Source organism: Sceloporus occidentalis, unplaced genomic scaffold (genome assembly GCF_023333645.1).
Source record: "Sceloporus occidentalis isolate IW3139 unplaced genomic scaffold, rSceOcc1.0.p SCAF_2, whole genome shotgun sequence".
In the NCBI taxonomy this organism is placed as follows: domain Eukaryota; kingdom Metazoa; phylum Chordata; class Lepidosauria; order Squamata; family Phrynosomatidae; genus Sceloporus; species Sceloporus occidentalis.
In genome coordinates this window covers 64285320-64516819 of record NW_028316982.1, presented here as the reverse complement: position 1 = coordinate 64516819, position 231500 = coordinate 64285320, and the positions used below count along the sequence as shown (strand labels likewise).

Sequence of the window (231500 nt, the reverse complement as noted above, 5' to 3'; positions counted from 1 at the left end):
AAGCGTTGTGTTTTTGAGAATGTTTGTGTGTTACTGAGAGGCTAGTGACAGCCAAATTGCAGGCAAAATATTGACACAAATATAAACAAGATATGAAATTAAAACAATCTCACTTGACTGATAAACCCATAGCAGTGTCGCAATGGCTGATGCCATCAGCTGACTGATGTAATCTGATGGAAGGCAGCCAAAAGCCAAGATCTAACTTTACCCAGCTTGTTTAAATTATCTCTGAGAACTCAATTGGAGGAGATGATGTGATGATGTAAACAGGGTTCACTAGAGATCTCTTCTGGTATTGGACCAGACAGAACAGCTAATAGGTTGGGCAGAGGCTAGAGAGAATATAAAATCAGCCAAAAAGAAACAGAAGTCAGACTGCTTTTCCAGTCTCTGCTGTATAAAGAAGGCAGTTGGTAACAGTTGTGGTGTTCTGAGATGGTAAACTACTCAGACATGCTGTTGTAAATAGATACTGCTGGTAAGAAAACAACTATGCTATATGCTAAATAGAAAAAGTTGGTTCTTCATATCCACAGGGATTCCATTTCACACACACACACCCATTAATGCCAAAAACTGTGGGACCTCAAATCCTGTGGTTTTTAATGGTGGCATTGACAAATGGCAAAGGACCCTCAGTCTAAAGAGACAGAGGTGGGGAACCAGACCTGTTTTACTACACAGCACAGTCAATGGTGATGAATATGGGGAGTTGCACTCCAGCTTCTGGAGGAGTCTGTCTTTGCCCAACTTTGATTTCAGATGTTCTTAAACATCTTCTGATACACAAAGGAAAGAAACAACAACACAGTATCGCTTTCACCACAGCTAATGCTCTCTTTCAGCTATTAGAAAGAGCCATACAACCTAGGATTTATTGAGATAGATGTATGATTTCCTAAAATAACAGCTGGGTCCATACAGAAGGATGCTGTTTCCTTCACAAGAGCTCCCTAACCCAGTGCTATGGACTCCCAATGCAGAATTAATAGATAATACTCCCCAAGGCAAGGATTAGAGTCCCACAGTGCAACCAATGTTCTGGCATTACAGCAGAACCAGATATTGTTCAGAGGAGGGATTCAGAGACCAACAGGATGAAGAAGACGGAGTTCAGAATTTATCTCAGGGAAGGCTCTAATACAATTGCTCATCCTGAGATTCCATTGGAGGGTGCTCTTAGTGAGAAAAGTTGAACAGAGTCTTCTCAGTATCTGCCCCTCCTCAAAAGTAGATTATAATTTTTGAATGGATGCATAAAAACATACAAAATGGTTTTTTTTCCAATTTGTTTGTACTGCTCCTACAATCTACTAGGTGCCATTTAAGCAAAACAAATAACAAAAAGCCTTTTTTGGGGATGCAGAAATAATGCAGTTTAACTTCCATGGTTCCATCTTACTGACTCATGGGGATCTGTTGGTGTTTGAGATACCAGACCTCCTTGGCAGAGAAAGCTAAAGACCTTGTAAAACTGTAAATCCCAGGATTTATAGGATGGAGCAATGGCACTTAAATTGGTGTCAAAGTGCATTATTTCTACTGTGTAGATGCACCCTTTGGATATGCAGTATAAAAAAATTAAAAAGCAACACAGAGATAATGGGGAACTAATTATTAACTGTATGTAGTATATGTATACAGAATTAAAATCCTGACCATATATACTTTAGAATATAAGCAGTGGGATCACTTCAACAGTAGCAAAACAGGCATACAAGTAAACTATAGCTTTCCTTGAATGCATACTGCCTGTGTTGATGACACTATTATTTTCACTAGCTGGCATTTTACTTATCTAAAAAGGTTCTAAAACATTAAAAAATATAGTCTTCCTATTTAATTTAGAAACAAACTATTGATACAGGAATATTGGTTGGAGACAGGAGTATAATAAAAAGAACAACACAGGTTAGCAAATCTGCCACCGAAGCCAGAGGTGGGAGAAATCATTAAACAACAGACAGTGTGAGAATGCCATAGATGACTTAATAATGATGCAATTTAACCCAGCAGAGAAAAATAAGTGCCTTTTACATGACATGCTTTATGGGATTTGAAATGATACATCATTGGGTTTCTACATGTGCTGGGCAGCCTGGTCTTCCATTTTATACTTTAGCTAAAATCCAATGTGCTGAAAATAAATGTATATTCCATGAAATCTGTAATAAGACTGCAGTGAGCAATTGGGTTAACATTGGTTCAATTAAGACATCACTTTCTTACTCACACTACAAAGATAGATCTTCTTTAAAAACTGAAGGGCAAGCAATATTCAAAATTGTGGCCAGATTTAAAAAAAAAAACAGCCTCCCCCAAAAGGGTTAGTAATTATAAAAAAAATTATTATAAAAGAGTCACAGAAATGATGGAAAATGCCTATACACTTCTTGTTTGAATCCATGGTGCTGATCATGGGACCTTGATAATTTCACGGAGTACCTCTCCCTAGATATGTGGGTCTGAAGACAGATGGCTGCCGGAGTGGCCCTCCACTGTGTCCCACCAGTGAAACAATAAACCCCATGAGGATAATGGAAGAATTTCAACATGGAGAAATGTAAAGTACTGCATTTTGGGCAGAAAAATGAAATGCATAGATGGGTGACACCTGGCTTAATTAGACTATGTGTGAAAGGGCTCTAAGAGTCCTAGGAGACCACCAGTTGAACATGAGTCAACAGTGTGATGCTAAAAAGCCCAATACAATTCTAGGCTTCAACAACAGAAGTATAGTTTCTAGATCAAGAGAAGTAATAGTGTCACTCTATTCTGCTTTGGTCAGGCCTCGCCTGGAATACTGTGTCCAGTTCTGGGCAGCACAATTCAAAAAAGATGTTGACAAGCTGACACGTGTCCGAAGGAGGGCAATTAAAATGGTGAAGGGTCTGGAAACCATGCCCTATGAGGAACAACCTAGGGAGCTGGGTATGTTTAGCCTGGAGATGAGAAGGTTAAGCGGTGATATGATAGCCCTGTTTAAATATTTGAAGAGATGTCATATTGAGGATGGAACAAGCTTATTTTCTGCTGCTCCAGAGAATAAGACCCAGAACAATGGATGGAAGCTACAGGAAAAGAAATTCCACGTCAACATTAGGAGGAACTTCCTGACAGTAAGAGCTGTTCAACAGTGGAACACCCTGAAGGGGGGAGTCACCTTCTTTGAAGGTCTTTAAGCAGAGGCTGGGTGGCCATCTGTTGGGGATGCTTTGATTGAGTGTTCCTCATGGCAGGGGGTTGGGCTGGATGGCCCTTGTGGTCTCTTCCAACTCCATGAGTCTATGGCGTTTACAAAGCGCCCAAAAAGGGCACTCTGTCGGCGCCACTGGTTGCTGCGTCCAGGAACCGCAGCGGACAAACCGCATGATTCCTGGACGCAACGAAATGCAGCTTCTTTTTGCACCGGGGAAATGGCACCGCAAGTGGCCAATGGCTCACTCACGGCGTCACTTCCACCGCGTGACATGCGGACGCTAGGTATCTGCGATGTCAAGATGGCGGTGCCTGTGTAGAATGGGCGCCGCCATTTTGTATGCACCAAGCACATACTAGGATTAGGGGCATCTGGAAAGGACGCCCCTTTCTAACCCTCCTATGTGCGCGGCACTTACTTTCGGTGCATCTGTAACGCGCCTATGTTCCTCTAACACCACCCACCCATCCCCATTCTGGGGTATATGTCTTTTCCCATGAAACTAATATGATGGGCTCAGATGAAAACAAATGCCTTTGCCACAAACAAAAGAGAAAGCTCTACATTATCCTCAAGGGAAGAAATATGCTTCACCATCATATTCATTAAGTAAAGGGTAAAGTGGTGGAAAGGACACAGCTATGCTAATGACAACACTGCTTTTTGAGATGAATGCACCAGCTTCAGGAAAGTTGTTGTTTTTGTTATTGTTATTCCCAAGACAGGGACTCAAGGCAGATTAAAATAATTACAATATAGTTAAGAACATTCAAAAAATCAAAATCAAAACAGAATCAAACTGTTGACAATATTAAAACAATTTAAAACCTACACTTCCAATTATAAAAAGCAATTTAATACCATACAGCACCCCGTTAAAGCCTTTCCCATAAATATGTTCAGTTTTAAACGCCCTGTTCCACTGTTGACTAAAAGCTGCTCAGTTTTTGTTGTTCAAAGAAATAACTACCATGGCTCAGCTTCATCTCCACACAAATTATACGCCAGTAACATCACTGCACTGAGGCTGCATTGATTCAAAGCATCTGCTAGGCGATTAGCAGGGGTGGGAGCAGAGGCAGAGAAAACTTTCTGGATCCAAGGTACTTAGTACGCCACAGTGAGCATCCCAAGATCACCCTCTCAGAAATAGTCTTCCAGCAAGGAGGATTGTGACCCAGTAGGAAGAGTGGTCTGCTAAAGATCTTGTTGGAAGAGGGGGAGGGAAGTGTACAAGGCCTCCTAGGGCTGTGATAAAACAGGCCAGCTGGTATGATTTAATTAAGGCTTCTCTGGTGCTCATAAAAAATAAAGAGAAAGTGAATGACTATTCACTTGCTAGGAGGAGATGTCCTAGAACATCTCTTCTCACAATTGTTCCCTCCTTCCCCTGCCTGACCTCTATCACACTCAGCTAAAACATCATCTTTGGGATAACATCTAGGAAAAAAAGAAGAAGATAATATTGCCAGGGTGGGATGCCCTCGACACCAAAAACACTGAAGCCATAAACTAAAGGAGCTCTTGAAATTAAAAGCAATCAGTTTGCATATCTGATAAATTCACATTGTTTTGGGCCAGTCTTCCTCAAATTGACCCTCCAGATGCATTGACCTAGAAGCCCATCTTCCTCAGTCCAAGAAGACATCTGAAAGGTATCAGGTTGGCTAAGGCAGTGTGCATTGCACAACATTCTGCGCAATGCACAGAGACAAAATGACAGTGTTGCCTCCCTATAAAAATTGTTCCCCCATGAAATTTTCCTTCTGAATCCAAATTTCTAGAATTGTAAAATGATGCTGAAAATCATTCAAGCTTAGAACTCTCAAATGTATTTTGTTCACATTTACTTGGTAATTTTGCTTGCCCATTTTCTTTGAATGCATAAACTATATTTCTAAATGCTCAGCTGACACTTTAAATTACTGCAATGCTAGAATAATAATAACAACAATAATATAATTTATTTATAGTCTGCCTTTTCCCTAGGGAATCAGTTGGGAAACTGAATGTAGATTTCATTGGAGTGGGCAGAATTCCTGTTTGGGAGGGCCAATGCTCTCATTCCCTGTCCCCATAGTTTAGGGTTATTATTGTTGTTGTGTACTTTCAAGACATTTCCAGTTATAGGGTGACCCTAAGGCAACCCTATCACAGGGTTTTCTTGGCAAGATTTGTTCAAAGGAGGTTTGTCTTTGCCTTTCTTGGAGGCTGAGAGAGTATGTTTTGCTCAAAACAATGGGTTTCCATGGCTAAGCAGGGCTTCAAACCCTGCTCTCCACATTTACAGTACATTCAACCCAATACACCATGCTGGCTCTCAAGATTACCATACATGCTCTTTTTCCCAGACATGTCTTCTTTTTCAGGCCTAAAATTTATATTTGAGTAGATTTTTTAAATGGCCAGGGTTTTTTAAAATGTATTTTGCTGCTTTGCCTCCTTTCTGCTCATATTGCCTCTTCATTATTGGCTCACCAGCTTCATCAAGATCTCCACTAGGAGAAGGGACAGAGGCTGGCCTGGCAGAGCACTCAGAGAGAAAGTCAGGGGAAGAAGGAAGACAGCTGAGGGTGCCTCTGACCGTGCAGGTATGATGCAACAGGATGGCTTTGAGACAAGTGCAGAAGATTCAGGGAAGGAGAAAGGGATGGCAAAGTGTTATTTAAATATAATAATAAATATAATAATAATATAATGAAACTTAGGAATATTTCTAGTAGTAATTATTGTCACAGTTTACTCATACATAGCAGGGCATTTAAAGTGAAAGTTATCACAGCGATCAGAGATTTAAAGTACAGTAGTCAGTTAGTTAATTGGGTCCTCTTTTTTTTCTTTTAAAAATAATAACTCTACTATAGCTATACTTTTGATGTGCATTATTTTTGCCTCTACAACATTTGAAATGTTTTATCAGAATTTCAGCAGTGGAGGAAAAGCAGAAGGGTGTGAAAGGCTATAGGAGAGAAGAAAAGGATGCAGAAGCAAGGACTGGCAACATCAAGTACCATGACTGCTTTCTTTTCTTGATGCAAAGGCCAGGGACACTGGAACTGTCTTTAACATTGGCAGGCAGCCCTTATTAATTTGCCTCTTTGCAGGTATGCTTTTGCAAAGCAATGAAAACATCTATAAAGGGCAGTATTACATTGCGTGAAAATTATCCACCAACTACATCGTGCTGAATACTGGGGGGAAATAAATAAATAAATCCAACTACCAATATTAGAAATATATGCCAATCAACTGACCAAAATATCTAGGATCAAGGTTGAAACTGTCAGTATGTCAGCATGTGTATGGTTTCTGTTTTTTTTTTAAAAAAAAATCCAAGTTAATTGGAATAATTAGTCAAAAATCAGAAATAACTCTGCCATTTCATTTCTGAAATACTGTGGCCACCTTTGATCCTGTACAAAGAAAGATCAGATATAAATCAAGCAAACAAGCAAAGAAACAAATTCTGGTCATGGCACTTTAAAAAGATATTGTAGAGAAAAGTAAAGTTTAGAAAGCAGCAGCCAGGAGCAAATGACTTATGAGGATAGATTGAAATGTTTGGGGCTATTTCAGTTTGGGGAGGGGGGAGCAAGTAAGGGAGACATGATAAAGATATATAAAATTATGCATCTCTCACAATCCTAAAACTTGCAGTCATCCACTGAAATTGAATGGTGGAAGATTCTGGACAGATAAGTATAGACAAGTAACTGAAGTGTGGAATGCATTGCCACTAAGATGTGATATTTGCCAACTTGGGGTCAAACATATGGTCGCCCCCACCCAAGACACTGCAGAACCACAGCAACCACATGCCACGGTCCCAAGGGCACCCTCTGCTGCTGGCCCAAATAGGAGTTGGAAAGATCCTCTCCTTTTTGGGCCAGATTTGGGCAGCCCAGAAGCAACTTCAGTGCAGTTTCAGTTCAGCTTCAGTGCATCTTGGGGGCATGCATCATCTAATGGCTGCACCCTCAAGCCATGCAGAAGCCAGCTTTCTTGGCCCATCTGTTCAGGCCCTTGGATGCCTTTAAAAGCTAACTGGATGAATTTGTGGATTATGGGCTATCAGTGGTTACTAATCAGGATGGCTAGAACTCACTTCCAGTGCCAGGGGTAACATGAGAGCAACTATGCATCTGTCAACTGGAGATTACAAGATGGAGGGTGGAGTTGTACTCATCTCATGCTAGTGGGTTTCCAGTTCAAAACTGGTTGTGGGAACAGAATATTGATTCAGACAGTTCCTCAGTCGAATCTAATTTAGTCCTACTTATGTTCTTAAATCAGCCCAAAGACTGAAGAATCAAGAAAATTTTTGTGTAGTTCTAAAAGAACTCTTAAGCAAGAACAAAAAAAATCAAGAATATGGAAAAATAGACCTTATCTAGAAACACAACTTTAAAAAGAGGTGGGGGGGGGGCTCTTCTTGGTCTTAGTGAAGACCAAGAAAAAGATTAGCTCCCCTTCCCTTTATGGCAGTGGTTCCACATTTCCTATCTGAAAACAAAAGAAAATCTATTAAAAGGCCAAAAGATGGAAGGAAAAAATCCCTCTCTCCTTATGTTCTGGATACTTCTTAAAATAAAGCCTCAAAAACCTTCTGATAACATCAGGATGGCACTCTAAATAAGCTTTAAGCTGGATAGAGGTACATGGATTTAGTAAGCCATGGGATAAGCTCCAAACTCAGTAGAAGAGGTGTGGCCAGAAAGTGGGACAAATGAGGGCTTGCCTTTCTCTGCCCACTGAGCTTCAAACACCTTCTGGGAGAAGAGGAGGAGACATGGCAGAAATGACCCCAGAAACTCCTACCCTTCCTTCCACAGAGATCTGCCTTCCCCACACACAAACACTGTTTTATCTGCTACATCTTCTCTCAGTCTGACGAAATAAAGCAAAAGCAGCCGTGCAACTGCAACCTGCCATTCAAGTCCTGGCAAAGCTCAAGAAACTTAAGCAGGGTTCCCAATTTGAAAACTCCTTTTTTGCCACCACTTCTCCCCCGCTGCCACATGCTCTAACACCGCACTCCAGTCAATCAGTCTGTCCTAAAATGGCATTGCACCAAGCCACAGAAGCAATGCCCTACACCCAACCCACATGAGAATTTCCCAACCACTACAAGTAGCAAAAGACATGGCTAAGGGAAGTGAGCTCATGTGGGGAGTTGAAGAGTAGGAGACAGCAACTCATGAAGAAATCAGTGAAGCTGTGTGGTGGTTTTAAGGGACCGGAAAAATATGTTTCATGCAACCTTCACCACCACCATGGTCCTAAAGGCCACTGGTTCCCTTTGTCTTTCTTGCACACCAGTACTTTGACTGAAAGCCCCCCCCCCTTTCTGCCCCCTTTCCGCCTTACTGCCCCCCTGGATTTTTCTACTCCCCCAATGGAGAGGGGGCAAAACACCCCTTTTGATAATTAATGTTTTACAAAGTTATAAGCTGAGGTTGGATGTCCACCTCTCAGGAATATTTTATTGTAGATTTTGTCCTGGCAGATGTTGGACTAGATCAGTGGTTCTCAATCTTTGGTTCTCCAGATGATTTGGACTTAAGCTATCATAATTCCTGACAGTTGGCCAAGTTGGCTGGAGTATCTAGGGGCTCAGGTATAAAACAAATGGATGACCAACCGTTGAGAAACACTGGACAAAATGACCATTGGGATCCCTTCCAGCTCCATGATTCTTTAACTCAGATCTGAGCCATCAGTGTTCCAGTGCACTAAAGTATTGAAATAAACTGGCTCCTGAGCAAAGTGACAGAAGGGCAGACCAGCTCCATTGGGTCTAATCAGAGTAATAAGAAGAGCCTTCCCTCCAGTCCACCTGCCATGGTCCAGGCCTCTGAGGGAGAGAAGATCTGCAGGACTTTGCCCCTTCCCCACTGCCATTCCCTTCTCCTTTTGTGTCTTCTCTCTTTAGATTGTAAGGCTGAGGGAAATGTCTAATTAACAATTTGTAAGCCATTCTGATAGCCTTTTGGCTGAAGAGCAGGGTATGTATGTATGTATGTATAAATAAATAAATAAATAAATATGAAAGTACAAGCAATAATTATGGACAGAAATAGACTTCCTGAATGCTACTCATTGAAAGATGATTCTGAGTCGCAAGGGTGTAGTAGACCTTTCTTCTTCACATTTTTCTTTAGCAGGCAAAATAAAAATGGCTGCTGCAGTCTCCTTTGTTCCTGCCCAGAGAGGTAAAACCATCCTTGCCTCAACAAAACAACAAAAGAGCATAGGCCTTTCTTAAGTCCACTGAGTCCAAAGCAGTGATTTGAAATCTCCTATCAGATTATCACAACAGTTATCATAGTACCTGTACATAGTACAGTCAGGGAGTGCAAATTATTTCTCACATGCATTATCAACTTTAACTATGAACATTTCTATTGTGTTCAATTAGAAGAGCTCTCTTAATATTTTTGGCACTTGATCATTTAGTATACTTCTGTTTGATAATTCCTGAGAGTCTGAAATACATACAAGATTTAATGATCCAATTTTGCCTAATCATTTTTTGAGGGGAGAGCTCAGCTCCCCTAGCCTAGACTTAATGGGACTGACACCTCTATACCCCTATTCTGAGGTCAATGAAAGTAGCACAGATTGGATAAATGGCACAGTCCAACAAATGTAATGGTCCTGTACTTGAATTACAACTCCTAGAATAATTGACCATTGATTGTGCTAGGAACTAAAGGCCAACCCTTGTATAGAAACTATTGAACTAATGGTCAAAGCAAGAGAACACAAACTTCTATATATAGATAGAAACCAGGCTAAGAACAGACTCAGATGGTAATAGTAATTAATTTTTAAAAATGGCTGCCATCTGCTTCCTTAGACAAGTTTGCTATATTAGGACGTTTTCCAAAGGTAAGAGCTATCTTACTGAGCTGAGAATTTCAGAACCACCTAGAATTAATTCAAAAAGGACTTTCTTTGTGTTAGGCACCAGCTGAATTTTATATTTTAAATCTCTTTTAATATACACAGTATAATTACCATCCATGTTTTTGTGCACATCTTTGATATTCTGTCTATTAGAGGCAAATCCTGTTTTCCTCTTCAGGGGGAAGATATGAATTTAAAAAGCCAATGAGAAATAAATGCAGGGAAAATAAGAGAACCATCATGGCCAAGGATTGTTGAATCATCAAGCATGGTTGAACAGAAAGGAATATAAGAATAATTCATGGACTGCAGGCACAGTACAATCATATTCATGTTTACTAAGTCTCATTATATTCATTGGGGCCTACTTCCAAATAAGTGTACATAGGGTTTTGTCTTTAATGATCCTTGAGAACTTTTCCAGTTCTGTGAGTTTATACATTTATTCAGAATATGAAATCACAAGCACAAAGGCCTTGCTATAATTACTTCTCTTCACACAAGTTTGCAATGTTTTACAGGCCTAGCATACTTACTGTATGTACTCATTGTTCAATCATAGCTGATAAAAGATTTCTGGCCTCATTTTATGAATTGTCTATTCCTATTGCTAATTTCAACTCCTGTGATCAGCAGTTCTAAAAAATAGTCATGAACACTGCTCTCCATTGCTCTCCTCTTTAAAATTTAGGACATGCTCATTTTCTTCCTAGAAATTAATACCCAGGATAGATGGGCAGGAAGGGGTGACGAGACTCCACTCCTTTCTGCCCTGGACCATTGCTGCAGCAACTGCATGGGTGTGCCAATGATCCACCCCAAAAAGTAAGCTGTGGAATGTAACTCCTTTCGGCAATTCTGCCAAGGCACCATTGGCGCCCTGGCACGCATCGATGATGCAGGATGATGTGCGGACGCTGCGCTGCACTTGCGTCATCATGGCAGCCCCCGTGTGGACGGGAGGCCGCCATGATGGCAGCATCCGTACGGACTAGGGTTTTGGAGTGTGCGGTTGCTGAGCGCTCCTGAACCCTAGAATTGGCACCGGCTCACCGCTTCCCGCCCATATGTACCGGGCCTAAGCCTACAAACTAAGCTGCTGAGTATGCTTGAAAAATATTCAAGCTTCAAAGGAAGAGAAAACAATTGAAGAGCATCTTTTTAAAAATAAGACAACTTCAAGAAGAGCCAGTGTTGCCATTAAGTCAAGTGAGATGGCCACCCCAGGCAGCAGATCCAAGTTGGTGCATGGGGGGGTGGGGCAACATTGGCCTCCTGAGTCTTCTCTTCTGCTGTATACAGAGCTAAACATTCCAGGGAATTTGGTCTTCATACCTTAAGGTGCCCTCAGGTGGACTGGAAGTTGACTATCACATCACCATTATTGAAGTTTCAGCTGGAAGTCCAGTTGGCTGCTGTGAATGGAATGGTGGGGAAGGTCCTTTGCCTCAGGAAGCAAAATGACTTGGGCTGGTCATGACCTCAAGCTGAACATGGAGGAACACAGGCTACCATAGTATACCCACTAACATTTCACAGATTATAAACAGGATTCATGTGGTCAAGCAATATCAGAATGTGGTCAAGATGACAAATGGTATCGATGATGTTTATCAGGTAAGTGTTTTTGGATTGCAGTTGTACTGTAGGCTTTATTAAACACAATAGGATTGCAGAAAACTTGCATAGGATTGCTTTATTGGTGACTTTTTAATTACCTGACAGAACATGTTTTTACTGATGAGATCAATAAAATGCTGGCTAGTTGGCAACAGTATGTGTGTATAGGGTTTTTTTAAGCCAAGAGTTTGGATTTTGCCAGAAATGCTGTGATTCATGTTCAGAGCACTGTGAAGTTTACTGACTTAGCTCTAGGTATTATATATGCTGAGTAACCTGTTAATATCTTGTTTCATTAAGTCACTTAAAATGGAGCAAATCACATCTTGTATCATGATCAGAAAGAAAATGTGCTATATGGTGGAGATAATGATGATGATTTGTTAATCCATCGTAAATTTCATTGTTAATCACAATGAGCATTTAAATCCAATTGATAGACCCACCTAGAGTAGACCCACTGAATCAATGGACCTTATATTACTAGATTCCCATTGATTCACTGTTGGGACTAAATATTGGATTTATCTCATAACAATTTTTTCCCAGATTTAATTTTGTCACATTGTGTTGTGCCTTCTGAGGCATCCATTATTTATATTAATTTATATCCCACATTTCCCTTTATACAAGATCCAAGGCAATATTATTATTTTAGAATGCCAAGCCATTTTAATGTGTATACTCTTATACATGTGCTATAGTATAAAACAACAAGCAGAGAGCTTCAGAAAGCCCCTCTATCATGCAAATGAGATTCCCTTATCTGACTGCAGTTCATGCTGCAATTTGACTTGTTTTTTGAGTACCGCAGCAAATGGCAGAAGCACTTACAATACATGATGATCGCACAGGTGATGAATGCACAAGAAAAGGATACATTTTACATAATGATGAAGAAATAAAATAAGAAGAAATTATTTGTCTGGTTCTGCACAAAGGTAAACATGACAACATAAAAATGTCTTAGTGCATTGATTCAAGTTTAGATCTAGTGATGAGATCTTCTGGCCTTGTTCTTTTTTAGTAACATCTGCTCCTGTGACAATTTGGGATGACTTTTCCTATACTGAAATAATAGTTTTACATACATATTTTGTTAAATAAATACATGTATTAAATTTTTTTGATAGTTGTTCGCCATCTGAACTATTTGTGATATTCCATTGAGAATAGAAGGAGCAAACAAATTTTATTAAGGGAATAAGCCAATGTATGAGAGTTGAGTTTCTAGCTTTTAAATGAGCTTCTTTAGCCATGCCTTTAACTGATATACCAGATACCCAACAATTAGCATAAAAAACTTTTTATGATAGAAATGAACACCAGGTAATGGCAGTATATACAAAGCACAGCTACTGGTCACCTACATTCTCACACTTTTTGGGTGCCACCCAACCATTTAAACCATTGAAGAATTTTAAAATACAGATTAAAAACCATTAAAACAATTTTAAACTATTTTTTAAAAACTCAGTATGCAAATATGGATGAATTATTCATGCCTGCAAAGGCTTAGCAATGAGCCATGTTTTTAGTTGGTACCAGAATGACATGGTAACTGGGCCTCTAGTTGGATGATATTCCATAATTGGAGTGTGAGAGCAGAGGAGGCCCTTTCCCACATCCTTCCACAATGGTTTGACCTGAGTATTGATTTACACACATCCCTCCTGATTCATGGACTTGGAGTCCACGGTCTTGGTCTTTTGCGGACGCCAAGTGGGGAGGGATAAAATGGCAAGCACACAACACCACACACAAGAGTGTGTGACCATTATAATGAATGGCAACTTGAATATTTGCATTTTTCCAGATTGTGGAGGGGGTCTGGAATGAATCCCCTGCAAATCAGGAGAGATGCCTGTACAGCTAATCTCAAACTTCAGTCAAGTGTATGTAGGTGTTTATAATTTTATTTATATCTTGCCCGTAATTTTTTTTAAAGTCCCAGCATGGTTAATAACAGCACTGGTACATTCAGCAAGAGAATAACAACATGGGTTGACAACCAATTCTTAATGTAGTGCTGAAATAATAGTAATAATCAATGGAAAGGCAATCCAAAGTAAGTACTGTACAACTGGGTTGGAGGTTAGCCTTCCCATTAGATGGTCCATATCTTCCTTTATGAGCCTATTAGAGCTCCAAGATCTTCTAGAGAGACCCTTCTCTCTGTCCCACCAACTTTCCAGGCTCCTTTGTGAGAAAATGGAAGAGGACCTTCTTGGTGGCTGTTCTCAGACTTTGGAACCCTAGTGAGACTAGAGTGGCTCTGTCCTTGTTGTCCTTCCACCAGCAAATTAAAACACTCTTATGTCATCAAGCTTTTAGAAACTGAGTGGGATGAGGTTTTAATAGTGTGCTGTGCTGTTTTATGTTTTGTATATAGTCTTTTAATGCATTGTAATGTTTTTAATTTCATAAATTGTTTAATTGTCTTTTAACACATACTTTTGTGGACTTTTTTGTATTGTTTTTAATCTGTATTATTTTGCTGCATACTACCTTCAGTCCCATTACTGGGAGAAAGGCTGGATATAAATGAAGATAATTAATTAATTAAAAATAACTAGGTAAAGTAAGATGGCAGAGCAGGAGGGTGTCAAATTGCCCTGCTCTGCTCCCCCACCTGTGGGGTCACTGTAGCAGATATCCTTATCCCCAGACCTAGCCAGATTGTCTCTGAAGGTCCCTCAGAGGATGGCATTTTGAGTCTGCCTGGTCCTGTGGAGCAGGAGTGCTGCTTTTCCACCAAACATGACCTTCCATCTCATTCTCAGAGACATCCGGCCCTTACTATATTATCTCTTTTTTCTCCCTCATGCATGCAAATTATCCTGGCAGCAATAAACTACTGGGCCCTTTCTTTGAAATCGGCAAGGAAAAAATTGAAAATGAGTGGGGGAAAGGGATGATTGTTGTTCAAACAAATGAAAAATGAAATATATGCAGTTTGAACAAATGAAATCCTTTGAATGAATGTGAATGGAGCAATGAAACTATGTTGCCCTTGTACACCCTTTCAAATTAGAACAACTATGTAGAAGACTGATGGATGTGGGCAAAATGATTCTGGACTGAACTACTAAGAATTGTTACTAGGAAACACTTGGAAATGCACCTCTGTTGTTATGCCTGCCCTCTGTTCCCAAGGCTAGTAAACAGATGGATTGTTCCAACCACACTTTCCCACAGTGCAGAATATTACATGACACCACAACCTGTCCAGAGGGCCTGGCACATAACCTCCAACTGTCCTGATTTGTCAGGAACAGTCCCAATTAATCCTCTATTATCCCACTTTTTCAGCATTAGAGGGAGCAAATTACATTAGAAAGAAAAATTGCTGGTGCCCACATCATATAGGCTGAGAAACTTCTTTGAATTTTACTAGTCCAGGTCTCCATAACATGTGATCAAATACAACTCCTCCATCAATTATAATGGCCCACCAGGGGCTCAATACACTTTGTAACCTTTTGTACAGAAAACAAAATTGCAATATGGAAAGTCAACCACTCAGCAAAGCACAATGCATGGTTTATAATTACCACCTTCAATTCATCCCTGTCATCAGCTCTTAAAATGTCTACCCCTTTTTCACAATGAACTATTGCTCCCTCTCTTCACCACCCATATTCATGCTCCAATGTAGTCCCAGAAAAAGAACAAAAAAACTTATTTTCTCCACTATAAATCCAGCCTCTCCTCCAGCCTCTCTGTTCAACCAAACAATAACAAAACAAATCAGATTCACATCAGCAATCCTCAACAGCTGCTCTTCTTCACTTTCTACTTAAAAATTGTTCTCTTCAACTATAAAGTCAAAAGTGTATGCTCCAGTCTCTCTGTCAGTTCCTCTATCCTTTCACTTCTCATTCACATACTCTGCTTTCTAATCCAATCAGTGGCATCATGAGCAGGTATGGCTGGTTCAGACCACACCAGATGGAACCCAAGGGGATGATGCAACTGCTCCTCAAACACCTATCTTTTGGCAGAAAGGGGCTGTGGCATTCACCTGCTTCCCTTTAAGATGCTTTAAGAGATGGTGGGAGTGAGGTAAACTCAGTGGGAGGGGAAAGGAGAGGCCACAATTTTTTATAAAAATTAAAATTTCAAATTTCAAAAATTTAACTTTTTTAAAAAATAAAAAATTGATTTTTTAAAAATAAAATGATTACATTTTCTTTTAAACATCACATTTTAACCAAATCCTCACTGTGTATATCTAAATACATTTAGGTTGTGTGTATGATATTGTAATTTGATGGTATAAATTTAATTTTGCTAGTTGTTTACGTCACAACTATTATCATTATATTCAGTGGTATATGGGGATTATGATTCACGAGTGACATTAGTACGAAAAAACATTACTAAGGATTCTGTATGGTGTGAAATGGGAGGAGGTCATGGGGGGGGGGTGACACCATGATTACTGCACTGAGTGACAACAACCCTAGTGATGCCACTGAATCTAATACCTCCAGGTCCACCATCAGCTGGACAGAGAACCTAGCACCGCCACCTTCTCCCACTCCATCCACTGTTGCTGGGAGCAGCCATTTTATCAGGATGAAGGGGAAGCAAAAGGTGAGATGAGCCACTACATCAGCTCTCCTGAAATACTAGCAACATTGTATTTCTTCTCCCCTTGATCTGGTCCTGGTCAGATGATTAAGAACTTCGTAACATAGAACTAGTGCTTGGATTTCACTTCTTCCCCTCCTTCACCAAATCCCTTTCTTTTTCTGATGGGTCTTTTATATTGCCAGCATGAGGGCAGAGACTGTATTATTCATCTTTGTAAGCTGGTCTGGAGCCTTTTTTCCTGGCAAAAGAGAGGAGTACAATTTTTGCTGTTTTCACCATTGATAGAGGTAAAAAGGTAAAGGTACCTTTTTTTCCTCCTTCTTTTTCTTATTCTTAGATTATCTGTTTTCTCCTGTCTCTTTTCATAGAATCATAGAATCGTAGAGTTGGAAGAGACCGCAAGGGCCATCCAGTCCAACCCCCTGCCATGCAGGAACTCTCAAGCAAAGCATCCCTGACAGATGGTCATCCAGCCTCTGCTTAAAGACCTCCAAAGAAGGAGACTCCACTACACTCCGAAGGAGTTTGTTCCACTATCGAACAGCCCTTACTGTCAGAAAGTTCCTCCTAATGTTGAGGTGGAATGTCTTTTCCTGCAGCTTGGATCAATTGTTCCTGGTCCTGTTCTCTGGAGCAGCAAAAAACAAGCTTGTTCCCTCCTCAGTGTGACACCCCTTCAAATATTTAAACAGGGATATCATATCACCTCTTAATCTTCTTTTCTCCAGGCTAAACATACCCAGCTCCCTAAGTCGTTCTTCATAGGGCATGGTTTCCAGACCCTTCACCATTTTAGTCACCCTCCTTTGGACACGCTCCAGTTTCTCAATGTCCTTTTTGAATTGTGGTGCCCAGAACGGGACACAATATTCCAAGAGGGGCCTGACCAAAGCAGAATACAGTGGCACTATTACTTCTCTTGACCTAGACACTATACTTTTTATTGATGCAGCCTAAAATCGCATTGGCCTTGTTAGCTGCCGCATCACATTGTTGACTCATGTTCAACTTGTGATCTACTTGGACTCCAGGATCCCTTTCACATGTAGTCTCATTCAGCCAGGTCGGTTGACTACAGTGTTTATAGTTTGTTGATTTAATATATTTTATACCATACTTTTCCTCATAGAATTCAGGATGATACAAAACCCAGAACCAAACACACTTTATAAAAAGGAACAAATCACAAAGCAAGAGTCAAAATACTTTCAACTTTAGCTACAATCAAGCATGACATGAAAGTATCTGACCCATTTATCCTTCATGTTCTCCTTCCCTTTCTAGAAGCTGACTGCTGTTTATTTATTCATTATTTACTTATTTCATAGTCCGCCTTTCCACAGGTAGGTCTTCCTTTGCATCTTCACTGCCACAACCCCTTCTCAGCACTCCCTGTCCCTTTCAATAGTCTGTTCCACTATGCCTTTGGCCCACTTGATCCCTTGATCCATCTTCCACTCCATTTACCATTCTGTTCTTCTTCTCTCCTTCTTCTCCAGATATTGAGAGTGTGCTGCTTCCTCTTGCTATCATCAGTTTTCTCTGCGATACTGTCCTTTTCACACATGCACACGCTCTGCAACTGGGTTTCTTCCCCCTGTTTCCCATCGAAACTGGCTTCAACAGTGTCACTTATTACAAAGGATGGGGCCATCTATAAAGTCTTTCCCATGCTATATTGATCAAATGGTGCCAAGTTTTGTTGCTGTGGGGGTTTTTTCAACAGAAAGAATTTATTTCTTCATTTTCAAATGTGCATTGCTTTACGCACATTTCTTGAAGTGTGCATTGGTTCAATGTATAACCTCTTCAACTAAAGCATGTTTGTGATGGTTTGGGCACATTTGAAATATGTATATTTTTCTATATGTACTTTTAACCTGTGCATACTTTTTTCTGGACATTATAATTTGAAGGTATAATTTTAATTGTACTATTTGTTTATGTCACAACTATTATCATTATATCATTCTCAACTATAAATTATGTTTGGCCCAAACCATTTTGGAAAGTGCTGATCTAAAAAAAAAACATCTGCCAGAGCAGTTTTCTTATACATCCCTACCTCACTCCTAGACATAAAGGTTTTTATTCAGTCTTCAATTTTCATCTTATATGATCGAAATAAATAATACATTCATATTTTACATCAGCAATGTGAATTGAGCTGCTAATGCCACAGGAAAAAGGTGTCCAAAAGCTGTACAATGGAAGAGGCAACAAAGAAAATTAGGACTTATTCTGGTTAGCTGAGAATAACAGGAGGCCCAAATTTAGAGTTTAGACAAACAAATGTATTATATCTCTGTGTTATAGAATTTGTAACTTCAACACATTGTAACAGCAGGCTTATAAAAGACAATTACACAACAGTGAAAAAGTTCTATTGTCCCTTAACAAATCTGTAAGTCTAATCCTAGAAATAACTATTGACTTATAATGTTTAAAACTTCAGTTTTGTTTTGTTTGGGGTTTTTTTTTTTGCAAAATGGAAATAAATCATTGCACAATGGGGAAACAAACCAATTGACAGTAATACATAGTCAAATGCTGCCTGACAAAAACTAAATATACATTGCAAATTTAACATAACTTTATCTGTTCATACATATAAATCTAATAGCAAGCCTGAACTCTGAAAGTCATGAATCCTTTTTTTATGAAACAGCATAAACATTAATAATTTACTATATCTTGAAACAAAAACACAGAAAGCTTTGTCTGTGCATGATTTCTCCACTGAGAAATCAGTGGAATAATCTTTGCAGGTGATATACACGCTCTTTTAACTCTGTTGTGCTGGTATACTTCCTGAGACTATAACTATGAAGGAAAAACACCTATGGCTAGGATTTTGATGTACTAGCTATCTCTAAATTGAAACTGACTTAAAGATGTCTTGAAAGTCAGCTGAGCTAATCATAATAATCAGTAAACAGCAAAAGGTATTTCAAGGATTTTGTCATGTTCTCCTTGTCTCCAGAAAAACAATATCTAAAAATCCTCTTCCCAAATGAGAAATAGGCTTAAGTGTATGGTCACTTGTGATTAGGAAACCTGTCACCTCTGGACTAGACCTGGCAGAACCCAGCTTGAGAGCTAAATCTCCCACCAGCTAATCATAACTGACAGCCAGTCCAACTCTTACTGTTTGAGGGGACACAATCCTGAGCCTCTTAAAAGTTTTAAAAGTCTTAAGATCAGGCAACCATGTGGGTAAAAGTTACTGTGTGGACTGTTGCCAAATGGGGTGACCTGAGTCCCTTGCCACTAAGATGTGCCTCCTTCCCAAGTCTATAAAGGGCATGGTGAGCAAACAGGTATCATCTTCCCCTTGTCTGGGACTCCTTGCAAAAATGTCAAAGTTGTGATAAGATGGCCTCATTCCCACTACCTTTTAAACCGGATTGCAAATCAATTTGAACCAGTTCAAATGACACTGGCTCCCACTTAAACAGAATCACTGAAGTGATTCCGAGAGGAGGGCCATGCGTCTTTTTGACACTGATGTTTTCTTCATCTTTTTCAATAAATCAATTCCACACAAGTGTGAACCAGATGCGGATCAGAATCGATTAAAATTTGCCCTTCAGCCAGCTGGAGTGGGTCCATTTTGAATCGATACATGCATGAATGTGAACAGCAAGTGCATTGTCTTATTGGGGGGGGGGGGATGCAATCGGCGCAAATGTAGTGGGAACTATGCTCTGCTGTTGAATCGATCCATCAATTCGGATCACACACTGATTTATCTTTAAGTGGGAATGAGGCTGGTAACACTCATTATAGTACAAGATAAGGGCCAGAAGAAGACTGGAGCTTTAATGAGGTTGAAATAAGCAGGGTAATGGTTTTATGCTACCTATGCAGACCTGAATGAAATCTACAAGTCTACTTGAATGAGCCTGCTTCCAGCTAACTAAGCCCCCTCTGACTGACCCATTTTCTTGAACTAGCAGCAAGCCCACAAAACCATGCAAACCATGAGAAGGAGATGCCAATACCAGTTGAGGAGATGGCACTGATTCAATGCTTCCCATTCCTAGCCACAAAATGGGCTCCTGGCCATGTCTAAAGCGATCTCTTCTAGAAAAAAAAGTACAGTATGTTTCCCCACCATGGTATGCCAATGGGCTGCAGGTGAAGAGAAGATGGGTGACATTTTCCAGGTGTTGGGGCTTTTTCTCTGAGTAAGATACTGAGTAAGTTTTCCTGGGCTCTGGTATAGAGTGGGAAGACCACCCAATCAGATACAGCCTGGTTTATTGACAAGGGGCAGGGCTCAGGAGCAAGTGAAGGCTTCCCTCAGGTCCACTCCTGGCTCATCCAAGCTGCTTCCCTTGCTATACCAACATCCAGTTGGCTTCAACAGTCATCTCTACCTACCGTCCCTCTGTGATTGGGCTTATGAGCAGTTTTATTGTTTTAATTGATGGTATAACACTGCTAATCTTGCAACAACTTTAGGTGGTTTTGGCATTGTAGCGGGGTGGATCCAGTTTGGGAATAGACAGGGAGGGCACATGTACCTGTCATCTTCATTATACATTCGGGGATGTAGGCAACCAGATCAGAACCAGGTTTGGAGCAGCTGCCTCTGATTCACACCCAGGGAGAAAAAGAACCAAATAGTGGCTTATGCCTGAGTATATTTCTGTGTCTGTCATTCCAGTGTTACTAGAGTTGCCAGGCAGCACAGAGCTTCTGTAACTTTAGTCCTGAACAGACCATGGAGCATGGTGATGTACTGTAAATTTCTGTGAAGTCAGATGAAGGTATCTGTCCTCATCCATCTTCCAAACCGAAATTTTCACCCACAGCCATTCTTCATTCTCCATTCAACAGCTATATTGGGAAGGGGTGGCTGCAGCTGAAAGTTGGGGTTTGGAAGGTGGGAGAGGACAGGTACCTTCATCCCATTTGAGGTATATTTATGGTATCTCATCCTAATCCATGATCTGTTCAGGATTAAAGTTACAGGAGCATCATCTCATAGCCAACCTGGCAACCCAGGTGGACTGGGTGAATAGGTTTCTACTGGCCAGTAGGTGAGTCAACAGATGAATGAGTTGCCATTAGCCAACAGAAGAATTGACTGAGGGCTAAATCCATACTCATGCTGTGGGCCAAGCCTGTTCACCTATAACCAATAAAGTTACAGCCTTTCCCATTCCAGCAAAATGTAGTCAGTGCTCATTTTGTCTAACCATGAAGCCCTGCACTCACCACTGGGCCCACAGGCAGGGACAGAAAGAAGAGAATCAATAATCACCACCTGCCTGGGAAAGGCTTGTTGCTTTTCATATTCAGTTATGTAAATATGTAGTTTTTGCCATATTTGCTCTACAGGGGGAAAAAATGAAGAGCTATTTCAGCATAATACCTTTATTAAGCCAATCAAAGGTTCACCACACACGTGAATGCTTTCAAGTTCTACAAAGATTTTATAATGAGAGGGAGGGGAAGAGAGAGAGTGAGAGTTTTATGTTTTTCATGATCATAGCCTTGTGATGGAAATATAGGAAGACACCACTGCAGATACACAAATAAGTCTCTTGCAGGTGATGTGTCGGTTTTATGTTTTGCCCAGAGCCATCTCTGTGGCTGCCTGGAGCACACAAAGCAGAAAAGTTTGATTTCACCATTTATGAAAATATAAAATCCAGCTACTAACTCAAACTGGTCTCCATCCTGGTCAAAGCATATCAGCTCCTTCAGCAGTGAAAAATAAAGGAAAACTAAGCAGAATATATATTTTAAAGGCTAAATATAATTTTATGTACTGAACAAGTTTTATCTTTTAAATTAAAAGTAAAAGTAGTCCCTTGACATGAATGTCTAGTTGTAACTGACTGTAGGGGGCAGTGCTCATCTTCATTGCTAAGCCAAAAAGCCAGCGTTGTCCAAGGACTACTCCAGTGTGGCCAGCATGACTGCACAGAAAGCTGTTTACCTTTATCTTCCCATCAAAGTCGTACCTGTTAAGCTACTTGCATTAGCATGCTTTTGAACTGCTAGATTGGCAGAAGCTGGGACTAGTGTCAGGGCCTCGAACTGCCAACCTTCTGATCTTCTGATCATCATAACTGGCATCTTAACCACTAAGCCACTGTATCAACCAGGTAGTTTTTCCTAACAGATGATACTCATAGAAAATGAAGCCTCAGCTTCAAACAGAATAAAATTATTTTCCTCTAGTGTAGAAAGCTATAAATGAAAAGGGATTAAAAAAAAAAGAACCATAATTGCCACAGCACAGTACACACCCCAAATCTTCAAGCAAATTTCATCTACCACCACCCCAAATTGCCAGTTTGTATTCCTTTTGCCCAAGTCTTTTGAGAGAAAAGTTGCACTAGAGAATCTTTAGTTCAGCACAATGTCCCCACTTGCATGCTAAGCCTGTAGTGTTAACAGATGGCTGGAGTAATTTGCCTGCCAGTAGGTTTTTGTGCAGGTACTAGGTGGCTTCCCTCTTCATGGGGCAGTGGCTCTGAATTCGGTTTGTGTCCAGATTTTACAGGAACTTTCCAAGTCAGCCGAATTGTATTTTTAAAATAGATACAACACCTTACATAGCCCCTTTATGGTTCAGATTACAGATCAGTAGAAACTACAGAGGAACCCCACCACCTGCAAAATAGAAATACTCTGTCCAACCCACTGGAAGGATGAAACAGCAGCATTCTCAGTTTGCAGATACTTGAGGATTTAACTTTAACCATGTATCCTCCTTCAGTTCACTGAAATCACTCTGCATAGGAGGCTTCTCATTCATTTTCCCTTCATTTAGACAGGCTCTCATTGAAACTAGACTCTGTGAGGTGTTTCTTTTCTTACAGCCTGGAAAAGTGTGCAAATTATTTGCTGGTTTTATCAGTCATTGGCAACTGCAGCCAGGGCTTTGTTTGTTTCCTGTCCAAATTGTGTCTTCTCCCATGTTTCCTCATTACCTTGGGCAAAGGTTGTTTTTTATAAAGGGTTGCATTCTCATACTGGAAATCGGAAGTAGACTTTCACATGTGTGCACAATAATCTTCATTCAAATTATACTAACGCATGGTCATAGTTCAATACAAAGTTCTGTCTCAAGGCTAGCACTTTACTTCCTGAGAGCTAACTTCCTATTGCATGCCAGTGCTCAGTTTTCCCAGGCCTGCTGAGATCAGGACAGAGCTACGTAGCAGCTATGGGTGACCTTGGCCCACACCACTGAATCAGTGGCAAGGACAGATTCTGCAGAAGGCCATACGCACATCACAGCCCCACTAGACCTAAACCAGCTGATCCTGTTTCTGTGCTAGGCTGGCCTTGACATTAACGAACTGTGGAAATTCTAATCAAATTACACTGCATGAAAGAACTAGAAACAAGGAAGCTGTTGCTATATTAGAGACTGGAGAGCCTATAGAGAGGAAAATCACTGGAATTCAGTGCAAAACAGAGAAATAAATGATGAAGATTTTTCCACAGGAACTCCCAAATACCTCAAGATGTCCACCAGGAACTCTTCCTTGGGCTACTTCTCTTCACTTTTAAATCACATGTTAATTTAATCTGAGATTTGAAAATTGAAACAGTGCTTGATCCAGTAAGAGTAACAGAATTTGTTTTTCCTACGTTATTATTGAAGCATGCCAAAAAGAATTACTGTATATACTTATCTATAAGTCAAAAAATTTAAGCCCAGATGTGGGCCCCAAAATCCTAGGTAGATGTATATATGGGTCAATATAGTATAACTTCTCCGTGAGCCTTGGGAAAGCTGTGGAGAAGGGATGGAGGAGAGAGAGGAGAGAAATTGGAGGTCTATGACTCGTTGTTTTGCAAGCCATCAGCCTTTGGGGAAAGTTGTGAGGGAGGGAGGGAAATTGGAGGTTTGTGTCCACATTTTGCATGCCCAGACTGTGACCCTTGGGAGAGGTTCAGAGAGGGAGAAGGAGGGAGATAAGGGGTGTCCCCCCCTCCGTCCGTTTAGATCCTTTGTTACATGCCCCTGAGTTTGGCTCTTGACTTATCCATGGGTCATATCAAAATCCATGATTTTGCCCCCTCCCCAAACCTGCCCTTGATTTATACATGAGGTCAACTTATACATGCATATATACAGTACTCTACTAGATCTAGTATGCATCTATCTGTGGGTACACCTATACTGTAGAAATAATGCACTTTGACACTACTTTAACTGCCATGGCGCAATCCTAGAGAATCCTGAGATTTGTAGTTTGGTGAGGCACCAGCACTCTTTGGCACATAAGGCTAAAGACCTTGTAAAACTATAAATCACAGGATTTCATAAGATGGAATTACACCACTTAAAGTAGTGTCAGACTGCATTGTGTTTATAATGTAGATGCACCCTGTTCCAGCATGACTCCAGTTAGTGGCTGTGGATAGTTGGATACCTTACAAGGCATGGTAAGCATGCCTTCACCTGCTTGTTCCCAGATTTTAAGTGGACCATGGCAAATCAATTGCATAAGTAGCCCAACATCACTCAATAGCTTAAATGTCCTATTCCACCATGGTTCCTTTCTTACCTTACTAGAACATACCAGAAAGTAATGCAGTGCTTCTCAGTGAACTGTTCAGTGGAACTCTCTTGAAGGATTCTGCACAATTCTAACTTGCTTTCCACAGTTTTTAACACCTATATGAAATTGGGGGAGGGGTTGTAGGAGGCTTGGAGTGGGGAGTCAGCACGACATGTAGCTCTTTGGAGGTCTCAGTCCTGAGTGACAGTCTGAAGTTGGCAAATACAGTCGGCCCTTCTTATACACGGATTTTTTATACACGGATTCAAGCATACACGGTTTGAAAATGTTCTAAAAAAGTATAAATTTACCTTGATTTTCCATTTTTTATAAGGGACACCATTTTGCTATGCCATTATATTTAATGGGACTTGAGCATACACGGATTTTGTTATACACGGGGGATCTTGGAACCAAACCCCAGCGTATAACAAGGGTCCACTGTACAGGTAAACATAGGGCTAGGGAAGTGAGAAGTGGAGGAAATAATTTTTCTGGATGAGGGCACGCATTTCCTAAAAAGAAATGTGCAGTGTCAAATTGTCTTAGATTTAAATCTCCTGGATTACCAACTGAAAGCCATGGCTAGGAGGTTTATTCAGGACTGGGCTCACCATGGAAGGAGTTTAGTATGCTAGAACTGTAGGTTCTGAAAAGAACGAGAATGGTTATCATTTTAGTATGTAGTAAAAATATAAATCACCTTAGAAAAGGCATTGTCTTTGTTAAATCTGATCTCCCTTTTGATGGAAAATAAAAGCAAGTTAAATCAAAAATGATAGCAACTGTTGCTCACAAAGTAATCTCCTTGTTTGGGTAGAGTTCTTAAGCAAAAAAAAGAGAGAGAGAGAGAGATAGAGAGAGAGAGGGCTCCCTTATAACAAAATGTCCAGTCAAGCATAACTCTCATTTCCCAGACAAGCAAAGCAAACTACATTATCACCATGTAACCCCAAGTATATGAGTAAATACAAAGGTGTGATCTAGCCGGGCTTAATTGGAAGATGTGATTAAGCTAGGCATGTAGGAAGCAATGAGCAAGCATCTTCCTTATTGTTATCTGCCTTCAAGTCATTTCAGACTTATGGCAACCCTAAGGTGACCCTATTATGCATGGCGTTTTCTGGGGCTGAGAATCCGTGACTCACCCAAGGTCACCCACTGAGTTTCCATGGCAGAGTGGGGAATCAAACCCTGATTTCCAGGGTCATAGTCCAACACGCAAACCAATACACCATGCTGGTTCGCAACAATTTTCCTACATGATTGTAAGTCCAATGTGGTAGGCTTTTAGGCTATTCAAGTAACATGATTCCAGCCTAAATGTTACACAAACAGCAACATCATTTCATTTCAAGGCTTTCTTTCAGTCCCACCACAATCACAGGGACATTTGGCAAGGACATCAGAGAGAATCTTTTCAGTGGCTGCTTCGAAGTCATGACATTCCCTCCCACATGAGGTTTGGTTGGCTTCCTCTCTCATCTCCTTTTGCCAGCAGCCAAAGACCTTTTCAGCATATTCATGGCTTATAATTTGTGCGACAACAAGAGCTTTTAATGTGCAGTTTTTTAATCTCTTTTTAAAAAATCTTTTAAAAACTACTGCATGTTTTAATTCTGCATTACAGTGGACCCTTGTTATATGCTGGGGTTTGGTTCCAAGATCCCCCGTGTATAACAAAATCCATTTTTGCTCAAGTCCCATTAAATATAATAAGATAGGAAAATGGTATCCCTTATAAAAATGGAAAGTCAAGGTTTGATATTTGAAATTTATACTTTTTTTGAACATTTTCAAACTGTGTATGCTTGAATCCGTGTATTAAAAAAATCAGTGTATAAGGGCTGACTGTACATTGTTTTGACCTTGTGTATTTAAACTAAACTGACATTTGATTGTTTTTAAACTTTTTAAAGCTGTAGCACTGGACCATGTATAAGGAGAAAGGTGGGGTATTAAATAAATAAGTAAATAAATGCAGTTAAAACATGACTTACGTATACTTTTGACAGCTGTGAAAAGGAAAATGTGTCACAACATTAAGGCATGGATGTCCACTGGCAGGTATTTTGTAACTATACCATTAAGTCTTTGAGTTCACATCATCAAGAATCTCTCTGTGACCTGGTATTTCTACTTGGTATATCTTTGGGAAATGGCTGTGTGTGCCCTGTTGCTGGATTTTCTCTCTTTGAATCTTGAAAACTTCCTAAAGTGCACATTGTTCTTTTCTAAAACATTCAGCATACTATTTGTCCTGCACCACTCACATTCTGAACTGGCGTTCATATCATACCATTCTAAATATGATTTGAGGGAAATTATAGGGGAGTTACACTCCATCTGTCTCTGGAAATAGTGTCTGCCTTTGCATCATTTGCCAGTGACACTCCATTCCCACCTCTCCTATTTTATCTCTGGCTGGCAAGATAATTGAAGAAAGAGCAGCAATGTGTTTATCAAAGGAACTTGTTAAATGCATTTAAATCCCTTAAGCACCTACCATCTGGAAACTGCTGGACGTTCAGCCTCAGTATTAACATGCTACATAAAGCTAGCATAGTGTAGTGGTTTGAGCATTGGACAAGGACGCTGGAGGCCAGGGTTTGAATCCCTTCTTAGCCATGGACTGAGCGACCTTGAGCAAGCCAGACTCTCTCAGCCTTAGAGGAAAGCAAAGGCAAATCTCCTCTGAACAAATCTTACCAAGAAAACCCCATGATACGTTCACCTAAGGGTCTCTGTACATCAGAAACAACTTGAAGGCACACAACACAATAGTACTAGAAAATGATATAGCAGCCAGATTTTAATGTGATTATATCACAGGATATTATGAAACTAACTCTCAAGTTTGATTTCAAAGAAACCTTAAAGACAGCTAAGCTGTTACTGATGTTATCCCTGACATGTAACATACTATACAGTAGTTAAGTTATTTTAGTGTATGCTCCCTGCTGCTGTTTCTCACTGGCAGGTCCAACCTACCATTCATTGATACAGAGTCCTGTGGACACACAGAAAGTACTACTGCAATATTAATGTTTGCTCCTTATAGAGCAGGGGTCAGCCACAGGAGCTCGCCAGATGTTGCTGGAGCCCAACTTCTATAATCTCTCTGTGGATCTGGCTTCCATGTTTCTGAATCAGTAAAGTTGAAGCAACACACGCTACACACCATATGAACATAACTGAGCACAACTGCTTTCCTCACAACATTCAGAGAAAGGCAAAAACCCAATCCATTTGTTAAACTAGGAAATATCAGGTTGGTTTCCTTACAAATGTGGATCACGTGAAGAACTCAAGCATCCCCAGCCCCAGCTTAGGCAGCTTTCTTTGGAGCAGGGAGTGTTTTGGGGCTGCCTTGATCAGCTGTCTCTTGTTTCTTGTGCAAACTGTTGTCGTAAATTAGCATTTAGACTTGTTAAATAATTTGAGCATGTTATAATGGCACCTGAATTGTACCATTTCAGTCTGTCTTTAGCCTTCAAGACATTTCATTGCAAAAGAAGATTCCAATTTTTTTTTTAAGAAATAAGGGCCACTAAATAGAGTACAAATGCCACATCCTTTAAATCTGATAGCTCATCTTAATAATATAAAGATATTTGCTTGGTACTGCTTTAGACCTAGGTCTACTACTGAGAACATTTTGAATTTACTTTGGAAGCAAAAATGTGTTAGCCCACATTAAAGGACAAAAATTTTCCTTTCTGTTCTTGTTAGAGGTTACATGGCATAACTTTTTTTAAAGTCTATTGCTCTATAGGCTGAGCATTAGAAATCAAAATGCTCCAGTTGGACTATTGTTCAACAGTTTCCTTCCCCTTGGCCATTATTCAGTGGTACAAACCCTATTGAGCTTGTCTTAGGATTCTAAGCTTTCTTAAAGCTAGTCTTTTTAAAAACCATATTGAACTAAATAGTTTCATAAAAGGCTCATTGTAAAAAGTAATTGGATTGTAGGATATTTGTATAAAAATAATGAGGAGGCTGCTTTAGGCAGTTTTCTGAGCTCAATTATCTTTGTGTTCCTAATAGCTGGCAGGAATTCAGAACTAACATTTCCATTTTACAGATATGCTGGTGATGAAATTTCAGGCGGTGTCCTATGAGTTTGACCTCATTACCTGCCATAGGAAAAAAATAATAATAATCAGAATAAATTTCTCAAGTGATGAACAATGCACATATGCAAAACTACACTGATTTTACTTATATTAAACAGTATATGAGAGCCAGTGTGCTTTGCGCCTAAGAGTGGGACTCTGGAAATCAGGGCTCCATTCCCACTCAGTCATGGAAACCCACTGAGTGACCTTGGGTGAGTCACACCTTCTCAGCCCCAGAAAACCCCATGATAGCTTCACCTTAGGGTTGAAATAAGTCAGAAATGACTTGAAGGCACACAACAACAATAAACAGTATGTAAACTCACCTGAAAATAGACAGGTTATTGATTTGTATACCACATCATTTCAATATATGTAAATGTTAGTAGATGAAATCTCAAGCATGCATATTTACTAACAAAATAGGCATTCCAACAATAAAAAGCAAGTTTTAAAATTGTTTTAAAACTGATCAAATTGGAATGAAATTGGAGGATGCAAATGCTGGGCGTGGATTAGTCAGAATCACATAATTAAAAAAAAACTTTAAAAGGTGAGTGATTCATCCAATCCTGAGTGCAAAGAGAAAATATGTACATTTTTGGATATGCCTGTCATGTTCCCAGCTCTGTTATCTGGCACCCTGTTTGTAATGTAGGGAATGTGGTGGCTTCGTGGTTAAGATGCCAATTCTGGCAATCAGAAGATCAGAAAGCTGGCAGTTCAAGACCAGAGTGCTGCATGATGGGTGAGCTCCTGTCACTAGTCCCAGCATCTGCCAACTTGGCAGTTCGGAAACATGCAAATGCATGTAGATAATAGGTACCACTTTGGTGGGAAGGTAACAGCATTCGGTGCAGTCATGCTGGCCACATGACCACCGGAGTCATCCTTGGACAGTGTTGGCTCTTTGGCTTAGTGAGATGAGCACTGCCCCCTGCAATCAGTTACGATTAGACATTCATGTCAAGGGACTACCTTTACATTTATTTGTAATGTACCATCACATGCCTCTTCATAGTCTCAAAATGCAAAATAGAAACATGTATAATATACTATATAAAATGAAAGATGGCATAATTCATGTACAAAGGGCTAATTCTAGTACATTAGTTAAGTTAGTAAATGATAGAAAAACAATTGCAATCCCCATGTGTCCTTTTACAGACTAAGATATTTATTATGATATAACAAACAAATAAACAAGCTTCATTTATATACCGCTTCATACCGCCTAAGCAGTGTCTAAGCGGTTTACAACTGTAAGCTAATTTCCCCCCAACAATCTGGGTACTCATTTTAGCCACCTCCTCGGAAGGATGCAAGCCTGAGTCGAGCTTGAGCCCTTTTTCTGGTCTTGAACTCGCAACCTTAGGGTTTTGAGTGAGCGGCTGCAGTACAGGCATTTAATCACTGCACCACCAGGGCTCATATAAGCTTTCATCATGATTAAAAATCTCATGCATAGATAAATCTGTAGGTCATTAAGTAGCCAAAAGTTATTTGTCATCATCTATTTCAAAGCTGCGGAATTATAATCACAGCACTGGATGTATTTACCACAGATCTCAGCATATTCACACATCACTTCAGAACACACGTCACCATGCATTGATAAATTGTCAGGAAGGCAGTTAAAGCAAATCAGAGAAAGAAAATCAGAAATGGGATCTGGGTCTGGGTTTGAATGTGAGGTACTCTGATCTGTGAAGGCTAAAAGCACACATTACTCAGAGTCATGTGGGCTGTCTGCAGATGTTAAAGGCAGATGGAAAATCACTTACCCTGTAACACCGAAGTAAATTATGAGGCCTTGGGAATGGTAGAGGTTAAGCTCTTGATCAGTCAAGCAACACTGGCATGTATTTCCCCTTGATGTTCCTCAGTTTGAATTTTCAATCTTATAAAGGGCAAGTGGATTGACAGCCCCAGAATCATGCATCTATTCATTTATAAAAGAGGCAGCATTGAGACGGTGGCAATTACTAGTTCCCTCATGAGTCCAAAACAACAGCACACCATGATAGCTCCATTTCCCTTTAAGCCTTTACCAACAATAACTTTAGATTTCACCAGGCATTTGATTTCCATTGTATTTTAAATAATTATCTGAATGAATGAGGGGCTTGAGTTTTCTAAACAAAAACATCTTTGTAACCATTTCTGAAAATGTTGAGAATTGACTTGTCACTTTTTGTTTAAAAAAATCCTTAACCTTTTTCATAGAAATTTGAAAGGTTCCATATTTTGTATGTGTTTACTACAGAAAAATGAACTATTTGACTAAAATGAAGAATGACTAAGATCTGGTCCTAGTTGTTCCTAATCACTCCACTGGCCTACATCAACACAAGTCACTTTGTTTTTTTGCAGGTAAGTAAATATCTATCATTAAAATCTCTGGGTATTATCTTGCTGAAATTAAACACTGAGGGTTGATTATATTATTGGTTCCTTTGTAGTGAATCTTCTCAGTTCAATAGAGATCCATTGAGTTTTGCACATGATCAATTCTTAAATCAACAGGAATTAAAAGTGGTTTAGCTGGATCATGCTGACAGTATATGGGACAATGACATCAAAGATGATGTTTCAGTTTTCCTTTCTCTATTTTCATAAGTAAAAGAGAGAAGACATGGAAAAAAGAAAGAGGCAGAAAGAAATGTTTCTGCTAAAGTCAGCATATGTTCTCTTATTCTAGGAGGAACCACCTGTCTATACATGAGCATGCCAGATTACCTGCTGATATAAATAAACTTGGCTTTGTTGACTCTGGTGGCACTCTTCCATTGTAAAACAGATACGCCTTCAGAAACTGAATCAAGTCCATTTCAAGCACAACAAAGTAAAAACAAACACATGTAAGAATAGCATTTCTATTAAAAGAAGATGTGAAGGCATTTTAAAAAAATGATTAAAACTGCCATAAGCCAGTAAGGGCACCCACACAGAAGGGTCAATACATCATTTCTTCATGCATCCAGTGACCAGTACTGCAGAGAAAGGTCAGATGCTTCAACCTACATTGGTCTCTACTAGCCCATGCAAACTGATAATGACTGTTACTGCATGACCAGGCTGGGGAAACTGGATGGATGGTTTTCCACTTTGCCACTGTTCATAAAACATGTCATACTTCTAAAACTTTAAAATCTCCCTTTACCTCTTCCTGCAATTCTTCATTTAGAATGACTCATCACACCTAAACATAGGCATACAGAACAAATTCCACAATAACACCACAAACACAACTTTTTATTGTTTATAACAGGGCATACAGGCATTTCAGAACCATATCCAATGTTGGTTAATGAGCTGGGGCTATACATGCCTGCACATACATTTGTTGTTGTTAACTGCCTTCAAAGTCATCTCTGAATCAACTCATGGCAACCCTATGTATGAGATGTCTCCAAGACACCTTATTAAGGAGGTGACTTGATAAATAGTTTTTTGTGGGTTTTTCGGGCTATGTGGCCATGTTCTAGAAGAGTTTATTTCTGACGTTTCCCCAGCATCTGTGGCTGTCATCTTCAGAGACTTGATAGAATTTGGTGCACTTCCTTAAGTGAAAAATTAACTTATACTCTGCAACTGGTCAGGGATAGCTAAAGGAAGATAGTTTCCTGGCAATTTGGTCACCATTTCTCTTCTAAAATACAGATGTGACATCAACAGAAGGACTGTTAATAAATCAACTGAAGTTTTGGAATATGGTGCACCCTTTCCATTCATGTGAGTTAGGTTCCAGGCCACCCTATGGTTGACAAAAAACCACCGGAGCTCAAACCCATATTTGTCAATGGGTGGCAACATGTGCCCACCTGGATCAGTGTGCCTATGGACACACATCACCATTGGCTAATGTGGAACAGGCCAATTCACTGGAGGTCCAATTCACAGATGGCTAGCCCACCAATATGGCAGGCCCACTGTAGTACTTTTTGATACAATAATTTACAGTTGTAAAGGAGATACATGAGCAGTGGACTTGATGTAAATATAAGTGGAAAATGTGTAAGACTATGGTGTTTCATTTTATCACTTTAACTCATTTTTGAGGGGAAGGCGGTATATGGTTATTTGTAAACACATTCAAAATCTAAATTAGAAAATAAAGATAAAAAGAAACAAAATGGGTACAATATCATTTCAGCTGATAAGCTCACCCTTTTTTGTAACAAATGATAACAATTTGCTTCACCTCCATCTCATCAAACGTAATATATTTCAGAGGTGGGTTATAAACCGCCGCTTTGAGGTGGTCTGCCGCCGCCGTTTGCTCCGTGTGGGAGCCACAGCAGCCACACCGCACGGCTCCCGCAAGGACCGAAAAAGAAGCTCCAAAATGGAGCTTCTTTAAGCGGCGTCTCTGTGACGTCGCGAGGCGCCAGGGGCGCATTCACGACGTCACAGACGCCGCGACACGTTCGGACGCACAGCGTCCGATACGTAAAGATGGCGCTGGCCGTGTGGAACGGCTGGCGCCATATTGTACGGACAGAGCCCGTATTAGAGCCTTTAACAAAACCTTGGTTCAGGCTGCAATTAGCTTTTAAAATGTATAGGCCTTGTTGTGAGAATGTGTCACAAAGTTCTCTGTACTGGAATGGTATGGATGGGAGGAGGGATGGCATTCCAGAGCTAAAAGATAAGCTGTTCCAGTTCATTTTGGCACCTAGATTTTGGATAAACAACTTGGTAGTTGATATGGGAACCTTTCCCCCCTTTCCTTGGGGCTACCCTCTACTACAGGGTAGATGACGTGATGCTTTAGCAGCTTTGTAAGAAAGGGTATATAAGATAGTTTTTTGGTGGGTTTTTCGGACTATGTGGCCATGTTCTAGCAGAGTTTCTTTCTGATGTTTCGCCAGCATCTGTGGCTGGCATCTTCAGAGAATGCCAGCCACAGATGCTGGTGAAACGTCAGAAAGAAACTCTGCTAGAACATGGCCACATAGCCCAAAAAACCCACAAAAAACTATGGATGCAGGCCATGAAAGCCTTCGACTTTACATCGGTATATAAGATAGTAGAGAACAAAGGATTCTTGCCTCCCAGGGAAGCTTGCAGCCCTGCGTGGACAATGTGTGAGTGTGAAGTGCTCTGCAGGGGGCATGATACTGGACAGAGACACTGAGTGTCTGGTTTCTTTCCTTCTGACAGGCTAAGTTAGAATGTGTGATTACTTTTCTTTTTCTTTATGTTATTTGATATATACTTTGCTTTCCTTTTGTTCTTTATATCTACTTGTCCGGCTCTATATTCTTTACTCTTCTTTCTACATCATTTTCTTAAAGAAACAACCTTCTTGAGACCAAAACTGTGTGGTCATTTTGCCTGTTCATATCCTTTGAACCCATACATTTGGCAACTAGATAGTCCGAGAATGTTACACTTGACAGCTAGCGATTGAGCTGTGAGCATGCACTTGACTGCCAAGGCCAAAAGTATTGCATTCAACAGCTAGTCAGGCTGTAAGTTTGTGTGCACCGAGACCAGGTTTGGGTTGTGAGTGCAACACCTTATTTTATTCATAGTGAGTAGACTGTAAAATTATAAGAACTTGAGACATATCTGAATAGAATCATTGATTCAAAAACTGAAGAAAACTACAATACTTTAAAAAAAACCCTCACTATTTTGATCCCTGATGAAAAGGCAAAATGGTTGCATGTCATATTTTTCATGATTTCTGTTAATAAAACTTTTAAATTAATAGTTTTTCCACAGCTTTAATATTAAACTCCTCATTATACCAAACAATCAGTGATCAATATCTTTCCAAATAATTTTTAATTAAATATCAGGATTTCTCTTTAAATTATTTTTTCATCTCTCAAATGAAAATAAGCAATCCACACAAAAACAATTTTAAAACATTTTATTTTAAGTTCCCACCACCATCCTTTAGCAACTCACACAGTGCCTCTGTCATATGGCTTTTTAACGTGTGATACCCAATTTCTGAACGGTTGAAAGAGTTTCATTGTGGAGAAGCATGTAAGGCTTCATATGTAAACAATTTTTAAATGCTGCAAAACTAACTTGGTGCCTTCATTCTAACAGGTGTAAGTTGGTTATATTTAGTCTCCAGGTTTGCTACACAAGAAAATAAGAACAGTCTAAATACAGTCAAAGATGTTTCAATCCCACTTGGTATTTATAGAAAGAATCTGCATTTGCTAGAGTTTGCTCCATATTCCTGACATCTTTTTGTTCTCCCTAACACAGAGGTAGTCAAACTGGTGTCCTACAGATACCTTGGACTACAGCTTCCATAAGCTCTAGCCAGCATTTCTAACTGTGAAAACCAAAACATCTGGTAGGCACCAAATTGCCTACTCTTGCCCTAATGAACTTTTCAATTGTATAACACCTGACCTTACACTTTCATAAATTAATGTTTCATTAAGGTGACAATTTTAGCTCCTTTTGATGGAGAATATAAATGTTCTTGGTTTTTTGTGCAGCTTCAGGGGGTATATTTAGAAAGAGATGAACTGAAGAAATATAATACTATGCATCAAGTTAACCAGTTTAACATCAATTTTCAGTGTATTTACTTGGAAATGAGCATCGTAAGTTTCAACAGAGTTTACTTCAAATCAAGGGTCCCTAGCAGCAAAATATTGCTTTAAATGGAGTATTGACTTGACTGGTCATTATAGAATGTGGAGTGACATCATTATAACAAACGTTCTTTTCAAACTTAACCTCTTACCAGTGATCTCAAGGAAGTATTTTATTATATGTTACTTTAAAAGAAATAATATATTATGCAATATATTTCCAAAAACAAGTTTAGTTCAGAAGGTACCAAAGCAGATGAGGTGCGATGATTCAGTGATTTAGGCCACAATTTTAGGAGGTGGGTTACTAAGTGGGAAACCACCACCAGTGTACCGTGAAACTCTTGTCCTCTGTCCTGAGAAGTCATGTTCCAGGTTATTCAAGGCTCTTTCCTTCTCCCTTAGGGGTGGGGGAAAACAAGAAAGAAGAAAAATAATATGGTGCTTTAATACTTTCTCCCTTGGTATCATTTTCAAAAGTTTCTAAAGTTTTCTCAGTTGCAACTGTTCTATCAGGAGATCATTAAAATATGTTGATGAAAGCCTGTTAAGTTAAACAGCCACAATTAGACGTCTGTTTGGAACTAATTAAGTGACTGCTGATGGTATGCAGAATTATTAAAAATTAGAACTAAATGAGCTCTCCTAATGTTTTCCCCTTAAAATGGTCAGAGTTTCTCATTAAAAGAAGAATGAGCGTAAGGTTTGTTGCTTGGAATTTCTAATCTTAGTAGTGTTCTTCCAAATAATAATTTGTTTTCAAATGAAAGGCTAAAATCAAAAGCAGAAAGGATATCTTTTTCCTTTGTTGAATTTTAATGAATAAATCGTGTTAACCATTTTCACATTTAATAGACTTATAGTGATAATTATCTAGTGTGTTCATTTTAAGCAAAACCAATACTGGCTACGTAGCTTTGAACCACAATCACCTCTAGATTTTACACCATAGAATGAACAGTCCCTGCTTGCATACAGCAGCTTTAAGAGAAAGAACACAATTTAACTAATTCACTCAACTATTTAATGAGGGAAGGGAGAAGCACAAGAATGGTTTTTTCCTGATCTAAAATGGACAACTGCATAAATGCAGGGAAAAAATTCAATAAATTCATTAGGTCATTGTAAAGTCATAGTAGTGTGGGACTGTTTTCATGTACTGCAATAAACTATGGCTAGAACAGGTTTGTTTTACTAATATGATGCTCTACTAATGTAAGCCTTTGGCTTCCATGCTCTCTTTCATAGCCAATCATGGCTATGAGAAATTCTATTTCAGGAGCTGGGTGGTTCGTCTGAACACAACCAAGTACAGTGCGCTTGCATCATATGCGGGTGTGCTATACACGGCTTTCAGCTTATGCTGAAAAAAAAGGCAATGGCACATGCACCATGTTGCACCACGTGCACGAGCCCCAATGTTTGTTGGAACAAAGCACCAATTAAAAGCTCCAACAGAATGTTATACAGCACTAATTTTTTAGAAAAATAGCAGTGAAAGCTTCTGATCTCATGGCTATTCAGAAAAAAAAAGAGGGGACATACATCATCCCCATCCTGAGCTCGCACAAGCATAGCCAAGTACACAAATGTTATTTTTATAAACACATTTCTTAAAATCTCATTTATTTTGTTCAAAATCTAACAGCAAGAACTTCTGAAACAAACCATGTGTCTTCCTGGAACTGGAGGCGTTACTCTAAATTTTCTGTCTAGTATTGTTAAAAACAACAACACTCATGCTGTCAGCAGGACTAACTTGAAAACCAGAGCTTTGGGGAGATTATATTGTTACAGTTAAATTGGTATACATAACTGAACACTGATTTCTCCTTCTAAAATAAGAGGACTGTGCTATTGTTTTTTGGGGGGGAGCGGTGGGGTAGGTTTCCTCAATCTGTACCACTCACTAATAGGTGCAGACTGGATGCAGTTTGTGTTTGATATCTGCACTTTCATTAAATGAAGCATATTCAGTAGAACAGAAAAATAAGTTTAACAGAATGTGTACATTTGAAGACTATGTAAAAATATATAATTTTTAAAATATGCATACAAACACATTTTAGTTGATAGTACAATAGATGGACATAGTAGAATTTGAACAAAAATGTGCACTAAATGTGAATTTTCAAAAAATACACCCAAGGACAGATTTTTTTAAAACCTGTTAAATATAAATCATCGTAGACTCAAGATGGGGTGGAGCAGTAAAACGAGGGAGGATTCACACTACATTTTTTGTCCTGAGATGTGGATGCATATCAGGTCTGTTGGTCCCATTTTGTTTTAGGTTTATGAATCTCTTTGAGTAATTGTAACCCCTGTGTTACTCATATATGCCATTGTTTTTGGTTAAAATAGAGCTGCCTCCTTTCCTTTCAAGGAGAGAAAATGATACAGAGTGATCCAAATCTATTCAGAAGTTTATTCACACTGCTGATGACGCAGATCTTTCAGGAAAACTCGGGGGGAAATCCAGTATCAAATATCCCAGGTTAAGTGGCTTTCTTGCCAGCCCCTAGCCCCAAAAATGCATCGAGTGCATTCAGGACATGTATGAACAACAAGGACTCAACCCAAATTCATCCTGGATTATTTTTGTAGTGTGAATGGGGCCAAGGAAATCCATAGGAACAAATCTTCCCATTCCTATTCTTAAAAATGGCCAGTGCCATCAACATATACACCCAAGTAGGTCAAGATGTGCAAGAGGCCCTTGTGGTCAATCCCTCTGTAGCCTTTCTGACAGAAGACTAGATCTAGATTTAAAAGTTGGATTCATATTTTTACCCACACTTTGCATGCAATTCAGGCATTATTATAACTTGCATGTGAAGCATGGCTAAAAAATTTGCAGGTTTCCTTGATCATGGAAATGTTTTAGAAAAAGAAGAGGAAGGCTTAAATATGATGCAACATTTCTAGGTTTAGAAATATAATGACTGACTTTGCATAATACTAACAAGTAACATAATCTTTGTAACATTGCATAATAATACACATATGCACACACGTGTGACCCGGTTGCTTATGGATGGCCCTGGTCCTTATATAATATACACTCTCTGTTTCCTTTTAAAATATAATTGTAACAGAAACAAAATTCTACAGATAAAAAAGTAAATGTATTCTCTTCTAACTCTGAAATGAAAAGGCAAAACCCATAGTTCAAATTCTAAAGATTATAGCTGTTTTCAAAAGGACACTCAGCTGCTGGATATGGATTGGTAGACATTATAGCAGTACAGTGTATTGATCATAAAGCTCCAGGAAGGCCATTAGCCACGAACAATTGTTGCTAATTCCAAACATCAAGGCAGCATTATGCCATTTGCAGCTGAACAGAGGTCGCCTTTGATGACTGACTATTTTGCTAATTCAGTCATCAGAAATGGTTGCTGTCTTAAAATGTGATTAAGAAAGAGAGGAATTTCTAGGCAAATTTATTATTTTGAATGGGGTACACTACTGCAGTTTCTTGGGGTACAAAGTAGGGAAAGGGAAATAGCAATAGCAATAGCAAGTACTACTTATCAGTGCACTTAAGTACTCCCTATGTGGTTTACAATGTATTTACAATTGCTCCCAACAAGCTGGCTACTCATTTTAATGATGTATGGAAGGATGCAAGGCTGAGTTGACCTTAGAGCCCTGCCTGGGATCAAACTCACAACCTTGTGGCTGTGAATGGATGCAGTACCGGCATTTAACCACTGTGCCACCAGCACTCCTTAAATGGGGGGGGGGGGGCTTATTTGCATTATTTGAATTGCATCTAATCCATATATTGGGTAAGCATGTTTGCAAAAATTAAGCCAGATAACTGCAGAACAATACTAGGACATAGTTTTTTTGTGGGTTTTTTGGGCTATGTGGCCATGTTCTAGAATAGTTTCTTCCTGACGTTTCGCCAGCATCTGCGACTAGCATCTTCAGAGAATGCTTGCCTGGAAAGGACTTGGATATATATATTGTGTGACCTGGAAAGGCAGGAGTGATTTGCATGTGTGTTGTTTTGTTGCTAATGGCAGGCCTCAGGGTGGGAGGGTCTGCAAAAGAGGATTAGTGTCTACTTCATAGTACTTATTGTCTGCTGGAAGATTTCACATTTGCCTGGATGCTCATCCAAGGACCAGAGAGACCCTCTCACAGCCGCAGGAGTTTACCGCATACCATGCAGCTGCGGACAAGTCTACATAGGGACCACCAAACACAGTGTGCAAACAAGAATCAAGGAACACGAGAGATATTGCAGACTGGGCAATATGGGTTTCTACTTTCCTGTTGAAGTTGTCCAAGTGTTTCAATGGCTTCCCTATACATTCTGACCTGATAATTGTTGGCATGGTCCAGAATTTCAGTGTTTTCAAGCATCATTTTGTGCCCAGGATGGTTTGTAATGTGTTCTGCTACTGCTGATTTTTCTGGCTGACCCAGTCTGCAGTGTCTCTCATGTTCCTTGATTCGTGTTTGGACACTGTGTTTGGTGGTCCCTATGTAGACTTGTCCGCAGCTGCATGGTATGCAGTAAACTTCTGCGGCTGTGAGAGGGTCTCTCTGGTCCTTTGCTGAGCATAGCATTTGCTGAATTTTCTTGGTCAGTTTATAAAGCATTTGAAGGTTGTGCTTCTTCACCACTTTGTTTATTCTGTCTGTGACGCTTTGATGTATGGTAGAAATACCTTCCCTTTGGGTGGTTGCTTGTCTTCACTCCTCTGGGTTTTTCTGGGTCTGGCAGCCCTTCTGATGTCTGAGCTGCAATAACCATTCACCTGTAGAGCCTGTTCTAGATGCTTCAATTCATCTTCCAAGAAATGGGGTTCGCAGATGCATTTTGCCCAGTCTACCAATGTTTTGATTGTGCTTCTTTTTTGTCCTGGGTGATGGTTGGAATTCTTGTGCAGGTATCTGTCTGTATATGTAGGTTTTTTGTATACTGTGTGACCCAAACGTTGGTTTGATTTGCGGATGACTAGGACATCCAAGAATGGCAGTGTTTCTTCCTTTTCTTTTTCCATAGTTAATTGGAGGTTAGGGTGGATGTTGTTCAGATGGTTCAGGAACACGGCCAGATCTTCTTCTCCATGGTTCCAAATGGTGAAAGTGTCATCCACATATTGGAACCAAGTTGTGGGCTTTTTCGGTGCTGTTTCCAGGGCTTGCTTTTCAAAGTGTTTCATGTAAAAGTTTGCTATTACAGGGCTTAGAGGGTTTGCCATTGCTACCCCATCTCTCTATTCGTAGAATCTATTGTCCTACTGGAAATAGCTTGTGGTGAGGCAATGTTCGAACAGGGCTGTGATGTCTTCTGGAAAAATTTGTCGGATGAGTGTCATGGTGTCCATTATGGGGGCTTTGATGAACAGGGAGACCACATCAAAACTGATTAAAATATCTCCAGGTTTTAGTTCCAGGTTCTTGATTTTTCCTATGAAGTGAGCTGAGTCCTTGATGTAGTGGGGGCTCTGCCCTGTATGGGTTTGTAACTGTGTAGCCAGAAACTTGGCCAAGTCATATGTGGGGGATCCAATAGCACTCACTATAGGTCAGAATGGAATGGAATCCTGAAAAACCCACATAAAGCTATGGATGCCAGCCATGAAAGTCTTCGACTTCACAAATACATGACTTTGCAGCTGAACAGCCATTTAGTATTAAATAGTATTGTTATTGTTATTACTGCCACTACTATGGCCTCTTACTTGTTTTCATGTTCCTTGCGTTTCTGAGTGAGGTATTTCTTCTTTACGTTCAGAAGTTCATTGGCAAGTCTTTCAATTTCATATTTGTATTCTTGACTCTGTGATTCATACATGTTCAGTTCCGAAGACAAAACCTTTAAAAGTCAAAACAAAACCAGTTAGGAAAAAAAACATCATGACTGGCAGAAAGAACTATGGTTTAAGACTGTGCCTTAGAAATCTATCTGCACTGGGCAAATGTAAGCCACCCACTCTACATAATGCCTACATGTAATCAGCTTTAACCTGCACTGCAGATGCAGATCATTTTAGGGTCAAGATAGGTAACTGTACTTACACTGTTTCTGGAATTCATCTCCCAGTAGGGCAGTAAAACTGGAGATTTAGAGCCACTCCCTCTGAGGCTTTGCATAGCACTGAGCTGTGGTTTTTGTATATCACCCTGACAGAAATCTTCAATCCCACCACCAATTCCCTTATGGCTCAGTTGGTCAAACGGGCTCATTTGAGTTCCATTTTAATGGAAAGGAAAGAAAACTAAGAGAGATCTTAGAGTTCCCTGGTTATATCTGAGTCAGGAATTTTATTTTTAAAAAAATATTTATTTATACATATATATTTATACATACATACCATGAAAACCTCAAGGACCTTGGTAGAATGATAAATTAGAAGACAGAGAGACCAACACCCATCCTTCTCCCTTCCTGTTGTAACAGCCAGTAAGGGTACCTTCATATTTACAAGAGCTGCAACCTGCACCACAAGGATCTCTCCTTGTTCATGACACATACTCCTGAGGTCCCAGCAAGAAGAAAAAGCAATGGTAGCTGCTGAAATATAAGTGGAATGCTGGGCTGAACAGCAAGAACAATTGTCATTTGGAACTTTTACAACATGAGGCTAAAACGCATATTTTAACAAGATAAAAGTATCTTTGGGTGGTACTTATGACATGATGTCATGTTTGTCCTGCTGCCATCCAGCATTCCATTTGTTACTGTAGTGCACTTTTTCACTGACGGGTAAAACTTGTCAATAGTCTAAATGTCACTTTTATAGTGCAGTTGAATGGATGAAAAAAGTCTCTTCACTTCAGTTCTGGCATTACAGCAGTCATGTGGCAAGACGAGCATGATTCTCCTTCTTTCTTCCCCTCACTATTTCAAAGCAGGCGAACTCTGTGCCTGTTGGGTTTTTTTATATTTATATTTTATATTAATCATTTTACCATAATTATGCAAACACAGCAAAATTAAAATAATAAATAAACCAACAGGCACAGAATTAGCCTGTTTTTGAATAGTGATTGGGAAGGGGAGAGGGGAGGAGAATCAGGCCCCCTCATGGCACTGACAGATGTAATGCTGGAATTGCAACAAAGAGAGACTCATCACACTAAAGAAGGGTGGGAGGAGGGTTCAAAGCAGTGAGCTTGCATGAAAGAAGAGAAGTTGATAAGAAATGTTTCCAAAGCGGTATATTCCTGTTTCCATTCATTATAGGTAAGGAATTGAAAGCACGTAGCCAAGCAGCAAAGATGAGACAAGTTTCATGAGCTCAAAGATGGTCAACTGTTTATTAGTGTTTAAAAAGCTCAGTGCATTTCGGCCACACTAGGCCTTCCTCAGAGACCTTCAAAAGAATTCACTGGAGTTGTGAACACTCACCAAAATATCTCTATGGCCCTGTATTTTGGAGAGCATTCACAACTACACTGAATTCTTTTGAAGGCCCCTGAGGAAGGCCTAGTGTGGCCTAAATGCTAATAAACAGTCGATCATCTTTGAGCACATGGAGCTTGTCTCCTTTGTTTGCCGCCTGTTTCCTTTCATAACGCAATTGCCATGAGACATGAGGCTGGTGTAAAAATGTTCTTAGACAGCGCCTCCTGAACTAGCTATCAACATTCAGCTTCAAGCTGATTTCTGGTGGATAGGTAGAAATCTGGCCAGGACAGTATCCTTCTGGATTACCTATCAGAATGGAGATGGGAGCCCTGGTGGCACAGTGGTTAAATGCCTGCACTGTAGCCACTCACTCAAAAACCATAAGGTTGTGAGTTCAATACCAGCATAAGGGCTGAAGCTCGACTCAGGCTTGTATCCTTCCGAGGTCGCTTAAATGAGTACCCAGATTATTAGAGGTAATTAGCTTACACTTTGTAAACCGCTTAGGGGGTGCTTAAGTGCACTGATAAGCGGTACAGAAATGTACTTGCTATTGCTATCCTGTGAGGGTATCTGTCATTTTTTCTAATACATCATTTAGAGAAATTGTTATTAGGAAAGTGCTGCTTATCACTATGTTCATCAGGCTGCAGTGTCTTGTAAGAGTCTACCTTGGCCCCTAAGCTTGTTTACATCTCCATTAAATAATTTGGTGGAGGGGATTTAATTCATTCAGTACCATCAATATGATGATAATACCAAATTGTCTCTCACCTTCCCATCTAATTCCAGGAATACCAGGTTTCTAAACTAGTATCTGCGGTCAGTAATGGTACAGATAAATGTTTTTAAAAATGAAGTTTAATTCAGAGAAGAGAGAGGTGAGCCTGGTCAACAGAATGCTTATTTTGACAGTAGGAATTTAGCCTGATTTGGATAAGACCATCTCAAAGTCTCAGATTCACAGCTTTTGATCAAAGCTTGAATGCTCAGTTGTCAGACACAGTCAAATATGTCTTTCTTACATTCGCACTAGCTATGGCTATTCTTAGAAAGGCCTGGTTAGAAAAGACAAAGCCATTCCTTAACTATTCTTAAACTGGACTACTGCAATACATTCTATGAGAGAGGTGCTACTGAAAAATGTCTAAAAATGTTACACAAACGCTTAAGCAAACCTAGATATCAACATTAAGTTACTCCCTGGTAAAACGCATATAGTGGCTTGCAATTATGCTCTTTAAAACCCTAAATAGTCTAAGATTGAGACACTTGAAGCACTATTTATCCCAGTTTGAGGTTTCTCAAAAGCTTATTTTGCATGTTCAGCCAAGTTCAGAATGCCCCAGCATCAGACGTACACAGAAAGGCTATTTTACAGGGCTGACCATGTAGGAGCTGCCTTCTTCTCTCCTCATACTGATCTTCTCAGAGACCCACATGCTTTTCATGGACAATGGCAAGCCAATCAGATGACTGGCCAGTGCCTGGGGACGGGGGAAAGAGACCTGAGTCCAAACCTGCCCAGGAAGAATAAAATCTTGTACCTGGCAGTTGGTCTTGGGCTACCTTCCCCTCCACCCTCTCTCTATACAGATATTTTGTGCTTGTTTATGTCAATTTCCATTGTTGCACCTTGTGCAGTGTGGTGTGTGTGGCGTGTAACCCAATTTGGGGGCTAAAATGTGTTGTGTGCTCTTTGTCCCTCTGGTGGGGATCCCCCTAAGAGTAACTAAAGTCAGACTCAATACGGAGACTGTTGGACATGCCACGCTTCCAGGCAGCCTGGAACCAAACTGTGGCATTGTGACAATGTGGATTCCACATAGGCTATCCCAGGGTTTCCCTCCAGCAGGAGTGCTGGGGAAGGATGTGCATCAGATAATAGATTGCTTATCCAATCCCCATATCCATGCCCCTTGTCAAACTATACAGATATGTATAATATAGTAGTGGTCTTTTTGTTTTCCATTTGGAATGTATGTACATGTTTCTCTCTTCCCTCAGCCCATGCTGGCCCCTTGCCACTAAATCTTCAAGACATTCAAAAAAGAAAGAAAGAAAGAAAGAAAGAAAGAAAGAAAGAAGACATTTCGTGTGGCCATCTCCGGACTGTGGAATATTCTTCCCTGAGAGAAGTTCATCTTAGTGTTAGTGTCTTTTACCATCTTGAGTTATAAGATTATTAGTTTCATGCTTTAACTACCATTTACCGTTATTACTTTGGTCTAAATCCAATTGCTTCTCCTAACTAGAGCAATCAATCAATGGGAATGTGATAAATCAACACTTATGCAAGTGCCATTTACTTTACTCTAGCTTGGACTAACAACTGGCCTTGGCCAGAAGTGAAAATCATGCAGTCCTCTAGATACTGCTAGACATCCATGCTATCCCTATGGTGGCCAGCGACACTAGACCTTGTTGTCCAATAATGTCTGCAGGGCCACATGATTCCCACCTGATCAAAGCTGTTGAAATTTTAGTTTCACATTATTTTGTGTTTTTTGGCTAAAGCTTGAACCTAGATGTTCAACTGTTAAACATGGCCAGGTGTACACCACCTGCTCCAGTGGTTCTAATGGTGTATGATCTAGCATGGTTTGGATAATGTTATTTCGATTTCTGAATTTACTATTTTCCTGTTTTTCAATATTTTACATAAGGTGGGTGGGTGTGTTTTATCTATTAAAATATTTTATTTCACTCCATATCCAAAGATCAATAAAATTAATTTAAAACCATTTAAAATGTGAAACAATAAAATATAACTTACAGTCTAAAAACATATTAAACTGTACAAGAAATCTGAAAAGTTAAAACATTTAAAACGACATAAACAAGCTGATCTGTGAAACCAATTACAGCATCAACTGAACTTCTACGTGAGAGCATTCTGTAACCAGGCACCACAACACATTAGGTATGTATTCATACACACACCACACACATAGCTATGCAGGAGTGTTGTTAGCTTCCTTAGGTATGATTCATAGACTGGCAAGGTATCAAAAATTATAATTAACAAATAATTAGGCTTAATACAAATACTGTATATCTGCAGTAAATAAAATATTTTACAGACCAGTATCTATGGTGTCATTCCCCTACACAAATTTTTATTAACTCATGAGCCTCTAGTTCCCAGGTATGTGAAGAGGAATTCTGATGTAGCATTCAGTTATGAAAGCTTTTGCACAACCAGCTACACCAATGGCAATGTGTCCAGGACAAGAACATACATGCTAGCACATGAACAAATAAAAATAAAGCTAAAAAGAAATCCACTAGTAAAGTGTTTTTCTCCAATAACTTTACACTGGAATTAGGTCTTAAATTGCAAAAAAAAACCCACCCCAAAATTAATATTTTGCATATTTTACCATTACACCAGCGTTTACAGTCCTTTTGAACATTATAATGATAAAGGAACTTTTCCAGGAAAAATCATCTTTATTGGGAACAGACAGGTAAGCTAACCAACAGCCCTTGTAGACAAAATGTGAACTTTCCATTAAAAATATTTAATAAACAGCTAGACCTAGAAGTGAAAACATAATGAGCCAGTAGAATCTGCGTAATTTGAGTCATTTAGTTTCATCAGTTTTAATATTAATGAAGCAATTATTATAAATAGGCTATTTTTATTACCACGGCAAGTGCACAACCATACTATATTTCTCCTGTGACAGCGCAACAATGTGTGAAAAACTTTGAGATAGTCACAGAACAGCTTAGAAATCAGAAGGCTTAGAAACCAGTAGATTTGTCATTTTGTTTCCCAGCTTTAACAAAATCAGAGAGTCTACATCCAATCTTTCTAGACTTTGATAATAGTTGTGCTCATTAGACACAATGTTCTGAGCAAGAGGGAGTTTTTGGTTAGCTCTCCCCCCTTTCCTTTTTTACAGGTATGTCAGTTCCTCTGAAGCCCTCCTTATCTACAAATTCTTTATCCATGGATTCAAGCATCAACTGTTTGAAAATATTAAAGATATATATAAATTTTAAAAAGCAAACCTTGATTTTGCAATTTTTACATAAGGGACAACATTTTATTATCCATTGTATTTAATGGGACTTGAGCATCGACAGATTTTGGTATCCACAAGGGGTCCTGGAACCAAACCCCAGAGGATACCAAGGGCCCACTGTACTAATTTTTTTTGCAACCTCATTTATACTTAAAAATACACACAACTGCTCCATGTTATTAGCTGCCTACATAATACATCTAGCCAGCAAAAAGAGGCAGCAGTAGCAGCAGCAACCCTTGAAGGGCATCCATCCTAGGTGTAGGCTTTAACTCTTGTTATTGTCATCTATGGCAACTAGTTGTGACTTTTTTCTTTACTGTTGTTCTTAGCATGTATGCATAAGAAGAACAAACAAACAAACAACGAAATTACCATTGTATTCTGTTGCATTTTCATAGTGATGAAAATGAGGGGAATGTTGCATAGAAACCAAAAATGCTACTTCACATGGTGTTTCAAGCAGTTCCAGAAAGCATAAACAAGCTTTTCTCACCAAGGAAATCCTGCCTTACAGTGACAAGGGGTTAAGAGAGATTACTCTTGTCAACCCTTTAATAAGATGTGAGACTAATATACAAGGATGTACTGTTAGAGAAAGATGAAGGATTTAGCAATGTTTTCTCAATCCATTTCCGCTAGCTTGTTAAAGACAGAAGAAAAACAGTTTTGACTGGCACATTAGAAATTCTCACTCATTTAAAAAGGAAATTAAGCCTCATACAAAATTCTGGCAGTGTTTCCCAAGGCCCAAGTGGGATGCACATTTATAGTAATAGGTTGTAAATTAATGCTCTAATTAGATTTTCATTTCTTAATTTTATAAACAAACATTATACCACAAAATGCTACTCTCAACATGGTCAGGGATTTTACACACTAGCTTTCTTCAGCAAAACACGTAAAAAATTCATGGACATTTCCCTAAGACCATATTTCATATGATTCACTGCTATTATCCAAAGAAGAATTTGTTCTTCGTCTAATAGGGTTTGTGTTCTCCTTAAAGGGCTAAGAATATAACAGCTCTGTTCAATCAGAGCAAACGTTCATCTAGACCAACTATCAGTCTCCTGCTATGGCAATCTAGACAGTTCCCAGAAATCCACAACCAAGGCACCAAGTCAACACCCTCCCCAGCTGGTTAGCATCAGCATGTTCTTTTTTTATTAGAATGCCATTCTACTTATGACTATCTGAGAATAGGTCCCACCAAATTCTGAGTAGACCTGCACATGATTTCATTGTCACTTATTGTAACTCAGAACTAGGCTGCCTCTGAATGTGAAGATGATATTTGGTTATCATGGCTAACAGCTACTGATGTGCAAAAGAAAAGAAAAGATGAACTATACAGTACTGTATATCACATTGTCCTCGTATACACAGCCAGCCCTATCATTAAGCAAAGTGAAGCAGCTGCCTCAATTAGTAAACTTTGGGTGTTATGCAAAGGCAGCAAATCGTTGCTTACTTAATAATCATTGCATTTTTACTGGAAGGAAGGAGACAAGCCCTTGTGGAATTTTCTGTCTCAGATGCCTGTTCTTAGTTGTTGGAGGAGAATAACTACAGTTTAGACTTATTTTTATCATGCATTGCTAAAAACAGCTTTTACTTTAAGTTGGCCCAAAAAAAACACAAAAAACTTACTTTAAGTTGCTTGGTTTTCTCCCGTAAGGTATGTCGATACAACTGCAACTGCTCTGCTGCTTCTGGACCAGGCTGACGGGCTAAGAGGTGCTTCAGTTCCACATACAGCTTCTCTTTTTCCTAGGAACAGGGTGGGATGAAACCAACTTACAACTGCACTTTTCCAATTTTAAAATATACAGAGGAAGAGGTATAATTACAGCGCTCTAGAAATAAAGTTTAATAATAATAATAATAATAATAATAATAATAATAATAATATAAGCACATGAGACCAGAAAAAAGCTAGACACAGCCTAGAAATATTTATAAGCTAAACTTTTTTATCTGTGGTATTTCATTTCCTGTCAAACCCAAAATAATTTCTATTATCATTGTGCAGTAGAACTATATAAAGTGGCAGTATCTTTTAAACTAATTCCTACAACAGTGATTCCACCTGTCCCTTACCTTGAACCCACTGCCATACATCATATTGAAATGATGACAAAGCAAACATGCAAAAAAGTTGTGCAGTGTTTTTATGTTAAATACTTCACTTTTATGTATGCAGCGACCTTTCATAATTTCATATAGTCAGCTACCCATATCCACAGACTCTTTATCCATGCATTCAAGCACCCAAGGCTTGAAAATATTGGGGGAAAAAGTATAAATTCCTAAAAGCAAACCTTGATTTTGCCATTTTATATAAGGGGTACCATTTTACTATGCCACTGTATCCAATGGGACTTGAGTATCCACGTATTTTGGTATCCACGGGGGGGGGGGGGTCCCCAATCGATAACAAGGGCCCACTGTATATTATTTCATGACTTTAAAAATGAAAACAATTCCTCATATTCAGAACTGATTTATGAAGAACCTATTTTATTTAAAATTGTTTGCTATGGTACTCAGTCTCATAGAGCTGTTAATCTGGTTGCAATTAAGAAAAACACATACAAAATGTGCCAAAAACTAACATGCCAAAACCCCAAGAAAGCTTTTAAAGGCACTTAGAACAAAGCAATAACAATTTAACAGCAGCAATACAAATGCCTAAATATATGGATAATTCATGGACAAAACACAGCCAACAGACTCAGGAGGCAGCAAGAAGCAGCAGAACGACTTAGAAAGTTAGCCTATCACCCTTAGATATAGTGGAGGATGCTATCCTAGCTCCACTATTAAAGAAAGTTTCAAATGCTTATTCAGTTCATTTCTGTATGTGGGAGGAGGAAAGTCATTTTTTCCTTGCCTCAAGCAGCAAAATATCTGTTGGCCCTGGCTAATGCACCAATGTCCACCCACATCATTAATTTACTTCATACAATAGTTATACAGTCAGACCTTGGTACCCACAGGGGATATGTTTCACACCACCACCACCCTGTAGATACAAAAAATGTGGGACTTCAAGTGTGTTCAACTTGAGGAGGAATTATGTATAATATCACTGGTGAGTCCTATATTTTGCCCTCTGATATATCTTCTGCTTCCAAAATGTGTGGTGAATGCAGAAGTGCAGGCTGAAGCAGTGAAGTAATGAGGATCTCAGTAGCAACAGGTTGTGCTTGAGAACTTGGGAGAATCCACAACAACAAGTGCAGACATATCTTTCTTCAAAACTGCCAGCCAAACTGAAGAGAAAGTGTTCTAGTCAGGAAGCAAAGGTCTCAAAAGCAAGGAAGCCTCCTCAATGTGGGTGGAAGCCTTCTTTTTCTTGTACCTCTTACATGATCCAAATACCTTCTACAGAGACCTTCTACATGGGAGCTCAACAGTGATTTCAGTGTTGGCTTTGTCAACATAGGCTCCATTAAGGAGTGTTCTACATGCATTTGGCCCAGTGGAATGGATGGATCCTGTGTCAGTACCAATGAGGACCGTTGGAATTTCAGCTTCCTTAGAGGGCACAGACAGTGCATGCTCATACAGCACAGTTTTCAGTCTTGTGTATCAGTTCCAGTTAGTCTGAGATGTAAAGGCCTTACAAAGTCTGCAGGGTTAAACAATTGTGCTGCTCTCCCAAAAAGAGAAGGTGTTGTGAATGGCCATCCCTGTCAGGGATTTTACCAGAGCAAACCTTGCACGTTTTAAAGAAGCCTGAAGTTGCCGTATTTCAAATACCAGTACAAGACCATTATACAGACCAAAGAATCATTATCCAAGTCTGAACCAATATCCAATTCAAAAAGCAGGGGGTTTTGTTAGCTGAAAAGACAATCTGAAATATCTATAATAATACCAAAATGTTATCTACATACATAAAATGATAAATCAGACCGAGGTCAATTGACAGAAGAGATAAAGAGCAAGCTCCAAAGTGTTCTTTAGACACTTTTGATCCTTTCCCCCTACCTCAGCTACAAGCTATCTGAAAGTGTTATTGTAGAAGCTGGATAGTTCATTAACCAAAATAGTTAACTAATGTGTAGCTAGAATTAATCATTTTATATGCTTCCATCTGAAAATGAAGCTTGCCACCAGATTCGCTTCTAGTTTGTGTAGATAAAAGGTAGTTGCTGAAAACATAGCTAGAGGGGAAATACAGAGGTTTCACACTGAAGACAACATTCATTCAACACTGAAGCTGCTGTTGTTCCACTGAAGCAAATAAATCACTTCTTAATACTCTGATAGCACCAATCAGAAAGGAAAAGTACTGGAAATTAACTAAGAAACAGAAATACTGAAGGCTAAAAGGAAAACACCATCTAAGTACTGTTCTTAAGAATGAAAAAAAAAATAGATTGCAGCTTGTCTGAAGGACAAAAAAAGGACAGTGAAACAAACTTTTTGGATAGATCTGTGCATTTCAGTCTCGGAAGATATTGTTCTTCAGTTTTTATTATTCAAACCCTGCCTTCACTTAAAATGAGATTCATTTCAGAAGGGTGAAACAACAAGACTTTGATTTATTAGAGGAATGCATTTAAGACAAAGTTCCATGTCACTACCATGTACATACCCACACAACCACTACAACAGGCTTGTAAACACTGATTTCTCTGTGACAACAAAGAAAACCAACCAGTCAAAGAAATCTCATAAAATCTGATCCACCCCATCCCCACTCTGATTTTATACTACATAATAGATCCTATGTGCGATACACAACAAATATTTGCTAACTGATAATACATATGCTGGTGTTCGACTGTATAACTTCTTTCAAAAACCCCACATAGCTATTTTGGTAATTTGTTATTTTACTCAAGGTATCTCACACTTTAAATGCACATCTGTGGCACCAAAGAATGAAAATGTCATATTACAGGCTGAATGTTACATGACAGGTTAAGACAATCTTTGTAAACTCAGTAGCTGGAAAGAAAAGCAGACAGATACACAGACGTTTGTTTGTCTGTTTGTTTAAGGATGTCAAAATTATAATTTATGAGAACCAGCTAGGAGTAATGATAGCAAAAAGGCATTTAGAAGTTGTAATAAGTAGCAAAATGAACATGAACCAACAGTGTGAGTCAATGCCCCCCAAAAAAGGGCCAAATCTATTTTAAGTGATATTAACAGATCTTTGATGTCCAGATTCAGTATTAAAGATACTGAATCAAAATGTGGTACTAATTTGCTTCCCACAAACTTTATTTAGAAGTTTGTGCTCAATTTGTAGCATAGCAATTCAAGGATATTGACAAGCTAGAAGTGATTCAAAGAGTGGCAGATATGAGTGGCAGTAGAAAAGCCATATATAGGGCCAGACTGTGGAAATATATTTTTGAGCATATATGATGACTTTTCTGATACACAAAAATGTCAGTTAAAAAAAGGTTTCTCAGTATTTCCTGTAGCATAGGATACAAACCAATGGGACTGAAACTGTGGGATAAAGCTTTAGATTAAATATATTATGGGGATACCACTATGGATGGGGAGAAATTTAGTTTGCAGTTCACATATACTTCCTGAATTAATATGTAAAGAACAGTTTTCTCCAGAAGCTGTCCTCAGAATGCTTACTGGATTAAGGAAAAAATGGAGAGAAACCAAAACTGATGGATTTGCCCATCCCTAAACAACACAAGAACATCTCAGAAATAACTGGCTAGGGAAACTGTGAAATATTTTTGCCTTGAAACTTTCATGAAGGGACTGGGCATTCACCCATTAAGAATTCTCTTGGTATCTGTCATCCTTTCTTAGAGGACATATGGGATCCCTTCCAGTTCTACACATCTGTGAGCCTGAAAATGTAATTATAACCTGGGGAAAATATCTGACTGGCCCTTGAAAAGTTTATCAAAAAAGATAATTCATATGCTCCATGTTCTGTAATGAAACATAGCTTTATCAAAGAAAGTTCTGATTTGTTCTTGGAAACCTGCAGAGGGCAAGGTATATACATACAACTGATAAGCATTTATGTGTATTCATTTTTTAAAAACTTCAAAAACTTTTGTAGGATGAAGTAGCAAATATCATGTATTGAAACTGGCTGCCCAGGGCTGGCACAGCTAAGAAATGGCATGGATGCTAGAGGACAAAGAACAGGAATGTGTCAGTGGCTTTGAAATGACTCTCCACCTTGGCTTCCTTCCATTCATAATGTTCTCATAAAGTAGAAATGACTTAAAGAAAGAAAACAGTCCCTGAAGTTAATCTGCCAGAGCCAAAAGCTTTCTTTTATGACAGATGGAATATCATCTGCTCCAGCTTCCATACTGGACCAGATCAGTGATCTATCCAGTCCAATGCTCTTCCCTGAAAAGTGGCCAGTACTAACTTATTCAGTGGAATGGTAGAGCAACAGAGTATACTGAGAATGTAATATGCAATTACTTCTTAGATTAGAAAAGTTAATATCCAAAGTTACTACTCATAAATATAGAGTCCTATCTTGGTGATACAGAAATAAATGAAATGCAGCAAGAAATGCATTAAGAAACACAAATGACACAGAAATATGTAAGAAAACACATCTTAAAGGAAAATCTATGATCAGTTATTTTCTGGTCTTGATGTGTTTAATTAGCAATGAGTTTCAATACCTGCACTTCTGCAGTAAGTTAATATATGGAATACAGAAAAATCTTTAAACAGAAACAGAAAGATGAATAGTATGATATAGACATTATGTTTCACATTGAAGATGGCTTTGTTGATCATGCCCTTTGTCTCCTTTTCTTCCTACTATGTGACACCATAACTTTTCCTGTCAGGATTCTGAGTTTGGATAAAGAAATGAACAAAAATGTGTAACTACTGTACACAGATGTATAGTTAATCACTCAGTTGCATGGAATGGAGCCAAGATTTTCAAAAGCAATTCATGATTTTTAGGCCTGGAGCCAGAAATACTGCACTTGTTATGATTAGAGCTTACAAAGTCTAAAATTAGGTGCCCATGAACAGAGACACTAAAACAAAAGAACACGTAAAACTATTGATACTATTTACCAATTAAGTTTCACCAGACAAATTTATAACTATCACAGAGACCAGGATTCTTTCAATTTCTTCACAAGTGAATTTTTCACATGGCATTCCAATGAAATCATACTTTCCCATTCTGTTTATTTTTCCCATTACTTTTAAGTGTAGAAAATGGCAGCAAATAATTAAACTCTTGTTTTTCACAAACAACCCAGTTGGTATTCCTTTTCCAGCCTTGAATGCTGTACAGATCTGTATTTTGTGAGCAGTCCTAGTAATGTAGGTAAAGTTGATGGACTGCAAGTATTATTTGCAATTGGTTTCCAATTTATTTTCTCCTATCCCTTAACAAGGGCCAACCAAGTGCTTTGAACATTGTGCAATGGGGTGTAAAATAACCCTATTTAGAGACAACACATGCATTTCTATTAGAAAAAGAATCTATCTTTATGCAGCAGAAACTGGTTACCTGCCCAATATATATTACTTCCATAATCTAGCGGCTGTAGAAAGACCACTCTTGTATTATACTCAATGTCCTTCTCCACTAAACATGATCTGCCTCTTTTAAATCTTGTCAATTAATTTGTCACTGGGTTTAGAGCACTATATGTCAAAAGAACATCAGGAAAAAACTAGAATACATTCTTTTCGTATTAACAAAACATGTTTATAGTGCAGTACTTATGGTGGCTCACATACACATAAGAAAAAAGAAGGCAAAGATTTGCTCATTAATGCACAGAAATACAAATTTAAAAATAATTATAGAAATACAATAGATCTCACTGAAGAGGGAATGCCTGTGACATGGGGTCCTTCATACTACATTGTTATAGTGATATGATTCTACTGTACTGCCATGGTTACACCCTCTGGAATCCTAGGCCTGTTACAGACTGCCAAAATAAAGCTGCTTCGGGTCTCTTTGGAGGTATGCTATTTAAATGATGCATGGTTCCTAAGAGTCCGGAGGTTGCGCCAAAGCCACACTCCATTCCTAAGCACTGGAGTGCAGCTTTGGTGCAGCTTCCAGATTCTTAGGATGCATGCATCATTTAAACAGCATACCTCCAAAGAGACCCGAAGCAGCTTTATTTTGGCAGTCTGTAACAGGCCCTAGAATTATAATTTAGAGCAATATTTAAAATTCTCATCTAGAGAGCTCCAGGGCCTCACGAAACTCCAGCTCCAGGAGACTGTAGGATGCTGCCATCACAATTATAGTGGAATCATGCTATAATTGTGTAGTGTGAAAGGGCCCAAGACATCTTGCATAAAACCTTTCAAATAGAAAACTGTTCTCATTTCTGTAAAGTAGGTCACATGTTCTCTCTGATCTATTGCAACCCAGTATGAAATGTTAAGAAGAACTAGTAGGGAGTACACCTGTATCTCATTTGACAGACTTTCTAATTTCTAATAATGTTCTAATTAACTTATAAACAAATGCAAGCAGAATTAGATACAGAGATGAAGTACTGGGGCTAATAGGGTGTAAAACGAAAACCCTCTCTCACAAAGGAAGACTTAGTTCCCGAACACACTGCAGAAATAATGGATCTCAGATCAACTTGAAACCAAGTTTCAAAACACACCGCAGAAATAAATTCATTTTTTAAGCTCTGAGAAACCCTGACTATTGGACTGATGAGAAAACAGCATTTTCTGAGCAGGAAACAATCTTTTTTGTGCAGAAAACATTATTAATTTCTGTACATAAAATTCTGGTTGCTGCAGAGAATATGCTGTTCCCTGTGCAGAAAATGTAGTTTCTGAACAGAAATACCCTGTGCAAATTTTGCACAGAATAGATCCAGAACTACAAATAGTATTTGAAAACTGCAATTTTTGAAGACTTTCTTGCATCAGGAAAAAAAACCTGCCAAAATTATTTGTTGCTTTCATTAACAAGCAAATTGGCACAAATTAACTGCCCTAACACAGAGAGACACACTAAAAGTCATGAACTGTTTCATCCCAAATTTAATTCAGTTCATTACAATAAGCAAAGGTTATTAATTAGAGGGTAATTGCAAAACAATGTCCACCATATAAGAAAATAAATTAAAGCAGTGTTCTTATGTCAGAGTTTCATATAAAACATAATAGAATAATGCAGTATTCAGGTTGTTTTGTGTATTGGTATTTGTCCTTCACTTCTGAGATGGGGTGGGATTTATGTTCCATTGGGTGAATAAATAATGAAATGCAAGTCCCTAAAATACACCAGTAGAAACAGATTTTTGAGGATATGGACAGAGCAAAGATAACTGATGAAGAGAGAAAGTTTATACAGAATATGATATTCTTGCTCTTTTTTATATTCCAGGATGTTAAACATGTCTAAAAAATTATGTAAGGCCAACTCATTTACCAGAAAGTCCAGCCTTATCATTTTAACTAGAGTTGATCAATGGTTGCACCCTTAATGAAGATGCATTCACTGTCAAAGTGAATGTAAATCCTAGTGCTCCAGTGCTGCAGGTTTGGTTACATATTTCAGAAATGACTACTATCCTTGTTATACACCAAGAACGTTCTCAAATCATATTTTTCTTCTACATCTTGAAGGCGCAAATATGCACATCATCATGTGTTTCACTGGAGGGAGGGGATATTCTGAAAAATCTGCAGTCCTCATCAAATGAAAGTAATGTTGTATGTTCGCCTTCCCTGAAGAGTCTCTCTGTAGGGCTTATAGCATCTATAGGCTGAACAATTAGTGCTTTAGCAGGCATATCAAATGCCAGTTGCCACATAAGCCCTATTGAAACAATTAACTAAGCATGAATGTGGCTGTGGTGTGTAGCTTGGTCTCCTGGCATCATGGACATATGTCACCCTCTTTCCAGTACCAACATCTGGAGAAAGGCTGAAAAGAATTGTACATTCCCAGTCCCCTCCTTCTAGATTTTTATGCTATGTGCAAATTTGCCAGAAGGGGAGAGCAATTTCATGAATTCACAATTAGCAGGCAAGGCTAAACTGCATAGTCCCACTTCCCTCTTTCCCTTTCAGGAATCCTTTAACAGATACTGTATATAATCAGATTAACATCAATCCATCCTCAACATTTTGAACATATTAGTAATCAAAGCTTCATTTTGTCTCTTAGTAACTTCATGAAAAAATCAGGCTAAGTATTCTTGGAAAGGGTTGTCTAGACACAAGCAAATAGAACCACTCTAAACTGTTATTAATAAGGAGTGTGAGACTGTGTTCTAAGCAAAGTTCCACAAAAACTCCACAAACCCTCAGAATTATGTGTCAAGTTTGAACAATTCAATTTAATGTTTTCATAAATTGTTGTTACTGATATAATAGCAAACCAGAAATAATCTGACAAAGGTCTTATGAGCATTTACTAGTATGGACAAAGAAAGAAACACTAGCAAATCTAATCATGCCTGCAATTTGACGCAGCATTGCCATGGAAAACAAGACTCAGTAAATCTGCTTTGCGGGTTTCCTTTTTATTGGCATTACATGTAAATTGTTAGCAGCAGTGAACCATTTGCTTTATCATATCATGAAGCAGTGAAGTTTCCAAAGGGGACAAAGAACTCTTTTGCAAGATAGTATGCTGGCGGCTGGTATCTAGATTAATGTAACAGTACATACTCCCTTACATTTTCCTTCCATAAGCACAGTGAAGATGGGTTTCCCTTTTTAGGATTTTGCATAATAAAATAATTTTCAGCTCAGGATGTCTATAATGAAATGTTTTATGAGGCATATGAGAAATTAGCATACAGTAACCTTCACTTTTTTTCTTGCAACATTGAGAAAAAGTTGCCTCAAGCTCTCCAAGATATCTACAATATGAATGTTCTTAATAAACTATTCTCAAAAGGTCTTACTTCTATACTAAAATTTCATGTATGTCAGCAAACATCTCTAAAAGCCGCAGCTTCCTAAAACAGTTCACTTACTTATAAATCAGGAAGACTATGTGTCTCACTCCCAGTGGTGTGCATAATATATCTGCTTCATTTTGAAAAGCTGTCCTCCCTTCCTTCGTCAACACTGCAAAGCCTCATACAGGAGAAGGATAATGGGACAAACTTTACATTTTCTACAACAATGCTCTTTATAGCATCTGAGTCCACCAAGAAAACAGACTTAAACACATATCTTTTGTTCACCCAACAAGACTTGGTGTAGTGATTTAAGTGTTGGACTACAGCTCTGGATACCAGAGTTCGATTCCTAGCTCAGTCATGACCACCCATTGGGTGGCACTATCACAACCTCAGAGGAAGGCAATGGCAAACCTCTAAACAAATCTTGCCAAGAAATGTTCACCTTAGGGTTGTCATAATTCAGAAATAACTTGAAGGCACACAACACACACATACTTTTTTTGTACAAAAGGGCCATCACATTTAGTTGGCATCAGCCACCTTTTCTTGATTTGCTACCAAACCACTAGTATGAGAAATTTAGCTAAGTTTATTTGTGGAAAAAATTATAGTCCATCTTGTCAAAGATCCACTCTTCACACACATCACATGTGAATCCTTACTACATCTTAACACCCACTCAGGAATCCAAATATATTCCCTCTGATATTTATCTCTACCAATAACTCTGTACATGCTTTGAAATCTTTGAAACCAAAGATTAGGTACTAGATTTGTACTAGCTTAGTTAGAATGATCTGATTTTTATTTGGAATTTTCTCTGTGAGTGTGTGTGATTGTTGCCTACCCTTGTTCTTCCCTCCCACTCACCTGTCCACAAATATTCACTCTCTCTCAATTTTTCTCTCTGTGGATACATATGGACACCTCACTGCAATGTTTTTAAAAGGAATTTCACAGCAGAACCTCAATTCAGCCAAGGATCAGCCATGGTGATACTCTGTCCTATCATACAATATCCTTCTCCATGTTTTCTGATTTTACCAGTAGTGAGATCAGCATACAGAGCCCTCACATTGTGCTGATCATGGCCATGCAATACCTAATGTAAGTACATTTGAGAGAAAGAATGGAGTGCTAATGTTAATCCAAGAGGACAGAAGCAAACCTGAGGGAGAAGTTTACTGAAATATTTTCCTGCAGCTGGATTGTATGGTTGCTTGCCAATTAAAGATAGATATAAAGTCAAATACTGATTCTTCTGGAAGTCAAAGCTGGGAGACTTCTACTCCAGTTCAAGTCAATTGCTATACAGGGTGTGTTATCCAAAATGTGTGGGGCTTGTAGAGCCTCCACTGAAAGTTGCAATCTAGCTTTAATTAATGGGGGGAATGTTTAGCTTGGCTTTGCAAGAGGGGTAATATATGCAGGAACTAAGCACCAACTATGCCGGTAGTAACTAACAGAGACTCCAGGCATGGGGAACTACATGAACTTTTATTAGAAGAAATATAAGAGAACACACATACTAGAGGAACTTGCTCTCACATGCAGCATACAGGGCTAACCAAATATAGAAAAGTGAAAAGGGATAGCAGAGCCTGAGGGGTGGATAACAAGGTATATTTACATATCCTGAAGATATGGTCCACGGAAAGCAGGAAAGGCTTATACCATGCAGCTTAAGTATGCTAGTTTAGAGATGCAGACAGGAATGGACAAAGGAATAGTGACTCAAACTGAAGCCTGAGTGAAACAGTCACTGGACAAGTGGAATGGCTGGCTGAAACAAAAAGGCTAGATTTTGGAGTGCTTTTATACCTTAAAGCCAATCCCAATCCATAGAGGTTCTGTAGGAAACCAAAAGCTTGATTGCTCCTTAATGGAACCTGAGAAGGTTTCCATAGTGGAGAGTTTGTTTTGATAGCCAGGAGATTAAAGGGACTGATTTTGACTGATTATGTTTGTGGACTTTACAACACCTAGACAAGATCTGAAGTCACCAGAAGTGAGAAGGCATGAAGGTGTGTTTAGGAATACACAAGAAATGAAAGGGGGATCCGGCCTTCTTTCATGTGGCAGAATTCATCTTTTGGCTTTTGGTTTCTATCAGAACTGCAAAGCAAGGGGGTGACAGCACTCCTCCATCCCCACAACTTTCCACATGGCTGGGTCTACATGTCATTCACACTACCTATTCTGGTGTTATGTATTCCATCACAGGCATATCCACACATGCTGGTACCTAATGTTCCATCAAACTATAGCCAGATTAATAAATATATTAAGGGATGTTCAGAGGCTTACAGGTGTCACATGGCTTTAACTCTTTAGTTGTACTATTTATATCTGAGAAATGCTTGGGGAATACTGTCTGGGAATTTGGAATGAGGCCATTGTATGCTGAAAGGATGGCAGATCTTTATCTACCTCTATCTTCCTAATATAGATGTAGTGGCTAGCATTCTGAACAAGTGCTTTAAGTCAGCAATGACTTCTGGATTCATTATTCAGACAAGCTGGAAATGTTAACAATGAACACTGAGAGTGTTGATATTCAAGCTTTCCTTAAGGATTACATGGATGGCCTTGGAAGTACTTCTGGATATGACTAGATTGCTGGATACTTATGCAGAAGATCATAGAGGCCTGTTACAGACAGCCAAAATAAAGCTGCTTCGAGTCACAGTAGAGATATGGTGTTTCAATGATGCATGCATCCTAAGAGTCCAGAAGTCGCACCAAAGCCACACTCCAGCCCTAAGGACTGGAGCGTGGCTTTGGTGTGGCTTCTGGACTCTTAGGACGCATGCATCATTAAAACACCATACCTCCACTGTGACTCGAAGCAGCTTTATTTTGGCTGTCTGTAACAGGCCTTAGACAGCTTTGCTTGGTTGTCAAGCTGCTGTCCCTCTTAGGAAAAACAGTACTTTTCACCATCATCATGCTTTTGTAACTTCTGAATTCAGTTGCTACACAGGGCTTTACGCAGGACTTTCTCCGAACACCATTTTGAAATTGTAGCTAACTCAATATAGAATGGCCAATTGTTAACCAGGGGTGCCTACACATCACATATTACACCTTTGCAGAAATAGCTGCATGCCTTTTAGTGTATTACTGGGCACAATTAAAAAATGTTGATCCTTACCTTTAAACTATAAATCCTCTAATTATTTGGGTCCAGCAAATATAGACCCTCACCATGTGAGCAATGCATAAAAATAATTTTATTTATGTGACAGTGCAAAATTGGTTTTTTTGAATATATTGTTTGCTCCTAATTTCATATAATATTCTTATAATACTTTTTAGTTAATGCATTGCTTTGTTGGTATTTTACTGTTTTTCCTGCATACTGATGTTATTTTAATGTGTTAGCTACCTTTCCAAGATGTACCTCCACAGAAGAAAGATATAACTAAATAAAATCAATCAGACTTCAAACCTCTGGGTGACATGTACAAATTGTTGAAGGAATATACAGTATCAGCAGTTAAGAAATTCCTAGCTAAAAATCTGCTGCCAAACTGAAGGGCAAGTTGGGGTGATATCTCTGCTTCAGATGGAATTTGTTGTAGCCTAGATGCAGTTATATCATCTTTGAGGTATCTCTTTGGCTCTTAAAGTGCTTTTGAGGAGTAAATTTCTTCCCTGCAGCATGGAGCAGATTGCACCAAAATGACTAGCATTTTCAAAACAACTTAATAAGAGAAGAAGATACCTTGCAGCCTCTTACAAGATGTTCACTCTCACCCTGCCTTCCACTGACATGAGTTGAACATAGTATCACTATACTCAGCATCTTTCCCATGCAACAAAGTACTGTATAAGCATTTTCTACAATATGGCAATCACTTTCTGCATATTTGATAGCTTACTTTATTTGGTTATCAATGAAAAAAGAGTTTACCATTTACTAAGATAGCTCCAATGCCACTTTGGAAGACATCAAGTTTACCATTCTATATACACCTACAAAGGAGCATATACTGTACCACTGAATACAGTGCACCTTACTTTCAAGTAAGCATGCACATGACTGCATCGAATACACCCACTGGAGAAAAGATGAGTAGAAAATATAGTGTCCTTGTGCAAAACATCATCAATAAAACAACAACTGTTTTGTCCCAAGAGCGATGCTATGGACTTTGGGTGTAGTAAGGCCTCTGGCTCTCGGGATCACAGCCAGAACAAAAGACTTGTCCACAAATTTCTTAAGTTTCAAAAGCTTTACTGGTTATAAACACAAAACATGAAACTGATCTCCTTTTTCTTAATAGTCCTTCCTAAATACCTTGCTCTCTTCTTGGTGGACTCTTGGTGGACTTTCTTCTTCTGAGGACTATCTTTCTTCTTTTGTGGACTTATCTTTTTGTCAAAGGAAAATCATCTCTCCAGGTCTGACTTGGCTGAAATCTTACTACACACTGAAACTAACTAGAGGGAGACAGTATAAGACCCTGGGATTTCCCACAATCCTTGCCTTTCTTAAAGCTGTAGATTTCTATTTCCCCTTCTAAACTAATACACAGAAAAGCTAATATAATCTCAACTAAATATATGTCTCAAGAGCATCAAAGATGCTCTGGAGGCATGACAACAACACTATACTGTACTGTACTATACCAGTACTGTAACCATTATACTAAACGAGAGGACAGCTTTAGTCTGCTATATTAAAAACAATAAACAGTGTTGTGGCATTTTACAGTCTTTTATGGCATGAGCTTTCACAGATAAGACACACACACAAGGGCATCCATTATGTTTAGAACTCAGACTTGTAATCTTAATTTTAGTTCCTAAAGTATAAGAATCAATTGATACCTGTTTCTGAAAACACATACTTGGATTTGAAATATAAAGGTAGACACCAATATCTACAATTCTTCCTCAAACATTATGTGCTGATATCTTAAAAGTTTTTTTTCTTTAAACCCAGAACACTTATGAAGGCTTAATTTCAATGCAAAGCACACATGTTAACAGTGAACTGCTGCTTTCCTCAGGCATTATATCAGTGATTGTTCGAAGATCCACTCAAAATCTATTTGAATGCAAAAAAGGTATAGTAGAATTTCTATTACTGACAGTTAAAATCTTGAACAAATCATACAAAAGAGAAACTTTACTTACCTCTCATTAATGTCCACCTTTGAGTAGTAATAAACAAAGCCTGGAAGTAACACATTCCAAATACAGTGGGCCCTTTCCATCTGTGCAGGTTGGTTTTACACACACACACACACACTGGGGAGAATGTCTCAAGTCCATATTAGTCAGTCAGTGGAGATGAGCCGTGCTCACTGCCATTGGCAAATATAGGGCAGGATAATCTGTGGGAGATTGGATCCATGGGTGGCTAGCCAACAATTACAGCAGGCTCACTGTAACAATGTTACTCAAATGATGTTAGTTTTGCAAATCATGTAATTATCTGTTAACACTGATTTCCTCCTAAGTCCACCCTTCAACACTCCTTTTCTGTCTCTGTCGACATTATTTGTATTCAACCAGTCCAGCAAGCCTGCAGTCTTGGTTTTATCTTTGATTCTTCTCTGTCGTGTATCCCTCAGATCCAGACCACAGCCAAGGCTTGTAGATTCTCTTTATACAATATTGCCAAAATCCAACCATATCTCTCTGCCTCTACTACCAAGATTCTGGTCCATGCCCTAGTGGTATCACGACTTGATTTCTGTTAACATCCTCCTGGCTGGGCTTCCTCTTTCTCACCTCCGTCCTTTAATTTCTGTCCAGCATTCAGCTGCACGCTTTATCACATCAGCCCACCGCTCTGACCATATCTCTCCTTTGTTGGCATCCCTCCACTGGCTCCCCCTCTCTTTCCATATTTAGTGTAAGCTCCTGCTGTCGACTTTTAAAGCCCTCCATGGGCTGGCCCCTCCTTATTTATCAGACCTTCTTTCTCCTCACCTTCCCACTCGGGCCCTCCATTCTGGTAGTCAAAGTCGGCTGTCCCAGCCCAGGATTTCCTCTGCCCCATCTCAGATTCGCCCCTTTTCACTTGCTGCCCCTCACTCCTGGAACCTTCTTCCCCCGCAAGCAAAGTCCATCACTTCTTTAACCAGCTTCAAAACAGAGTTGAAGACCATCCTGTTCAGAGAAGAGTTCCCAGGCATTGCATGATTATCATTTGCTATTTGATGTTCTTCTTTGTTGCCTGTTTAACTGAACCATTTCCTGTATTGCTATGTATTTATATATATTATCCTATTATTTCTTAGATTGTACACCATAGACAGGTTTTCTCTTATCTATTTATTATTTGTATGTACAGCACTGTGCAAATCTACAGTGCTATAAATAAGTAAATAAATAAATAAATAATTTTTTTTCTGTGTCACAAGTAATGAGTTTACGTTTCAATTCTAACTACAGTTGGCACTCTGTTTTTGCAGGGAATCTGTTTCAGATCCCCCCGCAAAAACGGAGGCTCGCACATATTCAAGCCCCATAGGCTTGAATGGGGCGTGGGCCCATGGGCACATGCAGGGTGTATGTGCCCATGGGGCGCACCCCATTAAAAACAGCAGGTTGCCCCTCTGCGGATTTTCAAGGTTGCGGATCTCAGATCCCTGAGTTAGGAGGGGTGACTGTATTTTGGAAAGGCTGCATTTTGAAGAGTGCCCCCCCCCCCATTTTTAGGCTATTTTCTATTTTTTAAATTGATTTTTAAAAAAAAAAAACAGGAACTGTAAAGGAGAAACTAAAATGTAACTGAAAAAGTAACAAACAACCTTTCAAAACAATAACAACAGCAAAAAAAAAAACATGATGTAACTCATTGGACCATACAGTGAGTTATATAATGAAATGCTTTTTAAAAGGAGCTTTCCAAATTCTGAGAATAAATCTGACAGTACTCCAGAAATCACTTTCACCAATAGAACTAGCATTCTATGGTCCGCATGCAGCTACCGGCCTGTGTCTGCAACATTCTTCTGCCAAATAACGTGCCAGATTACCAAATTTCTGCAGCACAGCAACAGAGATGAAGGAAATTGTAAATCTACAGCGCTATATAAATAAAGTATAATAATAAATAATAACAAGCTTGCCATTTTCTTTTAAAAGAACGCAGTTGGGAAGCTTCCTGGAAGCAAAATTTCAGTTTCAATGGAAATTACAGCTTATTGAGTAGTAAATTTGACAGAAGATGAGAGGTGGGTCCTCTAGTGAATAGTGGAGTGGTCCAATGTTGCTCCTGTCTCCTGGGAAATCGCCCACCCCAATATGTACGCATAAATCTAATAATGGTTTTCTTGTCAGCCAAAAATCCACCAAGTTGAATGCATCTTCAAGATACCATGTCTCATCTCTATAATAAAATTCATGCATAGGGAGTACACCCATTAAAATGCAGAGAAGAAAGGCTTTCCTTGACACCCGTCTATCAAGGAGAGGTTAGACAAAATTAAATAAATCCCTTGTGATGCAACGAGTGCAATTACATGACCCAGTAGTATTGCATTTTAGCTCTAAAGGATCTTATACTTTCCCTTAAAATATAAAAGGGATTACATATTCATGGAGCTTTCCCAAGAATAAACTCAAACTAATTTCTCTTCTGGCTGCAACTTTCTCCTCTTTAAAACTGGCACCCTGTGCCTGAAAATATCTTAAACTGAAATAATATCAACATAGATACAAATTGCCAGGATTCCCTAGGGATGTAATTTTGATCCCATTTTGTCTAATTCCTCTGTCAAATTTGCATCTTGGTGCTGTCCAAGAGAACATTTATCAGAAAGAAAACTCTTCTTTCTTGAGCGCATACGTTTACAAAGGTTCCATAACATCTATATCGAGGAAGTCTTATTTGGTGCTAAGTTAGCAGCTTTATTTTCTCCTACTCATGAAGTTAGATGATCACTATTGGTTTTTATTGTTAATTAATTTTCTTTTGATTGACTGTAGCTGATTACCTCCACCTGATGCAGTTAAACTGATCATCACCATTCCTGGCTTTGTTGTTGTAGTTTTGAGGTTTTGTTGTTGTTGTTAAGGTTAAAAACTGCTCCTCTACTCAGAAGGTGTTGTTCAAATATGTCTAACTGGAAGTAGAGAAAAATTAACATAGGCGACGTTCCCACTATGGTTTACTTTGAATTGCAGATCGAGTTAAATGTCCGTCGTCCCCACTTGTCACCAGTTTCAATCCAATTCTGATCTAATAGAGTTCCGTGAAAGCAGAGTAAACACAGAAAACCTGCTTTTATTTGACAACACTTTTCAAGAGGTTTTTTTGAGAAGAATTGAATCACAAGCATGCTCAACAAGGGGAATGACCTTCAGATCAGAATCGCATCTTACTGGAGGGGAGGGACTGTGGCAGAGAGGTTGGCAGGGGTGTCACTCATCCAGCCTTCATTTATGTATGCTGCTGCACAATCACACAGAGGACTTAGGATTCAGTCCATGAGTCTTTGGAAAGTTGCTGCCACCCTGTGCAACCCAAAAGGCATTCGTTTGAACTGAAAAAGCCCAGTCAGGGTTGCAAAAGCTATTTTTAACTCATACCAACCATACCAACTCATTTGGTTTTGGAACTAACATGGGTTGGCTCCACTATGGGCTCATAGATTTTTTTTATTACCCCCATCTACTATTACATTCTATCCCACTCCTACGACTGTATAAATATGCTTTATACTTCAGGCCTTAATACAACTTTGTACTACATATGAAGAAGTAAGTTTATATCCATGAAAGCTCATGAGAAAATAAAAACCAGCTAGTCTTAAAGATGTTGCCACATTTCTTCTTTTTCTCCCCCTCCCTTCTTCCTTCTTATCTGTCGTGTAATAGTGTGAAATGTTTTAAGCAATCCAAAGCGGTGCCTATAATTCCATACAGTATGGAATACCACTTCTCTTTTCAACTATCCTGATGTTCACACCATTCAATTTTATTTTATGACCCTGGACTCTAATACTAATACTGCATGTGCAGGTGAAAAATAAGTGTATAGTTAATCCTTCCTACCTACTGGTTTCAGCTCCAGGGCCGCCTGCAGATGAGAAAAGGTGTGGATGTGTCATGCACAAGTCCCACATAATTCAGTGGACGGTAGCATGTGGGCATCCACTTGTCCATGTGCATGCACTGCCACTGAATAATATGGGGCATGGTGATCTGTGGGTGATCACATCCATGGAATGTTAGCCCACTGATATGGTGGGCTCACTGTATTTGGTAAGAAGTTTGTGGAAAGTCAGTTGGTGTCATTTGGGGAAATTTAGAAGCATACCTCTGTCAAAGATAACGTATGTATATCAGTCACAAACTCTGGAAGTAGATGGCAAGAAGACATATTTCAGTCCTGTTCAGTCATGGAAGGTTAGACAGTGATTGTTGAAGTGGGATGATATTGTGGAATTTTAGAAAGAAAACAAAACAAAAAAGGTCAGCAGGTTGCAGAACAAACCCAAAAGCGATCAGAAAGAAACGTGTTTGACAAATTAAAGGATACTGAACAGAAATACTGTAGCTTGCCAGGGGCATAGGAAAAACAACATCTTTTAAACCAGGTAGCTGAATGCAAAAACAACATCCTATTTTGAGAGACAGGTTGCCAAATATAAAGAAAGAGAGAAAAAGATGTCTTGAAGAGGAGAGCACAAGAAAGCACTCCTGGAGGACACTGTAAAGCACAGAAGTGCTTACATCTTTCACTTTATATATTACACAGGAGGTTCTGGTCCAAGTCACATCCAAAGCAATTTGAAATGAATGTGACAGTGTTCACTCTGCAAGTAGCTATACATCAAAGTCATTATGCTGTATTAGACATTTGATTTGGGATTCTGTTTTTGTTTTTCCTTATAAACACAACTGCAAGGGCACAAAATCCTCTTCTAATGGCTCCTCCAGACTGGCCAAAAACCTTAGGATTTGGCAAGAGTTACAATTGCAGTTACCAGAAATTTCCAAATTTCTATACGATGTTTTGGGAAAACATCATATGGAAATTGGTGGCTGGAGGTAAAAATAATGTGCAAGAAGAGAAGATGGATATGGGGATGAAGCAGTACCTTAACTTTCCAAAGTTCACACTGAAAGCATGTGCCTTCTCAAGCAGTTTTCAACAATGAAACAAAAACAAAAATAAGCAGGCTCAAATTCGCTGGCATTAGGCCTTTACACTAGTGGAATCAATTGGTATCCCCTTGTCTCTGACTGGCTTGATGTTTATCTGTTTTAATTGTTCATGTTATTTTATTATAGTGTAGTTGGGGAGGATTGATGGAATGTATTTTAATATATGCTGTATTTTATATTGTATTTTATCTGTTATTATAAACTGTGTCAATCCTGCGGGAGAGACGGCATATAAATAAAAATATTATCATCATCATTGTTGAGGTATGGAGCAGCATGGAAAATGTTCAGATGTGGCAGATAAGCTAATGGACACTCACTGCTCCTAACCAAGAATAGGTTGCAGCTATGAATCTAGACAGCAGGTGATTGTCCAAGGCCGCAGAGTGTGCCAGAGAGCAGCATGTAGCACTTATGTAAATATGCTGTGTCATTTAGAATGGTGGACAGTAATCCAGGTAACACAGGAAATTGTACAGGAAGGGGTTGAGTTAGATTGCCACATGGCAAAAATGTATATAGGTTCAAATCATCATTGTACAGTGTGGGTTTTGTAGTTGGTGGATGGTGTTGATATAGCTCTCATGTGTGTTTTGCTACCAAAAATAAACAGTGCCTCTTTGGAGAAAAGCCAGCCTACGGTGCTTTCATCTAGCAGCTGGTTTTCCTGGCGAAGCTCCAGTCTGCCAGTTTGTCTATCTACTCACAAGCTTCCAAGATTACTCTGTGTTTATCTCTGTATATTTTCCCAATCATCATCATCATCAGGATCGCTAGTCTGAAACTCAATTAATGAACTGGAAAGCAAGTTCCTCTCTTTTGTCTCTGCTCCTAAAAATCATGGTTTTTCAGAATAATGGACTACATTCACTCTTGTAATGGAGAAAAGGGATTGGGCAGAGAGATACAGAACAGAGCAGAGTGAAAGAACCACAGAGACCAACTGAAGGCTGTATGAAGAGATTGGTCTTTATTGCTGCTGCCTTGGGCCTCTGCTTCACCAGTGGGACTCAGCTCTTTGCAGGACTGAGCACCTGACTTAGACAGTGCTGTCCATCATGCAGAACAACTGTCTTGCCATCTAGGGCATGAAAACAGGACTCCTGCAAGGGGGGGGTTGTCCACCACCACCAGGGTTGCTGCTAAAGGGAGCAATGCCAAAGGGGGGGGGGTAGTTCCTATGGGGATACACTTCAGGGATACATGAAGGTGAAGGCCTGTCCTTCTGGTCAAAAGAAGCAAGCCATGTTACCTGCTTTTACCATCTGTCTCTATATACATTACATTTTGGTTGTTTTTAACAGGAACTACTTTGCCTGCCCAATAAAGAAAGGACTTTTTTTTCCAGAGAAGGAAGGTGGTCAACATATTCAGGGAGCAGGATTTGATCTTGGATGAGTATGCCAATCTGGCTTGTATCACAGAGACCTGGCTGGGGTGGCAGGGGTGTTAACCTCTCTCGACTCTATAAAAATAATTCTATAGAAAGGTTTGGAAAATGAATGGGAAGACATGATAAAATATTTAAAGTCAACTAAGGCACTTTACAGACTGCCCAAAAAAGGGCGGTCTGCCGGCACCTCCATTTCTGCCGCCGGGAAGCCTCGGCCTCCAAACGGGGAGGGTTCCCGGTGGCAGAAAAGGAAGCCGCAAAAAGTGAGTTCTTTTTGTGTCGCGCTTATGATGCCACAAGGTGCCAATGGCGCATTTGCGACATCATAAGTGAGCCGCGACGTGCGGACACTAAGCGTCCAGCACATCAAGATGGCAGTGCCCATATGTATAGGGTGCCGCCATTTTGTACATGCTCAGCATGTACTAGGATTAGGGCGTCCGGAAGGGATGCCCTTTCATAACCCTAGTACGTGCCAAGCACGTACTTTTTGCCTGTGCAGAACGGGCCAAAGTTTTGAAGAACCATTGGTGGTAAAATTCAAGAAATTAGACATGTTAATAATCTGGAAATAATCACTGAAATCTGAATTACAAATGTATGTGCTTATAGTCATGCAAAGCATCTTAGTTGAATTGAAGAAGATTTGTATCTGTAGTCGTAAAGGAGTTATATGTAAGTATGAGCACACTCTCTTAACCTTTATTCATAAACAAGATACATAAAATTTGATAAAATAGTGGGATGTAGATATATTATCTGTTACTGAGTTTAAAAGGAAAATATATGACCCAAGCGTATGACCCAAAACAGAGGATAGGCAGTATTGTTTGTTTTTACTGTATATATGGTTTTAGTTTAGGGTTGTCAATGTTATGTTATTGTTCTGTTGTGCTGTGTTGTGAATAATTTTTTTAAAGAAATAAATAAATAGGATAGTAAAAAGGGCTGCAGCTGGAATGTTAACTGGGAAGATTACAGGGATCATACTACTCCCCTGTTACAACAGCTTCACTAGTTGCCAGTTTGTTTCTGGGCACAATTCAAAGTGCTGGTCATGACCTATAAAGTCCTCAGGTCCAGGTTTGCTGGCAGATCATACCTCTCCATATGACCCTGCCTGGGCTCTGAAATCATCAGGAGAAACCCTTCTCTCAGTCCCATCACTATCACAAGCATGGCTGGTGGGAATGCAAGAAAGCACCTTCTTAGTGACTGCCCCTAGACTCTGGAACTCCCTTCCGAGGTAAGTCAAAATGGTCCCCCTCGTTGTCTTTCCGTCAGCAATGAAATAAACTGTTTCATTATTCGCAACGTCTATTGAAACTTGAATAAATTGAGATTTACAAACCTTAGTAACTTTATCATTTGACTGTTTAGCCTAACAGTTTATCATGACTTACAAAGCACACACAAAAATGTTGGCTATAAGGTCAAGCAACAAAAAAAATTAAAGACATGGTAGTATAAAACCATCAGTTAACTCTCTGTCAGAGAGTTCAGGTGTCAAACAAACAACAAATCCCAAAATTCTGTTAAGATAGTGCCATGGCAGTTAAAAGTGGTGTCAAACTGCATTATTTCTGCAGTGCAGATTAGACTTTAGCAACTCTCAGCAGGAAGTTCCATGTTTAGGAGTAATCGCCCAGGAAAATCCGTATGTGAAAATATGGTCTTTCAAACAACGTAATCCAAATATGTACAGAACTTTATAGCTCTTAACCAACACATTGTATTTCACCCCCCCAAAATAAAACTGTCTTAACAAGGTTGTAACATTCTCCCTATAACTAATTCTGGTCAGCAACCCTGCCATAACAATTTGGGCCATCTGAACAGATTTCTGAAGAGTTTTCAATGCACCCCCTTACTGAGTTTATTATAGTAATCAATATTGGATATAATTAAAGCATGTGTCACAGTGACTAGATCAGACATTTATAGGAGCAAGTGCAGTTTTTTCACTAACTTTAGTGGTACAAATGTACTCCTGCCTACTGCTGAAACCTAGGCATCAGAGTTCAGATCTGAATCCAGAAGTACAGTGTTTGCTTTGACTAACTGCATAAGAGCCTCTTAAATCAACATAATTTCAAGATTCAGGATTTCTAGTTCTAAAAATGTATTCCTACAACCTAAGAATTATGAATACGTCAAGTCTGTTCTTGAATAACTAGTTCTTTTTGCATTTCTTCTCAGCTATTTTATCTGCCTTCAGTATGTTCATGACAAGTCTTTAAAGAAAATGACTGACAACCAGCAAGTTATATGATATCATCCCACTGTTATCCAGTCTGAATGTGAAGGTAAGTAAACCAGACTTTTAGTCAATTAGACAGAAATCAAGTTTTAAAAAAGAAAGCTGCCTTGAAGGAAGACAGCCAGATTTTTTACAGTGTAATTCAGCCTAAACATGACAGTTTCTTAAAGCTATGCTAAATATACCCCTAAGGTAATTACTATTACCTCATTCACTATTTAATTGCTCATTTAAAAAATTAGAAAGAGTAGATAAATGAACCCACACACCCAAAATGCCTGTTTACAAATTACTCTATGACACCCACTGCCCTAGAAATATTTTCTGTTTTACAAAATGTAAAGTAAATTACATTTTATTAGAAGTGGAACTCTAGACTCAGAGTTAAGTTAAGAAGCCTTACTCTCAAATAAGTATAGAGGTGGAGTCTTAATGTGTTCTTTAAAAATGTGCTAGAAACCTCAAAATGGCTTAAATGGTTTTTTTAAAACCAATTAACTTATAAAAGATCATCATTTTTAAAAATTAAAACAATAATTATTAACTATAAAATGGAGGTTAAAAAGGAAATGGTAGATTGTTACACCAAGAAAAACCATCACTGCCATTCAAAGATTGGTTGAATATAGTATGCTTATCCTAGCATTCAAAAGATTACAAAGATGGAACTCAAGGAACATGCCTATAATGGGAATGGTTGCAATGGCTTTCATTGCCATTCAGAGGGCAGATAATTTTGATTTTGCTTTTGTTGCAAAAGGTAGAATTGTTTTACTATAGAAGGCTTGTAACGTACAACCTTCATGCCTCATTAATTTTGTCTCATTTTGTCTTCTGAATTTTCTCACATTACTGTACTCAAGTACAAGTCTAGAAATTTTAGTTAAAAAATTGATTAAAAAAAAACACCTGGGTTGACTTATCCATGGGCGGTATCAAAATCAATAATGTTGGCCCCACAACCTGCCCTCAACTTATACATGAGGCTGACGTATAGTCAAGTAGATACAGTACTTCTGAATTGTTTTTCTTACCATAGAAAAGGGCAGACTACTTACACTCTATCTTCCATATGGTAGCATTAAGAACCATCCTTCTGAAAGCACCCTAGTAGGGATGTGTCAATTATTCATCTGCTGTTTGCTAAACATGTGAGATTTTTCTCTCTCAAACTTTTTATATTTCTCTTTACAAACTGAGAAATATGCCAGCTTCTCACTGAAACGTGAGTATTTTCAGATATGGTGACTGGCAAACGAAGCAATGGGGCAAACATTATATAAAATTCTATTTTTATTGCTGGCATGCTTTATTTAAACAGTGCCTCTCAGCAGGCAGCAGACATTCAGACAGCCCCTCAAATGCAGAGGAAAAAGAGCTGCAAGGAAAAGGACAATCAGCTTTAACTGTACCTATGGTTCTCTGTAATACGGGCTTAAATTTTCACTGTACCAGGCCAATGTTCTTATAATTTTGCTGTGATGAAGATTTCATGTTAATACCCCCCCTTCCCCTAGTAGACAGATTAAGAAATAGTTGAGGGTCATTCTTTCTGTATGATTATAAATCAATCTGAACAGTGTTAATCATGTTCCGTACAGCAAGAGATAGGAATTTTAAAAAACATAGCACAGATTCAGAGCTGTAATCCAGTTTTCTCATATGGTTCACAGTTGCACTTCTGTTTTGTCAACATACTAAAGAGAGGTATGGTGAATTTGTGAATTCTAGTTCTCTACTTGAAGAGTCAGAACTCTTGGCCTCAGGCAGACTTCTTCCTCTGGCTGACCTGGTACATGCTCTTACTTGGACTCTGTCTTTTGAGCCTATCCGAACAGCAGCCTTGTAAATAAGCCCATAGCAGTTACTACTACAAACACAAATAAATATTACTTGCATGCTAAGGAGCTAGTAGTCTTCATTTTCACTGTGAACATGAAAAAGCAACTTCATCTTCTACATCCAACATAGAGCTTGTCTACACGGTTTAAATACTCTTTATTGTGAGGATTGTGATACCTCCACAAGCAATTCAGAAGAATTCGGCCGAGGTGGGGGGGATCAAACTCTACTGAAAAAAAGAATCATAATTTTGACCAGAGTAAGCACATGTATCTGCAAGGATGTGCATTATCAAACATGTGCCATCCATTGGCTTTGCATGGTTTCACATGGCTGCACATTTTTGGCAGAAAGAGGACGAATAGATGCGAATTTGTGGAGAAAAGTGAAGACAATTAAGTGTCCATGTGAATATGTGAATATTTGTAGCAATCTGCATAATACAGTGCACCCTTGATATCTGCTGGCATTTGGTTTTTATATTTTTTAAAAATATTTTCAAGCCGTAGATGCTTGGTTCCATGGATAAAGAATCCATGGATATGGAGGGCCAATTGAGCACATATATATGGACTAGCCTCCAGAAAAGCAGGATACCAGCCATATAGTAGGTAATATTTTTACTAGTCTTCTACAAAGGGGGCTAGCAAAATGGGACTCCTCTTCCTTCACAGCCAGCACAAAATACAAACTGACTGAGTAAATGATTACTGGAAGAGAAACAGGTTTGTCCATATGGAATTCCTTTTCAGTCACCTATGCCAGCCAGGCAAGTGGAGAAATTCAAGGTATCCAGAGAAAGGACCTGACTCATCAAAGAAGACAGAACCTTAATGTTCAAACTGGAATGGAAGTACCATCCAGTCTTTTAGAACAAGTAGGTGTGATGACTTACAACCATACTTGCCTGAGATCAATATGGCCAGAACAAACTCTCTCATATTTAAGGTGCCAATGGCCTGTTACAGACAGGCCAAAATCTGCGCTCCAGTCCTTAGAACTGGAGTGTGCCTTTGGTGCGGCTTTTGGACTCTTAGGACGCATGCATCATTGAAATAGCATACCTCCAAAGTGACTCGAAGCAGCTTTATTTTGGCCTGTCTGTAACAGGCCAATGTCTGCTTGTCTATTTTTTAATGCCACTCTACTAAATCCCTACCAAACAGCATAAAGTTCCAGAGGATGTCCTTTACTGATACAAGAGACTGAATATCTGGTTCCAAATGTTATTTGCTTTTTGCTTCAAGCTTTATAACTTTTAAGTAGACCTCTCTGCTATCAAGGAGCATGAGACTGGTATTATGATATTCCAGGGGAAGAAAGCAAGTGTCAACTTATATTTTAGCCCTCCCCCTACAAGCCTACTAAATAAGCCAGATGAACTACTGGAAAAGAAAAAAAATCATCCTGAATCCTAATGAATCTCAACCAGAATAGAGCCACCGAATCAATTGATAAATTTGTTGCTGGGGACCTTCAAATCATTTCTGACTTACAGTGAACCAAAAGGAAACATATCATAGGGGTTTCCTGGAAAAATTTGTTCAGAGGAGGTTTACCTTTGTCCTCCTCTGAGGCTGAGAGAGTGCAACTTATTCAAGATCACCCAGTAGGTTTACTTATTTTATTTATTTCATTTCCTTATATCTTGTCTTTCTCCCAGTATATGAATTCAAGGTTTCCATGGCTAAGCAGGGAATCAACACCTGGTCTCCCAAATGTCCTAGTCTAACACTCAAACCACTACACCAAACTAGTTCAATTGCTAAATAATAAGTCAATATTTATGTAAGTCCCATTGATTCAATATATCTCATTAGCTGAGACTAACAGCATTCAAGCCACTTAAATCTCTGACATGCCTCCACTGTACATAAGTAGTGCAATATAGTATCAAGCAATAAAGTAGTAAACAATTCTGCATGTGCTGAAAGCACAAAAATGCTTTTTTTCTGATGGTAAAGGATGATTTTCTCAAGGATCCATATCCAGAGAATAATCACCCAGTGTAAACACTGTAACCTGCATGTATGAAGTAAATCGCACATTAATTTGTGGAGATGACTGAAAGAAATAGTAGTTAAGAGACACAGATGTTCTATTAATAATAGAGAGCTTTTTTTCCTATTCAAATATTTTATTGTTGCTGTGCAAATACAGGATAACCAATATTATACACACTTTGCATTTAAACATAACTAGTGGAACAGAAATAAAGGAGCTCTCCTTAGAGTCATTTTTGTTATGAATAATATCAAATCCTCTAAGTCTACTTAGCATTACATCTAATTACACACGAAAAGTATACAAGATGTCCCAATAGCAGAAAAGACTGTTGTTTATTTTATATCTTCTTCATTTACTGCTATTTCCCAGTGTTCAAAAAAGAAGAACTCAACAGCAGCTTGACAAGCAATGCTTTTTCTATCAAACCACTGCAGTCTCAAATTTAGCAGGGCCAAAATACCATACCAGCAAAAACTTGTTGTTACCAGTGTTCCCCAAGCTTTGGAAACCAAACTGAACTGAATTCATTGAAAGATCCATAAAAAATCATCTCCTTTTGGAAGTGGCAAATCTTCCTGTTGCATTTACAGCTGTGGTGCATAGGTTTATTTCCAGGTTATCACTTTCCACCCACAGCAGCATAAAAGGAAGGCTCAGAGAGTGACAGAAATCAACAATGCCTCAACATTTTTTTCCTGCAATGGCACAGAAATTCCTGGGAGAGCATGGCAATTTGGTACAGTTGCTAAAGGTGAGAAAATGTCAACTATCTGTGGACAGTGGGGCCTCTGTCAGATTAATTACATAAAATGTACAGTAGGAGTTTTCAGGTTAACATATACAGAAGTAGTCTCCTTGGCCTGTGGGAGGCTACTAGAATCACTGGTGCTTGCTTCAGCTTGATTTTTGTCAAGACTCTGAAGATGAGAGAAATCAAAGAAAGGGCTAGTACAGGTCTAGTGGTCAGGGAAATTGAAGGGCATCTGGGAGCTAAGCAGCTCTGGGGAGTGAAATCTTGTGCCCCTGGACAGTTTGTGGTTTGAGTCTGTGGCACAGAGATATACAGTCGTCCCTTCCAATTCGCGGGGATCCGTTCTGGACACAGGGACCAATATTGGGGTCCCATTTATTTCAATGGCCATGTGCCATTTTGTTCCCTTCTCGCTTGCTATCCGTAAGTAATCAAGACTGTAGATCCCAAATCCGCAGACAAGGAGGGATGACTGTACTTGGAGATTGCTGAAGCTGGGTTCTAATGATGGAATCTGATCATGCCAAGGCTCCACTCCCCTGGGTCTAGACTTTGGCAATTTAGAAAGTCTGCCTCTTTGTTTAGGGTGGGCTGAATGTGCTCAGCTGTTATTGACTGTTAATCTCTGCTTACAATAGAAGCTGATGCACTTCCTTTCCTTGTAAAAGGAACCTTTCAGCCTGACTTGGTATGATCTGGCTACTTTTTTTGTCCATCTGAACTAGAACATATGACTCCCTGAGAATGCCATGGAAGAGATGAAGAACTACGTACATGGCCTGTAACTCAAGGCAGTTGATAGTGCAGGACTGCTCTGTTGGACCCTGCATTTCTTGATCTGAAAGACCCTTGGTATGTAATAATAATAATAATAATAATAATAATAATAGGATTTATTTATATGCTGCCCAATCACTGGGAATCAACAGGAATCTTACAACAGAGGGGATAATAGATGGTTCCCTGCCCTCAGGCTTACAATCTAAAAAGACACAACACAAAAGGAGAAGGGAATGGTGAGGGGGGGAGGAGATCAGGTCCAGCATTCTTCTCTTCCTCTGAGGCCTGGACCAAGGCAGATGGACTGGAGGGAGGGCTCTTTTTCTTAATCGAGGCCGAGCCTGATGGCCTTTCACTCCCTCCCAGGCCAGAAGATGACAGTTGGAAGGAGGGAGGGGAGGGCTCCACCCCCAAGATGCTGGCACCATGTTGAGAAGTACCCTGAGAAGGATAGTACTAGGGGGAACACCTTAGTAGAGATACATTTCTGTATCTATCACAAGAGAGATTTCCTCACCTCCTAGAAAGGTGGAGTGATGTACAACTGACTGGAGTAGCCAGTGAAGAAGCAAATGCATGAGACTTAGGAAGTAGACTAAAACTATGAAGTCTACTGATGTAGGTTCTTCTGAAGAGGGAATTATGCAATCTTTCCATGTGTCTCTTACGGTACCTTGGTGTACTAGTTGTTCAGCTGTACATAGATGGCTTTTCTTTTTATGATTACAAATCCATGCTCTCTTAGGGAGTTCTTATAGCGTGCCTGCTTGCTTCCTGAAGGGATGAAAATTTCCAAAGGAAATCAACTAAAGAATTCCCTGCAGTGTCAAAAAGGCCATGGGGGCTATGATCAGCTTGATGAAGACTCTGATGACTAAAGCCAACCTGCAAGCCAGAGCTTGAATTTGTAGTGAGTGTTAACAAAAGCGAGGGTAGTTGCAGGGAAAAAAATGTGTAACTCAATAGGAAAGAGGTATGTCCTAGGAACAATTATTCAGATTGTCTGGTGGCTCTCCACCTGAAATTTTCTGTCCCTGAACATTTTATTTACAAATTTGAGAACCAGACTTCAGCAAACACCCCCCCCCCTTTTTTTTTTCTTTTTTTTTTTTTTGGACACAACAAATACTATTGGGCATTCTCCAGTTTTCTTTTTCTTTTTTCATTGGGTAGTACTGGCTTTACAGAGCCCAGGTTTTGAAGATGAGATATCACCTGTTGGACTCCCAGGTTCTTTGAGGGAAACTTTGATGCAGGGAACTGTAAGAAGAAATGCCTTGGTGTCCTTAGCACACGGTGATCTAAGGTAGAATGCTGCCAAATGGGAAGAAGGCCCAAGAGCCTTTTTCTTATCTGAGAAGGGAGGATGACCTCCTGAAGATGGATTTTACTTTGGCCTCCCAGGGTTCAGAAGGGAAACCGAGATCTTGCAAAGACAGGTTTGAAGGGCCAGAAATCTCTTGGACATGAGAAACCATGAAAGGGACTAAATGATTAGTTGGAATGTTTCATTTGCCTTTTCATGTCCTGCTTTTGTATGGAAGACATATCCTTCTTTTCACCCTTTGTTTCAATGAGGATGTAAATTGAGGGCATCCTCACAAAAGAAGAGGTTGCATACATAGGACAATATGGCAAAAAAAAAAAAAAAAAAGGAAGAAGTCTAGGTTGATTGTCCATGTTCCAGTCCATGTTCCAGTCTTTTACCCAGATGGAGTTTCAAGTGATTGAATCGGAAAGTCAGCTATAGAGCATGCTGAAAAGATTAGTGTGTCCCTGGTGGCATCAGCTATTATAGTCATAGAGCTTTATCACACTAGAAAGATCCTACGGGCAAATGGGAGTTAAACACGATTTAAATTAAATTCAAATTCAAACAAAACTTGCAAATTTGGGGAGTTTATCACACTGAATTGCTTCCAAAATGAAATAACGCAAAGTTAAACTGTAGTTAAAGCGGATAAAACTGGCAGCTTTTTATTTTTGGGATGTTCCAAAAGTAAAAAGCTGCCACAACCTACGTCACCCTATGGGCTCGTCTTCACATGTGACCCTTCCAGTCTTGGCTTCTTTCTATTTTCAACCTGGCTTTCAACCATTGTCAAAAGTGGCTCACCATCCCAAGACTGGTTGCCCGCTCCCTTCATTGGTGGCCAGACCTTCACAATGTCTGCAGAGGCATGCCCTTTGTTACATTACAGCCCCAAGTTATGCTCACCACAGACGCCTCCAACACTGGCTGCAGAGCCAACTGCAACCATCTCTCCATCCACGGAAGATGGTCACCCAAAGAGCGCCAAGTCCACATCAATGCGTTGGAAATGCTGGCAGTACGGAAGGCATTGAAGTCCTTCAAACCTGCACTTTGGAACCAGGTGATCCTCCTCCTCACCAACAACACAACGGTGATGTACTACGTCAACGAACAGGGTGGCACCAGATCTACCACACTTCTCAACCTCACCTTGAAGATCTGGAACTGGTGCATTACGAGAAAGATCCCTTTGCAAACCATCCATCTCCCAAGGGAGGAAAACGAGCTTGCAGACAAGCTGAGCAGGGCTCCAGACTCTTGCCACGAGTGGCAGCTCAACCCTCATGTTGTCCACCACCTTTTCTCCCTGTGGGGAACACTGGACATCAACCTTTTTGCCTTCCACCACAACTTCCAATGCAGCCAGTTCTGCTCCAGGATCCCCTCCGCTTAGTCTCAAAGAGATGCCTTCCTCTTCCGCTGGTCCGGCAAAAGGTTCTACGTCTTCCCTCCCTTTCCGCTCATCACCAGGGTGATAGCCAAGCTCCAGATGGACTACTCAGATGCCATCCGTGTCACCCCTTGGTGACCGAGGCAACCATGGCTCGCTCCTCTTCTTCACCTCTCCAACAATCGGTTCCGACCTCTGCCGCTACATCCCGACCCTCTGACCCTCCACAATAGTCGAGTTCGCCACCCCGACATCGACACACTCCGTCTCATGGCATGGAGGATTCTACTCTGACAGATCTCTCAGCCTCGGTCCGAAAGGTCATCCTGGCTTCTCACAAACCGTCTACTCAACATTCTTACGCTCTCAAATGGGCTAAATTTTTGGCTTACTTAACTAAGAAAGGACTTTCTTCCAAAGAAGTCGCTATTCCTATTGTTCTGGACTTCCTCAATTCTGGCCTCTCCATCTCCTCCCTGAGATGCTACCTTGTGGCCATCTGTGCCCACTACCAGTTTTCAGGTCACCCGTCCTTCTTTGTCGACCCTCTGGTAAAGAAGTTTTCAAATGCCTTGCTAACTTGAGACTGACTTCCTTGGCCCCGGCCCCGGCTTGGGACCTCCAACTCATCTTGGCAGCCTTGTCTGCCTCACCTTTTGAATCTCTTGCTTCCTGGGACCTCAGGCTCCTCACCTGAAAGACAGCATTTTTGGTCACCCTGCCCTCAGCACGCCGGGCCAGTGAAATCTGTGCCTTCCGTGCTGACTCTCCTTACATGAAGTTCTTCAAGGACAAGGTCGTCCTTCGACCGGACATTTCTCTTTTGCCTAAGATAGTTTCTATCTTTCCTCTTAACCAAGACATCATTCTCCCGACATTGGCCCTGAACCCAACGACCAACAATAAGCGCCGACTCCATTCCCTCATTGTCAGGTGGGCTCTGGCGTTCTACCTTGATAGGACTTCGTCCTCTCGGTGTTCTCCCAGACTCTTTGTCTGCTACTCAGCTCCCAAACTGGGACTCCTGGTCACCCCACAACGTTTCTCTAAATGGGTGTCCTCCACTATCCACCTTTCTTATCAACTATTTGGGAAGACTCCCCCTGCTCGAATTCGAGCTCATTATACCAGGGTGGTAGCTACATCTTCTGCCTTCTTGTCCAGAATCTCCTTGGAGGACGTCTGCAAGGCTGCGGTTTGGTCACTTTATCAAGCACTACAAGCTTGACACCAGACACCGTCGTGAAGTAGCCTTTGGCAGAGCTGTTCTCCTTTCTAGCATTCACTGAGGTTAGTTGACACTGTTAATAATTGATACTCACATTGTCTTTCCTGGTTAAAATCTTTTTATTGCCAGGACACTCCCTCCTCCTGGGATTGATCAGCTTGTCAGTCTAACCCAATTGTGTGCTTTGCAGAGACCACGAAGAAAAAAGGACAGGTTGCTTACCTGTAACTGTAGTTCTTTGAGTGGTCATCTGCGTATCCACACAAATCCTGTCCATCCTCCCCTCTCTCGTGTCCTGTGCTTTCTTCCTAGGTCTGCTCTTACGGCGGACTTTTTGAACTGAGCGACCTGAGCTGTTCTCGCTCTGACTCGTCTGGAGGCGAGGCAGCATTGATTGGAGGACCTGAGGTTGACGAACCTGTTGTGAGGCAGATAGGCTGTCGAGGTCGTAGAATCTAACATGGTGCCTATGAAGCACACATATTCAGTTGGGCAAAGTGTGGACTTGTCCATGTTGATCATCAATACCAAGGCATGAAGAAGCTTGAGGGCGAATTTGAGATTGGCCAGGAGCATATCCTTTTTTTGGAGGCACAAACAACCAGTCCTCAAGGTACAGAAAGACAATGATTTTTTGTTGGCGGAGGTATGCTGCCACGACCGCCATGCACTTTGTGAAAACTCTTGGTGCTATGGAAAGTCCGAAGGGTAGAACATGGTATCGAAAGCAGTCAGGACCGATGGAAAAGGCCAAGACGTCTCGATGGTCTACTTGGATGCTGACGTGAAAAAAAGCATCCCGAAGATCCAAGGTGGCAAACCCCTGTAGAAGAGGCAAGATGGAAGCCAGGGTTACCATACGGAAACGTCTGTATGATATAAAGGAATTCAAACTGCAGAGGTCCAGGATGGGGTGAAGGCCACCATCGGCTTTAGAAACAATAAAGTATCTGGAAAACAAACAGTCTCGGATTCGAGATGGGAGGAAGGACTCGATCGCCCCTTTGTCCAAGAGAGAGCGCACTTTGTCGAGAAGGGTGTCCGAAGGGTGGTGGTGAGAAGAATACCCCTTGGGGGAAGATCTTGAAGCTCCAGGCATATCCCCTCCAGGCTATTGACAGAACCCAGGAGTCACATGTTATACAGGCCCAAGATTGGTAAAAATGAGTCAGGTGATCCCCAAAGGGAGCAAGGGAACGAAGTGTGTTGAAAGATCTCAGAAATGCCACTTGCCTTGATCAGCATCCTTCTTAGGGAAGGGCTGTTTATATTTGGACTTAGATTGGTGTTTTTCAGATGGTTGTTGTTGAGGGGGGAAATGTTATCGTTGGAAGTCCGAAGACTAGTTGGACCTACCCTGGTTGGGGGGTTAGGGGCGTTGTTGCCATCCCAAATGGCGTTGGCTTGGGAAAGGAGTCAGGGAAGTTGAGGAAGAGGACATGTCGTATTTACACGCTGTGTTCATCATCTTGTTCTTGAAGTCAAGTTTCTCATCAGACTCCTTATTACAAAGCCCCGAGGCATCAAAGGGGAGTTCTTCAATAGCCAGTCTGGCCTGCAGAGTCAGGTTGGAGGATCTCAGCCAAGCATGGCAACGAAGGGCCACGGTACCGGAAAGTTGTCTGGTGACGCAGTAACCCGAGGGTCTGGCAAACAAGATTTGCTGTGAGACTAAAGAGTGCGCTTTGGCATGGAGGACCATTGTGATGCGTTTCTTGTCCTCAGGGAGGTCATGATAAAGCGGCAGGGCCCTTTCCCAAAGATGTTGTTGGTATGCGGCCATACAGGCAGTGCAGTTTAGGATTTTAAGGTCCAAGACTGCAGAGGCATATGACTTGCACACCATGGCATCAAGTTTGCAGCCTTTTTTATTGTTAGGATAAGTTGCCGCCTTGGGGGTGAAACGAAGTTGAGAAGCCTCAACAATCACCAAATTGGGTTGAGGATGTTCAGAAAGCCAAGACTCATCTGAGGGAGGTGATCCTGTAGAAGTTGTTCAATGTCTTAGAGGAAGGCTGAGGTGAAGACAAAGAAGCCCAGGAACGCTTGACGATGTTGGTCATAGACGGGAGGAACGGGATGGAGGCCGGAGTGGGAATGAAGGCCTGCGAGTCCGAATGGAGGACCTCAATGTGTAGGGCTTTATCCATTCGCACCACTTGTTCGGCAAATGAAAAAATATCATCAGAAGGAGAAGGTGCCTCCGGGACCGCAAGGAACTGAGACTGGTGAATATGGGTGTAGTCCAATTCTGAGTAGTCAGCGGACTCTGATGAGGCCGAAGGGGTCCTTGGACAAGTTGTCGTAAAAGTTTGGGCCGGGATGACTCTCGGTACTGAGGGTTGTTGCCGGGTTAGGAGAGAGACAGATGATGGCAAAGGTTGAGCTAGGGCGGTATGTGAGGCTGCCGAAGAGAGACGTGACTGGGACAGAATGGCCGAGACCAAGGCTGCTACAGAGTGTAGCTGGGGTTCGGTGGTCTGAAGAGGCAGTGCAAAACAACCCTCACAGACCTCTGAGGGATCAAGCGGCAAGAAAAATATGCCCAAAGCCTCGTCAAACATCAAGTCCCATCTGGAGGGCTCAGGGAAACCAGAAGAAAGGATGTTGTCAGCCTCTTCATCAAGGTAGACGACCTCAGAAGCCGCAAAGAGTTGGTTGGCTGGCACCACATGGGCGTGGGGAAAGCCTTCCCCTTTGTCTTCAGAGAGTTGGCAGGGTTCCGGTAGGGCCTGGAGAATGTTGGTACGGGACCGGCGATCGTCTCATGGCGAAGGATGAACCCAAGGAGTTGCCTGGGCACACGGTACTGAGCCCGACTCGGTATCAACAGGTTCAACAGGCTCGCTCGCTTGAGACCAACGATCAGTATTCGAGTCCGGGGTCAGATGGGAGTTCTTCTTCATATGTGAAGACTCCTTATCCTTTTCCTTAGAGGACTTGTGATTCTTTTTGTCAGATTTGGATGAATCTGAGGCTTTCGTCCATTTAAGAGATGACAGCTGGCCAGCCATATTCTGGTCGGTCTCCTTCCGTTTTTCTGGGGTTGGTGACCCAGGAACAGGAGACAGGGGTTTGCCCTCAGCAACATTAGCTTTGGCAGAGACCCTAGAGGCAGAAGAGGAGGGTTTGCCCTTGGCAGCAGGAGCCTTGGCAGGAACTCTAGAATCGGAGGAAGGGTTAAGGATCTGTGCATACAGCATAGACTGCAGCCGCATCTCCCTGTTCTTCCTGGCTTGTGGGGTGAAAGCCATGCAGTGAGGGCAAGTCGAAGTGGCGTGGCCCTCGCCCATGCAAACAAGGCACAAAGAGTGTCCGTCGTGGCTGGGAATCTTTCCTCCACATTCCATGCACTTTTTAAATAAGTGCTAAGACATCATGGAAATTAGCCAAAGGAGTAGACAGAAGAATGGTCAAACAAGCTGAGTGTTACTGGTAACCAGAGTCCAAAACTAGCCGAATCACTATCCAAAGAGAGAAGTCAGAGCCAAAAACATGTTCAAAATTGAAAGCGAAAGGAAGGAGCAAATTCCAAGTGAGATTCCCTGTGCTGCTCACACGGCGGATGAAAGGAACTGAAAAGGATGGGAAGACACCGAGGGTGGGAGGAGCTACCACCAAAAAGTCTTCCCTAGTGATTCCAGAAGGATCTGAAATTGCTGTGCAGGTGCAGAATAACCCATTTGTGTGCTTCGCAGAGACCACAAAGAACCACTGCATAACAGTGTCCCCAAGTCACACCTCAGAGAGGCGGCCCAGAAAGATACCATGGTTGATGGTATTAAAAACCACTGAGAGGTCCAGCAGGACCAACAGATCCACATTCCCCCTGTCTAGTTCCCTGCATAGGGCATCCACCAAAGTGACCAAAGCTGATTCCAACCCACAGCCAGGTTTTAAGACAGATTTAAATCGATCTAGATAATTCATTTCATCCAAAAAAAAAAAAAACTGGAGCTGCAAGGCCATCACTCACTCCAGAACCTTGCCCAAGAATGAAATATAAGAGTCTGGCCAAGTTATCGAGAATGATGGGATCCAGGGAAGCCTTTTTCAGTAATTGCCTCACCACAGCTCCCTTTAGGCAGGATGGAAATCTGCCTTGCTGCAGTGAGGTATTCACCACTCCCATAACCCACTCAGCCAGTCCCCCTCCAGTTGCTTTCAGGAGCCATGAAGAGCAAGGATCCAGTATGCATGTAGTGGCCCTCATTTTTCCAAGGATCCTGTCCACATCCTCAGGCTACACAAATTTAAACTTATCCAATAATACAAAACAAGCTGGATCTGTTTCAACTACAGCATCCAAATCAGGGTGGATTTCAGCAATTTTCTCTCCAAAGTGTCTTGCAAATTCTTCACATATTCAGGATGCCTGGTTCCTGCCTCATAACTATTGGCGGTTTGTCTCTTCCCTTTTCAATAAGAAGTAACTCTTTAATAATTAATATAACATACCAAAAGTTGTAAGTACATACAACTTGGATTAAATGAGAGTCCAGACTGATTAATGCTATACCCACAGATAAAACATTTTAAATACAAGTACAACAACAACAAAATTACTATCTGTCCATTTCCTCTACCAGCCAGTTCTGAACATAAACTTATAAGCAATTAAACATGTATGTCAGTATTGAGGGCATGGATTAGAAGAAGAGGATGGCTAAAAGAAGTGAGAGAATGCATGAAAAGATATTCCATCACCATTGACCTCCAGAGGAAAGGAGCAAACTTTGCTGTACATATTAATGCATTAAAAGGGCAATGTGCTCAGCTGGTCTACAAAAATGAAACTACCATGCAAACAGAGAACATCAGGCACCCTGTTAAATCCATCTCATACTGACCTATGTTAAACTAAAAGCAAAGAGCAATGCAAATGTGACAAAGCAAACCCCAAGAATGAGCTTGAAAATGAAATTAAAAGTAGAAAGAAAGGGGTTACATCCTAGTGGAATCTACATGCCATTTAACTTTTCTGATGCTGCACTAATTGCTATATACTTTCCTTACAACTCAATGTTTTACTGTCTAAGGAAATAACTGAAATTGCCTCTCTTCAAAGCTGTATCAAAACAAAGACATTGATTCTTTCTAACCCTGCGGTGACAAAACATTCAGTAGGAACCTTTAATCTGCATTTATCTTGTTTCCATGCTTGTATTTTCTTTTCACATAAGCTTTTAAAATAAATAGTTTTAGCAGAGTCTAAATTTTGTAATATTTTAACTGGAGACTAATTTCCAAAGCATACCACATACTAGAAATCTTGTTTTTGAAAGGGGAAAAATCCTACTGGCTGTTCATCCCATTTTGTTTAGTTTATTTAGTTAAATTATTCTTGCAATGCAATATTTCCATTTACTTCATGCAGTTTTGTTCTTTGTGTAGATACCTAAAAATCACAGGAGTCAGAATATTTTACTTAGACAAAAACACATACATGAACTCAAGAACTGTCATGTCATTTATATCAAATCACCACTCCACCCTACATTTTTACCTGCAGTTTTGGCTATGGATCACCACATTAAATTTAATACATATGAAATACAGTGTGAAGACATGTGTTTGGGAAGTATGGCCTATAAATGTGCAACCTTCTTTTTAGATTTAAGTGTTAATCCCAATGCTATCGATATGCATCACACTGAACCAACTATGGAGTAATCTAATTTGATTTCCCTTGAAGACCGGCACAAAATGGATGACAGAAATAATGTGTGAAAGAGAGTATACTTTCAATTCAAGCAAAGGCAGTGATGTTGAAAGACACGCTGAAAAATTAAATGTCTACACATACAAATCCAGGAAATCTAGCATAAACCACCAGAAGCAGTAGCAGCAGCAATAATAACAACAGTAACAATAATATCATGAATCAGTTCAACAGTTCTTATTCCCTACTAACTTAACAATTACTGGAACAATCAAGATGATTAAGAATGGTCTGACCAAAAAAAGATATCACTTTTAAAGCTGTTTTGTGTAATTTGGTTATTTGTTTGTTGTAAGTGGATGTAGAGAGGAGGACTTTTTCCTATATTTTTCTACCTAGAAATAGAATATGTGAATCAGTGCTGCCATCTAAAGTTAGTTAAAGGATATGCAGGATGTCTAATTTCATAAAATAATAAAATACCAGAATATCTCAATAGTAAGACTTTTCTATATAATGGATCAAGGATATTAGACCTCTCAAAGATAGCACTTATCAAATGCTTATCAGATTTGTGCTGGGGGAGGGAATAAGCAAAATAATCTTCCTGTAGAAATTCATGGGGTCACCACAAGTCAATAGGCGACGTGAAGGCACATACACACAGCAATATTCAAACAAACAAACAAACAAAAAACCAACAGCAACAATATGGCAGTGTGTCCTGGGTTAGAAAAAGAGAAGTGCACAGCAACAACTGCTCCTCTGATAGAGAATAAATAAGCACAACAGCTTACATTAAAAATCGTTGATGAGTTTGCTCATAGCAAAATTAGAAGGAAGCATTTCTTAAATTAAGCTGAAAAAAAATTAATACTGATCAGCAAGTATAGAATCAAAGAATCATAGAATCGTAGAGTTGGAAGGGCCATCCAGTCCAACCCCCTGCCATGCAGGAAATCACAATCAAAGCATCCCCAACAGATGGCCATCCAGCCTCTGTTCGAAGACCTCTAAGGAAGGAGACTCCACTACACTCTGAGGGAGTTTGTTCCATTGTCAAACAGCCCTTACTGTCAGGAAGTTCTTCCTAATGTTGAGGTGGAATCTCTTTTGCTGTAGCTTACATCCACTGTTCCGCGTTCTAGTCTCTGGAGCAGCAGAAAACAAGCTTGCTCTCTCCTCAACATGACATCCCTTTGAATACTTAAACAGGGCTATCATATCATATATAATTGGATAAGGACAGACATGTATGCACCGCACACAAACACAAACATACACTCACATGTATATAGTGGAAGCACTGCCACCCAGTTTTTGTACAAGGATCCACAAGCCATCACCAACCCCAATAGAGTTGCATGAAGATGAGCTAAATACATCCAACATGTTAACTGTACCTGGAGGAGCAACTCTTTTTCAACTACTTCTTCTGTCTTGCTGATAAGCCGTTTCTGCAGTGCATGTATCTTCTGTATCAGTTCATAGGTACTTGGGTCACTAGCCTGCATGAAAGAAATATTGTTTTTTCTAATTGCCAGCTCTATATTTTACAATATGTGCATAATTACATATAACCGAAAGCAGAATTTCTCTAACAACATGAACAGATTGGATGGAAAAGAGAAATTAATTTAGGCAATCTGAGACGATAAGGAAATCCTCACTGCTCAACCTATCAACCTGGACAGTATCTGGCTCAAATTGCTTCCCCACAGAATATTCATGGAAATCTTTATGTGGGTTTGAAATAGCTTTAGTATTGACAATGTACAAAAAACGGAGTGCTTTGTGGATTCAAAGGCAGATGTTTGTGGATTCACATGGGAGATATAAGCATTAGATGTCTGGTCTTCTGGTAAATCGTGCAAGGTCTAGTAGCTCTGGATTATAGTAAAGATATGATACATTCTCATGTTTGTGGAGTACATACTATATGAGGCAAACATTTATCTTATCTCAGTGCTACAGTGTGATTTTGTTGTGTCCCTTCAAATCATTTCCAACTTGTGGCAATCCTAAGGTGAATCTCTCACAGGGTTTTCTTGGCAAGATTTGTTCAGAGGGGGTTTACCTTTGGCTTCCTCTGAGGCTGAGAAAGTGGGACATGCCCAAGGTTACTATTATCATCCACTGAGTGACTTACAAAGGTGGCACTCATGTGGCATGCAAATTGGCCCAGAACAGTTTATCAACACTGATCAACATAAGACTTGCTTGCCCTGGGGCATCTCCCACTTTGGCCACAGGACAGTCTCTTCACATTATTATCATTTAGCCATTGCAACATGCAGCAAGAAACATCTCCTGTGAAAGCAAGACACTGGAAAGAAAGGCTTCATAAAATTTTATAATTCAGGCAGGGTTTTCTAGCACAGGAGAAGGACAGGTTGAAAGGGAGGGTTGGAAAATAATATATTTCCCTTATATAAACCACACTATTTTGACTAGCGATCCTAGGAGATGGACTGCTATTACTTTAATTGGAGGGCCACAACTACAAAATAATTTCCTAGAATCATCTCATCTTAACTCAAATGCATCTAATTCCTTAAAAACAGCAAAAGATTGAAACAGTGAAGTTGTGTGTCATTCTAACATTTCTGACAGTCAAAGTGTTGATCTATGAGGAAAATGACAGAGATATCCTGTCATTTGTTGTGTTTCAGTGTCAGAGAAACTGTCACAAATTATTACATATGGTTCTTGCTATATACTAGATACCTCTGCCAAAAGCCATCTAGTAAGCTATTGTTCAAAAATATCATTTCCTGTTATCACACTTACAATGCTATCTTAACTCCTCCAGACATAACATTCGACAAGTTCCACAGAACTAACTCTGCTGTAAGTACATATAAGACTGCGACATTTTTATATACTGTACTAGCAAAATTCCCATTGTCATAATGGATGGAACAGTCTAAAGAAAGGGCCTTCTATTGCAGAGGTCATGGAAAAGCAAAAAAAAAAAAAAATACTACAATCCCTTGGAACTCTAATCAGTATTGCAACCTATTTTCAGTTGAAACCAGTCACCCAATATCGGGGATAAGGGTAACAGGGGTTTTTCCCCAACATAATGTTGGCTCCATGTTCAGTACTTTATTTTTTCCAGCTAGGAGTGAATGGCAAGCATTCATTTACATACAACCAGGTCTAGGAACAGGTTTTGCTCCACCTATGTCCTACACTGCTGCCTTTCTATTACTGACACAGTGTTTACATAATACTGGTAGTCATCAACAAGAAAAAAGCTTGTCTAATGTAGCAGACTCATCTGTAATTGTGCTTTTTGGTCATACTGAGTATGATAAAAGATGGAGTGCATGAATGAATTTAATTTAGACATTTGATTTAAACATATATGATTTAGGTATACAGGTTACTGTGTTTCATGGGCTAAAAAAAACCAAAATAAATATTTAATCGGTATAAGCGAATGTTAGGTATTTTAACAGAATCATCTTGGCTCCACATTTTCACTCAAAACTGTTTTATAATATAATTTATGTACTGTCCTACAGTCAATCCACTTTCAAACAGGAAAAGACAAAACACTCTTGTCAGTTAAAATGTAGCTTCAAAATATCAGAATTGGCTGCTTGGCAAGTCAGTACAGCCAAAAAATTCACTTGGACATTCTTCATTAACTTGAACATCACCACCTTTGGCATTGCATCAAATAGTAGGATCTAAACAAACAGAAATCTAAAGCTGACCTGAAAACATTTATAGGTGCCATGTCTGCCCATTCATTTGGCCCACACTTAATGGATTTTTATATATTTAGATTTCAGTCTGACAGCTAAGGAAATCTATGTATTTACACAACAAAAAAGACAGTGCTATGTTTTTATGGAGATTCTTCTCCCGTCCCTGCACCCAAAAGGAAGCCAACCTGCTTAATGAACTATTCCTTTCCATTCTCTGCCTAGTCTAACCTACCCAACAGTTCAGATTTAACAATGGAAAGGTAATTCGTTCTCTAAGGTGTGAACCTCTTTGAACCATTTAATACTCCAACTCTCTGTCCTAGCTAATGAGTTATTACTCTTTTAATTCCATCTTCAAACTGTTTTATTCTCTTGGTTTTGATCAGTTCTCATTTTATAATGCTTTCCAATCATATATTATGGAAGCAACAGAAAAATAACCCCAAATGCTTTGTGCCTATATAGCCTGCCTGTCATTAATTATCACAAAATACGCTATGTAAATTTTAGCCTTTCTGCTCTTTCGATGTCAATTTGCATAATATTAAAACTAAATATGCATTGCACCACACTACTTATTTGAAAATCTCCGCTTTTTGGAATGGGAAATGGTACCTCTAATTTCCTCCATCTGTGAACATTCATAGGATTCTCTAGTTCTTCTTCCAAGGCTCTACAGCGAGTTCGTTCCTTCAGTAACTCCTTCTGCATATGATAAACTTCCTGCCTTCGAAAAGAGAGCCATACAAATATCATGACTTCAACAATGAAGTCAATCATTTAATCATGTAATTGTGAGGTAATGCTGTTTTCAGAAATCCCATTTGCCTCTTGCCAAAAATAATGGCACACTTTCCCTATTAATTCAAGGCAGTTATGCAGATGTCTTTATAACGTTCATAAAATCATAGAATCAGAGTTGGAAGAGACCACAAGGGCCATCCAGTCCAACCCCCTGCCTTGCAGGAACTCACAATCAAAGCACCCCTGACAGATGGCCACCCAGCCTCTGCTTAAAGACCTCCAAAAGAAGGAGATTCCACTACACTCCGAGGGAGTGTGTTCCACAGTCAAACAGGTCTTACTGTCAGGAGGTTCCTCCTAATGTTGAGGTGGAATCTCTTTTCCTGTAGCTTACATCCATTGTTCCATGTCCTAGTCTCTGGAGCAGCAGAAAACAATCAGGCCTTTAACAAGAATATTAAAGGCCTTTCTATTTAATATAAGAGGAGCCCTGGTGGTGCAGTGGTTAAATGCCTGTACTGCAGCCACTCACTCACAAACCATAAGGTTGTGAGTTCCATCCCAGCCAAGGGGGCTCAAGCTCGACTCAGGCTTGCATCCTTCCAAGGTTGCTAAAATGAGTACCCAGATTGTTGGGGACAATTAGCTTACACTTTGTAAACTGCTTAGGGCAGTGGTTCCCAACCTGTGAGTCAGGACCCCTTTGGGGGTCAAATGACTCTTTCATGGGGGTCGCCTAAGGCCATTGGAAAATACCTATTTAATTACAGTTATGAAGTAGCAATAAAAATAATTTCATGGGTTTGGGTCACCACAACATGAGGAACTGTATTAAAGGGTCGCGGCATTAGGAAGGTTGGGAACCACTGACTTAGGGAGTGCTTAAGTGCACTAATAAGTGGTATAAAATGTACTTGCTATAGCTATTGCTTGCTATTTATGTGAATGGAAACTGGAATTGTGAGCCTAAAACCAGCACATGGTAAAATTTGCTCAAGGCCACTGAAATCAATGTGTTTATCAATGCCTAAATCAGTGTTGTATTTAGCATGTGGATTATACCCACAACACTGTATGGAAAAATAAAATAGAATATGTTCAGCAGATATTACCTAGGATATTAAGACCTAGCAGTGGTCACTGATGGCAAAATATCAGTGAAACTGCCCAGATTTCATATTTAACACATCATATTACTTCATAAAGAGACAGAGTTTGGCTCCAGATTTAATCACTCTTAGGAAAGACCCAATGAAATATATGGGAAAAGATATACATATAAACATTTCAATCTATGCCTTAAAATGAAATATAACCTCTACATATGAAAAATGTGTGTTTTCTCACATGCAAATATATAAACATGTAAACTTACAATACAGAAGACAGTTCATACTGACTGTTTATTTCATACATGGTTGTAATGCCAACACACAATATAATTATTAAAAATAGTTGTTCTAGACAGTTGTATAACATATTATGTATCTGCTTTGTAAAACTCTTTGATGTCTGTTTTAATTTCAGTTAAAAGACTTCTCTTTCATTTTCTGTCATTATAAAAAACCTGCAATTAAATTAAATATTGATACTGCAAACAAAACAAAACAATTTTTCCATTTCTAATGTGGGAAGCCATACTTAGCTGGAGTGGTAAAATAAAAGAACATTAACAGAAGTACTAATTAAAAGTACTTAGCACTACAAATGATGAAATGACCCTTTCTGGCAGTTCTAGCAATGGTTTGGGAGTTCATTATAAACACAGAGTTCCTTATGGCATTAACATAAACTAATCTAGCCACTGTGGCATATACTTGTATTTCCATGTAGTAATCAGGCATTTAGCCTAACATGCTTGAGTCGCATAGTTAAACCTCCTGTTAATTAGAAACAGCACTTTTATGCCACATCCTTTACGCATTATAATACAATCTATTATTATGATTATCATTACAAAAGTCCACCTCTACATAGAATCATAAGACACTAGAATCTGAAAGGATCTGAAGTCATCTCACCCAGAACACAACCCTCTATGTTTTAACATTCTAACAACTCTTCTCAGATTATAGTTACTAGAAAATGTGGCCTGGAGAAATTTCTGTCTCTCAACCCCAAAACAGTGATTAGTTCATCAAGACAATAAAGAGGTTGCTCTCTAATCCAGGTCCCAAAGCCAGTTGTCTGTCTCCAATGTTTTAATGAAAGAGCACATACAAAACTATTTCTTTATCACTATAGTCTACTAGCACATTGGCTTCAAAACTGACGTAGAATTATAGAATCATAGAATCATCAAGTTGGAAGAGACCACAAGGGCCATCCAGTCCAACCCTCTGCCATGGAGGAAATCACAATCAAAGCATACCCAAATAGAATCCCTTAGGCTGCATTTTATGCACATTTCCAATGGAACAAAATCAACACAATTTTGCATCTCTTTAGCCACCCATGTAAATTCAGTAAAAAAAAAAAAAAAAAAAACACCTGCTTTATCTATTTTAGTGCTCTTATGTTTTTTTAGGACCAAACCTCAACTCCCAGAATCCTCAGGTCAATATGACCTGCTACCTAACAGAAGAAAGAACCAAGTTCTCTTTTATTAAACAAGCAATACATCACAAGTACATTCCTTTTTTCCCGTTTCTTTCTGTACAAGCCCATAGTAACTATGTAACTGTATTTTCCCAAAAGGACAGAATATGTCTCACACATAGTTAAGTATTTTTTCTTCTATTTTAAAAAGTACTAGCCCAAAGAGAAGGGAAATAAATTCAGTAAAGCCATAAAATTTTGCTCTGAGGTAAATACAATTTCCAGTGGAAATTTAAGCAAATCTTTCTACTAGATCTGCCACCTGATAAATATGAAGGATGAAAAACTGAGAACATATAATAGCTTGTTATAAATATGTCAAATGTTCTGTTTCTGCAATGAATTGCCTAATAAAAACAGTTCCACTAATGTCAGTGCTGAGAACAACTAGGTAGTTCACTGAACTGTGAACATCTTTCCCACAGCTGTCTATCAAGTATATGTTGCTAGTAACTCAAACAACAAGGTAAAGTATAAAACTGTAGTAGTTTGACACCAGCTGTTTTCTCTTAAATGAGAATTCACTTTCCCTCAGTACTACCTGGTTGATTTACTTCAGTTTAAGTCTAGTATATGTATGAGGTCAATTGAATAAAATCCTTCTCTGAAATAACTTGCATGTCAACACAAATCTTTGTCATGCATGGAAACAAATGTTCCCGGGTGTCTCAAAAGCAATGTCATGGGCACAGCTCTAAGCAACTGTGATTCACTAATGACTTTCTACCTGAGTTCTTCCACATTAGCCACGCTCTTGCCAAGTATTGCCTTCTCCCGACGAAGTTTTTTGATCTCCAACTTGAGAAGTCGGATGTCTTCCACTCTTTGCCGGTACTGCATTTCTCCCTTATTCAGAATTGATTGCTGGATTTTGATCTTCTCATATAGAAGAGCCAATTCATCATTGCGCCGGACCAGCTGGCTTCCCAGGATGTCTCTTTCACTAATAACCTGAAAATGAAGCAAGCCAGGGCAAGATACTACAGATGGGCTGAAAGTATAACTGTCAGAAAGCATAAGGGGGGGGGAAGTATCTTCATCAGTAAAAAGTATGGGATAAATGGAATTATGTATCACCAGTATATAAAACATTCCTGGTAAGGACTTTCAGCTGCTGGGACAGACTGCCAGATCTTCTGCTAGAATAAACTGGCATCATTCTTTTTTACATTACTTTGAGTGGTTTCTGTCAAGTATCCCAGCTATATCTTATTGGACACTAAAGAAATGTTCCTATTGCCTACCTGGTCTAGTTCTTTCTTCTGCCTCATTCTCTCTGCATCAGCTTCAGAAATAATTTTCAAGAGTTTTCTTTCTTCCTCCTCTTGTTTTTCAATAAAATGTTTAGTCTCCAGAGCTTGTTGTCTCATTTTAAGCAGTTCACTCTAACAGAGATATAGGAAAAGGGAAAAGAAATTAGTTTTTGTAACAATTTTCCACTTTATAAACCTAGGGAATTTAGAATTATTAAGATTTAGAAACACTGTTCTTTAGTTACTCACATTTTGTTCAATTCATTTAGTGGTTCTCAAGAGCAAATAAAAATACTGCACAAATACACCTTAAAATCTTAGAAAAGTAAGGATGCACACAGTATGCCCAATATTATACCATGCTGTTAATTGTTAACTGCCATCAAGTTGACTTCAACTTATGGGACAGTATGAATGAGAGACCTCCAGATTACACTGTCATTAACAGACCTGCCCAGGTCTCACAGACTCAGGGCCATAGCTTTCCTGATTGAGTCTAACCATCTATAATGTGGCCTTTCTTCTTTCCTACTGCCTTCTACCTTACCAAGCACTATTGTCTTTTCTAGTGAGTCATGTCTTCTCATGAAGTATGACAGAGTCAGTTTAGTAATCTTGGCTTGTAGTGAGAGTTCAGACTTGATTTGCTCTAGTAACAAACACTGCTATCCACTTACCAGTATCATCTGTGCAGAGGACACACAGGTAATAGACCCATTTATTTGTCTCTTTAGAAGCCCACAGTATCCACAGTACACTTCCCCAGCACCACTTTTCATATGAGTTGATTTTCTTCCTATCAGATTTCTTCACTGCCTTAGCTTTCACAACCATACATGGAAACTGGATGTACGATGGCATGGACAATTCTAATCTTAGCATTAAATGATATATTTTCGCTTTAGGAACCTACCTAATTCCTTTATAGCTACCTTTCAAAGTCTGAATTGATTGCAGTATCCATTCTGATTAATGACTGAGCCATGGTACAGAAAATATTTAACTATATTAATGTCTTCACCATCTACTTAAAGTTATACTGTGAAAAATATCCCTGTGATGTGGGCTCAGTTTATAATATCCAAGCATTTCTTAAACTACAATCAGCCCATCTGTGTTGGCAAGGGTTCCGTTCCAGAACCCGCTCCCATCCCACAAATACTAAAAAGCATGGAACCTTAAGTCCCATAATTGCTAATGTACGTGCAACATGCATATGACTGCGCTGGCACAGCCATGTGCACAAGCCACCATTGACAATAATGGGGCAGGGCCATCACGAATGCTCCAACCTTCAGATGTCTAGCCTGCCAATATGGAGGGCTAACAGGACAGAGTAAAAAATGTACAGATAGTGGAAGATTCAGACTTTTTACTCTTTACAATTTACCAAAATAGGACTGAAATTATGCAGGTGAAAGACATTCTTTTGCTGACATTTATACAAAGGTTACTTAGGAATAAGCGCTACTAAATTCAATGAAATTTGCTGCTGGACAAGTACACACATGCTCTGGCTATAAATCATAGAAGAGGGCTAGTCAAGATAATAAACACTGTTGTCCACTTATCAGTACCACCTGTGCAGAAGACACACAGGTACATCAAGACAAACCCTATAAAAAAGTCAGCAATTCAGATCACCTTTATTAATGCTGAAAAACTCAAGGCACAGGTCACCAATTAAACCAGGGGTGAGCAACTGTGGAATGCCAGGGGGACACATAAACCCACAAGGAGATCCTGGTGAGCCACACCCCAGATACACTTGCTCCCACCAAACAAAATTCATGTTTGTCTCCAAATGCCCTGTAGGGGACATTAGAGCATTCTTATCATGTTTTGGGACCTTGCTGGGCCCCTGAGCCAAGGAAACTTTGATGGGGAGAAATTGCAAAAATTATTGAGACTCCTGGAGTCCAAGTGGTGGAAATGCCACTTACACCCCCTGGAGCTCATTTGGGCACTTTTTAAAAAAAAAATGAAAAACTGAATAAATTGACTTCTGGGTGGCTGTAAGAGCCACAAAAGCAGCCCTGGGGGCTACATACAACTTGTCGCCCACAATTTGTCCATCCTTGGATTAAAGAGTAGTACATAAACTCAAAAATAAAATGTACCGAAAGCAAGAAATGGTCACCAATCCTTATGTCAAAGTAAATATGATCATTATTCTTTATTTATTATTTCACTGTTTCATTTGTATGCCACTTTTCTCCTGGAGTAGGACTCAAGACAGTTACAAACGAGACTCAGTTTAAAAACTTAATAATAACCTTTTACAAACAATTAAAAATCCCCACATTAATTTCAAGATATAGAAAGGTTTTTTAAAATTATAAAACACACATCCCAATAAGAAGCTTCCCTAATTTTTTGTGGGTTTTTGGGGCTATAAGGCCATGCTCTAGAAGAGTTTTTTCCTGATGTTTTGCCAGCAGTTGCGGCTGGCATCTTCACAGAATGCTGGCATGGAAGAGAGTGGGCTGCCAGACTCAGAAAAACCCATAGGAGTGAAAACAAACAACCACTCAAAGGGAGGGTATTTTTACCATACATCAAAGGAGTCACAGACAGAACAGAGAAAGTAATGAGGAAACACAACGTCCAAATGGTTGACAAACCAACCAAAAAAATCCAGCAAATGCTGCGCTCAGTGAAGGACTGAGGATCCCATGGACAGCCAAAAGGAAAAACAAATGGGTCCTAGAGCAGATCAAGCCGGAAACCTCCCTGGAAGCCAAGATGACCAAATTGAGGCTGTCATACTTTGGACACATAATGAGAAGAAAGGACTCAATGGAAAAGACACTAATGCTGGGAAAGGTGGAGGGAATTAGGAAGAGGGGAAGGCCACATGCCAGATGGATGGACTCTATTAAGGAAGTCACAGGTATGGGGTTGCAGGAATTAAGCAGAACAGTGGAGGACAGAGGGTCTTGGAGATGTCTCATCCATAGGGTCGTCATGAGTTAAGATTGACTCAGTGGCAGTTAACAACACAACAAAAGTTGCAACTAAACATTCTATCATGTTCTAATAATATCAGTAACTTCATATCAAAACAGGAAAATGTAAAAGCTCTTTCTATTGATGTCCTTGAAGGGTGGGACCAAAATTGTTTTAAAATCAACCCTTAGTGGAAACACAGTGTTTTCCCAGGACACAGCATTCTTCAGATTCAGACATTTGATCCTGCTCTGGTACAATAGATTCTGAAAAAGACCTAATATCAATAAGCAGATATATCTTCTTTTTTTTTCCTCAGATGAAATAAAGGTCAAAACAAGAAAATCAAAGTACAATGTAGCATATGCAATTCAAGAAAAAAATTAGGATGACAGATAGAATTGTTTTATCATACTAATAAAATAACTTGTTCTACTATTAGTTTCTTTATAAAAATGTTTATTTCCCCATAGTCACAATATCTGTCTCTCACCTACTTGGTGACCAAACTTCATTAGCAAAACAACAATGAATGTTGTCTGGTATTAACATGCAATCTACATTATGTTAAAGTAGCTGTCTAAGTGTAAAAAGTGGAATATGTTCAGCATTGCTGACTGTTTTTTATTACAGGCTGAGTCTCCCTTATCTGGAATTCCAAAATCTGATGCTTTTTTCTGGGGTGGCTGAGACAGCGACACCTTTGCTTTCTGGTGGCACAGTGTACATAAACTTTGTTTCATGCATAAAATGATTTAAAATATTGTATAAAATTACCTTCAGACTATATGTATATAGTATATAAAAAGGTAAAGGTATTCCCCATTGACAAGGTTGTCAAGTTGTGTCTGACCATAGGGGGCAGTGCCCATCCCCTTTACTAAGCTAAAAAGAGTAAGCATTGTCAAACTACTCTGTGATCATGTGGCCAGCATGATTGCACAGAACGCTGTTTACTTTTGCACTGGAGTGGTACCTATTTATCTACTTGCATGTGCATGCTTTCAAAATGCTAGGTTGGCAGAAGCTGGGACTAGTGACAGGAGCTCACCCCATCATGCGGCACCTGGGCCTCGAACTGCCAACCTGCTGATCTTGCAATGAACAGAGTCAGTATCTTAACCACTTAACCATCACATCTCTAGTATTTGTAACATAAATAAATAAATAAATAAATAAATAAATAAATAAATAAAGTGTATATGCCTAAATACATTTTGTGTTTTGATTTGGGGCCCCATCTCCAAGATATATCATTATGTATGAATATGCATATATAGGTATTCCAAAATCCCCTCTCCCCAAAAAAATCCAAATCCAAAGCACCTCTGGTCCCAAACAATTTGGATAAGGGAGACTCAACCTATAGATCAAAATATACTAGTGCATTTATGTCACAGCACATGCAACCTGTAAACAAGGTATAGCTTTATGTGGTGCCATAATCCACTGATAAACACCCTGGTTCAAATGCATTAAAGGCATGAAATATAAACTATTTTGCAATGTAAAAGTCTAACTATAATCTAGCAGCTTTTATGTTACAAAAAATCTGATTCATCTAAAGTAGTGGTCCCCAAACTTTTTCAGACTACTACCGCTTTCCTTTTGGGCAGTAACCCTAGCGGCCCCCCTTTCCACATATTTTTTGATATTAGGTCTATTATTCTCCATGTAATCATGCTGTCCACATGACTACAGAATCATCTCAGACAATACTTGCTCCCTCAGCTTAGTAACAGAGATGAGCACGTCCCCCTGTAGTCAGACACGATGAGACAATTTTGGCAAAGGAAAACCTTTATCTTTACCTTTTCTACTGCAAATTAAAAACAACCAATCTTGGTTGATTTGCACCCAGTCACTTTGGGAGTTGGTCACTGCTAAGACAGCTGCTTGGTTGCTGCTCCCTTTGCATCTAGTCACCTTAAGAGCACCAACCAAGAAGCTTCTGTGCAAGCCTTGCGGCTAAGGCAAGCACAAATGAAAGGCATCTTGGTTGCTGTTTGACTGGCCACTCAGTTGCTGCTCCCTTTGCACCCTGTCATCCTGGGAAGAGCAACTGAGCACCTGGCTGAGCAAAAAAACCAAACAAACAGCTTCATTTATATACCACTTCATACTGAACTAAGTGTCTAAGTGGTTTACAACTGTACGCTAATTGCCTCCAGCTAGCTGGATATTCATTTTAGCGACCTCGGAAAGATGCAAGCAAGCTTGACCCTTTTTGCTGGTCTTGAACGCTCAACCTTATGGTTTTGAGTGAGTGGCTGCAATACAGGCATTTAATCACTGTACCAGCAGCAGCAACCGAGAAGCCTCTCGCTCATTCTAAAGGATGAATCTCATCCAAAAAATAATCAGAGATTATTTTACACTATGGTGGGAAATAGATATATATTTAAGGATTTTCCACTGCTCCTTTGACCCACCAATTCCTGGGCAGAACACCAAAGGCCATGGTAGAAATTACATACTAGGATATAGTAACTTGCTTTGTTTGGAGTCGGGGGAGGGGGAATAAAGCAGCAAGGGAAGAAGGTTTGGATCATTACCCAATTGTACCGTATTACAGATAGAACTGTAGCAAGTACAATACAAGCAAAATATCCTGGAGATAGGTGTTAAATTTATTAACATTACAATTAGTCCACAAACAATTACATATTGATCAGCAGCAAGCTTTCAATTTCCAGAATTTCATACTATTCCAAAAAAGGGCACAATATAATTGAATCATTAAAATATTTTTCAAAAACAAGAATATTTATTAATATTCTGCAGTTATTCTAACCTGATCTGCACACTTAACATGGTATTCTAGAGTGCCAGATGTTGAGCCAAGGAAAACAGAATGGGCAATGGATCGACCCAGAGAAAGATCTAACACGTACTGCACACATAAAGCAAAATCAAAAGCTGATAATCCAAACTGTTGGTAGCCATTTTTAAGAGGGCCAATGGCCACATTTATTTTCTGTCTCGAAAAGCAGTGATTATAATGCTTTATTGCAAGGGCAATGAGATAGTACTCAAAGTCTTTTAGGACTGACTTTGCAACTATAACACAAACAAAAACCAACCTCCAACTATCTGTTTGAAGTTCATATCTCAAAGTTACACAGCTGCCCTCAATCCCTGATTTGTCCCAGTGTTCCTTTTCATCAGTTCAAATCAAACCCTAATCAGTGGACATTGTTACATTCAAGTATTCAGGAGAACCGCTTCTAAGGTATCTGAACAGAATGCCCTCAAGCCAGTTGCCAAAGTGATGGGAAGTCACAGACACTTTTGTTACTGAATAATTGAGCGGGTAAAAGAGCATAGCAATGATGCTGCTGTCATACGGTTGGCAGAGGGCTTCAGAGTGACAAGGTTACATTAGAGACTAGTTACAATAGAAGGTTTTGCACAGGAAGTGAGGTTCTGAATGCTTTCTCCACTACTGATATAACAACTCCCAGACACATCAGGAACCCAAATTCATCACCTTTTTACAGAGTTCTATTGACATCCTGTCATAACAGTAATGTGCTGACAATGGCTGAAACCCTACAGAGTCGCTGGAGCATAGCACAAAATTGACAAAAAGAAAGCAAAGAAAAAAGTGGCAAGGAAAAGATTCCTTCAACAGACACTTCCGTGAAAATAATAATGATCTGCTATGGATGCAGTTTCTCTTGATCTTTGAAGAGTAAAATTGGACTGAATTTAGAAAAGTTACATGTTATGCAGCTAGCCTGTAAAACATTCACTGCCTTTAAATAAAGATAATATTGAAAGTAATTTCCTGCTTTTCCTTCGATTTAGCATAGATTAATGGCTTTTCATGAACTTCAACTGTAAACTTCTGCCTGAGCAAAAGAAGAAACCTCATTCACAAGGAATTTGTAAGGACTAGTTATTTGTTATTGAAAAACCAAACTCTCTCTCTCTCTCTCTCTCTCTCTCTCTCTCTCTCTGTGTGTGTGTGTGTGTGCATCTTTTCTTTTGTATTTATTTAGAAGAAGGTAACTACAATCAGAAGTGTCATGCAGCATTTCCAAAGTTATTTATAAATATTCATCAAAACCAAAAATAAATATTTTCAATTCAAGAATATGCCTATGATGATCACTTTCCCACATTTGCAGTTCCAGGCTCATAGATCTCTTGTCTTCATCTATCCTGCCTGCCCACCTAATGACAAAAAAGTAGTACAATCCTCAGTGTGGCATCCTGTAGGTGGAGACTTAAGGCTTACTTGAATCTGGCTACTCCTGTTGTCTCTTCGGTCTAGCAGCCTCTTCCATACCCTGCTCCTCATTATGCATGCCTCTCATCCTTCACACCAGCTGCATCATACTCTCTCCTCCTGCCCAACTCTCTGATCCCTGATTGTAGTCACTCTACAGGATTCCTAATATATTGCTACTGCATACTGTAGGTGCCTACCTGCCTCTGAGGTGATCTGAAAGCTGCCCCTTCTACTAATTGCCTCCTTACTTTGCTGTCTGCCTGGCTAATTGTTCCCTTGATGCTAATTAGAGAAGACAGATACCCTTTTGCCATTCAAACATGAGACATCTTGTTGCTATCAGTGAGACTTTGCTTTCCTGGAAGAGTGCTGCTTAGCACCAGATAGCTACCACCTGCCCCTGTCTCTGACTGCCTGCTTCCTCCACAGCCAGCATACTGCCCGCCACCCATGCACAATGCACTGTGCATTTTTCTGATCTTCTCGCCTATGTTCTTTGTTACCACTACTTTCATACTGCTTTTGCTGGCTCCATTTAAATGGCTCCTGGCTCAAGTAATAGTAGCATGCTATCCTAGTATATTGCCATGGATCCTAGTACCCAGTAACTTTGCCTTGTCCCGAAAACAAATACTGGAAGATATTGTCCAACCAAGCATTCTCTTTAACCCTCCCCAACCATTTTAGGGCACTGGAACTTTAGAAAGTAAAGGTTTCCTGTATGTCTTGACCACTATACAGGCTGTTTCTGAAACTTTCTCCATTTGCTCAGTCACCCATTGTGGAGATGTATCTAAGCAACCACATTAGGAGTGTTTGCAAGAACATAAAAGACTTCTCCTTCAAGATGATGAGTATAGCCTCTGTTGAGTTGACCATCTTATTGAAACTTTCCTGTAATTAGCCAGGGCTTAGACACTGCAAACATATATCTTTGAATACACCTTTAAATGTAGTAAAGGTTTTAGCTATTAAATCTATGTACTGCCTGTTTGCCTTATTTTGCTAAAACTACTCTCAGAGAGACCCAAGAGATTCAGTGCTTCCACTTGTGAACTCTGCTAAAGGAGACTGGGTCTGAATTGAACCAGTCTTACCCAGAAAAGGGGATAGCATCTCCAGAATCTACTTCTAATCCAACAGAAATAACCACAACCATTGACAGCACAGAAAAAGAAAGCATCTCCAGAGACCTGTGTCATCCAGCACCAACATGATCACTATTGGCTGATATGCAGGAAGGCAGGACTGGAGACTCCCTTGCCTTCAGTGTCTTCAGTAGTAATAAGTACTTGAAGTAACAAACCATAAAATCTCTCAAGCAGCCTTAGGAGAGCAGCTTCTACCATTAACACTGAAGGAGTACTCCCCTCCCTTCAACAACTGCCTTCAAAAAGTAAAATTCTCTTATGGCTAATTGAAAAAGTTTACTAATAAGGACACACAGGTGCAGACAATCAAAGTTTCTGCCAATTCAAGCACTCAAAGTGATTGCTTTACCTCTAAGGAATATTGGTGTTCTTTTTATGAAGGAAATACCTTACCTTCAAGGCCTCTTTTTCTTTTTCTATCCGTTGGTGGTCCAGATGCACTTTTACAAGAGCTGCCTCTTTAGCAGAGATCTCTTCTTTCAGCTGATCTACCTGGTGTGTCATAATCTTCAGTTTCTTTCTCATCTCATTGATCTCATCCTAACAGAAAATAATTTAGTGGTAAATGTATTGATTTAGGCAGTGGTAGATAAATCTGAACTACTTTGTCACAATAGCCATGTCTTCACCAAGTCCCAGAACTAATTAGTAGGGAATGAAGAGTGGACTCCATGATCTGCATAGCTTTGATTTGTGCATCAAATAGAAGCCTGTAGTACTACTTGACTGTTACAAACACTTTCCTAGAAAGCATGAGTTACAAGTGAGAAGCTTCCATACACCGTCATTCTTCAGAAAACACTTTGCTAATAGTATTTAAGTAGTGTCAGTGTATAGAAAAGGACAGGTTGCTTACCTGTAACTGTATTTCTTCGAGTGGTCATCTGTGAATACATACAAATGGGTTTCACTGCGCCTGCGCAGTGCTGTTCGGAAACTTCTAGAATCACTGGGCAAAGTTTACTTTGCAACATATAGAAACTTTTTGGCGGTAACCCCGCCCACCCGTTATAAGGCCCCTGCCTTCCCGCTCTTTCCCCAGTTCCGCAATTTTTTCCGCCCAGCATGCAATGGAAGAGCCAATAACAGCAGGACACTGAGGGGATGGACGGGTGGGATTTGTATGTATTCGCAGATGACCACTCGAAGAAATACAGTTACAGGTAAGCAACCTGTCCTTCTTCTTCGTGGTCTCTGCGAATCATACAAATGGGTTTAGACTGACAAGCTTAGGTATGCGGCGGAGGGAGTGTCCTGAGACCAAAGCTATGGTAAACCAAAGGTACATTTATTACAACAATAAACACCTTGAACCATAAAAGGAGTCAGTCTTTTGTTCTTGCACAAACCAAACATAGCAACAACATTGCTAAACCTGAGAAGGGGAGATAAGGTCGTGCAAGACCTATCCCATTGAAATTGTGCAAAGCAACATTCAACAAAATGTAAACACAAAGGCATTATATACACAAATGCTGAAACACAACCATCAGTAGTGCAATCAATGCAACCCTGAAACCAACACAGCCCTCCCAAAGGCTGCGTCTCAAATAGCTCTGGTGTCCAACCTATAATGTTTGATAAAAGTCAGAGGTTGGGACCAAATAGCAGCCTTGCAAACATCCTCCAAGGGAATCCCCGATAGGAATGCAGAGGATGCTGACACTGCCCTTGTGGAGTGGGACCGAACCCTGCTAGGGAGAGGTTTGCCCAGGAGTTCATAGCAGAGGTGGATGGTACCGGCCACCCATTTGGAAAACCTCTGCGCAGACACAGGCAACCCCTTTTTCGGTACCGAGTAGCATTGGAAAAGTCTCTCGGACCGACTGGAGGCAGCAGTTCTGTCCAGGTAAAACGCCAGCGCTCTCCTGACGTCAAGAGAGTGCAGGCTCCGCTCCGCATCCGAAGTCGGGTTGGAAGCGAGGGTCGGCAACACAATGTCCTGGCACATGTGGAAAGCAGACACAACCTTAGGCAAGAAAGTAATGTCTGTCCGAAGGACCACCTTGTCCTTGTGAAACCTCAGGAAGGGCTGGTCCCTCCGCAAGGCACAGAGTTCGCCCGCACGGCGGGCAGAAGTGATGGCCACAAGAAAGGCGGTTTTCCAAGTCAGTAGTCTCAAGTCCGCCGTGGCCATCGGTTCAAAGGGCTTGGATTGGAGTGCGGACAGTACCGCCTCCAAGCTCCAAGCCGGCGCCGGTACCGACACAGGAGGATGCAAGTTGGCACATCCCTTAAGGAACCCTTTCACCAAGGGATCCCTAAAAAAGGAAGCCCTCCCTCCGAATTGGTACTTAGCACAAATGGCAGACAAATAGCACTTGATGGATGCGAGGCACAGCCCCTCATCCAAGAGCGCCATCAAAAATTCCAGCACCACTGGAGTGGACACTTGAGCAGGAGACAAGCCCTTTCGATCAAGGAAGAGGCTAAACCGTTTCCATTTCAGGGCATAGGACCGCTGAGTAGAAGGTTTTCTTGCAGCCAGGATCACCGTCCTCACCGACTCCGGCAAGGCGGTTAGGGCTGTATCTTCCAGGCCACCAGCAGCAGGTTCACGATGTCCGGGTGCAAGATCTGGCCGTCCTGGATCGACAGCAGGTCGGGACGGAAGTCGAGGCGGAGGAAGCATCTCCTGGAGAGGTGGAGAAGGGATGCGAACCACGGCTGTCTGGGCCACCATGGGGTGATCAGGATCGCATGCGAACGGTCCGCTGTCATCTTGGACACCACCCTGGTGATGAGAGGGAAGGGAGGAAAGGCGTAAAGCAGCTCTCCCGTCCAAAGGAAGGCGAACGCGTCTCCGAGGGATCCGTCCATTAGCCTTCTGGAGCAGAACTGAGGACAGTGGCTGTTCCACTCGGTCGCGAAGAGGTCGATCCGGGGGGTTCCCCACCGCTCGAACAGGTCGCTGACCGTTTCCGGATGGAGCCTCCACTCGTGGCACACCGAAGAGGATCTGCTTAGACGATCTGCCAGCTCGTTGTCCTCTCCTGGGAGGTGAATCGCCTGGAGGAGCACGCGTCTCTGGATGCACCAGTCCCAGATGAGAAGAGTGATTTCGAGCAGAGTCTTGGACTTGGTGCCTCCTTGCTTGTTGATGTAATACATCACGGTAGTATTGTCCGTCCTGAGGAGGACCACTTTGCCTGTGACCGTGAGCTCGAATGCCCTCAGAGCCTTTTCGACCGCGAGCATCTCCAAAGCATTGATGTGGAGATGTTTGTCCTGGGCCGCCCACTTGTCCTTGACAAGCAGGTCGAGTAGGTGGGCGCCCCAGCCTTCCAGAGAGGCATCGGTCGTCAGAGTCAATTGAAGTTGAGGCTGATGGAAGGGCATCCCGATACAGACGTTGCGATCGTCCAACCACCATCTTAGGGAGGCGGCCACCGGCCTCGGTACCGTGAGCCACTTTGACGGAGAGTCCTCCATAGGGGAGAAGACTGAGAGGAACCAGGACTGCAGAGGGCGCAGGCGAAGTCGTGCCCACGGTGTCACGAAGGTCGTTGACGCCATGTGTCCCAGAGCAACTTGGACGTCCCTGGCTCTCACCCTTCTGTGGGAAATGCAAGGCTTCAGTGATGCTACTAACGCCTGGAAGTGGTCCACGGGAAGGAAGGCAGAGCATCTTTCGGAGTCGAGGATGGCTCCGATAACTTGGCCTTTCTGGCCGGAGTGAAGTGGGACTTCTCCTTGTTGACGACCAGACCGAGAGAGTCCAACAGATGCAAGGCGAATGAGATTGCCTCTCGGAGGTCCTGTTGTGAGTCGGCGACAAACAGCCAGTCGTCCAGATAAGGGAAGACCCTGTAGCCTTTCTGGTGGAGGTATGCTACCACCGGAGCCATGCACTTTGTAAAGACCCGTGGAGCCGTGGCAAGGCCGAAGGGAAGCACGTTGTAGTGGTATGCGGTGGAGCCGACGGCGAAGGCGAGGAATCTCCTGTGGGACTCCCGAATTCCGATGTGGAAGTAGGCGTCCTTCAAGTCGACCGTTGCAAACCACAGGCCCTGGTATAGGAGAGGCAAAATAGAAGCCAAGGTTACCATCCGGAACCGGCGGTATTCGAGGAAGAGGTTCAACTGTCTTAAGTCCAAAATGGGTCTGATGCCGCCGTCTGCCTTCGGTACCGTGAAGTACCTGGAGAAAAATGCCCTGGAACAGTGTTCGGGGGGTAACGGAGAGATTGCCCCTTTGAGAAGCAAAGCGCGCACTTCGTCGAGAAGGGTGTCCGAGGGGGGGGTGGAAATAAAAGCTCCGGTGGGCGGGAGCTCTTCGAACTCGAGGGAATAACCCCTACAGACAATGTCTAGTACCCAGGAGTCGGAAGAAATAGAGGCCCAAACGTTGGCAAAGGGCCTAAGGATGTCCAGAAAGCACAGAGGGGAGGCGAAGTGCGCGGGAAGTTTTCATGCCCTCTTCTTGCCTTGGTCGGGGTCTTGCCGGCGGTTTTTACGGTACCGGGAAGACTGATTACGGCGGCCAGAAGACGAAGAGGATTGGGACGGGTACCTCTGGCGCTGGGAGCCCTGCTGATGAAACTGGCGGTCCTGATAGGAGGACCTATGGAATTGACCTTGCTGCTGCTGCCAAGGGCGAAATCGCTTGCGGAAAGGGGATGGAACGGGGGCCGACATACCATGTTTCCTCGCCGCCGCCTTCATCCTGAACTTACGATTAAGCCTATTGTCCGTCTCGGCATGGAACAGGCCCGAGTCATCGATGGGCATGTCTTCAATGGTGGCTCTGACGCTAGAATTGAGGTCCGAGCCCCTTAGCCAGGCGTGCCTCCTCAGGGCGAGGGATGCTGCCATGGCCCTGCCCGAACACTCCACGACATTCCTGGACACCGTGATGAGCCAGGCGCCAATGGAATGGGCCTCATCCCTGATTTCAGTCAGAGTCCGTTGCACCCCATCCGGGACGTCTGGCACGATCGGGGAGATGCCCTCCATCAGGGTTTGGACATAGGCGCCCATACAGGCAGTGTAGTTGGTCGCCTTCACCGCCAACGCAGCCGCTGCATAAGCTTTTCTAGCCAAGGCATCAATCTTCTTGGCCTCCTTATCCATTGGTGATGCCGCCTGATGCTGCGTGGAGACCTGCTGGGAGCCCTCGACGATAGCCGAATTCTGGCGAGGGTGTGAGGTCAGCCATTGTGAGTTCGGAGCCGAAACCCTGTAGAGAGACTCGATCTTACGTGGCGAGCCAAGGAGTGAAGAAGGGGCATCCCAGGAGCGCTTGACCAAAGTCTCCAGAGATGGCAGGAACGGCACGGAGGGTGTCGCGTGGACTCGACCCCGCACCCTGCGCTCAACCGGGTCCTTGGCTTCCTCTTCAGGGTATGAGAGCTCGATGTCCAGAGCCCTGGACATCTTAATAACATGCTCCGCAAAAGATCTGACATCATCCGTCGGGGTGGTGAAGGAATTGAGGGGAATCCCGAGCAAGTTCCTCTTCACCCGAGGCGACATCAGAGCCGATGGGGTCCGGTTCCGAATTAGAAGAGAGCAGCTCAACAGCAGCCACAGGTCTGGTGCGTTCAGTCGGCCGGGTCACGGGCAGCAAGGAAGTGGCTGAAGACGGCCCTGGTCGGTCGGTCCGTTCCTCGGGTCGGTGTCGATCCTGGCCATGAGCACGGTCCTGCTCACGAGTGCGGTCCCAAACCGAAGTGGGCTTAGCCAAGGCGACCTCTCTCGGGACTGGCAAAAAGAACTGGTCAGTTTCCGAGTCGTAGAAGTACGTAACATCATCGAGCTCCCGAGCCGGTGAACACGGAGCAGGTGAAGGGGACCTCGCTGGAAGGTCACAAGGGTCCTCATCATCTGAGAGGAGAAAAGGAAGCGCTGTCAAAGTCGACGGATCTTGAACCGAGGATGATTGGACGGCGGCCACACGGTCACGATCCCTTACAGGAGAGTGGACCTCGACAGACGGTGTGGTGAGGGAAGCAACCGTCACCGGGGAGTCGGGACGAGGGCGCTCTCGATGATGGGCCTTGCGGGACCCAGTAGTCTCCTTGGGCGCGGCCAGTCTCTTGGATGGAGACCCTGACTGAGAACTTGGGTGACCACTAGATGACTTGGCCTTTTTAGCAGAAGAAGATGTTAAGGCCGGGGCCGATGATTGCCTCTTCTTGCCAGACTTAGGGCGAGCAGGTGCATCCGGGGGAAAGAAGAGGATCTGTGACTCCGAGATTCTAGCCACCTGTCCGGCTCCATCCTTCTTCCCGGAGGTGGGCTCCTTCGGGCCCGAGGCATCGGGTTCGGAGGCAGCCCGTTTCGAGACGGAGTCATCCGGTTTGGAGGGCTAGGGATGGTCCGACGATCCCGACTTGGCCTTGGACTTCTTGGAGCTGGACGAAGTCGCCGAAGCCGCCTTATGGGACCTCTGGTCGGAGGCCGCTCGGTGGGATGACCCCGATGCCTCGGAGGGGGCTCCCTCTTCACGAGGTGGAGCAGAGGCGGCAGCCGAACCCAATGACCCTGATTTATGAGGGTGCTTAGTGGGTTTGGAGGTGGCACTGGGCTTAGTGGAGCTGCGGGCCACAGGGGGTGCGGCATCAGAAACCCCCGAATCCAGCACCAGCGAAGTAGAGGGAGGTGTGCTGGCCGGGCCATCACGGGCCGGGAGAGAAGGAGCCACAGCAGAAGCCGAGGGGGCCGAGGCAGGGCGAGAATCCCCCTCCCGAATCTTGCCCTGGGCTATTGCGGACGTCAGCCGCGATTCCCGGTTCTTTCGGGCTTGGGAAGACATAGACTTACAGAGGCTGCAAGCCCTGGGGTCGTGGTCCCGGCCGAGACACAGCAGGCAAGAGGAATGCGGGTCTTGTACAGGAACTTTTCCTCCACAGACGTCGCATTTCTTGAACGGAGGAGACATCGTTTGTCGAAGTCGACAAGCCAAAACGAGATCCGAAATCCAAATCGAAGTACACGGTCCGAGGTCAAAAAGCATGGGGGAAGAAGAGAAGCCAAAGTCCAGAAAAACAGTCCGAGTCAAATAGAACCAGTGATCCAACAAGCTAGCAAGAGCGAAGTTCCAAACAGCAACCAGCACGACGGAAAAAAGGAACTGGGGAAAGAGCGGGAAGGCAGGGGCCTTATAACGGGTGGGCGGGGTTACTGCCAAAAAGTTTCTATATGTTGCAAAGTAAACTTTGCCCAGTGATTCTAGAAGTTTCCGAACAGCACTGCGCAGGCGCAGTGAAACCCATTTGTATGATTCGCAGAGACCACGAAGAAGAAACTACAAAATAAGAAATCTATTTTTCACTTATATAAATACATCAGATTAAAAAAGACCTTTAAAGCTACAGGTTGACAAGCTAAAATGCACACAACGGACAGAAAAAGGAAAAACTGATTGTAATTCTTCTAGATAGCTTACACATAAATACTTAAGAAGGAAGCTTTTTTAAAGCTACTGCACACATGTTCTGAAAAATACTACTTTGAGAGTAGATGCATGAATTTTGCAAAGGCTGCGGTCATTTTAATTTAAATTAACAAGCAACAGCTTCTAGGACCAGAAAGATTGAAAAATGTGAAACCATCCTAGCAAACGCTAAAATTCAGCCAAGAACTTCTTTATGAAAAGATATTACTGTTTCTGAGCTTATGATACCCTGGAGATCAGAAACAGCATATACAAGGCTGGGAAATGGGGGACCTTTTCTTATTAAACAATCTGAAAAAAGCTTCCAAGAGTCTTGCTCTCTCAAACAATTTTGCACCAATTTAATTTACACCCCACGGGGATGATAATCTAGCATAGTTTTTCAGAAAAGTTTTTATTCTTGTGGTAGGCTAGCCTGTTACTGAACTATGAGTTCTATATACAATGCTATAGTACATAGTACTATGCTATAGTACATATTACTATGTACTATGCTATAGTACAGTTTTAAGTCAAAATGACTCCTTGACCTTACAATTAATTCAAACTGTATAGAACAACAAATTTTATTGATTAGTCAGCTGACCGTATCAATAGAAGACAAAATACATAATACAAAATCTAAATGTTAGAATATCCAAATACATACAAGAATAAAAAATTGATCATGCCTAAAAACTGGTATGAAATTAACTAAAAAGTTAAAACAAATACAAGTTAAAGTTAAATAAAAACAAATTATGTAAAACAAACTACAATCTACAACAACTGTACACAATACAAGATATTCTAAAGCAAATAAATGAAGGTAAAGGGTCATATCCTCTGTGTGCCCCCAGAAGGTCAATTCGTTTGCACATAACATCTTAACATGCATAAAAACATTTTCACAATCACAGTATTAGATAAGTATGAAACACTACTTTGAAATAAACCCAGGAGGATAAATTGTTGCATATATCCTTGAAATTACATTTAAACTAATGTAATGAGCTCTATGGCTGCATGTAAGGTGATAATATGCAGCCTTGCCTGATTCCTTTGCCTATTGGGAATCATTCTGTTTCTCTATATTCTGTTCTGACAGTGGCCTCTTGTCCTTTGTAGTTTTTTCAACAGAACTATCAAGTGTACCAGCACTCTCATATCTTTGAGAGCTTTCCATAGCTTTTCATGATCAATGTAGTCAAAGGCTTTGCTATGGTCTATAAAGCTCATGTTGATTTTCTTTTGGAATTATTTGGTGAGCTTCTTATACTTCTGGGATTTCTCTCTCCATATATGGTTGGGGTCTGTGTTACAGTATTTTGAACACAATTTTGCTTGCATGTGAGATTGGCTAAAGTTCTATAGTTGCTACAGTCCCTTGCATCCTGCTTTTTGTGGATGGGGGTATATACAGTGGACCCTTGTTATACACTGGGGTTTGGTTCCAAGATCCCCCGTATATAACAAAATCTGTGTGTGCTCAAGTCCCATTAAATATAATGACATAGCAAAATGGTGTCCCTTATAAAAAATGCAAAATCAAGGTTTGATATTTGAAATTTATACTTTTTTTGAACATTTTCAAACCGTGTATGCTTGAATCCATGTATAAAAAATCCATGTACAGTCGGCCCTCACCTTACGCAGGGATCCGTTCCGGATCCCTCCGCGTAAGGCGAATTCCGCCTATGCTCAAGCCCCATTGGAAACAATGGGGCTCGTGTGCGGTGGCGCAGGGGCGCGGCAGTGTGCGGGGCGCAACGGGCACGCACGCCCATTGAATTGAATGGGAGGCGCCATCCCCTTCTGCCCTGCGTGCACCCCGTGGCTTGAGCGCATAAGCTCAAGTCCACGTAAAGCGCGCCCGCGTATGACGCAGGTGCGCTGTATAAGAAGGGCCGACTGTACTCATTTCATAATCAAAACACACTCCTGATCTATAATTTCTTGAATGTTGTATCAAGACAACTGTCACTAAGATACAGTTCTATTTAACTCACCTTTACTCTCCTACTTCCCAAACTCAGAATATCTGTTTTTCTCATTATTAATTTTATCAGATGAACTAGTTTTTACTATTGGTTTTTTAAAAAAAATAGATTTCATGGTATTAATATTTTACTCATTTAGCTATAGGTCTTACTTTATCTGTTTTTATTGTAAAATATTTGAGACTTGTTTGATGAAAGTGGTACAGAAGTATTCTGAAATGAAAATATTTTCAAGTAACACTGAATTTAGACAACTAGTTTATTGACAGCATTAATCTGTAATGCTCTTGACTCAAGGTTCCCTGGAAAATATTTCCTCATTTGTAAATTCCTAGGCAATTTTGGAGGGTATCTGACACGGGTTGAACATCTGTAGTCCCAGGACCACTTGACACCTGACATGAAGGGACTGAAAGTATTCTAGAGAGTATTTGTTTCCACACATATTCAATCAACTTCTATGATGCCTATGGGGAGCTGAAGGACAAAAAATGTTATAAATGTCATACTGACATTGGCTTCCATTATCTTTCCTTTCCGTTCCAGTCCATGTGAGAATGACTGGTTCAACTAAAATGGGGAAACAAACCTAAGAACGACATTGCTTTATGGTACCTGAGCTTCAATCAAGTTCTTACTGTAGAGATTTCTGTCTGATCTCACAGCTTCGTAGAGATTCTGTTGCTGTTTTAATTTTGTTTCAGACTCTGCTATCTTCTTTTTATAATCAAAAATCTGCATTTCCCGTACTTTGATATCTTCCATGTGGTGTAGGACCTGTCAAATAAACAAAATCAGCACGATTAAACCTTCTATGATTGCTGTCAATGCTCTATATATCAAAATCTGAAGATACAATTATTTCTGTCCAACCTGTCACAAGTTATATTCTTATACAAGCATTTTTGTCTTATAAAGAAAATTTCAGAAGCTACAGTCTGAAGGGGAAGATGCAGGGGATCCTTAACTCTTTCTCCAGTCATCATTTCCCCATCAGAAATCACCCCTGCTCTAGGTGCTGTGACTCAACATTCCCAGCAGGCATAAAAGCAACTAGAGAACATTAATATACTGTACAAATATAGATCAAGAGGCTGTACAGACCAGCAATAAACACTGGTAACAGGACAGAGTGGGGTGTGGCGACTGGACACTGTGCATCCCGACTCCACCCCCATGCCGGCATGATGCCATGCGCCCCACTGCACTGCTGGAGGTGTCATGGCACTCCCTTGGCACAGCGTGTACATACACTGTGCCAAAGGAGCGCTGAAAAGCCACAGCACCGGTGGCCATGGTGCCCTTTCCATGGCACAAAAAGGAAAGGCCAGATTGGGGATGCAGCATGCAGCTCCAATCTGGCTAGGAAAGGGGAGGGATCCCATCACCACTTAGGGCCTGTCTGTACAGCTCCAAAGTCAGCAAGCTAAGCTTCATTCGATTTAGCAATGCTCAAAATGCATTAAGTGTGCATGTGTGCTGTTCATTTATTTACAGTGACAAAGGTTGTTTGAACTCTCTATATAACAAAACTCAAACTTGTTGCTAAATAATTATAATAACTTCAAATCAATATGCTGCTTTAATAACTCTTTACTAATTGATGTTTGATTAATTTTACAGTATTATTCTTTTACTCTTTTAACTATTGGTTTTACTAGTAACTCTTATCATTTCTCAGTGCAGAATAGTTGTCTTAAGAAACTGCAATTAATTTCAAGGGGAGAAAAGAAAAGCATAGTTAAAAAGAATAAAAGATAGCATCTGTGTAGCTCCCATTACCCAATTACTATTCCTTATAATGAAAGGAGAACACAAAACCATCCAAGAGCTCTGCGCTATAATTTCAAATGCAAAGAATTCCCATTATCTGAACCATTACACTCTCCCCTGTATCTCTCTTGTCATTTTCATTTATCAAAACTGTCAACAATTATCCTACCGTACTGCACATTTCATTGCAAGGATGAAAGGAATCAAGGTTATTTGCCTAATCACATCACTATTCACTCTTTTGCTTTTTTAAGGAAAGCAAGCATGCTCATCTGATAGATGAACCAAAGAGCAAAAGCAAGCAAAACTACACAGCAAAAAAACAAAACAGATTTTTTTTAAAAAAATTCAACACATCACAGTCAGTCACAAAGAAATTGCTGGTATCAGAATTTCCATCTTACCTGATTACTAAAATAACCAGATTTCCCCCCCCCTTTTTTTTTTTTAACTGCATTACACTGAACTGTTGGTTTCCAACATTGACAATAACATGGTAGAAGACTTATTTTCCTCAACAATAATGGTGTGATAGCATCCATTGGAGGTCCATTTAATGCCCATGCCACTCACAGATGATGACATTCTACATAGCAAATAGTTTACTTCTATAGGGCGGTTTAAGCTTCTTTTGGTAGCAAAGATTTGTTTTGGAATATATCTTAGAAATGTAGTGTTAGAAGAAACCCTACATATTATATAGTCCAGTGTCATATTAGTACAGGAATGCATAGCTAAATAATTTCTGACAGACAACCATCCAGATTCCACTGCCTTCTGAATCATGTCATTCCATTGTCAAACCGCTTTCGCTATTCCTTCAGTACCTGCAATGGAGGAGAAGCTACTGAAGATATTTAAAATAGCTGAAATGGATAAACTGTCAACAATGATTAAAGAGAAATCTTTGGACAAATTTAAAAAAGAATGGGAACTATTTATGAATTATATGAAAAAGAAGCAAAGATTATACTGGTGGGGACTGAAAATTGGGTTTTTGTATTTAATTGATAACTAGAAGGTTAAACTTTATTATATACAAACAAGGAAGGTAATATTAGTTACTAGTATCTGTAGCTCTGGGTCAGAGGGCAAAAAGTCAAAACTATTTATTTGTTGTGTTTGTATTGTCTTGTGTGTAGTGCAGTACATTAGTATTGTTTATTGCTGACATGTAAAGAGCATAACAATTTTTAAAAATTATGTTAGAAAGCTATAAGAAAAGGATATAAAACAAATAAGACTGTATTTTTTAAAAAAAACCTTCCCAGAAATACAACATCTTCTTACAAAATATCTTTACCAGAAGAAAATGTGATTAGCAGGTTTGTCAGTTTTGCTGGCTCCAAGGCTTTCTCTTTTTTCTTGCAAATTAGTTTCTCCTCAGAAACATTAGTATATATGTTATATTGATTTAGCTTCATTTATCTGAATGCCTTGCAAAGGGCAGGTAGATCACTGACATAAGCAGGAAACACAAAACTTTTTATCAACTTTAATCACAGTGATGATAATGCACAAGGAGAAGCCTGTGAAATCACATTTGACATTCAAGTGTACAACAGCTTTTCTTTATTTACCTTGACATAACAAGGTGATAAAACAAGCTGTTGAAATTTGTTCTCCTTTCATTTCTTTGCTCTGAGAACTATTATGTTCATGAATCTATGTTAATGAGTTTTCAAAGGAAGAGAAATCATTAATGTTCAGAACACCTACTCTGTGACAGTAGAGTTTGCATTTAGCACAGCTAGGCCTAGTGAAAGAAATTAAACACTGCTCTTTGTACAATCAATATGCTTTGCAGTAAAAGCTTAATTAACTGATTACCAGACTTTTCTGACCAAGTCAGGAAGCAAAGGATGTCTAAATATGAAAAAAAATATATTTCAGTATTGGTATCGGTACTCAGAGCATTTGATGCTGACTGCACAGTTACCCAAAACTGCTTAAAATAAAACCAGAAACCTAGTTTACTTTGTAACTCCCATCTTTTTTTCTTCCACATTAAAAACAAGTTACCAATAGTAATAAAGTGGGACTAAAATCAATAACATGTATTTCACATCTGAAGCCTAGTTCAGGTTATATGAATGGAAGCAAAAACCTGTTCATTCAACTTGTTACAATGCAATTTTGGAGTTGATGAACAAAAACACAATAAATTATTTGAATGTTGTTGGTATCCAATTAAGAACTCACACCAACAGAATTGCTTCAATCAGAAGAACAGGGATGAAGACATTTTTTTTTCCTGCAGAGCAGATATAGGAAATATGACAAGGTATGGAGGGGAGGAGAAAAGTAATTTACACAACACTGCAAGTGTATTTCTACTTGCCATATTCTGATTCTGATTGTGTCTTTGCAAGAATTTACAAAACTGCTAGTGGGATGAATGCTTCTTTAGCAGTCAGACTGAAACTGGATGAATGCATGAAGATTATAAATATTTTAATCCAAAATCTCAAGAATTGCCCATTGAAATTAGGAAATCATTTCCTTTATTATACTGAAATCTGTGTTATTGTTATTATTGTTCTTCTTCTTCTTCTGAGCAATCACTGATAGTCATGACTACAGATGGGATATTGCATAAGGCAAACAAACTCAAGAGCCTCATAAAGTGATCTTACTGATAATGGCCATTTTTTAAAATATTATTATATATTTCTGGACCTGAATGGAATTTTGTTCCAGACAATCTGAGATATTCCCTATTGAATATAACTTCTGCACCTCTCTTTGTGCAAACCTCTATTAAACCTGAAGGCAACAAATTAATCACAATTTCTTCTTCCATATGAACCAAGAGAATATAGTTACAAGTGTTTGAAAAACCCAGGATATTAAAATCAGTGTCAACCCATGCTTTTATATGTTGGTTTGTTCTGAAGCTAATAAACATGGTTTCCCAGTTCAGACAAAATGAGGCATGATGGTTATTTAAAGATTTTCTGCTTGCACTACAAATGAAAAAGCAAAAGTGTTGTATGAGCAGGTAAAGGCTCATTCATAACTTGCTTCATTAAATCAAGATATGATGGGAATTGTCATGGTGTCTAACTTCTCAAACTTTTTGTCCTAACACTTTTCATCCATGTTCAGAAAATTAATTGTTATCTTGCTGGTAAGGGATAATCTGAAGTGACTATATGACTCTCTAGTTCTTCAATCTGATTCTATGAACTCAAAAATCCAAGCAATCTTTCATTACAAATTCAAATAAAATGTATATGCTAGACTACATGCATTTCAGGATGTGGGAACTAATAATCTGAAATTGAAGTAAAACAATTTAGCATTGTTTACTTTGATTGCATCCAGAGTACGTAATATTTAACAAAAGGCTATGTAACAATTACATTGACAGAAGTCTACAAGGGAAACCTAGGAAGTCTAGCTATATTTCTCCTAAACAACTATCGGTTGTCATTCTGCACAAAATATAATATTTACAAAATGAGTGCATGAAAATAATTAAACAAATAGTAAGACAAATAGTATGAATGAAAAATTCAATGGTGGCCAGACAAATTAAAAAGGATTCTAAATTTCATGATTTTGTGATACAGTCCAGTGAAAACCAGAAAACACAGAGATGGAACTGGCTTTTTACATTTAAAAAACTACAACAAATATTTAAATCTCCAGTCACTACCTCTGTCAATAATCTCACACAAATAAACCAAACTGCATTGGTATTATGGTATGACCCAACCATCATGTACTGTGATGCTTTTCATACCTTATTCTGCTTATATTTGAGGTTCTCCACCCCCCTTATTATTACTTGCTGAAGATGGCCTAACTGGAGTTCTTGCATTGAGCTGGAGTTGCACTCAATGGGTCTCTCCCAACTTTATGGTTATAGTCTTCACTATCATAAGCATTTTATTCAGAAGTAAATTTCAAAGAACTCAGTGAGTTCTTCTCTTATGCAACTATGTTTCAGAATGCAATGACTGCTTGGTGGACTACATCAGAGAACATCTGACTGTCTGTAAGCTTTGAATTGGATGAACATCATTAATCACAACAAAACATATTTTGAAAAAGAAAGAAAATAAAAAGACGTATATATTAACTTATAGGAAATTAACTCCTACAGCATTTCTGGAGGAAATATCCATTTCTGTCTTTGTGATCTCTTGGTGACCATAACATGACAGGTGAAACTTAAGAGTTTCACACATTTGCTTTTCTAAACTCCTTGCTGTGTGCCTTTAAATCATTTCTGATTTATGGCAACCCTAAAGTGAACCTTTCTTGGCAAGATTTGTTCAGAGGGGGATTGCCATTGCCTTCATCTGAGGCTGAGAGAATGTGACTTGCCCAAGGTCACCCAGTGGGTTTCCATGGCTGGCAGGGATTAAAACCCTGGTCTTCAGAATTGCACTCCAATGCTCAAACCACTACACCACACTGGTGGGTAGTTGCCCAAAGGTGCAGTGAGTTTCCATGCATGGAATCGCTAACACCGTTTCTTTTGTCTAAAAAAAGAGAATCAGAACAAAATGAAAGGAAATTTATTTATTACATCTTCCACAGCTTCATTTCTACAGTATGTGGAAAAGTACATAAAAAATTTACAGGTGTGATTGTGGTATAAAATCGTCTAGGTATTCCCCACTTCACTTGGCTCGTGTTCTGAAGTTTTATTTCATTATTTATCAAACTAAAGGTTTTGAGATTTCTATTATTTAGAGCCGTCTTGCAGTCTCCTAAGCAGAGCAATTTGGCAGAGAGGTTATGCTTTTTTATGGATCTAATTTAATTGAAAAACACAAAAAGTGAAGTAGTTCTGAAGAATCCAAGGATCGCTGTAACCATCAAAATCCCAAATCATTGTGTTCTTCTTTCAGACTTTCCTAGTGAATTCTGTTTATACATGAGATATTTCTGTTCTGTTTCCTTTGTCTGTATCTACAACCAGAGAGAACTATGTGACATATAAAAATAATAGCGGTACTAAGGTAAATTCTACACTCGTAGTTGAAGATCTCTGTATGTTTCAACTTTATACAATTCCAGCAAAATGTATCTGAACTAACTTGGATCTGGAATTCAAACAAAAAAACACCCAACAGTGAAACCTTTATTGGCCAACCAAAATATACAATATACTTGTTTCAAGCTTTTGAAGCTCCACTGGCTTCTTCATCATCGAATCACAGAATCGTAGAGTTGGAAGAGACCACAAGGGCCATCCAGTCCAACCCCCTGCCATGCAGGAACTCTCAATCAAAGCATCCCCAACAGAGTACAAACCAAACAGGAGGGGGGAAATTGGAGATGTTAGTAAGATGCCTGCATTTTATTGTTTCTGTCTCTAAGGACAGAATTGCATTCAATCCCTGATTTAAGAGATAAAGATAATAATGTACATGTAACATGGCACCATAGTTATTGCCAAATAGGTTTTCCAGACTACTGGAAAAGGAAGATTAACTATGAATACATAATTTCAATAAAATACATAATTTCAATCAGTGAGTAGAAGATATTATTTTAACACATGTCACAACAACAAAAATGCCCCTCATTTAAAAAATGAGAGATGACAAAGAAGGTTCTTTCCCTGATTTTATAAAAAAAACCTCAGAAACACAAGCACATGAAGGAATCATTCAAAAATATGATCACCAGCTTCAAAAGTGATCCATTTCATTCTATTACCTCACAGTTTTGTCATTTTATTTGCACTTCAATCTGCTCCATGGGTATGCCAGATGAAAATTTGTAGAGGAGAAACATACTGTAGAACAGTGGGACAGTGGAAAGCTCCTGGGGAAGATGAGGGGGGAAAGATGCAGCAAGGAGGCAGTGAGAGGGAAAAGGGGGCAGCAGGGGGGTCTTTAATCAAAGTATTGGTGCACAAGAAAGACAATGGGGACCATCAGCCTTTAGGACTGTGGTGGGGATGAGGGCTGCATGAAACCTCTTTTCACAGTCCCTTAAAACCATTGCATAGCCTCACCGAACACTTCATGTAGTGGTGTCTCCTGCTCTTCACCTGCCCAGTCAAGCTCACTTCCTTAGCCACATCTTTTGCTAGTAGTGGTGGTGGCAGTTGGGAAACTTGTTAAGGCTGGGCACAGGACATTGCTTCTGTGGTTTAGAGTGGTGCCATTTGGGAAAGACTGATTGACTGCAGCAAGGAGTTAGTGTATGTGGTGGCATGGGAAAAGTGGCAGCAAAAATAAACTTTCAAACTTGGGACCATGCTTAAGCTTTGTGAGCTTTTCTGGGACTTTGCTGGCAGGTTGGAGCTGCACTGCTGCTCCTGCTTTCTTTCATGAGACAGAGTGAGAGAAGTTGTTGGTATTTATGAGGAACATTTTAAGCTGTGTTGAGAAGACATATCTCTAGGGAAGGAGGAGGAGTATCTGGGATCAATCTCTCACTTTCCCCATCCATGTGTGGCCTCTGTAAACCCCCTATACACACATCGGCTATGCCTCTCTCTGCTCCAACCAAGAAGGGTTGAGAGTCCTTCCTCACCAGGGAGAAACATCTCCCTTTACACCTAGACACCTTCACAGCAGCAACCAAGCAGATGGCTGAGCAGTGACCAAGAGGCCTCTTGCCCACACTGGTGTTTCCTGGAAGGGCAACGTAGGTGAGAGGCCTCTCAGTTGCTGGTCAGCCAGTTGCTTGGTTGCTGCTCCCTGAGTGAACAGCTACAAAAGGAGCAGTGACTGAGCATCTGCATGAGCAGCAACAAAGAAGCCTCTTGTCTGGGTCGGCCTTTGCTACAAAACCGGCATAAGCAAGAGGCTTCTCAGTCACTGCTCTTGCAGATGCTGAGTTGCTGCTCCCAGCATCACTGGGTGCAAAGGGAGCATCTGTCTACATTTGTTGTTTTGAATTTGCAGTAGAACATTATACCTAATATCAAGAAATATGCATGCAGGGGACACTAGGGTTGTCACCCAAGAGGAAAGGGGGCGGTAGCTGAAAAAAGTTTGGGGACCACTGTTATAGCAGCTGTTGGATAGGAACATCATTTGTCTGTACTTTTGTTCTCTTGGTAACTGAAAGCTAATCAAAGTGGTAATCTCATTCACAGGAGTCGGTCCACAAGCCATCAGCTGCTGATCTATGGCACTAACATAATACTGGCCCCTGGTAAACTAGGGAAAAAATGCTAATTTAGCACATCAGATAGGTTGGAAAACTCTGACCTAAAGGACAGAGACCAGCAGTAATAAAGTCTTCTCAGTTGCTACTCAATTGGTTTGGAATATCCATAAAGTGTTAATTAGACTCCTTCACTCCTGGCACTTCAGAAGGATTTAATTATTCTTTTTTGTTCTGCTTTTGGCACCAATCCTACCATGTGTTGTTATTACAGCATTTATATTAATTTTTAATCTGCAATGTTAAGATAAGTCTGGATGCATCGTAACTTTTTGGGAAGAAAACATTTAACGTTCATTTTAAAACTATACGTATATAAAACTAAATGTGTTACTTTAAAGTTATAGTTATACATATAAACTTTTTTATCTCTGAGAATTAATGCTATAGATATGGGAGATTTTAAAATGGTGCTACCATATAAACAATTCTTTCTTGGTTTTACTCAACAAATCAAAACTTTTATGACAATGTTAACCTCTCGCTCCCATCTCTCTCCCCATCCCAGTGATAAATGTACTGTTCAAGACAAAGGTTGACCACCATAAGCATAGCCTAAGACAATGCAATAAAAACAAATCTCACTTAAATGGGATATTATTTTAAGAAGTTATACATGTTGTCACACAAGAAGATGTACATCATATCAAGTGATTTAGAATCAATTATGTCAGATGAAGCTACAAGAACTAATAAACAGAACAGGAAAAAAAGAGTAGAAAAAACTGAAAGTCAGATTGCCTGACAGTGATGAGGTTTTATGAAAAACTCGTCATTAGGTTTTCAAGGAAGCATATTACAGTTATATAGTAGGTCAAGCAATCCAAAAAGATCTACCTATGAAGAATGAGTGAACAAAACAGACAGGTGACTACATCTATCTCTGCAAACTTTCATGTGCCTTATACTACAGATCAGCCATACCAAGGTTTTGGAACCCCTTTCCAAAATTTATAAGGCTTCTGGTTTGTTATATGCTCTTTAAAAAAAAGCCTTTCAGTTTTTCATCTTTTAAATTTTTTTGTCACTGCTGCCTGTTTGTTATCTGCCACTAATGTGGTGCTTTAGTGTTTTTGCTATAAATTGTAAAGGCTATTTTAAAATGTTAATTTACAGAAGGCTTGTTTTTGGCCATCTCTTAAAAGGAAAGGCAGACCACAATAGTTTTAAAATAAATTAATAAAAATACTTTTGCACACCAAAAAGCAACTTTTTGGGGAGGGATATTTGCCAATCTATAAATATCAAAATTTGTGGGTTGTTTTTTAAAGGCTGAGATTTTTCTGGAAATAAATTGCAAATTCTAGAATGTGAAATCTTTAAGAGGCAGAGTACAGAAAACTAAGCTAAACTCATAGGAGAAGGTTTAATCTTCATGCATAGTGGCTGAATTTAAAAGGAATTATCCAAGGGCTGAATCTCTTTTGATGCAAGAGTTCAGTACCTTTTGTGTTGAATGAATGGGCAGGATATGACAGGCCAACCCCATTCCCACCCCTGGCAGTTACCTAGTCCAGTGAGGCAGTGGGCAGGTGTTCAGATACAAGCCCACTACTGCACCATGGAGCCCCCACCACTGTTACCATTCTACTTGCAGGACCATGCTGTGGTCTGTGAGGGTAGAAACAGGACACCTGGCTTCATTCACATGGCCGGGTACCCTCTTTCAACATCACAGGCCGCAGCCAAGGCCTGCAAATAGAACAGCAGCAGCAGGTTAGGGGGACACATGGCTGTTTGGTGTACCAGCTGTCACTGCAGAGTTTCTGGCAAACTCTTCCACATAGAAACCAATCTAAGAGGTGGCTGAGCTGGGGTTGGGCAGGATCTGCCCATTCCCATCCCAGGACGGTTGGCCTCCATCATTTAAAAAGGACGATGCCAGGCCAGTGGGGGAAATGGGCTTTTTGGCCATGCAAATAGTACCTTAGATAGTTCTTTTGAAGGTCAGACCAAAACACAGAACAGATTCACTAGCATGCTGAAATGAAACCCAAAAATCCACCCAGAAAAATCAAGAACTAAAAGGGACATCTAGAAAGAAAGAAAGAAAGAAAGCATTCACTGCGTCTACAACAAGCTCTCTCTTACCTTCTGTGTGAGATCACTAGCTTCATTGATATAGCGGTCTCTCTCCTTCTCCAGCTGATAAATAATCTTCCTCTGTTTAAGAGCCTCCTCCTTATAATTCTGAATTTCTTCTTCTAGGTTCTTCTTTGACTGTTCATGGAGCTTAACAAGGTTCATCTGTTTTTGAGTGACACTAGCAGCCTTCAGCAAGTTCTACAAAAATATGATTTGATTAGTACTCTTGTAAAATGAGCAGACACACAAAATCAAAATTAATAGTATATAGCTGTCTTTTTTTAACAAAAGAAAGGCAGCCATGGGAGGCTGCAGTTGGGAATAGAGGAACAGCAGAGGATAGGGGGTGCTTTATTCTTTTGCCTCCAGCTGATTTTCCACACAAAATCTCCCCAGATGTTTTTTCTATAAAATCCCACATATCCAACTCAATCCCCCACTCTTGACTACAGATTTTTACATCTATAAAAGGAGTCTACATATAGAGAAATTTTGAGAGATTGTGTAATGTTTGATTCTCACTGCATCAAGAAGAAAGATTCTCTAAAGACAGGGGAATGAAAACACATTGGGATATAAAGTTAGATTTCTGAATAATCCTTAAATGGATCAACATGAATTTCTGGTTCTCAGTTGCTTAACAATAGGAAAAACTAAATGACTCTATTCAGCTAAATGTGTGAAATGACCCTCCACTCTGTTCAGTTCTGGAAATAAAAAAAAGTTCCAGTTTAGTATTCTTTAATTCTAGTTGAATGTCTTTTTTGCAAAGGTCTGGTTGGTGCCTTAAGATGCAATCTATGTTTACTAGATAGTCATTTACTATTAACAGAAGTAGGTAACTGCTAAATATGAATGACAAGGGATGTAACCAGGGACACAATTGTGCTGGATAAATTCCCTTGAAATTAATGAAATATAACACCCCCAACCTTTTACAGAACTTAGCAATACACCAGATAAGAACTCTTGTGCACAAAAGAGATATCTGTCAGAGAGAGATTTTGCTTTCTCAGCATGGCTTGCATGATATAATTCATCATCCACCCCATTCTTGGCTGTACATCAGAAGTCAAAATACAATTCCCAAGCTGAAGAGAAAGCAAGATGACAAACTTATTTCTGGTCAGGCGTGGTACTGTAAGAAAGGAGTTATGAACTATGTTAGAAGTTCAAGGTCTGATAGAAATTATTTCTTACACTTGATTAGCTTTTGACCTGTTTTGTTGAAATGATTTGCCAGGCTTTATTGAAATGATTTATTTATTTATTCACTAGTAAAAGTGAAATGCCGTGGTCCCACACCCTGGTGCTTCTTCTTTTCTCTTTCTGCCTGAATACCTATCTTTTTCTTTCTTGTTGGTTTTTCTCTTCATGCACCCTGGTGCTTATTCAGACTTTCCCTCTGCTCTTTCTCCTTCCAGGCAGCAGCACCTTGTCTCTTGCATAAATGTCTAAAGAGTTTGGAGGCCAGGAGAAGGAAGCACCACATCAAGCTGCATACGGGTCCTCTAGGGAAATGAATGCCCCAAGCTAGTCTGCAACTTCATCTCTAAGGCTGCATCCATCTGGCAGAAATAATCTGGTTTGACACCACTTTAACTGTCATGACTCAATGCTATGCAATTCTACACTTCCCAGAATTCCATAGCATTGAGCCATGCCAACCAGATTATTTGTGCTGTGCAGATGCAGCCTAAGGAAGCTCTCTTTGTTTGTGCTCTCTCTCTCTCTCTCTCTCTCTCTCTCTCTTTCTCCAGCTATTTTTCCTCTCCTGCCCTGCCTCACCCTGTTTTTTTTTACACAGTTCTTTCCTGCTCTCCACTATAGTTTGAAGATTTTGAGGCCCATGCAGCCATTAATTAGTGCAATTCATGCTACAGAGCAACTTTTATTAACTAAAATAAGTAAGTTTTAAAAACAGAACAATTCCAAGATGTCCATGCCAAATTTCAAATGTCCAAGTTTCATTGTAGAGCTACAGCAGAGACAGACAAATGGACACATAATCTCTTCAAATTAAACTATGAGGTTTGGGGAACCACTGCAGGATCTGGAGAAACTTTGGGACGCTAGATAGGGTGATATTCACTATGTCCAAAAAAGCTGCTTTAATGGTCCAAATAAAATATTTAATAAACACCAAATGCAACAGTTTAAACCACCTATAAATCAATTATATTTCTTTCAAGTTATTAAAGATTGTACTCCTCACTGAAGAGATCTCGTTTATGCCAAATTTTATAGAACTACCTCAGTTTCATATAGGACAATTTGTTTGTTTATTTATTATTAATAGAGAATGCAACATTCCTTAATTATATAAACACTCATGAGGTTTCTAGTAAGGGGCTGTAATATTATAGTTTCATTCCATTTCATTTAACCAGCATTACAATGCCTAAAGATCTGTTTGATCCTGTATCAATTCTGCCAACAAGCTTCAACAAAAATAAATGAATCCTTCCATATTATGGGGCAAATACCTATCAGTTTTCTACTGAATTGGCAGACAATTCTGCATATTTTTAGATCACCTGCCATGTTTGTAGAGCAAAACTGATAATTATATTCAAGCTGTTTCTTCATGCTTTAATATCCCTCCCAGGACCCTAGAGAATTTACATAATGAAACAAAAATACTAAAGACTCTAAGTAGTTTGGGTTACATGAAAAGGGATAAAATCAGTTCTTCACAGTCAAATGTATACCCTTACCTTGTTCAATATGTCCCTTTCTCTCACAAGCTCATCTATAGCTTTCTTATCAATCTCTACTTGCTTTTTGGAAGCTTCCAGCTCTAAAATAAATATAAGAAAAGATTTTAAACTAGGTTCAGACAGCATAACCAGGTCAAAGCAAGGAATTATGAAACTTTTTTTATATCCTCAGTTAATTGAATACAAAACACATCATCCCACATGAATAACAAGAAATAGAGCTTGCAACAAAATGTTGCAGTGTTTAAATGCTCACTGTTGAGCATGACGTACACATATTCAAGAGTCTATACCCCCAACCTACCTGATCCTCCATTTTATTCATATATAATCATCAGTCAAGCATCCCATGCCCATTGAACATGCTCAGTCCTCATTTTTTTTCCAGGGAAGGAAGATTCCCTGAGATTTTTTTTAAAGTCCTATTTTTATTTTTGCAATGCCTCTCTCTTCTGCCATTTTGGCCACATAAGTAAGAACCATGATTTAGAAATTCTATTGATATGTCCAAGTAAAACCTGTGCCAATATTGCAGTGTGGAATGAATGCACCTGTTCAATCAGCCTTACTGAATACTTCATTCTTCCTCAGGCGCAATTCTCTACATCCCTACTTCAAACTGTCAGTGAGCACTGCAATATGAGTGAGCATCCTCAATACTCAGTGGGATGTTTTGAGTTATTTCCCACTTTCTTTCTATTTTTAGTACTTCTCCAAACTATGTGTTTCCCCAAGTCTACTAAAACCTCTGTCTTATGTGTGGGTTGTGCAACAAAAGCCACAGACTGAACATAAGAAATAGAGGCAATGATGACATATGTTGGACTGTAAATGATGACAGATAAATATGGAAATATAGGCAGGGACTGGAATTGAGAAATGTATTCAATCAATTTATAAGGTTCTCTTCAAACAAACACACTCAAGCCACATATTTGTTTTGTAATATGGACCTCTCAAACTAGTCTTGCGTGAGGAGCAATCAAACAAGTTTTATTTCAAGGACCCAAAACACATGGGCCAAATAAGGCTGCTTCAAGCTACTTTGAGGGCATGGTGTTCATATGACACACGCTCCCAAGGAAACCTGAAGCCACATCAAGGCCACGCTCTGGGCCAAACTGACTCCCAAAAAGGAGTCAGTTTGGATCAACTCCTGGCCTGTGCAGCCTGGGACTGCAGCAGCAGTGTGCTTTGGGAGTGGGCTGTGCGGTAGCCACAGTCCTGGCCCGATCGTGGTTGGAGCAGCCAGCGACTGCTCCTTCATAAACATCTGCTTCACCCCTATGTGGCACAACACTACAAAACATTCTGATAGTGTAGCATACTAGTGGCATACATAATTAAACAAAGGAATCACAAAACAATGTGAGGAGCAATTCTTCTGAAGAACCAGTTAAATTGGCTACACTAAACTGTATTAGCTATAAAAGCTGTCAGACTGCACCAGCTATGAGTCTGTTAAACTTGTGGCAACAGAGCCAAAAAGTGGTTTGAGTATTGGACTACAACTGTAGAGACCAGGGTTCGATTCCCAACTTGGCCATGAAAGATAAGTCACATATTCTCAGCCTCAGAGGAAGACAAAGGCAAACCTCCTCTGAACAAAACCTGCCAAGAAAACCTCATGATAGGGTCTCCTTAGGGTCGCCATAAGTCAGAAACAACTTGAAGGCAAACAACAACAACCAACACTAAACTAGTCCTCAGAACTGAGCTTTGAACTTACAACGCTCTGACTGAAATGCCAATTCACTGAAAAAAACAGGCATGCTCTCAGAACAGTCAGAATTAGAAATACTCTCTGAAATGATTATTATGACTATGCTGAATTAAGTGTCTTGGAAATGTATGTAAATGCGTATATGAGATGTGCTATTTTCTACCAAATCCTCAAATTTCTAGCATTACAGAGAGTGAGTCACTGAAAACCATACGTATCTAGAACTCTTATATTTGCTATGTTCACACTCGCATGATAACAAAAAGGTCTGTTCCTTTCCATGGATGCACCAATTCTATTTCTAAATGCTCAATTGAAGTTTGACGTTGCTGCAATGATAGAAATTCAAGGAGTGAAGAAAAATGTTGGGGGGGGGGGCAGAATCCCTATGGGGGGATTTCCCCCCCATCTGTACATTCCTGTAACCACCCCACTTTTGTGATTGGTGAGTCTCAGTCATTTTCAGCACTTTCAAGTGACCCTAGGGAACAGAAAAGTTTCAGAACAAAAAGAATTTTCCAAGAAACAATTATCTTACCTTTTTCAAGCCCATTTATCTGGTTTTTAAGAGTATCCCTTTCATGTTCTGCCTGTGTTTTGTGCTCTTCTACAACACGTAATTTGCGCTGCATAACCTCTCTCATTTTGGTAAGCTTTGCAATCTCTTGACGCATCTGAGAAACCTCATCTTCTCGTAACTAGGGGAAATAAGGAATAGGGATGAGGACACAACAAAAACATATCAACTCCTTTCCTCACTCAGATTTCATGTACTGTATCAGGTAAAATAAAAGAATAATAGCAATTGTTATTTCTAATTGTAAAATACAATTTCAAGCATATGCAGAAGCTGTACGGTTTGGCAGAGTGCCAGTTATATTTCCATCCTCTTTGTCTCCCCAGTCTTATTTTCATTCCCTTTGTACAAATAAACTTATTGGTACTGAGAAACTATTGGTCATTACAGCTGGCTGACATTTACTGAAAGACAACTAAGGTGGCTATCTTCTTCCACAATAGGGGTGACCGACTGTGGAAGATTGGGTGGCTGCATTACCCCCCCCCCCCCCAAATTATAGATTAATTGCTTATAACATATAATTACTTCTTTTCCCATCCTGACGAATGGAAGAGATACAGGGATGGCGGTGGAGGATAATGTGAAAAGGAAAAGTGAATAAAAAGACAGATCTGCAGCTAGTTAGTAGTACACAATATTCAAGACAAACAGCTATGTTAAGCAATTGCAACAGAAACCACCACTTCCTTTGACCTCTTACAATGCAAGCCTATGCACCGGTATTTGTTTTTGTTGTGTGCCTTCAAGTCATTTCTGACTTATGGCAACCCTAAGATGAAACTATCATAGGGTTTTCTTGACAAAATGCATTCAGAAGAGGTTTGCCTTTGGCCTTTCTCTGAGGCTGAGAGAATGTGATGGTCACTGAGTGGGTTTCCATGGCTGGGCAGGAATTCAAATCCCGATCTCCAGAATCACGCTGGCTCTCTCTATATATAGAGACCTGGAATTAAGTTTCACTGAACTCATGGGATTTACATCTCAGTAGATACTCATAACATCACAACGTAAAGACTAATAAAGTGTGGTCCAACCTTTTTACTACAAGTCTATCATGTATTTCATGAAATTCATGAAGCAGACTTTACTGCCAAAACTTCAGCCTTTTAGACTAATTTGTTAGCCAACCTCAAGCAAAATTATCTGGTTTTGCAAGAACCTAGACCTATATACTACATCAGAATGAGATAAACCCTTTCTTATAAATCCAATAATTTATTTTTATTTTTTTAACCAGCCCAGCCCCTTAAAGCAGAATATTTCATTAGCAAATAACTTACTCTATTTAACAGAATGAACTGTACTCAATAAACTCAATAAACTATTTGTTTCTCATCTTCTTTAACTTAAGGCTTCCTGTACTCCTTGAACAGAGAAGGTTAGATACAATAAATGAACAATGGCAATATCTTAAGTTTGCAAAGTGACTTTCATCTTATGGATAGATTGATCTACCTTTTAATAGACAGGCAGCTCTAGGATGTAACAAAAGGTATGGAAAAACAACAATTTACAGAACAGACAGAGGATGGTAACTGAAAGAGTAGCTTTTTTGTGGAAAACACCACGTGTGAAAAGAGTTATGTTATCATTTCCCATAAGTATATAGTCAGAGCCAAACAACATATGTCATTAAATATTAATGAATGCAATTAATACGCATTTTGTTGCATAAACAGCAGCCCTTGGGAGAGATTTAACTCTTATTCTTGCTTTCACAAAAATACCTGAAAGCAGTTGTTACTTGTTTCATGGGAAGTTTCCACTAGTGCGAAAAGATCAAACATTCAAATATTTGAAATGTCAAACTCCTATATATAAATCAATAATTATAAGCAGCAATAAACAACAATACTGTTTCTGAACCTGGGTTATATTTTATGTCACTTTCAACTTACTCTCAGCTCTGTGGTCTTCTGCTGATTTTCTTGTGTGAGTTGTTCAACAGTCAAGGTGTGCTGTTCATTCTCTTGTTGGAGCTTGGCATTTTTTGCTATACATTGGTCTAGATCCTTTGAGACTCTTTCATTCACGATCTATGAGATTGTCACACAAAGCAGAAGATTTGTTTGTAATCAGATTACTGAACTGACTCAGAAAACCCAGTAGCAACTCAATATTTTCCAACTTTTCTTCACATACTGTTCTGATTATCATAGTAACATTATATTTTAATATCTGTTTGTGATTTGGCATTTACAGTGGACATCAATGCTTCCTGTAATCACTGCAAATCAGCAGGAGCACCAAATGGCTTTAATCAGGAGCAGTAAGAAGGTGCTATGAATTTCACTAAATAATAAGGAACAATTTGTAAAATAAGTGTTCAGTGGCAGAAGGGTCTCAAGTTTATTTCCTAGTATATTCACCTAAAGGATCCCAGGCAGTAGAGAATTTACTATTACAAGGTATGGTGATGGCTACCAACAGAGATGGCTTTAAAAGAGGATTAGACAAATATCTAGAATATAAGGCTATCAATGACCATCACTACTCTATAGCATGCTTCTAAGCCAACTGCTTAGAAACAACACTAGGAGTGATCTTTATCTCTTGTTTGTGGATGTTGCATAGCAGGGCTAGCCCATCTGCCTCAAGTGACAGATAATAATAATAATAATAATAATAATAATAATAATAATAAATTTATTTCTATACCGCTATTCCTCAATGATCACAGCGGTATACAAGATATATAAAAACAATATAAAACGACAAAACCCCCTCCAACCCCCCACATATACAATATAAAAACAGTTAAAACATCATAAAAACCCCAATACACATAGCTGACAAGAGAAAATGCATATGTACAATGCTAGAAGGGGAGAAGGATCACAAAAGAACTCATGGGGGAAAAGCCTGGTGAAAAAGGAAGGTCTTCAGAGTCCTTTTAAAAGCATCAAGGGACGTGGCTGTACGAAGCTCGTCGGGCAAGGTGTTCCAGAGTTGAGGGGCTGAAATGGAGAATGCCCTCCGAGTTACACTATAGCGTGTGTCTGGAATTCTTAGAAGATGTTTCCCGCCCGACCTGAGAGTGCGGGGCGGATTGTATGGGGAGAGGCGGTCCTCCAAGTACCCTGGGCCCAAGCCATTTAGGGCTTTATAGGTTATAACCAACACCTTGTATTGCGCTCGGAAGTGAATGGGCAGCCAATGAAGATCTTTCAAAACAGGTGTTATATGGCTGGCCCTGGGACATCCAGTGATCAGTCTGGCTGCCATATTCTGCACTAATTGAAGCTTCCGAGTTTGGTACAAGGGTTGCCCCATGTAAAGTGTGTTACAGAAATCCAACCGAGAGGTTACCAGAGCGTGTACCATGGTTTCAAGGTCCCCCCGGCCCAGGTAGGGTCGCAGCTGGCGTATCAGCCAAAGCTGATAACAGGTGCTCCTGACCGTCGCATCCACCTGAGATGTAAAGTGGAGCGACGAGTCCAGAAGCACCCCCAGACTGCGAACAGAGTCCTTCACAGGGAGCGTGACCCCATTCAGGACAGGTGGAAAAATTTCCTTCCCCGGGCCAGGAGAGCCTATCACCAGTACTTCCGTTTTCTCTGGATTCAAACTGAGTCTGTTTTCCCTCATCCAGCCCATTACCGACTCCAGACAGGCATTTAGAGGAGAGATGCCATCCCTAGTCACTGCATCAGTCGGAGACACAGAGAAACATATTTGGGTGTCATCAGCGTACTGATAACACCGCGCCCCGTGTCTCCGGATGATCTCTCCCAGCGGCTTCATGTAAATGCTGAATAGCATGGGGGACAAGATCGCTCCCTGAGGGACCCCAGATGTAAGGGCCCTCTTATCGGAGCAACAGTCCCCCAGCTCCACCATCTGGAATCTACCCGAGAGGTAGGAACGGAACCACTGCAAAGCAGTGCCCCCGATACCCAACTCCCTCAGGCGATCCAGAAGGATACCATGGTCGATGGTATCGAAGGCCGCTGAGATGTCCAAAAGCACTGACATGCTCCCCCTGTCCATGCCCAGACAGAGATCATCGACTAAGGCGACCATGGCAGTCTCAACTCCATCAGATCAAGTGGCGCAATACAGCCCTAGGGGAGCCAGGCTGTAAAATGGCAGGTTCTGCAACATACAGGGCTAACCAGACAGGCAATCTCCCAGGGGAACCTGTCTACAATGCTTGGCTCTGAGGAAGGACCCTTCAGAGCTAAGCATTTATGAAGACATTTGTACCTGAACACCTTCTGTGGCCAGTGCTGTTTTCCACAGAAGGCAGGTGCCACCAAGATTGAGACAACTAAAGGAGGCAAGATAGGTACCAGGAAGGGAAAAGAGGTAAAGAGGCAAGTGTGTAACTGGGCAAAGAAGGGATAGAGTCAGATGAGAGAGAAGGGGAACGAGGGGAATGAAGGGAGGGGGAAAAGGGAGAAAAGTGGATGGATAGGCAAGGCTAGTACGGAGGGAGGGAGAAGCAGCACTTTGACAACTGAGGTAGCAGCAGTTCCCATCTCAAGCAGTAGGAAAGCTCAGATTGCTGCTGTCTCACAGGAATCTCATTGGCCCCCGTGGAAACCAGGAGGCTGGACATAAACAGATCATTGGCCTGATCACACATTGCTCTTAAATTTCTTGTGCTTTCTGGGTCTAAGATACTGTTATTTCTTCCACCTGTAGTCCATCTTCAGTCAGAGGAACAAGGAAATCAAGATTGATATTGTCATCATTGTTATTACTACAGAATTTACATGTTTGTTTACTCATGTTCGCTGGGCAGTTTTCAAAGAGTGTTAAACTAAATACTAATTTGAAACAGTTTCTTAAAAAAATTAAAATGCAGCATAAAACCTTGTTTTGTATCAGAGAAAAATAAAATTGCTTAGCAGCTCAAATGATCAACACAAAATATACCTAAAACACAGTTGCAAAAGGCTGGTCTTCACCTTGTGCTGGAAAGTTGACAGAGAAGACACCAGACAAACCTTTCCAGTATTCTATTTTGCCTAACATATCTTCAAATGAAGAAGTTATTATTATACATGAGGGGGGGATTGGGATAGTGAAGCATCACTGTACAATAAAACTGATAAAATCACTATGAACAGTACAGTACATTTTGGAAGCAGATCAGCATATAAGTATAGCCAAATTAGCAGTATTCCATGACTGCAAGGAACTACATTACAAATGGCTCCCAGATACCACCCAGAATGTGTAAACAGATCCTCACACTGGTTAAAAAAAAGGCTACATCAGGCTGAATGTTGTCCACCAAAACAACCAAGTTTTCCTTTTAAATGTGTAAATACATTTCACTTGTGATTGATTTTGCCAAAGCCTTCTACTAAAGCAGGGGTAGGCAACCTGCGGCCCGCGGGCCGGATGCGACCCGGCGAGGCCTTGGGACCGGCCCCAGCCCGGTCCTGCCGCCGATTGTCACCGGGGCCTTTGGCCTCTCGTGCGCAGGGGCAAGGGGGGAAATTGTCTATAGACGCCTCAGAAACATGCATTTATATTAACATTTTTTTAAAAATCAGCAAATTTTTTTGCGTGTCCTCCACTTTTTAAAAAAAAGTGTCCACCATTTGAAAATGTTGTCCTACATTTGTCCCGGTTTATTTATTTATTTAATTTTTTAAAAAAATTATTTAATTATTTATTTTTTGGCTTCGGCCCCCCAGTTGTCTGAGGGACAGCAACCCGGCCCCTGGCTCAAAAAGGTTGCCTACCCCTGTACTAAAGTAACTACTTGCTTCATCCAGGGACTGGTGAGAATAAAATACTCAAGGGTGGGTTACAGACCACCCATTTGGGGCGGGCTGTACCCGCCCCTTCCTCCAGTGTATCGGGGCCTCAGTGGTCAGAATGGCAGCCACTGAGGCCCCGATCCACCGCTTTTCAGGCTGCGGGGAAGCAGCAAAACGCCGCTTCCCCGCAGCCTGAAAAGGGGTGTCCCTGGGGCTTCAAGCCCCAAGGACACCCCGCGGCAGCGGGGAGAAGGAGAAAGGGGCCGCTTGGCCCCTTTCTCCATTGCTTTGCTGGGCGCAGCCGTCTGAAGGCTGTGCCCAGCGAAGCAAAGCGGCGCCGCAAACCAAGAGCTCCTTCCTGGTCCGCGAAAAGGGCGCACTAAGCGCCCTGGCGCGGACCGACGACGTCACATCCGCACCGGCCCGTATAGAGGCGGCACAGTCGTGACGTCGTCATGGCGGCCCCCATGTGGAAGGGGAGCCGCCATTTTGTACAGACTCAGTCCGTACTTTCATGGCGGTGTATAACCCGCCAAAATTTGCATGACATATACAATTCTAAAAAGAACTTTGCTACATGAAGAATTGCTGTACAATTATCAAAGCTCTTTTGCTGTTTACTAAAATTGCTTCTGAGGGCTTTGCAGTATTGGGGGAAATGGACCAAAAAGACAAACAAACTCAGAAGACAAATTTAATGCCTAGCCAGAAAAGTGCTAAGGGCCATTCCCACTGGATTATAAAGCGAATTAAGAATCAGATTATAGGGACATCGTTCCCATTTGAATTTGCATCCGATCCTTATTTGGTTGATTTCTCTAGCGAAAACCTGAATCATCATTGGATAACCCAGGTTATACTGATACCACTTTTCAAGCGGTTCTTTTTGCAGCTGTGGTGTCGGATCCAGGGCAAATTAATGGGAACGACAGGGTGTCCGAATCAGTATTTTAGAAGGGGAGGAGCAATGTTCAAAGGACTGCCCCAGGGGTGTCACCAGCTTTGTTCTCTTTCCTGACCATCCCTGCATCTTTTCCCCCTGTTCCCGTAGCCTTTCCATAGTGGTGCAGGAAGCAGGGTAAGGTGATTGCGTGTGTAGACAAATTTATTTTTTAAAAAAATATTAAGCTTTCGATCGCCTAGGCGCTCTGTCGGGTGTCCGAACATAGCAAATTGCTACACTGACCTCCAAACACAGTAAGCACATTATGCCCCCCTGCAACTCCCCCCCTCCGCTCGATGTGTGAGGAGACCCACTGAACACCATTTTTATTTAATAATAATAATAATTTTTATTTTTATTTCCTTTTTGCTTTTTGGGAATGGGGAAGAAAAATAGCCCATGTCAAAATGCATTGAAGAAATTGGCATCACTGTGATGTCTAATCGCCTAAGTGCTTGATTGACAGCTTTAAAAAAAACGGTTCCAAAAAGGCATTGGGAACAGGGAACAAAAAAGTCCACATCAAAATACAATGGAGAAATATCAATGGGCACGAGAACATGGGTCAAGAAAAACTGAGTCCATTTGCTCCCTTTTGTAATGGGAACGATGGATGTGATGCGAATATGACTCGGATACTCGAGCCAAGCCAGACTCACAGTGAGATTCGTCAGTTTATATGCCCAGTGGGAATGGGGCCTAAGAAAAGTGTTTTGTTTTTTTAAATCAACTTTATTCTCGTAAGACCAATTTCTGGTTAAAGTCCTTTAGCAGCATTTTTTATTACCTAAGCTCACAACAAAAATGAGTAAGAAAATACTGCTGCCTAGTTTTCTATTTACCTGCAAACTTCAATATTTATCATGGGTTTCTTGGTTTCTGGTACCAAGTTATGAAAAACAATGGTGAAAAACAATAGTCTTGTGAGCCATAGCAACAAGATATGAACACTGTCAGAAGCGTGAGTCAGTTCATATGATTGTACAAGTCTGAGGAGGTTGCTGACCCCATGCCACAAATGTCAGTTTATGCTGATTTAAGCTTCATCAGCCTACATGTGATCAGTCATGTGCAAGCTTCTCACACAGAGTAAACTTAGCTTTTAGCAACAGCAATAGCACTTACATTTCTATATCACTTTATAGTGCTGAGCACACTCTAAGCTGTTTACAATGTGTAAGCCAATTGCCCCCAACAAGCTGGGTACTCATTTTACCAACCTAGGAAAGGATGGAAGGCTGAATCAACCTCGAGCCCTGCAAGATCAAACTCATGACATTTTGGCTGCAGTGCCAGCATTTAAGCACTATGCCACCATGGCTTTTGCCATGATAAATGTGGCATTATTGATTATCCATTTAAACTAGGGAGTAGCATTCACAGAACCTGTTTAGCATAAGCAGATAAAATGGTTAGAAGCAGTTTCACCCACACAGCAGCTGTTACAGCTGGACTGACTTCAAAGAGGGCTGTAATCCGTCCTTTTTCACCTCCCATCTGAAAAAAAGGTGCTGAGAAATGAAGAAGATGGTGCAAAAGGACAAAGAAGCTGAGAGAACACTTTCTTCAATACACTTATAAAGCACTTTAGCATTTTGCTCCTAAAATCGAAAGTCATCCAGACAAAATGAGAAGGGGCAGGAGGGTGTGTAGACATACCAGTTTACATCATCACAAGTGACATCCACAAATAATATCAGGGCGAGCGGGGAATCTTTTTATAGGAACAAAGTATTTTGGAAAATGGGGAGAAATAGTACAAAACATCAGAAAAAAGAAATAGTAACTACAACAAACAATACCACTGTGTTCCCACACATGTGACCCATCTGTAAGACCCCTTGTCTCTGTTCTTTCAGAGGAAACTGCTATAATGCCAGTAATTTCCCTCAATATTACATCTGTAGTCTCAAATTAACAAAGGAAACTCTTTCTTTTGCAGTTTGCATCTGATTTTGATCTCAAAGCTTATACATGCATGTTCTTGAGACAAATTGTTTAAGACCCTACAATAATACCTTTTGCTCTTTGAGAAGTTGTTCAAGCTTCAGGAGCTCCTCTTTGGTCCTATTCATGCCCTGCTGCATTGTCTTTATATCACTTGCTTTATTGTCCAATTCCATCTGAAGCTGTTTCAGTTCTCTCTCCATTTTGTCTTTTCTTCGAGCATCCCGTGAAGCTTCATTCTGACGCATCTGGATTTCCTGTTGGAGCTGTATTAGCCACAAAATGAAAAATGACAAAACTCCATTTGTCTTTTAGTCCATGGCATCAGTAGGCATATGCTCATTTGACAGATGTTTTCAAATTCTTTTACAATGGATATTTTATATGCTGAACTCAGGGGTTACCTGTTCTCTGGTAGGTTCTCTGGTTCTCTATCACTTGATTTTCTCTTCCATTCCTTGTGTGAAATCTTGACTTTATCCCTATATTCCCTTTATCTCTCACTAGACTTGCATATCTGTGGACAGTATTCTGTCTATTTCTCCTACACTTTAAGGAAAACATATTAATACAGTGCACCTGCATTTTATACTGGTGCGCCATGTGCATCTTTCAGCATACGTTGAAAGACATGCCAGAAAAGCCCCTTGCACACTCCGGAAGACGTAATGAGGCATGCGCCCAGGGGATTCAGCATACGCTGATTTCCCCTTACGCAGAGAGATCCAGAACAGATCCCCGCGTAAGGGGAGGGCCCACTGTAGTAGAACTGATGTTGTTTAATAATGAGTCTGATTAAAATCTTAGTTAATTTGTTAGGAATGATCAATTAAGAGTTTTCATCAGACTCTTATTAAACAACACCAGTTCTACAATTAGTGCATTTTCCTACCATTTCCTTTTTCTCCCTTTTGCTATGGACATACCCAAAAAAGACCTTTTTGTTGTTCTTAACCTCTCCAGAAAGCTTGAGCTCTTTCTGTGCTTTTGCTTTTTGACCCCTACATGTACTAGCTATTTGTTTGAATTCCTCCTTGGTTATTTCCCCTTTTTTCCATTTCTTATACATGCCTCATTTAAAACTTAGTTCAGTTGAAAGTTCCTTAGTTATCCATCTTGGTTTCTTGAGACACCTCCCATTTTTCCTCCTCACTGGAACTGTTTTAAATTGTGTCTTCAGTATTTCCCTTTTGAGAAACTCCCATCCATCCTGAACTCCCTTTCTCTTTTAGTATTCCTGACCATGGGATCACCCTCAGTATTTTCCTAAGTTTACTGAAATCAGCTCTCCTAAAATCTAGAATGCGTGTCTGACTATGCTGGCTTCTCCTTTCCACTGTATAACAAACTCCAAGAGAACATGGTCACTGCCACCTAAGGTTCCCACCACTTGCACCCCACTAACCAGTTCATCCCTGTTGGTTAGGATCAGATCTAAAATAGCAGATCCTCTTGTTGCCTCTTCCACTTTTTGGACAATGAAATTGTCTTCCAGGCAAGTGAGGAATTTGCTAGACCTTGAGGTTTTGGCTGAGTTTGATTTCCAGCAAATATCAGGATAATTGAAGTCCCCCATCACTACTACACCCCTCCTTTCTGAGTGTGTGGTCATCTGTTCTAGAAAGGCATCATCCAATTCCTCCGTCTGACTTGGGGGGTCTGTACTAAACTCCCACAATAACATCCTTGTTATTTCTCTCCCCTTTATCCAGATGCTCTCCACCTGCTTTCCAGGATTTAAGTCCTGGATCTCTTCACATAATAGACAGCCCTGACATATAATGCTTCTCCTCCTTCTTTCCTATTTCTCTTTAAAATGTTATACCCCTCTATTACTACATTCCAATCATGAGACTCATCCCACCAGGTTTCAGTGATACCTATTATATCATATTTGCTTTGTTGTGCTAGGAGTTCAAGTTCATCTTGCTTGTTTCCCATGCTCTCTGCACTAGTGTAGAGATATCTAAGACCATGTGTTCTCTTCCCTATTCCAATAACATTGTGTTAGTGTGACTACTGAAATAGGGATGCTTATATTTGCACCACTTCTATTTCAAATAATTAACCCAACCCTAAAAGAGGCTAATACAAAGAGGATGTGAAAGGATGAGAAAGATTACACAGATGAAGAAGTGGTAGATATAACAGCTATATGATCATTAAACAGTTGCTATTCAAGGTGGTGATTGCTGTATCAGTGCTTGCTACAAAGCATAGCAAGTTTTCTGGAAAGAAAGAAGCAGGCGTAGACAATGGGCCTGTTTCTGTCACAAAGGGGGGAGGGGGAGACCTTGCCAAGTCCCCCAAATTAGACAGCATAAGAAGCCCTGCATTATACAACATAAGGAAGATAAAGGCTCCAAATTAGTAATTGCACTAATTAGCTTTTCTAATAATAGTTGGTGTGGGAGGGAGATGAGGAACATTAGAATGATGCAGTGGAAACCTAAACGGTATAGAGTCACTCAGTTACAGATGTAGATAGATGGAAGTGGTCATGAATTAAAGCAAAAGGGAAAAAAATCAATAATAAAATAGATATTCTGGTCCATGCCAATTTGACAAAGTGGAGAAAGGTCCTATAAAGACCTAACTATTCATACACACAAATATATCCGATGGAGGGGATTAATGCTTCTAATGATGCCCTGTTGTTGATGATCTCCCACTAAGGTGCCTGGAAAAAAGTTTGGGAAAGATACAGCAAGTGACATCCACAGAAATTAATTACAAGAGTTGTGAAATCTTCTAGCAACAATGACAGCAGCTTAGGGAGTTTCACAGACCTGAGCAATGGTGGATTCTGCCTCGAATTTTGTCTTTTCTGCCTCTTGCTGTTGATCTGACATATTTGTTACATTTTCACGTAACTTTACAACTTCCGCCAATAGCTGGTCCCGTTCTTTTGTTACTTCCTCCTTAAACTTTAGCAATTCCCTCATGCTGAAAGGAAGAAAATTCTTATCAACAGTGTTCTCAGCATGAAGCATTATGTAGAAAACAGCAGTTAAAGATAACTGGCTTGCAAGTGACTCTTTCCATTGGCCCAGAAAAGCTATCAATTAAATTACATGTCTATTGCAGTTATGAAAAACACTCCCATTGTGGCAGAACTATAACCACTTAATAGTACAGTGGGCCCTTGCTTTACGCGGGGGATCCGTTCCGGACACACACACACCCCGCATAAAGCAAATAACGCAAAAGCTTGAGCCCCATTATAACCAATGGGGGTCATGCTTGCCACACGGCCGCGCACACACCCCATGGCCACACACACGATTTCGTGAGCCTCATTGGATATAATGGGGCTCGTGCTTGTCACGTGGCAATGCGCATGCGCAGGGTACACACGCATTTCCCAGGTGGCTTCAGCGTATGCTGAAACCCCCCTATAAGGAGCCCACATGTGGCGCGGGCTCACTGTATAAATAACTGGTTGTTGTAATATGATCAGTGAGCATGCTGTAGAGCATGATGGTTAAAGTTGTAATAATATTGGGAAATCTGTGTTTAAATCAGAAAGTATAGAAAACAATAAAATCTGCTCAGTATAAATAACTCAACAGAATTTATTATTTTGTATCGTTCCTGATTTAAACAAAGATTTCCCAATATTATTATAACTTTAATCATCATGCCCTATAGCATGCTCACTGATCATATTATATACCACTATATCTTCCAATGTACATCTGTTCTTGTTGATTCGTTTCAGAAGCAGAGCCAAGGTTAGCTAACACTTGAAATGAGAGACCACTAGATAATACAGGTAAGGCTAGGAAAGAATCTTGCCTGAAACCCTGGAGAGCCAGTCTGGGTTGACGACACTGATGTATACAAACTCAGGGTCTGATTGAGTATAAGGCACCTTATTATTCCCCTACTTATTCATGTCCTTACTACTTTCTCATAGGCCTCAAGGCAAGTCCCTCCTTTTTTTAGTAGTTGGGCATAGGTAACCTATGGCATAAGGATATTATACAATGTACAAATGACAATTCAGGATCTGAGGAACAAAATCAAATGTTTCTCTATCCAAATAAAGTCCACATGCACAAAATTAGCATGAAGATGCTAACAGAGGTTCTCCTTAAAAAGAAAAAAAAAGTGTGTATGGAGGACATTCTCCATTACATTAGTCCACATTCTGTACCTACCTTCTCAAATGCCTACAATTTTATCACATCAGATTTACTGGTGACATAGAGCATTCTGTTTATCATTTACTCTGGGTGTACTAAAACCTAGCTGTTTAAACATTAATCTAAGTCACAGTTGAGTAGACTTTTGTTAATAATCCTTTATAAGATATTATTTGTATTAATTAAAAAATAACCTCAATAAGGATGAGATAACCATTTCTCACAAACTTGTCCAGATCCAACTCACTTATGTTCTTGACCCAATGATAAGCCAGATCCTTGCTCCACTAATTTAGTCAAGTTCAAGATTTCTTCTTTAAGAGACATGATTGTTTCCTTTGCTTTCTGTTCTTTCTCATAAGCTGCATCTACCATTTTCCAGGCCTTTTCAATCTCCTATGAATAAGAGAAAATACATTACTTTTAACCGGCTTTCCTTTAGGTTTAGTTTCATCATTCTTCTATTCCAGTACTCACTTTTGTTTGGTCAGCAGTACCACTCATATGTCAGTTTATCCATATCTAGAAATCTGAAAATTCTTTTTTGTAGTTTTACCATTTTGCACTTTCAAAACCCCCTTTACTGTTCAGCTATATAAATATTGCTTAAAACATAGTAAAATAAATGATCAAACATTCCCACATAATTGCCCAAAGTTTTTTTATCCTACAACCCTGCTTTTCACTTTAAAAGGCTGAGTTGCACTCATATTGTTCTGACCACAAGACTTTTATATTCAAAAGAGATTAAATGTGGAAAGAAGAGCCGTGTCCCTTATATATTTATCAGAAAATCTGCCCAAGTTAGCAACACTCTTTACATTTCTGTTCTTGTTGTTGTGTGCCTTCAGGTGGTTTCCAACTTGTGTGCCTTCAAGTGGTATCCAATAGTATGCCAACCCCATAGTAACGGCTCTCTTACAGCAGCTTCCCAGAGTCTCACAGTCTGGATTTGAGGGAAAGCCTGTCAAGGTACTTTCAATCTTACTTTTCTTTGGCTTTCCAGTGGAAGAATTGGTAGGATGTTGTTCATCATCTGTCTCTAGTCCATGTTGTATCAAAGTCTGAGGCCATTTGTCCTCTGTACCCAGACCTCTTCCTTGTGCACAACCCTCTTATTGGTTTCTTGTTTACTGGTATCCCAATGTCCAGCTTGTGATGACTTATGTTATCATCAGCCAAGCCTGGGGGCTCTAGTTTAGGTCTGGGGCATACTGTAGCTTCACAGATCAAGGCAATTAGCAAATAGAGGTCTTCAGCATTTATGTCATATATCTGCCCAGGTTTAGTGATTGCCCTCTAACATGTGTTTATTATAGTTACAGCTCTCTGTTGGAAGAACATCTTGACCTACCAGCACAGTACTATATGCTGGGCCAGAAGGTACATTCCCTCCTATAGAGAGAGACCAGATCTCATCTTAAAGATCATATCCAAATTACATGACTAGGACACAGAGGAATAATGTGAGACACTCCCCTTTCTTTGATTTTTTTTGCTGAGTTGGATGGCCCACTAGACACTTTGATCATACAGTTGGGGGAGAACAACTTGGCTACATGGAAAAATCTGGATTTGGTGCTGGTAGAATTGGACAGTTTGGACAGATGCATCCTGCAAGTCTGGTCAGACCTGCTGGAGCATCAACATTGGAGAGGGATTGCCTGCCTGGAGAAAACTGATGTGGCGAGACACATAGTCACCAAAGTGACTGACTGACAGAGGATTCAGAAAGCAGACATTATGTTCTACTTGGAGGACTTGTACTGTCCTGATGGGGTGTACTTTTCTATACAGGATCTATCAGGAACCCTGGTTATAGGCATAGCAGCTTTAGATTAGTGGAAAGAGGGCCTCATACCTTCTCTAGTGACATGGGGCAAGACATAATGGGAGAGAGCAGGCTGTGCAAACCTTTCATTCTTTCGTTAAGGGGTCGCATTTGAGGGACTTTGGAGGTTCAATAAGACAGGGGTCAGATGACAGCAAAACTACATAGCAACCATGCACCTGTATGCGTTCCACTGCTGTCACCCTGAAGAAGCCCCTCAGCCAGCAGGCTGGGCTGGCTGGGTCTATCAGATGACAGGCAGGTTATCCAGTTCCTTCACCTCAACACTATACAGTTGTAAACTGTGGCCTTTTGTTCTCCAACCTGTGAACATTTGTAGCTCTTAATGCCCAGGGCAGTTTCTCGATACTTGTCCAAAATCTGAATTTTATTTTCAAGTAACATTATCAGTTGTATCAAGGATCAGCATTGGTCAGAAAAACAGATGAAGGTTAATAGGATATTTTATAGAAATTGGAGTTAAGGGATATCCTTAAACACTGCAGCTCTAAAACAAGCTGCACCAATGTGTTCCATAAAACAGTCCCACAGAATCCCTTTTCTTTTTAAACCTGGCAACCCAATGTAGTGCTGTCACAATAGTTTTACAAAGATTACTGTGAGTCTTTTCATCGGCCTAATCAAGAGGTCAAATCAGTTAGCCTTAAACTTACAATACTGCTTGGATATTTATTCCCAGAGGCACTCTAATGGCACCACTGGAATATTTTGTACACAATGATTGCTGAGCTCAACTCCATAGTGCTCCCTCTCTCATTGACACAGTTAATGGAATCTGTACATTCAGATGAAGGACAACATATTAATACCCAAATGGGGTTTTGTTTTTATCACTGACTTTGGCTGGAGCATGACTGTGCACATTATTAAAGCATCCTGTTGTTTGTTCCATTTCATTTTTACATTTTTAAAAACATAAGGCTGCTCTTTTTTAAAACAGAATAGGACAAAGAATGATTAGTCTAACTTGAGTATCCTTTTTCCAAAATGCTTGGGACCGAAAGAGTTCCATATTTTTTTTATTTTTTCAGATTTTGGAATACCTGTATTTACATATACATAATAAGACATACTGAGGTTGGAGAGGGACTGAGGATTCCCACCATTTCACAGATCCTTGCATCTCTATCCAGCTGCGTCAGTCTCCCAAATACAGTACATGTATTTACTACGCTACTTGTGTTGTAGCTCAAAAATATTTGGACTTTGGAGTACTTCAGGTTTCAGAATTCTGGTTAAGGGATACTCAACATGTATCATAAGTTGTACTTTGAAACAATCCACATGTGATTAATTGAAGATACAAAAGAGAGAGGGTAAAACCTGTTAAAATTACAAAATGTCTGAACTTTTAATTTTGTGATAAGCCCTTAATTAAATATCTAATTAATCTGTATTTTTACGAACTTAGTAGCCATTTCAAACTATAAGACTGGCATACTGTGAACGTTGGTTGAATGGCTCTGTGTAGTTGAACATACAGAGTAGTGACTACTCAAGCCACATTTCCTATGCAGTATTTTAACTTACTATTGGCATAGTTTTTTGTGTTTTTTTCAGGCTATGTGGCCATGTTCGAGAAGAGTTTCTTCCTGACGTTTCGCCAGCATCTACTATTGGCATCTTTGCTGCAAATAACCATGTTGTAAATTTGTCCAAAGTTGATAGTCTGATACAAGACTGTAATAAAGAACTGCATACAGTAATTGTTTTAGCACATACCCAATTCTGCTTCCGTTCATTTGACCCACATTCTGAAAATTCTTATTTGGTTCTGTGAACTAACCTCATTTAGAGCATTTCCAGAAAAGAGTTATAGATTAAGATATAATATTTCAACAGCAATTCTGTTAGGTATTTTGTGAGTTCAGTCTTTATGTTATTATTCACCTACTTATAGGCCCATTAAAACAGCCCACAACCACAAAAGTTAAGGAATTTCACAACATCATAACTTTTAAAAAGGAAATAAAATGAATAAAGCAATGTAGTTGAGATATAAAAACTCTACAGGCAAATACCCAGTATATAACATGAACCCCTGGCACAAAAAGTACCTTACGCAATCCTAATCACCCGGCAAATGAACAGGGCCCAACTAAAAGTAGACTAGATGTACAGGTGGCACCATAGCCTATTAGAAGGGCCCTTCATTATGCCCCTGAGCCATGGTTGAATGGCATAAAGGGCAAAGACTTCATAGGTGAGGTTTGGAGTTCTGACACATTCAAGCTAACTGGTTTAATACATATTCAGTTATCAACTAATTTTTATTTTGTTCAGTCTTTCCAATAACTTATGCCTGGTTTCTGCTGATCATCACCCATGCTTGCTGCCTTTAGCAGGGGGTGTCTGGTGGGTCCCCTTAATGTTCACTATGTTATTATTAGCTGTTTTGTTTGTTTCATTTAGACAATGAGACTCAAACACCATCATTGTTCACAATGTTTCTTGCCATGTAATTATGGTGATTATATTAAACATTCAGAGCTCAACTAGTAGTTTCAAGGGCATCTCACAGTCCAAATTAAACAATTATCACTATCTGAACAGTCCGAGAAGGAACAAAAAAAGTGGATTAGGCACTACTTTCAAACACCACCACCACCACCACCACCACCACCACCTCATGCTAACCAGGGCAACAAGTAAAAAGGTTTGGGCAGCTTTACTGAGGCTGAAACTTCAATTTTCTTTTATTCCTTCCTCCATCTCTATTCAGTCCACTGGGTGTTGATTAGTTATACCAGCCTCATATCTCTGAAGAACTAGCAGATCTCTGCCGAAACAGCTTTCCATAGTCATTATCAAATATCTGATGCATATGGCATGAATGGCACCAAATTGTGTCACCATCAGCCTCAAGCAGCAAAATATTAGGTTTCAAGCAATAAAATGTCAGTAAAAGGACCATTATTGTAACATTACTGAAGATGCAGGGTTCTTCAAGCTTGTACTGGAGCCAAAGAAGCTATTCCTGCAGGACTGATATACAGAGGTCATGATGGAAATGGTCTTAACACAAATTACAAATTATGCATCAGAATGAGAATTCTCATTTGCAGGAGATTCAGATGCATTTTCCTAAACTACACATTTGATATGGAGAAGTTCTTTCCTTCTAACATCTGCGCATTTTGTACTGATAAAATCTCACTTTCTAACATCAGCAAAGATATTTGATACCAGAAATATAATTTTCTATTTCTCAAATCTGTATATGCTATGACTGGAACAATGTAATTTCCTGAACAACTAGCATATTCAATTCCGTTCATCTGTTCTCTGAAATCAGAAGAAAGAAGTGTGGTTATAGTTGAGGAACTTGAAACTAATGCATAATACAATTTGTCCATAACTCTTAAGCCCCAACCAATTGCTTTCAGCAACTAAAGTTCTTTACTATCACTTACTGTCCTTCTTAATAAAGGCACATGCATGTATTAGAAGAGCTTCCATCAATAGATAAGAGATGACAACAAAGAAGCTACTGTGACTTGGAGCAAAAGATTTTTAAGCAGCAGTGTTAGGTACTCAGAATATAAGCGCTGAGGGCAATGTCAAAAACTTCAAAGTGATGGGTAAGTAGCATCACCCTATTTACGAACAGTTTGAAAGTTTTTAGGATAGTACATCTCTATAAGCCTTGAAGGCAGTATTAATATTTTGAATTCTGAACCTACCAGTACTTTTTAATTTACTCTGTCTTGTGATCCTTAAACCAGAAGCAATAATGGATTGCATTTATAAACATGCCAAGATCATTATGTGCAGTTCTGTTCTGCCTGTTGTTGCATACGAGGACTAGGAAACTAACTCAACATTCACTTCAGGAGACAAACAGAAAAGGGCATACAGTAGGCCCCTGGTTTCCACTGGAGTTTGGTTACAGGTTTCCCCATGGGTATCAAAATTAATGGATGATGAAGTCTCATTATATAAAACAGCATAATAAAATTGTGTCCCTTATTTTAAAAATGGAAAAATCAAGGTTTGCTTTTCAGATTATTTTATACACACACACACACACACACACACACACACTATTTTTTTAAAGCAGTGGATGATGGAATCTGTGTATGCAGAATCAATGGATATGGAGGGCTGACTCTATTTGATTCCATCCTAAAACCATATCCTAGAAATTATCATAAAAACAAAATGTTTCCCTTCTTCCTAAATCAATTTGGAACTATGAGACAACAGGAATATTGACACTACACCATGAAAACCCTTTCCCAGAGGACATTCAAGTCATTCAAATCACAACAAGCTCAGAGAGTAGAGCATTATGATTTTATTTACACAACTTAGGGATCGGAGTATACTTCAAAGATTAAACCCACTATTTTACAATACAATGGCCACTCATTGGATTATATGACTTCTTCCTGGTGCTTTATAAGTGACTGCAAAACCACTGCAAATTACAACTATGGCTTAAATGTTCCCAACTCACTTTGATACAATGTACTTGTACAGGTTGTAAATATGCATTACTAAATATTTAGTATAGATAGCATGGGTTTCTCTACATAATCTGATTCTCTGCCCAAAGTGACCAAGTGAAACAGTAACAAAACTGAGGTCAACAGTCAAGTGATGTCACTTCTCACTACTACATCAGTCTATTAGGTCATGCAATTATTATCGAAACATAGACATCTTATAAATTCATTCCCTATGTTAATTATATCCTCAGTTTTATATATTTTCTTATCAAGATACATGATTTTTCAATTTACCCTTTTCAATGATGCTATTGTTGTCTGATCATCCTGAGAAAGTTTCAGAGCAGTAGCCACTTTAGCAGAGTTCACCACAATTTCTGCATTCAATTCCCTGCATTTTGCCATGAGACGCTTTTCATTCTCATAGGACTTTTTCAGTACTGCATGAAGTTTCTCATATTCCACACGGAATTTTTCCAAGCTTTGATCTCCTGTAAGCTCACTGATGACTTCTTGGAAGTCTTTTTCCAAGGCTTCAAAGACATTTTCTTCTATTGCAGGCTTGTCATACCTTTCCTGGATAAAAGGAAAGGGAGAATCTATCAGACAGTCACCAAAGGTATCCTGACAAAGAAAATGCCTTACACAAAGATACTGGCACAATAGCTCCAAGATAACCATCTTAGATTAAAATTTCTGTGATTCTGTAAATTTTGCTCCTACCTTATGATGCTTACATTCAATCTGTTTGAAATGCACAGCCCTTTATGCAAACAGAGTCTTTGGAATATCATTTCAGGCATGAAAACAGATGATTAAGACAAAAACCCGATTATTAAAAATGATCCCAGTGTTTGTATCACCAGTCCTAATGCTTATGTCACAACCAACTTGCTCTGTTGATCACAACATGTATTCCTTGAAGGTGCTGTTTTAAAGGAAATTCTTCTTCATCACAACAGCAATTATCCTGGGCTCAAGATAAAAGTATTACTATCATTCTTTATACTTCAGAACTACCAACACCCCTAATTTTGTAGGAATGGAAATGATCAAAAATATTCTTTAAATGTTTGAAAAACTTGTTTTTTGAGTGTTCAGAAACCCTGATGAAAAGAATAGCATTTTCTTCTCAAGAATTAATATTTTTGCATTTAAATATTAATTTCCATGTAAAAAAAAATGCTGTTCCCGATGCAGAAAATGAAGTTTCCTGCGTAAAGCAACAAGTGGATTTTGTGCAGAACAAGTCCCGAACTGAGAATAGCCTTCGGAAACAGGGTGGTTTTTTAAGACTTTTTCACAGCACAAAGAAAATTGCTGAAACTATTCCCTGCTCCCTTCAAGGTTGGCCTAAGTACCCTTAAGGCACCCTACTTGGCTGGGAGACCCAAGTCTGCACCTCTGGGCTCCGCGCTTGAGTCGTGGATGCATCAGTGCGCCAATGACGCACTGATGACATCGTCTCCATGGGCCAAAAAGAACCCGCTACTGCAGCGTCCCTCCAGAGGGAAACTGGGTGCCTCCAGCCCATCCCATCGGGGCGGTCTGGAGAGACCCTTAAATTCTTAACTTTTTTTCCTCCAGGAGCTTATTTATAGGAATTTATCCATAAAGAATTCCATGATAGGAAACTCTAAACAAATGGGCCATACTTTTGAAAGTCCATGGATAAAGCTGGTCTGCATGTGCCTTAAACATCTTGATTCTACCATGTAGCATCTGTTTAGGGAAGGATACAGAATATATCTCTCTTGGACTTCTTCTGGAAGTCCTGTGGTATCTTCACAGAAGCCTACGAAACCTGGGCTCTTTTTAAGTTTCCAGGGCTCACAGTGTAGACAAAAGCTTGAAATCAAACATGTGACTACACAGTGTACATAGGGATCAGAAACCAATGAGTCCATGTGACCAGATACATATAGATATATCTCATGAACATCTTCAGATTTATATTATGGAATATATTATGGAATTTATATTATGGAATATATCTCCAGATTTATATTATGTAATATATTCCACTAATTATATAAGTGAGCAAATGATTTTACTGATTTATATTGGCAAGTATAAATTAGGAGCTTAACTGAATGTCTGCAAAACATTCTGTCATTCTTAATTGTCATAATGTACAAACCAGTGACCTGGCATCTCTACCACATGCATACTTATATAGGCTATTATTATCCAATTACATAGCCTAATTGCTTTATGAACCAGTTTGGATTAAGTATATGATCTTTTGGAAGATACATGGCTAGGAAATTCTAAAATATCTAGAGAAGGACACTGTGCTAAAAACTAGCCTTAGAGTGGATATCTTTTCCATGTGTCATCCTTCTTTTCCATCATTTTTAAAAAAATTCTTAAGCTATTATGTGGAAGTAATCTATGTTAAATTACATTCATTTTAAAGCATTGTTTACTTTTTTCAAAGATAAATTGGCCTGAATTAAAGGACTAAATTCTTCCAAATAAGTCACACTGATCACTAATCATTACCCTATCTTCAACTAAGTTATTAACAAACATTATTTTCTCATTTAACTAATATCTTTCTGAGTAGACAAAATGTATATTACTATTGGATGACCACTTGTATGATCATCTCTGAGTTTATGACCCACACACTATAACTCACATCTGACTATAAAGGTGTTGCTGTTCATAATGCTTCTATTCGTAATAGTGTTTTCAGTTCATGATAAATTATTAACTGACAGAAAAAATGTGAGTAAAATCAAACTGATGTAAAAATGTTTTGTGGACTAAACAGAGTAGCAAGGCTGCCTCTGTTTTATTCTCCCAGTCTGAGTTATTCAGACCATAAAGCTTAGTTTATTGTGCCCAGGTTTACCCAGAGTATCAAGAAACACAGGCTGAGAACATTTCAATTAAAGAACAAAACTAAGAGAATGTTTTATGAAATGATAGGAAAACTGTTTGCAACAAAGTGAAAAGGGCAGATATATTAGAAAATACAAGAATATGAGTTCCCCTAGAGATTTTCCTCCAGGAAAAGTAGAGACCCACATGCAACATTTCTGAAAATAGGAGTAGAGAATTTAATTGCTGAGGAGAGAGAAGGATCTCTACTTTTACTGGAGGAAAATAAAATACAGTGGACCCTTGTTATCCGCTGGGGTTTGGTTCCAGGAACCCCCATGAATAACAAAATTCGTAGATGCTCTAGTCCCATTAAATACAGTGGCATAGCAAAATGGTGCTCCTTATATAAAATGGGAAAATCAAGGTTTGATACTTGAAATTTATCCTTTTAAAAAATATTTTCAAGCCGCGGATGCTTGAATCCATGTATAAAAAAATCTGTGGATTCAGGGGGCCAACTGCATTAACAGGAAGAGCTGGACCTGCCATTCAGCACAGTACAATGCTTGTTTTAGGTAACTGATTCAGGATGTCAGAAAGGGGCAGTGACATTGATTATGTAATGCATTATGACTGTACTTTTAATGCAAGGCAGGCACTTGCGGAATATCCCGATTCAAGTGCTAAATAATAACATGTAGTGTACACACCTTGATTTGGGTTAAGTGGGCACCACTTGCTGTCATTTCAGGCAGCAAAAAATACTGGACCAGTTGTGTTTTTAATAGATGCTGGGGGGGAACACAACAACATGGGCTATGTGACAGAGCAGAAGGAAAGTGAGACTATCAGTTGGAGATGTAAGGACTAAAACCAGGGAATGGGAAATAGAGACTTTAAAGGCGGCAGAGGGAGAAAGTGAGTACATTAAGTTGGATTAGCTCAGGTTCCACAGTTCAAATGTTTTTGTGATGGCACTGGGGCTGGATGGGAGGATGCTTTTTCCTCTGTGATCTGGTACCCATGTTCTTTTGTGCAGCTGTGCACAATGTAGCCATGCTGTAGACTCTTTTCAAGCAAGGGCAATCATGGTTTTCAAGCCTGCAATAGAAGCAAAGGTGACCACTTCTTACATTTTCTCTAACTGCAAAATGTGGGAAAGGGAGGAAGAGGAAAAGGAAAATTAGGATGAATGAAGACATTAAGAGATAGGACTTTATCCCACAGGGAAAATTGAGGGTTTAAAAAGTGATGTATCACATGAAAATCATGCAATCACGATTAACATTTTCACTCACATCATGATTAAAGAGGCATTATCCCAGGAATAAACAGACAATAAACAGGCAATATGCAGCAACAAATTATTCCCGGGATTTCGTTGTGAATTATTTGTTGCTGTTTTTTTGCCTATTTATTCCTGGGACAACAGCATTTTAATCGCGACATTATGTGAATTTCCCTATATGATAAAGTCCATAGAACAAGAGGGGCTGGACAACAACTTTTCGATAGCATAACTCTTTAGATATTTATGCAAGACTAAGTGGAGTTTTTACTTCCTAACAAGATATGTTTAGCATGCAGACTTAGGCCCGTTACAGACCGCCCCTTAGGGGCGGCCTGTAGGCGCACCTTTCCCCGCCGGATCGGGGCCTCAGCGGCCAGAGCGGCAGCCGCTGAAGCCCCAATCCGCCGCTTTCCGGGCTGCAGGGAAGCGGCAAAGGGCCCCTTCCCCGCAGCCTGGAAAGGGGTGTCCTTGGGGCTTCAAGCCCCAAGGACACCCCGTGGCGGCGGGGAGAAGGAAAAAGGGGCCGTTTGGCCCCTTTCTCCTTTGGTCCGCTGGGCGCAGCCGTCTAAAGGCTGCGCCCAGAGGACCAAACCAGGAAGGAGCTCCGAAACGGAGCTCCTTCCGGGGTCGCGGAAAGGGCGCCCTAGGCGCCCTGCCGTGCCCCCAATATGTCACAACCGCGCCGCCTCGTTTGGAGGCGGCACGGTCGTTACGTATCGATGGTGGCGGCCGTGTGGAACGGCCGCCACCATTTTGTGTGCGCGGAGCGCGCGCTAGGGTTAGGGCGGTGCGGAAGCACCACCCCCTCTTAACCCTAGTACGCGCTCCGCACGTACTTTTTAGCCTGTCTGTAACGGGCCTTAAATTCTTAACTTTCTTCCCCCCCAGGAGCTTATTTATAGGAATTTATCCATAAAGAATTCCATGATTGGAAACTATAATAGGTTTTTTTTCTCTCTCATTTATTCATTTGAAGAAATAAACTTGTTCCAGATTGGCAACTGCACAGAAACCTATTTGCTATGGCAGGTTTTATTTTCCTGTATATATAAAGGGGTATCCAGCTGCACATTAGAAGAAAGCCCATTATTATGACAGTGGTTCCCAAACTCTGGCCTTCCAGAAAACATGTGTTGACTATTTAACAAATGCAAACAAAAATCCATCAATGATACCTTTATTGTCCAACCAAAATGCACAATATACTTGCTGCAAGGTTTCTTTCTTTTTTTTCCAAATAATTTTATTAGTTTCTTCATCAAAATATAACACTACGATATTGCTTTATGAGTGATAAAAAATAAAATATTATCTAAGTGTGTGTGTGTATATATATATATAATGTCATACAATATATCACATTGATTCAAATACTTCCTTACTTCATTCCAATTCTGTATAACCGATATGAACTAAATCATACTTTCTGTAAAAATTACATAAAAAGATGTCTCTATATGATAATCTTATTTATATCTTTAATACCATTATTATTATGATTATGTTTATTTATATAGCGCTGTAGATTTGCACACGCTGTACATACAAACAATAAAATAGATTATCATCTGCTTTCTTGGTTTATCTTATTCTAGATATTATGGGCTTCTTCATCTGGCAAGATGTTATGAAACAAACAGGAGAAAGAAAAGAAAAGAAAAGAAAAGAAAAGAAAAGAAAGTAGGGGGGGAACCCAATTGGGTATGTAAGGTCCAAAACACACTGCAGAAATAATCCACATGGAGACTGCTTTAACTGCCCTGGTTCAAGGCTTGGGAAATCCTGGGGACTGTAGTTTTGTGAGACATTTAGCCTGTTCTCTGTCAGAGAGAATTGTACAGTACTTTGTAGTTGCCACAACAAACCACAGTTCCCAGTATCCCCAAGCCTTGAGCCAAACTCAAAGTGGGTTATATATACCTGCAGTGTGTTTTGGACCTTAGTCAGGTGGCTTTCCAAGTATTGATTATTCCTTTGGACTTCAGCTCCCAGAATCCCACTGTATTAAGCAACCTGGCTGAGGCTTCTGGGAAATGAAGTCCAAAAAGAGTTAAGAGGACCAGAGCCTGGGAAATGGCTGTATAATAGGAGATATAGAGGCAAAAGACACTGGGACCTTGGCTGCCAGAGGCTGCTAAGGGACAAAGGAGTGGAGGAAGGGGCTCACCTCAGCCATTTCGGGGAAAGCAGCGCAGCCCCCCAGAGATGGGAAGGGAAGGAGGCTGAGGGCTGGGCCTCTGCTCCTGGCTCGCTTTGCGCTGCTGTCTGTGTACCAGGCCGCCGCCTCCGTCTCCTAGCAACCGCTGCTCCACTAGAGCCAGGCCTAGGACCAGGCCTCGAGTAGAAATGGGACCCAGGGGAAAGGACCCGAGGGGAGGCAGTGACTCTGAGGGTGGCTCTCACTCAAGAGGTCCAAAACACACTGCAGACATAATCCACTTTGAGACCGCTTTAACTGTCTTGGCTCAATGCTGTTAGGGAATCCTGGGAATTGTAGTTTACAATTCTGACATAGAAGGGTAAATGTCTCACAAAACTACAGTTCCCAGGATTCCCTAGCATTGAGCCAAGGCAGCTAAAGCGGTCTCAAACTGGATTATTTCTGCTGTGTGTGTTCCCGCCCCACTTTTCTGTCGTTCTCCCTGTATTATAGCTTGTTATCTAAAGTAAACAATAAATAATAATGGCTGCCAGATGAAACAGACACATTACTTATTGTTTAGCATTGAAGGCATATCTCTCTGGATCCTTCAATTGTCTATTATTCCATTTGCTTTGTTAAGTGTTCAAGACTAGAAAGATTAACAGTGGGGCAGACTATAGTTTAGCTTAAGGCTATTGCTGTCTCACATTTGTAGGGCTATTTGAGTTCCCTAAGGCTTCATTCAGCCTTTCTTTAGGAAACAAAAATATGGAAATATCAAAAATGTCAAAGCCATGCCTGTTAGGGTCTTATTCAGGAAGTAGTTTTCCTATTCAAGTATATAGTGACATAATAGCATATTTTCTTTCTTTTTTGTTGCTTTTTTTATATAATGTTTGATGTTGTATTTTGCCTTTGTTATATATGTTTGTAAATATGTAATGTAGAATATTGTGTTTATGTAACTATTTCTGTTTTGTGTTTATATTTGTATTTAATAAAAAAAATTAAAAATAAAGCAGTCTCAAACTGGATTATTTCTGCAGTGTGTTTTGGATCCAGGCGTCCCAAGCACGAAGGGGGACAAAACGGAGGACATCCGAGGAGAATGTAACCAAAGAAAAGCTCAACACATTCCTAGAGAGATAAATCCATGCTAATAGTAAAAAAAAATGAAAAACAGTTAAAATCATCTCATGAAAACAGTATAAAATGAGCATTAAAAATATACAAACAGTTAAAACATAACTTAAACACACACCTTCATTTAAAACCACCTTGTTGTGACTATTAATCCTGCTACAAATGGAGGATGTCTTGGAATTCCTCCTGGACAGAAGGTGGACATGGAGGACATGTTCTGGAAAAGGAGGACCTCTGGTCACCCTGGTCTCATCCACCAAGGCGTAGTAGTTTCAATGCTGAACTGGGACTCTAGGGACCAGGGTTCAAATACCCGCTTGGCCATGGAGACCCACTGGGTGACCCTGGGCGAGTCATACTCTCTTAACCTCAGAGGATAGCAATGGCAAACCTCTGAAGAAATCTTGTCAAGAAACTCCCATGACATGTTCACTTTAGGGTCACCATAAGTCTTGGGTGACCAGGTATTCTTCTTTTCCAGGACATGTCCTTTATTTCAACCTGCTGTCCAGGAAGAATTCCAAAATATCCTCCATTCTGAGCAGGACTAAGAAGTATGGATTTACATTTCAGTACTAGAGTTTTTCGTTTTTATTTGGCCACATCCTCGTTTTCCTTGCATGTCCTACATTTTGTGGTGCCTTGTCCTCCTTTGTGGTGAGGACATCTGGTCACACTGCATAGGTCAGAATCAACCTGAAGGCAAACAACAATAAGCTCAAACTGTCAGTGCTCCATGACTGTAATATATATATTAGATTTCTATTCTGCCTTTCTTCCAAAAAGCACAAGGCAATGTAATTATTATTATTATTATTATTATTATTATTATTATTATTATTATTATTATTTATGGCTCTCTTACTAGTTTTTGTCCTTGGAAGAATGTGGGGACACAGAAGCCATAGGGTTGCCACAGTTAAAACAGAAGAGGTTCATGTGCAGAAGAGGGAATTCCAGCAAGAGTTGTTTGTTACTTGGTTGCGTGATAAGCAACACCTGCTGAAATTCCCTCTTTTGTACAGCCATTAAAGATACAGGAGTCATCTCCAGTGTTTAGTCACAGTTCTAACCTAACACTAGTTAAAAACCCAGTGACATTCCCAGCAGAATAAATCTCACAGACTATTATGTTTGTGTGTGTGTGAATTCAAGTTGCCTGTCAGCTTACAGTGACCCCATGAATCTTGTCAGGTTTTCTTAAGCAAGGAATACTCAGAGGTGGTTTTGCCAGTTCCTACTTTTGAAATACAGCTCGCCGCATCTGTTATTTGTTGGTGGTCTCCCATCCAAGTACTAACCATGGCTGACACTGCTTTAGCTTCCAAGATCATACAGGGTCTGGTGACTACTATCCTTCTGGAAATCACTCATTCATTTCATATATCTATACACTACCTTTCAGGGCAAGCTCACATTCCAAGCAGTCTGTATATTTACAAAATGATATAAAATACAGCTAAAAGACCCTGTTATAATAAAATCAGGAAGCAGTCTAAAAGCATTACAGGATATCAAAACAAGGTAAAACTTAGGAAGGAGGGAGGGAATCAGGTGTATTCTTAACCAACTGCAGTTTGTGAACAATATAAAAAGGCAATTCCATGTATACAATATAACCATGTTGTTGTTATGTTTCTTAACATCAGCTCAGTTTTGTAGTTCATCCAAATTGTTATCAGGAGAATGGACTGTTCTTAGGATGGCTTCATCCAGCAAAAGCTCTAGTTCACCACCTTGCTTTCTGGCTAGAGGTTCATTTTTAGTTTTGATATATATATAATTAAGGGAACCCTGAAACTTAGATGAAGTTTCCAGAAAAAGAAACATATCCCTGGTTTTATTTGTTCTTTGCATTTTGTTGTTGGTTTCTGGATTTTTTGTGGGAAAATGGGCAGGGTGCAGTGATATATAATTATTTCTTTCATCTTGGAAACATTGGTTATTACCATTTTATACTATACAGTAGATTATTTCAATTTTGAACTGTGCAGATGTTAATTAGGAACCTCACGTTTTGTATATTTTAAAAAGGGTCTGTAGTTTCAGAGAATGGGTCTGTCACTTCAGGTAGCTTGGGCACCAGGTCTATCAAGATAAGCAGAATTGATCTCTGAGAAATCTATACAAGATTTACATCTTTTGTGTCCTAGGAAGTAGACATGATGTCCAGAATGTGTTTTCCATCTGCAGCTGTAGCACTCTATTTTCTCTGATTCCCTTCATGCCATGTAATGCCTCTCTCCTTTAACAAATTGCACTGCTGTTACCATCAGCTTCACATCCCTATCCATCCATTTCTCTTCCAAAAGCCAGTACACTGTGAGTTTTTCCTTGTAAGAAATTTTCAGAAGCATCACCATCAGACTGGAACAAGCAGCATTCATCGGAGTAGCTTGCTGTTCCAGAAAGCTCTTCTGGAGAACAGTACAGAGAGTCCAGTTATGGCAGTCTCAATAGAAGTGTTCATTCTACTTTGGTTGGATGTGCATCTTTCTGTATATAGAACAATGAATAAATACATTTAGAATCAGAGGGAATGTCTCTCATCTCTGCATACCCCACTACTAGTGTACAAATAACTACATAACTAAGAACCCAAGTACTTGTCGGATTACTTTCTCTCAGAATAAGCAAGATGGGATTTAAGATTGGCTGGGGAAATTGTGGAGGAATGAGAAAAGCCAGTGGAAGGGAGGGGGATTTAATTTGAGCCACAAAACAGAAAGAGCACATGCCTTAATGCTAGACTCAGCCTGGAACAAATTTAATTCACTTTTAATAGGTTTAAATGCAAGCAGCAGAGCATAAATGGTTTATGGATCAGGCTGTAATTAACATTTATGAAGTGATTGCACACCCTGTGATAATAAACTTCATAACTAGAATCTTAATTTATGTTATTTTTATATATTCTCAGAAACATTCCCTTTTACTGAACAATTTGCTTCCATTCTATTTCAGAAACTATATCCAGGGAAGTACATTTTATCAAAATCCATATGGCTCAAGAGCTTATTCTACTGATAGAAATATTTGTTCAGTTTTTCTTTATCTTCTCTTCTTTTGATCTTACTTTGTAGAGATTCTTTGCCAAAATGTATTATCTAGCAGGCTTCCGAAATGTCTTGATTTAACTAAAAATTACATTAAAATCCACATTAATTAATTTGATCACTCTCTGTTGATTTGATGTAGATGACATTGCTTCTTTACACGGCTATCAGCATCCAATCTACATTGTGTGAACTGAAAATATGCTCAAGGTCTCTTTCTTATTTTTATTTTTATTTTATTTTTGCCACCTTTCACTCAGCATGGAACCCAAGGTAGAAAGAATTAAAAGACATACTTGGCCCTGAACAGATGAGCTAAAAGAAGCAGCTTCCAGCCACTTTGGGGGCATGGCATTCAACCAACACATGCCTCCAACACAGCCCAAAACTGCCCTTTGGACCAGAGCAAAAAGAAGCTGGGATAATCCAGCTCCTGGCAGTGCTGAGTGGGCCCTGTGGCCATGGCCCACTTTCAGAGCAGGCCATGCGGTAAGTGTGGGCCCAATCCACTTGCAGCTGGAGTGGACTCAGGCTGCTCTTTCTCACCCGTCTGGCAAGCCTGTCAGGTTAGTTTGGAAAATCAGTTTGCCAAGGCATCTTGTAGCACCTTTGTGATTAACAGAAAGAAAGAAGCTGGTAGCATGAGCTTTTGTACCTGACGAAGTAGACTCCTGTCTATGAAAGTTCATGTTAACAGCTTCTTTCTTTCAGTTTCAGTCTCAAAGGTTCTACAAGATGCCTTTGCACATTAAAAAGAAAGAAATTACTTACTGGATAATCGATGAAACTCTCCAAACAGTTAAAGACAGACAAGAAGCAAAAGTAAAAAAGTGACAGAAACAGGGCCAGAATCCATGTTGGTTTCAGAAAAGGAAGAAGCATGAGGGATGATATTGCAAACATATGCTGGATATTGGAACACACCAAAAAATTCAGAAGAAAATCCACCTGTGCTTTTTAGGTTATAGCAAAGAGTTTGATTGTGTAGCTCAGGAGAAATAATGGTTTCCTCTATGAGTGTGCCACATCTGATTGTCCTGATGCAAAGCTATACTCTGGACAAAAATCTACTATCAGGACAATATAGATAAACAGAATGGTTTTCCATTGGAAAGGCAGTCAGAAAGGCAACATTTTGTTACCCAATCCATTAGGGTAATAAATAATAAATAATTTGATTCAGAGAAAGAGGTATAAAAGTTGAGGGGAGGAACATCAACAATTTAAAATATGGAAACAACACCATATTACTAGCAGACAATAGCAAAGACCTGGAACAGCCATTGATGAAAGTTAAGGAAGAAAGTGAAAAGGCGTGGTTACAATTGCATATTAGACAAAATTTATGACCACAGATTATTTACATAACTTAAAAGTAGGTAGTGAAAATATTGAAATAGTTAAAGGTTTCTTAAATCTTGGGTCAGTCACTAATCAAAATAGAAACTGCGGTGAATAAATTAGAAAATCATTTAAGACTCGAATAGGCAGCTATGAAGGAACTAGATTAGATCCTCAAAGATAAAGACATTAAATACCAAAATCAGGATCATCCATACCATAGTATTTCTGATTTTTCTATATGACTGTGGAAGAGGGACAGTAAAGAAAGATGACAGGAACAGAAACAATTCATTTAAAATGTGGCCCTAGAGGTCAGTACCTTGGATACCAAGGATACCAAGACAAATTATTGAGTCCCAGAGCAAATCAAGATTGAACTTTCACTAGATGCCAAAATAAACAAACCAAGGCTATCATACACATGAGGCAACACGGCTCATTACAAAATGAGATAATGTTTGGTAAAGAGAGGAGGACCACATTGCAGGTAGATTAATTCAATCAAGGAAGCCACAGCCCTACGTTTGGAAGACCAAAGCAAGGCTGCGGGTGACCAGGACTCAAGGCAGTTTCTCATTCATACTGCCAAACTTTGAAGCTGACTTGTCAGCAAATAACAACACAACAAAGATTACCATACCTTATACTGTGTAAATAATGTTTGTTACAGGCATGACCCATCATGCATAATAACTGCCATTTCTTGACATTTTGGAATTTAAACAAACATTAAATGCTCTTAACACAATTATGTTAAACCAAATGGGTTTTCCTTAATGGAATTTGATTACATTTTTAGAAAGCTACTATGCCTACAGCTATCTGATCAGGCAAACCTGAAATTCAGAATGAGTGGGAAAAGAAAAGAAGGCATGTCATGAGTGATAAAGGAAGAATGCACACACCATTTAAAAGGGTAAGATAAGAATTCACATACAAGTTAATCTTTTGTCTACTAAATAACTATCACAGCTTATCTGGAAAAATCTCAAATGTCTTCGTGAAAAGAAGAGTAAAAGGGAAAGGGGGGGTAACTCTTTCAAATGGACCTACAAACAGTGCAGCAGAAATAAGGACCCCTCATCTTAATAGACAAAGCAACTTTAGCCTCAGCCATCCATTTTGCCTTGCTTCAAGGGCTAACCCTCAGCTCTTCCTATTGGTCTTTGTGACAGTCCAGTCCTGTGCTTCATGAACCACTTTTCCAGGAGACAATTGAGACAGTTTTGCTCTTCCTTTCTCTTCTCTTGTTACGTGCCGTCATTGGTCACTGTCATGCTTCTTTTCTTATCTCATGAAAGGAAAAGGAAGGAGTAATTAGTTTATCTCAGAAAAATATGGAGAATGAACTCCCACTCCACTCCATATAAAACCACAGTGGGTTTTTATAAGCTCCATAGCTTTCTTCTATGAAATGAAATGCACCAGCTCCTTAAGACAAAAAAACAGCTGCTAATTCTAAATGTAAACATGACTGTGGGCCACTGCTTTTAATTGCAGTTAACACCAAGTCATTTTAAGCTTTAACGCAAAGGACTTCCTCTTCTTCATACTCTCCATTAGGAATAGGACTTCTCCAAATATTAACTTTTAACTCATCAATTGTACTTTTTTTACTCCACTTACTGGATCTTAGTGCTTCAGGCTCAGAACTGGACTGGAACATCTGAAAAGCCTAACCACCACCACTACTCATGTTTTAAAATATTAGTTATAGAGAGAGCTTTCATCTCTTTCAAAATATAACAGCCTCCCTTTGATCTCACTGTGGTTGTCTCATTAGTGATGAAATAACTGTGTGCACATGCCTTGAAGTTGCCTGAATTTCATAAGGTTTTCTTAGGCAAGCAAAACTCAAGAGGTGGATTTGCCACTTTCTTCCTCTGAAATAAACCCTACAGCACCTGGAATTTGTTGGAAGTCACCCATACAAGTACTAACCAGGGCTGGCTCTCCTTAGTTTCCAGGTTCAGGCAGGATCTGGTGCCTTTAGGGTATTTAGGCACAATGAAATAACTGCAGCCTATTAATTACATGATGAAATAACTGCAGCCCTATAATAATGTAATTATGGTATGGTCTCAATGATGTGCAAAGTTTTTAGAATGAAGATGGCTCTATAAAGGTGCAAAGTGAGTGAACACAAAGCAAAGTAAGAGCTAAATTAAATTGCTCATCCCAACTGTGAAATCAATTGCAGGATGTTAAGAAAACACACAGACAAATCCTATAATTTCAGCTGATCTGCTCCAGTTGTTACTAGCAAGTGAATTTAGACTTAAGAGATTCAGATACTAGGTATTGCTTACACTATGGATCTGGTCACCCAAATTCAGACCAGCAGCATTTGGATGGTTGTTTGGTAAATGTGTTAGTTCTGTGATGTGTGTCAAGGTAAAATTGCTATGGCTCAGATGAAGTTCAGTACCACTGAAAAGGCAAACTGTGGAAAGGATTCACTGACCATTTCTAAGATATGAACAAAAAGTGCTTGCTTATTTTAATTGCAAGAAACACTAGGTGGCACTATTCAGCTATAGAATTATAGTTAAATTGCTTAGCTTCCTCCCAACTTTGTTCCTAAAAATACACACCCTAAAAGCACTTGAAATGCATTAGCCTTTCTTGATATGGATAACTCTTACATCCTTGATCATTCTCATTTTTCTAATATAATTTCTTCGTTGTTTCTTATTTGAAAAACAGCTTTCTTTAAGCTGATTCACTGCTAGAATTACAAAAATAAATTGATACACTTCATTTACTTTCTAAGCTATTAAGCCTGGCCTATTTTATTCTTTTGAGTCATTTCTTAAAGGGGCACACTACCTTGTCACACTATATGTATTACAGTTTCTCCTGCTATTACAGTTTTAAACCTGCTCTGCATATGATGTTTTCTACAGCAAGTAATGTGATAGAATACATCCTTTCCTGACCTATTTGTTGATCGGGAACCATTCTGTGTCTCCATATTCTGTTCTAATAGTAGCTTCTTGTCCTGAGTACAGACAAACATAATTGATATTTAAATAATTTATTTGTAACACGGGGTAACGCATTGCCGCTGCATTGGCTTTTCAGCAAGAAATAGATGGAGAATCTAGGCATGGGAATTAAAACTGGAGGGAGGAACTCATGCAACCTGACTGAGTACCACAGTTTTATCCATTGCCTTTACTCCCACATTACAAGTTTGATGGGACAGTAATGCAGAACAAATGTGTAGTATTTGTTGTTGTATTTGATGTCAAGTCAATTTTACTCAAAGTGATTCTGTGAAAGAGAGACCTCCAACAATCCTGGCCATTAAGAGCCTTGCTCATGTCTTATACTCTCAGATCCATGGCTTCCTTGATTGACTGTATACATCTGTATTACAGTTTTACACTGTACTTTCATACCTCATTGCTGTGGGCTGTGTTGAGATAAGAAGCTTAACAACAGTCCTACAAGGTAGACCACTGTTCATACTACAGGCCAGAAGTGTTGCTGCTGCTGCTGGTTTAGATGCTTATTCAAAACTCCCCCATGCCAATGGACAATCTATGGCCCAATCCACACTACAGAAGTAATCCAGTTTGAAACCGCTTTACCTGTGCTGTCTCAGTGCTAGGGAATCCTGGGCATTATAGTTTATTGTGGCACCAGAGCTCTCTGACAGAGAAGGCCAAATGTCTCACAAAACTACAGTTTACAGAATTCCCTAGCATTGAGCCAGAGCAGTTAAAAGTTAAAGCAGTGTCAAACTGAATTATTTCTGCAGTGTGGATCATCATCATCATCATCATCATCATCATCATCATCATCATCATCATCATCATCATTTTATATCCCATCTTTCTCCCAAGATCTCCTCACAAGCCAAATCAAACTGATAAATTCAGAAGCCTAATTCTTCATTGACATTCATGCTGACTGCATGTTAAATATTCAGTAACAAAACAAAAATGCACATAAACTATTATGTTAGAATAGGCACTCTTGCATTTGTTAACTTTTATTTATTATTATGCTGCTATTTTATAATGGGTGCTTAATGTATTATGTGATGTAGTATTAAAGTATGTTATAAGTTATCTTCAGTTTCTTTTAGAAAGATAAAAGCCGGATTAAAGTTTTTGTTTTTAAATAAGCTTAACAGAGCGAATGGGGCCTAGTTTTAGTAGCTTGTATCTGATGAAGTGGGCCCTAGTGCAGGAAAGCATATGACATTAATAAATTTGTTCAGCTAAGAGTGCCACAGATTCCTTATTTGTGCATAGGAGAATACCACTTAAAAGTCCAATCTGATGAAATTAGGCACACTTAAATCTCCTGAATTTAATAGCCTGAGATATGCCTAATAATTTTTGCATTTGATCATGCTGTTAATGGGCAAATTATAACCCTTATTGCTTTCATCAATTATTATTTCTGCTTCTGCTTCACAGAGAAGGAAAGCAAGGCTAAGATAATGACTCACTCACAGGCAGCCCAGCCAGTAATTTCATGGCACTTGGCAGAGCAGAATTTAGGTCTCTTGGCTCACCGACCAAACTGACATGACTTTACATTCATTTTAGCACTTTGATTTATTATTTATTTATCCATTACATTTCTATCCTGCCTTTCCCCCACTGGACTCAAGCACTTGGCTGCCCTCCTCATTTTGTCCTCAGAATAACCCTATCAGGTAAGCAAGGCTGAGAGAGTTTCATGGCCCAGTGGGGACTTGAATTTGGATCTCCTAAAGGAAGAAAGTGCAAAAGCTAGGCTTGTTACTGAAGATAAACAAAAACAAAAATAATGACCACACAGGATCTACATAAATTCAATCTAGATAATGAGGCAATCAAAATAGGTAAAATAGGTTACCATATCTCAGATCAAACACTGATCAGAACGGAGACTGCAGTCAAAAATAAGAAGACTAGGAATGGGAAGGGCAGCCATAAAAGAACTAGACAAGATCCTAAAGAGTAAACATATACGACTGAACTCTCTCTCTCTCTCTCTCTCTCTGGCTTTGCTTCGCGAACGAAGATTCAGGAAGGACTCATCCCGCGCTTTGTACAAGCGCGTTGGTGACTAAAAAGGCCAATTCGGATAAACAGGTCCGGTTGCAGAAAGCACAGCAGAAAGTCTCCTTGGGTGATGTTTCCAGGTTGCGGTTCTTTCTGCGTTGTCGTTTCTCTTCGGGGCTCGTTTGGCATGAGCTTTCAAAGAAAGCTGAACGCTAAAGTTAGAATTGTCCAGTCCATTCTATTCCCCATCACTATGTACGGATGTGAGAGCTGGATAGTGAAGAAAGTGGATAAAAAGAAAATTAATTCATTTGAAATGGGATGCTGGAGAAGAGCACTGAGGAAACCTGGTTGGTGAAAAAGACAACCAATTGACCAGATCAAACCCAAACTCTCCCTGGAAGCAAAGATGCTGAAACTAAAGCTGTCGTACTTTGGCCACATCATCAGAAGGCATGAATCACTGGAAAAGACAATAATGCCAGGAAAGGTAGAAGGCAGCAGAAAGAGAGGAAGGCTGCACACTAGATGGATGGAGTCAGTCACGGGGGTCATGGGCCTAAATGTGCAAGACCTGAGCAGAGCAGTAGAGGACAGGGAGGGGTCTCCTCCACAGGGTCACTGTGAGTTGAGGTCAACTTCAGGGCAGCTGACAACAACAACAAAGTCCCAGTCCCATACTTGAGCAATGACACCATGCTGGCTGTGAATCAAAATCTGCTGTGAGGCATTTCCGTTTGTCTCCTTTTTTGTATCTCCTTCCAAAGAGCTTGGGGTATTTTGGGACCTACAGACTCTGCCTAGTAGATTGAGCAGAACAACAGTGACTTGCGTAAAGTTAACTCACTGGGGAGTTTTGAGTCAGTGTTTTGAACATCCAAATTCTTAGCTTTGGCAACAAGCTCAAGATGAAATATGAGTACCTAGAAGATATTTTTTAAAGGGGAAAAGAGGCTTTCCTGACTTTTTGATTGGGAGATGAAAGAGAGCAATGTTTACACTAAGCAAGGTTTGTGTGGGCTCTCAAACAACTCAGTTTCAGGGCTACAAAAAAATTCCACAAGGAGCCAACTCTGGAAAGTTGTTGCTTTACTCCTTCCTTTGCACAACAGGGAGGACTGAAGGATGTCTGCCTTATATTCTCCTTCAGATCCTACCTTCTTGGAAATTGTCAACAATTTCTATGGGGCAGCTTAAGTTTTTGCACAAAAGCTTCGGGATTTAGTCTGGAAAATCAATACGCAAAGGGATCTTGTAGCACTTTGGAGACACAAAGAAGTTTGTAGGATAAAGCTTTTGTAAATGGGTCTGCTTCATCCGATGGTGAAGGAGGCCAGTCCTGACCTTCACATTGCTTTCTCCTCCAGCGCTACAAGATCCCTTTGCACCCTTCAGGGGTTTCTGTGTATCAGAAAACCAGGAGTGGTCTTTTATTTTTTAAAAATGAAAAAGAGGAGGAGGAGGAGAAACAAACAAGAATAAACAACAGGAAAGACGAAACAAGCAAACAAGAAAGAGAAAAGAAGAAACAACGAGAAAGAAGAAGAAAAGAAGAAACAAGGAGAAACAAGGAAAAGAAGAAACAAGAAAAGAAAAAAGAGAAATAAGAAAGGAAGAAAGAAGAGACAAGAAGAAACAAGTAGAAAAGAAAAACCAAGAAAAAGAAGGAGCAAGAAGAGACAAGAAGAAACAACAAGAAGAAAAGAAGAAACAAAGAGAAACAAGAAAAAGAAGAGACAACAAGAAGAAGAAACAAGAAGAAATGAAGAAACAAAGAGAAACAACAAGAATAAGAAGAAAAGAATAAACAAGAGGGGAAAGAAACAAGAAGAGACAAGCAGGAAGAAAAGAAGAAAGGAGAAATAACAAGAACAAAGAAGAAGAAACAAGAAGTAGAACCAAGAACTACTAAGAAGAAAGAAACCCACAGGAGAGAGGAGCGTGGTCCCTGGGCTTGCCCCCTGCTTAAGCCCTCCTCTGTGGGGCTGGCCAGTGGCCAGGGCTGGGCCTTCTTCCCTTGGAGGCGGAGGGAGGGAGGGGGAGTTTCCACCTCGACGGGGGGAGCGAGCAAGAGCCGGCCTCTCCTCCTCCTCCTCCTCCTCCTCCCTCCAGGAAATGAGTAAACTGGAAAGTAGCCGAAGTTGTAGCGCTGCTGCTGGCCTGTGTCTCCGAGGAGGAGGAGGATGCAGGGAAGCTCCTAGGGGAGGAGAAGCAAGGCAGCTGGAGGGGGGACGCTGTGAGTAGCCCCCTGGGGGTCCCTTTGGTTCTGGGGGTGCCTCGGAGCAGGGCTCTTTTTCAAGGGGGAGGACCAGCCAGAGCCCCCTTCTCTTGGGATACAAGAGAGACTTGGGAGGGGGGGGGTTAACAAGGTCTGCACCCAAAAAGGACCTTCAGCCTAAACGATGCATCTGGTTTGTCCACTTTCTCAAGAAAACTTAAGTATGGTTTCTTTGTTATTGCTGCTGCTGTTGTTGTTGTGTGGCTCCAAGTCCTTATGGCGACCTTATCATGGAGTTTTCTTGGCAAGGTTTCTTCAGAGGGGGTCTGCCTTTGCCATCCTCTGAGGCTGAGAGAGTGTGACTTGCCTAAGGTCACCTAAAGGGTGCCATGGGCCGTTAGGGATTCGAACCCTGGGCTCCAAAGCCAGAGTCCAACCCTCAAAGCTGGCTCTCAGGTGGAGTGTCTACTCCCCAACTCCTCCAAAACAACCCTTTTAAAATAGTTTTTGATAATGTGATAGATGATAGTTTTTGGAGTGAGTTCAAGAACTTCAAGATGGGGATCGGAAACAGAATCCCAGGTGCTTCAAAGTATTTAAAGCCGCCACCTTTTTCTAAAACTCTTGAGACAGCTAAGGGACAGTATCTGGGCTTTTGGAGGTTGGCACATTTTTGCCAGGGATGGGAGGCATCACTGACTGAGCTGCTGCTCTTGCTCCAAGGAAATGTTGGCTCTCAGGAGGCCAGTCCAGGATGGCCAGAGGACCTCCTTTTCCAGGACATGTCCTCCATTTCAACCTTCTGGAGTTTATCCCACAAAGGAGATTGGGTGTTTATCCCATGGCTGTCCCAAAAACAATCACATAATTACGCATAACAGTTTCATACAACGTTGCACAAAACCTGCCATTAAAGCGGTCATTAGAAAGCGTTAACACACATCTTTTTACTGTCAGAATTTCAGCAACAGTGCATTTCCAACATTGCTTTATTTGTGTAATTGTGTGTGATAATCATTCGCCCAATTGCTTGTCATTTCCACTTCATTTGTGGGTTGCTTTAAATGCACTTTGATCTCTCCTTAATGCCAAAATCAACTCCAGTGTGATAAACTCCTCTGTCCAGGAGGAATTCCAAAACGTCCTCCAGTTTGAGCATGACTGAGAGGCATGACTTTATATCTATATGAGTGGTTTAAGCTTTTATTTGGTCATGTCCTACATTCCTCTTGGTCATCCTACATTTTGGGGTGCCCTGTCCTCCTTTGCAGAGAGGACATCTGCTCACCCTGGGCCAGTTGTGTAGCTACAAGGAGAGGGACAAAAGGATGCCCTTGCCCCCCTCCATAACAATTGTATGGCCTGAAATGACCTTATCCCTCAATAGCCAGATTTCTAGCCTTACACTGTGAGACACTGAAGACTTTCCACACTTATAATTCATGTTTTCTGTATTTGCATTTCTTGGGAACTTTGCTTGCCTTTTTTCTTTGGATGTGTAAACTGTATTACAAAACTGTGAAGTTTGAAGCAATGCTAGAAATTTGGCTTGTTGTAGTTCTTGTTGTTGTGTGCCTCCAAGTTGTTTTGGACATAAGGCAACCCTAAGGCAAACGTATCAGAGGGTTTTCTTGGCAAGTATCTTCAGAAGGGATTTGCCATTGCTGTCCTCTGAAGCTGAGAGACTGTGGCTCAGCTAACACCACCCAGTGAGTTTCCATGGCCAAGTGGGGATTCGAACCCTGGCCTCCAGAGTCATAGTCCAACACTGAAGCTACTATTCCACACTGGCTGAAATTTGGGGTTGAAGGAAAACTTCTTTTTGGGGAGAGCAAGGCTCTCATTTTACCCCCTCTCTAGCTACATGTAGCTTCCTGTTTTCCCCATTTGCTTTGCTTAATTATTTGTTGTTGCTTTTAAATGTTATGTTTTCATACACTGTCATTGAGCCAAATGATTCCAAGAGCAACATGGGTTCACAATAACAGTAATCGTTACACTAAAATAAAGTGAGTGAAAGTGAGAAAATGGCAATTAAGACTGCAGTTCTCTATATGCTTACTCGGGAGGAAAGCTTCTTGACTAACAGAGCCTTCCTTTAAACAGGCATCCATAGAGATTGCAATATAAAAAAGATCAAGTCCATTAAAAGCTCAGATGTTTGAAACCTAAAAGAATCTGGAGAACGAAAGATCTTTGCCTGATTAGAACAAGATAGTCAAGTTAGGAGTTCATCACACGGAAGGGAAGCACCCAAATCCTGTGGATAAACAGGGTTTAAATCCCCAAATATCTCAAGAGTGGGATTGTTTTCAGACTATGTCACACAACTTTGACATTAGCCTGTGCAAAGAGCCGCAACATTTTGCTGCTTTTAAACTTCGGGAAACAGTAGGAGGAGAAAGGAGAGGCCCCAGAAGTTTTTTAAATTAAAATTTCAAATTTCAATTTTTTATTTTTAAAAAAAAATAAATTTTAATTTTTAAAAAATTCTTTTAATTTTTTTCTTTAAAAACAACACATTGTTTAAAGGCATTTCTAGGGATTCAAGATTAAACCTGTGATTACTGCAGGGAAAGGATTGTTGGGAAAGGTCTGCTTGCAAACCTCCAGTTTGGCAGAAGTTGGAGTTGTATGCCCTGAGGCAAAGCACCAGGTTCTCTACCGAGTTGATTTCAGCAAAATGTCACCAAAATTAATCTAAAAGTAGACAGAATACGTTGGCTAGGATATATCATAGCTTCAATATGATGGATTTTGTCAAATCTAACCAGGACAAATCAGGACAAGGTCTTTCCATAACACCTCACCACAGAGATCATTGCCAGTTGTGTAACACCTTTGAGATATCCAGTTTTTTGGTTATGAGTAGCCATCGTACTTTACCCAATCGATGGTCCTTGATAATAGTGAAGTTATAGTTCTGAATCCATAATCAGGTTATGTCTTTGTATCTGTTCTGGTATATGCGACCAGGAGTTCACAACCACTTGGACCAATGAACTGTATTTTAGCTTTCACAACCCTTCATGATGGTCATACTACATGGAGCAAAAGTCAACATAAGTGCAATTATTCATAACTCTGGAATGGAATGTGTCTTAGGGTAAACTGTATGTCAGCAGCTTATTCTTGCTATCGGGAATCTTCAGAAGTGTTAGGGATATAAAAATGGCTTGTTGGAAAGCAACAATGGAAAATGCCTTATGCTTTGGTTTTAGACTTATTAGATGTGTTTGCTGGTTGACCACTATGGAGCCAGTATGTGATGTGTGATTGTTTGTGTGAAAAACAGATATTTGTGTTTTTATTTGAATCATGTGATTATCTTCTCTACCATTGCACATACAATCACATTTATTTATCTAGAGATACTGATGAAGCAGAGGTTTCTGGTGTGTTTTATTTCACAAACAGGCAGCAAAATGTTATACACAAACCAAGATTTATATGTACTAATTTTTTTTCTTATAATGACTTTAATTTAAAGAAATATTTCTATCCTTTGTGCTACATTTAAAAATCTCGGGCAGGGTATAGGCACCAAAACAATATACAGTGCGCCTGCATCATATGCGGGCGGATTTATGCAGATTTTAGGAATGGGTGGCGCATCCCATAGGGACAAATGGGCCATGCACCGCCATGCCACCATGTGCACAAGCCCCATTCATTTAAATGGGGCTCAAGCATACACGTTATTTGTTTTATGTGGGGGAGTCCGGAACGTATCTCCCGCGTAAATAAAGGGCACACTGTAGTATAAAACTTCTAAAGACAGTTTAAAACAAGTGTAGATGGCTGGGGAAATCTAGGGCAGGACATATCATTTGATGCAGAAATGTTTGTAACTACCACATATAATCGACTATAAGTCAGCCTCATGTATAAGTCGAGAGCAGGTTTTGGGGCCAAAATGATTTTGTTTTGACCCGTAGATAAGTTAAGGGTAAAACTTAGGGGCGTGTAACAAAGGATGTAATGAATGAAGCAAAGGAAAACAATGCAAACAAAAAACAAAATTTCAGCTGGCATAGCTGTTTGTGCTCATACTAAATGCTGGATGGATGAGATAGTAGAGCAGGGCCAGTACTTCCAAGACAGATTACACTCTTGCTTTTCAACAGGGGATGGTTCCTTTTTAAAAAATAAAGAGTTAAAGTACAATACTTACATTGACCCATGGATAAATTGACTCAGGTTTTTTGGGTCAATTTTTAACCTAAATTTCTAGACTTATATGTGTGTATATACAGTACATCTTGACAATCATGCTTACGGTATATTAATGGAAAAGGTTTGGGGGATGCTTAGCTATGATACTTTTCTACTGCAGTTGTTTCCTTAAGCTGAACTCCCCTTTTGGGTCAGATAGGTTTATGAGGGTTCTGCCTAGCTTTATTTGAAAGGCAATCCAATTGAGTCCATAGATACATACTTATTATTATTATTATTATTATTATTAACTTTTATTTATAAAGCGCTGTAAATTTACACAGCGCTGTACATACAGTCTTTTAGTTAGACGGTTCCCTGCCCTCAGGCTTACAATCTAAGAAGACACGACACAAAAGGAGAAGAGAGTGGTGGTGGGGAATGGGATCAGGTCCAGCAGTTCTTCTCCACCTCCGAGGCCTGGACCAAGGCAGATCGACTGGAGGAAGGGCTTGGCTTCTTAATGGATGGTTAAAAGGAGGCTTCCTGGGTCAGAGAGGGGCTCTCCTCTGGGAATGCTTCTCTAAACAATATAGTCTTTAATTCAGTTTTGAAACTGGGTAGAGAAGTGATGAGGTGTGCATGTGGGGCAAGAAGGTTCCAGGAGTAAGGGGCAGCAAGCGAGAAGGGACGAATTCGGGAGGGGGCAGTGGTAGTCCTACACTGTGACAGGAGACCTTGACTACAAGAGCGGAGGGTGCGAGTAGGAATGTAAGGAGAAAGAAGGTCAGATAAGTAAGGAGGGGCCAATCCATGGAGGGCTTTGAAAGTCAATAATAAAATCTTGTACCGGATGCGGAAGGGGAAGGGGAGCCAATGAAGGGAGGATAAAAGAGGTGAAACATGGTCAAAGCGGCGAGCGGATGTGACAATATGGGCAGCTGAATACTAGACAGAGATTCTTCCAAATGAATATACTAAAAGTTTGTAATGTTAGGTGTATTCTGATTGACTGTGGGCTGGGCTGCTTTCTGTGAACAAAGACTTTTCCCTTCTGTAAGAACGCCCTTTTCATTTCTACAGAACAATAGTAGGGACCCTCCCTGATCTTTGATACTTCTGTCAAAGAAGTAGATAGGGAGGTGGAGTATCTGCAGTTGTGCAGTTGAAAATGTTTGCTTTTGGCAAAGTGTTTTTGTGGCTGCAAAGTAGAAATTCAACAGGAGAAGTTACCATTAGATTAAAAGTTGTCTCTGTGTTTTCTCTAGTCAGGCAACTGAGGTAAAAGGGTAATTGGGGTGGGAAGCTTTATCTTTCCCTAAAGCAATCACTTTGATTAAAGTTGGAGCCCCAATGGCTACTTTATAAGGTTTAAAACAACAACAGCAACCTTTTCCATTGTGGATCTTCCACAATGTCTCAAATAGTTTGGCCTTCATAGAAAAAGGGCTATATTTTTTCTTTGTCTTTGTCTGGCCTTTTAGCTGATAGCTTTGCCCTCTGGAGAAACTGACAAGAGAGAATATGCTAGTTTGGTTCCAAACAATCTCCTTTCCCTGGGCTCTTCTCTTCCTTAGCGCTGGGAAGGGAGCCCAGGTTCAGTACAGCTGCCACTGGGACAATCTTCACCTACTTGTGCAGTTTCAAAGTAAATAGGAAGGCTGGTCACTCCTCATACTCACCAGTCAGAAGAACTCTCACCATGGTATGCCTGGTCTTGTTACAGATTTTCTGTTGCCTGCACTATGAACACAATAACAACAAGATCCTCAAAGAGCAGCTAATGCTACATATTGAGGCTTGAAACAATGGAATCTGGTAGGATATTACTCATGCAGATCATCTGCTCCATTTAATTTAGTAGTGATGACAACAGCTTTATCAATGTGGTCCTCAGTCTGGTTGTGTCTGGGACAGCCAGCACTCACAAAAGCATTAGAGTTGGAGCAGCTACCTGGAAGCATCTAAACAGAACTATTAGGAGTAGATGTTGGAGGGAGCTGATTGGTTTAATGATCAAAGATTGGATTAAAGGAAATCACATTTTGTATTTTATGGAAAGCTTGAGGAATTGCCTTTTAAAAGTATGTTTTTCTTTGTGTAGATTTCTTTTAAAGTGGATTCCTATCATTAACACATGGGCATACAGACACATCACAGTCTGTATTCCTCACAGTGGAACACTCTCAGAGTGTGGTGGAGTCTGCTTCTTTGCAGGTTTCTAAACAGAAGCTGGATGGCCATCTGTCAAGGCTGCTTTGATTGTGAGTTCCTGCATGGCCAGGGGGTTGGACTGGATGGCCCTTGGCGTCTCTTCCAGCTCTGTGATTCTATGATTAATTTCTTTGGGGATCCATCAACAAAGTCTAGAAAATAGCCTGGAAAAGGAAAACTGGAGAATGTCTCCAAAAGATTTTCAGCCCCACAAACTTATCGAGTAAATACTTGCCACTATGTTCTCATCCTTTCAAAAAGAGCATGGGTAGCATTATTACTGATAGGCCGGCATCCTGCTAGTGACTTAAAAGCATGTGAGATCGTTTTTGGATAGCATGTGGTGGGCTATTCTCTTTCTCTTGAATACCACAGAAAAACATCCCACTCCTGGCAGATGTCATGCCCAAGGAGGAAGGAACAGAGTTGATTCTGACCATGAAGATCCAGCTGCTGTGGTAAGAAGGAAAAGGCAAGTGCTCTCCATTCAAGAGTATACACTAGTTCCCCTCGCCCCCATCAAGCTGAAACCAACTGCTTCTCCGTGGTCTGAATTGATTCCCTTCCTTCTCACTGGTAAAAAATAGCCCTCCCAGGCATGATAGCTGCCAAATAGTGGAAAGAACTGCTACACATGCATGTTACTATGATGTGTAATTTCATGCAGTGGCATCACTAGGCAAGATTCATGCAGTGGTATCACCGGGGTGATACCACTGCATGAACCCCACAGTAAGCAGTGGTGTTAAAATCTTGTTATTTCATAACATGTTACTTCCAAATTTTGTCTTTGTGTATTACAGTACCATCAACCTGTTCACATGTCTTAGTCAAATGAAACATACATAAGCCAAAGAAAGATAAGCATCCTTTTCTAAAAACATTTGCCTTTGGTGTGCGCAAGAATGTGTGTCTAAATCATAAAGTAAAAAAAGTTTCTGTCCAGCTACATATTTTCCAGTTTAGGTTTTTAATAGCATTTCTAGGAGGTAGCTATTCCAGTTTTGGGAACTCTAGGTAGGGAGTTGGCCCAGTTTGGGTGTGGTATGGGTGGAGGAACTGCTGCATTAGGATGCCAGGCTCAGATGCTGCCAGAGGAGGTAGGTGCCAGCCAGCTCAGCTGTATAAGCAAAACTCCTTGCCTACATTTTTCTTAACAGTGAAGCAGGATGTGACGCAAATAGGAAAGACTGGAGCATTGTGCAGAGGACAGTAAATGTGAGAAAGCCACATGCTTTGAGAATTGGGAGCAATGTCAAATTAGCTAAATCAGTTGAAATGCTCTTACTCTTCATAGTGTGCTCTGCCTGTCTGTCAGTTTCCTGAAGTAAAAGTGGCAGTTAAAATGACAGTCACTTAGTGAGAGTAAGCACCGAGAACTGTCCTGGAAGATATAATTTGAGTTGAAGGGTGTTTTGAAGCAAACTTTTGCAAGAATATAACAATAGACTCTCATTTTGTGACTTTATTTTTTAAAATACTTAACGACTCATGAATATTAGACTGACATGACCCCACTTTGTTTTCAGAAACCTATTCACATGACAGGGTGGAAATGGAAAATGGAAAGTATTTTTCAGCCAGTTTGGGTACTCTAAACCGTTCATAAGCCATAACAGAACATCTCAAAAAATTATCGACTCTCTTAAGAATGTTTATATGGTGTCGTACTGCCTAATTTTATAACCTAGTTTTCATGACAGCTTACAATTCAAAAATTAATTTAGAATGCAGGTAGCATGTCAGTAAAAACATATAAAAACATAATAGTGTTATATGCCTTTAAGTCAACTCTGACATGTAGCAATTTTAACATATGATTTCCTCAGCAATTTATTCAGAAGATATTTTCCATTGCCTTCTTAAGCTAAGAGAGAGTGATTTGCCCAAAATCACCTGGTGGGTTTCATGGCTGAAAAGGAATTTGAACCCTAATCTACAAGAGTCTTAGTCCAAGCACTGCACCTCACTAGCCACCTATAAAAGCATAACCCACAAAAAATGAATATAAAGCAGAAAGAGATTGAACAGGGCAGGGAAATTAGAAAGGTCATTGCCTGACACTAAAATGCTATTAAGGTAAGCACCAAGTGAGCTTCTTTGGGGAGGGCATTCTACAGCCAGGGTGCCAGCTCTGCAAAAGGTCCATCTTCATCAGCCTGTCCATGGAGAGACCCACAAAAGGACATTGGAAGATTGTAAGGTCTGAGAAAGTACATATGGAGACGTAATGTCACATGGCGGTCTTGTTATTTGGTTTCTCAGCCTAATTAGCATTTATGTTTTCTTAATTTTCTCTATGATAAAAAGGGGAAAGAAAAGACAAGACAAGACAAAACAGATCAGTGCAATACAGCAGTGATGGACACATCTTGGGCCTTGAATATCCCTGCACCTCCCACCCTATTTTTTCAAACAAAAATAATTATTTTCCACTTTCAGAGGCTGTAGGGCTGCTTGATTTGTTTTGTTTTGTATTCTGGGGGTTGCAGGGCTCCCCCCAAGTCTAGGAAGAAAATAAATGAAAAACAAAATCTGAAGATGACACCCAGCAACCTCTGGTTCGCAGGGTGAGAGCAGCAAGAGTTGGTCATGTTAGATACATGGTGCAGCACATGGGAACAAAACACATGCTTTGGGCAAGGATTTGACTCCCAGGTGAAAGTTCTTCATTTCAAAAACAAAAACATGGGCTAACATATTCTAAAAACTACAAATTGCAGATGGACTGGAAGAATGCTGCTAATTTTGGCTCTCTTCCAGAATTTTATTGGCACATTTATCCATACTATATCTTGAAAAAGTAGTTTCTTCTCTCCTTAGCCAATTCTTCAATGAAATAAATGTTCCAATGCCATTTTAAAATAAACTTTTGCACAGGGTTTCCTGGCAACTGCCTCTTACATCATGATCAAAGTTGCAACCGTTGAATTCTTTGTAGTTTGCCTCTGTCTAAACTGGGATTTCTCTTCCTTTGGACTTTACAGGCATCAGTTTTACTTTCAACGTTCAATCTTGTTGAACCTTATTCCTGGTGGAGCAATCTTCTATACATCATCTTAGATGGATTTATAGGGACAGTGATAACACTGTAAGGCCATAGGTCTTTTAGTAGAAAATGCCAGAGATCCATTTCTGCAGAACATGTACTGTTTGGATTATCCTCCCAGAGCTTTGTATATAGCTGGAAGAATCCATACCTTGACTGTGTAGGAATGGACAAAACTTCCATCTTCAGTTGACAGGAGAAGTAATACTCCGTGCAAAAAGCAGAAAATGGTTGCAGACAAGCCCAGTTGAAAACTTTATATTCCTAGTTCTGTAATGGTGTGTGGCATTCAATCCAGTTAATATGTTTATGGCATATCAGACCTCAGAGGCTGAGGTCTAGGCCATATGGAGAATATTTGGCCCGGGCATCTGCTCACTGAAAGAGGTATGGCTAAATTATTTCCTGTTAGAGCCAGTGTCGTATAGTGCTTTGGGAAATGGACTATGACTGTAGATCAGGGTTCGATTCCCAATTTGGCCATGAAACCCACTGGCTGACCCTGGGCAAGTCACACTCTCTCAGCCTCGGGGAAACACCATGGCAAACCTCCTCTGAACAAATCTTACCAAGAAGATCCCTTTAGAAGGTCACCTTAGAGTTGCCATAAGTTGGAATCGACTTGTGGAGGCACACCACAACAAAGAGCTATCACTTAATTTAAATACCAACATTATTGCTTAATCAAATTAGATAGATCAGATCAGCATAAATTTTCATGTAACTCCATAATTTAAATGTGCATTCTTACTTTTTTCTTTTTAGATTGTACATCTATATGCCAAAGCAAATACCATTTTAGGAGGCCTGTGCACTCCTGTGTGGAAGTGAAAAGAGAATGCCAAGTCCAAGATGGTGCTTGCTGTCCGCAATTTTTTATACATGTTAATTTTGCAAATAAAAGCCATTTTAGTTTTTAAAATAAATGTTGCTTGACTTTAGAGGCTAGAGTATAGCAAGAACTTCACAAAATCCAAAGGCATCACAAGTCTCATGCCTGTCCCAGCAAATACTACTTGAGGACTGATATACATTTATTTGTAGATTATTTCCAGGCCGTAACATCAGTCCACAGAAACTAATCACTGGCATAATATGGAATAAGCTTGCAAGAACACAAGGCTGCGTCATCATAGGCGTGAACTGTAGCCTTACTTAGTAGATGAGGTGTTTCTCTAACAGATTTTACTCTTGATTCTTAAATGGCTCCTCATTCCCATTCCTGACCTCTATTCATGGTCTGAAATTCTAAGTAGAAAACTGCTGGTCTCCTTTCTTTTATTTTTTTTTTCCCTTGCTTTGATAAATATTTGTCTTTACTTGTGACTCCTGGGAATCATGAAGCATAATTTCCAATAATGCAGTAAATTAGACTTTTGATTGCAGAGGGAGCCTGTCCTTTGGCTACTGAACAGCACTGTCCTTTGCTGCCCCCATCATTACTAACCTAGCAGTCATTTGTATTCACCACAAATGAGTCCCAAATGAGAAGCATATCATATCTGATATTAATAACTTAACGCTTTTTCAGGAAGAAAGGGGGTAAGTAAACTTTAAATGTTATGGGAAAGATGGATCTGGAAATACTGGGACACTCACAGCGTACCTCTGCACAATACTGCTTAAGCAAATTTTATGTCATGACAGAATTGCTGTAATGTCACACTGATTTTCTCACCAAAACAAGTGAGATGTTTTGGTGAGACTATTCTTCCTCTCTATTCGTACTTACTCTATTTAAAGAGCTCTCTAAGTTGCAGAAACTTAGGTTTTATTCTAGTAGCATGTAATGTTAACAGTATGTAGGTTTTTCACAAGTCCTCCTTCATCCCTTATATGGCAGGGAGGCCGAATCAAACTCAGTAGTGGTTAAATGGCTAAGGTATGTAGCCCATTGACAAACCTTAGGGTTATAGTGACCATAGACTAAATATATTTTAACTAGAATAATATTTAGGAGGCATATAGTATTGCCAGATATTCAGAGCGGTTTACCTTCATTTTAGCAGACATGTAAAAAGAGGTGGTGGTGATGGTGGTGTGCCTTCAAGTCATTTCCAACCCTCATTGGATTTTTTTGGAAAGATTTGTTCAGAGAGGGTTTGCCTTTGCCTCTCTCTGAAGCTGAGAAAGTGTGACATGCCTAACTCAGCAGGTTTCCATGGCCATGCGGGGATTTGAATCCTGGTCTCCAGAGTCATTGTCCTAGAACTCAATCCAATACACCACACTGGCTTTCAATAAAAGGAGATCAGTGCTATCTTCCTAATGCAAATAGGGAAGTAGATGCTGACACAAGGCTGTACTGGCTGTTACTGAAGCAACCCAGTGAGTTTATGTTTAAGTTGCAATAAGGGGCCTCTCTACGCATGCTTTACTTCAGCTCTTAGCAGCCCTAGCTGGCATAGTCAATGGTGAGAAATGGTGTGGGTTATTATTATTTATTTATTTAAAATATTTATACCCCACCCTTCAGGCAAAAAGCTTTCCAGAGTGTCTTATAAATTGTTGATTTGACCATTCATCTCTGTCCTCAGGCTTACAGTCTAAATGAGGCAAAACATACAAGTAAATGGCAGGTCTGTAGCTAGGCTGGGGCAACGGGGCATCCCCAGCCAAAGGGGCCCCCAAAGAGAATACAAGAAAATTAAAAATGAACTGAATATAGAGACCCCGAATATACTTTCTGCCCCAGGGCCCCTAAAGGCCTAGCTACGGGCCTGGTAAATGGGAGAATAGTGAGGGAGAGAATCGAGTCCAGCAGATACTGACTAAGTTTCTCTCCCTCGGAGGCCAGAGCAATGGCAGTTGGGATGGAAGGATGGCTTTTCATCAGCTGCTGGGCCAAGACATGAAGGAGCTGTGCCCACTTCTTCTTCTCTCCCTCAGAGGCCAGAGCAGTGGCAGTTGGGATGGAGGGAGGATCTTTCATCAGTTGCTGGAGCCAAGACGTGATGATGCTAATAATGATGATTTTTATTTATAACACCCTTTCCACCAAAGGGCACTACATCAAAACATATGCAATAAAAAGCAAACGATAAAACATCACACTATAAAATACTAAAACAATATACTAATATGCTAAAAACAAAATCCTCCTCAGTCACTACCCATCTCAGCAACCTTAGGCACACTCAGCAACTTAATCCATTGAATCAAGGTCTTCAACCCTTTACGAAAGTGGATCAGATCCTCTTCCAGCCAGAAGTGCAAAGGAAGACTGTTCCACAAACATGGAGCCAGATCTTGAAAGGCTCTCAGCCTTGACAGAGCCGAATGCATTTGTGGAACAGCCAATAATCCTTTGTCTGCTGAGCTTATTCTTGTCTCCCTCGGAGACCAGAGCAGTGGCAGTTGGGATGGAGGGAGAACCTTTCATCAGCTGCTGGGGCCAAGGCAGGATGGATATGTGCCTACTTATTCTCCCTCTCTTTCTGACTTTCTGAGTCTAGAACTGTTAGAACAAACACTTTTGCTGTCCAGCATCTTCCAGAGGGCAACACAATTCCTCATTGGCTCTCCATATTTATTCAGAATTTGAAGTAAGTCCTGGTGTTTTTAAAAGTGTGTATCTCCATGTAATCTCTGTTTTTCCAACCTATCAATACAAACCGGGTTGCCTGAACAAAATTGAGAGCCTATTTTGGAGCTCTCCATTCCTCTTTGAGCCCCCAAATGACAAAAAGCTAACAGATAAGAGCCCAAACAGGACCCCAGCAAGCTAGACAGGGGAAAGAACAAAAGAATAGTATTAACAAATGTGAAGCAAGAACTAAACCACATAAAGACTAGCTATAGCTCTCCAGAGATCAAGAAGGTATGGTAAAGCAGTGGCCCTCCAACCTCTCCAGCATGTGTAATGATTTGAGTGTTGGACTCTGACTCTAGAGACCATGGGTTCAATTCCCCACTCAGCCATGAAACCCACTGGGTAACCTTGGGCAAATCACAGGCTCTCAGCCTCAGGGGAAAGCAATAGCAAACATTCTCTGAACAAAACCTGCTAAGAAAATCCCTTAGGGCTACCACACGTTGAAAATTATTTGAAGACACATGGTGTGTGCGCACACGCGCGCACACACACACGAGCTTTCCAAAACCAAGAAGGGAGTCCATTGCAACAACCTCTTCTCTGTCCCAGCAGAGACTACTTGAGGATTGATATACATTTATTTGCAGATGTTTTCCAGGGCATAACATCAGGCTTCAAAAATTAATCACAGTGGACAGAGTATAGGAAAGGACAGCCTAAAATGGGTATTTTTTAAAGAGAGGGAACTATAATTTTAGGTCACTTGAAAACCATCCTAAAGATGCCACAGTTCTGACTATGAAATATCTATAAGGAAAAACTTAGAGGCCAAGCTGCTCAGCAGAATCAAAGTGTTGTCTTTGCAAAGAGTTGGCAGATGCTTCTGTAATTATGTGGTTCTGATTCTACATCTTTGATTGACTCATATTAATTCTGTGCTTATTATATACCATACAGTAAAGCACGTTGATCCTCCTCTCTTTGCTGCTGAAAGATTGAGAGTGGTGAGATGGGCTAGTGGGGCTCGTAATAAATATGTCAATGGACAAATGTTTCAATAGTGTAATTGGGTCAGCTCCAGGAACAAAATGATATGATTTCAGTAACAAATACTTTGCCTCATTGACCAAAAGGGGAAGGGGGAAATCAGTTAAAGCCTGGCAGTAATCCTATAATAATAGTTTGGTAGGCTGTTGGTGTGCACAAGCTGTCCAGTCCAGTTTTCCACTTCAACATCCGGATCTACAGCCATACCAAAATGCTTTAAAAATTTCCTGCATGAAAATGTAGGGTCTGCGGGTGCTGTGTCATAGAAATTGTTCCATTGCTGATAAGAACAGATATGGACAGCAGAAAGAGGACTTGCCAAAACAATAATGTTTGCAATAGCAGCAAATGTCATTAGCTAGAAAAAAATAGAACTCTTTTTTTTTTTTGGCTAGCATTATTTTAGAGCATTTCTAAAGGCCATGACAATGAGACAAAGTGATAAAATGAACTGCATCTTATTTTTTTAAGCTTCTAATTGAAAGCAAAGCATCATTCTCAACAATTTTATGGCACATCCCTCAAGCAAAACAAACAAACATAAAATTAACATGTTATTTCTAATACTTGTGGTTAACAAATGGGTGATTTGGATTCATCTATGCTAAAGGAAAGCATCCCTTTCAAGATGTTAGATTTTGGAGCATAATGTTAGAAAAGAGGAATTAATACTGTTTCAAGACTATGTGGACTCTATTGTTTTCTGACAGAGCAAATATTTGACCCTCCATTTGGGTTGCCTGGCATTTAAGCTCTGGAAAAGGAGGAGCTGCTTCGAACTGTACACAGGAAACCCACTAGGATTTCCATAAAAATAAATTATTTCTAGTAGCTGAAAGCGCAATCTTTTCTCCAAAATCCTCAGCCTGCTTGATGGAAAGAATGGCCATTGTTAGTCATGTGATTGAACTCTCTGTCACTGAACTATCAAAAGCAGGATGTCCCTTCCTATTTTTTATGATGTATGAGAACATTTAGAGACATTTGGCAAAACAATAGCTTTCTCTTTTGGACTTTCTACAGAGTTATCCTAGGATAGCCCATTTCATCTCCCATGTACCTGCTTCCCACTGTGTTCTGCACTACTGATGCTGAATGGTAAAAGAAGAAAGGTTGTGTCTCCTCTGTCCCCTCATTTTTGTAATTCACGGCAGTAGATTGTAAGGAATGGGATTCCCATCTCTTTTCTATAATACTTCTATTCCTGTAACATGTTGATGTCTTTGACAAAAAATGACTTAGCTGTTCTTGGCATAAAGTGTTATGAAAAGACTTCCCCGTTTGATTTCTACTTAGCAACCTATTGTTAGAGACAGGGGTGTCAGGAGAGGGGGAAATAACTTCCTTAGAAAAGAAAGCAAAAAAATCATTTCATTCCAGTGCCTGTACAAATACAATACAGTGGGACTTTGGTATGCAATGGAGTTTGGTTCCCGGACCCCCTGTGGATACCAAAATCTAGGGATGCTCAAGTCTCATTAAATACAGTGGCATAGTAAAATTGTGTCCGTTATATAAAATGGCAAAATCAAGGTGTACTTATTGGAATTTATATCTTTTGGGAATATTTTCAAACTGTGGCTGCTTGCATCCATGGATATAAAGGGTCAATTGTATTGAAAATATAGGAAGAAAAAACAAGAGGATGCAACAATATTGATATGGTCTTTGCCAACCTGGAACATGCCTCATTTGTGCACAAGTCTATCTAAATTTTTAAATGTAAAAGCCCTTTTGATGTCTTCTTCCCCTCTTTACTGGATTAGATTTGAGCTGCACCTTTTTCAATATAAGGTTTCTAATGATTGGTAATGGCTGTATTTCAAAACTATAAATGTTTGCTGCAGTTATGCAGCTTCTCTAATTTGTTCTTATGTTTTGGCATGCAACGGAAGAGAGATTGTTATCATTTGGTTGCATAAGATCCTGACCATTCTCACAGTTATAAACAAAGGAAATGTTTCTCCATAAAATTAACAGCCTCATTATATATATATATATATATATATATATATATATATAACCATTAAATCCAACATTTCCTTAAATCTCTTTAAGTATTAGAATGCAATTAAGACATTTACAGTGTATTCCCAACAGGTCTACATAGAAGTACAACCTACCTCTTCAATATATGTCTGTATAGGCGTAGGGAGCATATAACACTTGAATCGTATACAGTAGGAGTGAGGAAAATGTCAGTTTCTAGAAGTTGTGGGACTGTAACCCCCAGCTCGCCTCACCATTGGTTAAATTCTGGCTACAACTGCTGGGTCTTGCAATCAGATAACATCTAGAGGAGCACATGATGTATAAAATCTCAGCCTTATATATCTGCACTTATCCAGCAAAGTGTCACACACACCCAGTCTACTCTTGCTTATTTACTCCCAGCAATCTATACAGGACTCCAGTCGAACATTAACACCTCTTCCATGCAAATGTTGTAGTCTAAATCCAATTGCTAGTCCCAACAAGAGTAAACCCATTTAATCAGTTACTGAATGGTAAACCAACACTTAAAGATCTAATTGGGACTCATAATAGGATATATGCTATGGAATTCTAGATACAGAATTGTGGATTTAGGCTACTGCGTTCTGATGCATGCAAAAACAGTTTCTTTAAATCTGTTTGTTTATTTAAAATAAAAGTAAAAAACTACTCTTTCACCTTGTGCAACTAAGGGGCTATACAGACTGCCCCTAAGGTGCAGCATGCAGCCACCTCTTTCCTGGCCGTATCGGGGCCGTGGCAACTTCACGCTGCGGCCCCTATCCAGCCTCTGGAGGGCGCGAAAAGGAGCCGCAAAAAGCAGCTTCTTTTTGCACCCGCCAAAGTGTGCCATAGCCACGGCAGCATAGCTATATGGTGCTGCATCATGTGGATGCAGCGCTGGAGTCGCGCCATGATGCCATGCGCTGTCTGGAACGGCGCATGACCTCATGACGCCCTGGGGCAGAGTTAGGGCATCCAGGGTCAGGACACTGACTCTGCCTACAGGCCAGCACAAAGTGCTAGTCTGTACAGGGCCTTTGTGCACAATTTAAAACTCAGTACAGTCAGCCCTTCTTATACACGGATTTTTTATACATGGATTCAAGCATACACGGTTTGAAAATGTTCAAAAAAAGTATAAATTCCATTTGGTTTTCCATTTTTTATAAGGGACACCATTTTTCTGTGTCATTATATTTAATGGGACTTGAGCATACACGGATTTTGTTATACACGGGGGATCTTGGAACCAAACCCCAGCGTATAACAAGGGTCCACTGTACCTTGTTACCATCAAGAGTGAACACTGGCCTAATTCCCACTATGGTTTAAACTGGATCATGATTCCAAATGATTCAGTTTAAACCATCATGGTTCCCACTTAATTCAAATCGCTGAAACGATTCAGAAAGGGGGGGGGGGGGGTACCCATTTAACCTGCGTTAAAAAGATGCTGGTAAAATGGGGTGTTTTGGGGGCTGAATCTATTTATTTAGAAATAAATTGATTCAGCCCAAGTGGGGACCAGGCTGATTCAAATCAGATACAAATCCGCCCTGGTTCCCACTGGGAGTGGCTTTCCCTGCCTCTCCACCCCGGCCATGCCTCCCTCTGTCCCCGGCCTTCTTCCTGGCCTGCCTCCTCCATCCCCCAGGCCTCTCCACCACACAGCCTGGCCTTCTCTGCCGCGCAGCCTGGCCTCTCTACCCGGGCCTTTCCATGGCTTCTCCGGCACCGGCCTTCTTCCGGTGCAACGGTAGTGGGAATCACGTTTGGGGCTGAACCGAATCATAGATTCAGTTAGGAACCCGGTTTAACAGGTAAGTGGGAATTAGACCACTGTTAATGTTGTACCAAGCAGCTTTGTTTATGTATACATTCAAAGAACAAAACATTAAGTGGCTTTTTCTTTGCTGTAGCTTGCATAGACATTATGACTTCTTATTTGTAATCTTCTTTAGTAATCTGCTTGCTAAACTAGAGTGCCTTAATCTTTTAAAGCTTTAATCCTGTGTCATAAACTTTATCATGATGGCAGAGATCTCTTGAAGAATTCCCAGGTAATCACTCTTTGTAGCACAAGCTTTGAAGAGACAGTGAAGTTTATCGCATGGGGGTTAAACCGCTCCCCAGCGCGTTCTAACGGGGGCGAGCGGGGGCGCGCACGGAACGCGATGGGCACCGGGTGGGGCCCAAAACGCGACTTTATCGCACGGGGGGACACTGCCGACGAGCGTTCCCATCGCGTCCCAATTCGGTTCCAGAGGGCGCCATTTCTGGGGACACTTTGAAACAGAATTTGAAAATTCTGCACACATTTTCCTGCAAGAAATCACCAAACTCTGAAATGACATGGGTCACAGAGGGCACACGTTTGATGTGAAAAGAAAGTACTGCTTGCTTTGAGCTCAAATTCTTTTTTGCAGGAATATCTTGGTGGCTTAGTGGTTAAGATACCATCTCTGACAATCGTAAGGTCAGAAGGTTGGCAGTTCAAGGCCCAAGTCCCCTGTGATGAGATGAGCTCCTGTCACTAGTCCCAGCTTCTGCTAACCTAGCAGTTCGAAAGCATGCAAATGCAAGTAGATAAATAGATACCACTTCAGTGGGAAGGTAACAGTGTTTGGTGCAGTCATGCTGGCCACGTGCCCACAGAGTCGTCTTTGGGCAAAGGTGGCTCTTCACCTTAATAATGGAGATAAGCACTACCCCCTGCAATCTGTTACGTCCAGACATTCATATCAAGGGGGAAACTTTGCCTTTACCTCTGTTTGTACAGTGGGCCCTCAGTATCTGTGGGTAACCACAGATTGAAATGGAGAAACATTTAATTATTTTTAATAATAATAATAATAATAATAATAAATTATTTGTGTTTCCCCACCTCTCCCAATGGATCGAAGCGGGGTTACAGACTACTAAAATCAAAATACATACAACAATCTTATAAAACACTAAACAATAAAATGTAACATCAATAATTTATCAAACCATCAGACATCCAGGGGCAAGGGCAGAATATCATTGTCAGATAGGGCATGTCAATTATCACTCATCGGAGGGGAAAGCTTGGTGAAAGAGCACGGTTTTAAGTCTCTTTTTAAATGTTTCCAAGGGGGTTGTAAGGCAGAGCTCGTCAGGAAGACTGTTCCATAATCTCGGGGCCATTATTGTGAAGTCCTTTTGAGATGAGGAGACATATTTGGAAGATGGTGTTTCCAATAGATTCTTGCCGGATGTTCTGAGTGTGCGGGGCGGATCATAATGGGAGATGCGGTCCCTCAAGTAACTCGGGCCCAAGCCATGTAGGGCTTTATAGGTAATAACCAACACCTTGTATTGTGCCCGGAAGCAAATGGGCAGCCAGTGAAGATCTTTCAACTTAGGTGTTATATGGTCAAACCTAGATGTACCGGTGACCAATCTGGCTGCCATATTTTGTACTAACTGAAGCTTCTGGGCTTGGTACAAGGGTAGCCCCATGTAGAGCGCATTACAGAAATCTAGACAAGAGGTTACCAGAGCATGTACCACTATTTCAAGGTTCCTTTGGCCCAGGTAGGGTCACAGTTGGCATATCAACCGAAGTTGATAGCAAGCACTTCTGGCCGTCGCATCTACTTGAGATGTCAACTGCAGGGACGAGTCCAGAAGTACTCCTAAACTGTGAACTTCATCCTTTAGGGGAAGTGTGACCCCATCCAGGACAGGTTGACAAATTTCCTTCCCTGGACCTGGAGAACCTATCATGAGTATTTCCGTTTTCTCTGGATTCAGTCTGAGTTTGTTTTCCCTCATCCAGCCCATTACCGACTCCAGACAGGCATTCAGAGGAGAGACGCCATCCTTATTCACTGCATCAGTCGGAGACACAGAGAAACATATTTGGGTGGCATCAGTGTACTGATAGCACCGTGCCCCATGCCTCCGGATGATCTCTCTCAGTGGTTTCATGTAAATGTTAAACAAAGTGGAGGACAAGATGGCTCCCTGAGGGACGCCAGATGTTAGCTCCCTCTTAGAGGAATCTACTCGAGAGGTAGGAATGGAACCACTGGAGCACAGTGCCCCCGATACCCAAATCCCTCAGGCGTTCCAGAAGGATACTGTGGTCAATGGTATAGAAAGCCACTGAGATGTCCAAGAGCACCAGCAAGGTCACACTGCCTTGGTCGATGCCCAGACAGAGATCATCGACTAAGGTGACCATGGCAGACTCAACTCCGTATTCGGCTCTGAAGCCGGTTTGAAATGGGTCCAGATAATTGGTTTCATCCAAAACTGCTTGGAGTTGGAAGGCAACTGCTCTCTCGATCACCTTGCCCAAGAATGGCAACAGGGAGACCGGTTTATAATTATTTCTCACTAGGGGGTCCAGGGAGGGTTTCTTAAGAAGAAGTTTAACTATGGCTAGTTTCAAATTAGATGGAAATTTACCCTCCCTGAAAGATGCATTAATTATAAGTCGTAGTAATGATGTTACTGCATCACCACCCTGGGCGGTCAACCAAGAGGGGCAGGGATCGAGAGAGCACATCATCTTCTTAACACTTCCAAGAAGCTTGTCCACTTTATCGGTATGTACAAACTCAAAGTGATCCAGTTTAACAGAGTCCACGGAAGCTCTGGATGCCTCTCCTATTGTTCCTGTTATAATGCCGGTGTCAAGATCAGCCCTTATCCGAGAGATTTTATCTGTGAAAAAGTTGTTAAAATCATCACAGCAGGCCTTAGTTGGTTCTAAAATAGGGTTCATGGGGGGTGGCAGCTGAGTCAGCTGTGATGGCCCGGCTGAGAAGTGGTCCCAGGGCCCTAGTGGATGCTGACGCAAGACGCAGGGAAGCTAATGCCTCCCTCCCCTACAATGGAAGCCAGTCTCAACACAAAGCCACAGTCAGAATGTAAACCTCTTTCTTACTCTCTTTCCAATCTTCACATCACAAAGCTGCTGCCAAAATTTATACCCTTGTCTCACTCCATTTTCCACTTTCTCACAAGGAAGCCTCTCCCAGAATTTAAACTCCTGCTTTCCCACTTTCTTGCAAGAAAGCTTTTTCCAGAACTTTAACTCCCCTCCCGGCTCATATGTGTCAAAGGGGTTTAAAATCTGACAGAGGCTTTCTCTTGGGAAGGTTGAGAAGATGGGAAACAGGGTCAGGAAAGGGTTTACATTCTGGCAGAGCCTTTGTGATGGAAAGGAGAGACACAGTACAGGAAGAATGCCTTCCTGTTGTCCAGACCTTGATGCCCAGGTAAATTTTAAATGTAAAATACTGATGTGAGCATCTGCAGTTTCTGGTATCCATGGGGGATTCTGGAAACAAAGCCCCACTGAAACATAGGGCCCACTGTATTATATTTTACCTTCCTGCAAATGTGACCCTTCCCAAAGTGAGCAGTTTCCATTGACTCCCTCGGAGAGTGGTGGAGTCTCCCTCCTTGGAGGGCTTTAAACAGAGGCTGGATGGCCATTTGTCGGGTATGCTTTGATTGAGAGTTCCTGCATGGCAGCGGGTCGGACTAGATGGCCCTTGTGGTCTCTTCCAACTCAATGATTTTATGATTCTATGACTTAGTAGCAAACCTGGTGGGTATAAGAAAAAACGGGAGGAAAAGAAAGCTTGCTTTCAATTCTTACCATTATAAACAAACATTAAAGATGTTTTCTCTCTCTCTCCTCCCCACCCTACCAATTTTGTAATTAGCAGCAAAAGGAAAGCAGTGAAACCACTAGACAACAGAAACAAGAGAAACACCCCCTAAGGGCCTAGGCTTAAAGTCATTCTTCTCCCTCTTTTATTCTCCCTTTGGAGACACAGCACAAAATTTTATTAGATATGCAAAGTGTGATGTGCTGATGATGCCATGTTCTAACTGATGCTGTTAACCACCTGGCATGCAAGGGCAGGGTGGGAAAAGATTTATAAATATTAATCAAGCTTTTGTGTTAGTCAGGGCTGGGACTATGGGTGTAACGCATCTAATCTCCCGTATACAAGAAGGGCAGCCACGCCTTTTACCTCAAAGGTGAGTACTGATGGAGTGTTAAGGCACCAGCATCACTTCTCATCAAAATGGCAGTTGTCTCAAAGAAAAAAAAAACCTTCCAGGCATGTTTCATTAGATTGTCAATGCGCAGGTTCTCGTGTACAAAGGATATACGATTTACTGCTGTATATTGTTTCAGGTACTGTAGTTGCTGTACTGCATTACTCAGCAGCCATTAAGCATTTAAACCCCTTGCATTCTGGTGTGGGAAAGTAAAATGAATCTTCACTAGGTTTAGTGTTTAACCTTTGTGCTTCATGGATGGTGGATCATGCTCACGATCAAGTCTTTATGCATATTGAATATGAACCTGTTGCAAAGGGAAAAAATGCTGTTCTGTAGCGACTTCGGCAAGAAAAACTTTTTTCTTTTTTTTTTTTAAATATGACAATTACTTTAGTACATTGCTCAAAACGTTAAGCAGCTCTGTGTGCCAGACACAGTTACTGCCTGTGTCTGGCAAGACAACCTTTTGATTTCAGCAGGCAGTAAATGTACAAGTGATACCTGCAACAAATTGTTGCAGTGTGGCGTGTTCTTGTTTAGGCTGCTAAACCTAAACCCCATTTTTCTCCCTTTCCATATTTCTTTTCTCCCCCCTCCCCCAACATTCATGCAGAATTTGATAGCTAGTGAGTATAGTATATAAGAGAAGAGTGGTCTCCAGGGTGAGTGTATTCTGTTCACCACTTGCTCTCAGCCATCTTCTGTGCTCACTTACAGAGGGGCCTTTACTTAGCTTTTCAATACCAAAGTCCAGTTGCTGGCAGCCTGCCATGCTATATTTGAATCTCAAAACATACATACTGTTCTATTTTAAAAATACAGAGCCAAGGAAAGGAAACCGTGTGATTTCCTGAAAATTTCTTATGAACAGATGAAAGCACTAACTTGCAGGGTTATTCCTGATTTATTTTTATACAACTTCAGCAGCCTTGAGCCTTTTAGAATTATTATTATTATTATTATTATTATTCATGTCAAATATAATATACCGTACTTAATTTCATCTGGATGCCTTCTAATTGGAGTACAGTCTAAGATAATAAAGAGTGTTCTGTCCTAGACTGTTCTTTTCTGACGTTCTTCAAAGCAAAAGATGCCTAATTGTCTAACTGCCAGACTGTGTTTTGTAAAACAGGGTGCGTTACCTGAGAGGAAAGATACAGCAAGTGTTTAAATGGTGCATCAAGATCCTTTAATGTCTTGGTGCTAGTCAGGAGGGCAGAGTTCAAGAAAGTTATTTTTGGAGTGCAACTTCCAGAATCCCCCTACCAGCACAGCCAGACCATGCTGGCTGCAAGATTTGGGAAGTTGTATTCCAAAAAGTAACTTTTCTAAGCACTGCAAGGGAGTGAGATGGATTTGTGCCCTAATTTAGGAAAGAAAATACCTTGGCACTGCAGAGTTGGCTCTGATATTAACAACAGAGAGGTAACTGCCTTAGGCAGCAAAGTGCTGGATGGTGGTAGTGGTTGACATTCCCTAGCTGTTCCCCACTGTCAGAGGACAGAGCTCTGTGTGCTATGTGGCCTCTTCTCCACCCATTAAAACTAACTCGCTTCCCTCAGATGTGGTAACTAATACTGGGGTATGATTTAACTGCTCATCTGGCTTTTGTACATGGCACTGAGAGGGAGGGAGGACAATATTTTATTTTGTGTCACATAGTCTTTAGTTGGCCTTGGTTCCAATGTAATTGACTACCTGTCCAACCCTTCAAAAGTTTTGGACTGTCATTCCGCACGAACATTGAAATGGTTATACTGTATTTAATAATAATAAATAATAATAAAATTTATTTATATTTTCCCGCCTCTCCCAGGTGGATCGAGGCGGGATTACAACCCAACAATAACAATAAGATACAAGAATAAAACATAATTTTCAAGCATTAAAACAGTTAAAAACAGTACAGTCAAACAATTATAAGATATAATATTCTGATCCTGAATAGAAGAGTGAATGATGTCTTTACAGAAGATTGGGTGGATAGGCTTGCCGGAAGAGATCTGTCTTAACTGCCCTCTTGAAACCCTCCAAGGAGGTGATAAGACGGATCTCTTCCAGGAGGTTGTTCCATAGTTTAGGAGCCCCTGAAGTAAAGGTTCTTTGAGAAGCTGAAACCAGTTTGGTTGGATGTACTTCCAACAGATTTTTCCCAGAAGTTCTGAGAGTGCGGGGCAGATTATACCGGGAGAGGTGTTCCTTTATTCGATAATGATTCACTTCTCTGATTATTCAGTGCATGCAAAACCCTTATTCAGATCCATATACTGGCTTCCCACTCCATTCTACATTTCACACAAAACTCATTTTTGGTTTTTAAAGCCTTTTTGCTAGCTGCCTTCATCCTTGGGTGCATCCACAGTGGAGAAATAAAGTAATTTGTCACCACTTTAAGTGCCATGGCTCCATCCAGTGGAATCCTGGGATCTGTAGCTTTGTGAGATATTCAGCCTAGTCTGTCAGAGCACTCTGGTGCCTGCCTCACCAAACCACAAATCCCCAGTTTCTGTAGGATACAGTAATGGCAGTTAAAGTGGTGCCAAACTGCTTATTTCTGCAGTGTGGATACACCCTTTTTCTGTCATTAATTGTAGATATGTTCTTATCGTGTGAACTTCATTCCTTCCTACTCTGCCACCCAAATGTTTTCTTCAGTTTCAAACAACCACCCATTCTCTCTGGCTCTCTTCTGTGCTTCAGGTCCCCTTCTAAGGACATCTGTATGATGTTTCATTAGCCTCTTACCCTTGCACATCCAAGAAACCTTTTGTATCATTCTTTTTCCCTAATTCCTTTCCCAAAACATCATACTAAAGCTTAAATACACATAACTGCATTTGAGCATGCAGATTTCCTGTTGCCTCCACTTCATTGCCATTTTCTTCTCTACTGTCAAAACACAGATTATGTGGTCCTTGGGACAGAAGCCCTGGTCTATTTTATTTGTAGTATTCTGTTAAATACTGTTTAGCACATGAGGTCTCTTTAGTTTTGTGATTCATCAAGAGGCGCACAGCTCAGGAGTGCTGTAACTAGTACATCTGGTTTTGCTGCCAATTTGGAAGTGCAAAGGCAAGTTTCTCTAGCTTCTGCAGGGCCTTCGCTCATGGGTGATGGGCTGATTTTGACAGGTTTTCAGAGAAGAAAGAGCAGTGTGACATCACATGGATGTTCTCAGTAGACGTCTGAAGCATAACAGACAGGTTGGAGATAGTTTTCCACTTGATAGTTCCTGAGTTGTCATGCATTTTGTAGCAGTGGAACTTTATAAAAATTCTAGTACACTTCTTTGAGTTCGCATCATGGCATGATTGTGATTTCATTTTTACAGTAACTGAGCATGATGTTTAGTTTCCCATTTGGAGAAGTAGTATTGTTTTAAAAGGATCACTTTCCCATGGAGTACAAACTATTGCCATGTGAATTTGCACCACTGGACCTCTGGTAAGGCAGGCTTAGGTCCAGACTATCTGAAAGCCTGGAGTTTATTGCACCACGGAAGGAAGCACAGAAGGAGAACGGAACGGAAGGGGCCTGGAACGAGTGGGGGACGCATTTTACTGCACACAGAACCCCTCACTCATTCCATTCCGTTCCCCATCAATTCCAGAGGGGGTGATTTTTGAGAACTGTTTCAGAACAGTTCTCAAAAATCGCAGTCCTCGGGACGGATTGGGGATGGAAGGGAAGGGAATGGAATGAGTGAGGGACTTCTGTGTGCAGTAAAATGCATCCCCCACTCATTCCATTCCTTTCCTGGCCCCTTTTGGACCGTTCTCCAACCGTGTCAGGAGCCTGTGCGATAAACTCCCCTGTATTTCCTGATATGAACCTGCCTGAGTCTTACAACCTTTGGGAGAGGGCTTTCTCCAAGTCCCACCTCCATCACAGCTTTCTTTGTTGTGGACATGGGAGAGAGCTTTTTCTGTGGCTGCTGCTAGGCTATGGATTCCCTACTAAGGGAAGTGCAGTGACAGCCTCCCTGCTGTCTTTTCACCAGTAAAGTCCTTTAAAAAAATTACCAGTAAACAGGACATGAGCTTTTATCTAGTTGGGGCAGAAGGATGTTCAATGGGTGTACTGTATTCTTCTCCTCAATAAGTCTTGAATGTGTTTTCCTTGTGTATATATGCTCTACACTACCCAGTCACTTAGTAGGCTTCTTCATTATGTGATTTAATTGGAGTACACTGTGCTTGTGTAAAGTTCTTGTGCTTGTATAGCCAGCCTAAATACCCTAAAGGAATCAGATCCCATATGATCTTGGAAGCGTAGTAGGGTCAGCTCTGGTTAGTGCTTGTATGGGAGACCACCAACAAATATCAGATGTTGTAGGCTGTATTTCAGCAGAAGGAACTGGCAAAGCCACCTCTGAGGATTCCTTGCCTATGAAAGCCTACAAGATCCATGGTGTCACTGTAAGTCAACAAGTGACTTGAATCGCATACACACGAAAGAGTGGATTTACACATTCAGTATTGGTCACCCTGGTGCACACAGCACTCGTTTTTACTTTGCACATGTGTAAACACCACTTTATATATTGAGCTGTCAGGGCTATAAATAGATAGGCTCGTATTCATCTTGTTTATTCGTTCATTTATTTATTTTTACAGAAATGCTGTTTTATCAAATTTGGTGCCAACAGTAAAAAAATCTTTATATGCCTTTCTTGAGTCCCTTTCATCCTTTACTTCACTGTGTGTGTGTGTGTGTGTGTGTGTGTGTGTGTTGTCCTTTTTATATTGTTTCTGCCTCCCACAGCTGCAGTTTCTTCTCTTTAGGAACAGTTTTAGGCTCAGTCATTTTTTGGAATGTGAACAGCCTGTAATGGCAGTGGAGGTGCTTGCAAATGAGACATTTATTGCTGTACCTCATTCATGGAATTTTACTGAGGTTTCACAGTATGTCATCTCCCCCTCGTGACTGGATATTTACCAGTTGCTTCATCCGCCTCCTTCTTTCGCTCTCTCTGTCTCTTTCTCACATATACTGATTAGTAGCTCTAGAAGGTTTCCATCAACTAGATAATCAACCTGCAGAATTTATAGCTAGAAGATATCCAAACTTTACTGTTGGCCCTCCACATTTGCGGTTTTGACTTTTGCAGTTTTGAATATTTTTGGATTTGATTAATATGTTCTCTCTAAGAATACCTAGGTCCTTCAGAAAAATTATATTGGAAATTCACCATAGAGTTGCACTGGAGGATCTATAGATTGCTAGGGAAAACACTTCTCTAGGCATTTGTAGGTCATTCAGCATGGCTCTGTGGTCAGATTTTGGCAGATACTGACTACAGAGTTCTGCTGGAGGACCTAGAGATTCCTAGAGAAGTGGTCTCTTGGGGAAAAGAGAAGTGTTGTTTTTTAATTGAAGTTTTTCCACTTTCACTTGGGTCCTGTGCCTCTAACAGCAGCGAATGTTGCAGGCCCACTGTACATCCATTTAAGCTTATTTCCTTTTTGAAGTGTAAATAATAGTTCTGGCTTTCTCAAGCAGAATAAACAAATTTGTAAGGCAGAAGCTGAACAATAACCAGCCTCAGTCTCCCTCAACACAACACATGTAGGATCTAGCAAAGAAACTAAATAAGATTAATTTTCTTTGTAAAGCATATTAAATTAGCTATATTTAGAAATCAAACACATGCAGTTATGGAGGACAAAGAGCAAAGAAGAAAAAATGGTTGCAGGTTTCAGTGATCCTAGAAGAGCTGTTCAGGCAAATCTATTGCTGAGAAATCAATTATCTTTCAGTTTGCAGTAACCTACTATTGGAAAAGATGGCCTTGGAATATACTGATCCTTAAACAATACCGTCTTAGGAAAAGATAACTGCTTCCTGTATCTGAAAGTTCACAGGCGTTTCTAGAATTAAAAAAAAAATATTTCTTTTGACATGCCAAGAATATCCTTCGCTTTCATGTGTCTCTGTGCAGATATAAACAAAAGTGACTGTGTTTCTCTACTTCTTTCTCACAGGAAAGATCTTTGCCATGTCAGCAGGAATCTTCCGGGTGTGTCTGGTGGTTATCACAGCTATTGTCAACCATCCATTGCTCTTCCCAAAAGAGAATGTTACCGTCCTTGAAAATACAGATGAAATAATCCAGAAGATGAAAGAGCGTGAGGAGAACCTGAGGACAGAGTATCTTAAACTGGAGCAGGAGATTGCAGTGCAGGAAGCTTTAACAAAGTCTTCAGAACAAGCTACTGGGTCAGAAAAGCAATACAACCATGATCCCCTCTCTTGGAATTTCTGGACCGCTTTGTCCATGGTGGTTTTTCTTCTGATTGAGTTCTGGAGGCAAGATTACCAGGAAGGAAACTGGCCAGATTATGCCAATGAAGAAGATGAAATTAATATTCTGGGGAAAGCATTCAATGGAGTCATCTTGCCAGACAAGGTCACCTTGGCCAATTTCTATGAGAGATGCCTCCAGACTGTAACCAATGACATTGCCAGAAACCGAGAGCTTGTGGAAGGCTTTGCAGATGATCTTTTAGAAGCTTTGAGAAGTGTGTGTAACCGGGACGCTGACATGGAAGTGGAGGAGTCCATAGGAATTGGGAGCATGTATGAAAACTGGAGAGTTCACAAGCCTTTAACATGTGACTTCATTGTCCCTTTTACTCCTCCTGCACCATATTGTTTCCAGTTTGAGACCTGGTGTTCAGGAGAATCTGTTCCACTTGACAAACAAGGTTGTGGTATGATAAAGATCATCTGGGCAGATGAAAATTCAACGGGCTGTATATGTGACAAGACAAAGCTGGGGGAAGATTTATTGTGCCTTCTTCATAGCAGAATGAACCCACTGAGACAGAACAATTATATGGAGGACCTCCTTTGCTACAAAGATACACGATACCTTGATTCTAACCAGGTCATGACATGGATCCAAGTTGCACTTACCAAGGCATGGAATAAAATTTCACATAAGTATGAGTTCAACCTCACTTTTAACCACCTGGATGTACCTGGTGCCCTAAAAATCAAGTTTAGATCTGGAAAAATAATTGCCTTCAACCTTACCCCTGTGGTACAATATGCTGATTCTGATGTCTATTTCATTTCCCATTTCCCAAATAATGGTGTATCAGAGGAACCCACTTGTAGCATTCAATGGTTTCTTACATTTTCAGTATGTGAGAAGAGATACATTCAGTTTGTTTCTAAAACTCTACCTGCCAACTCCTGCCACCTTAGCTGTCTCCAGATTCTCTCCTTCCTTCATGGGAAACAGTGCAGTCTAACAGGACCAAGTAGCCTTACAAACTATCACTTGAAAACGGTCATGCTGCATATGCTGGAGACCCATCCCAGTTCAGATTGGGCCTCTGGATTCTTGAAGGCCAGGCTTCAAGACATGTTCAAATTTTTGGAGAAAAGCCTGCAAGAAAAGAGGCTTTACCACTTTTTCATTGGAAACAAGAAACTGCCGGAGGAGTTGGGCATCCCTGTGGAGCTCCAAAGAGCGGAGCCTCTGAACCTCTTCCGTCCCTTTGTCCTGCAGCGAAGTGCTTACAGAAAAACAATGGACATGTTTCAAGAGATGCTAAAGAACACAGCAGCTTTAATAAATGAGTATACCAAGCATGTTCCCAATGGACGAGGAATCCCACTAAATAAGGAACTTCTGCAGCTATAGCTGTAAAAACTACTGTAGGGTCAGATACCCCACAGGGAGAAATTTAATTGAATGCTTTGGGGTTTGCAAATGGCACCAAAGATTTGATAGAAAGGAGACACTTTTCTCATTTTCTTCCCAATGTTGTTGGCTGATATTTATGCAGCTTTTAATGTTTCTATCCAGTGTAGATAATTCTTTTGTAAATAATAAAAGTAAGAAAGAGGAATCTAATTTATTCCTATATCTGCATTAAAGTTTATAATTTGAGGAGTCTGTTTTAATTTTTTTATTTAAGGTGCAAAGCTTGACATTTCTGCAATAAAGAACCTCATATAAAAGGACCAACAGCTTGTATAGGAAAAGCAGTTTGAAGATTGGCAAAAGAAGATATTGACCCCCTGCACTTTGTAAATTGATCCAAAATCCATTGTGGAAAGCTTTTTAATTACACTCAAAGCTATTGTAAAAAAAATTGATTGCAAAAAATGCTAGTTCAGTAGAAGTCTTACACTTGACTTACCTGTACATGTCTACTCAGAAATATGTCTCCTTTTATTTCAGTAGTGCTTAATCTCAGGTAAGTGGATATTGGAGTGCAACTTAAATGGCCTTTACCCATTCACATTAAAAAAGTATTGTGTGGATTTGCAATTTCTGTCTTCAGTGAAATATATTCAAGTCTAGGAATCTGTGGGAATAATTCCTAAGGACATCTAGTGATAAAAAAAATATTATGCAGTCTCTTCAACATGTGTTTTCTTTTTTCAAGACTGAAATATGATCACAATACTGTATCCGATTTCTTTCTATCTACCTTTAGTTTGTTATGCTTCTTTTAAAAAACTGGGCACAGGCAAAATTAATCCTTGGCAGTGGACCTGACTGGCAGAGTATTTCCCTGAGGGGTATATGTGTGTATATAAAAACAACTAGTTCAAACCATTCATTACACTGGTGCAAGGTTTGTTTTGTTTTTATATATAAGTGTCACAGACTGGAACCAGCACCCCCAACAGTAAACTAATGCTCTCAACAGATCTGTGAAAGACAGTATGTTTTAAATTCCTTAAATTCAGGCTATTAGAAGCACCAGATTCTAAAGAGACTAATTTACAGGTTGCTTGGGAAAATTTGAATCTTTGAAAGAATATTGGGCAAGGAGAGGCAAAGCAGTTGAGAGTTTTAAAGAGATGCCATTAAGGTAAAGTTGCTGCTCTTCTTTTTTTTTTAAAGAAGATTTTTATCTGATGCAGTTCTCAACTCTTGTCAGGATTACATCTAGAAAAAGTATCAGTTGGAAATGAAGACTTGTACGCTTTTTAAAAACTGCTTTATGTAAACTATGTTGCTTTCCTGATTGCAATCATTCAGATGTGTGGGATCTGTTTTGTTTTTAATACAGCCTCAAGATTCACAAACTGGAGCCTGACCAAAAGATGTGTATTTTAAAAATGCAGAGTCAAGATTGTTTTTCAGTACCAGGACTGAACAGAGGTCATGGTCCTTCCACCCAAAATTCCACACAAGATTACCCCAAAGTTTCTTAATTTCAACAGTATAATTTAGGATGCAAGGAGTAGATTTTTTGGTTATTGTTTAATCTACTAAACCACTGGGTAGTCAGAAATTCTTGCTGATCTAGTGCAATTCACTCAGAAATCCTTTCTCCTATTGATTTACTGCAGTTTCTTAGAACATTTGCTTTGTGTTTGGACTGGGAGTGCTACTTGTGCCACCAGGGTATGTTTTGTACCACAATGACTGGTTTGTTTTTTGTTCTGGTATACTCCAACTTGGTATGTGTGCACACAGATGCACATGCCTTCAAGAAACAACTAAAAGCCTGATAGCTAAAGAAATGATAGCATGGATATTAAAAGCAGGCATAATCACAGGTAGAATTTCTTACCTGCATGATAAAGCTTCCTCTGCTGTAAGAGCTGTAGATGTTGGGAAGATGCAGAAAATGGCAGCTGAAGAACAGAATCTCAATGACACACAATGGAGATTTGCACTTTTTTCAGGCTTACAAGGCAGAAGCAAGGGAAGATAAACAAAATGTCTGCAGTTCATTTCTCCAATGTCTGCTTGCCTTCATAGTCCCTGTGCCCATGGGTTTATTTTCTTCCTCCTGCTAGCACTGACACATGGTTATGCCAGGAAAATTTCTGTCAAGATATTTAAGATGGCAAAATGTGGTCAGATGGTTACAACATTTGGGGCTGTTTAGCTTAGAAGAAAGGCAAGCAAAGGTGTGATGCTGTACAAAGCTGTACACAGTATGAAGAAAATGGATAAGGAAAACTTTCTTCCTCATCCAATAGAACCCAGTCATCTGGTGAAGCTCAATGTTGGCAGATGCAGGATTGTACCTCAAGGAAGTCGCAACCACACCATACTTCAATTATAGAATTTACGACCACAATATGTAGTGATGGCTGGCATCTTGGATGGCTTCAAATGAAGGGACAGACAAATTCGTAGTGGAGAAAGCTATCAGTAACTACAAGTCCTATTGGTTATACATTACTTTCAGTAGTGAAAGCAATATACCTCTAAATACAGTTGCTTGGGAAGATGAGCCAAAAGATAATGTTGCTCTCATGTCCTCCTTGTGGATATTCTGACAGCAACTTCTGGGCCATTATAACAACAGAGTGCTAATTTTTATAGGCCTTTGGTGTGATCAAGTAGAGTTCTTATATTTCTACATTTAATAAAAAATTTCAAGGAAGCTAATCAATTCAAAATAAATGTATTTATAAAAAGGTATTTCATAAATGAAGAGTAAGTATAGAATTACAAAGGGGGAAAAAGTACCAATCCTACCTCCATCTGGTAGTTGGCTAGTTGCATATTTCACTGGGAATAGTTTGCTCACATATTGCCCTGTGTGTGTGTGTGTGTGTATTTAATAAAAGTATTCTTTCACCCTCTGTCAAAAAAAAAAGTATGCCTGCTTGTTATCTGACATGCCTTAGGGAGAGAGAAAGTTGAACAAGCCTGATCTCCAACAGAAAGAAACGGTGAAATCTTGTCAGATCAGATGTAACGTGCTCCTTTTGGCTCACACTGAAGACATAAATCTATGATTGAAGAAAACAGTTTTTATAATGTAAGAACCTTAAGGAGAAGATGGAAGAAACAGTTAAAAACCTTATTTCCCTGCCTGTTTTAAAGACTAAGGCTCTGGAAAATTGGTTTTACAAAAATGACTGGAAGTCCAAAGATACTATAAAAAAAGGTGTCAGACACCTCACTGGAATACCTTTCTCCTTGTAGCATTCTTTTTGTAGGCAACTTTTGCACATTAAAAATTTAATGTATCTTCCATTCTTGTCAACGTGCTATATAATTGACTTCTTGTAAAATACTGGCTCCAGTTAATAGGTCTATTAAACAACCCATTGCGACTTCAGTTATTTTATTTTAAGTAATTACATGGTTGAAGTGGAAAATACCTATCTTCTTTCCCAGTCAGCACTATTTCTAGTTTTGTTGCGGTCCTGAAACAAAATCTCTCAGAGGAGAAACAAATCTAAATGGTATAAAACTTTTGAAGTTCTGGGTTTTCAAACACCATTTTCACGAGGGTTGTTGTGTCTACCTAGGGCATTGTCATGAACCCCGAAAGGCTTTATTAAACTGCAGTTTCAGTAGTAAACAAGATTTTAGAACACTCCCTAAAATTTAATTTCAGCATACAGTGAGATATTAACAATAGGGTCTTATGCATCTGTTCATGGATAAGGAGACTAGGCAGAATTCATGGGAAAACAAAAAAAAATGTGCAGTTCAGCAAACAAACTCTTCTTCCTACAAAATGCCTTGAGCAATCCTGCAGCTGTATTCATCTCCAGCCCTAACAATATAGAGATAGCCTGAGGAACTCACAGCTCTGTTCCTGCAAAGTGATCTATAATTTCACACTGGATAGGGAATGGTTGATGCTTTCAAGGATGTCTTATTAAATGGAGAACCAGATTTTCAAGTGCTGCTTTTATTGCCTTTCTTGTGCCTGGCAAGTTTGGAGGGTGAGGGGAGTGATTTGATTAACCGAATCTGAAACATCTTTGAATTGCAAATAGACATTTAATTTCCTTGAATTTGAAAATCTACCAGTGACTACATGGCCAGCCTGTAGATAGCCCTCCCTACCATCTGAACCAGGGGTAGGCAAGCTTTTTGAGCCGGGGGCCGGGTTGGTGTCCCTCAGGCGACTGGGGGGCCGAAGCCGGGGGTGGAGCTTCAACCCTCTGGGGCGGGGCTACGTGCAAGGGGTGGAGCTTCCACCCTCCAGGGCGGGGCCGTGTGCCGGGGCTGGAGCTTCCACCCTCCGAGGCGGGGCCGTGTGCCAGGGGTGGAGCTTCCACCCTCCGGGGCGGGGCTGCGTGCCAGGGGCGGCGCTTCCACCCTCCAGGGGCCATGCCTCCCCATCTTTGCTGGCCCCTGACGGGGCCCCAGGCCCCGTCAGAGACCGGCAAAAAAACTGGTGGGGGCCACCAGCGCTGGAGGGCCCCCTGGAGGGCCCCCGCGACGGCACCGGGCCTCCCAGAGGCCCCCTGCCGCCCTCGGAGCCCTACTGGAGGGCCCCAGGGATGGCAGCAGGCCCCCCAGAGGCCCGGTGCCACCCTCGGAGCCCTCCTGGAGGGCCCCAGGGATGGCAGCAGGCCCCCCAGAGGCCCCCTGCCGCCCTCGGAGCCCTACTGGAGGGCCCCAGGGATGGCAGCAGGCCCCCCAGAGGCCCCCTGCCGCCCTCGGAGCCCTCCTGAAGGGCCCCAGGGATGGCAAAGGGCCCCCCCAGAGGCCTCAGCGAGCCCCCCAGAGGCCCCCTGCCGCCCCCGGAGCCCTCCTGGAGGGCCTCAGGGACAGCAGCGGGGCCCCCCAGAGACCCCCTGCCGCCCCCGGAGCCCTCCTGGAGGGCCCCAGAGACGGCAGTGGGCCTCTTAAAGGCCCGCCGCCGCCGCCCATCGCGGCTTTTCGCCGCTCTGGGCGCCACCATTTTTTCACCCAAAATGGCGGCGCCCAGAGCGGCGAAAAGCCGCGCCCAGAGTGGCGAAAAGCCGCGACAGGCGGCCGCCGCAGCGGCGGCAGCAGCAGCAACAGGAGGCAGGGGCCGGCCGCCAGGCCTCCGCAGGCCGCATCCGGCCCGCGGGCCGGAGGTTGCCGACCCCTGATCTGAACTAAGACCAGAAGCAGAAAATGCAGGCCTATGACTAACATCTTCAATTTCTTTCTCCTGTTTGCCTGATGAAAAAGCCAGTGTGACTTTGAAAGCTTGCAACATGTAATTGTACATTTTTCTATCCCTGTACTACACAGGTCACTTAATTTCACTGCCTTGATCTAATAATGGCACCATTATTAATTGATTCTGTGGTGATTAGTTTTAAAAACATTCTGAAACATATCAAGTTTGCAGTTTCCCAAATTCAGATTTAGCAGTGTTAGTCTTGAATACAAATATGCAAAGAGAATTTGTAGCACCTTTGAGACTATGCTACAACTTCTTTCACACAGTTGGTCTCAAAGGTGCTACAAAATCCCCTTGCAGAAGGAAAACCAATTAAGCTTTTTTCTGTCCGTTTGACTGACTGTAAATACTGTTTCTGACAAGGATTATTTCTAGAAGCATATAACCCTAGAGAAAAGCCATAGCTGAGTAACAGGGAATATGTTTTGCAATGAAATGGTCCTATTTTCAATCTTTGGCATCTTCAGACAGGAGCTAAAGAAAAGCTCTGAAATTGTGGAGAGCGATTGGCTAGTTAGTCCAGACAAGACTGTGCTAGATGGACCAGTAGTCTGCCAGGTATAAGGAAAGTTTTTAGGTTCCCAAGCTTGTAACTTTTTAAACCCCAGCATAATTCTTTGGATCATCGAGTTGGAAGGGACCACAAAGGCCATGCAGTCTTACCACTTGCCATGCAGGAGTACAACACCAAAGCACTTTATAATAATGAGAAAACTACCTAATTTTCTTCTTTCTATACAATGTGGTGTAATGATTTTAGCATTGACTATGACTCTGGAGACCAAGATTCAAATCCCTGATTGGCCATGGAAACCGACTGAGTGATCTCGAGCAATTCACATTCTCTGAGCCTCATAGGAAAACAAAGGGGGGAAACCCTCAGAACAAATCTTTCCAAGAAAACCCAATGATATTTTCGTGTGACGTTGGTATAAGTCAGAAAGGACTTGAAGGCACATACACACACAATTCTGAATAGTAGAGTTGTTTACCCAGGCTAATACCAGTCCTTGGCAGTCTTACTCACTGACATTTTTTCCAAAATACAGGCTGAAGCAGGAGCTAATGCAACATGTCTGAACAGGAATACAAGAAAGCTGGTGCCAACCAAGGCTGTTTCCCCTTGAGGAAGTTTCAACGGATTGGAGGTGAGGTTATACTAGTAAATCTCCCTTGAAATGTATCTGCTATTTCCAGCATTGCTCTCACAACAGTATGAGTTTATGTCTTGCTTGCTCCTTCTCCCACTTATATACCAGAAGCATATACATAAGAACTTGTACATATAGAAGCTGTATGAGGAGTAGCCTTTTCCCAAGTCTGACTATTGGTCCATCTAGTATGTTCTAGAGGTGGCAGATTTCAGGCTTGCAGGGTTTATTTTGAGTTCACCAACCACAGTCTTGTGCAAATGATTTAGGTCAGAACTCTGCTGGGGCATAACAGCAGCAAAACTCTGGACTGTGATTACAATTGTATTTATCACATGCTTGGATAAAAAGATATCCATTGCCCTCTTATTTAAGTAGTTTTCCATTTCCCTTAGTGCAATGGGTTGACTTCAACACTGCTCTGGCAGAAAAAATCAGATCTGTTCACCTTCACCCCATGACCTGCAGTAGGTAATAGAAAGGCTTGGAATGACCATCAAAAGTTCAACTCTACCAACATTACCTAGGCTCACAGCATTTGAGTTATAAGAATCTAAGAACTTTATCACACAGGGGGAAACCGGAGGTTTAAACAGGCATTTTCTAGGGACAGTCGGACGGTCGCAGCTAAGATTTTCACACACACCATGATTAGAGAGGACTTGTCCCGGGAATAATCAGGAATGCTTCAGCAACAAATCATTCACAGGATTTCCCTGTGAATGACTTGTTGCTGGAGCATTCCTGGTTGTTCCCAGGATAAGTCCTCTCTAATCGCAACGTCATGTGAAAATCATAGCCACGATCGCATGACTGTCATTAGCAAATGCTTGTTTAAACCCCTGATTTTCCCTGTGTGATAAAGTCCATAGAAACCTTAGGAAATCCCAGAGTCTGGCAGCTGAAAATTATTGTCAGATGAACTGGGAGCAGTGAAAGCCCCCAGGTTTATTGACTGAGCTGGGATTTCTCGGACAGCTGCTCTAAGCTCCCCATATCAAAGCCTTGTGGCAATTAAAAGACTAGGCATATGCTTTTGTGGATTGCAGCCCACTTCATCAGATGCATCATAAGTTTTATTTGGCACAAGCATTCACCTTTAAGATTCTGTAACAACTCTTTCCTGATCATAAATTTTCATATTATTGCTGGCCTCTCTCAATCTCTTTCTGTTTGTGTGTGTGTAATATTGAAAGGTGGTTTGCCTATTCCCTCTGGATATATAGCCTCTACAGCGCCTGGCATTCATTGTTATTCTTCCAGTGGCTGGGTGGGGTGCAGGGGGTTCAGGCCACACCAGGTGAAACCCAAGGGGGATGACACCACTGCTCCTCAAACACCTACCTTTTGGCAGAAACGGGCTGTAGCATTCATCTGCTTCCCTTTAAAATGCTTTAAGAGATGTCAGGAGTGGGATAAAGCTCAGTGAGAGGAGAAAGGAGAGGCCCCAGAATTTTTTAAAATTAAAATTTCAAATTTTAAAATATGTATTAAAAATTGAATTTTAATTTTTAAATTATTTTTAAATTTTCTTTAAAAACATCACATTTTAACCAAATCTTCACCATGCATATGCAAATACATTTAGCTTTTGCATATGATATTGTAATTTGGAGTTATAATTTTAATGTTGCTAGCTGTTTATGTCACAACTATTAACATTACATTCAGTGGTGTATAGAAATTATTTTATGAATAACATTAGTGCAAAAGAGCATTACTAAGGATTCTGTATGGTGTGTAATGGGAGGAGGTTACCGCACCCTAGTGATCCAACTGCTCCCATCCAAGTACTAGCAAGGCATGAGCCTGATTAGATTCCAAGATCAGGTGTTCCCATCTTCACCATGATTTAGTGAACTGGCTTTACTAAACCCATGATTAAGGTTTGCAAGTTTTTGAAAGTGCCAGTACTGGGAGACTGTTCTGTCCAACTGTAGGCTGCTGTTTTGCTAATTTTGCTTTGCAAGGAATCAGTATTATTCCCGAATTGGTTCTTAAAGCTGAAGTGACAACACTTGGCTGTCAATGAAAAGGGGTAGTATAAGATTAATAGTACATGACAGCTTTCAGTCTGACAGAAAATATGCTTGGAGCTTCCTCTCATCAGAATAATTGAGTAATACTATTTACTACCCATCAATTCAGATTTTTTTAAATAGAAGGAATACTATTGGGTGGGTGTAACACATGCATTGTTTCAGGTAATCTGAATGAAATTTATGTTTCATGTTACTCATGGTAGTTCAGCAGGAGCAGAGGCATTGTGTTCAAAAGTGCATTACTCATTCTCTAGTTGCCCATTCTTCTTGCTACAGACATATAACTGCCCCAAGTCAGGATGCTAACATTCTGTAAGCAAAAGCAGAATTGTGTAACTTTCACACTAATCCAGACAAGAAAATCAATGCCATATTGTTTTTCCTTCAGTTACAGTCACTCCATGCCTATTGTGAGAGAAGAAGGAAAATCAAAGATGCAAGTTACAGGGTAGTATATTCTATGAAAGGCAGTGTTGTGTAGTAGTTTGAGCATTAGATTATGTTTGTAGACACCAGAATTTGAATCCCCTCTCAGCCATGGAAACCCACTGGATTACCTTGAACTTGTCACACTATTTCAGCCTCAGAGGAAGGCAAACGCAAATCCCATCTGGACAAATTTTGCCAAGAAAACCCTGTGATAAGGTTGCCTTAGGGTTGCCTTGAGTTGGAAACAAGTTGAAGGCGCACGACAACAGTGTATATTCCACTGGATTCTGCTGCCATAACATACTGGAGAGGAGCCAGCAAAGACAGTAGCACAGGCATCATTTTTCTGTAAAGATTTTATTTTCAACACAATGGAGTAGCTTCATCCCATGGATACCCACTGCTATTTCCGCTGGCTACAACCTTCAGGCATGTGCACTACCCTTTTGAAGGGCAGCTTATACAAAATCAGTTTAATTGGTGAACTGGGAGCTTAGTTCCACTGGTTAGTTTAACTGCATTATGCTCAAGTATGTTAGCTCTATATGCAAATCATAAAACTGTAGGTAATTGGAGCACGTTGCAAACATACAAATGTCATATCCATTTCAACTGTGAAAAACAACCCAAGAGCTGTATCTCTGCCAGACCAAAATATGGTAATTAAGAAGCCTGTGATGTAAAACAGCCTGCTTCAAGTGGAAAGAGGAAGACTTGAGTGTGAAATACTGTATTTTGCTGGATGGGAAACAGACTCTCCTGAAATGCTGGAAAGCCATTGCAAATCACTGAAGACAGTTCTAAGCTAGACAGCCAATGATCTGACTCAATATAAAGGCAAAAGAAGCAAGGATCTTATAGCATCTTTTTTATTATTTGGCATAAGCATCATCAGATGCTGGTTCCAAATAGAACTTGCTAGTTTTTAAGGTGCCATAAAATTCAGCATTTTTGCTGCAAAGACTAACGAAGTTAACCCTCTGGAAGTATATAGGCAACTTGGTATGTTCCTATAGTCAGGGAAAATGTATGATTTTCCCTTCCCTATTTTAAGCTCCCTGATTAAAAAAAGAAAAGCACTAAAAGACAATAGTTTTCAAAAGTACACTGTACTTGCTCAGAGGCAATGTGTTTTGGCCAGCAATACTTGGCATAGTGGAATCAAGTCTAAGCTGAACATCTCAAACTGTGTAACACTGCTTGATGTTGTACAAAAGAGGAAACAGGAAATGTCTGTATTTAAAGTATGTTTATTCTTACAAGGCAACAGTTTCAAAATTGCAACAGAGCCAACGCAGGTGTCCACCTTAAACTGGCAGAGACAACATCACTTTAAACTGGTAGTGACAACTTTGAATGAAGGAAAGAAGAATTTGCAAACCATCCTGCCCATTTTCTGCTTCTTTATTTAGAGAAGGAAAAACCATGTGTAAGTGGTGTAACATTTCATCACTGTGTAGCAAGACACAGGCTCATACAACAAATGAGCAAACTCCTTAGACACCAGATAGAGATTTTGCAACAACAGCTATTGCTTTGCCAGCAGCCAGCTCTCAAAGCCCATAGTCACAGGCCTCATGGCTGTTTTTCAGGTACAGCTCAAGGTAGCCTTTGTATGTCTGAGAGTCCGTCATTGTAGCCTGAACAGCTGGATCCAGCTTCATGACTTCAACCCATTGTTTTAGTGTCGGAGTGTGATCCAGACAACTGTAGAACAGAAAAAGCCTTGAGGTTAACTGTAAAATCTATCTCTCTTTGATTACTTTGTCTTTAAAGGAGAAAAAGGAACCTAGCTAAGTAACAAAAGCAATTGGTGGGGAGGGAGGTCCTGAAACTTGAAGAATATCTGCCAGTCAGTCCATTTGTGTGGACAATTCTGAGCTAGATTCACCTCCAATGGTAACTAGCTTGTTACAAGTGCATTTGGTCAGAAAGGCACACATGTTGCCTGTAACCACCTAAAAAAAAAAACTGCCTCAAAGTAAATATAAGCACAGCCAAACTACTCCAGTCTAGGAGTTTCAGATGCATAGTTTCAAGACTTCTAAATGCTAACAGTTTGAATTTAAGTTGTCAAAACCATGCAGCTGAGACAGAATAGGGCTGGCACAATTAGATGTGGCAAAAGTAACCAGTAACAAATAAAAATTGTAATTAATTTCCTTCTGCAATAACTAAGGCAAAACTATCTTACAACTCCAATTTAAAAGATAATATCACTAATCTCTGTAGTATAATGGGACTGTTTAGTTACTTTTCTAGTCAAGAGTTGTACGGCCAAACTTAATAGCAAGATAGACATGAAGAAGCAAGTGTTTGGCCTTTGTTCCACAAAACAGTGGCTTATTGTTATTCAATTTTTTTAAATGATTAAAAAGTAACTCTTTTAGCTATCTGAGAAATAGGAAAGTAAAGTGCTATTCAATTTTTTTTTTATTAAAATGGTAACTATTGGCCCAAAAACTAAGTTTAATTACTTTTAGAATAATTGTTAAAGCTATGGAAATGATTAATATTAAAAACTCTCTTGCTGGATTAGACCAATATACACCTAGTTATGGTACTTCTGTGTTACCTACTACTCAGCCTGGATTCTCTGGACTGCATATGTAAAAATACATAAAATCATCAAAATACAGTTCCAGTATGAAAAACACACTAAATTACAACCAATGCAAAACAACAACAACAACCCAGTACCAAAAACATGATGCAAGCAGCTCTTAGAGTGGCAGAACACCACAACTTCCAAAATATATAAAAGTCTTTTAAGCACCCACATAAAAGGCCAGGACATTAAAAAGACATTTGCCTGTCACTGAAACGACAAAGCAGGGAAGCGCATTCCTCAACCAGGATTGCTACCATGTTCTGGCTGGATCTATACCTAAGCATACAGTGACACCTGGAGAAGGCTCACCAATGAGAGCCTCAAAATCCAGGCATTTATGTAGGCACAGAAGGAGGCAAACCTATGTATAAACTAGTGTAACCTTCCTCCTTCCAGTCATCAGCCAGAAGCTCATAAGCCAAACAAAAAGGACAGAACCACCTGTTCCCCAGGCTCAGCAAGGATGTTCTATTTAATCTGCACAGCTAAATGGCTTAATTTATTCAGCAGTAACCATTTATCTCAAGGTTTGTCATACAGGGTGCTACAGAATCCAACTGGGATGGAGTTGGTCTCAGACTTGAAACTAAAAAGCCTCCTAAACAGAAAGGTTTGTCTAGAAGACTTTTATTCTGCCCTAAACCAAGTTTTTATTCTAATTTCTTTTCTTTTTCATTCTCTTAAAAAAAGGAAAATGAAGCAAAGATCTAGAAGACAGTAAACCTCTATTATCAGTTTAACAGGATTTGGAGCCAAGTTCATACCTAATGTTATGTCAAAGAGCAAAATTTTAGACCTAGTTTTACTTCTACTGTTTGATTTTACTGAACAGATGTTTAAGATAAATTTCTCATAAGAATCTCAAATGATTGAATGTGAACTAAATGGGGATGTGTGGCTACTGGTGAAAGAAATGTTATCCTTCTCTAATTAATCTCTAAACCTGAGCATAGTTTTGATACTATTTATCCTTGTGAATATATCAATGACAGTTTTAATCTTTCCACAATAGCTGCACAAGAATTTGCTTAAGGTTGTACAGCAAACCATTTGTATAATTATTTTTAATCAGAATAACCACGCTGATTGGAAGATTCTGGATGCTGTAGTCCCAAAATGGTAGCCTATCCAAGCTCCAATTATGTGTAGCCATATTCATGTGAGAATAAAGAAAATGAACCCTCTGGGCCCTTTTCCCTGCCTCTCCCCTGCCAGCTGCTCTCAAACAGCCTCAAGACACTGGTTTAAGTACTGGATGGAGCAGGGCAGCTGCAGTTGGATACCCAAGTGTGAAAGGGCTTACTCAAATAACTGGAAGGACTCCATGCGCTCAAACCATGGCCAGATCAGATAGTCAATCATGGTCACTGAGTTCCCACCAAAGAATTTAGTCTTGTGGTTTACCAGAATCTGAAAAGGAAGGAAAAGAAGATTTCCAAATAGCACCATTTAGCACAACCCAAAGGCCTGGAGAAATTGACATCTTCTGGCCAATCAAGCATTTCATTTCTAGAGGTAGATATATACAACAAAGTCCATACATAGCTCCCAAGGTATATTACTCTGGCTTGCACAAGACTGCAGTGCATCATGGGAAAATGAGTTTTAATTTTGTACATTCCATGGTAACTACAGAAATTACCTATGGTGCTGAGGAAGCTCTAGGATGCTTCTGTCCTATTTCTGTCTCTGTTTACCTTTCAATGTGTTTATTCTAGTTTCTTTTTTCAAAACTTTAAACTAAGAGATCCTTGTACTTTCTCCAAACGGGTATTGGAAAAGGGAAAGACAGAATCTTCACTAAAATGGAATTATGAAAATTTATCAAGGGAAAGGGCAGAAGGATAAAGAGCTGAGATCTTAAGAAGTGAGGATCCTTTGGTAGCTTCTGGGTGTTTGCAAAGGGAACTCATGGTAAGAGATACCTCAGAAAGTTCTTGCTCACAGAGGAAGTCATGGTTCATACAGACTTCCTCAGAAACCCAAGCACCAAAGGAAGCACGCCCATCTTTTAACACTTCCTTACACGCCAGTACCATGCCATTTCATAAAGGCAGAAGCAGTGCTAAGAACATCCATCACGTGCAGATAGTTCTGTTCTTCCATTCCCTCCACCTCCTACCCATGCCACTTGGATTTTCTGCAGTCTGAGAAAATATTTAAAAAAAAACATGGCAAATATACAATAGAGCCACATGTGAATTAAGAGGGCTCATGTGAGTGCTGCATAAACTGTGAGAAATGGTTATACTGGAGTTCAGTCCTAATCTGAAGTCATCCTAAAAGTTCCAAGTCTCTTACAAAATGAAATTTATACAAGTGTGAATATGGCTCCCTCTAGTGGAAGTCAGCAGACAGCTTTTTAAGATGGACCAGCTGAAGCTTTTCTAGAGTACTGTAATCCAATAGCAGTTTTGTGGAACAGGCACTAATGAGTGTTCCTTTATACAGAAGTTGCTTTTAGGATCAGAATGCGTATTAGGTCTTCCTTACCCTAAAAATCATGAAGTACACCTATAAAAATAAGGCACAAAATGCAAAGCAATGTAGTTTTTAACCCAGCTTCAACCAATCCGAGAGCACAGCTGGAATGTCATGCAAATGTATACAGTATATACATCTAGTTTCAGTCAGAAAACTGAAGGAAACATTTGCACAAAGGAAACTGCGCCAGCACATGAACACGTTTTACAGCTTTCTTTGGAGGAATTAGGGACCCAATTCTTACCTCTTCAAATTTGAGCAGGTTTTCACAGAACTCAGTTTTCACAGCAGACACATCCTCGCCACTCCTGATACCCAAAAGACATTTGAAGGCCAGAGCAGGCAGCTAATTAAAGCATAAAATTGCACTTTTATCAAGCTGCCGGAAGGTTCTGCATTCAAACAACATAAGTAGGATAACAAAAGACAAGGGACAATCCTGACACCCTCACCACAATTATGGGACCTCCACTGTCAAACATTCTTGTCGATAAGAGCAATGTTAGTGATACCCCAGTCTGGCTTCCACTGCTAAACCATTCAGAACTAATAAAATCTGTTATACTTGTGGGTCATACATCTGCTTCATCTGTACTAGGGTACAGAACTTCTGGTCCTCCAGATGCGTCAGACCTGACTAGCACCCGAAAGGTATGGGATTATCAGAGCTGTATTCTAGAACATCTGGACTGGAGGACCAAAAGTATCCCAGCCCTGATCAACATTATTAAAGGTGCTACTAATGATATAAGGGAGCAAGTGTTGCATAGTGGTTTGAGTGTTGGGTTGCAACTCTGAAAATCAGGGTTGAATTCCCAGCTTGGCCATGGAAACCCATTGAGTTATCTTGGGCAAGTCACATGCTCTCAGCCTCATGGGATGGTGAAGGCAAACCTCCTCTGAGAAAATCTTGTCAAGGACACCCCATGATAGGTTTGCCTTACGGTCACCATAAATCAGAAGTGACTGGAAGGCACACAACAAGAACAATTGATGATGTAAAAAAGCCAGCATGATGTTGTGATTTGGGTGCTGGACTATGATTCTGGAGACCAGGGTTCAAATCCCTGCTTGGCCATGAAAAGCCACTGCGTAACTTTGGGAAATTCATACTCTCTTGACCTCAGTCAGAAACGACTTGAAGGCACACAACACCTCTAATGATGTAAACCTCTCCTTTAGTTTAAAATTTCTTCTGAGCTTAAAATTGAGCATTAGATACAACATGAGGTTACATAACCCACTAACCTTAAGACCACTACTCATTCCCATAAATACATTTTTGCTCTGGGACAGAAAGGGGTTAAGGGTTGTAATATGGCCACAACTTTAATACAATACATGGCAGTGATATTCAATCAGACACCATCGTAAATCAATCCAAATATCAAATATGACATATGTATCAGTGGTCATAAATCAATCCCAATACAGACATAAATCTGTTATAACGTGGCCATAAATCAAGATTAAAACAAGTCAATCACATTATATAGTAGACTATTTGAAAACATACCAATTCCTTCTTAGCTGTATTATACTTTTACAAGTTGAAACTGGTTTCCCATTGCCCTTCAGTACATACCTTGGAGAACTGTTCCAAGAGCATCTTCTGGTAGGCTTTCTCATACGGATCTGTAGGGTACAGCTTCTTCTCTGGATATGCTTCATCTAAATACTCGCAAGTGATTGGAGACTCATAAATCAGCTGACCCTTGCTGGTCTCCAATACAGGTACCAGCCCAAATGGACTTTTCTTAAAAAACCAATCTGGCTTGTTTTTCAAGTTTATATTAATAATTTCATGCCTAAAATGGGATGATATGGAAAAGAACCGTCATTTTTGACAGCAGTTTGTTGCTACAAGACACAGTGGTAAAATTATCCAAGTTTTTAAAAACTGTCCAATAATCTCAAACTATATGCATTTTTCAAGTGGTTACAATAGTAAGAGAAATCCAAATTTAACTCCTAACCCTGGAAGAGTGGAAGATAAGGTTATACTTACTTCAACTTTTTATTATTTATGTATTTATATAAAAGACTGACATTCTGGCTTTCCACTATAAAAAACAGCTCAGCAACATTGAAAGATACAACACTTCCCACAATTATGACCAAACATACAAAAGGGCACAAATAAAATTCAGTGCTTTCAATATTTAGTGCTATCACAACTTGCACTCTTCCACTTTGCTGCTGGTTTAACCTTGGTTTTATGGACTACAATGCCTTTTATTGACACTAGTTTTATCTTGGTTTTATTATATGCTATTACTCATATTTTACATGTTTAAAGTACTGTACACCATCAGAGACCTCTGGTTGTTGGGTAATCAAAAACTACAATAAATAAATACTTTTTAAAAAGCTAATAAAATCACCATTTAGCGTTCACAATTCACTAGAAGAGCCAGCATGGTATAGCTGTTTGGGTGATGAACCGAGTGATGACTCTGGGAGAAAAGGCCTCAAATCCCTATTCAGCCTTGGAAACCCACTGGCTGACCTTAGGCAAGTCACACTCTCTCAGCCTCAGATGAAGGCAATGGCAAATCCTTTCTCAACAAATCCTGCCAAGAAACACTGTGATAGTTTGCCTTAGGGTCACCGCAAGTGGGAAACAAGGCAATAGGAAAGGAAAAAGAGGGAGCAAGATGTCAACAAACACACATACGCAGAAGAGAATTCCATAGGAAGGTTAAGGCCATACTCTAAGTGGTTTTGGTGTCACTAAAACACATGGAAAAGTGTTCGTTTTACTGCAAGGCAATTGGTTTCAATATTCCATTTTACATGGCTTTCTAAGATCCATTTTAAGATATATTTTATATGACTCTCTAAAGGTAAACTATGGCACGTTACAGACCGCCCGTTTGGGGCGGCCTGTAACTGGCCCTTTCCCTGCCGGATTGGGGCCTCAGCTGCCACAGCGGCAGCCTCTGAGGCCCCGATCCACTGCTTTCTGGGGAGAAAGGGGCCGCTCGGCCTTTTTCTCATTTGCGTCACTGGTGTAGCCGTATAGAGGCTGCGCCAGCGACGCAAATCATGGGAGGATCTCCGAAACAGAGCTCCTTCCGAGGCTGTGGAAAGGGCGCCCCAGGCGCCCTCGCATGGCCCCACTACGTCACTTCCGTGCCGCCCCGTTTGGAGGCGGCGTGGTTGTGACGTAGTCATGGCGGCCCCTGTGTGGAACGGACACCACCATTTTGCACATCCTGGAGACGTACTAGGGTTAGGTGCGTGCGTAAGGCACGCACTTTCCCTAACCCTAGTACGTCCCCAGGATGCACTTTACACCCGTGCAGAACGGGCCAACATGAAGCGCAGCAGAAGCATCCCACTGTGCACCTAAGTCCCTAAATAAGATTTGAGCTGGGCAGAGAGGAGAATTTCAATATCTATAATGAAACATAGCTTCTCTTCATGTGTAATGCCATCAGATTAACAAAAGATTTTTCAGTATTTCTTCAAAAGACTAAACACACAATTGTTATTTTATTACATCCTGCATCAAAGTAGATTCTATGGGCCAGTATATACAGAATCATAGCTGCTTACCATGAAGGCCCATTACAGTGCATTCACTGATGTATTAAAAAATACGCATTAAAAAATAAAAATAAAATCCAGCTACCTAGAACTATCACAATCACAATCCACTAAAGAGGGACTGAATGAGAAAGTAACCTCTTGGCCGTTACCAACTAAAACATTACAGTAAGCTCTACATAGACAACTAACACAGCCACCAAATTGGTGGTGAGAAGAACTACACAAGTAATAAGCAGCCTGGCAAATAAAGGTGGAAATACACTCAAGATAAACAATCATCGTAACGGAAATGTTTGCCAGGAATTAGCAACTTTAGGCTCTATGCCCCTTATCATTAGATCATTCTTCAATTATCCCAAGATACTTTTTTATTTGCCTCCCTATAACCTTTTGCGGACCTAATGTTATTTCCAGATAGCTTTCTCCAGTCTACTGCCATCCAAATATATTGGAGTACAACTCCCATCATGCACAGGCAACATGCTGGCAGAAGACGATGGGGGCTGTAATCCAGCACACTCATACAACAAGTCAAAGGAATTGGGAAGTCATTATGTACTTTAATATACAGCAACATATCATTAACCTTCAGCTGAAAAGGGAGTTTTGTATTTTGAAATGTGACTAATAAAGCACATGAAGCCTAATTAAATCAGGGAGATGCGGGCCTATCTTTAATTATGTGTTTTAAACTGTTTTAACTTCATTTTTCAACAATATAGTTTAATTGGATCTTTTAAAACTTTTGTACTAATAGTTTTTCAGTCGCATTTCATTTTAATTGGTTGCAAGCTGCCTTGGGTCCTGTACTGAGAGAAACGTGGGATATAAAAGTGAGAGCCAGCATGGCGTAGGGGTTTGAGAGTTAGACTGAGAATCTGGAGACCAGGGTTCAATTCCCCACTAGACCATGAAACCCACTGGGTGACCTTGGGCAAGTCACATGCTCTCAGCCTCAGAGGAAGGAAAAGGCAAACCTCTAAAGAGATTCTACTGAAACATTAGGAAAAACATCCTGACAGTAAGAGCTGTTTGACAGTGGAATACGCTGCCTTGGAGTGTGGTGGAGTCTCCTCCTTCGGAGGTTTTCAGAGTCTGGATGGCCATCTGTCAGGAGTGTTTTGATTGTGTATTCCTGTATGCCAGGAAGTTGGACTGGATGACCTTTGAGGTCTCTTCTAACTATGTGATTATATGGGGATTATCACACCCCACGCTTCCTGTGCTTAAATCGCTGGCAAAATGCTCCAGAAGCATGAAGGTGTGATAGCTGGTCGCCCTTCTGAAGGATCATTGAAGCGTCCCCAATAAATAAATAGTATTGCTCTCACTTGATTCCTTTGGCTTTCAGGACTAGCCGTGTTCTCTGTGCAAAGGGACAGTAGTTCATACTGTAGAGACGGATGACTCCTTCAGGCACAGGCCCTGGAGCAGAGCTTCCTGTAAAGCAAGGGTAATTCTGGTCAGAACTAGAACAGTTATCACCTTTCCCTGAAGAAACAAAATAGGTAGACCAGGACACAGAAAAAGGAGGAAGATAAAACACGGGGGGGGGGGGGGGGCGGATTGGAGAACCTTCCTAAGAACATAGGCCCTGTACATACGGGCCCTTTAGCACGTCCTAGCAACGTGCTAGGGTTGCCTCGGGGCGCCGTTTCCAGACGCCCCACAACACTAGGACATTGCTAGGGCATCACAGCTGTGCAGCACCATATACATGTATTTCTCCAGCATCTTTCACCATCCTTCACCAGATAGGGATCTGCAGAATGTGGTCCATCCATAAGGACCACTGCCAATAATTGTAGTAGTCATGTAGACTCTTGAGATCAGGGTTCGATTCCCTACTCAGTCCCAGAAACCCACGGGGTGACCTTGGGCAAGTCACATAGGCGCGTTACAGACGTGCCTAAAAGTACGTGCTCAGCACATACTAGGGTTAGAAAGGGGCGTCCCTTCCGGATGCCCCCAACCCTAGTACGTGCTCAGCACGTACAAAATGGTGGCGCCCGTTCTACACGGGGGCCGCCATGACGATGTCACCACTGCGCTGCCTCCAAATGAGGCAGCATGGTTGTGACGTCGTCGCACTGCGCGAGGGCGCCTAGAGCGTCCTCTCCGCGGCACGAGAAGGAGCTCCGAAACAGAGCTCCTTCTGGGGTTTGCATCGCTGGGCACAGCCTTTACATGGCTGCACCAGCGACGCAAAGGAGAAAGGGGCCGAGTGGCCCCTTTCTCCTCCTCCCTGCCGCCATCGGGTGTCCTTGGGGCTTGAAGCCCCAAGGACACCCCTTTCCAGGCTGCGGGGAAGCGGCCTTTTGCAGCTTCCTCGTGGCCTGGAAAGGGCGTATCGGGGCCTCGGAGGCTGCCGTTGTGGCAGCTGAGGCCCCGATACAGCGGGGAAAGGGCCGGATACAGGCCACCCCAAAGGGGTGGTCTGTAACGCGCCTTCCTTTCAGCCCCAGAAAACCCTGTGATAGGTTCACCTGAAGTCAGAAATGATGCTGGTTATGACTGATAAGGTCCTGAGTCCAGGTTATCTGAAGGACCATATTCTCCACGCAAGTCTCGCGAAACTCCAAGATCTTCATGGTTTCTGTTGCTCTTAGTAGTGTCATAGGCACATTTCAATGGGGAGACAAAAGAGGGCCTTCTTGGTGGCTGCTCCCTGAAATTCCTTTACATCATTTACATTTACAAGACGGGGTCCGTCGAAGAAAATACTTTTTTTCACTAAGCTTTCAGGAACTAAAGTTCAAAACACACTACAAAAATAATCCAGTTTGAGACTGCTTTAACTGCACTGGCTTAATGCTAGGGGATTCTGGGAACTGTGAGACATTTAGCCTTCTCTGTCACAATAAACTACAAATCCCAGGATTCCATAGCACTGAGCCAGGGCAATTAAAGTGGTCTCAAACTGAATTATTCTGCTGTGTGTTTTGGACTGAAGTAACTGTTTTAAGGAAAAGGTCTTAACAGATTATACAATTTTTAATGGATGTTTGAAGTTGTTTCTAATTGATCAGTGTTTAAATATCATACAGTGCATTTTAATAGTAGCCTTACCTCTCTCTCTCTGTATATGTGTGTGTGTGTATAACCTAACAAGTCCCTAAGCTAAATGTTTATTTTAATTAATTTAAATTTAATTAATGTTTATTTATTATTTATATGCTGCCACTACCTATGCACCTATTTTAATTTATAAGGCCATGGTGAGTTCTAGATGGGGTGGCAGCAGCATATAAATAATAAATAAACATCTAGGTTAGGGACTTACTAGGTGAGATATACAGCAACTCTGAACCAGCTCCTTAAACGTGAATGAATTAAGCAGTCACGTTATCAACACAAGTTTCCAGGTTGCTGATTGGGATGCCTTTGGCAAATAAAGGCAGGAACACCAACCTGTCCCCACCCTTTCTTTCACTTCACTATGCAGAGGGATGTTGTAGCACCTTTGACACTCACTAAAAGAAAGAAGTTGGTAACATGAGTTTCCTAGACTTGAGCCTACTTCCTTAGATGCACTTTAGGCTCAAGTCTAGGAAAGCTTGGGCTTCCAGATTCTTTCTTTCAACAAGTCTCAAAAGTACTACAAGAACCCTTTCTGTGCTGATTTTCCAGACTAACATGGCTATGGCTTTGAATTGTTTCATATCAGATGGAACCACAGAGTTGGAAGTGACCCCAAGGACCATCTAGTGGAAACCCCCTGCCATGCAAGAACTCACAATTAAACTGATAGATGGCCATCCAGCCTCTGTTTAAAGACCTCCAAAAGAAGGAGAGTCTACCACTATCCAAGGGAGTGTGGCTCACTGTCAAAAAGCTCTTATTGTCAGGAAGTTCTTCCTAATGTTGAGGTGGAATCTCTTTTCCTGTAGCTTGCATCCATTGCTCTGTGTTCTAGTCTTTGGAGGAGCAGAAAACAAGCTTGCTCCCTCCTCAATGTGACACCCCTTCAAATACTTAAACAGGCCATTATATCACCTCTTAATCATCTCTTCTCCAGGCTAAACATCCCCAGCTCCCTAAGTCTCTCCTCATAAGGCATGGTTTCCAGACCCTTCGCCATTTTGGTCACCTTCTTTTGGACATGCTCCAGTTTCTCAACATCCCTTTTGAAACTGCGGTGCTCTTAGAAATGGACAGATGTTCTTGCAAAGGCAGAACACCATCCCTCAAGGCAGACCTTATTTTTGTGGTTGCTGCGGTGCACCTTCAAAGTCGTTTCTGATCAGAGGGGTGACACTTTTGCCTTCCTCTGAAGCTGAGAGAGTGCGTCTTGCCAAAGGTCACTTGGGCTCCAACGTCTGAGTGGCCATTCGAATCCTGATGTAGTCGCAACCCAACACTTCAATCATTATACATAGGAGTTTGGTTTGAAATGTAGCATCATTGGGGGGGGGGGGGGGCTGCACATGACCACACTGAATATTAGGTGATGAATGTAAATCTGCTTTGAATCTCACTTTGGGAGAAAAGTGGGATATAAATCCAAGAGAAATAAACTTACAAAATTTAAAAGCAGGAAGTTACACTTAAAAACAATACAAACACAGCAAATGCAAAATTAAAGTAAGATCCCTCCTGAGAATCTAAACCCCACCCTCAACTCTTCATAAATACAGGGTGAGCAAATACGTCCTCCTTTTCTAAGGCCTGTCCTCTACTTACACCTTCTGTCCAGGAGGGACTTCCAAATGTCCTCCATTTTGAGCAGGACTAAGACACATGCACTGATATTTCTAAGAGTGTTTTTAGCTCAGGGTGGCCAGGACCTGCCCTCCATTCCCAGGACACATCCTACATTATGATTTCACCCTTCTCCCCAGGAGGAATTCCACAATGCCCTCCATTTTGAGCAGGGCTAAAGAGCATGAACTGACATCCTTAAGAGTGCTTTCATCCCAGGGTCCCCCATTTTGCAGGTCCTCCATGGAGGAGAGGACAGGCCTGGTCCCCCTGCTGCAGGGCTGCCACAGGAGAGGGAAAGGGAAAGAGAAAGAGGGGAGGCAGCAAGAGGAGCAGCATCCTGCCAGGAGGCCTCTGTCTCACCTTTGCCTAGGCTGCGGGCGGATTCCCCAGACATGCTGCTGCCTCTCAAGCCAGCCTTCCTTCTCTCTCTGTCTATCGCCTGCCTCCTCCCTTCTTGAGCCTCGGCTGGCCCCGCCCACTCCTATTACGCAACAATGCCTTTCAAGACAAACACACACACACACCCAGAGCTTGAAGAGTACAGCAGGCCCTTTGCAGCCCTGGCTCCATGGGCCACAGAGAAGGAGGGGGCCACATATTATTCGTATCCTCTTCTTCTTCTTCTTCTTCATCATAGCCCAGGCTGCCTGGGCCAGAAAGAAGAGGGGGCCCCAGATATCATCATCATCATATTATTATTATTATTATTATTGTATTGTATTTATACTCCCTTCTTTACAGAGATCTTGCAGAACCTTTGAGGCTGCTCTCAGACCAGCTTACAAACTGTTAATTAGACTATTTATTTATTTATTTATTTATTTATTATTATTATATTGCATACCCCCTTCTTTAGAAATGCTCTCAGAGCGGCTTACAAATTGTTAATTAGATATATTATTATATATTATTATTACTATTACTATTGTATTTATATCCCTTTCTTTAGGAATGCTCTCAGAGCGGCTGACAAATTGTTAATTAGACAATTCATTGTTATTACCATTATCATTATTATCATTATTATTATATTGTATTTATACCCCCTTCTTGAGAAATGCTCTCAGAGTGGCTTACAAATTGTTAATCAGACAATTTATTGTTGTTGTTGTTGTTGTTGTATTTATACACTGAGATCAGAGTTCAAATCCTAGCTGGGCCATGGAAACCCACTGGGTGACCTTGGAGAGGTCACACTCTCTCAGCCTCAGAAGATGGACATGGCAAACAACTTCTTGCCTTGAAAATCCTATGATAGTTTCTTCTGTTTCAACCAATCTTGATGCCAAATAACAATGCATGCCATATTTCCTATATTTTAAAATCTGGTAAGGCACATCCCCCTCTGTCTCTTGTAAAACCCTATGGTAGTTTCACTGCCTTAGAGTCACCATAAGTGAGAAAGGATTTAAAGGCACACAAGTAAACAGCAGCCCAGACTGCATCTGCATTGAAGTATTAATGCAGTTTGAAACCGCTTTAATTGCCATGGCTCCATGCTATGGAACTCCGGGATTTGTAGTTTTGTGAGATATTTAGCCTTCTCTGTCAGATAATTCTAGTGACACAACAAACTACAAATCTCAGGATTCCAAATAATAGAGCCAGGACAAGTCACAGTGGTATCAAACTGGACTAATGAGTGCAGATATAGCCCAGGATTGATCAAGTTTGAATTAATCCAGATTTAAGCTGTATAGAAATATAAATGCCTTTGCTAAATGCTATTGCTAAATAGGGAAAGGCACAGGCAGTAATGCATCCCCCTCAAACACATTTAGGATATATTTAATCCCTTTGAATATATATATATATAGAGAGAGAGATTTTGAGAGAGAGAGAGAGAGTCAGATCTCCACATTTGCAACTTAGACTTTTTGTGGATTTGATTATTTGTTGAATAGATCAATACGTTCTCTCTAGGAAACTCTGGAACCTCCAGCACAACTCTACTGGAAGTTTTGCAGGAGGACCTACAAATTACTAGAGAAAACACTTCTCTAGGCATTTGTAGGTCCTCCAGTGTGATTCTAGAGTCAACATCTGGCAGATTTTGAACATAGAATTGCTCTGGAGGACCTAGATATTCCTAGAAAGGTGTTCTCTTAGGTTATTTTTTTCCATTTGTGCTTTTTCTACTTTCACAATGATCCTGCGTCCCAACCCTGTTGACTGTGGAGGACCCACTGTATCAGTTGTATGTCATATTCGGCATCCTCCAACAAATCCACTGTTTTATTTGGAAAACTTTGATCAGGGAGGGCAAGCAGCTTCCTTTTGGAAGAGTGGAACTGAAAGCCTTCAGTTTGCTGAAGGAGTTTATCACATGAAGGAGATTGGGAGTTTATCCCGTGAATATCCCAGAAAAATCGTGTAACTATGTGAAATGCTTTCACTTGATGTTGCACAAAACTGCCACTAAAGTGGTCACAAAGAAGCATTAACGCACATCTTTTTACTTTCTGGATTTCAGCAACAATGCATTTTCAATAGCACTATTTGCGAATTGCGTGTGATATTCGCACAATTACTTGCCATTTTCACTTTGTTTGTGGGATGCTTTAAAAGTGCTTCATTCTCTCTTTAATGCCTAAATTAGTCCCAGTGTGATAAACTCGAACGTTTACAAGCAATATGTGCAAGAAGCTAAACCAAGACAGCTCTTAAAGATGCATGTAACACAATGTGTGGGATGCCCTTGAAGGTTTCTTTCCAACCACAATGAAAAGAGTTTAAAATAAGAAAAGAAAGAAAAGACTCATCCAGACCAACTATACCCTGACTGGACTAAAGTTAATGATTTGTGTATTTATTTCTCAAACAGAATAGAAGCATAATCAAAATCATTGTGGCTCTTGCATTTAAAAAATAAAATCATGAGCAGCAAACATGCTGGAGAAAACTGAAATGAAAAGTCCATGATCATGACTTATTTCTTTATGGTTTAAAATATCCACCTTTTAAAATAGGATAAGAAACCTGTCGACCTGTTTATAAACTACTACTCTCAATACCATCTTTTTAAAATCATCTTTTCCCTGATGAAGAAGCCAGTGGAAGGAACTTCAAAAGCTTGCATGAGGCGTTTTGCACATTTTGGTTGGCTAGTGAAGGTACCGCTGCTCTTTTGGAGATTTTGGATTTTGCTTTACTCTCCTTAGAGTTTCAGCATCAACCAGACTGGCTAAAGCAGATGATGGGAACTGCAGTCGCAGAGAGATAGCCCTGTTTAAGAGTTTTTTCACAAAGTGACTTACCAGTAATAAAAAAATATTTTTAAAAATGCCAACAATCTAAAGGTATAATAAAAAGAGTGGATTTATAAAATTGAGTGAAGTTTACAAAATTGGTGTGAATGAATTCTTGTCCAGGTGACTGACCAAAGTAAACACACCCATGTTTTCTTCCTAGTTGCCCTTCTTTGCTTGCAGGAGCTTCTTCTCCCTCTTTCATCATTACTTAATCTTCAGCAGTAATAGTGACTTAGCATTTTGAGTCACACCCTTCTCCTTTTGACCTTTCCAGCTTCCTTAGTTTTAAGAAGTTCATACTGTGGTTTTCAGCACTTTAAGAAACATGCTTTTCTCATTCTAATTTGTGCAAGAGGTTAAGAACGACAGATTTCCAGGTGCATCTACAGTGCAGAAATAATGCAGTGTTGCGCCACCTCAAGTGCTCTAGTGCAGTTAAATGGTGTCCAACTGCTTATTTACACAGTGTAGATGCACACTAAGATGCCTGTACTAACAGACTGTGACATCTGTAACAATGATGCCAAATTGGCTTTTGAGGTGTATCGTCATTCATCCCCTTTAAGCTGTATAGAAATGTAAATGCTATTGCTAAATGGGCAAAGGGGCAGGCAGTAAAGTTTTCCCCTTTGAATATATATAGTTGGATCTCCAATCTGAGGCTTTGACTTTTGTGGATTTGATTATTTCTCAAGTTGATCAATAGATCTCTCTAGGAATCTCTACACCCTCCAATGCAACTCTGCTGGAAGTTGACCATAAAGTTGCACAGGAGGACCTACAGATTATTAGAGAAAACACTTATCTAGGCATTTGTTGGTCCTTCAGTGTGATTCTGTGATTAACTTCTGGCAGATGTTGGCCATAGAATTACGCAGAAGGACCTAGATATTCCTAGAGAGGCGTTCTCTCGGGTTATTTTTTTCAATTTCTTTTTTTTCTACTTTCACAGGGATCCTGTGTCCCAACCCCAGTGACTATGGAGGATCCACTATATCAATTTGTATGTCAAATTCAGCATTTTATTTGGAAAACTTTTATCAGGGAGGGCAAGCTGCTGCCTTTTAGAGAGTGTAACTGAAAGCCCTCAGTTTGATGAAGGAGTTTATCACACAAAGGAGATCAGGAATTTATCCCATGAATATCCTGGAAAAATCACGTAATTACACAAAACAATTTCACATGACGTCGCACAAAACCCACCATTAAAGTGGTCACAAAGCAGCATTAACATGCATCTTTTTACTTTCGGAATTTCAGCGACAATGCATTTCTGATATCACTTTATTTGTGGAATTGCGTGTAATATTCACACACTTATTTATTTATTTATTTATTTATTTACTGTATTTATACCCCACCCTTCAGCCCTAAAGGCTCTCAGAGCAGCTTACAATTATTATTATTTTTAATAAGACAGTTTTTGGTTGCAAAATATCCATCTTTTAGAAGGGGATAAGAAACCTGTTATCCCTTTTATGAACTACTACTCTCATTAACATCTTTTAAAAATCATCTTTTGCCTGATCAAGAAGCAAGTGGAACTTGGAAAACATACATGATGTGTTTTAAGCATTTTGGTTGGTCAGTGAAGATACCACTCTTTTGGAGATTTTGGATTTTGCTTTACTCTCATTAGAGTTTCACCATTAACCAGACTGGCTAAAGCAGATGGTGGGAACTGCAGTAACAGTGGGACAGTGATGCTTAAGAAAGTTTTTTTTCACAAAGTGACACACAAGTAATAAAAAAATTAAGAATGTCTGCAATCTAAACGTACAACAAAAAGAGTAGATTTATAAAATTCAGTGAATTTACAAAATCAACATGAATGAATTCATACCCCGGTGACTGACAGGAGTGAACACCCATATTTTTTTTCTAGTTACCCTTCTTTGGTTGCAGAAGCTTCTCCCTCTTTCATCATTAGCTAATCTTCAACAGTAATAGTGACTAAGCATTTTGAGGCACACACACCCTTCTCCTTTTGACCTTTGCAGCTTCCTTAGTTTTAAGGAGTTCATACTGTGGTTTTCAGCACTTTAAGAAACATGCTTTTCTCCTTCTAATTTGTGCAACAGGTTAGGAACAACAGATTTCCAGGTGCATCTACAGTGCAGAAATAATGCAGTGTTGCGCCACTTTAAGTGCTGTAGTGCAGTTAAATGGTGTCAGACTGCTTTATTTACATGGTGTAGATGCACACTAAGATGCCTGTACTAACAGACTGTGACATCTATAACAATGGTGTCACGTTGGCTTTTGAAGTGTATTTTCATTCATCCCCTTGTCAGGCCTGCATACAGCAACTAATCCCATGGGTACTTGCGTTTTTAAAAAATGGAACTTATTTCAGAATGCTAGGGCTCAAGTACTGGAAAGTCTCAAGTAATTACAAAGAGAACTTTTTTCTGATCAAGTAAAGAAAGGTATTTTAATAATGAAAAACCTGTATGCCGAAAATATCATACACAGAGCAGGCTTAGATTCAGAATCAGGAGGAGTGAAGATCAGAGGAGGAACGTTAACAGCTTAAAATATGCAGATGTCAAAATACAATTAGCAGAAACCAACAAAGACCTGGAGTAATTATTGAAGAAGATCAAAGGTCAAAGTGCTAGAAGGTAGGCTTAATGTTGAAGGTTACAAAAACAAAAAATAATAGTCATTATTTACAGAACCATTATAGGAAGATCTAAAAGAATTCATTGCAGATAATGAGAAAATTGAAATAGTAAAGAGTTCCTATACCTTAGATCAAACATTGATCAGAACAAAGACTGCAGTCAGAAATCAGAAGAAGACTAGGGCCTGATCCAAACCGGTGCTTTGCGCCAGCCTAAACATGTAGTAGGGTTGCCTGGGGGTGGAATGACTGCAGGCCCCACAACCCTACTACATAGCGGTGGCATAACAATGGCAGTGTACATGGTGCACATGGGCACCACCATTGTGACATAAGTGCTGCGCAGTGTCTGCATGGCGCCATGCGTTGCTTGTAACGTCACGAGTGCGCCAATAGTGCACTCGTGATGACACTGCAGCATTGCACAAAGAACCCGGAAATTTGCTCTGCAGTGGTGGTGCACTGTTTGGGGGCTGCGTCGTCCTTGAGGAGCAAAAATGGGCGCCAGCAGACTGCCATTTCTTGGCGGCCTGTCCCACGCGCATGATTGGGAATGGCAGCGATGAAAGAATTGCCCAAGATCCTAAGGTGTATGGCTCCCATGAGCTTGCAGGACCTGAACAGAGCAGGACTGGGAGGACAGGGTCCTGGAGCTGTCTCATCCACAGGATCACCATCAGTTGAGATAAATTTGAGGGCAGTTAACAAGAACAAGAAATGAAGATCCACAGCCACTCTGAATTATTATTATTCTATTTATTTATTTATATGCTGTTTTCCTCCTCCCCCCCCCCCTTGAAATTAGAAAATAGAACTTTCAGATCAAATAGTGCCCATGATGATACCATCTTAGATAGGGATGCCATATCCCGCCTGTAGGCGGGGCAATCCCGCTTTTGGTGGTCCTGGCCCGGTCCCGGTCCGGTTTCCAGGCAAAAGGGGGGACTGCCCCGCCCGCAGCCACCCACCTCCTCCTCCTCCGCCGCCGCCTCTGCCCCCGCGCGCTCCCTGTATGGCCGCGGCTGCTCATGCAGCCGGCCAGCCATTTACTGCCTCCGCCTCCTCCGCCTTTCTAGCCCCGCGCGCAAGCAGGGGCGAGTGCGCGCTGCCGCCGGCCAGCCAGGGCCAAGACAAGCGCCCAGCGCGCGAGGCGGAGGTGGAAGAGGAGGTGGGTGGCTGCTGCCTGCCTGCTTCCGGTGCGCGGACGGGGAGCGCGCAGGAAGGCCCCTCCTCCTCCTCTGCCTCCGCCTGCCTTGGCGCGCTCCCCGTCCGTGCACCGGAAGCAGGCAGGCAGCAGCCACCCACCTCCTCTTCCGCCTCCGCCTCGCGCGCTGGGCGCTTGTCTTGGCCCTGGCTGGCCGGCAGCAGCGCGCACTCGCCCCTGCTTGCGCGTGGGGCTAGAAAGGCAGAGGAGGCGGAGGTGGCCGCCTGCCTCTGCCACTGGAGTGCGCAGAGGGGGAGCGCGCCAAGGCGGCGGCGGAGGAGGAGGAAGGATGAAGGAGGAGGAAGGAGAGGAGGAGGGAGGAAGGAGGGATGAAGGAGGAAGAAGAGGAGGAGGAAGAAAAGGAGGAGGGATGAAGGAGGAAGAAGAGGGGGAGGAGGAAGCATGAAGGAGGAGGAAGGAGAGGAGGAAGGATGAAGGAGGAGGAAGAGGAGGAGGAGGATTTCCATTCCATTTGTACAGGTTTGCTTTAACAATGATACTGGTGATGATGATGGTGGTGGTGGTGGTATTGATATCAGCAAGCCTCTGAGGTGATTTTTACAAACTCATGTGCAGTAAAGAAAAACCAAAGTCCCTTGACCAAGTACACACTTCTGAGAAGTATAGTTGGTGCGAGACACATGAAACCAAGGGCAAATCACTTCTTGTTAAACCACCTTGACATATTCAGTATGCATAGCTATGTGAACCCATGTTCAGTGTGAAACCCAAAGAGTTTGGTTATGCAATAAGCCTCTGAAATATGCAAGAGATTACCATGTTAAGTAAAGCCATGTTCAATGCCCAAATGTGCTGTCCTGTGTTTTGGGATGGGGAGGGGGATGGTTTGGCCAGAAAGGGAAGTACATTTGTGCCATCTGTCTAGGAATAATGCCCAAATGTCCTCCATTTTGATCATGCCTAAGAAACATGCATTTATATTAACATTTTTTTAAAAACAGCAATTTTTTGTGTGTCCTCCATTTAAAAAAAATTGCCCTACATTTGAAAATTTTGTCCTACACGTGTCCTACATTTGTCCCAGTTTGGAGGTCCTGACTTATGGCAACCCTAATCTTAGAGCAAGTGCTTTATGGGGGAAAAACACTAGGGCGGGGGAAAGATAATAGCTGCACTACATCATTTAACTGTTTAGATGCCCTCTGACTGAGAAAATCTTATATTTGGTCATCTCTTGGAGCCATTTTTCTTTACTTGCACTTTGTTGTTGTTGTTAACCACCCCCAAGTCGATCTCGATGGTGACTCTGTGGATGAGACATCTCCAAGATTCTCTTACCACCACTATTCTTCTAAGTTCTTGCAGATTCATATCTGTGTCCTCCTGTGCCCTGAATCCATCCAACACTACGATCGCTACCATTGCTTGCACTACCAGCAGCAACCAAATCAATAAATGGTGGAGAGTTTCCCCTCTTAACAACCAGATACTTGATGCAGTGCCACCCTACTGCTAGACACCAAGTATTGGCAACTGCAGTGGGTCCAGGGGTCAATTTTCTGTCGTTGCAGCACTCTTGGTGGCGGGGGGTGGGCATGGTCTGTCAAAACAGTCAAGAAAAATGGAAATGATTGCAAATATACTTTCTGGTTTTTAAAAATGCTAGGAGGTGGTTGGAACTAAACAGTGCAAAGAGGGCACGGCAACATATTTAAAAGGTGAATTGTTGCTTTGTAAAGCTTCCAGGGGATGCTATTAACCTCCTTCCTCCTTTTATCTGAAAAGTGGTAGTCTGGGAGTACGGAGGGACCAAGGGCCACAAATACCATTTTTGAAGGCCATATACTGGCCCAGGCTACAGCTAAGGCTTGTCCTGAGAAAGCTGAATAACATTTTATTTGAGTACTTATTTTTACCTTCACATGAGTTCATGACCTCAAGTTGTACTTGAGAGATAACAGGCACTTCAGAGTTTTATCACTTGCTTATCATACTTAAACATTATCTCAAATGTACTGCATGCTGCTCTTCAGTCTCTTTATTACCAATCTATTACTTTGTTGTAGTTATTGTGTGCCCTCAAGTCCTTTTTGACGTATGGTGGCCCTAAGGCAAATCTATCATGGGGTTTTATTATGGTACTTATTTGAGCAAATAACAGTTCAATCACTTTTAAGCTTAGGCACAATGGTACATGAAAAGGAATGAAACTAAAGGAACCTTATGCACAAGTCAAAAGTCAGTTTGAAAGGGACACACCTATGTGGACAGAGACTTTGCTTTAAAAAAAATAAATTGTAGAGCTTTTCTGTGTATCTTGTTTTGAAATAAAGAGAATATTAATCAAGTGTATCACATAAAATAAGTGGGTTATATAATATATGCCCGCCTTCTCTCAACTAGGTAAGTATTTTATCTTGTGTGTGCCTTCAAGTCATTTTCAGCGTATGACAACTCTAAGGCAAACATCACTATCACAAGATTTTCTTGGCAAGATTTCTCAAGAGAGAGTTTGCTGTTGCCTCCTCTGAGCCACGTTGTGCAGATTCGTATAGCCATACACATATTCCCCCCCACAGAGCCATGACACCCAATATACTCTCGCAGACAAAGGTGATAAGTACACAAGGCAAATTCTCAGATATCCTGTTTCAGAATAACACAAACAGTCTAGTGACATGTCATAGCCACAACAATAAACACACTGACCAGGTTTTAAAATAATGGAAAGCATGTGGGGTTTTTTTATGTAGTTATCTGAATTCATGGGTTATCTATAGTTCTCCCTGCAGCTGCACACAGGAGGTCACATAAGGAGCAAGAGGGAAACAAACTAGAAATGAGGAAAACAAACTGGCCATGCAGTCATTTTTCAGAGAAGTAGCTTTGTTAGTCTCTTGCAACATACAGAAGAGGAAAGGGGGGAAGAGAAATGTGACAGCACCCTTAAGACTAGCTGGTTTTTAATTTGGCATGGGCTTTTGTGAACATAAATCCTCTTCGGATGGAGTTAGTTGTTGTCAACTGTTGTCAAGTTGACTCCGACTTATGGCAACCCTATAAATGAGAGACCTGCAAGTCACACTGTTATCAACAGTCCTGCTCAGGTCTTGCAGACTCCAGACTGTGGCTTCTTTGATTGAATCAATCCATCTGGAATGCAATCTTTCTCTTTTCCTACAGCCTTCCATCTTTGCCAAGCCTTATTGTCTTTTCTAATGAGCCATGTCTTCTCATAATATGGCCAAAGTATGACAGTCTCAGCATCATCTTGGCTTCTAGGGAGACTTCAGCCTTGATTTGCTCTAGCACCCATTTATTTGTCTTTTTAGCATTCCCCAGCATCTTCTCCAGAACCACATTTATTTATTTTTTCCCATATATGTTTAACACATCAATAAAAGAAAAAAGCAACATCAACATCAACTACAATAACAAAACAATAACAGGAAAAATATCACAAAATCCCAAACAAACAGAGGATATATACTTAAAAAGAAAACACATAAACAGTAAAAAATGACTTCCCACCTCTACCCTTTGGCTGTTATTAATAATTTAATGGTATATAATCACTTTTACATAAGGAAGCAAACATTTAAATAAATTTCCTCTATTTTATTTGACTTATATTCTTAATTAATGTCACATTACTTTACAGATTATTGGGTTCATGATAATGACTCCATATCAAGATCCCAATTTTCACAGATAGGTTTGTTTAGTATTATTCTAAAGCTTGTGTTGCTATGGGTCCACAGTTTGAGTTTAAATAGTCAACCATATCTTCCCAGTCCTTTAATGAATTCCTTCATTGATCTGTTCCTGATCAATGATGATATGGCCAAAGTACAACAGCCTCAATTTGATCATCTTGGCATCAAGGCAGTTAAAGTGGTCTCAAACTGGATTATTTCTGCAATATGTTTTGGACTTTTACCATGTATGGAATGAAAAATGCCAAATGTCCAAGCTGGATTCAAGAAAGGAAGAGGCACTGGGGGAGTGCATCTACCCTGTGGAAATAATGTACTTGGCACCATTTTAACTGCTGTGGTTCCCTCCTACAGAATCCTGAGATTTGTAGTTTTGTGAGGCACTCTTTGACAGAGAAGGCTAAAGACCTCATAAAAATACAGATACCAGGATTCCTTAGGATGGAGCTACAGCACTTACAGTGCTGTAAACCTGTGCATTATTTATAAGCCAGTGTGGTGTAGTGGTTTGAGTGTTGGACCTTGACTTTGGAGACCAGGGTTCTATTCCCAGCTCGGCCATGAAACCCATTGGGTGATTCTGGTCAAGTCACACTCTCTCAGCCTCCAAGGATGGCAATGACAAGCCTTCTCTGAACAAATCTTGTCAAGAAAACCCAATTTAAGAGTTGCCATAAGTCAGAAACAACTTGAAGGTACACAACTACAATCAAAGACGCACCCAAGACTTGGGAGCTCAGAGTTTGACTCCCTGCTGGGCCAGGAAAACTCATTAGGTGACCTTGGGCGAGTCACACACTCTCGGCCCCAGAAAACCTCATTACAGTGGGACCTTGTTATCCACTGGAGTTTGGTTCCAGGATCCCCCTTGGATAACAAAATCTGTGGATGCTCAAGTCCCATTAAATATAATGGCAGAGGAAAATGGTATCCCTTATATAAAATGGAAAATCAAAGTTTGCTATTTGGAATTTCTACTTTTTTTTAATATTTTCAAGCTCTGGATCAGGGGTCGGCAACCTCCGGCCCGCGGGCCGGATGCAGCCCGCGGAGGCCTGGCGGCCGGCCCCTGCCTTCCGTTGCTGCTGCCGCGGCGGCAGCTGCCCATCGCGGCGTTTCGCCGCTCTGGGCGCCGCCATTTTGGGCGGCAAAATGGTGGCGAAGTCTTGCGTGACCTCCCTCGAGGTCGCACGAGACTTCGCGGCCATTTTAGGTGAAAAAATGGCGGTGCCCAGAGCAGCCTCTGGGGCTATGGGCGCCGCCATTTTTTCACCCAAAATGGCGGCGAAATCTTGCGCGACCTTGGGGGAGGTCGCGCAAGACTTCGCCGCCATTTTGCTGCCCAAAATGGCGGCGCCCAGAGCGGCGAAAAGCTGCGATGGGCGGCCGCGGCGGCAGCGGCGGCGGGCCTTTGAGAGGCCCACTACCGTCTCTGGGGCCCTCCAGCAGGGCTCCAAAGGTGGCAGTGGGCCTCTGGGGGGCCCTTTGCCGTTCCTGGGGCCCTCCAGGAGGGCTCCGAGGGCGGCAGGGGGCCTCTGGGGGGCCCTTTGCCGTCCCTGGGGCCCTCCAGCAGGGCTCCGAGGGCGGCAGGGGGCCTCTGGGGGGCCCTTTGCCGTCCCTGGGGCCCTCCAGGAGTGCTCCAAGGGCGGCAGGGGGCCTCTGGGGGACCCTTTGCCGTCCTTGGGGCCCTCCAGGAGGGCTCCGAGGGCGGCAGGGGGCCTCTGGGGGGCCCGCTGCCGTCCCTGGGGCCCTCCAGGAGGGCTCCGAGGGCGGCAGGGGGGCTGCTGCCATCCCTGGGGCCCTCCAGGAGGGCTCCGAGGGCGGCAGGGGGCCTCTGGGGGACCCTTTGCCGTCCCTGGGGCCCTCCAGGAGGGCTCCGAGGGCGGCAGGGGGCCTCTGGGGGGCCTGCTGCCGTCCCTGGGGCCCTCCAGGAGGGCTCCGAGGGCGGCAGGGGGCCTCTGGGGGGCCCTTTGCCATCCCTGGGGCCCTCCAGTAGGGCTCCGAGGGCGGCAGGGGGCCTCTGGGGGGCCCTTTGCCGTCCCTGGGGCCCTC

At 40.7% G+C, this 231500-nt stretch overlaps 3 protein-coding genes across 14 annotated transcripts; 1 reads left to right on the top strand and 2 right to left on the bottom strand.

Annotated features, from left to right (window-relative positions):
* Nucleotides 1–34829: 34829 nt before the first annotated feature.
* CFAP58 (cilia and flagella associated protein 58) lies at nt 34830–154248 on the bottom strand. Of its 4 annotated transcripts, none has more exons than XM_089509844.1 (18): nt 154027–154248; nt 148031–148312; nt 141681–141829; nt 140075–140231; nt 137357–137551; nt 130577–130714; nt 128637–128796; nt 126373–126455; nt 123662–123853; nt 113270–113431; nt 103671–103817; nt 94932–95072; nt 94415–94638; nt 90961–91072; nt 88030–88134; nt 48620–48739; nt 41263–41396; nt 34830–35957 (listed from the first exon to the last, which is right to left on the bottom strand). In XM_089509844.1, the coding sequence occupies exons 1-18, from the start codon at nt 154033–154035 to the stop codon at nt 35837–35839; spliced, it is 2631 nt and encodes an 876-aa protein (XP_089365970.1). In that variant the 5' UTR covers nt 154036–154248; the 3' UTR covers nt 34830–35836. The 4 variants fall into 4 exon arrangements, with proteins under 4 accessions (XP_089365970.1, XP_089365969.1, XP_089365972.1 ...); XM_089509843.1 differs by lacking the exon at nt 154027–154248 and adding an exon at nt 151279–151445; XM_089509846.1 differs by lacking the exons at nt 148031–148312; nt 154027–154248 and adding an exon at nt 144816–145076.
* A 12341-nt stretch (nt 154249–166589) lies between these two features.
* ITPRIP (inositol 1,4,5-trisphosphate receptor interacting protein) lies at nt 166590–223057 on the top strand. Of its 8 annotated transcripts, XR_016280045.1 has the most exons (3): nt 166590–166787; nt 202764–202862; nt 222894–223057. XR_016280045.1 is itself a non-coding variant. In XM_089509837.1 (2 exons), exon 2 carries the CDS (start codon nt 194823–194825, stop codon nt 196476–196478), a length of 1656 nt encoding a protein of 551 aa, XP_089365963.1. In that variant the 5' UTR covers nt 166658–166787; nt 194809–194822; the 3' UTR covers nt 196479–197010. The 8 variants fall into 8 exon arrangements, 7 of the variants coding, with proteins under 7 accessions (XP_089365963.1, XP_089365962.1, XP_089365968.1 ...); XM_089509837.1 differs by lacking the exons at nt 202764–202862; nt 222894–223057 and adding an exon at nt 194809–197010 and having other exon boundaries at nt 166658–166787; XM_089509836.1 differs by lacking the exons at nt 166590–166787; nt 202764–202862; nt 222894–223057 and adding exons at nt 166802–166990; nt 194809–197010.
* GSTO1 (glutathione S-transferase omega 1) lies at nt 206571–219233 on the bottom strand. Of its 2 annotated transcripts, none has more exons than XM_089509834.1 (6): nt 219215–219233; nt 215318–215426; nt 212017–212239; nt 210676–210777; nt 209251–209357; nt 206571–207043 (listed from the first exon to the last, which is right to left on the bottom strand). In XM_089509834.1, exons 2-6 carry the CDS (start codon nt 215374–215376, stop codon nt 206890–206892), a joined length of 645 nt encoding a protein of 214 aa, XP_089365960.1. In that variant the 5' UTR covers nt 215377–215426; nt 219215–219233; the 3' UTR covers nt 206571–206889. The 2 variants fall into 2 exon arrangements, with proteins under 2 accessions (XP_089365960.1, XP_089365961.1); XM_089509835.1 differs by lacking the exon at nt 219215–219233 and adding an exon at nt 219051–219153.
* Nucleotides 223058–231500: the final 8443 nt, after the last annotated feature.

Coding starts and splice junctions, on each gene's coding strand:
- CFAP58 (XM_089509843.1), bottom strand. CDS start 151,314: ATGACAGCAAGTGGTGCCCACTTAACCCAAATCAAG. Junction 137,552..140,074: donor CAGAATCCACCATTGCTCAG/GTCTGTGAAACT, acceptor TGGCTAATACAG/CTCCAACAGGAAATCCAGAT. Junction 128,797..130,576: donor AGAAGACCACAGAGCTGAGA/GTAAGTTGAAAG, acceptor TATTTCCCCTAG/TTACGAGAAGATGAGGTTTC.
- ITPRIP (XM_089509836.1), top strand. CDS start 166,954: ATGCATCTGGTTTGTCCACTTTCTCAAGAAAACTTAA. Junction 166,991..194,808: donor ACTTTCTCAAGAAAACTTAA/GTATGGTTTCTT, acceptor TCTTTCTCACAG/GAAAGATCTTTGCCATGTCA.
- GSTO1 (XM_089509835.1), bottom strand. CDS start 219,084: ATGTCTGGGGAATCCGCCCGCAGCCTAGGCAAAG. Junction 210,778..212,016: donor TCTTGGAACAGTTCTCCAAG/GTATGTACTGAA, acceptor TGCTTTAATTAG/CTGCCTGCTCTGGCCTTCAA. Junction 209,358..210,675: donor ACCTGCTCAAATTTGAAGAG/GTAAGAATTGGG, acceptor CTTCCTTTTCAG/ATTCTGGTAAACCACAAGAC.